This window comes from Mustelus asterias, chromosome 11 (genome assembly GCF_964213995.1).
Source record: "Mustelus asterias chromosome 11, sMusAst1.hap1.1, whole genome shotgun sequence".
Lineage (NCBI taxonomy): Eukaryota > Metazoa > Chordata > Chondrichthyes > Carcharhiniformes > Triakidae > Mustelus > Mustelus asterias.
In genome coordinates, this window is record NC_135811.1 from 69,015,065 (window position 1) to 69,303,422 (window position 288,358).

The 288,358-nt window shown below is 46.3% G+C and overlaps 1 protein-coding gene across 3 annotated transcripts; it reads right to left on the bottom strand.

Annotated features, from left to right (window-relative positions):
* Positions 1 to 105,035: 105,035 nt before the first annotated feature.
* Positions 105,036 to 241,442, bottom strand: cdc27 (cell division cycle 27). 3 transcript variants are annotated; one of them, XM_078223704.1, is made up of 20 exons: positions 241,279 to 241,429; positions 205,311 to 205,386; positions 194,107 to 194,254; positions 189,563 to 189,688; positions 181,530 to 181,637; positions 170,838 to 170,935; positions 170,592 to 170,746; positions 158,911 to 159,128; positions 153,805 to 153,919; positions 153,539 to 153,654; positions 151,538 to 151,646; positions 143,047 to 143,254; positions 125,175 to 125,347; positions 124,365 to 124,517; positions 120,550 to 120,758; positions 116,229 to 116,346; positions 111,430 to 111,558; positions 111,270 to 111,344; positions 108,531 to 108,711; positions 105,036 to 106,067 (listed from the first exon to the last, which is right to left on the bottom strand). In XM_078223704.1, exons 1-20 carry the CDS (start codon positions 241,303 to 241,305, stop codon positions 105,976 to 105,978), a joined length of 2,634 nt encoding a protein of 877 aa, XP_078079830.1. In that variant the 5' UTR covers positions 241,306 to 241,429; the 3' UTR covers positions 105,036 to 105,975. The 3 variants fall into 3 exon arrangements, with proteins under 3 accessions (XP_078079830.1, XP_078079831.1, XP_078079832.1); XM_078223705.1 differs by lacking the exon at positions 181,530 to 181,637 and having other exon boundaries at positions 241,279 to 241,442; XM_078223706.1 differs by lacking the exons at positions 181,530 to 181,637; positions 205,311 to 205,386 and having other exon boundaries at positions 241,279 to 241,439.
* Positions 241,443 to 288,358: the final 46,916 nt, after the last annotated feature.

A 288,358-nucleotide genomic window follows, 5' to 3' on the forward strand; every position in this document is an offset into this window, starting at 1 on the left:
TTCATTCGATCTGAGGTTCAGCGGCTCCTCAAGGAAGGGATCATACAACCTAGCGCTAGTCCTTGGAGAGCGCAGGTCGTGGTGGTCAAGAGTGGGAACAAACCCCGGATGGTCATAGACTATAGTCAGACCATTAACAGATACACGCAGCTGGATGCGTATCCCCCCCCGCGCATATCTGACATGGTCAATCAGATTGCGCAGTACCGGGTGTTCTCCACCATCGACCTAAAGTCTGCCTACCACCAGCTCCCCATTCGCCCAGAGGACCAACAATACACGGCTTTTGAGGCGGATGGGCGCTTGTACCATTTTCTAAGGGTTCCTTTTGGTGTCACGAATGGGGTCTCGGTCTTCCAGCGTGCTATGGACCGAATGGTGGACCAGAACGGACTGCGGGCTACTTTCCCGTACCTGGATAACGTCACCATCTGCGGCCATGACCAGCAGGACCACGATACCAACCTTCTTAGATTCCTATGCACTGCATCTTGCCTGAATCTGACCTACAACAGGGAGAAGTGTGTACTTCGCACGCGCCGCCTAGCTATCCTCGGATACGTGGTGGAAAACGGGGTCATTGGCCCTGATCCAGACCGCATGCGTCCCCTCCTCGAACATCCCCTGCCCACTAGCGTAAAAGCACTGAGAAGATGCTTAGGCTTCTTCTCTTACTATGCACAGTGGGTTCCCAATTACGCGGACAAAGCCCGTCCGCTCATCAAGTCTACCTCTTTTCCCCTAACACCAGAGGCTCGTTTGGCCTTTGAAAAACTAAAAGCCGACATCGCGAAAGCCACGATGCACGCTATCGATGAGTCCATCCCCTTCCAGGTGGAGAGCGATGCATCTGATTTCGCCCTGGCCGCCGCACTTAACCAGGCGGGCAGGCCCGTCGCCTTTTTCTCTCGCACCCTCCAAGGCCCCAAAATTCGACATTCGGCGGTGGAAAAGGAGGCCCAGGCCATTGTGGAGGCCGTCCGGCATTGGCGCCATTGGCGGGAAAACGGTTCTCCCTGCTCACGGACCAGCGGTCCGTGGCGTTCATGTTCAATAACACGTTACGGGGTAAGATCAAGAGCGATAAGATCTTGAGGTGGAGAATCAAACTCTCCACCTATAATTACGACATCATGTGTAGTCCAGGGAAACTCAACGAGCCCTCGGATGCCCTGTCACGTGGAACATGCGCCAGTATGCAGAAGAATCGATTGCAGGCTCTCCACAATGACCTCTGCCATCCAGGGGTCACTCGGCTCTACCACTTCATAAAAGCCCGGAATCTACCCTACTCGGTGGAGGATGTCAGGTCCATAGCCAGAAGCTGCCGGGTATGCGCGGAATGCAAACCGCACTTTTACCGACCTGACAGGGCACAACTCGTTAAGGCCACTCGTCCCTTCGAAAGACTGAGTGTGGATTTTAAGGGCCCCCTTCCCTCGACAGATCGGAATGTGTACTTCCTCAATGTGGTTGATGAGTACTCACGATTCCCTTTTGTTATTCCCTGTTCTGATATGACCGCTGCCACGGTTATCAAGGCATTTTGTGATCTTTTCACCCTGTTTGGTTACCCCTGTTACATTCACAGCGATAGGGGCTCGTCGTTGATGAGCGATGACTTGAGGCAATACCTGCTCTCATACGGGATTGCCTCTAGTAGAACCACGAGCTACAACCCTAGGGGTAACGGACAGGTTGAACGTGAGAATGCTACAGTCTGGAAGGCTGTCTTACTGGCGTTGAAGTCAAAAGGCCTTCCAGTCTCCCGTTGGCAAGAGGTGCTCCCTGATGCGCTCCACTCCATACGCTCACTCCTGTGTACGGCAACCAACGCTACTCCCCATGAGAGACTGTTTTCATTCCCTCGGAAGTCTTCCTCTGGGACCTCATTACCGTCTTGGTTGACGTACTCAGGATCTGTCCTCCTGCGGCGACATGTTAGGACCCGCAAGTCCGACCCTTTGGTTGAACAGGTCCATCTCCTCCACGCCAACCCTCAGTATGCCTATGTGGCATACCCTGACGGGCGAGAGGACACGGTCTCGATTCGGGACCTGGCGCCAGCAGGGGGCTTGGAAACCCCTGTCGCTCCCATACCTCCTGTTAGAGACCCCCCAACTATTGTTTCCCCTCCTGACACGGCGCGGGCAGCATCGGGACCATCACTTAACCCTTTTACTCCCGTGTACAGCTTGCCTGAGTCCAGGAGATGGTCGCCACTTCAAGGCGTGTCCGAGTTAAGCGGATTGTCACCACCTCGGGGTCTACCGGCCCGTGAGACATTGGAGGAGCCGTTGGACACCGCCTTGGGGAGAACGCCACCGCGAGTGCCTACTCCGGTGTCATCGCCGGTGTTGAGGAGGTCACAGCGATGGTGCGGTCCCCCTGACCGTCTGAACTTATAGACTGATGACCAATTGTTCTGTGTTTTTGTACCCCGCTGGCCTTTGTTTTCAAAGGAGGGGTGAATGTGGTGAACCATCGTTGGTTCCCACCAGGTAGTGCTGAGCCAGGGTCTGGCCAGTACTATGAGTCTGTATATATGTTACTGTTGGGGTTAGGGTTGGGCTGCTCTATATGTTACTGTTGGGGTTAGGGTTGGGCTGTTCTACCTGTAATATAGTTATTATGGTACATCCCAGTCGGGCTCCGCCTCTTGGGAGAGATATAAAGGTCACTGCTCTATCTGGGACCCTTTAGTCTGGGATCGTGTATTATATATGGTAGCTCTATTGTAGTAGTCAATAAAAGCCTTTATTTCCTCGAGCATCTCTAGCCTCGTAAGTTATATCACGCATCAGTCCCTGGTGCTGTGAGGCAGCAGTGCTAACCACTGTGCCACCGTGCTGCCCTACGGTAGAATCCCTACAGTGCAGAAGGAAGCCATTCGACCCATCAGGTCTGCACCGACCACAATCCCACACAGGCCCTATCTCCGTAACCCCACATATTTACTCTGCTAATCCCTCTGACACTAAGGGGCAATTTAGCATGGCCAATCCACCTAACCTACACATCTTTGGACATGTTCCTCATCAGAGGTAGGTGGAGCTTCCAGGGTGTGCATTCTCCTGTACCCCGGCCTACGTATCCTTTCTGAAATTTCAGTTTTGGAACTTAGTTTTTCTTCTTCGACTCTGGATACTGGTAACAGTTGCAATATCTTGCTGGTCGGGATTCTGCAGGGGCGGCTGTGTGTCTAGTCCTAATTCAGCCTTATTTAGAAGCAGCTCTGTGGGCAGACCTTGATTCCCTTGTATCTGAATCCTTCCTGAGGGCGACTGTATAGTGCCTGCACTGCAATGGTGGTCCCTTAGCTCAGTTGCACTGGTGTGGGTGTCTACCTCCATTGGAATACCCTGTAACTCATGTGCTCTGCTCACTGCTTTTCCCAAGGACAAAGCCAGCTGTAATGCTTGTTTGCAGTCCAGCTGGGCCTCTGCCAACAGACGTTTTTGTGTGGTCATATTATTGATTCCGCACACCAATCGGTCTCAGAGCGTCACATTTAACATTAATCCAAATTTGCCAGCCTCTGCTAATCGCCTTAGTCTCATCAGGAAACTAGTGACTGACTCCCCCTTCTCTCGGAATGCTGAGTAAAACCAGTACCGTTGCAGGATCAGAGGTGGCTTAGGGTCATAATACTTTTACTAAGTCCATCAATTCCTGGAAGGTTTTTGTGTCTGGTGCCTCTGGAAAGGTTATACTGCGCATAACAGCGGAAGTTGATGATCCACAAGCAGTCAGCAAAATAACCCGTTGCTTTTCATCTGAGACTATGTCATTAGCTCTGAAGAAATAACTCATCCGTTCTACATATTGGGCCCAGTCTTCCACAGCAGGGTCAAAAGAATTCAATTTCCCAAAGAGGCATGTTTGCCGGGCAATGGCTTACCCCTAACGTGGAGCGGCTGATAGCAAACAGATTCCTTCGGTCGTTCCTTTTTCCTCATCGCCACTGTAATAAGTCTGCGGAGGCAGAAGTCCCGTCACCAAAATCCCTTTATTTACAATTCTAATAGCAGTACACGGAGTGGTATCAGTCAACAGTCTATCTCCAGAGGTATCAGAGAAACTGACACTCCCGGTTAAGTACAAGGCAAAGACTCCCTGATTGGCCCATCAATTGGATCCTTAATCAGGGAGTTCATACTCCAATAGGCCAACCTCAATGGTCTGATTGGAGTTATTACAGTGGGGAAGAACTCCTGGCCAAAGAAGAATCCATTGAATAGAAGGCGAAAGAAGAGAAGCTCAACATTGTGACAAGTGTGAAATTCATTGAGGTGGGAGCATAAGGAGATGAAGCTAAGGTTTTTGCTGAAGACACATTGTCCAGAGTCAGTGATGGCAAAGTTAGAGGGTATCGAGAATATGTGAGAAGGGATGAGATTTGAAGAAGAGATGGGGTGAGAGGGAGACAAAGGGGAAGAAGGATCCAGGCAGAATGCCTGGTGGCAGGGTGGCACAGTGGTTAGCGCTGTTGCCTCACAGCGCCAGGGACCCGGGTTCAATTCCGGCCTCGGATCACTGTGGAGTTTGCATGTTCTCCCCGTGTCTGCATGGGTTTGCTCCGGGTGCTTTGGTTTCCTCACACACTCCAAAGATGCGGTTTGAGCAGTGTTGATTGTCTTGGAAATATCTTTAATCACAGATGAATCCAAAACAAAAGGTGTGGAATTTTAGTTGGGTTCCAAGGTGAGTGTTCCTGTAAGAGTGTTCCTGCAGTGAATTAGATCCAGCGATTGTGAAAGGAGGGAGTATAAATTGATAAAAGATCAGTAAATGTTGACAGTGGGAATTCAGTACAGAGTCATGTCTTTTTACCTCAGGTACTTGTAATTGTTCTTGCCAGGTTGAACATAAGAACATAAGAACATAAGAAATAGGAGCAGGAGTAGGCCATCTAGCCCCTCGAGCCTGCCCCGCCATTCAATAAGATCATGGCTGATCTGACGTGGATCAGTACCACTTACCCGCCTGATCCCCATAACCCTTAATTCTCTTACCGATCAGGAATCCATCCATCCGCGCTTTACACATATTCAGCGAGGTAGCCTCCACCACCTCAGTGGGCAGAGAATTCCAGAGATTCACCACCCTCTGGGAGAAGAAGTTCCTCCTCAACTCTGTCTTAAACCGACCCCCCTTTATTTTGAGGCTGTGTCCTCTAGTTTTAACTTCCTTACTAAGTGGAAAGAATCTCTCCGCCTCCACCCTATCCAGCCCCCGCATTATCTTATAAGTCTCCATAAGATCCCCCCTCATCCTTCTAAACTCCAACGAGTACAAACCCAATCTCCTCAGCCTCTCCTCATAATCCAAACCCCTCATCTCCGGTATCAACCTGGTGAACCTTCTCTGCACTCCCTCCAATGCCAATATATCCTTCCTCATATAAGGGGACCAATACTGCACACAGTATTTCAGCTGCGGCCTCACCAATGCCCTGTACAGGTGCATCAAGACATCCCTGCTTTTATATTCTATCCCCCTCGCAATATAGGCCAACATCCCATTTGCCTTCTTGATCACCTGTTGTACCTGCAGACTGGGCTTTTGCGTCTCATGCACAAGGACCCCCAGGTCCCTTTGCACGGTAGCATGTTTTAATTTGTTTCCATTGAGATAGTAATCCCATTTGTTATTATTTCCTCCAAAGTGTATAACCTCGCATTTCTCAACGTTATACTCCATTTGCCATATCCTCGCCCACTCATTCAGCCTGTCCAAATCTCTCTGCAGATCTTCTCCGTCCTCCACACGATTCACTTTTCCACTTATCTTTGTGTCGTCTGCAAACTTCGTTACCCTACACTCCGTCCCCTCCTCCAGATCATTAAGTGTTTAAAATTTTCCCAGTATTTTAGGACAATTAAAGAAAAACTTACAATAAATTAAAAAGCAGATGTGAATAGTCTGGAGTAGGATATGACAATGCAAATTATGTGCCTGAACTGCAAAATGTAGGAAGCTGTGGATAGTGAGACAATTTCAAGCAAATACAGTAAATATCTCCATCTTGCATCTCTCCAGCTCAGAGTCACTCATCAGACAATCCCACCACCCCAGTCTGCACCTCCACTGCACTCTCTCTATGGCAAGTATATCCTTCCTTAAGTAAGGAGAGTAAAGCTATGTACAATACTGGTGCAGTCTCACATTTGCTGCAAGACATCTTTATTCCTGTACTCAAATCCCCTTGTGCAGAAGGCCAACATACCATTTGACTTCCTAATGACTTGTACCTGCAAGCTAGCTTTCAGTGACTCATGACCAAGGACACCCAGGTCTCTCTGGACTCACACCAATCTCTCACCATTTAGCAAATACTCTGCCTTCCGGTTTTTCCTGCCAGAGTGAATAACTTCACACTTATTCACATTATATTCCATTTGCCATGTTCTAACTCACTGAGCCTACTCAGGTCCCCTTGAAGTCTCCTTGCAACTTCCACACAATTTATCTTCTCTTCCTATCTTTGCATCATCAGAAAATTTCAAAATATTACAATCAATCCCCAAATTCAAGTAATTTTTTTGACTGAACAGCTGGAACCCCAGTACCGATCCTCGCAGTAACCAGGGTAACAGCCTGTCATCCTGAGAACGATCCATTTATTCTCTGTTTTCTTTCTGTTAACCTATCCTCAGGCCATGCATATTGTAATAAATCGAGGGCGACTCGATGAGGCTTCAGAACACAAAGGCTTTATTGCTGAAGCAATGAATAAAGGTATATACAAATAGGGTCTGCCAGAATAAGCCTGTGACTGTACACCGTTCCTTCCTGCCTCCAACTGGCGATCCTTCCCCACCGGGATACGTACTCTCACACTCCTTTGGCTCGGCTTCCCACCACGATGCGCCATATTGTCCAGTCTGACCACATGGCTATCAGGGAACGCTCCCTTAAAGGGGCCATGCGACCACACATATATTACCCAAATTCTCATGTGCTCTAATTCTGTTTACTAACCTCCTGTATAGAGCCTTATCAAAAGCCTTTATCTATGTGACAAGCTCAAAAAGCACCAAAAGCTTTGTCAAACATGATTTTCCTTTCATAAATCCAGGGACCTAGGTTCGATTCCCGACTTGGGTCACTGTCTGTGCAAAATCTGCATGTTTCCCGTGTGTCTGTGTGGGTTTCCTCCGGCTTCCTCCCACAGTCTGAAAGATGTGCTGGTTAGATGCATTGGCCATGGTAAATTCTCCCTCAGTGTAACCGAACAGGTGCCTGAGTGTGGCGACCAGGGGATTTTCACAGTAACTTCATTGCAGTGTTAATGTAAGCCTACTTGTGACAATAATAAATAAATTGTAGTTCTCCATTTTCTTCCAGTTCACATTTTCCAACAGACCCATTTGACCAGAGCTTCCGTTCCACTTTCAGCAGTAAGCCCATGCCAGGATTTCAGATTAACCCTGTCAGGTTTTCACTGTTACACGAAATCTGATGTCCAGTCAATTTGTTATAATTTATTTACGTACAATAGTAAGGGATTTCAAACTTTGGGATTACGTTTAGAAACCCTTTCGCTAGTATTCTCTGCAATTGATTTCTTCTCAGCTTTGTCTGGCGGCCCAGAACAGAATCCTGTTCTAATTCCCAGTTGCTTATTTGTTCCTTTTGACTCCCGACCTTCTGTAAACTTTAATTAATTTCCATAACTTCTTCATGAGTTGCCCTTTAGATCTTTGGCACTGGTTGTCTGATCCATGTGGGGTTTTTCTTACAGCAAAGCGAAAATAGCTGGTTCATTGAAACATAGAACCATCGAAAATAGGAGCAGGAGTAGGCTATTCAGCCCTTTGAGCCAGCTCCGCTGTTCATTATGACCATGGCTGATAATCCAACTCAATAACCTGATCCTGCCTTCCCCCATATCCTTCAATCCCTCTTCAACCTGAGGGCTACACCTAACTCCTTCCTGAAAACATACAGAGCACGATCTTTCTGTCATGCTACGCTAGTTGATTAGTGCAGTGGGGCAGGAAATTTAAGCGGAAGGCTAAAAATGCACGGATGGCATTGGGTTGTTTGTGATCTTCCCCAGCCATTTTTGCTGACATATTCAGCCTTGCGCCCGGGAAAGGCATGAGGCTGATTTAAATATTTCTAACAGAATTTAAATGTAACGTATTTGTCCGGGCTTGCGTAGCTTTCCGACATCACTGGTCTAGATCCTCACCGGCAAGGATCACAGATGGTCCGCACCAACAGGGACTTGACGAGATCGCCTCGCCAGTGGAACCAGAGGCCATTGAGGCCCCCTGGGTGGTCAGGAACAGGGGTGATCAGTGCCCCTTGGCGTGGTAACCTGGCACTGCCAGCCTGGCATCCTGGCACGACCCAGCGGGCAGTACCACGTGGGTGGGTTTTGAATGGGCGGAGCAAGATGGGTCAGATCCAGGTGGGGGAGGAGTAGGTCAGTAGGAAGGGAGGGAAAGGGGCAACTCTGCATTGGGGATGGGGCATAGCTGTCAATCAGGGGTTGGGGCCGGTGATTGGGAGTCGGGGCCGGCAATCAGGAAGCTGGCGCTCGGGGGGCCAGCAATTGGGGGAGGCGGTAATCGGGGAGGGGGGGATGCGATCAGGAGGCCGGCGCTTGGAGGGGCCAGCAATCGGGGGAGGCTGTGATAATGGGGGCGGGGGGCGATCAGGAGGCTGCCGATCGAGGGAGGCGGTGATTATGGGGGGTCAATTAGGAGGCCGGCGATCGGGGTAGCATGGGGGGTGGTGATCGGGGGGTCTGTGGGTGGGGTGCATGGGGGATGATTTCCGTGGGGGAGGGTTGTCAGAACTCCCATGTACTGTGTATATGATGCGTGCCTAGCAGTCTGCAGCCAGCTTCCTCAGCGAATTTAACTCCCAACTGCGGAAAACATTGACAGAGTGCGGGAAAGCTGTGTGGGGTAGCTTGCTGACTCCAGTTTTCAGAATTTTATCACACTGGGAAAATTCCACCTGTAATGTTTTTGCCTCAACTACTTTCTGTGGTAGTGAATTCCACAGGCTGATCACTCTCTGGGTGAAGAAATTTCTCCTCATCTCTGTCCTAAACAGTCTACCTTGCATCCTCAGACTATGACCCCTGGTTCTGGACTCCCCCACCATCGGGAACATCCTTCCTGCATCCTTCCCTGTCCAGTCCTGTTAGAATTTTATAGCTTTCTATGGGATTCCCCCCTTCATTCTTCTGAACTCCAGCTAACTTAATCCTGACTGACTCAATCTCTCCTCATACGTCAGTCCTGCCATCCTAGGAATCAGTCTGGTAAAACTTCTCTGTACTCCCTCTAAAGCAAGAATATCCTTTCTCAGATAAGGAGGCCAAAACTGCACACAGCGCCTTGGTGTGGCCTCACCAAGGCTCTGTACAAATGCATCGAGACATCCCTGCTCCTGTACTTGAATCCTCTCACTCGGAAGGCCAATATACCATCTGCTTTCTTCACCACGTGCAAGCTTACCTTCAGTGATAGTGTCGAGGCCACCTAGATCTCATTGCACATTCCCCCTCTCTCAAGCTACAGCCATTCAGAAAATAATCTGCCTCCTATTTTTGCTAACAAAATGGATAACCTCCCGTTTATCCACGTTATACTGCATCTGCCATTCATTTACCCACTCACTCAATTGTCCAAATCACACTGAGCATCTCTGCATCCTCCTCACAGCTCACCCTCCCACCCAACTTTGTGTCATCTGCAAATTTGGAGATATTGACCAGGATTCTCCCCCAAAAAATCTAAGTCCCCAATTTGTGGGAAAATGAGAGTAAATCCCATTAGTTTTTTTAGCGTGACTTCCAGAGTGAATCTCAGACATTCTGTGCATCACAGAGTGCCCTAGTGGGATTCACTCTTGAAATCTGTGGGCAGGGCCTATACCGGCAGAATACTACTGAGCGGGCCACCACACTGCCCTACCAACCCACTCAGCCCCCGGTCGCTGGCCTCCTGGACCTCCCCAGGCCAGACCCGATGTCCGTCACCCCCCCCCCCCACTCCCCTCCACCACCCACTCCCCCCTCCCTCCCCATCTCCACCCCAGCCAGCACGGACCTGTCCGACCTCCGACCTGGCCAGCCCCGATATCCCCCAACCCGGCCAGCCCTGATCTCACAATCCCCCCTCCCCACCCCCTCCAGGCAGTTCCGAAGGATGGCGTAGAGCTGATTATGCTGGAAATCATAGTCTGGGAGACTAATGGAAGCCATGACATCCAGCGGGAAGCCCGCAAAACGGCCTCCACTGATGTCTCCCAGCCTGCTGTGCTGCTGGGAGAATTGCCCCATTACATTGAGTTCCCTCATCTAAATCATTGACATATAGAATGAATAGCTGGGGTCCCAGCACTGCTACTAGTTACTGCCTGCCAATTGGAAAAAAAACCCATTTATTCCTACTCTTTGTTTCTTGTCTGCCAACTAGTTTTCTATCCATCTCAATACACTCCCCCTAATCCCATGTGATTTAATTTTGTACATTAATCTCTTTCAGGTATGTTATTTGTGTCCTCCTTTGTGAAGACAGAACCAAAGTATGTCTTCAGTTGGTCATGATGTGGAGATGCCGGCGTTGGACTGGGGTAAGCACAGTAAGAAGTTCGATTTCATCTGGCTGAAGTGTGTAGTCCGATAAGTTGACAATGGACTTACAGCCATTCTTTGTCCCCCATTATAAATTCCCCTGTTTCTGACCAATCTTTTTCTCTTCACATACCTATTGAAGCTTTTACTATCAGTTTTTATGTTCCTCACAAGCTTACTCTCATACTCAATTTTCCCCTTCTTAATCAATCCCTTTGTCCTCATTTACCTGCTCACTCCATTTATTTGCTCACTCTGATAATCTGCCTATTTATTTTACCAGAGTCCTGCTACAATCTCTTTTATTATTCCACAGGGATTTCTCTCAATGGCTTTGCATCTGGGAATCTCAATAGCACTCATTTACTGCCAGTAAGTAGCAATTTCTACAAATAACAAGTGTCCAGAGTTGGCACTGTGGTTTCAGTCTGCATTTCCACCATTTAAACACCTGACCTGGTCACTTTTCTCTGTCCCTCATTGTCTCTGTCACTCTTTACCCTGAAATAGCCCAGTTACAATTCCACTAGACCTGACAGATCTCAAAAAAAAGTTTATTTATTAGTCACAAGTAATCTTATATTAACACTGCAATGAAGTTACTGTGAAAATCCCCGAGGCGCCACACTCCGGTGCCTGTTCGGGTACACTGAGGGAGAATTTAGCATGGCCAATGCACCTAACCAGCACATCTTTGGACTGCGGGAGGAAACCCACGCAGACACGGGGAGTTCGTGCAGACTCCACACAGACAGTGACCCAAGCCAGGAATCGAACCCGGGTCCCTGGCGCTGTGAGTCAGTAGTGCTAAGCACTGTACCACCCATGCCACCCTCCACCAGGCTCCTGCCAGCCGGGATCAGTTTTAACCTCAGTTTTACTGGAATGGGCGCAGATTTAGTCAGAATTCCTTCCCCCACTCTTTGGGGAATATCTGAATGGGGCCTCAGTGTTCTGATTCCTCTGCTGTTGGAGTTCTTTGCTCAGTTGGAGAAGCTGCTCTTTGGCGAGGTCTGAACCCCAGTTAGTGACAGGTGCTTCAATGAACTGTCCGGTGTCTGCAAGTCAGGCTGCTGAATGTGTTATCACAAATGTACAGAATAAAATCGAAAATCAATGAAATCAGTCTCAGAGCTGCAGATGGTTCAGAACAAACCTGTAGAACTGGGAGTCAGAAACTTGAAGTGGAAAAATACCAGAAAGTGCAGGAGTCCTTCAAACAGTGACCTCCGAGAGGTGGGTCTAACCAGGGCTGCCAGCTACAAGTACTGGAGCCAAATCTCTTTCTCCAAATCGCTGCTCAGACACGACTCAGAGATGAAACAGCTAAAAGAGGAAATTCTGAGCGAGTTATTCTGGAGGGCTCTGACTGCTGAATTCCTGGGGACTGCAGTCTTTGTGTTCTCCAGTTTGGCCTGTGCCTTGGGCTGGTCGGGAGGAGGCCCCAGCACCCTGCAGATAGCCCTGGGCTTTGGTCTGGGAGTAGCTGCGGTCTCTGTTTTCACACAGGGAGTGAGCGGGGCTCAGTTGAACCCCGCTGTCAGCCTCGCCCTGCTCCTTGGTCTGCGCATCAGTCCACTCCGAGCTCTGCTCTACATGATCATGCAAAGCCTGGGGGCCATCGCAGCTTGTGCCCTGCTCTCTGTACTCACACCTGAGGATATCCGCGGAGAACTGGGACTCAACCAGGTAAGCGAGCAGGAAAGGGACATGTGGGTTTCCTCACTCTGACAGCTCTCATCCCTGAGCCCTTCAAAAGATCCGGCTGATCCTGCCGCCATGGTGATGGCAACTTCATTCCAAACCTGGGAGACGATGTTCGAGCTGGACAAGGTGCCGGAAGAGAGAGGGAAGTGGGGGTGATGTTGTTGGGATGGTGGCGGGTACGAGGGTGATAGAGGAGACAGAGCCAGGAGGAGAATAGGATTGTGTGTGAAAAGAAGGGACCTATTTAATTAATAATGATCAGGTTTGGAATGCATAATGCCAAAGAAAAGCATTGTCAAAAAGTAGAGTATGAAATGAGGCCATTCGGCCCCGTGTGGTGGAGCTATCCAATTAATCCCACTGCTTAACTCTTTCTCCATATCCCCGGAATCCTTTTTGTGCCGAGTATTTATCCAATTGTCTTTGAAATGTTCTTTCTGAATCTACTTTCATCATCATTTGTTCTTCAAAACTCAGTGTGAAAAATAGATTCATAGAATCATAGAATCCGACAGTGCAGAAGGAGGCCATTCGGCCCATCGAGTCTGCACTGATCACAATCCCACCCAGATCCATCCCCATAACCCCATGCATTTACCCTAGCTAGTCCCCCTGACACTAAGGGGCAATTTAGCATGGTCAATCCACCTAACCCATACATCTTTGGACTGTGGGAGGAAACTGGAGCACACGGAGGAAACCCACGCAGACACGGGGAGAACGTGCAGACTCCAGACAGTGACCCAAGCCGAGAATCGAACCTGAGCCCCTGGGGCTGTGAGGAAACAACGCTAACCACAGTGCCACCCTGCCACCCCAAAGCTGTTGTTTCTGTTTCTTCTGCCAATCACTTTAAATCTGCTTCTTCTGGTGACGGATTCTGTCATCACGAGCAAATAATTCTGATTCGCGACTCTGTCAAAGCTCTCGATTACTTTTTTATGTCTATCAAATCTCGTCTTGACCTTCTCTAAGGTCAATGTCCCCAGTGAAATATCGGAGTCATGTGAACATGCAAAATTGAAACAGGAGTAGGCCATTCAGCCCCTCAAGCCTGCTCCACCATCCAACAAGATCATGGCAAATCTATGAATGTTTTAAATTCAACATTCCCATCTAACCCCGATAACCTTTGATTCCTTTGCCTAACAAGAATCTATCCACGTCTGCTTTCAAAATATTCAGTGACTCCGCCTCCACCGCCTCCTGAGGCAGAGAGTTCCAAAGTCACACAGCCCTCAGAGAAAAAAAAAATCTCCTTCCCCTTCCTATAAGACTGTTCTATAATTTTTAAACAGTGCCCCTTAGTTCTGGACTCACTTACAAGAATCATAGAGTCATACAGCACAGAAAAGGCCCTTCAGCCCATCGAGTTTACACCAACAATAACACCACCAAGGTTGCGCTAATTCCATTTTCCAGCACTTGTCCCAAATCCTTGAATGTTATGGGCCAGGAATCTCCCAAAACAAAACTAAGTGCCCAATGGGTGGGAAAACGGGAGAATTTCCCACCTGTTTTTTGGGTGTACTCTGAGCATTGCAGAGTGCCTCAGACTGATTCATGCGGAAAAGTGGTGGGTGAAGCCTCTTCCCATTGAAGAGGCCAGCAGCATTGCGCTGAGTGGGCCACTGTCCATGCACCGATCTGTCAACGCCGAGATCAGCGCATGCGCACTGGCCCCACCCCCATCGCCAGCCTCTTTAAATAAACTTTAAAACTCTGTCCATACCCATCATAACCTCATTCATGTCCCCTCAGCCTTCTCTGTCCTAGAAAAACAATCCAAGCTCATCTAGTCTCTCTCTATAACCCAAATGCTCCATCCCAGGCAACATCCTGGAGAACCTCCTTTGTACCCCCTCTCGTGCTATCACATCCTTCCTGCACACAGTACTCCAGTTGTGGCCTAACCAATGCTCTGTACAGCTCCAACATTGCTTCCTTGCTCTCATACGCCATGCCACAGCTGATAAAAGCAAGTTTCCCATTGGCCTTCTGAACTACATCTACGCTGCCACCTTCAAGGATCTGTGAATAAGTGCCCCAAGATCCATCTGTTCCTCTGTGCTTCCCAGTGTCCTGCCATTCATTAAATACTCCCTTGTCTTGTTACTTCTTCCAAAGTGCATCACCTCACACTTACCAAGGTTAAATCCCATCTGCCATTGCTCTGCCCATCTGACCAACCCATTGATATCTTCCTGTAACCTACAAACTTCTTCACTACTAACCACTCAACAATCTTGGTGTCATCTACAAACTTAAGTTTAAGTTTATATATTATTGTCACAAGTAAGGCTTACATTAAGACTGCAATGAAGTTACTGTGAAAATCCCCTAGTCGCCACACTCCAGCACCTGTTCAGGTACACTGAGGGAGAATTTAGCATGACCGATGCACCTAACTAGCAAATCATTTGGACTGTGGGAGGACATCAGAGCACCCAAAGGAAACCCACATAGACACGGGGAGAACGTGCGGACTCCGCATAGACAGTGACCCAAGCCAGGAATTGAACCCGGGTCTCTGGCGCTGTGAAGCAACAGTGCTCACCTCTGTGCCACCGTGCTACCCATGCTTATCATTCCCCCCACATTTTCATCTATATCATTTATGTATATAACAAACAATAAGGATCCCAGCACGGAACCACTATACACCGGCCTCCAGTCACTCAGTCTTCAACCATCACCCTTTGTGTTCTATTACTAAACTAGTTTCAGATCCATTTCACCAGGTTTCCCTGAGTTCCATGTGCTTTAACCTTCTCAATCAGTTTCCCAAGTGAGACCTTGTCATAGGCTTTGCTAAGATCCATATAAAGTGCATCAACTGCAGCTCTGATGAAGGATCATCCAGACTCGAAATGTTGGCTCTATTCTCTCTTCACAGATGCTGTCTGATCTGCTGAGATTTTGCAGCATTTTCCGTTTTTGTTTCAACTATACTTCCTGCATCCACACACTTGATCACATTTTTGAAAAATTCTAACAAATTTGTTAGGCATGACCTCTCTCTGACAAAGCCATGCTGACCATCCCTAATTAACCCTTGCCTTTCCAAGTGGAGATTAATTTTTTCCTTCAGAATTTTCTCCAATAGTTTCTCTGCCACTGATATGAGACACACCGATCTGTAATTCCCTGGTTCATCTCTACCACCCTTCTTGAAAAGTGGAACCATATTATCCATCCTCCAGTCCTCTGGCACTTACCCCGTGGCCAGAGAGAAATTAAAAATTTGTGTCAGAGCCGCTGCAATTTCCTGTATCGCCTCCCACAGCAGCCTAGAATGCAATTCATCCGGGCCTGGGGATTTGTCCATTTTTAAGCCCCTCAGAACCTCCTATGCCTCCCCATTTCCTTTGTCGAACTGTGCAACCTCCTCATGGACCCTTTTCCTGAATTCTGTACCTACGTTCTCTGTTTCCTGAGTGAAGATGAATGAGAAATATTCATTTAACACCCTTCCAATGTCCTGTGGCTTCACACACAGATTGTCCCCTTGGTCTCTAATGGGCCCTACTCTTTCCCTGGTTAACCTCTTCATCTTAATGTATTTCTAGAATATTTTAGGATTCTACCTAATCCTGTTCGCAACTCCTTTCCTATGCCCCCTTTTTGCTCTTCTCGGAGAAAAAATCCTTTCCATGTCCACTTTGTCAAGACCATTCATGATCTTATAGACTTCAATCTTCTTACAAATGTCTTACAAACTGAACTGGAAACAATCCCAGCCTGTCCACCCTTTCTTCATAACACAACCCATTTATTCCAGGTTTCAATCATGTAAACCTCCTCTTAACCAGATGTGGTGTCACCAATTCCCTGTACAACTGAAGCATAACATCATTACTTTTATGTTCAGTTCCTCTCGCAATAAAGGGTAGCATTCCAGTAGAGTTCTCAATCACTGTATGCTAATTTAAAGTGACTCATGCACGAGAACACTTAGATCCCTCATTTTCCATTGAGGGAATATTCAGCTTTTTTATTCTTCCTGCCAAAGTGAACGACTTCACATTTTCCCACTTTATCCTCTATCTGCCAGATATTTGTCCATTCACTTAACCTCTCTATATCTCTCTTCATGGTTTGCCAGTTGAGAAAATTTCCCCTGATTACCAGTCGAGTAAACCTCCCCTAGTTACCAGTCTAGTAAATCTCCCTGGTTACCAGTCTAGTAAATTTCCCCTGGTTACCATTCTAGTGAATCTCCCTGGTTACCGGTCTGGTAAGTTTCCCCTAGTTGCCAATCTAGTAAATTTCCCCTGGTTACTGGTCAAGTAAATTTCCCCTGGTTACTGGTCGAGTAAATCTCCCTGGTTACCGGTCGAGTTAATCTCCCTGGTTACCAGTCTAGTAAATTTCCCCTGGTTACCAGTTGAGTAAATCTCCCCTGGTTACCAGTCAGATGAATCTCCCTGCACCCTCTCCAAACTCAGAAGGCAAAAGCATTTTGGACCAATATTCGTATTTCCATGTCTTACTGTGGTTTTTCCTTCTGAGGAGCTTTGACACCGACCCTAAAATGTGGTGCTCAGAATTGAGCCCAATATACTGGTTGAGGTTTAACCAGTAACTTGTAAAGATTTAAGAAAGCATCCCTTTTTAAAGAGCCTCATCATGCCAGGGTCAGAGATATGTGTAAGTACAGCGATGTCTCCCCTTATAGAAAACAATATCCAGGAAAGGGGGAGATCTCCTCCAGCGACAGTCAGAGTCACTACAGCACCAAAGGCCATTCAGTCCATCTGGTCCAGCTAGTCTGAAACACAGAAGGCCAAATCATCCAGACAGAAAAACGCAGGTTCTGTCCCCTGATGCCTGTGAGGGCCCAGACCAGAACCCCAGGGTATATTGTGAAGCCAACTATTTTTCTATTTTGGCATAAATATAAGGAAAGAGGGGGCGGGCGAGAGAGGGGGCGGGCGAGAGAGGGGGCGGGCGAGAGAGGGGGCGGGCGAGAGACGGGGCGGGCGAGAGAGGGGGCGGGCGAGAGAGGGGGCGGTCGAGAGAGGGGGCGGAAGGCCAAATCATCCAGACTAAACCTCTCTAAATGCTCAAATGACAAAGATATGCGGGTTAGGTTGATTGGCTATGCTAAAAATTGCCCTTAGTGTCCTGAGATGTGTAGGTTAGAGGAATTAGTGGGAAATATGTAGGGATATGGGGGTAGGGCCTGGGTGGGATTGTGGTCGGTGCAGACTCGATGGGCCGAATGGCCTCTTTCTGTACTGTAGGGTTTCTATGATTTCTATGATTTCTATGAAAGGATGTTTCATTCCAGGAGTAATTCCACTGACAAATTAAGGATATTTAGAAACATAGAAACATAGAAAAACTACAGCACAATCAGGCCCTTCGGCCCACAAGTTGTGCCGAACGCATCCCTACCTTCTAGACCTCCTATAACCCTCCATCCTATTACGCTCCATGTACTCATCCAGGAGTCTCTTAAAAGACCCTATTGAGTTCGCCTCCACCACCACTGATGGCAGCCGATTCCACTTGCCCACCACCCTCTGTGTGAAAAACTTACCCCTAACATCTCCCCTGTACCTACCCCCCAGCACCTTAAACCTGTGTCCTCTCGTAGCAGACATTTCCACCCTGGGAAAAAGCCTCTGAGAGTCCACCCGATCTATGCCTCTCAACATCTTATACACCTCTATTAGGTCTCCTCTCATCCTACGTCTCTCCAAGGAGAAAAGACCGAGCTCCCTCAGCCTATCCTCATAAGGTATGCCACTCAATCCAGGCAACATCCTTGTAAATCCCCTCTGCACCCTTTCAATCTTTTCCACATCCTTCCTATAGTGAGGCGACCAGAACTGAGCACAGTACTCCAAGTGGGGTCTGACGAGGGTCTTATATAGCTGCATCATTATCCCCGGACTCCTAAACTCAATCCCTCGATTGATAATGGCCAGCACACCATACGCCTTCTTAACCACCTCCTCCACCTGCAGGGCCGATTTTAGAGTCCTATGGACCCAGACCCCAAGGTCCTTCTGATCCTCTATAGTACTAAGAGTCTTTCCCTTTACATTGTACTCCTTCATCCCATTTGACCTACCAAAATGGACCATGACGCGTTTATCTGGGTTGAAGTCCATCTGCCACTTCTCTGCCCAGTCTTGCATCCTATCTATGTCCCTCTGTAACTTCTGACATCCCTCCAGACTATCCACAACCCCACCAACCTTTGTGTCGTCAGCAAACTTACCAACCCATCCTTCCGCTTCCTCATCCAGGTCATTTATGAAAATGACAAACAGCAAGGGTCCCAGAACAGATCCCTGGGGCACACCACTGGTGACCGACCTCCATTTAGAAAAAGACCCATCTATACCCACTCTCTGCCTCCTTTGGGCAAGCCAGTTCTGGATCCACCGGGCAGCAGCCCCTTGGATCCCATGCCCTCTCACTTTTTCTAGAAGCCTTGCATGGGGGACCTTATCGAACGCCTTGCTAAAATCCATATAAACCACATCTACCGCCTTCCCTTCGTCAATGTGTTTAGTCACATTTTCGAAGAACTCCACCAGGCTCATAAGGCACGATCTGCCCTTGACAAAGCCATGCTGAGTATTCTTGAGCATACTAAACCTCTTTAAATGCTCATATATCCTGTCCCTCAGGATCTTCTCCATCAGTTTACCAACCACTGAGGTTAAACTCACCGGTCGGTAATTACCTGGGCTATCCCTATTCCCCTTCTTGAAAATAGGAACCACATCCGCAATCCTCCGGCACCTCTCCCGTCTCCATCGACAACGCAAAGATCATCACCAGAGGCTCTGCAATCTCTTCCCTCACCTCCCACAGTAACCTGGGGTTCATCCCATCCGGACCCGTCGACTTATCTATCTTGATGCCATTCAAAGATTCCAGCACAACCTCTTTCTTAAAGTCCACATGCTCAATCCTTTCAGTCCACCGCACGCCCACAGAACATCCACCCAGGTCCTTCTCCTCTGTGAAAACCAAGGCAAAATACTCATTGAGCACTTCTGCCATTTCTACTGGTTCCGTACAGACTTTCCCGCCTTCACCTTTTATAGGCCCTATTCCGTCACGTCTCATCCTTTTACTCTTCACATATTTATAGAACGCCTTAGGGTTCTCCTTAATCCTACCTGCCAGGGCCTTCTCATGACCCCTTCTGGCTCTCCTAATTTCCTTCTTTAGTCCCTTCCATATACTCTTCTAAATCCCTATCTTCGCCAAGCTCTCTGAGCCTGTTGTACGCTTTCCTTTTCTTCTCGACTAGGTCCCGCACAGCTTTCGTGCACCACAGCTCCTTTAACCGACCAACACCTCCCTGTCTGCTCGGAACGTTGTCCTGTAGAACTCTAGACAGACATTCCTTGAAAAACTGCCACTTCTCTTCAGTACATTTCATCAAAGATCTTCAGGACTTCAGCTTCAAACATGGCTTCCTTTGCCAATTTAACAAATCCTTATCCTGTTTTAACCTGTCTGTCTTCCCAGGGCTTTTCTTAAGCCACCAACACTGTGACTCTGTGGCCGGAATTCTCCCAAAGAAATTCTAAGGACATTATTTTACCATTTTGATTCTAAGTTCTGGGCGGACTTGAAACTGGGAGTGTTTCAGATCTGACTTTTAGACCCGTTCTCAGGTGCCCCCATACGCACTCTGTCTGAAAAATATCAGCGATTCTGAATCGTGCTGCACAAGCCTGTGGGTGAGGCTTAACGCGCCCAAAACCTGCAGCTCCGATTGGCGCCTCCAACTGCGCATGCGCAGAAAACAAATGATAGAATGAGGCTCCCCTGACACATCCCTCCCCGGGCCAGATAATGCCTCCCCCTGGCCCCACATACATTGCCCCACTACCACAACATTACTGACCCCCTTATCCCCTCACACCCCCGCCACCCAGACCGATTGCGGCTCCCTCCCCCCATACCCCCCACCAATCTCAGGCAGAGTGGCAGCGGACCCCCCCTTCCCCCTCACTGATCACAGGCAGAGTGGCAGCGGACCCCCTTGCCCTCCACTGATCACAGGCAGAGTGGCAGCGGACCCCCTTGCCCTCCACTGATCACAGGCAGAGTGGCAGCGGAACCCCTTCCCCTCCACTGATCACAGGCAAAGTCCCGATTGCAGCCATTTTCGTGCTTTGATAAAGGGGGAACCAACGCGGAGGTGGGCGCGGATCATGCTACTCGCCTCACACCCGACTTTACCAAGTTTTTGTGCCCAAAAATGGGCACAACGTGATGGTAAAGTCGGGCCCTAAGTGTCGAACTCACATGAAAACTGGAGTAATTCACGCTGGGTTTTTTCAGTGGGAGTTCACACTAGGACTTCCCACACTCTGTGCACTGCAGAAGCCACCGGCATGAATATCATTAAATATCAGGGGACAGGGCCTATTCCTGCTGGAGAGGCTGAAATCAGTGCGCTGAGCGGGCCATTGCGCATGTGCCAATCTGTCAGGGCTGTGATTGGGGCATGCACAGGTGCCCCACACTGCTGGCCTCACGACTGCTGGCCTGCTGGATCATTGGCCAGCCCTGCGACCCCGACAATGCCGGCTCCCCGCCCCCTACAGCCCAATCACAGGCCCCCCAACAATTCCTGGGCCCAGCCCTGAGCCGCCCTCCCGGCCCGCCGCAATCTTCAGCCCCCCGCCCAGCGATTTCCCCCTCACCCTGCAGTGCCAACCACCCGCCACAGTGCTGACAACTCAGCAGGCTGACCGCACCCACCCCTGGCTTATCCACCCCTCAGCACGCCCCAATTGCTGGCCTCTCTCCTTCCCCCACCGGTCCCTATGCAGAGTGGTGGTGGGCCCCGACCCCATCAGGTCCCGCCTCCCATAGGCCCCACCCTCTTGGCCCTGCCCCATGCCCGATGGGCAGTGTCAAGGTGCCCCCTGAGCATTGACACTTCTCTCCTTGGGCAGTGCCAGGGTTCCAATGCCCAGGGTGCACCCCCCTGCCATCCGAGCCTCTGGGGGGCCCCGATTGCCCCCCTTCACTCCAGAGGGGTCGGGTCACTAGTTCTCCATTAGTGGAGAGCTACTGTAAACCCTGCTGGACCAAGCCATTCCGGCTGGGAGTGAGATGTTAGCAGGCCCAGAGACTTCAGTCCCAGGCCCACTAATCACATTGAAATTATATTGAAATGACCATGTAAATGGTCTTTATGCCTCCAGTGCAGAGCAGACGCCGCTGGAAATCTGTGCTGGGAGACACTAGCAAACACACTCAGGAACCCCGCAAATCGGCCAATGCGACAATCCCCGGCCTGCTACGCTAATGGGAGAATCGCGGCCTGTGTGTCTAACTTTATTGCAATGGAAACATTTGAGGCGTCTTATCTCTTCCATCCTCACATTTTAAGCTGAGGCAATCTATCCTTATTATTTCCATTGAGATCTCCTTTGCCTTTACCACCTGAGGATTTCTCTTTTCCCCAGTTTCTATTCCTCACTGGCTGAAATCGATGTCGTAAACCAAACTTTGATTTATGAACTAACTCAAAATCATGGGGCATTTCTGATGCTAATCTCGCAGTTTTAACCTTTTGCTTTTCCATTTGAGCTCTCACAACTTTGGGAAGTGAATTTTTAAATTGTGCCAAAATAACCATTTCCCTAATAGAGTCATAGTTTTAGTCTATTTTTAAATGCACTTATCCACCTATCAAAGTTTCTTTGTTTAATTTTTTCAAAATCCTATACATGAATGATCTGGTTCCTTCCATATATTTCTAAACTTCTGTCTGTGGCTTCTGGCACAAATTCAAATGCACTTTTCTTACCTCATCATGCTCCCTGGATAACCTCTGATGCTGATGCTCTAACTACGAACTGCATTTGAATCAACAATTCCCACATGGTCTGTGGCCATTTTAATTGTTTAGCTACTTTTTCAAATGAAATGAAAAAGGCTTCTACATCTTTCTCATCAAACCTTGGCAGTGCTTGAATATATTTAAACATATCCTCAATAGGGCTTTGACTAAAAAGGCTTACGTCTTCCTCACCACTTTCCTCAATTTCTGCCTTTGTCTCCATCATTTTAAGTTGATGTTCCCTTTGCAGTTCCAATTTCCAAAATTCAAAGTCTCTCTCTCTTTTCTTTTCCTCTCTCATTGCCTCTCTCTCTCTCTCTCATTTCTTTACCCTGTTGCAATTGTTTCAGTTATTTTATTTGTTGTGACTATTTCATAAATTTTAGCCAATTCCAATGCTTCAAACTGTACCTCTGGCAAATTTAAATGCTGAGCTATCACTGAAATTATCTCTGCTTTCCTCACCCCATTAGCTACAATCAACTGCAGTTTGTTCTCCAGCTCCAAGAACTTTGTTTTAACCACCCTTTGTAAACCACTCCGAGTAACCTCTTCCACACCCAGGAATTCTTTAGCCACTAAAAGAATCATTTTCATAAGGCACTCCCTGTTTAAACTAACCAAATGCAACCCACGAAAGAAAGCACCAGTTCCTCAACACCCACTGTCTTTAAATTCAATAATCCCAAACCAAACAAGGAATTCTGCTGTTTAATCCTGGCACAAACCCCAGATTTTTGTTAGGGTCCCGGGCCAGAACCTCAAGGTAGATTATGGAGCCAAATTAGTCCCCAACAATCTTTCTACTTTGGCAGAGATGTGAAGATAGGATACCTCACTCCAGGAGTAATTTCACAGACAAATTAGGGATCTTTTAACAAAATAAACTTTATTCATAACACAGTTTAAGTATAATTCTAACAAAATGAGGCATCTTTACTCTTAACAGTTGAACAATATTTAAATATGAAAATAAACAACTCTAATTTCTAATTGATCACTACTTCATTTCCAAATAAGCAATATTCTTCTTGCAGACTTAAAACCCACTTTAATTATAGTTAACAATCAGAAATATACTTGCTATAAAGAGTGTAGACAGCTTTTGTGTTTTCAGAGAGATATAGAGCTTTCAGAAGCCTGCCGAACCATAGAACCATAGAAAATTACAGCTCAGAAACAGGCCTTTTGGCCCTTCTTGTCTGTGCCGAACCATTTTTTGCCTAGTCCCACTGACCTGCACTTGGACCATATCCCTCCACTCCCCTCTCATCCATGAACCCGTCCAAGTTTTTTTTAAATGTTAAAAGCATTTAGCACTTTATCCGGCAGCTCATTCCACACTCCCACCACTCTCTGCGTGAAGAAGCCCCCCCTAATATTCCCCCCCCTAATATTCCCCCCCCCTAATATTCCCTAATATTCGAACGCTCCTAACTTCAAACAGAACAGCTGGACACCAACTCCTTTCTACAAAAGCCTGTATCTTTCTGCAGATCCAGGACTGCTAATAAACCACAACATCACATGACCCTGGAGTCAATCACTCCAATCTGAAATCCCAGGCAAACTTAAGTAAGCAAAAATCCATTAACTCGACTTAATATAACCACTTGCAGGGTTGAAATGAATAATTATTCTGCTCTTCTAGCATCTGAGCTGTATTCCTCTCAGGAATACTAACTACCCGTAGCAAAAAGCTGGACCTTAGAAAATTCTCCTGAAACATAAAACACACACAATATATGTACATATCACTTGAACACTTTCATCGCATGCCCCACATTCCTAACCTCCCCCACCCCAGCTTTGTACACCCATGATGATTCTTCTCTTCGTCCCAGCCTTACACACCCCTCCCCGTGACTGTTTCCACGACAGGACTGTTTTACCCTCTGCAGAATTATCCATACTTCCTCCTAAGATGGTGCCGGAGAGAGCCGACTTCTTGCAAGCTGTGCCCAGCATCCCCTCTAATTCTATCCTTTACTCTCGTTCCATGCTACTAAAACTTTATTCTGACTCTTTTAAACTCTCTAACAATGCTTTAATTCTTTCTCTACACCCTAGCTATGACTGTGACTCTTCATTCTGCACTCTCTCCTTCCCTTCTCTATGAACAGTATGCTTAGTCTGTATAGCGTGCAAGAAACAATACTTTTCACTGTATGTTAAAACATGTGACAATAATAAATCAAGGAGAACCCTAAGGTGTTCTACAAATATGTGAAGAGTAAAAGGATGAGACGTGAAGGAATGGGGCCTATAAAAGGTGAAGGCGGGAAAGTCTGTACGGAACCAGTAGAAATGGCAGAGGTGCTTAATGAGTATTTTGCCTCGGTTTTCACAGAGGAGAAGGACATGGGTGGATGTACTGTGGGCTTGCGGTGGACTGAAAAGATTGAGTATGTGGACTTTAACAAAGGGGTTGTGCTGGAATCTTTGAATGGCATCAAGATAGATACGTCGCCAGGTCCGGATGGGATGTACCCCAGGTTACTGTGGGAGGCAAGGGAAGAGATTGCAGAGCCTCTGGTGATGATCTTTGCGTCATCGATGGAGACGGGAGAGGTGCCGGAGGATTGGAGGATTGCGGATGTGGTTCCTATTTACAAGAAGGGGAATAGGGATAGCCCAGGAAATTACGGACCGGTGAGTCTAACCTCAGTGGTTGGTAAGCTGATGGAGAAGATCCTGAGGGACAAGATTTATGAGCATTTAGAGAGGTTTAGTATGCTCAAGAATACTCAGCATGGCTTTGTCAAAGGCAGATCGTGCCTTACGAGCCTGGTGGAGTTCTTCGAAAATGTGACTAAACACATTGACGAAGGGAAAGCGGTAGATGTGGTTTATATGGATTTTAGCAAGGCGTTCGATAAGGTCCCCCATGCAAGGCTTCTAGAAAAAGTGAGAGGGCATGGGATCCAAGGTGCTGCTGCCCTGTGGATCCAGAACTGGCTTGCCCAAAGGAGGCAGAGAGTGTGTATAGATGGGTCTTTTTTTAAATGGAGGCCGGTCACCAGTGGTGTGTCCCAGGGATCTGTTCTGGGACCCTTGCTGTTTGTCATTTTCATAAATGACCTGGATGAGGAAGTGGAGGGATGAGTTGGTAAGTTTGCCGACGACACGAAGGTTGGTGGGGTTGTGGATAGTCTGGAGGGATGTCAGAAGTTACAGAGGGACATAGATAGGATGCAAGACTGGGCGGAGAAGTGGCAGATGGACTTCAACCCAGATAAATGCGTAGTGGTCCATTTTGGCAGGTCAAATGGGATGAAGGAGTACAATATAAAGGGAAAGACTCTTAGTACTGTAGAGGATCAGAAGGACCTTGGGGTCCGGGTCCATTGGACTCTAAAATCGGCCCCGCAGGTAGAGGAGGTGGTTAAGAAGGCGTATGGTGTGCTGGCCATTATCAATCGAGGGATTGAGTTTAGGAGTCCGGGGATAATGATGCAGCTATATAAGACCCTCATCAGACCCCACTTGGAGTACTGTGCTCAGTTCTGGTCACCTCATTACAGGAAGGATGTGGAAAAGATTGAAAGGGTGCAGAGGAGATTTACAAGGATGTTGCCTGGATTGCGTGGCATGCCTTATGAGGATAGGCTGAGGAAGCTCGGTCTTTTCTCCTTGGAGAGACGTAGGATGAGAGGAGACCTAATACAGGTATAAAAGATGTTGAGAGGCATAGATGTTGAGAGGCATAGACTCTCAGAGGCTTTTTCCCAGGGTGGAAATGGCTGCTACGAGAGGACAGAGGTTTAAGGTGCTGGGGGGGGGGTAGGTACAGGGGAAATGTTAGGGGTAAGTTTTTCACACAGAGGGTGGTGGGCGAGTGGAATCGGCTGCCGTCAGTGGTGGTGGAGGCAAACTCAATAGGGACTTTTAAGAGACTCCTGGATGAGTACATGGGACTTAATAGGATGGAGGGTTATAGGTAGGCCTAGAAGGTAGGGATATGTTCGGCACAACTTGTGAGGCCGAAGGGCCTGTTTGTGCTGTAGTTTTTCTATGTTTCTATGTTTCTAAATCAAATCAAATCCAGCTGGAATTCTCTATTTGAACACTGCCCACCAATCAAATGTTTTCAATCTAATGTTTCAATTTCTAACCTTATAAATGGCTGTTCTCAAGGCAGGAAACTAGGTAAACTGAGGACAGTCACACATTCCGTCTGAATATTTAACCTTCATTATCTTTAACTCGCTGGATTCTAAGAGGAAATTCAGTGAGAGGAAATGACAATGAAAATACTGGACATGGACTTTGTGAAAAGTTTAAATGTTGGGGTAAAGTTCACAATCAGGAAAATTGTGGAAGATGAAATAAGTATTTGCATTCAGAATAACAGATAATAACCCCGATAGCAAACTCGGTAGCCCCAGTCAGCATGGCCACTCCCTGCTCGGATGTTTTTGATGACAATTAAAAAAATATATTCCTGGGTTGTAAACATTACTCACAAGGTCATCATTTATTGTCCATCTCTACTTGCCATTGACATGAGCCACTTCTTGTAGGTACACCCACAGTGCTGTAAGGGAGGATGTTGACCCAGCGACAGTGAAGGAATGGCGATATATTTCCAAGTCAGGATGGTGAGTGGCTCGGAGGGGCACCTCCAGACGGTGGTGTTCCCATGCTGCCTGTAGTATAAGGGTCTGGCACATATAAGGTTAACATGGGACTGAGTACAGTACCACCCACACAGTGATAGAGGAGACAACACGACCCACACCCAGGGGTGAGTCTATTGTTGGACAGAGCCGTGTGTACAAGCAAGCACGGAGACCTAATTAAGTCTGCACAGGCTTCATTAAGAGCTCCAAATGGTATTGAACATCCAACCAGCCTACCCTTGTCTTTCTTGGTGGTAGAGGTCCCAGGTTAGGAAGGTGCTGTCGAAAGCGCCTTGGTGAGTTGCTGCTGTTTATTTTTGGAGATGGTAGACACTGCTGCCATGATGCCAGAGTTTCCAGATTGTTCACCTGGTAAATCATGCAGCATATTTCAATGTTTCTGAAGCCATGAGAACTGTTGTCTAATCTAGTCATTTACTCCACAGCCTTCTCCGGGAGTTACACAGAGCCAGGCCCTGGGAGTGGAGATCATTGTCACCTTCCAGCTTGTCATGTGTGTATTCACCATTTCCCACAAGGAGAGCAACTTCAAAGGCTGTGCACACATGGCTCTTGGAGCATCTGTGACCCTTGGACATCTAGTGGCAGTAAGATTGATGCACTTTTTTTCCTTTGGTTTTTTAAAATCAATTATTAACTGTCACAACTGATTGTTGTCAACTTTGTAGTTTTTCAATTCCACAATGCTGGTGCAGCAAACCCTGGGGGGAGGTGGGCCCTGGGTGGGGGAGGTCCCTGAGTGGAGGAGGTCCCTGGGTGGGGGAGGTCCCTGAGTGGAGGAGGTCCCTGGGTGGGGGAGGTCCCTGAGTGGAGGAGGTCCCTGGGTGGAGGAGGTCCCTGGGTGGAGGAGGCCCCTGGGTGGAGGAGGCCCCTCGGTGGAGGAGGCCCCTGGGTGGAGGAGGGCCCTGGGTGGAGGAGGGCCCTGGGTGGAGGAGGGCCCTGAGTGGAGTAGGACTCTGGGTGGAGTAGGGCCCTGTGTGAAAGAAGGCCCTGGGTGGAGCAGTGCTCTGGGTGGAGTAGGGTCTTGGGTAGAGTAGGGCCCTGGGTGGAGTAGGACTCTGGGTGGAGAAGGGCCCTGGGTGGAGCAGGGCTCTGGGTGGAGTAGGGTCCTGGGTCGAGTAGGGCCCTGGGTGGAGTAGGACTCTGGGTGGAGAAGGGCCCTGGGTGGAGCAGGGCTCTGGGTGGAGTAGGGCCCTGGGTGGAGTAGGACTCTGGGTGGAGAAGGGCCCTGGGTGGAGTAAGGCCCTGGATGGAGTTGGTCCCTGGGTGGAGTTGGTCCCTGGGTGGAGGATGTTGCTAACAGGGGATTCAGAGATAGTAATGTCATTGCTAGTCAAGGGGTGATAGTTAGATTGATGCCACACTCGATCGAATGTCGCCTTGATGTCAAGGGCAGTCACTCTCACCTCACCTCTGGAATTCAGCTCCTTTGTTCATGTTTGAACCAAATGGAGTTTGGAACCAAGTTGGGAAAAGGCAGGAGAATGAGGATGAGAAAAATATCAGCCATGATTGAATGACAGAGTGAATTCGATGGGCCGAGTGGCCTAATTCTGCTCCTATGTCTTATGGTCTAAGTCTGTAATGAAGTCAGGAGCTGAGTGACCTTGGCATAACCCAAACTGAACGTCATTGAGCAGGTTATGGCTGAGTAAGTGCCTCTTGATAGCACTGTCGATGACCCCTTCCATCACTTTACTGATGAATGAGAGTGACTGATTGTGGCAGTAATTAGCTGGGTTGGATTTGTCCTGCTTTTTGTTTACAGGACATATCTGGGCAATTTCCCACATTGCTGGATTGATGCCAGTGTTGCAGCTGTGCCTGTAACTCACCCATCTTATTTACCACACTCTGCACAATCACAGACTGGCTAGGGGCACAGCAAGTCCTGGAGCACAAGTCTTTAGTACTATTGCCAGAATATTGTCAGGGTTCATTGCCTTTGCAGTATCCAGCGCCAAGCAGCAATTTATTGATATGATGCGGAGTGAATCAAATTGGCCGAATCTGTGGGGCTGGGGATCGCCAGAGAAGGTCAAGATGGATCATCGACTCGGCACTTCTTGCTGAAGATTGCTGTGAATACTTCAGCCATTTCTTTTGCTCTGATGCGCTGGACTCCTCCATCATTGAGGATGGGGATATTTGTGGAGCCTCCTCCTCCAGTGAGTTATTTAATTGTCCACCACCATTCTCAACTGGATGTGGAAGAACTGCAGAGCTTAGATCTGCTCTGTTGGTTGCGGGAACGCTTAGCTCTGTCTCTCACTTGCTGTTTTTGCCATTTGGCATGCAAGTTCTCTTTGTTGTAGCTTCACCAGGTTGACACCTCATTTTTAGGTATGCCTGGTGCTGCTCCTGGCATGCCGTCCTGCACTCTCCATTGAATCAGGGTTGATCCCCTGGCTTGATGGTAATGGTAGAGTGGGGGATATAGATTGTTGTGGAGTATAATTCTTTGCTACTGATGGCCCACAGCGCCTCATGGATGCCCAGTCTTGGGTTGCGAGATCTGTGTGAAGTCTGTCCCATTTATCATGGTTATAGTGGCACACAATGTGATGGAGGCTATCCTCAGTGTGAAGACAGGACTTTGTCTCCATAAGGACTATGCAAAGATCACTCCTTTCAGTATTGCTAGGGACAGATACATATGCAGCAGGCAGATTGGCAAGGATGAGGTTAGGTATATTTTCCCTCATGTTGGTTCTTTTACCACCTGCCGCAGTCCCAGTTGAGCAGCTGTGTCCTTTAGGACCTGGCCAGCTCGGTCTTTAGTGGCTACTAAGCCACTTCTGGTGATGGGCATTGATTTTGATTTGATTTGATTTATTATTGTCACATGTATTAGCACACAGTGAAAAGTATTGTTTCTTGCGCGCTATACAGACAAAACATACAGTTCATAGAGAATGAAACAAGAGAGTGCAGAATGTAGTGTTACAGTTATAGCTAGGGTGTAGAGAAAGATCAACTTAATGCAAGGTAAGTCGATTCAAAAGTCTGACAGCAACAGGGAAGAAGCTGTTCTTGAGTCGGTTGGTACGTGACCTCAGACTTTTGCATCTTTTTCCCGACAGAAGAAGGTGGAAGAGAGAATGTCTGGGGTGCGTGGCTGCTTTGCTGAGGCAACGGGAAGTGTAGACAGAGTCAATGGATGGGAGGCTGGTTTGCGTGATGGATTGGGCTACATTCACGACCTTCCCCCACCCAGAGTACATTCTGCACTCTTACCATCCACAGTGCTTCCTGCAAATGTTGTTCAACATAGAGTTATAGAGTCATAGAATTATGGAGTGATCACATCTATAAACAGGCTACTGACAAAGTTCTCAGCCTCATGGGTGCACTGCAGTGATGCCATCTGCTGCCAGCTCATGTTCCGAAACCAGAAGCTTGAGTTACTGCAACTAATGAGACTTCCTGTGCCTCTCACCCTTTGAATTTCCATTGGAAACAAGCCCATCCTGTCTAATCTTTCCTCATAAGACAACCTACTCATTCAAGGTAGCAATCTAGTAAACCTCCTCTGAACTGCTTCCATCGCATTTACATCCTTCCTAAATAAGGAGATCAAAACTGCACACAGTATTTGAGGAGTTTCTCTCCAATGCCCTGTATGACTGAAGCATTACTTTTATATTCAATCTCTCTCATGATAAAGGATAACATTCAATTAGCCTCCTTAATTACTTGTTGTACCTGCATACTAACTTTTTATGACTCATGTACTAAACACCTAGATCCTTTCGCACCTCAGAATTCTCCAGTCATTCTCCTTTCGAGTAACACTCTGTTCTTTCATTCTTCCTGCCAAAGTGAACACCTTCACATTTTCCCACATTATACTTCATCTGCCAGATTTTGATCATTCACTCAACTTATCTATATCTGTCTGCAATCTCCATATGTCTGCTTCACAACATACTTTCCTACCTATCTTTGTGTCATTTGCAAATTTAGCTACCATACCTTTGCTCCCCTCATCTAAGTCATTGCTATAACTTCAGCAATGGCCCGGACTCCACCCATTACATCCTGCCAATCAGAAAATGGCCCATTTATGCTTACTCTCTGTTTTCTGCCAGTCAATCTTCAATCCAGGCTGATATATTACCTCTACACTATGAACTTTTATTTTCTGTAATAACCTTTAATGTGGCACCTTGTCAAATACCTTCTGGAAATCCAAGTACAGTATGTTCACAGACTCCCCTTTATTCACAGTGCAATATATTCCTTCAAAGAACTCTCAGAAATTGGTTAAACATCATTCCTTTCAGAAATGCTGACTCTTCCCAATTATCTTGAGTTTTTCTGGGTATCCAAAACCTTCTTAATGATCAATTTTAACATTTCCCCACAACAAACATCCGATTAATTGGCTTATAGTTTGCTGTTTTCTCCCTCCCTCCCTTCTTGAATAGAGGGGTTATATTTGAAACTTTCCAGCCTGATGGAGCCTTTCCAGATCTAGTGGATTTTGGAAAATTAACACCAAGGCATCTATTACCTCATTAGCTGCCTCTTTTAAGATCCTGGAATGAGGTCCATCTGGACTTGGAGACTTGCCAGCCCACAGCTCCATTAGTTTGCTCAGTGATTGTAATTCCACCAAGTCCCCCTCTCCCCTCCACCTCCTGATTTACAGCTATTGCTGCAATGTTTTTGTATCCTCTCTGTGAAAACAAGGGCAAAATATTTGATAATTTAATCCACCATTTCCTCATTACCTACCTTTCACTCCCCATTGTTATTTACAGAGGATCAACTCACTTTACTTACTCTTTTCCTTTTTAATACCTGTTGAAACTCTTGCTATCAATTTTACATTTCTAGCTAGTTTCCTTTCATACCTCTAATTTATTTCTCCTGATTAATCTTTTAACCATTCTCTGCTGTACCAATCATCTGTCCTGTCACTCACCTTTGCATGATTATATGGAAAAGTTTGATGTTTCTTTTAGGTTCTATCGTTAAGCACAGATAGTTACTCACTTGTTGCTTGTTACAAATATTTAATATTTAAATTTTTTTTAAACTCCCAGTTGTTTAGACTTAATCCCTTAGCAGCAATAGTCATCAGCCAATCACCTCCTGACTTTCCTGTAATGTCAGTGTTCATTTATTTTCCAACTCTGGGTTCTCCTGATTCTGTCTGCCTCTTTCCACAGAGAGACGTGGATTTTTATTCAAACTCGCTGTGCCAAATCATTCCTAATGGCTTGTCAGTTTCCACAATGAACCATTCAGCAAGTAGTTGTGTGTGCTTGTGATACTGAATACCAGAACAAGTGTCCCATGCTCTGTGTTTAAGTGATTGGGTTGTGCTTTTGATAGTCAAATGTGATTGGTTTTCTGTCCTGCATGATGCATGCTTCGAAGCCTTTCTGAGATGCGGAGAGCTCTAAGACCAGTTCCTTTCTTGGGTCATATTGTAGTGAAACACATTGCTCTACTGACAATGAATGTTTAAGTGACTGGAACTCATGTTGATGGTTCTCCTGCAAGATGATCTGGAACTTCCTCAGCAGCTCTGCAAATGGTGATGATCTAGTGGCCAAACTGGGCATGTATTGCGCTAAGAGGTTGAATAACACAAAGTTGTTAATTTGAGTTATTAGTTTATTTAATAGTCCTGTTTCTACTCCAATAGCTTCTTTAACCTGTTTAAAACATAGGCCGGAATTTTACCATCCCACCTGCCACAGGAATTGGAGCGGGTGAGGGACGGACAATGTGAAGGTCCGTTGACCTTGCTTGGGATTTTATGGTTTCAGGTCAAGTGAGGCCGTAAAACCTCACCCAAAGGAGGTGATTCTCTCATTCCAACCCGCTAATTTTTTGGCGCGTTGGGTTGGGAGACGCGCGTGTGCGTCGATTCACGGGATTCATGCATGCGTTCCAGACACATGCGCATCTCCCACCGCCGGAGAGCAGGTGTGGTCAGGACCACACTGGAAACCAGCGGGTAGACCAGCTAAATGGCTTTAATCTATTTGTAATGTAATTTAAATGTCATTATCAGGTCTGGGACTGAATTCTCCAGACCTGATAGCATCTCCCACCCCACCAGGAGTATTTCACTCCGGCAGGGTTTAGCGTAGATCCCCACTTTCGGGGAACTAGAGGGAAATCCTGCTGGAGTGAAGGGGGCAATCGGGGGCCCCCCAGGGAGTCGGGTGGCAAGGGATGGTGCCCCTGGGCATGGGCACCGTGGCAGTGCCAGCTTGTGCCCCCTGGCACTGCCCAGTGTGCAACACCGGCACTGTCCACCAGGCATCGGGCAGTGCCAAGGGGTGGAGCCTATTGTGGATGGGGCCTAGGGCCGATCTGTTTGGGTGGGGGGTCCCACTGCCACTCTGCATGGAGGCTAGAGGGAGGCCAGCGATTGGGGCAGGCTGGAGAGGGGTGGTCTGCCGGGGGAGGTCTGCCTCCCCATGGGGGGGGTCTGCCTCCCCTGGGGGAGCGTCTGCTGGGGTGGAAGGGTTGGGGGGATCATCACTTCTGGGGAGAGGCTGGAGATCGGGGTGCTCCAGGATGGGAGGGGTGTCGGGGCTGGCCCAGGGATGCTTGTGGGGGCCACGATCGAGCCATGGATGGGCTTGGGGGGGCATCACTGTGAGGGTCCTGGGCTGGCCAGCAGTCAAGCTGGCCAGCAAACTGCAGGGTAACAGATTGGAGCCACTGCGCATGCGCAGAGTTCCGGAACTGTCAGACTACGGCGTGAATAGGCCCCGCCCCCCGAGCTTTTAATGATATTCACGATAGTGACCTCTGCAGTGCACAGAGTGCAGAGATTCGAGTCTGAACGCCCACTGAAAAAACAATCGTGATTTACACCATTTTTCCCGTGAATTCAGCACTTAGAAATTTTTTGGAAAAATCGTCCTCATAATGTTTAAGTTCCTTCAGACAGTTATCCAAGTGTATCTGCATTGATATATCATAAGATCACTATGTTTCTGGGTTCATTCAAAGCAACCTCTCACTCTGCTATTGGAAACTATTTACAGATTGGATTTACTGGATGCAGTATGAACCCTGCTCGATCCTTGGGGCCAGCTGTCATTACAACAAATTTCAGCCATCTTTGGGTAAGTGAATTCTCCTCACACCAAAGCAAGGGCTCAATTTATCTCCTTTCTTCTTAAGCAGCTGACATTAACATTCTCACACATCAGCAGCTTAGCTGGTGAAAAAACACCCTGCCCATTACTGGAGTCTGTCAGAGACTCATCATTGCGGGTTTGGGATCTGATCACAGGGGATTCAGGATCTGATGTTTATTTTGTGTCACTAATAAAAGTTCAGAACATGTCCCTAGATAAAGACCAATTTAACTGGACAGAGTTAATTATTATGGAAAAGGAAACAAACATTGAGGAGAGATCTGAATCAAAAAGCAGTGACCAACAGAAAACATCACAGAACATTGGGAGAATCCCTCTCTCCGCAAACCGGATCTTCCAATATGGCTGCCCAGATGTTTGATTGTCAGTCTGGGGATTTGCCTCGAACAGGAGCTGGGGCTGGAGACCTGGAAAGAAGTGAGAAGGTTGCTGGGGGTGGAAGCGAGCTGAGCAGAAAGCCTGCCTTGAAGTTCTGGCACTATGTTCCCTTCCATTGGTAAAGGAGCCAGGCTTGTAGGCAACGGGAGATGCCTCGGTCCATCAGCATTGGCTATCTGGGTTCCAGGGTGGTGTTCCAGAAGATATTTGTAGGCCACCAATAACAAGGCCCAGCGCTGTATCTGAGCGGAGGCGATGGGGGGAATTGCCTTCTCTTTGAAAAAGCTCAATAAGGGTTTATGGTCAGTAACTGTAAAACATAGAACATAAAACATAGAACATAACAGCACAGTACAGGCCCTTCAGCCCTCAATGTTGCACCGACCTGTGAAAGCCCATCTAACCTACACTATTCCAATATCATCCATATGTTTATCCAATGACCCTTTAAATGCCCTTAATGTTGACCAGTCCACTACTGCTGCAGGCAGGGCATTCCACGCCCTTACTACTCTCTGAGTAAAGAACCTACCTCTGACATCTGTCCTATATCTCTCACCCCTCAATTTAAAGCTATGTCCCCTCATGTTAACCATCACCATCCGAGGAAAAAGGCTCTCACTGTCCACCCTATCTAATCCTCTGATCATCTTGTATGCCTCTATTAAGTCACCTCTTAACCTTCTCTCTAACGAAAACAGCCTCAAGTCACTCAACCTTTCCTCATAAGACCTTCCCACCATACCAGGCAACATCCTGATAATTCTCCTCTGCACCCTTTCCAATGCTTCCACATCCTTCCTATAATGCGGTGGCCAAAACTGTGCGCAATACTCCAAGTGCGGCCGCACCAGAGTTTTGTACAGTTGCAACATGACATCATGGCTCCGAAACTCAATCCCTCTACCAATAAAAGCTAACACACTGTATGCCTTCTTAACAACCCTATCAACCTGGGTGCCAACTTTCAGGGATCTGTGCACATGGACACCGAGATCTCTATGCTCATCCACACTACCAAGTATCTTACCATTAGCCCAGTACTCTGTATTCTTGTTACTCCTTCCAAAGTGAATCACCTCACACTTTTCCGCATTAAACTCCATTTGCCACCTCTCAGCCCAGCTCTGCAGCTTATCTATGTCCCTCTGTAACCTGCAACATCCTTCCACACTGTCCACAACTCCACCGACTTTAGTGTCATCTGCAAATTTACTAACCCAGCCTTCTACGCCCTCATCCAGGTCATTTATAAAAATGACAAACAGCAGTGGCCCCAAAACACATCCTTGCGGTACACCACTAGTAACTGAACTCCAGGATGAACATTTCCCATCAACCACCACCCTCTGTCTTCTTACAGCTAGCCAATTTCTGATCCAAACTGCAAAATCACCCTCAATCCCATGCCTCCGTATTTTCTGCAATAGCCTACCATGGGGAACCTTATCAAACGCTTTACTGAAATCCATATACACCACATCAACTGATTTACCCTCATCCACCTCTTTGGTCACCTTCTCAAAGAACACAATAAGGTTTGTGAGGCACGACCTACCCTTCACAAAACCATATTGACTATCCCTAATCAAATTATTCCTTTCTAGATGATTATAAATCTTATCTCTTATAATCCTTTCCAAAACTTTGCCCACAACAGAAGTAAAGCTCACTGGTCTATAATTACCAGGGTTGTCTCTACTCCCCTTCTTGAACAAGGGGACAACATTTGCCATCCTCCAGGGTTCTGGCACTATTCCTGTAGACAATGGCGACATAAAGATCAAAGCCAAACGCTCTGCAATCTCCTCCCTAGCTTCCCAGAGAATCCTAGGATAAATCCCATCCGGCCCAGGGGACTTATCTATTTTCACACTTTCCAGAATTGCTAACACCTCCTCCTTATGAACCTCAATCCCGTCTAGTCTAATAGCCTGTATCTCAGTATTCTCTTCGACAGCATTGTCTTTTTCCTGTGTGAATACTGACGAAAAATATTCATTTAGCGCCTCTCCTATCTCTTCGGACTCCACGCACAACCTCCCACTACTGTCCTTGACTGGTCCTAATCTTACCCTAGCCATTCTTTTATTCCTGACATACCTATAGAAAGCTTTAGGGTTTTCCTTGATCCTACCTACCAAAGACTTCTCATATCGCCTCCTGACTCTTCTTAGCTCTCTCTTCAGGTCCTTCCTGGCTAACTTGTAACTCTCAAGCGCCCTAACTGAGCCTTCATGTCTCATCTTTACATAAGTCTCCTTCTTCCACTTCACAAGACATTCAACTTCTTTAGTAAACCACAGTTCCCTCGCTCGACCACTTCCTCCCTACCTGACACGTACATACTTATCAAGGACACGCAGTAGCTGTTTCTTGAACAAGCTCCACATTTCAATTGTGCCCATCCCCTGCAGATTTCTTCCCCATCCTATGCATCCTAAATCTCGCCTAATCGCATCATAATTTCCTTTCCCCCAGCTATAACACTTGCCCTGCGGTATATACCTATCCCTTTCCATCACTAAAGTAAACATAACCGAATTGTGGTCACTATCACCTAACTGCTCACCTACCTCCAAATCTAACACCTGGCCTGGTTCATTACCCAGTACCAAATCCAATGTGGCCTCGCCTCTTGTTGGCCTATCTACATACTGTGTCAGGAAACCCCCCTGCACACATTGGACAAAAACTGACCCCTCTAAAGTACTCGAACTATAGCATTTCCAGTCAATATTTGTAAAGTTAAAGTCCCCCATAACAACTACCCTGTTACTTTCGCTCCTATCCAGAATCATCTTTGCAATCCTTTCCTCTACATCTCTGGAACTTTTCGGAGACCTATAGAAAACTCCCAACAGGGTGACCTCTCCTTCCCTGTTTCTAACCTCAGCCCATACTACCTCAGCAGACGAGTCCTCATCAAATGTCCTTTCTGCCACCGTAGTACTGTCCTTGACTAACAATGCCACACCTCCCCCTCTTTTACCACCTTCCCTGATTTTACTGAAACATCTAAACCAAATACATGTCTACCATAGGCATATTGATGGCACTTTTTACACCAAATACAACCACTAACCTTCCTTTCTCAATCTGAGAATATCTTTGCTCCGCATCAGAAAGGCTCCTGGAAGCATTCGCTTTTCTGTCCCATCTATCCAGCAATGTGACAGCACCACTCCAACCCCACATGGGGAAGCAGCAGAAGTCAATGTAAGTTCCTTCTTAGAGTCCAAATAGGCCAGGAGGTTAGTTAAGAGCAGCTGATGCTTAACTTTAGAAAAGGCCTCTGTGTGCGGAGTTTTCCAGGACCATCTCCGGTATTTTCGCAGGAGGGCATGCAAGGGGCCCAGCGAGCCAAGTTCGGGAAGAATTTTCCATAATAGTTCACAAGTGCCACGAACGATTGTAACTCTGTGGTGTTTCTCAGGGTTAGTGCTTCCTTGATGGCCTTTACCTAAATCCTCTACTGGATGTAACTCCTCGCCATCTGCTTTGTAGCTTAAATAGGTTACTTCAGCTGCTTGGTCTGCTCTTGCGGTGCCTCCAGGTGGCTTATCAACTGAGGGAGGAATCACCCTCACTTTTTCAGGGCGAATTTTGGAACTCTTTTTCTCCTTGGTCCTTTTTGCCTGAAAGTTGTCTGCAAAAACAATCACTGGCTGCCTGGTCAGGACCTTTGAGTTTGGAGAGAGTACACTACGAATATATTCCGGGTCCTCTGGAATATCACTGCTTTCAAATGGAGGTGCAGCCCTAGCTACGCCCTCTGGTGGCTTTTCAACTTGGGGAGACATTTTCGTCATCCACTCTGGGGCTATTTGGGAACCCTTTAGGTCTGCCTCCAACTACGGCCAAAAGCCTGTACTGCCAACAATCCCATCCAGGCCCTATCCCTGTAACCCCACATATTTACCCTGCTAATCTGCTGACACTAAGGGGCAATTTAGCATGGCCAATGCACCCAAGCTGCACATCTTTGGACTGTGGGAGGAAACCGGAGCATCCGGAGGAAACCCACGCAGACATGGGGAGAACGTGCAGACACCGCACAGACAGTGATTAACCTGAGGCTGGAATTGAACCCGGGTCCCTGATACTATGAGGCAGCAGTGCTAACCACTGTGCCACTGGGTCAGGTTGGTGACCACTTTAATGCCAGCCCAATCGTTCCCGAGGAGGAAATCGATTGCGGGCAGTGGCAGTTCAGGAATGGTCCTCACCGTCACCGGGACTGAGAGCAGGTCACAGTAGGTGTGTCTGATGGAGGGGGATGACAGATATCCCCCTCCCTCTGCACTGGTCAGTGCTTTGGCTGTCCCGGAGGATGTTGGGGGTAGATTTAGGCTTCCCTCTGACAGTAAGGGTTGAGTGGCCCCTGTGTCCTGGAGCAGCAAATGAATTTGCTCCTGCTCTGGGACAGGTACAGGGACGTGGTTCCGGGTAGGATGAAACTCTGAGAGCTGTGATAACTCCAGTTCACCAGTCTTCTGACTGCACTGACTGCTCCACACCCTCACCGGTAAATTCAGTCAGGTCCTAAGATATCAGCCCATCAATAATCTGCTCTGCATTAGAGTGTACAGCGGTTCTAGAAGGAATTGTGAGACTCTGATCTCCAGAGTCCCTCCCTCAAGGAACCGCCTTGAAGGTTCGACTGCTCGTTCAGCTAATCTGTTGCAATTGGCATTGTGCACTATGCTTGACTAGGCTCTCAGTGTTAGCATCATTGCCAAGACACCAGACATAACACCTGGCAAGCATCTTCACCTTAGATATACCTAGATGGGAAGTTGGCAGTAAAACTCGGGGGGTGGCTCTCAGTAGCAACTCCACCATTCCCTCCCAATATCAGGTCCCTCAATCAGAGACTGAGTGCATTTGAATAAAGAAACCTCACGGAGGCTCGAAGGTGAACGTGCCAGGGATACTTGTGCATGCCGCATGGAAAGCCCCTGCCCACATCTGGATTAATAGCAGAAGCATCAGGATGAGGCCTTTAAGTGGACATTAATCAATGGCAGGGCAGAAAGGACTTCCACCAGCCTTCTCAACTTAATTGGGGCGAAGGTGGGAAGTTGACAAGGTCTCCACCTACCCACCACCCTCCTGCCACTAAACTCATCAGAGAGGAGAGCACTTAATTCAGTCCTGTGTATGGTTTGAAAGTAGCATAAAAGAGTGGAAGATGGCCGCTTGCGGGCACAGTAGAGAACAAAGAACAAAGAACAAAGAACAGTACAGCACAGGAAACAGGCCCTTCGGCCCTCCAAGCCTGTGCCGCTCCTTGGTCCAACTAGACCAATCGTTTGTATCCCTCCATTCCCAGGCTGCTCATGTGACTATCCAGGTAAGACTTAAATGATGTCAGCGTGCCTGCCTCCACCACCCTACTTGGCAGCGCATTCCAGGCCCCCACCACCCTCTGTGTAAAAAACATCCCTCTAATATCTGAGTTATACTTCGCCCCTCTCAGCTTGAGCCCGTGATCCCTCGTGAACGTCACTTCTGATCTGGGAAAAAGCTTCCCACCGTTCACCCTATCTATCCCCTTCATAATCTTGTACACCTCTATTAGATCTCCCCTCATTTTCCGTCTTTCCAGGGAGAACAACCCCAGTTTACCCAATTTCTCCTCATAGCTAAGACCCTCCATACCAGGCAACATCCTGGTAAACCTTCTCTGCACTCTCTCTAATGCCTCCACGTCCTTCTGGTAGTGCGGCGACCAGAACTGGACGCAGTACTCCAAATGTGGCCTAACCAGCGTTCTATACAGCTGCATCATCAGACTCCAGCTTTTATACTCTATACCCCGTCCTATAAAGGAAAGCATACCATATGCCTTCTTCACCACCTTCTCCACCTGTGTTGCCACCTTCAAGGATTTGTGGACTTGCACACCTAGGTCCCTCTGTGTTTCTATACTCCTGATGACTCTGCCATTTATTGTATAACTCCTCCCTACATTATTTCTTCCAAAATGCATCACTTCGCATTTATCCGGATTAAACTCCATCTGCCACCTCTCCGCCCAATTTTCCAGCCTATCTATATCCTGCTGTATTGCCCGACAATGCTCTTCGCCATCCGCAAGTCCAGCCATCTTCGTGTCATCTGCAAACTTGCTGATTACACCAGTTACACCTTCTTCCAAATCATTTATATATATCACAAATAGCAGAGGTCACAGTACAGAGCCCTGCGGAACACCACTGGTCACAGACCTCCAGCTGGAAAAAGACCCTTCGACCACTACCCTCTGTCTCCTATGGCCAAGCCAGTTCTCCACCCATCTAGCCACTTCTCCTTGTATCCCATGAGCCTTAACCTTCTTAACCAACCTGCCATGTGGGACTTTGTCAAATGCCTTACTGAAATCCATATAGACGACATCCACGGCCCTTCCTTCATCAACCGTTTTTGTCACTTCCTCAAAAAACTCCACCAAATTTGTAAGGCACGACCTCCCTCTTACAAAACCATGCTGTCTGTCACTAATGAGATTGTTCCGTTCTTAATGCACATACATCCTGTCTCTAAGAATCCTCTCCAACAACTTCCCTACCACGGACGTCAAGCTCACCGACCTATAATTTCCTGGGTTATCCCTGCTACTCTTCTTAAACAACGGGACCACATTCGCTATCCTCCAATCCTCAGGGACCTCACCCGTGTCCAAAGAAGCGACAAAGATTTCCGTCAGAGGCCCAGCAATTTCATCTCTCGTCTCCCTGAGCAGTCGAGGATAGATGCCATCAGGCCCTGGGGCTTTGTCAGTTTTAATGTTCCCTAAAAAACCTAACACTTCCTCTCTTGTAATGGAGATTTTCTCTAACGGGTCAACACCTCCCTCCGAGACACTCCCGGTTAACACGCCCCTCTCCTTCGTGAATACCGATGCAAAGTATTCATTTAGGATCTCCCCTATTCCCTTGGGTTCTAAGCATAAATCCCCTCCTTTGTCCCTGAGAGGTCCGATTTTCTCCCTGACAACTCTTTTGTTCCTAACGTATGAATAGAATGCCTTAAGATTTTCCTTAATCCTGCCTGCCAAGAACATCTCGTGACATCTTTTTGCCCTTCTAACTCCCCGTTTGAGTTCTTTCCTACTCTCTCTGTATTCCTCCAGAGCTCCATCTGTTTTCTGTTGCCTGGACTTAACGTACGCCTCCCTTTTCATTTTAATCAGATCCTCAATTTCCCTGGTTATCCACGGCTCTCGAATCCTACCTTTCATATCTTTCCTTTTTACAGGCACATGCCTATCCTGCAGCCTTATCAATAGTTCCTTAAAAGACTCCCACATGCCAGACGCGGACTTACCCTCGAACATCCTCTCCCAATCAACATCCACCAATTCCTGCCTAATCCGGCTATAGTTAGCCTTCCCCCAATTTAGCACCTTGCCCGTAGGACAGCACTCATCCTTGTCCATTACTATCCTAAAAGAGCTGAACTGCAAAGGTGAGGTGAGTGTGACTGCCCGTAACATCAAGGCAGCATTTTAGAGAGTGGCATCAAGGAGCCCTAGCAAAACTGGAGTCAATGGGAATCAGGGGAAAACTCTTCACTGGTTGGAGTCATACCTGGCACAAAGGAAGGTGGTTGTAGTGGTTAGAGGTTAATCATCTCAGCCGCAGACATCACTGCAGGAGTTCCTCAGGGTTAGTGTCCTAGGCCCAACCATCAGTGGTGTTCCACAAGGCTCGGTGCTGAGGCCTTTGCTGTTTGTTGCATACATTAATGATTTAGATTTAAATGTGGGAGGCATGTTTGGGAAATTTGCAGATGACACAAAAATTGGCTGTGTAGTTGACAGTGAAGAGGATAGCTGTCGAACCCAGAATGAGATAATGGTTTGGTTGAGTGGACAGAGAAATGTCAAATGGAACTCAATCCAGAAAAGTGTGAGATCATGCATTTCGGGAGGGAAAACAAGGCAAGAGAATACTTAAAAAGCAGGAGGATATTGAGAGGGATAGAGGAAGTGAGAGACCTTGTATTGCATATCCACAGGTCTCCGAAGGTAGCAGGACAGGTAGCTAAGGTGGTCAAGAAAGCATATGGTAAGGGCTGTTTTATTGGGAGCACTATTGAATATAAAAGCAGGGATGTAATGATGGAACTATACCAACTGGAGTATTGTCTGCAGTTCTGGTCACCACCTTATAGGAAGGAAATAATTGTTCTGCAGAGAGTGCAGAGGAGATTTATAAGAATGTTGCCAGGGTTTGAAAATTGTAGCTATGAGGAGAGATTGGGTACGCTAGAACACAGAATGTGTAGATAAGGGCAGTGCAGTTGATGTAGTCCATATGGACTTCAGTAAGGCTTTTGCCAAGGTCCGACCTACATGAGAGTCATAGAGTCATACACACTCGTTCCAGACACCCACCACCCTCTGTGGGGAAGAAAATACCCCTTTGGACCCTTTTATATCACTCCCCTCTCACCTTAAACCTATGCCCTCTAGAACCATAGACTCTTACAGTGCAGAAGGAGGCTATTCGGCCCATTTGTGTTTGCACTGACCACAATGCTACCCGGGCCCTATTCCCATAACCCCATGCAATTACTCTAGCTAGTCCCCCTGACACTAAGGGGCAATTTAGCATGGCCAATCTATCTAAACCATGCATCTTTGGACTGTGGGAGGAAACCAGAGCACCCGAAGGAAACCCACGCAGACATGGGGAGAATGTACAAAGTCCGCACAGACAGTGACCCAAGCCGGGAATCAAACCCAGGTCCCTGACGCTGTGAGGCAGCAGTGCTAACCACTGTGCCACCGTGCCATGCGTTTTAGACTCCCCTACCTTTGGGAAAAGATATTGACTCTCTAGCTGATCTATGCCCTCATTTTTTCTAGACCTCTATAAGATCACCCCTAAGCCTCCTACGCTCCAGGGAAAAAAGTCCCAGTCTATCCAGCCTCTCCATCAAGTCCCAGTAGCATCCTAGTAAATCTTTTCTGCACTCTTTATAGTTTAATAATATCCTTTCTATAATAGTGTGACCAAAACAGTATTCCAGGTGTGGCTGTACCAATGTCTTGTACAACTTCAAGAAGAGGTCCCATGGGACCCAGGGCAATTTGGCAAATTGGATCTAAAATTGGCTTAGTGGCGGGAGACAGAGGGTGATGGTCAAATGTTGTTTTTGTGACTGGAAGTCTGTGTCCAGTGGTGTACCACAGGGATCGGCACTGTGTCCCTTGCTGCTTGTAGAGTACATTAATGATTTAGACGTGAATGTAGGGGTATGATCAGTAAGTCTGCAGATGACACAAATATTTGTGATGTGGTAAACAGTGAGGAGGAAAGCCTTAGTTTTACAGGATGATATAGACGGGCTGGTCAGATGGGCAGAACAGGCAAATGGAATTTAACCCTGAAAAGTGTGAGGTGATGCATTTTGAGAGGATTAACAGTGCAAGGAAATACACAATGAATGATAGGATACTAGGAAGTACAGAGAACCAGAGGGAGCTTGGGGTGCATGTCCAAAGATTGCTGAAGACAGCAAGAAAGGCAGATACGGTGGTTAAGGAGGCAAGTGGGATACTTGCCTTTATTAGCCGAGGCACTGAATATAAGAGCAAGGAGGTTATGGACCTGTATAAAACACTCATTAGGCCACAGCTGGAGTACTGTGTGCAGTTCTGGTCACCACACTATAGGAAGGATGTGATTGCACTGGAGAGGGTGCAGAGGAGATTCACCAGGCTGCTGCCTGGGATGGAGCGTTTCAGCTATGAAGAGAGACTGGATAGGCTGGGGTTGTTTTCCTTGGAGCAGAGAAGGCTGAGGGGGGACCTGACTGAGGAGTATAAAGTTATGAAGTACATAGATAGGGGAGATAGGAAGAAACTTTTCTCCTGAGTAAAGGAGGCAATAACCACGGGGCATAGATTTAAGGTCAGGAACAGGAGATTTAGAGAGAATTTGAGGAAAAGGTTTTTCACCAGAGGGTGGTGGAGATCTGGAACTCACTGCCCGAAAGGGTGGTAAGGACAGAGACCCTCATAACATTTAAGAAGCATTTCTTGAAACATGACAGTATACAAGGCTATGGGCCAAGTCCAGGAAAATGGGATTAGAATAGATAGATGTTTGATGTCCAGCACAGACATGATGGGCTGAAGGGCTATTTCTGTGCTGTAAAACTCAAAGATTATGGCTATGATTTTATGACTCTAAGTGGTGACTTAATTGATGTGTACAAAATTGAGGGGCCTAGACAAGGTCGACAGGAAAGACAGGGAAGGGTGGCACGGTGGCACAGTGGTTAGCATTGCTGCCTCACAGCGCCAGAGACCCGGGTTCAATTCCGGCCTCGGGTCACTGTCTGTGTGGAGTTTATATGTTACCCTGTGTCAGCGTGGGTGCTCTGGTTTCGCCCCACAGTCCAAAGATATGCGGGTTAGCTGGATTGGCCACGCTAAATGCCTGGGGTTACGGGGATAGAGTGGACTGGTGGACCTGGGTAAGATGCTCTTTTGGAGAGTCGGTGCAGATTCAATGGACCAAATGGCCTCTTTCTGTACTGTAGGGAATCTATGATTCTATGGACTTCCCCAGCTGAGGGGTCAATTGCCAGGGGCACAGATTTAAGGTGATTAGTAGAAGGATTAGAGGGGACATGAGGAAAGATTTTCTTTCACCCAGAGGGTGGCGCGTGTCTGGAATTAACTGCTTGAGTCCTGGTTGAGACTGAAACACTCAACTCATTTAATAGGTACCTGGATCAGCATCTGAAGTATGGAACCTGCAAGGCTACAGACCAGGTGCTAGAAAATGGAATGAAAAGGAGGGGCTAGTTTCCTTTTTCTCTTTGTTGACTGATGCAGACATGATGGGCTGAATGGCCTCTTTCTGCACCGTAACTTTTCTATTGTTCTATTTCCTGGGCGGCATGGTGGCACAGTGGTTAGCGCTGTTGCCTCACAGTGGTTAGCGCTGTTGCCTCACAGCACCAGTGACCCGGGTTCAATTCTGGCCTCGGGTCACTGTCTGTGTGGCATTTGCATGTTCTCCCTGTGTCTGCGTGGGTTTCCTCCGGGTGCTTCGATTTCCTCTCGCATTCCAAAAGATGTGCAGGTTCGGCTGATTGGCCGTGCTAAAAATGACCCTAATGTCAGGAGGATTAGCAGAGTAAATGAGGGTTGCAGAAGTAGGGCCTGGGTGGGATTGTGGTCGGTGCAGACTCGATTGGCCGAATGGCCTCCTACTGTACTGAAGGAATTCTATGATTCTATGAGAACATCTGGAACTCTTCAGTTTTGCAGGTCCCATCTCTAATTTGACTAAGTTTGAGTGGTGTTCCATTCACGAGGGGATGGATCTTTATACAGAAATCTTCTGTCTCATGTTTATCCTGTGGCAACAGATGCAATACGCTAGTTGCCAGCTTGATTTCTCTTCCTGGCTTGTATTTCAGAGTGAAATTGTTACTCTGAAATCTTGAGGGTAACCTTTATAGTTTTGCTGGTTCTTCAGGAAGATTTGCTCAAGTGGATGATGATTATTTTCCACAGAAATATGGATGGAATTTTTCACATCTATATATGACTGCCAAACCTCTCTTCCAATCTGGGATGGAATTTTCCCAAAAAATGACAATGGCTGAGATTTTCCCCTCCCACCCACCACAGGAATTGTAGCGGGCGAGACAGAAAATTTGGCAGACCAATCAAAAGTCCGTTGATCTCGGGCAGGGGCGCGAGTGGCTGGAGGATCCCGCCCAATGTGCCATTTTGGGTGAGATGCGAATCAGATCGCAATCTTCCCACACTTTGTCATATTTTGGGGGGGGGGGTGAGTTTTGTACCCATTCTGAGAGGGGGGGGGCCTAAACACATCAACAATCCTGGCTGCACAGCGATCAGGCGCCATTTTCAAAGGGCACCTCAATCTCAAACTGAAATGAAGATCTCCCTCCCTCCCCCAGGGACTCCCCCTTCATTGAAGGCATGTTTCCCCACCCCCCCATCCCAACATAAATCATCAGCATGGAGGCATTGGGACCCTTCCAATGGGTCCCCCCTTCATGCTCCACTACTTCCTACCCCCTCTTAGGCTCCACCTCCTTCCTGACCCCTTTCAGGCTCCACCTCCCTCATGACCCTCCTCAGGCTCCACCTCCCTCATGACCCTCCTCAGGCTCCACCTCCTTCATGACCCTCCTCAGGCTCCACCTCCTTCATGGCCCTCCTCAGGCTCCACCTCCTTCATGGCCCTCCTCAGGCTTCACTTCCTTCTTGGCCCTCCTCAGGCTCCACCTCCTTCATGGCCCTCCTCAGGCTCCACCTCCTTCTTGGCCCTCCTCAGGCTCCACCTCCTTCATGACCCTCCTCAGGCTCCACCTCCTTCATGACCCTCCTCAGGCTCCGCCTCCTTCATGACCCCCTCAGGATCCACCTCACCACCCTCACCGGGCAGGAAGCAGATTACATCTGGGCACGGTGGCTGGGAGAATCACAACAGGGTTTTATATCAGTGCTGAGCACGTTAGGCCCCTCGCCCTGACTCTCTGACCCTGTGCTGTCCCAACACAACCTATGCCAGGCACAATGTGGCGGGAAAATTGCAGCTGTGGTCTCAGCGGAGGTTAGAGCTATGAATGTGAATGTTATTGGCTTTCCCTCTTGTACCCAGGTCATCCCTGTCCTTTGTCGAAACATCTATTTGTAGAGTGACAGGTTTCTACATGTTGTAGTTAGACAGATGTGTCTCCTGACATCCTATTGAAGTTTGTTACAACACCTGTCACGTAGCTCTGAGACTGCTACATCTTTCTTTTACCCTTTTTTCTAACACGTGAAGCAGGAGAACCCTCATGCGCTGGCTCAAACCAAGGAAACTTTTCAGCTTTTTCTTGTCGCTTGGATCTTTCATACCAGCAAGGAATGTGGCTTTTTTCAGGAATTGACTTGACTGTGTCAGCTATGTACATGATGATGGTCAGTAATCTCTTTCATACAGTGCACCCTCTGTATATTTCACCCACTTGCTGCTCGAGCACTCCTTGGTTCACTTTAAGGTCAAAGGGTAAATGCAGGAACTTGTTCTGTCCAAAGGGAATGTTGAATGCTGTCAATAGTGAAGTTTCCACGTCTAGTTTCACATTCCAGTAACCATTTCTGGCACTGAGCTTGCTGAAAACCTTTGCTCTGTCAGTGTTGGGGGATCTATTCCAGCATTGGAATGGGTTTGTGATCTCTCTTTGTGGCTTCATTAAGATCTTTGGTATCCCGATAAAATCAAAGTCATCCATTTGGCTTCTCTCTCACGGTGGTGGGATTGGTCCAATCTGTAGGCTCTGTGACTGTGGCACTCTCTTTCAAACTTTCCTTTTTGTTCGATTGGCTCTTTATTTGGGGATGATTTACTGATTTTATCACTTGGTCAATAGTGATGTGATATTCAAAATCTTCAAAACTTCCACCTCTCTCAGCGAAACACTCAGGGTTCATTTGTACCGGATCTTTCTTGCTTCTGATTGGAGGGTGCTTGCCAATGTTTGATTTGCAGTTTGCTGTGAGCAGTAGTCGGTTTACCTTCAAACAGCTCATTAAGGTTGCACAAGATCTGTAGACTGAGCAGGCCTGTGGGTACATCATGATAGTTGACACTGTGTCCTGTCTGTGTAATCTCTCTTCAACCCTCACTCTTTCACTTTGAGGTTTACTGAGATCATCTACAGCTCTTCACAACTTGCTCAACCTCAGGAGAGCTGGACCATCTGTTTCAGTAATGTGGAACATACAATTAACAATTCTCCTTCGTGTCCCCTTGATTTCAGTTGTTCTTGGCTGTCAATATCAGATACCCCCTTTGCTGTTACCATGATGTGGTAAATAAAAATCAGGGGTGTGACCTTACCAAAGAAATTCTAAGTGCCGAACAAGCGTGAAAACAGGAGAGAATTGTGTTCATTTTCTCAGTGAAAGAAAAATTCAAATCTTATGCCACTTAGAGAATAAAATGAGGCAAAGTGTGATTTGCACCAGCAGGCGGAGTGGATGGAGTCTATTCATGCCAGGAAGCCAGCTGCTGGCTGCTAGAGGGCACATGTACATGATCTCCTCCTGCATTGTATAAAGTGTGCACAGTTAATGCACTGGGAATCTAACACTTTCTCCACCCCCCGGGTCGCACCTCAAGCTTCCCAATCATGCCTCCCCCCCCCCCCGGCTGATCACCACCGCCCCCGCCCCCCCCCACCCCCAGCCAATCGCAACCCCCATTCACCACCCCGGCCAATCAGCGCCTCAGTTCACCACCCCTGGTCAATTGCTGCCCCAGCGATCACCAATTGCAGAGTGCGCAGCTCCCCATGCACAGCCTCCCCTTCAGGCCCCGCCCTCTCCCCTTGGGCCTCAACCCTCCTCCCCTTTGACACCACCTCTTGGTACTGCCCAGTGCCTGGTGGGCAGTGCCAGGGTGTCTGGTGGGCACTACCTGAATGCCAGGCTGGCACTGCCAGATTGACAGTGCCCAAGGGGCATTCTCCCCCTCCCGCTTCCGACTGGTCCCAACCGTGAGGCCATCATGTAAGGCCCACGTTGCTGGGGACCATACATGATCCTCACTGGTGAAGACCCGCATCAGCGAGGGTGTAAAGGTAAGTGAGTCCGGACAATTCAGTCCCGGGCTCACTAATGATATTTAAATTAATATTTAAATTTTTTAATCAGCCACGCTCCCTTGCAAGACTGATCACACCAGCAATCCAGTTTCTCACCTCTTTTGCGAGCTTACCGCTTGCCACCAAACGACCGGCACGATGAGCCGGTAAGATTGTCCAGTCCGTCCCTGTGCCCCCCAGTGAAACACTTTATTGAAATTGTATTTGTGTAAAGGGGCCATACTGGACCTGGTATTGGGGAATGAGCCCGGCCAGGTGGTCGACGTTTCAGTCGGGGAGCAGTTCGGGAACAGTGACCACAATTCAGTAAGCTTTAAGGTACTGATGGATAAGGAAAAGCATAGTCCTCAAGTTAAGGTGCTAAACTAGGGGAAGGCTAATTACAACAATATTAGGCAGGAACTGAAGAATGTAGATTGGAGGCAGATGTTCGAGGGCAAATCAACATCTGGCATGTGGGAGACTTTCAATTGGAAGCTGATAGGGATTCAGGACCGGCACATTCCTGTCAGGATGAAGGATAAGTTTGGCAAGTTTTGGGAACCTTGGATAACGGGAGATATTGTGAGCCGAGTCAATGAGAAAAAGAAAGCATTTGTCAAGGCGAGGAGGCTGGGAACACACGAAGCAAGTATGGAATACAAGGAAAGTAGAAAGAAACTTAAGCAAGGAGTCAGGAGGGCTAAAAGGGGTCACGAAAAATCATTGGCCAGCAAGATTAAGGAAAATCCCAAGGCTTTTTATACAAAAATAAAGAGCAAGAGGGGAGCCAGGGAAAGGGTTGGCCCACTCAAGGACAGGGGAGGGAATCAATGCGTGGAGCCAGAAGAAATGGATGAGGTATTAAATGAGTACCTTGCTTCAGTATTCACCAAAGAGAAGGACTTGGTGGATGATGAGTCTGGGGAAGGGTGTGTAGATAGTTTGTGTCATGTTGAGATCAAAAAGGAGGGGATATTGGGGTTCTTGAGAAACATTAAGTTAGACAAATCCCCAGGGCCTGATGGGATATACCCCCAAATACTGACAGAGGCAAGGGAGGAAATTGCTGGGGCTTTGAGAGAAATCTTTGTATCCTCGCTGGCTACAGTGGAGGTCATGATGTGGAGATGCCGGCGTTGGACTGGGGTAAACACAGTAAGAAGTCTAACAACACCAGGTTAAAGTCCAACAGGTTTATTTGGTAGCAAAAGCTTTTGCTACCAAATAAACCTGTTGGACTTTAACCTGGTGTTGTTAGACTTCTTACAGTGGAGGTCCCAGAGGATTGGAGAATAGCCAACGTTGTTTCTTTGTTTAAGAAGGGCAGCAAGGATAATCCAGGAGACCAGTGAACCTTACGTCAGTGGTAAGGAAATTATTGGAGAGGATTCATCGAGACAGGATTTACTCCCACTTGGAAATAAGTGGACATATTAGTGAGAGGCAACATGGTTTTGTGAAGGGAAGGTGTGGTGAACCATCGTTGGTTCCCACTGGATAGTACTGAGCCAGGGCTGGCCAGTACTACAAGGATGTACATATGTTACTGTTGGGTTGTGCTACTTGTTGCTGTTGGGGTTAGGGTGGGGTTGTTACACCTTTGTACTGTAGTGTTGTGGTACATCCCAGTCGGGCTCCGCCTCCTGGGAGAGGTATAAAAGTCCCTGCTCTGGCTGGGACCCCTTCAGTCTGGGATAGTGTATATAATTATTGGCTGCTTCATTACAGTAAATAAAAGCCTTTTATTTCCTGAGCATCTGGCCTCGTGTTTGAGAAGCGCACCAATTTTATTGACTGTTGTTAAACTCTCGTCGAAGGAAAAAAAAGAGTATGGAGCAGATCCTGAAGCCGGAACGCCTTACACTAGATCCACGTGCGGTGGGCGCTTCTAACACCTTCGACCACTGGCTGAAGTGTTTCGAAGACTACCTGGCAGCCTCCGCAGCGGTCACTACAGATGATGACAGACTCCGGGTCCTCCATGCGAGGGTAAGCGACACTGTCTACCTCGCGATCCGTGCGGCCACCAATTATACTAAGGCCCTCGAGCTTCTGAAGAAGCGTTATATCAAACCACCCAATGAAATACACGCTCGTTACCTCCTAGCCACTCGACGACGGCAGTCTGGCGAAACGATGGAGGAATATGCGAATGAGCTCCTACAGCTAGCCAGGGGCTGTAACTGCAAAGCTGTGTCGGCTGAGCAGAGCATGAACGACCTCGCCCGAGATGCGTTTGTGGCGGGAGTCGGATCGTCGTACATTCGACTTAAACTATTGGAGAAGGGTAACCTTAACCTTACCCAGGCAATCGAGCAAGCGGAGATGCTCGAGACGGCCTCCAAAAGCTTAGTATTATATCCGGAGGACCATGTGGAGACAACGTGGCAGGAGCAGTCGCCAATCCCTCCTCGTCCTTCGGGTTCGAAATGCTGCGTAATGGCGTGCTCACACTCAGGCCAGACGACGGCAGCAGCTCCGGGCGGCCCGCGGTGCTACTTCTGTGGGGGAGCGAAGCATGCTCGGCAACGGTGTCCCGCTAAGGCTGTGTTGTGCACCGCATGCGGTAAGAAAGGGCACTATTCGAAAGTGTGCCGATCTAAACCTAGGAACGGCAGTGCGGCCTGCGATTCTTCAGATCTCGGGTCTTCGTCGTCGAAGTCATCGAGGGGTTCGTCCACGTGCGAGGCCAGGACGACGCCATTACGGTCGACGGAGTCAGAGGTGTGTGACCACCAGGGGTCGCTGAGTTTGGCACCATCACCAACGTGCGACTCATGGGAGCGGCCATGTTGGTTGGTACTGACCGCGAACGACCAGCAGGGGTCCTCCTCATCGATTTCAGCTGCCTGCAGTGGCGCTCATGAACCAACGGTGGCGTCGATCATCCTGGACCAGGCCAAGTCTCATACACTCGACAAATCTATGATGAATATCCAGGTAAATGACCACGTGATTTATTGTCTGTTTGACAGCGGGAGCACTGAGAGCTTTATCCACCCAGACACTGTGAAGCGGTGTGGACTCCAGATTCAACCTGCCAAACAGACAATCTCTATGGCATCGAGGTCCCGGTCTGTCACCGTGCTAGGGAGTTGCGTGGTAACTTTGAAGGTGCAAGGCACAGTTTACGAGCGTTTCAAGCTCCTAGTGTTGCCGTATCTTTGCGCGCCAATACTTCTCGGACTAAACTTCATGGTCCACTTGAGGAGTGTAACCCTACAGTACGGTGGGCCACTCCCTTCACTGGCAGTGGGAAAACAGCAGCAGCCTCCAAATTGCCCAACACGCCCCGCCTGTAGCCTCTCGACGCTGAAGATCACCACACCCTCCTTGTTCCAGAATCTTGTGCCAGGCTGCAAGCCCATCGCGACTAAAAGTAGGCGTTACAGCGGTGAGGATCGGATCTTCATTAGATCTGAGGTTCAGCGGCTCCTCAAAGAAAGGATCATACAACCCAGCGCTAGTCCGTGGAGAGTGCAGGTCGTGGTTGTCAAGAGCGGGAACAAACCCCGGATGGTCATTGACTACAGTCAGACCATTAATCGATATACGCAGCTGGATGCGTATCCTCTCCCGCGCATATCTGATATGGTCAATCAGATTGCGCAGTACCGGGTGTTCTCCACCATAGACCTCAAGTCTGCCTACCACCAACTCCCCATTCGCCCAGAGGACCGACAATACACGGCTTTTGAGGCGGATGGTCGCTTGTATCACTTTCTCAGGGTTCCCTTTGGTGTCACCAACGTGCTATGGACCGAATGGTGGACCAGAACGGGCTGCGGGCTACCTTCCCGTACCTGGATAATGTCACCATCTGCGGCCATGACCAGCAGGACCACAACACGAATCTCCTGAACTTCCTACGCACTGCATCTCGCCTGAACTTGACCTACAACAGGGAGAAGTGTGTGTTTCGTACGTGCCATTTAGCCATCCTAGGATACGTGGTGGAAAACGGGGTCATTGGCCCTGATCCCGACCGTATGCGCCCCCTTTCTGAACTTCCCTTGCCTGCTAGTGCAAAAGCACTGAGAAGATACTTAGGCTTCTTCTCTTATTATGCGCAGTGGGTTCCCAATTACGCGGACAAAGCCCGTCCGCTCATTAAGTCCACGACTTTTCCCCTAACGCCAGAGGCCCGATTGGCCTTCGATAAATTGAAAGCCGACATCGCGAAAGCTACGATGCACGCTGTTGACGAGTCCATCCCCTTTCAGGTGGAGAGCGATGCATCTGATTTCGCCCTGGCCGCCACGCTTAACCAGGCGGGCAGGCCCGTCGCATTTTTTTCCCGCACCCTCCAAGGCCCCGAAATTCGGCATTCAGCGGTGGAAAAGGAGGCCCAGGCCATTGTGGAGGCCGTCAGGCACTGGCGCCATTACTTGGCGGGAAAACGGTTCACCCTGATCACGGACCAGCGGTCCGTGGTGTTCATGTTTAACAACACGCAGAGGGGCAAGATCAAGAATGACAAGATCTTGTGGTGGAGAATTGAACTCTCCACCTATAACTACGATATCATGTACCGTCCAGGGAAACTCAATGAGCCCTCGGATGCCCTCTCGCGTGGAACATGCGCCAGTATACAGGAGGACCATTTGCAGGCTCTCCATAATGACCTATGCCATCCTGGGGTCACTCGGCTCTACCACTTTATAAAAGCCTGCAACCTGCCCTACTCGTGGAGGACGTCAGGTCAGTAACAAGAAGCTGTCGGGTTTGCGCGGAATGCAAACCGCACTTTTACCGACCTGACCGGGCACAACTAGTCAAGGCCACTCGTCCCTTCGAGAGACTGAGTGTCGATTTTAAGGGCCCCCTTCCCTCAACAGATCGGAATGTGTACTTCCTCAATATCATTGACGAGTATTCTCGGTTCCCTTTTGTTGTTCCCTGCTCTGATACATCCGCTGCCACGGTTATCAAGGCATTCCGTGATCTCTTTACCCTGTTCGGGTACCCCGGCTACATCCATAGCAAAAGGGGCTCGTCGTTCATGAGCGATGACTTGAGGCAATTCCTGCTCTCATACGGGATTGCCTCTAGTAGGACCACGAGCTACAACCCTAGGGGTAACGGACATGTGGAACGTGAGAATGCTACAGTCTGGAAGGCTGTCTTACTGGCGTTGAAGTCAAAACGTCTTCCAGTTTCCCGTTGGCAAGAGGTGCTCCCTGATGCGCTCCATTCTATTCGCTCACTCCTGTGTACGGCAACCAATACTACTCCCCACGAGAGGATGTTCTCATTCCCTCGGAAGTCTTCCTCGGGGACCTCATTACCGTCTTGGTTGACGTACTCAGGACCCGTCCTCCTGCGGCGACATGTAAGGGCCCGCAAGTCCGACCCGTTGGTCGAACAGGTCCATCTCCTCCACGCCAACCCTCAGTATGCCTATGTGGCATACCCTGACGGGCGAGAGGACACAGTCTCGATCTGAGACCTGGTGCCAGCAGGGACGTAGCAACCCCTGTCGCTCCCATACCCCCTGTTACAAACCCCTTAACTCTTGTTTCTCCCCCGGACACGGCGCGGGCAGCATCGGGACCATTCCTTAACCCTTTTACTCCCGTGTACAGCTTGCCTGAGCCCAGAAGATGGTCGCCACTGCAGGGCGTGTCAGGACCCCATGGACTACCGTCACCTCAGGGTCAACCGGCCTGTGAGTCCGTGGAAGAACAGCTGGACGCCGCCTTGGGGAGAACGCCACCGCAAGTGCCTACTCCGGTGTCACCGCCGGTATTGAGGAGGTCACAACGACGGTGCGGTCCCCCTGACCGTCTGAACTTATAGACTGATGACACTTTATTCTGTTTTGTACCCCTCCGGCCTTTGTTCTCAAAGGAGGGGTGAATGTGGTGAACCATCGTTGGTTCCCACTGGATAATACTGAGCCAGGGTCTGGCCAGTACTACAAGGATGTATATATGTTACTGTTGGGTTATGCTACTTGTTGCTGTTGGGGTTAGGGTGGGGTTGTTACACCTTTGTACTGTAGTGTTGTGGTACATCCCAGTCGGGCTCCGCCTCCTGGGAGAGGTATAAAAGTCCCTGCTCTGGCTGGGACCCCTTCAGTCTGGGATAGTGTATATAATTACTGGCTGCTTCATTACAGTAAATAAAAGCCTTTTATTTCCCGAGCATCTGGCCTCATGTTTGAGAAGCACATCAGAAGGTCATGTCTCACTGACTTGATCGAGTTTTTCGAGGAAGTGACGAAGAAGATTGATGAGGGTAGGGCAGTGGATGTTGTCTACATGGACTTCAGTAAGGCCTTTGACAAGGGTTCCTCATGGCAGACTGGTGCAGAAGGCGAAGTCGCATGGGACCAGAGGTGAGCTGGCAAGGTGGATACAAAACTGGCTCAGTCAAAGAAGACAGAGGGTAGCAGTGGAAGGGTGTGTTTCTGAATGGAGGGCTGTTACAAGTGGCGTTCCTCAGGGATCAGTGCTGGGACCTTTGCTGTTCGTAATGTATATAAATGATTTGGAGGAAAATGTAACTGGTTTGATTAGTAAGTTTGCGGATGACACAAAGGTTGGTGGATTTGCGGATAGCAATGAGGACCATCAGAGGATACAGCAGGCTATATAGGTTGGAGGCTTGGGTGGAGAGATGGCAGATGGAGTTTAATCTGGACAAATGTGAGGTAATGCATTTTGGAAGGTCTAATACAGATAGGAAATATACAGTAAATGACAGAACCCTTAAGAGTATTGATAGGCAAAGGGATCTTGATGTACAGGTACACAGGTCACTGAAAGTGGCAATGCAGGTGGAGAAGTTGGAAGAAGGCATACAGCATGCTTGCCTTCATCGGCCGGGGTATTGAGTTTAAAAATTGGCAAGTCATGTTGCAGCTTTGTAGAACCTTAGTTAGGCCGCACTTGGAATATAGTGTTCAATTCTGGTCGCCACACTACCAGAAGGATGTGGAGGCTTTGGAGAGGGTACAGAAAAAATTTACCAGGATGTTGCCTGGTATGTAGAGCATTAGCTATGAGGAGAGGTTGGAGAAACTTGGTTTGTTCTCACTGGAACGACGGAAGTTGAGGGACAACCTGATAAAAGTCTATAAGATTATGAGAGGCATGGACAGAGTGGATAGTCAGAAGCTTTTTCCCAGGGTGGAAGAGTCAATTACTAGGGGGCAGAGGTTTAAGGTGCAAGGGGCAAGGTTTAAAGGAGATGTACGAGACAAGTTTTTTACACAGAGGGTGGTGGGTGCCTGGAATTCGCTGCCAGGGGAGGTAGTGGAAGCAGATGCGATAGTGAGTTTTAAGGGGCATCTTGACAAATACATGAATAGGATGGGAATAGAGGGATGTGGTTCTCAGAAGGGTAGGGGGTTTTAGTTCAGTCGTGCAGCATTGTCGGTGCAGGCTTGGAGGGCTGAAGAGCCTGTTCCTGTGCTGTAATTTTCTTTGTTCTTTGTTAAATGAGATTTCTGCTGTTGTGTTTAGTAAATGCAGAAGGACAGGAACACACTGTGGTCACATTCTGATATTTCACTGTATCATGTAGCAAAATCAAATCTGAATCACTTCAGAACACCTTTCTTTGAGTAACCATTTTGACCCAAGTTTTCAGGAACGATCTTCTGCTATAGTCTGAGTGGATGATGAAACTCTGTACTCCAGTATCAATCTTCAGATTTATTGCCGTGGATTTTCTCTCCTCCTCTTCCTGGTTGGAATTGTTGTGAGAATTTCATTTCCCTGGGAACGGCCGCATCTGGACATTTCGTATTGGTGTTTGGTTCCTCAAACTCATCGGCATCTCACAGAGGAAACGAATGTCGTGTTTTCCTTTCCTTCTCTTTCACCTGTTGCTCTGATCTGCTAACTTGTTTACCATCAACTTTGTTCTGCAAGGTGGGCTGAAGATGAGGGTGTTGGTTGGGGGCGGGGAGGGAGGGGGTGTGGTTGTTGGTGGGTGGAGGGGGGGGGGGAGGGTAGAGGGGGTGCTTAAAGCCAGAAGGTCAACTGTATAGAGATAAGCCACTGGTTGCCTTGGAAGTGTTTGGGATTTTTCGGAATGGAGATGAGTATTTTAAGCTGTTTGATTTGAACCCAGCTCTGCTCCACTCTCCCCTCGAGCCTGCCACTGGAAAGTAACTCTGTCCCCAAACCACTTGGGGCCTGAACTCCAGGACATCCCACCCTCTCTAATGGAAAGTGAGATAGCAGCTTTGGGATAGTTCCATCTCTCAGTTCCTGTCTCCAACCCCTGGAAAATCTGGCCCAAAGTGTCAAACCTCCCTGCCTGGTCTCTTCCAGCCCAAGATCTAACTCCACATTTGGCTTCATAGAGAGCTGTCTCCAGCCCTGCTGGGGAGCTGGGAGTAATGGGATTAGTTGGAGTAATTGCCCCCACTCCGTTTCCATCAGGCTAAAAGCAAAACAACGTCGCCCTTGATTACTTCAGTTTCTCCTGGGTGGATTAGTTCAAAATGATCTCTTTGAGGCTTACTGGTGATGATAGACATCTACTGAACAATGAAATCGCCACAGCCCTACAGCCAGAGAAGTGTTCATCTCTAGATGTTTCATTTTAGCTTTGATCATCTGTTGTCTCAGGCTTTAGAATTTAAATTGCATCTCTTGTTGCAGATCTTTTGGGTGGGGCCCCTGCTCGGAGGAGTCTTGGCTGCAATTGTGTACAATTTATTATTGAGGACGAAGAGGATTGGATGCGGAGACTGCCTGAACTCACTGAAGACTGATCGAAAAGTGGAATTCAATCTGGAATCACAGCCATCGACTTAAATGTTGTTCCTGCAGCTGCTGGCCAGCAAATCAATCATGTGGCAGCAAATAAGGCAGTGGCAGTAAATAAGGCAGTGTCATATATCAGCCTTTTTATGTCATTATGTTTCTAAAATTGGTCAACTTTGTAAACAAAAATCAGGTCTTTGATTTTCTTTGTGAAACACTTTATTGGAATTGTATTCGAGTAAATGAGATTTCTGCTGTTGTGTTTAGTAAATGCAGAAGGACAGGGACACACTGTGGTCACATTCTGATATTTCACTGTATCTTGTAATAAAATAAAATCTGGATCACAGGACTCCAACTGTGTCAATAATTCAATCAAGATTTGATCAGAGCAGTTTTCTGGCCACTGAGTGATATAACCAACATAAGGAACAATGTCTCAATCAAATCTCACAGGTTAGCACCTTCACTTTGAGCTCACAATCCAACAATCACATTGAATATACAGCATAGGAACATGCCATTCAGCCCAATGAATCTATACTAACATTTCTGCTTCACTCATGTCTTTACCCAGCATTCCTTAATTCTCAGTTCAATATCGCATTATCCCCCTGATGCTGGTTTCCCCTTCAATGTGTCGACATTTTTCGTTTCAACCACTCTCTGTGGTAGTGAGTTCCACATTCACACCACTCTTTGGGTAAAGAAGTTTCTTCTGAATTCCCTATTGGATTTCTTGGTGACTCTCTTATATTGATGGCCTCTATTATTCATTCGTGAGACATGGGCGTCGCTGGCTGGCCTGCATTTATTGCCCAGTCCTAGTTGCCCGAGGGCAGTTGAGAGTCAACCACATTGCTGTGGCTCTGGAGTCACATGTAAGCCAGACCAAGTAAGGACGGCAGATTTCCTTTCCTAAAGGACATTAGTGAACCAGATGGGTTTTTCCTGACAATCGACAATGGTTTCATGGTCATCAGTAGATTCTTAATTCCAGACTTTTATTGAATTCCACCATCTGCCATGGGGGGATTCGAACCCGGGTCCCCAGAACATTAGCTGAGTTTTTCCTGGATTAATAGTCTAGCGATAATACCACCAGTCCATCGCCTCCCCACATTTAAGCTCTTCCCCACAAGAGGGAACATTACTTCTATATCCACTTTATCAAAACTTTGAATCATTTTCAATCACTCTTAGGTCACCTATCCACCTTCCCCTCTCAAGAATAAAGCGATCCACGTTGTTCATCCTTTCCTGGTCATTTTGACACCATCCTTGTAATCTTCCTCTTCTCCTGTTTATCAATGTCCTTTCTCTGATCCACTGTAACTTTACAGGGTCTTACAATCTAGGCAGGGATCATTAACATTGAAGAGAACTAATTTTTCTCTTTTTAACCAATAGAATTACACCACAAGATTTCACCTTTTTGAAACAAATCAAACTGTATTGTATTTAAAAGGATTAAATAAAACAAGCATGTCTAATTTAACAATATAGTTTATAGCTATGTATATGGACGGCAGAGTAGTTAACACTGCTGCCTCACAGCGCCAGGGACCCGGGTTCGATTCCTGGCTTGGGTCACTGTCTGTGTGGAGTTTGCACGTTCCCCCCATGCCTGCGTGGGTTTCCTCCGAGTGCTCCAGTTTCCTCCCACAGTCTGAAAGACGTGCTGGTTAGGTGCATTGGCCATGGTAAATTCTCCCTCAGTGTAACCCGAACAGGCGCCGGAGTGTGGCAACTAGGGGATTTTCACAGTAACTTCATTGCAGTGTTAATGTAAGCTGTACTTGTGACTAACAAATAAACTTTATGTTATGTACTCAGATTTACTTCCTACTTTCCCCAAGAATTCTCTTTTAAGATATCAGTCTTAAAATGATTTACTTTTATAGGAATCATATGTAAGAATGCCAAAGTCTCTGGAGAATTCTCCTTAGCTCCAGCTATTCTTAAAGGTGAAAAACTTTCATTTACTGTCTCTTGACTGTGGATGACTCAATCCCTTATTCCGGTTACTTTTCAATTCTATCATGCTAATCTGTTGTTGCTATTTTGGATAAAACTCTGTGAGGACCACTGTAGTTTCTCCCACTAATTTCAAACTAAACAATCTTCCAGTGTCTCACAACATTCAAGCTAGATTACGTCTCCCTGCATTTCACATGATGAATTATGAAGTCAGTTTTTATACTCTGCTTACAGTGCAGGTCTATCTAACTGTTATCTATTTTGCCTATGTTATATCCGAGAATATTCCAACCTGAAATTTTGGATCTGAGTGAGAAATGTTTGCAGAAACAGTGAGAACTCAGACTTCTTTTTCATTAAACAAACAAACGAGGATTTATTACTTTTATTTATTACTGCAGCACAGTGGCACAGTGGGTAACACTGCTGTCTCACAGCACCAGGGACCCAGGTTCCATTCCTGGCTTGGGTCACTGTCTGTGTGGAATTTACACATTCTCCCTGTGTCTGCGTGGGTTTCCTCCGGGTGCTCTGGTTTCCTCCCAGTCTCCAAAGATGTGCAGGTTGGGTAGATTGGCCATGCTAAATGTGTGGAGTTACGGGGAAAGGGTGAGCGAGAGGGCCTGGATAAGATGCTCTGTCAGAAAGTCAGTGCAGACTCGGTAGGCCAAAGAGCCTCTTCTGTACTGTAGGGAATTTATGATTCAATGATTAGAGTAGAAGAAACAATAAAACACTACATAGAACAATCTTATACCTCGGCAAGTTAACATAAAGCACTTAATTCCTCAAAGACTAAAAACCCTGTAATCATAAACTCTCTGCTGAGACCCCACATTTCCCAAGCAACAACCATAGACCTATTGGTCAAATCTAGTCAGCTCAAGTGACCAGGATTGGGAATAGTCTTTGGCTCAGCAAAAAAAACGATCTTCTGCACAAACGGATTTTTGCCTTCAGCACTTCATCTCTAGCTGAGCTGTTTCCTGGAGATGGCTGCCCCTCTCTCTCTTGCTGCTGCTTCTTCGACACCCCATCTGTGTCTAAGCTGCTTCCTGGCTCAAAGCAGCCTGACTACTAATTGTATCAATTGCAAAGAACACCCTGTTCCCTATTTGTTCCTTTCTCTTAGTTGCTGCCCAGACCTGGTTTACAAATACGTGACAGTTTGATTTTATTTGTGCAAGAAAGTTTACATTAATTTTGACAGCATCCTACTATTCTGTGACATCTGTAAACAACAAATGGTCAAAACCATAACTGAACGAAAACCACAGAACTTCCATGAGCTCCACCCATTTCCATAATAACATCATCTCCTCTGGGATGTCATCAGAACCAACTTTTAGATTAATTATCCTTTATTTACCACTTTCTCTTTGAACTGATGAAGTATCACATAATCGCAAAATTATTGTGACATAGGAAGCCATTTGGCCCATCATGTCTGCACCTGCTCTCTCAATGAGCATCGTGATTTATTGTCATTCTCCTGCCTTTTCCCCATCTCCCTGCACATTGTTTCTATTCAAATAAACATCTAATGCCCTCTTGAATGCCTCGATTGAACGTGCCTCCCCCACACTTTCAGGCAGCAAATTCCAGACCCCAATCACTAGCCATGTGAAAAGGTTTTCTCAAATCACATTTGCTTCCTTTGCAACTCATTGTTAATCTGTGCCCTCTCATTTTTCAACATTTTAGAAGTGGGAACAGTTTCTCCCTCTCTACTCTGTCCAGCCCCCTCATGATTTTGAACATCTCTATCAAATCTCCTCTTAACCTTCTTCTCTCCAAGGAGAACAGTCCCAACCTCTCCAATCTATCCTCATAACTGAAGTTTCTCATCTCTGGAACCATTCTTATGAACCTCTTTTGCACTCTCTCCAAAGTGTTCACATCCTACCTATAGTGTGGCACCCAGAACTGTACACAATATTCCAGCTGTAGTCTAAGTGGTATCATGTAAAAGTTCAGCATAACCTCCTTGCTCTTGTACTCCATGCCCCTATTAATAAAGACCAGAATATTATATACTTTATTAATTGCTGTCTCCACCTGTCCTGCCACCCTCTATTGATCCATGCAAATATACAATAGGTCCCTCTGCTCCTGCATCTCTTTAAGAATTTTACCCCTTGTTTTATATTGTCCCTTCATGTTCTTCCTACCAAAATGCATCACCTCACATTTCACCACATTGACCTTCATCTGCCACCTATCTGCCCACTCCACGAACTTGACTATGTCCTTTTGAACTTCAACACAGTTCTCTTCATAGTTTACTTCCAAGTTTTGTTTCATCTGCAAACTTTGAAGTTGTCCCCTGCACACCAAGATCTAAATCATTAATATATATCAGAAAAAGCAAGGGTCCCAATACCGACCTCCAGGGAACACCGGTATAAACCTTCCTCCAGCCCCAAAAACATCCATTGACCATTACTCAAGTGATTATTACTCAGCCAATTTTGAATCCACCTTGCTTCTTTCCCCTTTATCCCATGAGCTACAACTTTTCTCACAAGTCTGTTGTGTGGCACTGTATAGAATGCCTTCTGAAAGTCCAAGTACACAACATCAACAGCATTACCCTCATCGACCCTTTCTGTTACCTCCTCAAAGAACTCCAGCAAGTTAGTTGAAGATTATTTCCCCTTTAGAAATCCATCTGGCTCTTCCTAACCAACCCACATTTTTTTGTGTGACTACTAATTCTATCCTGAGTAATTATTTCCAGAAGCTTGCCGAATACTGATGTTAAACTAACTGCTCTGTAATTGCTGGGGTTATCCTTACAACTATTTTTGAACAAGGAATAACATTTGCAATTCTCCAGTCCTCTGGCACCTCCCTGAGTCTAGAGAAGGCAGGAAGGTTATGGCAGCGCCCCTGCAATTTCCATTTTCACTTCCTTCACTATCTTTGGATGAATCTCATCCAGTCCCAGTGCCTTGTCAACTTTCAGTACCAACAGTCCATTCAACACTTCCTCCTTTGCAATATGGGACTTCACTGGCGCATTTTGGGAGATGTCGGAGCAGCAACATCTATCAAGAAGTAGGAAGCAGAAGATCTGGTGTCAAGGAGTGGTAAGCCCAAAATACTACATTAGTGTTTCCCTCCCTCCCTCCTCCTCTAACCAAATAAAAGGCCACTGTGAGAAGGTAAAAGTGAAGGTAAGGGTCATAGAGGTTTACAGCATGGAAACAGGCCCTTCGGCCCAACTTGTCCATGCCGGCCTTTTTTTTTAAACCCCTAAGCTAATCCCAATTGCCCACATTTGGCCCATATCCTTCTACACTCATCGTACCCATGTAACTATCTAAATGTTTTTTAAAAGACAACATTGTACCCGCCTCTACTACTACCTCTGGCAGCTTGTTCCAGACACTCACCACCCTCTGTGTGAAAAAATTGCTCCTCTGGACACGTTTGTATCTCTCCCCTCTCACCTTAAACCTATGCCCTCCAGTTTTAGACTCCCCTACCTTTGGGAAAAGATATTGACTATCTAGCTGATCTGTGCCCCTCATTATTTTATAGACCTCTATAAGATCACCCCTCAGCCTCCTACGCTCCAGAGAAAAAAGTCCCAGTCTATCCAGCCTCTCCTTATAACTCAATCCATCAAGTCCTGGTAGCATCCTAATAAATCTTTTCTGCACTCTTTCTAGTTTAATAATATCCTTTCTATAATAGGGTGACCAGAATTGCACACAGTATTCCAAGTGTGGCCTTACCAATGTCTTGTACAACTTCAACAAGACGTCCCAACTCCTGTATTCAATGTTCTGACCGATGAAACCAAGCATACCGAATGCCTTCTTTACCACTCTGTACACTTGTGACTCCACTTTCAAGGGGCTATGAACATGTACCCCTAGATCTCTTTGTTCTGTAACTCTCCCCAACGCCCTACCATTAACTGAGTAAATCCTGCCCTGGTTCAATCTACCAAAATGCACCACCTCGCATTTTCTAAATTAAACTCCATCTGCCATTCGTCAGCACACTGGCCCAATTGATCAAGATTCCGTTGCAATTGGAGATAACTTTCTTCACTGTCCACTATGCCACCAATCTTAGTGTCATCATGGGTGGCCTACAGTAAACCTCCAACATTGTGACTACACCTTTCCTATTCCTGAGCTCTACCCATATTGCCTCGCTGTATAAGCCCTCCGAGGTGTCCTCCTGGAGTACAGCTGTGATATTCTCCTTAATCAGTAGTGCAACTCCCCCATCCCTTTTACATCCCCCTCTATCCCGCCTAAAACATCTTATCTTGGAATGTTAAGCTGCCAATCCTGTCCTTCCCTTCACCAAGTCTCTGTAATGGCAACAACATTGTAGTTCCTAATACTAATCCAAGCTCTAAGTTTTATAAATTTGCTTAGTGTTTTATAAATTTTCTCAAATAATTTAATTGGTGTTCAAAATGTCGGTCAGTGGGGTTAAGTGCTGCACGTGTGAGATGTGGGAGATCCGTAACGCTTCCAGCGTCTTGGACGACTATGTCTGCAGGACGTGCACCCAATTGCAGCTCCTTACAGACCGCATGGAATAGGTTGGAGCAGCAGTTGGATGCACTTAGGAGCATGAAGGAGGTGGAACGTGCCATAGATAGGAGCTTTAGATATGTGATCACACCGAAGGTGCAGGCAGATAGATGGGTGACCGCCAGAAGGGGCAGGCAGGCAGTGCAGGAGTCCCCTGTGGTCATCCCCCTCTCTAACAAGTATACCGTTTTGGATACTGTTGGGGGAGATGAGCTATCAGGGGATAACAGCAGCAGCAGCCAAAGCAGTGGCACCATGGCTGCCTCTGTTGTTAAGCAGGGAGGGACGAAGAGGACTAGAGTAATAGTTATAGGGGACTCTATAGTTAGGGGTGCCGATAGGCACTTCTGTGGACGTGAAAGAGACTCCAGGATGGTCTGTGGCCTCCCTGGTGCCAGGGTCCAGGATGTCTCTGAATGGACAGAAAGCATTCTGAAGGGAGAGGGTGAACAGCCAGAGGTCGTGGTACATATTGGTACTAACAACATAGGCAGGAAGAGTGATGAGGTCCTGCAGCAGCAGTTTAGTGAGTAAGGTAGAAAGTTAAAAAGCAGGACCTCTTGGGTTGTAATCTCAGGATTACTCCCTGTGCCACGTGCTAGTGAGGCTAGGAATAGGCAGACAGTGCAGCTCAACACGTGGCTAAACAGCTGGTGTAGGAGGGAGGGTTTCAGATATCTGGACCATTGGGGTCTCTTCCGGGGCAAATGGGACCTGTACAAGAAGGACGGGTTGCATCTAAACTGGAAGGGCATAAATATTCTGGCCGGGAGATTTGCTAGTGTCACATGGGAGGATTTAAACTAGTTTGGCAGGGGGGTGGGAACCAAAGCAAAGGTGAATTAGCTGAAAGGGAACCAGAGAGTAGGGCCAGTAAGACTCAGAGAAACAGCAGGCAGGGTGGGATTGCTAATCAAAGAGGGTCTGGTGGACTGAAGTGCATTTGTTTCAATGCGAGAAGTTTAACAGGGAAGGCAGATGAACTTAGAGCTCGGATTAGTACTTGGAACTATGATGTTGCCATTACAGAGACTTGGTTCAGGGAAGGACAGGATTGGCAGCTTAACATTCCAAGATAAGATGTTTTAGGCGGGACAGAGGGGGATGTAAAAGGGATGGGGGAGTTGCACTACTGGTTAAGGAGAATATCACCGCTGTACTCCAGGAGGACACCTCGGAGGGCTCATACAGCGAGGCAGTATGGGTAGAGCTCAGGAATAGGAACGACCTAGTCACAATGTTGGAGGTTTACTATAGGCCACCCAACTGCCAGTGGGAGATAGAGGAACAGATGTGTAGGCAGATTTTGGCAAGGTGTAAAAGTAACAAGGTTGTTGTGGTAGGAGATTTTAACTTATCCTATATTGACTGGAACTCACTTTGTGTTAGGGGCAGGATGGGGCAGGGTTTGTAAGGAGCATCCAGGAAGGCTTCTTGAAACAGTATGTCGATAGTCCAACTAGGGAAGGGGCCATACTGAACCTGGTATTGGGGAATGAGCCCGGCCAGTTGGTCGATGTTTCAGAAGGGGAGCAGTTCGGGAACAGTGACCACAATTCAGTAACTTTAAGATACTGATGGATAAAGATAAGTGTAGTCCTTAAGTTAAGGTGCTAAATTGGGGGAAGGCTAATTACAACATTAGGCCGGAACTGAAGAATGTAGATTGGGGGCAGATGTTTGAGGGCAAATCAACATCTGGCATGTGGGAGGCTTTCAAATGTAAGTTGATAGGGATTCAGGACCGGCACATTCCTGTAAGGATAAAGGATAAGTATGGCAAGTTTTGGGAACCTTGGATAACGGGAGATATTGTGAGCTAGTCAAAGAGAAAAAAGGAGCATTTATCAAAACGAGGAGGCTGGGAACACACGAAGCAAGTGTGGAATACGAGGAAAGTGGAAGGAAACTTAAGCAAGGACTAAGGAGGGTTAAAAGGGGTCACGAAAAAGCATTGGCCAGCAGGATGAAGGAAAATCCCAAGGCTTTTTACACATATGTAAAGAGCAAGAGGGGAGCCAGGGAGAGGTTTGGCCCACTCAAGGACAAGGGAGGGAATCTATGCGTAGAACCAGAGGAAATGGGCGAGGTATTAGGTTCAAGGAGTATTATATTAGGTATAAGGTTCAGGGAGCTAGGTAATGTTAGTAATCTAGAAGAGTATACGACTAGTAGGAAGGAACCTAAGAGGGAAATTAGAAGAGCAAGAAGGAGTCATGAGAAGGCCTTGGCAGACAGGATAAAGTAAAACCCCAAGGCATTCTACAAGTATGTTAAGAGCAAGAAGATAAGATGTGAAGGAGTAGGACCTATCAAATGTGACGGTGGGAAAGTCTGTATAGAACCGTAGAAATAGCAGAGGTACTCAATGAATACTTTGCTTCAGTATTCACAGTGGAAAAGGATCTTGGTAGTTGCAGTACAGACTTACAGTGGACTGAGAAGATTGAGCATGTGGACATTAGGGGAGAGGATGTGTTGGAGCTTTTGAAAAGCATCAAGTTAGATAAATCGTCGGGACCGGATGGGATGTACCCCAGGTTACTGTGGGAGGCGAGGGAAGAGATTGTTGAGCCTCTGGCGATGATCTTTGCGTCATCAATGGAGACGGGAGAGGTTCCGGAGGATTGGAGGATTGCGGATGTGGTTCCGTTATTCAAGAAAGGGAGAAGAGATAGCCCAGGAAATTATAGACCAGTGAGTCTAACCTCAGTGGTTGGTAAGTTGATGGAGAAGATCCTGAGAGGCAGGACTTATGAACATCTGGAGAGGAATAGTATGATCAGAAATAGCCAGCACAGCTTTGTCCAAGGCAGATCATGCCTTTCGAGCCTAATTGAATTTTTAAAAGATGTAACTAGACACATAGACGAGGGAAGAGCGGTAGATGTAGTTTATATGGATTTCAGCAAGGCGTTTGATAAGGTGCCCCATGCAAGGCTCATTGAGAAAGTGAAGGGGCATGGGATACAAGGGGACATTGCTTTGTGGATTCAGAACTGGCTTGCCCACAGAAGGCAAAGAGTGGTTGTAGATGGGTCTTTTTCAGAATGGAGGTCGGTCACCAGTGGAGTGCCCCAGGGATCTGTTCTGGGACCATTGCTCTTTGTGATTTTTATAACTGACCTGGATGAGGAAGTGGAAAGATGGGTTGGCAAGTTTGCTGATGACACAAAGGTTGGTGGTGATGTGGATAGTGTAGAGGGATGTCAGCAGTTGCAACGAGACATAGATAAGATGCAAGACTGGGCAGAGAAGTGGCAGATGGACTTCAACCCAGATAAGTGTGTGGTGGTTCATTTTGGCAGGTCGAATAGGATGAAAGAATATAATATTAAGGGTAAGACGCTTGGCAGTGCGGAAGATCAGAAGGATCTTGGGGTCCGGGTTCATAGGACGCTCAAAGCAGCGTCGCAGGTAGAGGCTGTGGTTAAGAAGGCGTATGGAATACTGGCCTTCATCAATAGAGGAATTGAGTTTAGAAATCGGGAGATAATGCTGCAGCTGTATAGGACCCTGGTCAGACCCCACCTGGAGTACTGTGCCCAGTTCTGGTCGCCTCATTACAGAAAGGATGTGGAAGCCATAGAAAGGGTGCAGAGGAGATTTTCAAGGATGTTGCCTGGATTAGATGGCATGCCTTATGAGGATAGGTTGAGAGAGCTAGGTCTTTTCTCCTTGGAGACGCGAAGGATGAGAGGTGACCTGATAGAGGTGTATCAGTGATGCGCGTTATCACACACGAGGCTTGAGATGCTCAAGGAAATAAAGGCTTTTATTTACTGTTACAACAAAGCTACCATGTATAGTACACGATCCCAGACTGAGGGGTCCCAGACAGAGCAGTGACCTTTATACCTCTCCCAGGAGGCGGAGCCCGACTGGGATGTACCATAATAACTATAATATAGGTGTAACAGCCCAACCCTAACCCCAACAGCAACAAGTAGAACAACCCATCCCTAACCCCAACAGCAACATATATACATACTCGTAGTACTGGCCAGACCCTGGCTCAGTACTATCTAGAGGGAAGCAACGATGGTTCACCACATTCACCCGTCCTTTGAAGACAAAGGCCGGCGGAGTACAAAAAAAACAGAATAATTTGTCATCAGTCTATAAGTTCAGACGGTCAGGGGGACCGCACCGTCGTTGTGACCTCCTCAACACCGGTGATGACACCGGAGTAGGCACTCGAGGTGGCATTCTCCCCAAGGCGATGTCCAACGGTTCCTCCACAGTCTCACGGGCCGGTTGACCCCGAGGTGATAATAATCCGTTGAGTTCCGACACGCCCTGAAGTGGTGACCATCTCCTGGACTCAGGCAAGCTGTACACGGGAGTAAAAGGGTTAAGTAATGGTCCCGATGCTGCCCGCGCCGTGTCAGGAGGGGAAACAATAGTTGGGGGGTTTCTAACAGGAGGTATGGGAGCGACAGGGGTTTCTACGTCCCCTGCTGGCGCCAGGTCTCGGATCGAGACCGTGTCCTCTCGCCCGTCAGGGTATGCCACATAGGCATACTGAGGGTTGGCGTGGAGGAGATGGATCTGTTCGACCAACGGGTCGGACTTGCGGGCCCTTACATGTCGCCGCAGGAGGACAGGTCCTGAGTACGTCAACCAAGACGGTAATGAGGTCCCCGAGGAAGACTTCTGAGGGAATGAAAACAGCCTCTCATGGGGAGTAGCGTTGGTTGCCGTACACAGGAGTGAGCATATAGAATGGAGCGCATCAGGGAGCACCTCTTGCCAACGGGAGACTGGAAGGCTTTTTGTCTTCAACGCCAGTAAGACAGCCTTCCAGACTGTAGCATTCTCACGTTCCACCTGTCCGTTACCCCTAGGGTTGTAGCTCGTGGTTCTACTAGAGGCAATCCCGTATGAGAGCAGGTATTGCCTCAAGTCATCGCTCATGAACGACGAGCCCCTATTGCTGTGAATGTAGCAGGGGTACCCGAACAGGGTGAAAAGATCACGGAATGCCTTGATAACCGTGGCAGCGGATGTATCAGAGCAGGGAATAACAAAAGGGAATCTCGAGTACTCATCAATGATGTTGAGGAAGTACACATTCCGATCTGTCGAGGGAAGGGGGCCCTTAAAGTCGACACTCAGTCTTTCGAAGGGACGAGTGGCCTTGACTAGTTGTGCCCGGTCAGGTCGGTAAAAGTGCGGTTTGCATTCCGCGCATACCCGACAGCTTCTCGTTATGGACCTGACATTCTCCACCAAGTAGGGCAGATTGCGGGCTTTTACAAAGTGGTAGAGCCGAGTGACCCCAGGATGGCAGAGGTCATTATGGAGAGCCTGCAAACGGTCCTCCTGTATACTGGCGCATGTTCCATGCGACAGGGCATCCGAGGGCTCGTTGAGTTTCCCTGGACGATACATGATGTCATAATTATAGGTGGAGAGTTCGATTCTCCACCTCAAGATCTTGTCGTTCTTGATCTTGCCCCGCAGTGTGTTATTGAACATGAACGCCACGGACTGCTGGTCTGTGATCAGGGTGAACCGTTTTCCCGCCAAGTAATGGCGCCAATGCCTGACGGCCTCCACAATGGCCTGGGCCTCCTTTTCCACTGCTGAATGTCGAGTTTCGGGGCCTTGGAGGGTGCGGGAAAAAAATGCGACGGGCCTGCCCGCCTGGTTAAGTGTGGCAGCCAGGGCGAAATCAGATGCATCGCTCTCCACCTGAAAGGGGATGGACTCATCAACAGCGTGCATCGTGGCTTTCGCGATGTCGGCTTTTAGTTTGTCAAAGGCCAATCGAGCCTCTGGTGTTAGGGGAAAAGAGGTGGACTTGATGAGCGGACGGGCTTTGTCCGCGTAATTGGGAACCCACTGTGCGTAGTAAGAGAAGAAGCCTAAGCATCTTCTCAGTGCTTTTGCGCTAGTGGGCAGGGGAAGTTCAAGGACGGGATGCATACGGTCTGGATCAGGGCCAATGACCCCGTTTTCCACCACGTATCTGAGGATGGCTAAACGGCGCGTACAAAATACACACTTCTCCCTGTTGTAGGTCAGATTCAGGCGAGATGCAGTGCGTAGGAACTTAAGGAGATTTGTGTCGTGGTCCTGCTGGTCATGGCCGCAGATGGTGACATTATCCAGGTACGGGAAGGTAGCCCGCAGCCCGTTCTGGTCCACCATTCGGTCCATAGCACGCTGGAAGACCGAGACCCCATTGGTGACACCAAAAGGAACCCTGAGAAAGTGATACAAGCGACCATCCGCCTCAAAAGCCGTGTATTGTCGGTCCTCTGGGCAAATGGGGAGTTGGTGGTAGGCAGACTTGAGGTCTATGGTGGAGAACACCCGGTACTGCGCAATCTGGTTGACCATGTCAGATATGCGCGGGAGGGGATATGCATCCAGCTGCGTGTATCGATTAATGGTCTGACTATAGTCAATGACCATCCGGGGTTTGTTCCCACTCTTGACCACCATGACCTGCGCTCTCCATGGACTAGCGCTAGATTGTATGATCCCTTCCTTGAGGAGCCGCTGAACTTCAGATCGAATGAAGATCCGCTGTAACGCCTACTCTTAGTCGCGATGGGCTTGCAGCCTGGCACAAGATTCTGGAACAGGGAGGGTGTGGTACGCTTCAGCGTCGAGAGGCTACAGGCGGGGCGCGTTGGGCAATTTGGAAGCTGCTGTTCTCCCACTGAAAGCGGAGGGAGTGGCCCACCGTACTGTAGGGTTACACTCTTCAAGTGGACCATGAAATTTAGTCCGAGGAGTATTGGCACGCAAAGGTGCGGCAACACCAGGAGCTTGAAGCGCTCGTAAACCGTGCCCTGCACCGTTAAATTTACCACACAACTCCCTAGCACGGTGACAGACCGGGACCTTGATGCCATCGAAATTGTCTGTTTGACAGGTTGGATCTGGAGGCCACACCACTTCACAGCGTCTGGGTGAATAAAACTCTCAGTGCTCCCGCTGTCAAACAGACAATAAATCAAGTGTTTGTTTACCTGAATGTCCATCATAGACTTGTCGAGTCTGTGAGGCTTGGCCTGGTCCAGGATGATCGACGCCACCGTTGGTTCGTGAGCGCCACTGCAGGCAGCTGAGATAGACGAAGATGACCCCTGCTGGTCGTTCACGATCGGTGCCGACCAACATGGCCGCTCCCATAGGTCACACGTGGGTGATGGCGTCAAAATCAGCGACCCCTGGTGGTCACACATCTCCGACTCCGTCGACTGTAATGGCGTCGTCCTGGCCTCGCACGTGGACGAAACCCTCGACAATGCCGACGACGAAGAACCGGGCTCCGGGGAGTCGCAGGCCGCACTGCTGTTCCTGGAAGTAAGTTTGGATCGGCATACCTTCGAATAGTGCCCCTTCTTACCGCAGGCGGAGCACAACACAGCTTTAGCGGGACACCGCTGCCGAGTATGCTTCGCTCCCCCACAGAAGTAACACCGCGGGCCGCCCGGAGCTGCTGCCGTCGTCAGGCCCGAGTGAGGGCACGCCATCACGCAGCTTTTCGAACCCGAGGGACGAGGAGGGATCAGCGACTGCTCCTGCCACGTTGTCTCCACGTGGTCTTCGGGATACAATACTAGGCTTTTGGAGGCTGTCTCCAACGTATCCGCTAGTTCTATCGACTTAGTGAGATCAAGATTACCTTGCTCCAACAGTCTGAGTCGGATATAAGATGATCCGATTCCCACCACAAACGCATCTCGAGCGAGGTCGTTCATGTTCTGCTCTGCCGACACTGCTTTGCAGTTACAGCCCCTGGCTAGCTGTAGGAGCTCGTTCGCGTATTCTTCCGTCGTTTCGCCGGGCTGCCGTTGTCGAGTGGCTAAGAGGTATCGAGCATGCATCTCGTTTGGCAGTTTAATGTAACGCTTCTTAAGAAGCTCGAGGGCCCTTGTGTAGTCGGTGGCCGCATGGATCGCGAGATATACGGTGTCGCTTACCCTCGCGTGGCGGACCCGGAGTCTGTCGTCGTCTGTGGTAACCACTGCGGAGGCTGCAAGGTAGTCCTCAAAACATTTCAACCAGCGCCCGCCGCACGTGGATCCAGTGTAAGACGTTCGGGTTTTAACATCTGCTCCATACTCTCTGTATCGTTTTCTTTTTTTTTAACGACGAGAGTTAATTAACAGTAAATAAAATTGATGCGTGTTATCACACACGAGGCTTGAGATGCTCAAGGAAATAAAGGCTTTTATTTACTGTTACAACGAAGCTACCATGTATAGTACACGATCCCAGACTGGGGGGTCCCAGACAGAGCAGTGACCTTTATACCTCTCCCAGGAGGCGGAGCCCGACTGGGATGTACCATAATAACTATAATACAGGTGTAACAGCCCAACCCTAACCCCAACAGCAACAAGTAGAACAACCCATCCCTAACCCCAACAACAACATATATACATACTTGTAGTACTGGCCAGACCCTGGCTCAGTACTATCTAGTGGGAACCAACGATGGTTCACTACAATAAGATGTTGAGAGGTATTGATAGAGTGGATTCTCAGAGGCTTTTACCCAGGGCTGGAATGGTTGCCACAAGAGGTCACAGATTTAGGGTGCTGGGGAGTAGGTACAGAGGAGATGCTAGGGGTAAGTTTTTCACTCAGAGGGTGGTGGGTGTGTGGAATCGGCCGTGGTGGAGGTGGATTTGATAGGTTCTTTCAAGAGACTTTTGGATAAGTTCATGGACGTTAGTAAGATAGAGGGTTATATGTAAGCCTAGTAGGTAGGGACATGTTCGGCACAACCTGTGGGCCGAAGGACCTGTTTGTGCTGTAGCTTTTCTATGTTCTATTAAATGTGTACTTTGAGTCAGTATTCACCAAAGAGAAGAACTTGGTGGATGATGAGTCTGGGAAAGGATATGTAGATAGTTTGAGTCATGTTGAGATCAAAAAGGAGGAGGTATTGGGGTTCTTGAGAAACATTAAGGTAGACAAGTCCCCTGGACCTGATGGGATATACCCCAGAAAACTGAGAGAGGCAAGGGAGGAAATTGCTGGGGCCTTGAGAGAAATCTTTGTATCCTCACTGGCTACATGGGAGGTCCCAGAGGATTGGAAATAGCCAATGTTGTTCCTTTATTTAAGAAGGGTAGCAAGAATAATCCAGGCAATTACAGGCCAGTCAGCCTTACATCAGTGGTAGGGAAATTATTGGAGAGGATTCATCGAAACAGGATTTATTCCCACTTGGAAATAAGTGGACGTGTTAGTGAGAGGCAACATGGTTTTGTGAAGGGGAGGTCATGTCTCACGAACTTGATCGAGTTTTTCGAGGAAGTGACGAAGATGATTGATGAGGAGAACGCTTCCAAGGCAGCCTTCACGACACACGACAGCGCAGAGTCGCTGAGCAGAGACTGATAGCCAGGTTCCGCACACATGAGGACGGCCTCAACTGGGATATTGGGTTCATGTCACACTATCTGTAACCCCCACAACCTGCCTGGATGTGCAAAATCTCACTAGCTGTCATGTCTGGAGACAATATACATCCCTTTAACCTGTGCTTAATGCTCCCTCCATTCATATTGTCTGTACCTTTAAAACTTGATTAGCTGTAAAGACTCGCATTCCAATCATTATTCATGTAAATTGAGTTTGTGTCTTTGTGCCCTGTTTGTAATCAGAACTCCCACCCACCTGACGAAGGGACAGCCTGTTCCGAAAGCTAGTGGCTTTTGCTACCAAATAAACATGTTGGACTTTAACCTGGTGTTGTTAGACTTCTTACTGTGTTTACCCCAGTCCAACGCCGGCATCTCCACATCATGTCGGTCAAAGAAGACAGAGGGTAGTAGTGAAAGGGTGCGTTTCTGAATGGAGGGCTTTAACAAGTGGCGTTCCTCAGGGATCAGTACTGGGATCTTTGCTGTTTGTAATATGTATAAATGATTTGGAGGAAAATGTAACTGGTTTGATTAGTAAGTTTGTGGACGACACAAAGATTGGTGGATTTGTGGATAGCGATGAGGACGATCAGAGGAAACAGCAGGATATACATCAGTTGGAGACTTGGGCGGAGAAATGGCAGATGGATTTTAATTCAGACAAATGTGAGGTAATGCATTTTGGAAGATCTAATACAGGTAGGAAATATACAATAAATGGCAGAACCCTTAAGAGTATTGATAGGCAAAGGGATCTGTGTGTACAGGTACACAGGCCACTGAAAGTGGCAATGCAGGTGGAGAAGGTAGTTGGCAAGTCATGTTGCAGCTTTGTAGAACCTTAGTTAGGTCGCATTTGGAATATAGTGTTCAATTCTGGTCACCACATTACCTGAAGGATGTGGAGGCTTTGGAGAGGGTACGGAAAAGATTTACCAGAATGTTGCCTGGTATGGAGGGCATTAGCTATGAGGAGAGGTTGGAGAAACTTGGTTTGTTCTCATTGGAACGACGGAGTTTGAGGGGCGATCCGATAGAAGTCTACAAGATTATGAGAGGCATGGACAGAGTGGATAGTCAGAAGCTTTTTCCCAGGGTGGAAGAGTCAATTACTCGGGGGGCACAAGTTTAAGGTGCAAGGGGCAAGGTTTAAAGGAGATGTACGAGACAAGTTTTTTACACAGAGGGTGGTGGGTGCCTGGAATTCGCTGCCAGGGGAGGTAGTGGAAGCGGATACGATAGTGAGTTTTAAGGGGCATCTTGACAAATACATGAATAGGATGGGAATGGAGGAATATGGTCCCCAGAAGGGTAGGGTGTTTTAGTGAAGTCGGGCAGCATGGTCGGTGCAGGCTTGGAGGGCCGAAGGGCCTGTTCCTGTGCTGTAATTTTCTTTGCTCTTTTGTTCTTTGTTCGAGGGACAGAGTTTCCTACTGTGTCACCATATCCCGGGTAGCATCTATATAATTGGTAAAGACAGATGCAAAGTATTCATTTACTACCTCAGCCATGCCCCCTCTCTCCATGTGTAAATCCCCTTTTAATACCCTCATCAGCCTTGCTCCTTTTACCACCCTTTTACTATTTATATGCCTTCAGAAGACTTTGAGATCCCTCTTTATGTTGGCTGCCAGTTTTTTCTCCCTGTTTCACCTCCCCTCAGAACCTTCTGTATTTCTCTTGGTTCTCAATTGTATTTTCTACCCGACACCTGTCATAAGCACACTTTTTCTTCCTTACCCTAATTTCGATCTCCTGTTTCATCCAAGGAGTTCTGTAATTGTTTGCCTGGCCTTTCCTTTTAAGGAAATATTGACTGTGTCTGGAACATTTCTGTTTAGAAGGCAGCCCATTGTTCAGCTAAAGATTCTCCCACCAACCTTTCATTCCAGTCTAACCCGCCCAGATCTGTTCTTGCCCCATTGAGATCTGCTCTCCCCCACTTCATTATTTTCACTCTGGATTGCCTATCCCCTTTTCTAATTTCATCGTAAACCTTACAATACAATGATCACTGTTTCCTAAATGTTCCCCCACTGACACTTTATCTATTTGGCGCACCTCCTCTCCAAGAACCAGGTCTAACAGTGCACTCCTTCTTGTTGGACTGGACACATACTGCTGTGGAACATTTCCCTGGACACAATCTAGGAACATTTGCCCCTCACCACCCTTTACACTATCACTGTCCCAGTCTACATCTGGTAATTAAAGTCCCCCATTAAAACTACTCAATAATGTTAGGACCAAGAAAAGGAGAACTTCTTCACTCAAAGGGTCATGAATTTTTGGAATTCTCTACTGCAGAGGGTTGTGGATACTCCATTGTTCAACATATTTAAGGTTGGGATAGTCAGATTTTTGATATCCCAAAGGAATCAATTGAGGGGTATGGACAGAGTGGATAGTCAGAAGCTTTTTCCCAGGGTGGAAGAGTCAATTACTAGGGGGCATAAGTTTAAGGTGTGAGGGACAAGGTTGAAAGGAGATGTATGAGGCAAGTTTTTTATACAGAGGGTGGTGGGTGCCTGGAACTCGCTGCAGGGGGAGGTAGTGGAAGCAGATACGATAGTGAGTTTTAAGGGGCGTCTTGACAAATATATGAATAGGATGGGAATGGAGGGATATGGTCCCCGGAAGGATAGGGGGTTTTTGTTCAGTCTGGCAGCATGGTCAGTGCAGGCTTGGAGTGCTGTAGGGCCTGTTCCTGTGGTGTAATTTTCTTTGTTCTTTGATACAGTCTTATAATCCAGGTTAGAAACTCTAAGGTGTTTTACAAAATCAGCTTAGACCATAAGTTTTGCACTTTGAATTTGGCATGGGTAAACATAAAATGTTTCACTCCAGATGCAATTCAAGTAACCCACTAGGAAGCTTTTATTAAACAAAGTTTATTTAAGAACATATTTAACCTATAATAAGAAAATTAGCATAATTCTTACTAATGATACAACCATGATATTGTATAAACTTTAACAGCCAAGTATGGGTGGCATTTCCACTCCATCTGACGAAGGAGCAGTGCTCCGAAAGCTTATGGTATTTGCTACCAAATAAACCTGTTGGACTTTAACCTGGTGTTGTGAGACTTCTTACTGTGTTCACCCCAGTCCAACGCCGGCATCTCCACATCATGGAATGGTGGCACAGTGGTTAGCACTGCTGCCTCGCAGCACCAGGGTCCCGGGTTCGATTCCCGGCTTGGGTCACTGCCTGTGCGGAGTCTGCATGTTCTCCCTGTCTCTGCATGGGTTTCCTCGGGTGCTCCGGTTTCCTCCCACAGTCTGAAAGACGTGCTGGTTAGGTGCATTGGCCATGCTAAATTCTCCCTCAGTGTACCCGAACAGGTGCCAGAGTGTGGCGACTAGGGGATTTTCACAGTAACTTCATTGCAGTGTTAATGTAAACCTACTTGTGATGCTAATAAATAAAGTATACTGTTCCAAGCTGAACAACCCCCACAAACAAACACTCCGTCCTAGGCTTAGCACAGAAAACAAGTATGCTGGATTTTGCAGCCTCATAACGCCTTCTGCAAATTACTCCTCTTGATGTGGAATTGAAATGCCTTGGAACCTTCAGCATCCTTCTCACCAGCTTCTAGCTAAGAACTCACTCTCAGCAGAATTTTCACTCCAGAGAGAGACAGAGAACACTGCTTTCAGTCTGCAGTCCCAACAGCTTCTTCCCAAACTGAAACTAAAACCTTGTATTTCCCCGTGGGGGGAGGGAAAAAAACTGTACAAAGGCAACTGACCTGTCAATCGTTCCTCACCCAACGATTCCAAAGGGTCAAAAAACCCCAGGACACTGCATTAGCCCAAATTAAAAATAAGTATTGTTATCCTGATTCAGCAATAATAAAAGATACCGGTACAGACAGCACAGCATCAAAACAAAAATGCCAGACCTGCTTGAAAAAACTGCAGAAAACATGATCAAACTACCTAACAGCATAAATATTCCGACTGGGAGGTTTGCTACTGTCACACGGGAGGATTTAAATTAGTTTGGCAGGGGGGGTGGGAACCAAAGCAAAGGTGAATTAACTGAAGGGGAACCAGAGAGTAGGGCCAGTAAGACTCAGAGAAACAGCAGGCAGGGTGTGGTTGCTAATCAAAGAGGGTCTGATGGACTGAGGTGCATTTGTTTCAATGCGAGAAGTGTAACAGGTAAGGCAGATGAACTTAGAGCTTGGATTAGTACTTGGAACTATGATGTTGTTGCCATTACAGAGACTTGGTTAAGGGAAGGAAAGAATTGGCAGCTTAACGTCCCAGGATACAGATGTTTCAGGTGGGATAGAGGGGGGTGTAAAAGGGGTGGGGGAGTTACACTACTGGCTAAGGAGAATATCACAGCTGCACTGGGGGAGGACACCTCAGCTCATACGGCAAGGCAATATTGGTAGAGCTCAGGAATAGGTGTGTAGTCACTGGTAGTCACAGTGTTGGGGGTTTACTGTAGGCCGCCCAACTGCCAGCGGGAGATAGAGGAACAGATATGCAGGCAGATTTTGGCAAGATGTAAAAGTAACAGGGCTCTTGTGGTGGGAGATTTTAACTTCCCCTATATTGACTGGGACTCACTTAGTGCTAGGGGAGTGGATGAGGCAGAGTTTGTAAGGAGCATCCAGGGGGGTTTCTTGAAACAGTATGTAGATAGTCCAACTAGGGAAGGGGCCATACTGGACCTGGTATTGGCGAATGGGCCCAGCCAGGTGGTCGATGTTTCAGTAGGAGAGCAGTTCGAGAACAGTGACTACAATTCAGTAAGCTTTAAGGTACTGATTGATGGATAAAGGTAAGTGTAGTCCACAAGTTAAGATGCTAAATTGGGGGAAGGCTAATTACAACAATATTAGGTAGGAACTGAAGAATGTAGATTGGGGGCAGATGTTTGAGGGCAAATTAACATCTGGCATGTGGGAGGCTTTCAAGTGTAAGTTGATAGGGATTCAGGACCGGCACAATCCTGTAAGGATGCAGGATAAGTATGGCAAGTTTTGGGAACCTTGGATAACGGGAGATATTCTGAGCCTAGTCAAAGAGAAAAAGGAAGCATTTGTGGGAACACACGAAGCAAGTGTGGAATACAAGGAAAGTAGAAAGAAACTTAAGCAAGGAGTCAGCAGGGCTAAAAGGGGTCATGAAAAATCATTGGCCAGCAGGATTAAGAAAAATCCCAAGGCTTTTTATACATACATAAAGAGCAAGAAAGGGTTGGTCCACTCAAGGACAAGGGAGGGAATCAATGCGTGGAGCCAAAGGAAATGGGCGAGGTATTAAATGAGTACTTTGTGTCAGTATTCACCAAAGAGAAGGACTTGGTGGATGATGAGTCTGGGAAAGGATGTGTAGATAGTTTGAGTCATGTTGAGATCAAAAGGGAGGAGGTCTTGGAGTTCTTGAGAAACATTAAGGTAGACAAGTCCCTGGGCCTGATGGGATATACCCCAGAATACTGAGAGAGGCAAGGGAGGAAATTGCTGGGGCCTTGAGAGAAATCTTTGTATCCTCGGAGGTCATGATGTGGAGATGCCAGCGTTGGACTGGGGTAAACACAGTAAGAGTTTTAACAACACCAGGTTAAAGTCCAACAGGTTTATTTGGTAGCAAATACCATTCGCTTTCGGAGCACTGCTCCTTCGTCAGATGGAGTGGAAATCTGCAGATTTCATGACATATGATGACATCAACAAGTTCCATCCCACCATCAGGCTCACCATAGACTACTCTCCGGAATCGGTTGCATTCTTGGACACACGCATCTCCATTAAGGACGGTCACCTCAGCACCTCACTGTACCGCAAGCCCACGGATAACCTCACGATGCTCCACTTCTCCAGCTTCCACCCTAAACACGTTAAAGAAGCCATCCCCTACGGACAAGCCCTCCGTATACACAGGATCTGCTCGGATGAGGAGGATCGCAACAGACACCTCCAGACGCTGAAAGATGCCCTCATAAGAACAGGATATGGCGCTAGACTCATTGATCAACAGTTCCAACGAGCCACAGCGAAAAACCGCACCGACCTCCTCAGAAGACAAACACAGGACACAGTAGACAGAGTACCCTTCGTTGTCCAGTACTTCCCCGGAGCGGAGAAGCTATGGCATCTCCTCCGGAGCCTTCAACATGTCATTGATGAAGACAAACATCTCGCCAAGGCCATCCCCACACCCCCACTTCTTGCCTTCAAACAACCGCACAACCTCAAACAGACCATTGTCCGCAGCAAACTACCCAGCCTTCAGGAGAACAGTGACCATGACACCACACAACCCTGCCACAGCAACCTCTGCAAGACGTGCCGGATCATCGACACAGATGCCATCATCTCACGTGAGAACACCATCCACCAGGTACACGGTACATACTCTTGCAATTCGGCCAACGTTGTCTCCCTGATACGCTGCAAGAAAGGATGTCCCGAGGCATGGTACATTGGGGAAACTATGCAGACGCTGCGACAACGGATGAATGAACACCGCTCGACAATCACCAGGCAAGACTGTTCTCTTCCTGTTGGGGAGCACTTCAGCGGTCACGGGCATTCGGCCTCTGATATTCGGGTAAGCGTTCTCCAAGGCGGCCTTCGCGACACACGACAGCGCAGAGTCGCTGAGCAGAAACTGATAGCCAAGTTCCGCACACACGAGGACGGCCTCAACCGGGATATTGGGTTCATGTCACACTATTTGTAACTCCCACAGTTGCGTGGACCTGCAGAGTTTCACTGGCTGTCTTGTCTGGAGACAATACACATCTTTTTAGCCTGTCTTGATGCTCTCTCCACTCACATTGTTTCGTTTCTTAAAGACTTGATTAGTTGTAAGTATTCGCATTCCAACCATTATTCATGTAAATTGAGTCTGTGTCTTTATAAGCTCTGTTTGTGAACAGAATTCCCACTCACCTGAAGAAGGGGCTAAGAGCTCCGAAAGCTTGTGTGGCTTTTGCTACCAAATAAACCTGTTGGACTTTAACCTGGTGTTGTTAAACTTCTTACTCAGTCATAGAAGACAGAGAGTAGCAGTGGAAGAGTGCGTTTCTGAATGGAGGGCTGTGACAAGTGGCGTTCCTCAATGATCAGTGCTGGGACCTTTGCTGTTTGTAATATATATAAATGATTTGGAGGAAAATGTAACTGGTTTGATCACTAAGTTTGCAGATGACACAAAGGTTGGTGGATTTGCGGATAGTGATGAGAACCGTCAGAGGATACAGCAGGATATAGATTGATTGGAGAGTTGGGCGGAGAGATGGCAGATGGAGCTTAATCCGGACAAATGTGAGGTAATGCATTTTGGAAGGCCTAATACAGATAGGAAATATATAGTAAATGGCAGAACTCTTAAGAGTACTGATAGGCAGAGGGATCTGGGTATTCAGGTATACAGGTCACTGAAAGTGGCAATGCAGGTAGAGAAGGTAGTCAAGAAGGCATACGGCATGCTTGCCTTCATCAGCCGGGGCATTGAGTTTAAAAATTGGCAAGTCATGTTGCAGCTCTATAGAACCTTAGTTAGGCTGCACTTGGAATATAGTGTTCAATTCTGGTCGCCGCACCACCAGAAAGATGTGGAGGCTTTGGACAGGGTACAGAAAAGATTTACCAGGATGTTGCCTGATATGGAAGGCATTAGCTATGAGGAGAGGTTGGAGAAACTTGATTTGTTCTCACTGGAACGACGGAGGTTGAGGGGCGACCTGATAGAAGTCTACAAGATTATGAGGAGCATGGACAGAGTGGATAGTCAGAAGGTTTTTCCCAGGGTGGAAGAGCCAATTACTAGGGGGCATAGGTCTAAGGTGCAAGGTGAAAGGGGCAAGGTTTAAAGGCGATGTACGAGGCAAGTTTTTTACACAGAGGGTGGTGGGTGCTGGAACTCGCTGCCGGGGGAGGTGGGATGCAGATAAGATAGTGACTTTTAAGGGGCATCTTGACAAATATATGAATAGGATGGGAAGAGGGATATGGTCCCCTGAAGGGTAGGGGGTTTTAGTTCAGTCAGGCAGCATGGTCGGTGCAGGCTTGGAGGGCCGAAGGGCCTGTTCCTGTGCTCTAATTTTCTTTGTTCTTTGGCACAGTATTGTCACAATAGGGATCGAGCAGTAAAGTGGCATTGTGGAATAAGATCACCATAATAATACTGAATGGTGGAACAAGCTTGATGTGCCAAGTGGGCTACTCCTTCTTTGAATTTGTGTTCTTGAAAGGCCATTTCCAGTGAAATTCCATAGGCTCATTGTGAGTGTCATGTGTCAGAGCGAGTGAGCCTGAGAGAAAACAGTGTGGAGATCCAGAACTGATAGTGGTGGTGTAGGGGAAGAGGGAAATTACTGGAGAGGGAGTGCACAAAGTGGGATATCACTGGAAAGCAGGTAAGAGATTGTTCATCATGGTTTCTCCCATTCTCTCTCTATCTCAGAAGCTGGGAACTTGAAAACTTCAATCGGAGTTCATATAGCAGGATGTCAATATTGACATAGAGCAGGTCTACAAGCATTAATTACAACTAATCATTTAAACAAAGCACTAAAAGAGGAAATAGAGATTTAATTTCAAGATCCTCGCTGGAGCTGAGAACTGTTGTTTCTGGTTCCTGTGGGAACTTCAGGCCACTTCCTGGGTCTTGGGGTTCAAGTATATCGTACATATCTCCAGATGCTCAAGTTTGTGTTGAGGATTTCTGAGCCTCAGATGGCGTTGGAGAGCATCAGGGAAGATGAGTTACCAGAATTGTATGGTCAAAGAGGTAGTAAAGAGTTCAGAATAGTAGATGGCTATCTAGGCATGGGGCAGAAAATGCAGTGATCTTTGTTCAGGGCATGCAGAACTCTCAAACTGATTTTGGAAACAAGTTGAAGTGATGCACCTTTTTGGACTGTAATTCAGACGATGGCACCAATGGGCAAGTGACAGCAAAGAATAGTCCTGCAGTCACTCTAGAGGATCTCATAGTCAGGGGGACAGACAGGCATTTCTCTAACTGTTGTTGTGAGTGCTCAATGATGGGCTACCTCACTGTTGCCAGGGGAATGGACATTGTGGAGATGGTGCAGAATATTCTGTAAGGGGAAGGGAGCAGGCTCGAAGGTATGGTACACATTGGTACCAATGGCATTGAAAGGATAACTATTGAGAATCTATCATCAGATTTTCCAGAGTTAGGGAGAAAAGTGGATGGTGGTACCTCAGTGGTAATAATCTCTAGATTACTCTCGAGAATATGGGAGCTTACACTGTTGCTGCTGCTTCAACATTCAATGGATTTCAAAGACCTCAGAACTTTTATGTTATATTAAGACCAGCCTGGCAATTAATGCAACAAATCAAGGAAGGTGGCTTTCCATCCCAAGTGGAGGATCATGCTGCTAATATGCTGCTGACATCAATTCCAGCCTCCCGGACTCCCTGGATCCACTACAGTTTGCCTACCGCCGCAACAGGTCCACAGCAGACGCCATTTCCCTGGCCCTGCACTCAACCCTGGAACGCCTCGATAACAAGGACACCTATGTCAGACTCCTATTTATTGACTACAGCTCAGCTTTCAACACCATTATTCCCACGAAACTCATCTCCAAACTCTGTGGCCCGGGCCTCGGCACCACCCTCTGCGACTGGATCCTGAACTTCCTAACTCACAGACCACAATCAGTAAGGATAGGCAACAACACGTCCTCCGCGATTATCCTCAACACCGATGCCCCACAAGGCTGTGTTCTCAGCCCCCTACTATACTCCTTATACACCTATGACTGTGTAACCAAATTCCCCTCCAACTCGATTTTCAAGTTTGCTGACGACACCACCGTAGTGGTGATGAAAAGTATTGTTTCTTGCACGCTACACAGACAAAACATATCATTCATAGAGAAGGAAACGAGAGAGTGCAGAATGTAGTCTTACAATCATAGCTAGGGCGTAGAGAAAGATCAGCTTGAGTTGTTCAAGATTATGGGGGCATGGACAGGGTGGATAGGGAGCAGTTGAAGGGTCAATTACGAGGGGACACAAGTTAAAAGTGAGGGGTGGGAGGTTTAGGGGGGATTTGAGGATAAACCTTTTTACTCAGAAGGCGGTGACGGTCTGGAATGCGCTGCCTGGGAGGATGGTGGAGGCGGGATGTCTCACATCCTTTAAAAAGTACCTGGATGAGTACTTGGCACGCCATAACATTCAAGGCTATGGGCCAAGTGCTGGCAAGTGGGATTAGGTGGGCAGGTCGGGGCCTTTCATGCGCTAGTGCAGACTCGATGGGCCGAAGGGCCTCTTCTGCACTGTAGTATTCTGTGATTCTGTGATACTCCCAGTGCCATGTGCTAGCCAGAGGAGAAATAGGAAATAGGAATGCATGCTTTGAGACATGGTGATGGAGGGGAAGCTTCAGATTCTTGCGGCATTTGGACTATTTCTGGGCAGGAGCCAACTGTTCAATAGGCCCAGGCTGCACCTCAACAAGACTGGGACCAATGTCCTCAATGTCAATTATCTAAAATGTTACTTCTTCCCTCTCTCCTTCCAGATCTGTTGAGTATTTCCAGCATTTTCTGTTTTGATGTCAGATTTCCAGCGCCTGGAGAATTTTGCTTTAGTTTCAGTATTGTGGATAGGGCGAGTTGAAGCTAAATTGGCAAGGGGGTGGACATTGGTATATCAAAGAAGAAAAGAGGAATGAAATGCTGCATAAGGAGTGAGAGTTTTGGATAATACGACAGTGGCCAACTCCTCTATGTTTCTATTCTTTGAGGGGTTAAAGGCAGAATCTATGTGGTTAAGGTTGAGAAGCAAATAAAGAATTATCACTCTATTAGGGATACTCAATAGGCCTCCAAATAATGAGAGAAACAAAGGAAGAAATCTGTACGGAAATCACCGAGAGCCACAAGATTTATGGTATGGTGACATTAGTGTTTTAATTACCCAAATGCCAATTGGGCTAATTTCAGAGTGAAAAGGAAGGAAGGAAGGGGAAGGAATTTCTGAAATGTATTCAGCAGAACGTCCTTGACTCATAGGTTCTTGGTTCAGACAGGAAAGAGGCATTGGTGGATGTGCTGCTGGAGAATAAGGTGGACCAATTGTCTCTGGAAGAACACTTGGATAGGGGTGACAATTGGGTCATAACCTAGTAATGGTGAAAAGCAAGAAACAATCTAAAATAGAACTTTCTAAACTGGCAGAGGCCTGGGCTTCCTGGGGGAAAACAAAACAGAGAATTCTTCCAGCCTGCTTCTCCATTCATTCTGATCATAGCTAATCATCCAACTCAATAACCTGATCCCATATTCCCCCCATAGCCTTTGATTCCCTTCATCCCAAGAGCTATATCTAACGGATTCTTGAAAACATACAATACATAAAAAAGGAGGGTCTGATGGATGTCAGCTGAAGTCTGCAACTGACCAGGTCAAATACAATGATTGAGTAGGCAATTAAAAAGGAAAGTAAGACTAGGGCAAGAAAACATGAGAATAGAATGGGCGTTAACATAAACAAAGTCCAAAATCTTCTACCAGCATGTAAATACTAACAGTAGCAAGAGCTGGAGTGGGTCAATTTTTCATTCTTTCAAGGGATGTGAACAGTGTGAGCAAGGCCAGCATTTATTGCCTAACCCTAATTGCCCCTTGAGAAGGTGGTGGTGAGCTGCCTTCTTGAAACGCTGCAGTCCATGTCATGTAGAGACACCCACAGTGGTGTTAGGGAGCGCATTCTAGGATTTTGACCCAGCGACAGTGAAGGAATGGTGATATATTTCCAAGTCAGGATGTTGTGTGGCTTGGCGAGGTGGTGTTCCCAGGTATCTGCTACCCTTGTCCTTCCAGATAGTATAGGTCACTGATTTGGAAGGTGTTGTCTAAGGAAACTTGGCTAGTTGCTGCAGTGCATCTTGCAAACGGTATACACGGCTGCCACTGCACATTGGTGATGGAGGGGATGAATATTTAAGTTAGTAGATGGATGCTGATCAATTCAACTGGATGGTGTCAAGTTTTGTGAGTGTTGTCGGAGCCAAAACCATCCAAGCAAACAGAGAATATCCCATCACACTCTGATTTGTGTCTTGTAGATGGTGGACAGAGAGAAATATGCAGGCTCTGTCTTGGTTGCATCTGCCATTTATTGTGTATTATGATGTGCTTAACCTGTTAATTCACATGTACCTCATATTAACTCTGAATATTAGAGTATAATAGATACTGGAAATTGTTTTATCTTTCTGGCCCTGGAAAGTGTATTTGTTTTCTCAAAACGTGTGGAATCCTGTAGTTTTATTCTCTGCATAAGTGTTTGGATCTCAAACTTTGTCAACTTTAAACAAAATGTTATTGGTCCCTAGCAAACCTAAACCTTGGGAGTCTAGTCAAGGATCATAACATAAACTAGGAGCTACTGAGAGATTCCAAATCCACTGATGAATACGAGTGCTGATACTTGCTCAGGTTAAGATTCATAACATTTCCATGGTGAAGATTGATTGAAAAGCAGGATGGCTTTCTCAATTGCTAAGACTTTTCTGTCAAGGGACGATTTATCTCAGTGATTTGCAACAATCGATCAGGCCTCAGTTAATTGCACTAGCAGCAGAGGTAGAGTTCAAAGCAGGGGGCGAAGAAAGCAGAAATCATTGAGATAATAGCACGGCATCTGGGACTGGGAGAAGGAAACGTTATTCCAGATTCCTGAGTTAGACAGAATTCAGTTGCAGATGAAGCAGCTTGAGGCAGAAAAAAATGAAGAAGCATGAACTTGAAATGAAAGGAAATAGAAAGAGAGACGTGAAAGTTTGAGTTTGAACTCTGGAGAGAGAAGTTAGCAAGGGAAGAAAGAGAAAGAGCAAAAGAAATGTAAATGCAAAAGCTTCCGCTGAGTTTCAAAGAGAGAAAGAAATCCAACAGCATGAAGTGGCTCAGTGTGAAAGGGACTCTCACAACAGCTTACAGTCTGATATATCACTTAGGCAGTACATCTCCATTTGCAAACCCATAGAGAAAGTTGAGGAAGAGTCTTGCTTTATCGAGAAAGCAGAAGCTGTTTCAGTCAATAAAGCTGATACAGGATAAGAGTGATGTAAAGAAATTATGTTTTTATTGCCATAAGAGAGTTTCCTCTAAGGAACATACAGGAAATCTCCCAGATGTGGAGATCCAAGGGACTCAGGAGAGTTGAAGGAAATTAGTATAAATAAAAAGGTTATTGGAGAAATTAATGGGACTGAAAGTTGTTAAGACCCCAAGACCGAAAGAGGTTGCTATAGAGATGATGGATGTATTGGTGATCATCTTCCAAAATTCAGTAGATTCTGGAATGGCTCCTGAAGATTGATGGGCAGCAAATGTCACCGCACTGTTTAAGAAGGGAGGGAAAGAGAAAATCGGGAACTATAGACCTATTAGCTTTACATCGGTGGTGGGAAAATTGCTAGGATCTATTATAAAGGATGCGATAAATAGACACATGCCCAATCAGCATGGAGTTACAAATGGGAAATCATGTTTGACAAACTTGTTGGAGTTTGCTGAGGATGTTGCAAACAAAATTGATAAAGAATCAATGGATATTGGGATTTTCAGAAGGCTTTTGCAAAGTCCCCCACAGGAGGTTAATTAGTAAAATAAAAGCACACAGGATAGGAGACAACATACTATTATGTATTGAAGATTGGCTAACAGACAGAAAACAGAGTAGGAATAAACGGGTCTTCTCATGTTGGCAGGCTGTGCCTAGTGGGGTACCGCAAGGATCAGTACTTAGGCCCCAACTGTTCACAACATATATCAATGATCTGGACGTGGGGACCGAATGTAATATTTCCAAATACACAGATGACACAAAGCTAGGCGGGAATGTGTGCTGTGAGGAAGATGTAAAGCGGCTACAAGAGGATTTGGAAAGACATAGTGAGTGTGCAAGAACATGGCAGATAGAATGTAATGTGGAAAAATGTAAGATAACCACTTTTTTGTAGAAGAAACAAATGTGCAGAGTATTTCCTAAACAATAAGAAATTAGAAAGTGGAGATGTACAAAGGGACCTGGGTGTCCTTGTCCATAAGTCACTGAAGGCTAACATGCAGGTTCAGCAAGCTATTAAGAAGACTAATGGAATGTTAGCCTTTATCACAAGAGGATTTGAGTACAGAAGTAGTGAATCTTGCTTCAATTGTATAGGAGCTTAGTTTGGCTGCACCTGGAGTAGTGTGCGCAGTTTCAGTCCCCTTACCTCAGAATGGATATTATTGCCATTAAGGGAGTGCAGCAAAGGTTCACCAGACTTGTTCCAGGGATGGCGGGACTGTCTTATGAAGAGAGATTAGGCAAACTGGGCCTATGTTCTCTAGAGTTTTGAAGAATGAGAGGTGATCTTATTGAAACCTACAATATATTTAAAGGAATAGGCGGGGTAGATGTAGGTAAGTTGTTTCCCTTGTTTGGGGAGTCTAAACCAAGGGCACAATTTCAAAATAAGGGATCAAAATGAGGAGGAATTGCAGAGGATTGTGAATTTTTGAAATTCTCTACCCGGGGGCTGTGGAAGCTCAGTCATTGAGTAGGTTTAAAGCATTGTTGATAGATTTCTGATTAACAATAACATAAAGATGGGGATAGTGTGGGTAAAAGACATTGAAGTATCTGATAATGTTAAATAACAGAGCAGGAACGACGGGCTGAGTAGCCTTCTCCTGTTCCTATGTTCTTATCTGAAAGCCCATTATTGGAAACTGAACAGTAAACTGGTGGCAGTGGCACAGTGGTATTGTCGCTGGACGACTGATCCAGAGACCCAGCATAATGCTCTGGGGACCCAGGTTCGAATCCCACCAGATGGTGGAATTTGAATTCAATAGAAATCTGGTTCTCCAATGCCCTTTTAGGGAAGGAAATCTACTGTCCTCACCCGGTCTAACCTTCAAGTGACTCCAGACCTTCAGCTATGCTAAATTGCCCTTCAGTGTCAAGGAGATGAACAGGGTGAATACGTGAGGTTACAGGGGTAGTGCCGAGGTGGGATTGTTGTCAGTGCAGGCTTGATAGGCCTAATGGCCTCCTTCTGTACCGTAGGGATTCTATCCTAGTCTATGAATGTGGTTGACTATAAAATGGCCTAACAAGCCATCAGTTGTATCAAATGAAGCATATAAGGAATGGAACTACATACACTCAGGCACCGGAAACAAGAATGGCAAACCCAGACCTGTTGACCCTGTAAAGTCCTCTTTCCTACTTACTTCAGTGGAGAGCAGAAGATGGGGAACTTCAAACCTTGACAGACTGGGAGTGGGCTGCACAATGCAGAACTGCACTTTCCTGGGCCCAGCGCATTTGTGCAGAATGGATTGAAAAGCCAGGAGCTGTGACTAGAAGTGGAGCACCTGAAGTGGAAATTGAAGACATGTATCCCAGGCAGGGAACAGGGAGAGAGGACTGGGAGCAGTTCCAAAAGAAGACTTCCAGACAGGGGACAGGGACAGGAAGGTGTCCCAGTTAAGTTAAAAAGAGAGTCGAACAAGTTAGAAAGGGCTGCAGTTAGCACACTTGAAGAGGGTTCAGGAGAAGTCTTTAAAATTGAAGAGGACAGCAGAAGATTGGTGACTCTATGCAGTGGGCCACTGGGGTAAAGGCACCCTTTTGGAACCATGGTGTTCTGCTCAGTATGGCCAAAGAATTGAAGTTGTGTTTGTGAGTTGGTGCTTGAGTCCAAACCCAGACTCTGGAGGAATCGAATCTCAGAAGATGAGATTGAAACCCTGTGATGTGGGCCATTGTTGAGACCATCCAAACTGGTTATGAATTGGGGGAAGGCTAACTATAGCCGGATTAGGCAGGATTTGGTGGCTGTTGATTGGGAGAGGCTGTTTGAGGGCGAGTCCACATCTGGCATGTGGGAGTCTTTTAAGGAGCAGTTGATAGGACTGCAGGACAGGTATGTGCCTGTAAAGAGAAGGATAGGAAAGGTAGGATTCGAGAGCCGTGGATAACCAGTGAAATTGTGGGTCTAATCAAAAAGAAAAAAGAGGCATACATGAGGTCCAGGCAGCTAAAAACAGATGGAGCACTGGAGGAATACAGAGAAAGTAGAAAAGAACTCAAACAGGGAGTTAGAAGGGCAAAAAGGGGTCACGAAATGTCCTTGGCAGACAGGATTAAGGAGAATCCTAAGGCATTTTATACATACGTTAGGAACAAGAGGGTTGTTAGGGAAAGAATCGGACCTCTCAGGGACAAAGGAGGGGAATTATGCTTAGAACCAAAGGAAGTAGGTGAGATCCTAAACGAATACTTTGCATCAGTATTCACAAAGGAGAGGGACATGTTGACTGGTATTGTCTCAGAGAGATGTGTTGACCCGTTAGAAAAAATCTCAATTACAAGGGAGGAAGTGTTAGGTTTTTTAGGAAACATTAAGACAGACAAATCCCCAGGGCCAGATGGCATCTATCCTAAACTCATCAGGGAGGCAAGAGATGAAATTGCTGAGCCTCTAACAGAAATCTTTGTCTCTTCGCTGGACACAGGTGAGGTCCCAGAGGATTGGAGGATAGCAAATGTGGTCCCGTTATTTAAGAAGGGTAGCAAGGATAACCCGGGTAATTATAGGCCGTTGAGCTTGACGTCCGTGGTAGGGAAATTGTTGGAGAAGATTCTTAGAGTTAGGATATATGCGCATTTAGAACTGAATAATCTCATTAGCAATAGACAGCATGGTTTTGTACGAGGGAGGTCATGCCTCACAAATTTGGTTGAGTTTTTTGAGGTGGTGACAAAAACGATTGATGAGGGAAGGGCCGTGGATGTCGTCTATATGGAATTTAGTAAAGCGTTTGACAAGGTCCTTCATGTCAGGCTGGTGCAAAAGGTTAAATCTCACGGGATAAAAGGTGAGCTAGATGGGTGGAGAACTGGCTTAGCCATAGAAGACAGAGGGTAACAGTGGAGGGGTCTTTTTCCGGTTGGAGGTCTGTGACTAGTGGTGTTCTGCAGGGCTCTGTACTGGGACCTCTGCTGTTTGTGATATCTGTAAATGATTTGGAGGAAGATGTAACTGGTGTGATCAGTAAGTTTGCGGACAACACAAAGATTGCTGGAGTTGCGGATAGTGATGAACATTGTCAGAGAATACAGCAGGATATAGATAGGCTGGAACATTGGGCGGAGAAATGGCAGATGGAATTTAATCCAGATAAATGCGAAGTGATGCATTTCGGTAGATCTAATGTAAGGGGGAGCTATATAATAAATGGCGGAACCATCAGGAGTATAGACACACAGAGGGACCTGGGTGTACAAGTCCACAGATCCTTAAAGGTGGCAGCACAGGTGGAGAGGTGGTCAAGAAGGCATATGGCATGCTTGCCTTTATTGGACGGGACATAGAATATAAAAGTTGGCATATGATGTTGCGGCTGTATAGAATGTTGGTTAGGCCACATTTGGAATACTGTGTCCAGTTCTGGTCGCCACACTACCAGGAGGACGTGGAGGCTTTGGAGAGAGTACAGAAAAGGTTTACCAGGATGTTGCCTGGTATGGAGGGTCTCAGCTATGAGGAGAGATTGGGTAAACTGGGGATGTTCTCCCTGGAAAGACGGAGGATGAGGGGCGACCTAATAGAGGTGTATAAAATTATGAAGGGCATAGATAGGGTGAACAGTGGGAAACTTTTTCCCAGGTTGGAGGTAACGAACACAAGGGGTCACAGGTTCAAGGTGAGGGGGCAAGGTTCAACACAGATGTCAGGGGGACGTATTTTACACAGAGGGTGGTGGGGGCCTGGAATGCACTCCCAAGCAAGGTGATTGAGGCGGACTCGCTGGGATCGTTTAAGACTTATCCAGATAGCCACATGAACAGACTGGGAATAGAGGGATACAAACGAATGGTCTAGTTGGACACATGAGCGGCGCAGGCTTGGAGGGCTGAAGGGCCTGTTCCTGTGATGTACTGTTCTTTGTTCTTTGGAACAACCTTTGGAGAGAACTCCAAGGTTAGATCTTTGATAATGAAGATGAGAGTCCCTCATAAGAGAGACAGAGTTTCAGGAAGATTGACTGACTCACGGTGTTATGGATGTGTGAATTAACGAGATATCCATGGACTCTGCTTTGACCACGTTTGCCATGTGTTGTGTAATATGGTGTGTTTGACAACAGTTTGCCTGTTAAATTACATGCATCTCATGTTAACCCTGAATGTTAGAACTTAAGGTCATTGTTGTAAGTTATTACAGAACCTCGTTCTTATATTAAAAGTTTTAAAGTTTATTTATTAGTGTCCATAAGTAGCCTTACATTAACACTGCAATTAACTTACTGTGAAAGTCCCCTAGTCGCCACACTTCCGCTTTTGTTCAGGTACACTGAGGGTGAATTTAACATGGCCTAACAGCACATCTTTCGGACTGTGGGGGAAGGAAACTGGAGCACCCAGAGGAAACTCACGCAAACACGGGGGGCATGTGCAGACTCCACACAGACAGTGAACCAAGCCGGAATCAAACCAAGGTCCCTGGTGCTCTGAGGCAGCAGTGCTAATCACTGTGCCACCATGCCATCCTTTACTAAATTGTAAAGTTTAGTATTATCTGTTTAAAATCCATGGTATCTTGTAGCTTTATTCCATCAGCATGTATCTTGAATCTCAAATGTTATTGGTCCTTCACTGAATCTTTACCAAAAATCTGGGTGTCTGGTCAACAATCCCCACTTATGACCTTGCAATAGAAGAAAGGTCATTGATGAAGTAATTGAAAATGATTGAGCTTAGGGGGCATTACCTTGATGTATCTTGCAGAAATGTTTTGGCTTCCAACAACCACAAGGGCTCTTTGATACCATAACTCAGTCAAATGCTGCCTTGATGTTCAGGGAAGTCATACTCCACCTCATCTTCAAAATTCTGCTCTTTTGTCCATGTTTGGACCAAGGCTGTAAGTGGCCGTGGAGGAACCCAAAATTAGCATTGGAGAGGAGGTGGTTGTTGAGTAAGTGCCACTTGATAGCACTCTTGGCGACACCTTCCATCACTTTGCTGATGATACAGAGAGCACTGATGAGGTGGTACCTGCCCGTTGGATTTTTTATGCTTTTTGTGGACATGGCAAACTTGGGCAATTTTCCACATCAGGTATATGCCAGTGTTGTAAATGTACTGAAACAACCAGGTTAGGAGCACTGCGAGTTCTGGAGCACAACGCGAAAGACATCTACGATGTTTTCAGGTCCAATAATCTTACCAGTGCTTTCAGCTATCCTTCATATCATGCGGAGTGAATTAAATTGGTTGGAAACTGGTAGCTGTGATGGTGGAAACTGAGCTGGATTACCATTGGCACTTCTGGCTGAAGATGGTTGCAACTAATTCAGCCTTATCTTTTGCATTGAAGTTGTGGGCACCTCTATCATTAAGGTTGGGGATATTTGTGGAGTTTCCTGCTCTACTTGTTTAATTGTCCACCATCATTCATGACTGGATCAGATCAAAGTACTGGATGGTTGCAGTACTTTGATCTGATTTGTTAGTTGTGGCTCTTTGAAGCCACGATTAAGTCAGACACTACTTTAATATCAAGGGCAGTGACTCTCACCATACCTCTGGAACCTCTTTTATCCCTGTTTGGACCAAGACTGTTAGTGGACCTGGCAGAAAACAAACTCAGTATTCTAGAGTAGATTATTGCTATCTCATGCGGTCTCTACTGTTTGGCCCACATGCAATCCTGTGTTGTAACTTCACCACATTAACAGCTCCATCATTAGATGTGCCTCATACTGCTCCTGCACTCACTTTTCAAAAGTTATTCTTCCATGGGATGTGGATGTTGTTCACTAGGCCAGCATTTTTATTGCTCATTCATAATTGCCCTTCAGAAGGTGATGGTGAGTCACTGAAATACATGTGTAGTGACACCCACAATGCTTTTTTTTCATTCATGGGACATGGCCATCACTGGCTGGCCAGAATTTATTGCCCATCCTAGTTGCCCAAGGGCATTTGAGAGTCAACTATATTTCTGTGGCTCTGGAGTCACATGAAGGCCAGAACAGGTAATGATGGCAGATTTCCTTCCCTAAAGGACATTATTGAACCAGATGCGTTTTTACGACAATCAACAATGGTTTCATGGACTTTTAAGGACTTACAGTATTTTGACCCAGAGACAGTTAAGAAACGATATTGTTCTCAGGATAGTGCATGGTCTGGAAGGAAATTTGCAGGTTGTAGTGATCCTATCCACCTGCTGCCCTTATCCTTCTAGGTGGCAGAGGTCACAGGTTTGGAAGGTGTTGACAAAGGGGCCTTGAGGAGTTGCTGCGCTACATCTTGTAGACGGCACACACTGCTGCCACTATGTTAGTGGTAGAAAAGCGCATGCTGAAGGTGGTGGATGTGGTGCCAATCAAGCAGGCTGAGCGTCTTAAGTGATATTGGAGCTGCTTCATTCAGGCAAGTATTCTACCACACTCCGTGTGCCTTGTAGCTGGTGGACAGGCATTGGGTAGTCAGGCGGTGAGTTACTCTCCACTGAATTTCCAATCTCTGACTTATTCTTGTAGCTACAGTAGTTATATGGCCCAGCTCAGTTTCTGATTAATGCTAGCCCCCAGCATGTTGGTGGGGGATTCTGCAATGGTATTGCCATTGAATGTCAAGGGAGATGGTTGGATTCTCCAGTTGGAGATGGTCATTCATGTCATACAATTGCGAGGCAATGTTATTGCCACTTATCAGTTAAAGACTGAATGCTGTCCATGTCACAAACTGCTTCAGTATCTGATTCGCGAATGCTACTGAACATTGTGCAATCATCAGCAAATATCTCCATTTCTGATCTATGATGGACAGGTCATTGGTGAAGAAGCTGATGAGGCTGGGCCGAGGATGTGTCTCTGAAGAACGCCTGAAATGATATCCCAGGACTGAGCTGGTTGGAAAAACCTCTGCCCTTTGTGCCAGGTACAAATCCAACCAGCAGAATGGCATTTTGCTCTGAGTGCTTGGGAGTTAAGGCAAGTGTGGGAGTTAAGGAAAGTATGGAAAGGGGTATTGCGGTGTCTTGTTTTTTTTTACGGTGGACACAGATCAGTGGGGACAATTTCAGGCCAAGACAGGAGGAGTGGACACACCTGTGTGTTATCACAGGTAAGTGGCTGGTTGGTGAGTCTTTCTCACTTCTACTTTTCAGACTTTGGAGGTGAAAGCTAGGTAGGGAAACAGAAATTGTGGAAAGTAGAGATTTATGGTAAAAGTAAAAACAAATTTAAATTCTAAATTAAATAATCCAATAAAACAAAATAGGGATGCAGGGCCAGATGATTTGTTGTAGCTGCAACATATGGGAGCTGGTGGATCCCATTGTGGTTCATAACAACCAGGTCTGTGACAAATATTGGTTGCTGAAGGAACTTTGGCTCAGAATTAGTGAGCTGGAGTCTGAACTTCAGATATTGTGACACATCAGGAAAGGCGAGACACACCCGGACACTGTTTCAGGAGGCAGTCACACCCCTTAGCTTAATTGCCTTAAATTCTGTTAGTGGTCAAGGACAGGAGGGCGTGTTGCGAAGGGGTAAATACATAGGGCTATGGGGATAGGGCCTCAGTGAAATGCTGTGCTGGAGAGTTGGTGCAGACTTGATGGGTCGAATGACTTCCTTCTGAACTGTAGGAATTCTATGATTCTATGGGTCATGCAGAGATCCAAGAGGTAGGACTGCAGGAGCCTCAGCCCTTGTCCCTGTCCAACGGTTCAAATTCTTGCTTCCTGTGTGGATGAAAGAGGGGACTGTATGGAGGATGAACTAATGGACCATGCCACCATGGTTCAGGAAGTCAGTTGGGGGGCAGGAAAGAGAAATGTAGTTGTAATTGGGGATAGTATAGTCACAGTTTTCATGGTGGAGGAAATGAATACTGTCCAAATAGTAACAGAAAATGCAGATGTTATAGAAAAGGAAGAACTTAGAACTGTTAGTGTCACTAGGGAAAAAGTACTGAGCAAACTATTGTGGTTGAAGGTGGGCAAGTCCCCAGGGCCTGATGGCCTACATCCTAGGGCCTTAAATGGAGTGTCATTGGAGATAGTGGATCTATTGATTACAATATTCCAAAATTCCCTGGATGGGGGAAAGGTTCCAGTGGATTGGAAAAATGCTAATATAACCCCCTTATTTAAAAAGGGAAGCAAAACGTAGGAAACTATCGGCCAATGGAATTCTCTGCCCACTGAGGTGGTGGAGGCTACCTCGCTGAATATGTTTAAAGCGTGGATGGATGGATTCCTGAGCGGTAAGGGAATTAAGGGTTATGGGGATCAGGCGGGTAAGTGGTACTGATCCACGTCAGATCAGCCATGATCTTATTGAATGGCGGGGCAGGCTCGAGGGGCTAGATGGCCTACTCCTGCTCCTATTTCTTATGTTCTAATTAGTTTAACATCTGTTGTTGGGAAGTTGTTAGAATCCATTATAAAGGACCTAGTACTGGGGAATGAGCCCAGTCAGGTCTTCAAAGTTTCGGTAGAGGAACATGTGGCAAATAGTGACCACAATTCTGTTAGCTTTAGGATAGTGATGGAAAAGGATGAGTGGTGTCCCAAGGGTAAGGTGTTGGATTGGGGAAGGCTAACTTTAGTGGGATTAGGCAGAAATTGGCAGCTCTTGATTGGGAGAGGCTGTTTGAGGGTAAATCCACATCTGACATGTGGGAGTCTTTTAAGGAACAGTTGTTAGGGCTGCAGGATAGGCATGTGCCTGTAAAAAAGACGAATAGGAAGGGTAGGATTCGAGAACCGTGGATAACCAGGGAAATTGAGGGATTGGTCAAAAAGAAAAGAGGCGTACGTTAGGTCCAGGCAGCTAAAAACGGAGGGAGCTCTGGAGGAATACAAAGAAAGTAGGAAAGAACTCAAACGAGGAATTAGAAGGGCAAAAAGGGGTCCCGAAATGTCCTTGGCAGACAGGATTAAGGAGAATCCCAAGGCATTTTATTAATACGTTAGGAACAAAAGCGTTGTCAGGGAAAAAATCGGACCTCTCAGGAACAAAAGTGGGGAATTATGCTTAGAGCCCAAAGAAGTAGGGGAGATCCTAAATGAATACTTTGCGTCGGTATTCACAAAGGAGGGGGATGTGTTGACTGGGAGTGTCTCGGAGGGGAGTGTTGACCCGTTAGAGAAAATCTCCATTACAAGGGAGGAAGTGTTAGGTTTTTTAAGGAATATAAAGACTGACAAATCCCCAGGGCCTGATGGAATCTATCCAAGGCTGCTCAGGGAGTCGGGAGGTGAAATCGCTGGGCCTCTGACGCAAATCTTTGTCTCGTCACTGGACGCAGGTGAGGTCCCAGAGAATTGGAGGATAGCTAATGTGGTCCCGTTATTTAAGAAGTGTAGGAAGGATAACCCGGGAAATTATAGGCTGGTGAGCTTGACGTCCGTGGTAGGGAAGTTGTTGGAGAGGATTCTTAGAGATAGGATGTATGCGCATTTAGAAAGGAATAAACTCATTAACGATAGTCAGCATGGTTGTGTGAGAGGGAGGTCATACCTCACTGACCTGGTGGAGTTTTTTGAAGAAGTGACTAGAATGGTTGATGAGGGAAGGGCCGTGGATGTCATGTATATGGACTTCAATAAAGCGTTTGACAAAGTCCCTCATGGTAGGTTGGTGCAAAAGGTTGGATCTCATGGGATAAAGGGGGAGGTGGCTAGATGGGTGGAGAACTGGCTTGGTCACAGAAGACAGACGGTGGTAGTGGAAGGGTCTTTTTCCGGCTGGAGGCCTGTGACTAGTGGTGTTCCGCAGGGCTCTGTATTGGGACCTCTGCTGTTTGTGATTTATATCAACGATCTGGAAGAAGGTGTAACTGGGGTGATCAGTAAGTGTGCGGACGACACAAAAATGGCTGGACTTGCAGATAGTGAGGAACATTGTCAGAGGCTACAGAAGGATAGATAGGCTGGAAATTCGGACAAAGAAATGGCAGATGGAGTTCAATCCAGATAAATGCGATGTGATGCATTTTGGTAGAACTAACGTAGGGGGGAGCTATATGATAAATGGCAGAACCATAAAGGGTGTAGATACGCAGAGGGACCTGGGTGTGCAAGTCCACAGATCCTTGAAGGTGACGTCACAGGTGGAGAAGGTAGTGAATAAGGCATATGGCATGCTTGCCTTTATAGGACGGGGCATAGAGTATAAAAGTTGGGGTCTGATGTTGCAGTTGTATAGAACGTTGGTTCGGCCACATTTGGAATACTGCGCCCAGTTCTGGTCGCCACACTACCAGAAGGACGTGGAGGCTTTAGAGAGAGTGCAGAGAAGGTTTACCAGGATGTTGCCTGGTATGGAAGGGCTTAGTTATAAGGAGAGATTGGGTAAACTGGAGTTGTTCTCACTGGAAAGACAGAGGATGAGGGGGTGACCTAATAGAGGTGTATAAAATTATGAAAGGCATAGATAGGGTGAACGGTGGGAAGCTTTTTCCCAGGTCGGTGGTGACGTTCACGAGGGGTCATAGGTTCAAGGTGAGGGGGGGGGGGGGGGGGGAGGTTTCACATGGATATCAGAAGGACGTATTTTACATAGAGGGTGGTGGGGGCCTGGAATGCGCTGCCGGGCAAGGTGGTGGAGGCGGACACACTGGGAACGTTTAAGACTTATCTAGATAGCCACATGAACGGAGTGGGAATGGAGGGATACAAAAGAATGGTCTAGTTTGGACCAGGGAGCGGCATGGGCTTGGAGGGCCGAAGGGCCTGTTCCTGTGCTGTATTGTTCTTTGAAGTATTAACAGGACATTTAGAAAATCAAAATGCAATCCATTAGTCAGCATGGTTTTATGAAGGGTAAATCATGTTTGACTAATTTGCTTGAGTTCTTCGAAGATGTAACAAGCAAGGTGGATAATGATGTTCCTGTAAATGTAGCTTACCTGGACTTCCAGATAAGGTGCAGCACAAAAGCTTAATACACAAGGTTAGTTCACATGGGATAAGGGGTAATTTATTTGCTTTCTGTTGGTTAGCCAATCTTCTATCAAAGCTGAGAGTCAGGATAAATGGGTCTTCCTCAGGCTGGCAAGATATAACTAGTTGGCTGCCATAGGGTCTAGTCCTCAGGTCCCAATTATTTACAATCTATATTAATGACTTGGATGCAGGAATAGTAAGTACCATAGCCAAATTTGCTGATGACACTAAAGTAGATGGGGTGGTAAGTTGCGATAATAAAATAAGAAATTTACAATCAGATAGAGATAGGTTAAGTAATAGATTTTAATGTGGACAAGTGTGAGGTAGGAAAAATGCAAAGGCAAATTATCTAAATGGAGAGAAACTCCAGATCTGAGTGTCTTTGTGCATGAATCACAGAAAACTAGTACGCAGGTAACAAAGAAAGCAAATGGAATCTTGGCATTTGTTGCTAAAGAGATAGAATATAAAAGTAGTGAAGTGTTGCTGCTACTGTACAAAGCATTAGTGAGACCGCACTTAGAATATTGTGCACAAGCTTTGGTCCCCTTACTTGGAGGGATTTAGTTGCGTTGGAGGCAGTTCAGAGAAGGTTCACTAGATTGATTCCAGAGATGAGGGGATTGACTTACGAAGAGAGGTTGGGCTTTTTAGGACGATACTCCCTGGAGTTAAGAATTAGAGGAGATCTAATTAAGGTACACAAAATGATAAGGGGGATTGACAAAGTAGACATGGAGAAGATGTTTCCTCTTGTGGGCAATCTAAAATGAGAGGTCATAGTTTCAGGATAAGGGGTAGCAGATTTAAAACAGAGATGAGGAGAATTACTTCTCAAAGAGTCGTGAATCTGTGGAAATCACTACCCCGGAGTGAGCCGGGTGCTGGGACTTTAAATAAATTTAAGAGGTGGACAGATTTTTAATTATTAAGGGTTTGAAGGGCTGTGGTGAACGGGGAGGAAAGTGGAGTTGAGGCCAAGATGAGGTCAGCCATGATTGTATTAAATAGTGGAGCAGGTTCAAGGGGCTAAATTGCCTACTCCTGCTCGTAGTTCTTATGATTATCACCTCCACTATCTGATTCCCATGAACTCCAGTTTTCCTTGGACTACTCATTACCACATGCATTCAAATGTTGCCTTGAGGTCAAGGGCAGTCACTCTCACCTCCCCTCGTCAGCTCTTTTGTCTATGTTTGGACTGAGACTATAATGAGGTCAGGTGCCGAGTGACCCTGGCAGAACCCAAACTGAGCATCTGAGCAGGTTATTGCTGAGTAAGGGTTGTTCCTTCACTTTGCTGATGACCAAGAGTAAACTCACGGTGTGCTAACTGGCTGGGTTGGATTTGTCCTGCATTTCGTGTACAGGATATAGGTGGACATTTTTCCACATTGCGCAGCTGTACTGCAACAGCTTGGCTAGGGGTGCAATTAGTTCAGGAGCAGAAGTCTCCAGTCCAATTGCCTGAATGTTAAAGGCCCAGACTTTGCAGTATCCAGTGCCTTCAACCGTTTCTTGATGTCATGTCGGTGAAACAAATGGGCTTAAGACTGGCACCTGTAATGCTTGGAACTTCCAGAATAGGCCGAAATGGATCATCAACTCAGCACTTTTGGCTGATGATTGTTGCAAATGCCTTATCATTTGCTCTGATGTGCTGGGCTCCCTATCCTCAAGGATATTTGTAGACTTCCTCCTCCAGTGAGCTGTTTAATTGTCCAACACCATTAACAGCTGGATGTGGCAGGACTGCAAAGCTTAGATCTGATCCATTGATTGTGGAATCACTTATCTATATCATATGCTATTCAGCATGCAGGTAGTCCTGTGCTGCTGTGTCACCAGGTTGACACCTCATTTTTAGATATACCTGCTGCTGCTCCTGACCTGCCTTCCTGCACTCTCCCGGTTTGATAAGGGATATGCCAAGTCGCAATGTTAGACTATGGCTGTGTATAATTCTGCTGATGGCTCACAGCACCTCATGGAGGTCCAGTTTTGAATTGCTGGATCTGTTGGAAATGTATTCCATTTAGCACGGTGGTAGTGCCACACAGCACTATGGAGTTTCCTCAGTGTGAAGACAGGACTTCCTGGTGATCATTCCCACCAATACTGCCATAGACAGATGCATTTGCAACATGGATTGGTGAGAACGTGGGCAACTAGATTTTTCCCTCCTTGGTTCCCTCAGCACTTGCCACAGACCCACTCTAACAGCTAAAAGGGCAGTTAAGATTTAATCACATTGCTGGAGTTGTATACAGACCAGACAAGGTTCTGGAGTTGTATGTAGACCAGACGAGGGAAGGCCAGATTTCCTTTCCTATAGGACAGTAATGAACCAGATAGATGTTTAGGACCCTATTAACAAGACAAGCATTTGAAGTTCAGATTTATTTACTAAATTTAAATTGTACCAGCTGCCAGGAAAGGATTTGGAACTGTGTCCCAGAGTATTAGCCTGGGCCACTGGATTACTCATCCTGTGACATTACCACTGCATCACCACCTCCCCAATTAGGAAGTCGGTTCCCTATTAGACCAGGGCTGATCTCCTGGCTTCATGGCAATGCTAAAGGTATCATGCCAAGCCCTGAGGCTGTAGACTATGGTGGAAGGCAATGTTGTTACTGGTGACACACATTGTCCTATAGCGACTGAGTTTTGAACTGTTTGATCTGAATCTACTCCATTTAGTAGGGTGGCAGCGCACCACATGGTAAAGCTGGCCACCGGGTACTTCCTCTCCAGAAGGACTGTGTGGTAATCACTCCTACCAATGCTGTTATGAACAAAAGTATCTGTGACAAGTAGGTAAGGACAAGTTCAAGGACTTATCTTCGGGCAGGGAGAGCACCAGGTTTTCAGGCTGGAAGTTAAAGGGAACTTGAGGCTTGGGGTCCTCACTTGCCCACACGCCCACACACATACATTGCATTTCCATTCGTCAACACTTTTGCTTGTTTCACAAAGAAAGAGTTTTAACAACACCAGGTTAAAGTCCAACAGGTTTATTCGGTAGCAAATGCCATTAGCTTTCGGAGCGCTGCTCCTTCGTCAGATGGAGTGGAAATCCAGATTTCCACTCCATCTGACAAAGGAGCAGCGCTCCAAAAGCTAATGGCATTTGCTACTAAATAAAGCTGTTGGACTTTAACCTGGTGTTGTTAAAACTCTTACTGTGTTTACCCCAGTCCAACGCCAGCATCTCCACATCATGTTTCACAAAGTGACAGCAGGCTCTTGTATCAGTGCGAACTTAAAGGATGCCATCAATGTAAGCAATCAGCATGTGCACTTTTCAGAGAGGGTGCTTTGGGTAAGCATTCTCCAAGACGGTCTTCAAGACAATGCAGAATCAGCGAGCAGAAACTGATAGCCAAGTTCTGCATGCATGAGGAGGGCCTCAACCGGGATCTTGGGTTCATGTCACACTACATGTAACCCCCACCATTTTGCCTGGGCTTGCAAAATCCTACTAACTGTCCTGGTTTGAGACAATTCACACCTCTTTAACCTCTCGCATTGTCTGTACCTGTAAAGACTTGCATTCCAACCATTATCTTGCAATTGCGTCTGTTTACATATGTCCTGTTTGTGAACCCAACTCTTCACTCACCTGATGAAGGAGCAGCACTCCGAAAGCTCACGATTCCAAATAAACCTGTTGGACTTCAATCTGGTGTTGAGAGATTTTTTACTGTGCCCACCCTAGTCCAACGCCAACATCGCCACACCATAATTTTGTAGATCTCTATCAGGTCTCCCCTCAACCTCCGTCTTTCCAGTGAAATCAATCCTAGTATATTCAGCCTTTCCTCATAGCCACCACCTGGCAACATCCTGGTGAACCTTCTTTGCACTCTCTCCAAAGCTTCCACATCCTTCTGGTAGTGTGGTGACCAGACTGCATACAACACTCCAAATGAGGCCTCACCAAAACATTAGCAAATAAAAGTAAAGAAAACACAAAGATGTTTTGCCAATATATTAATGGTAAAAGGTTAGTTAACAAAAAAGTGGGACCTATCAGAAATGAAGGAAGAAACTTGTGTGTAGATGCAGAGGCTGTGGGGTATTAAATGAATATCTTGTGTCTGCATTTTCAAAGGAAAGGGATGATATAGATTTACTTGTCCAGGAGGAACACATATTGGATGGAATAATCATAAAGGGTTGAAATTCTTGCAAGTTGGTAAGTTGCTAGGGCCAGATGGATTGTTTCTGAGGCTGCTGAAGGATGTCAGGGAGATAGCAGATGCTCCGAGGACGATTTTCCAATCCTCATTTGATACTGGGGAGGTACCAGAGGACTGGAGAAATGCAAACGTAGTTCCATTGTTTAAAAAAGGGCAACGAAGGAAATGCCAAAGAATTATAGGCCAGTTAGGCTTACATCAGTGGTGGACAAATCAATAGAATCAATCCTGAGAGATAGGATTAACTGTCACGTAGAAAGGCATGGGTTTGTCAGGGATGGTCAGCATGGATTTGTTAAAGGAAGGTCTTGCCTCACAAACATAACTGAATTATTTGAGAAAGTAACAAGAATGGTTGATGAAGGTAGTGCAATGGATGTTGTGTACATGGATTTTAGCAAGGCGTTTGACAAGGTCCAACATGGCAGATTGGTCAAAAAAGTAAAAGTCCATGGAATACAGGGTAAATGTGGCAAGCTAAATCAAAAGTTGGCTTAGTAACAGGAAACAAAGGGTAATGGTCGATGGATGCCCTTGTGAATGGAAAGTAAGTGGTGTTCCACAGGGCTCAGTATTGGGACCCTTGCTGTTTATTATATATTAAGGATTTGGACGTGAACATGGGGGGCACGATTGGGAAATTTTCAGATGACACAAAGATTGGCTGAGTAGAGGATAGCTATAATCTACAAAACGACATTGATGGTTGTGGAGTGGTCAGTAAAGTGGCAGGCGGATTTTAACTTATAGAAGTATGAGGTAATGCATTTAGGGAGGTCAAACAGTTAAAGAGAATACACAATAAATGGGAATATACTAAGAAGGGTAGATGAAATGAGAGATCTTGGTGTATAAGTACAGGTCCCTAAAGGCAGCATTCAAGTAGACAAGGCTGTAAAGAAGGCATATGGAATGTTCTTTCATTGGCAGGGGTATAGAATATAAAAGGAAGGAAATAATGTTGGAATTGCATAAAACACTGGTAAGGCCACAACTGTAGTAGTGTGCTATTCTGGTCACCACATTACAGGAAGGGCGTAATTGCTCTGGAAAGTGTGCAGAGGTTTACAAGAATGTTGCCGGGGCTAGAAAAGTTCAAAGTTTTAAAGTTTACTTATTAGTCACAAACAAGTAAGGCTTACATTAACACCACAATGAAGTTACTGTGAAATTCGCCTAGCCACCACACTCTGGCGCCTGTTCAGATCAATGCACCTAACCAGCACATCTTTCAGACTGTCGGAGGAAACCGGAGCACCCGGAGGAAACCCACGCAGACACGGGGAGAACGTGCAAACTCCACACAGACGGCGACCCAAGCCGGGAATTGAACCCAGGTCCCTGGTGCTATGAGGCAGCAGTGCAGGAAAGTGTAATTATGAGGAGATTGGATAGGTTGAGGTTATTTTCCTTGGAACAAAGGAGGCTGATGGGTGATTGATCGAGGTGTACAAAATTCTGAGGGGAAGAGATAGAGTGGACAGGATAAAATCATTTCCCTTGGCAGAGAATTCTACAACCAGGGAACATAAATTCAAGATAAGTGGCAGAAGAATTAGAGGGGACATAAGGAAAAATATTTTTGCGCAGAGGGTAGTAGGTGTCTGGAATTTGCTGCCTGAATTGGTGGTGGAGGCAGAGGCGCTAAACTCTTTTAAAAAGGTATTATTTCTGGTGCTGAAGTCTAGCCAGGTGGGTCTTCTGGTTTTATTCCTTTTTGACTTTTCTGGAGCGGTTTGGCAAATATAACTGAGTGACATGCTGAGCCATTTCAGTGGACAGGGTAATATGACAGATTTCCTTCAATAAAGGTTATTTGCAAACTAGCTGGAACTTGGAAAAAAGCTAGCTAACAATGAAACTAATTTTATACTTATTAATTGAGTTCAAATTTCATGAGAGATGACAGAGATGCAATGGTTATGAAAGCAAGGTAACTGTGAAGCGAGGTTGGGAGTTGAAGGCAGGCAAATGAAGGATTGAACTCACCCAACTGTAATGGATCTTCTATAACAAAACATCATTCTAATTTCAGCAGCTGATCAAGAGTAAATGTTACATTGAATCTGTAATAAACCTTCAAATGTCTGACTGTAGATTGAATTCATCCTTCAGACACAGACTTGTGTCGATACAACATTCTTAACTGTGGCATGTTGAAGATCACCAGCAGAATGATGGCAGTGATTATCCCAAGAGGGAGAGTCACCATTAACCATCAACATTCAGCTACTAAAAGGTTTTCAAAGTATTTTATTTTGGATTTTTTTTCACATCATTAAACTGAGGTGCAAATATATTAACAAAAAGACTTTTTCTAAGACTGTACAAATATCTGAAATTAAAAAGGGATAAGCAACGGAAAAAATCCACTTAAGACACCAAGTTACAGTTTTAAATGAAAAATGAAATTAAAAAAATAGACTACATTTCACACACCCACACGCATACATACCCACGCGCGCACACACATACATTGCATTTTCCATTCGTCAACACTTCTGCTGGTTTCACAAACTGACAGCAGGCTCTTGTATCAGTGCGAACTTAAAGGATGCCATCATTGTAAGCAATCAGCATGTGCACTTTTCAGAGAGGGTGCTCTGCACTCTATGATGTAGTAAAGACAGGAAGAGATGTAAAATACCTCCAATCACAGCGACTACTGGCCAAAGCAACATCGTGGCCAGTGTGACCCAAGTGCTGCTTGAAAATTGCTGCCATTTCAACTGCTTGCAACTTATTCTGGCCAATCATTGAGGTAATACTCACCGCTGGACTTGTACCCCCAATGATTTTAGCAGGAACTCCTTTCAGGATTAACAGGGGGTTAAAAACAGCAGCACAACATGAACTTGGTGACAGTGATGGTCAAGTCTTGCGTGAGCAGAAGTAGCAGAGGGAGGGGGAGTTGCGCAAGTTCATTTTCAAATCAGTCATAGCATTTACATTTAAAAACAAAGCCCCCTGTTTAACACGAATATTGCCGAGGCTGGAAATTAAAAGTTGACGCTGACAGGTTTCCTTGTGGCCCAGTAATGGGTGTCTCGAGTCTACGTTCTTAACATTGGCAAACTGCACCAGACAGACAATGCTCAAAGCAGAAATACAGGTTTAATAGGTCAGGGAGTAGCAGCTCTTGCTCTGAAACCATATTTTGGCTGAGATGGCTTTTACAAGTTGAAGCTCTCATCACTCTCTGCTGCATGAAGCTGGGTATCGTCAGCATCAGTCATGCTGCTTTCCTGGGATTCATCTGTTCCAGCTGAGAGAACAAATCAGAGTGAGTGTCTGGCCCCAGTCATCTGCATCAGGACTTCAGTTGTTTGGTCAATTCCACAAGCAAAGCAGCATCAGAACCGTTAAAGGAATTACGCAGACCCAGTGACCAACATTGCTGGTCTGTACTGACACGCTTAAACATATAATGAAGGCCAGTTACTGATTGATGCAGGCAATTTACAAGGGAGCAGATAACCATCCAGCCCCTTGAACCTGTTCTGTAATTCAATCAGATTATGCCTGATGTCTCAATACCATTTTCCTGTCTTTGACCCAGATTGCTTAATAATACCTTTTCTCCAAATCTGTGAATCAGAGTATTTAACATCTCAATTGAACTCACATAAAGTCTTTTTAGAGAAGGGAATTCCAGATTTCCAAAACCCTTTACATGAAAAAATATTTCCTACAGTGTAACCATTCTATGATTCAACACAAAGCTGCCATTCGGCCCAACTAAATTTGTACTGGCTCTCTGCCGGAGCAATTTAGCTTGCCCCACTCCCCACCCCCAAACTTTCACCATTCTTTATCCCAGTTTGTTCGGGGTCCATTCATTGAAATTTGCCTGACGTAAACTGTGACGATACCTCAAACTCAAATTCAATCATGTCACGGGCACAAATTGCAAGATGCTCCCTTAATGTCAGCTCGTTAACTAATTTTGGTTCATTACATTTTGTAAAATCCTTACATTGCTTTCTTTATCCATAATTATCCATCCATCCTCAATGACACCATTATGGTCAGAGGTTTCCTTACAACTCCCAGTTCTACTGTTTCTCAACTCTACTGCATGGTGTTTCCACTACTTCATCCCTTCCTTTCAATTTTGTCCTTTATCAATAATGTTGCTCCACTTCCCCTTTCCCAATTTTCCTGTCACGTTCAAAGATTCGCTGGCCTGGATTATTGAGTTCCCAGTCATGCCAGCTTGCAGAAGTCTCAGTAATGCTTACTGTATCATTTGCACTGTACAGAAACAGGCCATATGACCCCGTTTCTGTCAGCATTTACGCTCAACACAAGTTTCCTCCCAATCGCTTTCTCATCCTATCAGTATTGATGCACATATCTTGCAAGCTGAAAATGCACGTGACATTGTGCTTCCTACATTCCTGCAAAGAACTGCCCCCAACCTTTCTATATACCTGGCTGGTCTTTTTGGATGACTGTGTGCACTTTAGCCCTTTTGTTATAGACTGCCTAATATCGCCATCTAAGGGCAAAGTACAGCGATACACAGTTCTTGAATTTTGTTGGGTTTGAAAGCAATAGGAAACCAGGCAGTTGACTGGATGGGAATTAATGGGGAAAATATCCATGTAGCAATGAGGCCATAATAACACCAGTTGAAACAAGTGGGTACAATATTTGATGAATTTGACTTGGTGGCACTTGTATTCTAATGTTTCTAATGATATTGCAATAAATATTTCACACCAGGGGATCCACATCCAAATCAGTGATGGCCTGAAATAACTCCTTTTTGCACTGCCTCCTGAACCGATTGTTTCAAGTTATCTGGCACAGATATCCTGGGGCCATGCTCTGTCTGGAGCTGAAGGTCTATGTTAGACCAACAGGTTGGGGTGAACCAAAGCTATTTGGCAATACTTTAGACTGGCACGCTGTGCCCAGAGATTTGTAAGTGCAGGATGACCAATGTTAGTTAATAGTAAACCTTTAACCAGAAGGTTGGTGCTAGTTAGCTTCTATGGCAGTAGTGCAGCATACTAAAAGTGAACACCCGTTTCAAAGCATACAAAGTAGTACAGTATGAAGACTCTTTATTACGCTGATGCATCAAGGCCAGTAGAGATTTACTGCCAATTCGGATAGGTTAATGAACATTAGTGTTAAATAAATTAGCTGTTGGCTTATGCCATACACCTTGGTATGATTAGTGTGTACTATTTGTCCATCCAGCAACGTCGTGGAACATTGGTGGCACATGCTTCATTTCAGTAAGCTGATGTACAGCAGTACAGGCTCTCTGCTATGGCTCTTGGTCTTGTTATCATTCACCTAGATATTGGGCAGGTAAAGGCATACTTTGGCTCATAAGGGCAGCTTGTGGGAGCTATCAGTTACACTGGACTACAGCAGAATTGAGTGCAGTCAGGTCAGGCAATATTGAATCCAGAGGGGATGTTCATCCCACAATTCTCTTTAGCACATGGCTTAGGAAAATCTTAGATACATGCTGGCAGATGGGAATTTGCCATATACACTTAAAAATTTGCTTTTATTAGTGTTGTCTTTTCAGTTTGAGTGTTCGCAAGACGATGAGTATTTTCATAGTATTTCCGGTCTGCCTTGGAACCCAACATGAGGCCATTTCATTTCAACTTCAGGAAATTGATCAACATGTGATCAAATACTCCAAACTCACCAGCCCTACTGCACAATACCCATGCAGAATCCCAAATACACTAATACCAACCTGTATCATACTGGTACCCCTCACTAAGCTGTCCATCATTTGTCACAGGCTCCTCATCATCTGGTAAGTAGCGTTTGTCAATAGCCTCTTTGATCTGGTTGTTGGCTCCCTTTGGGTCAAGATCCATGGCCCAGGAGAAGTTCATTAAAGCCAGGTGCGTCTGCCCTAACTTCTTGTAAACCTGAGGGCAAGAACGTGAAAATGTTGGGAAGCTGCGATAGAAGATGTGTTTCTGAACCCACAAATTGCACAAGCGGAATTAAAACAGAAAAGAAAGTTGGTGTAGGACATTCACTCAAATACTCCTGTCGGGAGAAATACACTGGTGTTATTGCACGTTGGTCAGCTTCAATTAACGGTGTTATTCACAAAGTTTATAGAATCCCTACAGTGCAGGAGGAGACCACTTGGCCCATCGAGTCTACACTGACTCTCTGAAAGAGCATCCCACCCAGACCCTCCCCTCTGGTCTATTCTCGTAACCTTGTGTATTCACCATGGCTATTCCCCCTAACCTACACATCTCTGGACATTAAAAGGCAATTAGCATGACCAACCCATCTCACCTGCTCATCTTTGGGCTGAGAGGAAACCGGAGCACCCGGAGGAAACCCACACAGATATAGGGAGAACTGCACAGAGTTACCCAAGGCCGAAATTGAACCTGGATCCCTAGCGCTGTGATGCAGCATTGCGAACCACTAAGCCACCATGGCGCAGAAACAGTACAATAAAATGAAAACACAATGAAATGTTTTTCCCCTGCACAGGATGTTGATGTTACTAGCTCGGCCAGTATTTCTTGCCCATTCCAATGGAGCGTGAGGAATGGGGCTCGGCCATTTCAGAGGGCAGTTAGGCACAGTGGTTAGCACTGCTGCCTCATAGCGCCAGGGATCCAGGTTCAATTCCCAGCTTGGGTGACTATCTGTGAAGTCTGCACGTTCTCCGTGTCTGTGCGAGTTTCCTCCGGATGCTCCGGTTTCCTCCCACAGTCCAAAAGACGTGCTGGTTAAGTGCATCGGCCATGCTAAATTCTCCCTCAGTGTACCTGAAAAGACGCCAGAGTGTGGCGACTAGGGGATTTTCACAGTAACTTCATTGCAGTGTTAATGTAAGCCTACTGGTTAAAAATAAACTTTAAACTTTTTAACTAAACCATATTGCGGTGTCTGAAGTAGACCAGATCAGGTTCTGGACAACTTTCACAGAATGGTGACCAGCACACAATGAGGCCATTCAGCCTGTTGTGTCTGTGCTGGTTCTCTGAATGAGCAATTACCCACCTTCTCTCTGGAGCCATGCTTTCCAGATGGTACAATTACCTCAAACGCCTCAATTGAACCTGCTGCCACCACACTCTCAGGCAGTGTATTCCAATTGCTGCATAAAAATGTTTTTCCTTTGTTACCCTTGCAGTCCAAAGCTGAGCGGGTTAGGTGGCTTGGCCATGCTAAATTACCCCTTAGTATCAGAGATTAACAGGGTAGGGATACAGGTGCACTGCTGGGATTCTGTGATTCTCTTGCCGCTACCTTAAATTGGTTCCCTATTGTTTCAAACCTTCCATTAGTGTAACAGCTTTTCCCTGCATACTCTGTCCAGACCCCTCATGATTTTGAACACTACTAGCAAATCTCCTCTCAACTGATCCTGGAGCCATTCTCCTTTTTTCTGCACTTTCTTCATCGCCTTCACATCCTTCTTCAAGCGCGCGCGGTATCCTGAACTCTCCAGTTGAGGCCGAATCAGTGTTCTATAAAAGTTCAGAATAACCTTCTACTCTTTGCCCCGATTAATGAAGCCAGGGAACAGAACCTCAGCAGCAGTGTGTCATATCCACCACCAGAGCAGATATGTGACATGAACCCAAGATCATGTCACACTATCTGTAACCCCCACAGCTTGTCTGGCTTTGCAGAATCTCACTGCCTGTCCTGTCTGGAGACAATACACATCTCTTTAACCTGTGCTTAATGCTCCCTCCATTCACATTGTTTGTACCTTTAAGACTTGATTATCTGTAAAGACTGCATTCCAATCATTATTCTGTAAATTGAGTTTGTGTCTCTGTGCCCTGTTTGTGAGCATTTCTCCACTCCACCTGACGAAGGGACAGCCTGTTCCGAAAGCTAGTGGCATTTGCTACCAAATAAACCTGTTGGACTTTAACCTGGTGTTGTTAAACTTCTTACTGTGAAGAGTTGATAACCAGAGAGTAGCGTGTGCAGTTTTGGTCTCCTAAGAAAGAATATATTGTCGTGGAGGGAGTGCAGTGAAGGTTCACCAGACTGATTTCTGGGATGGCTGGAGAGATGCATGTGGAGAAATTGGATGGACTGGACTTGTATTCACTGGAATTTAGAAAAATGAGGGGGGATCTAATTGAAACATGTAAAACTTTTAATAGAGCTGGACAGACCAGATGCAGGAATGTTGTTTCCTCTGGCTGGGAGTTTGTCCAGAACAAGAAATCAGTCTCAGGATACAGGGGTAGGCTATTCAGGACTAAGATTAGAAGAAATTTCTTCATTCAGAGGGAGGTGAACTTAGGGAATTCTGTGGAGTCCACTTCAAATATTTAAGAAGAAAATAGATAGATTTCTAGAATCTAAAAAGGTTTTGAGGGCTATGGGGAGAGTGCAACTATGAATAACGATGAGGGGGGGGCAGAGGAGGAGGAAACAGAGAAAGAAAGCACACGAGATTCTGGAACATGACAAAAGTCAAATCTCTTACCTTTCCTATTAGGAAATAAACAAGTGACTCTTTGGGGACAATTTGTTTCAGCTCTTCAAGCTCCTGTAATGCTGCCTGATGAAGAGAAAAGTAGAGACGTCACGGGAAACTGAAGCCAGTTCTGAGCATCTTGTATAAAACCCCAACATAACATACTTACTTTATACTTTTCATTTGCAAACAAAATGGAGGCTCTGTGGAATTTGCATAGAGGGTTTTTTGGGTCGATACTAATGGCTTTATTTAGTGTTTCAAGTGCACTCTCTGACTTCTTTAGTGCATGCTGAACCTGTTAAAAAAAATCCCATGGGTAGTTAGTTATAATAACCAAATTAACAAGAACACAAGAGCACAATCATAGAATCTATACAGAGCAGAAGAGGCTCTTTGGCCCATCGTGTCTCTACTGCCTCCCGAAGATACACAAGGCAAACACACCCGACCGTCCCATCGCATCGGGCAATGGGACCCTGTGCGAGAACGTCTCTGGCTACGTCGAGGGTATCTTGAAACCCATTGTACAAAGAACCCCCAGCTTTTGTCGCGACACTACGGACTTCCTACAGAAACTCAGCACACATGGAGCAGTTGAACCAGGAGCAGTCCTCGTCACAATGGATGTCTCGGCACTCTACACCAGCATCCCCCACAACAATGGCATTGCTGCAACTGCCTCAATAATCAATGCCAACAACTGCCAGTTTCCAGATGCAATTTTACAACTCATCCGCTTCATCCTGGACCAGAATGTCTTCACCTTCAACAACCAGTTCTTCATCCAGACACACAGAATAGCCATGGGGACCAAATTCGCACCTCAATATGCCAACATCTTCATGCACAGGTTTGAACAAGATCTCTTCACCGCACAGGACCTTCAACCGATGCTATACACTAGACACATCAATGACATTTTCTTCCTTTGGACTCATGGTGAACAATCACTGAAACAACTATATGATGACATCAACAAGTTCCATCCCACCATCAAACTCACCATGGACTACTCTCCAGAATCGGTTGCATTCTTGGACACACGCATCTCCATCAAGGACGGTCACCTCAGCACTTCACTGTACCGCAAGTCCACGGATAACCTCAATGCTCCACTTCACCAGCTTCCACCTAAACACGTTAAAGAAGCCATCCCCTACGGACGAGCCCTCCATACACACAGGATCTGCTCAGAAGAGGAGGACCGCAACAGACGCTGAAAGATGCCCTCATAAGAACAGGATATGGCGCTCGACTCATCGATCAACAGTTCCGACGCGCCACAGCGAAAAACCGCACCGACCTCCTCAGAGGTCAAACACGGGACACAGCGGACAGAGTACCCTTCATCGTCCAGTACTTCCCTGGAGCGGAGAAGCTACGGCATCTTCTCCGGAGCTTTCAACATGTCATTGAAGACGAACATCTCGCCAAGGCCAACCCCACACCCCCATTTCTTGCCTTCAAACAACCGCACAACCTCAAACAGACCTTTTCCCGCAGCAAACTACCCAGCCTTCAGGAGAACAGTGACCACGACACCACACAACCCTGCCACAGCAACCTCTGCAAGACGTGCAGGATCGACCTGGATGCCATCATCTCACGTGAGAACACCATCCACCAGGTACACAGTACATGCACTTGCAACTCAGCCAACGTTGTCTACCTGATACGCTGCAGGAAAGGATGTCCCGAGGCATGGTACATTGGGGAGACCATGCAGACGCTACGACAACGGATGAATGAACACCGCTCAACAATCACCAGGCAAGAGCGTTCTCTTCCTGTTGGGGAACACTTCAGTGGTCATGGGCATTCGGCCTCTGATCTTCAGGTAAGCGTCTCCAAGGCGGCCTTCACGACAACGCAGAGTCGCTGAGCAGAGACTGATAGCCAAGTTCCGCACACGAGGACGGCCTCAAATGGGATCTTGGGTTCATGTCACACTATCTGTAACCCCCACGACTTGCCTGGGCTTGCAAAATCTCACTAACCTGTGCTTAATGCTCTCTCCACTCACATTGTCTGTACCTTTAAGACTTGATTACCTGTAAAGACTCACATTCCAACCATTAATTTGTAAATTGAGTTTGTGTCTTTATATGCCCTGTTTGTGAACAGAACTCCCACTTACCTGATGAAGGAGCAGCGCTTTGAAAGCTAGTGGACTTTAACCTGGTGTTGTGAGACTTCTTACTGTGTTTACCCCAGTCCAACGCCAGCATCTCACATCATGAACACCACTGATCACAGTTCTCCCGTCAGAAAAACACCCTTTTTGCTTTATGGCAACACATGGAAACTGGGTCCTTCAAGGCCCCAACTAATAGTTAAAGGAATTCAGAGCAGGTTTAGCCTGCAGGCATGCAGTATGCCAGCTCACTGCTCATGTTCGGCCAGTCATGACTCTAACTCCCAGCCATGGGCACATAACTCCACTGTCATGTGGATATCTCAGGAGAGTTCAATGCTCGGTGAGTAAACCCTGACAAAAAACACGGAGTGGACTCCAAAAGCAGACTGATACCCAAGATGACTGATGTCATCTTTCTGGCAACTCCTGCTACCAAGCTGGCACTAAAGATAATGCTTCGCATTTCTTCAGATCCAACTGAGTCGTCAAGAGAGGTGCCCTGATGTTTCAACAGCTCCATAAATTTTGCCCAGGCTTGCACACTCAAGTTTCACTGCAGACGCAACAAAGGAGGGAATGAGTGATGAGCCCAACTGGATTGGCATTGATAGCAAGTGCTACAGGCTGTCTCCAATGGTAGGAGGGATTATCCTGTCCCATTGGTCTGTCATCATCCACCTCAAGTCAGGCAACTCCTGACTATTAAGGTGCTGACCATCACAATCGATCTGCTTAAAGGTGGCTAGCACTGCTGCCTCACAGCGCCAGCGACCTGGGTTCAATTCCCGCCTCGGGTCACTGTCTGTGTGGGGTTTACACTTTCTCCCCATGTCTGCGTGGGTTTCCTCCGGGTGCTCCGGTTTCCTCCCACAATCCAAAGATGTGCAGTTTAGGTGAATTGGCCATGCTAAATTGCCCCTAGTGTCAGGGGGATTAGCAGGGTAAATATGTGGTGTTACAAGAATAGGGCTTGGGTGGGATTGTGATCGGTACAGACTCAATGGGCCAAATGGCCTTCTTCTGTACTGTAGGGATTCAATGCTTTATGGGTTCTTGGACCTTAAGGTCTCTGCTCAACAAGTGGACAGAATCTCTCACACAAAGCAAGCAAAGAGAAAGATGATGCAAACTGGAAGGTCAGGAAGATGGTGGTGTAGTGATGTCACTGGATAAGTAATCCTAACCATTTCCCCTTCACTAGCATGTCACTCACTTGAAGGGCAATTAGGGATGGACTAGAAATACTGGTCCAGCCATTGATGCCTACATCTACTGAAAGAATAAAAAATCACCATGGAGAAAGCAGCAGGCAATTGTAGGTTCTCCATGCTTCCAGGTAATTCAAAAAAAGCACAAGGCTAGAACATATTCCTTTGGTTTTCAGAGAATGGGTCTGTGTGTATGAATGTACGTCACTTCTACCAAGCTAATGAGCATGTTACAAGCATGACTAATTATCTTAATTAATTATTCATGTGGCTATTCGCACATGTTCAGCAAATCCTGACTAATCACAAAATCATGTCACTGAAGGTGTTTTGTTTTGAGGGCTGGTCGAGTACAGTCTGCACTCTGCCTATCACACACACAGGAACATGCTGTTTGCTTTGATCAGCCGATCACTGGGTAGTGCAGTGCCACTGAAATTCTTACACAAAGTTACTAAATTATATGGATGGCAGAGTGTCTTTTTGGACTGATAACAGCATCCTGTTAGTGTTCAAGTATTTTTTAAAGTTTTTTAAACTTTAAAAGTTAAAGTTTATTTATTAGTGTCACAAGTAGGTTTATGTTAACACTGCAATGAAGTTACTGTGGATAATTCCTTAGTCCCCACACTCCGGCGCCTATCGAGTACACCGAGGGAGGATTTAGCATGGCCAATGTATCTAACCAGCATGTCATTCGGACTATGGGAGGAAATCGGATCACCCAGAGGAAAACCACGCAGACACGGGGAGAACGTGCAGACTCTGCACAGTGTATTGGGAAATCTCTGCAGAGTAATTTAAGCCATTCAGCCTATTGAGTCCCTGCTGGTTCCCTGTGGAGAAGCCCAGTCAGTCCCATTCTTCCACTCGGTCCTTGTAGCCCTGCAAGCTTAATTCTTCCAATTTCCTTCTGAAATCATTGATTGTTGCCTCTTTTAAGAATCAGATATATCTCAAAATCAATCCCCAACTCTCAATACTAAAGCAAACAACAGGAATGCAGTTTGCTGTGAATTGAAATCAACCTCCTACAGTAACCTCAGCTGGGGACATATTACACTGCAGCTTCCTGTTGAATATTTGTCTCTATACAATAGGCTATTATTGTCTCTCATAATTCCATCTTCACCACCTCACCATCTTCAGCCAGAAGTGCTGAGTGGGTAATCCATTTCTGCCTCCTCTCAAGGTCCCCAGCATCACAGATGCCAATCTTCAGCCAACTCAATTCAATCCACATGATATCAAGAAAAGGCTAACGGCACTGGATATTCAAACAACATAGCCACAAAAATACTTGCTTAGTCTGTTGTTCGTTTTTTGAGATACTTATCCTTCAATTTGAAGTCGACTGGACACTGCTCATATCTAAAAGTGGCAGCCTTTAGCCCATTTATGAGTTTGCGTTATGCAGTGAACAGTGATCAGATTGGAATTAGCATTGTCCTGCAGGAGAGCTATGACACATTTGTAGCATAAATTATACTTGATATTTGGCATTTTTGTGTTTGTTCTGATGAGTGCAAGACATAAATCCTCACCAGAGTCTCTTTTCAGTAATAATCAGATTCTGTATAACCAAGCAACTGCTTTCAAGTTTATTTTCTGATTACTTACCACACCAATGTGACACAGCAATACAGAACTTTGGGGATTGATATTAAGAGCCTTTCGGAAATGAATTTCTGCCAGGTTGAACTTTTCTTGCTTATAGTAGATCATCCCCAGACCATACCTGCAGACAAAAGAAGATTACACACGCCTCATTCAGCTTCACAGAGTTGGACAATAACTTGAGTTTGCTTTTCCTGACAAATTTATGATAGTTCTTAGTGGTGGTAACAAGTAGGATAGATAAAGGGGAACCAGTTGATGTAATATACTTGGATTTCCTAAAAGCACTCAATAAGGTACAGCACAAAAGGTAAAGAATCATAGAATCCCTACAGTGCAGGAGGCCATTTGACTTATCGAGCCCACCGACTTTCCGACAGAGCATCCCAACCAGGCCCTATCCCCATAGCCCCACATTTTTTGTTCGTTAAATCCCCTAACCTACATTTCTTTGGACATGCAGGCGCAATATAGCATGGCCAATCCACCTAACCTGCACATCTTTGGACTGTGGGAGGAAACTGGAGCACCCAGGAGAAACCCACGCAGACACGGGGAGAATGTGCAAACTTAATACAGACAGTCACCAAAGGTGAGAACTGAACCCAGGTACTGGTGCTGTGAGGCAGCAGTACCAATCACTGTGCCACTCCATGGTGTTGAGGGTAGCATATTAGCATGGATAGAGGATTGGCTAACGATAGAAGATGGAGAGTTGGGATAAGAGGGGCATTTTGAGATTTGAAACCTGAGGAATGGAGTGCCACAGGGATCAGTGCTGAGGCCACAATTATTCACAATATATATTGATGACTTAGACAAGGGAAGTAAAATGTACTATTGCCAAGTTTGTGGATGACACAAAAATAGGTGGGCAGGCAAGTGGTGGCGATGTCACAAAGAGTCGACAGAAGGATAAAAACAGGTTAGGTCAGTGGGCTAAAACTTGGCAGATGGGAAAGAAATGGGGATTAGGCGAGAAAATGGAATTGAGGATCATATCAGATCAGTCATGATCTTATCGAATGGCAGAGCAGATTTGTTGAGCCAAATTACCTACTTCCGTGAATGCAGAGAAAAGTGAATGAGAACAGAATATCAAATCTACAATCAGTGCCTTTTACTGGAATGCAAGCGACACAGCATGTTGTACACAGGCAGAGATTAAATTACAGGGATTGCATAAATGTGGTTCAATGAAATTCAATGTCGAGCAGGAAAATATTCAGGATGATTTCGAACTTAAAGTTGATGAAATAATACCTCATGGAAAAGCACAAAATGAATTGTTGTCTTAGTTTAATTAGCAGACAGAAAAGGATTGAAGCAGGAGTCTGATCCATGTCATCCAGTCAAGATGATGGAACTGCACAATGAAATATGTAGCGTGTATTCTCTGACAGTTGAGTGAGATGCATTCACTGCACTGAATTACATCAGCTCCCTAATCACACTCCCCATCACCCTAAGAAGCCCAAGGCCTACTCCTTGTCCAGTGTGCAATTAAACATATCCTCCTTGTGTGGTCCTGACCTTGCACTGGGGCAGTCCAAGTGACCTCATGTCCCATGTGCCTCAGAATACTGATCTTTCTCTGGTACCGTGTCTCCTCCGCCAGAAGATGGTTTCTACATTGGGCCATTGACATAATGCTGAACTCACCAAGCAGTGCCTTGATGCAGAAAATATAGAATGGTGGTCAGTGTGTTAGGGACCGCACTACGGGAAAGTTGCTTTAGAGCTAGCTCAGAATACTGTGGTAAGACCTTCAGGGATTTTGGAGTACAATATGGTTCAAGTGACCTGCATTTAGCACCACAACATAATGGTAAATGATATTAAACATACATCAAAAAGAACAAACCAGTGGAAGAACAAAATGAAAAACCATAAACCCTGTATATGCAGGAGAAATATAAACATAGCCAAAATAAACCAGTTATCTGGCAGTCCCCAAAATCAACTGTGTAAGTAAAATTCTGCAAATGTTAGAATGCAGGGAGAAGACTAAAAGTGCAGGAATTTGTTGAAACAATATGAAAGATATCAAAGGTTCTAAACACGTATTCATCGTTGTCTCGGCTAAATACAAGGAAGCGTTTGTAAATAGTGAAGATCTGAAATAGGCTAGCAGGAAGCTTGGTTCTGAACTTTTTATTTATTTATTGGGCATCACTGGCCCATCCCTAGTTGCCCTTGAGAAGATGGTGGTGAGCTGTCTTTTGAATAGCTGCAGTCCCTGGGATGTAGGTACACCCACTGTGTTGTTAGGGAGGGTGGTATTGGTAAAGTGAGATATGTGCCGGGGCAGATTTTGGCCAAGTACAATTCAACTGCTGAGGGCTCACTGCTCATGGATGTCCAGTTGAGTTGCGAGGTCAGTTTGGTGTTTATCCCATTTAGCATGGTGATATTGCCACATAACATGATGTGGGGTATCCTCAATGTAAAGTTGGGATTTTGTCTCCACAAGGACTATGCAGTAGTCACCCTTACTGATACTCACATGGACAGATATATTTGCAGCAGGCAGATTGGTGAGGATGAGGTCAAGTATATTTTTCCCTCGGTGGTTCCCTCACCACCTGTCGCAGTCCCAGTCGAGCAGTTAAGTCCTTTGGGACTCAGCCAGCTCGGTCTGTGATGGCACTACAAGCCACTCTTGTTGATCGACATTGAAGTTCACCATCCAGAGTACATTCTGCACCCTCGTCACCTTCAGTGCTTTCTCCAGGTGGTGTTCAACATAGAGGAGGCATAGACTTTTACAGCACGGAAAGAAGCCCTTCTGCGCCGGCCATCAAGCACCAGTCTATTTAATCTCATCCCATTTTTCAGCACTTGGTCCATAGCCTTGTATTCTATGGTGTTTCAAGTGCTCATCTAAATGTTTATAAGATGTTGCAAGGTTTCCTGCCTCTACCAGCCTTTCCAACAGAGTTGTAGATACCCACCACCCTCTGGGTGAAGTAGTCTTTCCTCAAATCCCCTCTATCTTCTGCCCCTTACCTTAAATCTATGCCCTTGGTTATAGACCCTCTACTAAGAGGAAAAATGTCTTCCTATTTACTCTTATAATTTTGTACACCTCAATCAGGTGCCCCTGCGCCCACCCCCACCCCGCCCCCATCAGCCTTCTCTGCTCTAAAGCAAACAACCCTAACCTAACCAGCCTCTCTTCATAGCTGAAATGCTCCAGCCGAGGCAACATCCTGGTCAATCTCCTTTGTACTCACTCGAGTGCAATCATATCCTGGGGCGGTTCGGTGGCACAGTGGTTAGGACTGCTGCTTCACAGCACCAGGGACCCGGCTTGGTCACTGTCTGTGTGGAGTTTGCACGTTCTCCCCGTGTCTACGTGGGTTGCCTCCAGATGCTCCAGTTTCCTCCCACAGTCTGAAAGATGTGCTAGTTACGTGTGTTGGTCATGCTAAATTCTCCCTCAGTATACCCAAACAGGCGCCAGGATGTGGCATTTTCACAGTAACTTCATTGCAGCGTTAATGTAAGCCTACTTGTGACACTAATAAACAAACTTTGAAAATTATAATGTGGAGACCAGAACTGCACACGGTACTCCTGCTGTGGCCTGGTTCATTAACTGAGAGGGAATGGTACATGGTAATCAGCACGAGGTTTCCTTGCTCATGTTTAGCCTGGTGCCATGAGACTTCATGGGTCCAGAGTTGATATTGAGGACTCCCAAATAACTCTCTCCCAACTGCTGGGCCTGTCCTGCCAGTAGGACAGGACATATCCAGGAATGGTGATGTGATGTCTGGTGTGTTATCTGTAAGTTATGATTCCGTGAATGTGACTATGTCAGGCTGTTGTTTGACTAGTCCCCAGATGTTAGTTAGGACTTTGCAGGGTCGACAGGATGGGGTTTGACACTGGCATTTCCAGTGCCTGGGTTGAGGCGGGTGGTCCATCTGGTTTCATTAGCATTTGGCTACAACTAACTGGCTTCCGAGGCCATTTGAGAGAGTATTTAAGAGGGTCAACCACATTGCTGTGGGTCTGGAGTCACACGTAGGCCAGACCAGGTAAGGATGGCAGGTTTCCTTCCCTTAAGGGACATTAGTGAACCAGTTAGGTTTTTATGACAATCGAAAATAGTTTCGTAGTCATCATTAGAACTTAATTCCAGAATTAATTAAACCGAACTATACATTCAGCACAAGTTACCGGAGTTCATCCAGACTCAAAGGTCGTGCTTCTTCTAGTCGGCAGAGGTCAGCATTACCACACTCAGTGGAATCTCAGAGCTGCCAAAACTAGCACTTTACAAAGCCACTCCTGAACGTCAACAACCTCTGCTTACCAGGCATTATAGTGTTGAGAGTTTACGTGGATTGCATTTCTGAAACAGGCCAAAGCTTTGTCCAGCTCTTCCGTTAACACAAACTCGTGACCAAGGAGAGTGTATGCATAAGCAAAGTTTGGATCCACTTGAATGGCTCTCTGAAAGAACTTGATTGCTATATCATGCTCTCGCTGCAAGCTGAAGCAGTTCCCTGCTGCACACCAAGCCTGTGAGGGAAAAAAATAATTCAGTACAACTGCACAGGCAGCATCCATTCCACACAGTGTTGCCAACCACAAGTGCAGGGTACAAAACTTGCTCACAGCAGAAGCATGGTTTTAAGCATCAAACTAACTTGGCTTGTGTTTAATACTAGTCTACAATATTTAATATACGATGAAATCTTTCACACCTCGGACTGTTTGGCTTATCCTCATGGTAGGGCTATGTCTAAACATATGTTGGACAACCAAGCAGACTTGTTGAGCTCAAAGGATCATGTTATCATATATCAATTACAAAAGGAACAATCTAGATTTTGAGCATCTGACGGATTCACATACTGGTGTCAGAATTGGAGGTGATACTAAATATTGACCTGGACAACTGGTTTCACCTGAGCCGACCTCAAATGGGTACATTAGTCAGTGATGAATGGTGAATAGAGCGCACCAAGGATAAAAGGAACAATTGAGGCAGAGAAAGAAAGAGGGGTTTGGGCTATGAACACAGGAGAGACGGAAGGTAAAATTTGATTTGAAGTTACGTGTTCAAGAGAGCAAGTAGTTCAGATACTAGATGTGGACTTGAGTAAATTTACAAGATTGGAGAGAATAAATAAAGAAGAAATGGAAATAATAAAAGGTGTAGACTTGATTTATCAAAAAATGTAAACAGGTGAAGTTGGAATACTGTGGGCATGAGGGAAGAGATCAGGAACTCAAATAAGAAGTGTCTCAAAGACCAAATGTTTCATTATCTGATACACCAACTCATCTGGGATAAATTGACAGGTCTATAAATTGAAGTAAACGGCTTTATCTATGATAGTGCTTGATTGCTATAGACTAAATTTAGAGACTACCCTGGAAATTCAGTGGCAAAACTCTCTGTAAACCAGGTTTGCACCAAATGAATAGTGAAAGAAACTAGAACCACTCAACAATTGTTGCCCATCAGTAAATCAATGAGTAGATCAGAGATGGACAGAGGCTAAGGCTGAAGAACTGGACCAGAAACAAGGCCGGAGATGGTGGAAAATATAAACAGTGAAAAGCTTTCCAACATGTCAATCAGTGGTGTATTTGAAACAAGCAGGTAATTAAGGAAACAGTGGGACTCGGGTAACTTATCTCAATCGGTCAGGAACAGCAGGTGCACAAAGAATTTTACAATGCAGGAGAAGGCTACAAAGCCCACTTCACCTGCACAAGCTTCCTGTTACTCCATGTCTTTTATCTTTTTTCAAGATTGTTCCTTTAGAGGCAGTAATGGATTCTGCTTTCTTCAGTATTTAATGGGACGCCCCATTTTCAAACACCCATCTACACAGAAAACTAAATTCCTTCAGACTCTGAATTATTCCTCTCTAGTTGCTGCCTCACGTATCAATTAATGCCTCATGCTTCAATGTATGAGGTCTGCCAACTGAAGAACTTCTCAAATTAGAATATTTCTGGATCTTTTAGTTGTTTTTGTTCCAATGAGAAAAGCTCAGTTCCCCTGGTGGCTCTGCTCCTTTTCAAGCTTTGCAGGGCACAAGACCTGTTTCTATTCTTCATTTCAAAATGCATCACCTCCCATTCCTTCTATTCTGCCTTCAATTGTCAGATCCACTGATGTCCTCTTCAAGTCACAACAATCCTATTCACAGATTTCCACACGACCAAATTTCCTTCTTACATTATCGAATCATAGAATGCTTACGCCACAAAAGGTGCAACTAGGGCCATTGCGTCAGACGGTTTACTGCAAGAACTCAGCTAGTCCAACTCCCCTATCTTTTCCCATAGCCCTGCAAATGTTTCTCTTCACTGTCTCTCTTATTCCATGGGTTTGGTGTTGCTGACAGGTTTGTTGTGCGGCACTTTATCACAGCCCTTTGGAGACCATGTATAGATCAATCCCATTACTCACATATCAACATATACTTGTTACCTCATCAAACAATTCAACCAATAAACATTATTTGCCTTTAACAAATTGGTGTTGATTTTCTTGAATTAATCTACATTTGCCCAAGTGACTGTTAACTTTATCCCAGATTATAGTTTCTAAAAGCTTTCCCACCGCTGGTGTTAAACTGACTGGCCTGTAATGTAGGGCTTAACCTTGCACCCTTTCTTGAGCCGATCTGCATCAATGTTATGACATATTCCATCTGGGCCAACTGCACCTGCAGCTCACTGACCTGATTTACCATACGCTTCATGAACCAAATTTAGATCTTACTGCATTCACTTTTACTCTGGTCCCATCTAATAACTTATTTCTTATTCCAGTGCTAACTGTTTCTCCCAATTCTTTGTGTACCATATTTCTCCTCTGTTACACCTTGGTTCCCATCCCCTGTCAAGGTAGTTTAAATCCTCCACAATAGCAGCAGCAAACCACACTCCCAAGGACATTGATACCTGCTCTGTTCAGAAACTGCCAGGCCTGCATCGGTCTGACCTCACTAAAACTGGTCTCATTGTCCCTGGAATCTAAAGCCCTCCCTCTTGCACCATTTCTCCAGCCAAACATTTAACTGCTCCATCATCTATTTCCATATTCACTAGCAAGTGGGACTTGGAAATTGCTCCTTTTGAGGCCCTTCTGCTTGCTAGTTTCTTTCCTGCATGAGTCTTTTTCTGCATACATATTAATGCCTTCACATCCTTCTAAAAGTGGGACACCCAGTGCTGGAGATAATGCTCCAGCTGAAGCTGAACCAGTGCGTTTTACAGTTACACAGGTTTAACATAAAACTTGCTTGTGTTTGTACTCTATTAATAAAGCCGGGGCTACAGAGGAGTGTCACTAGAATGGTTCCAGTAATGAAGATTTTACCCACAAGGTTTGGTTGGAGAATTTTGCTGTTCTCCTAGAAGCAAAGGAGACTGAGGAGAGATTTGGTAAGAGGTGTACAATTTTATGACAGGGTAAGGTAGACAAAGAAAAGTTATCCCCATTAACTGATGACGCAAGGCAACACACAGATTGAAGGTTCTGGTGAAGAGCTGCAGGCCATCTGTGAGGAAGGACATACTTTCTCTATGCAACAAGTGGTAATCAATTGGACATTCTTGCTCATGAGGGTGGTGGAAAAAATGGAGATGATTACTCATTTCTAAAGGAAGCTGGATGGGCACTGAAATTGTGGGGCTACATGGATAGACCAGGAGGAATGTGACTATCTCGATTGCTATACAGAGAGCCAGCAGGCTTGAATGGCCAAATGGTCTCCTTCCGTGCTGTAGTGACTAATTGCTCTACCATTCCTATCATTTTTTTGAGTTTATAAAAATGTTTCACTCTGGCTGTTTTCTCCCAGGACAAAGTTTCTCTCATCAGAAGTTCAAGCGGTGTCATCTGCTTTCCTGAAATTCAGTTTCTAGCAATGACAGCATGAATATAGGTCTCACTATCCAGGAGGAAGCTGCCCACTAGCAAGAGTGGTGACCAAGGCTGCAAAGGGTAACAGGATCTGCAAATAACATTCTGACACTGAATTCCCCAATTTCAACCTTCCCTACTAATCCGCCTCCTCCCCTGAATCAACTGTTCCATCAAGTTCATCTGGAATACAACCTCAATGGAGTCCCCCACAAAGAAATCAAACGACAACTCACCTCTGGTGTATTTCTATCCATCTCAGTCAAATCCTTGGAGAGGAGAGAGAGAGTCACATCCTTCTGTAGGTGCCACAATGTGGTGGAGTAGATCTCCATACCCTCAACTCGGTAGCTCTCAATACGCCTCACCTCTGAAAATATCCTCTCTGCCTAGAATAAGAGAAAATGTTTCCAATGCAGAATGGAGTTGGAGTAGATTACTAGGCCGTCCATGAAACCTTACACTAGCAAAGGTTAGTGCCAAGTACCTTCAGGAGAGGAAGGCAGAAGATGCAGACCTGTGGGAGCAAAGGCGGGAAAGAGGACAACTGGATACACAGACCGCATCCCTCCTGACAACTATTTGAGCTAAATGTTTCCAACTGAATTGAAAGCAGAATGCCCATCTCCAGCATAGACCAGAAGACTGATCAGAGGTTGGGGACGGTGGGTGGGTGGGGGTGGGGGGGGAATGTGCAGTGTGTATGGGGAAAGGTCCTAATCCATCTCCTTGTTTCCTCGAAAAACAATTCAAATTAAATCCAATTCAAGGTTCCCACAAGTGAGAGAAACAAGATCCAAGCTGCCAAGATAAGACACTGCACCCTATCTTGGGTTTGATCTAACACTTGCTCTTAGCCAAAAGGCAGAGAAGTGATTTAAATCATTTTTACTTGAAAATTTCTGGTCTGGGAAGATGCAGACCGAGCAGCCTTCTGTGACTCAATCGGTTTTTCGGATCTATACCAGCTTCATGGAAGTAGTATTATTCAAACTTCACACGGACAACTTTCAAACATGCTTTTGTCAATTCAGCCATCCACTTACCTGCATATACTCAGCGAGCTCAAAATGTGCTCTTCCTATCTGACAGAGTACCCAGCCGGTATTGTAGTGATGTGAAGGAAGCTGGCTCAGGATACCAATTGCTTCTTTGCAGTTATAAGAGCAGAGTGCCAAATAACCTTTCCCCATTTCACGCAGCAGGTTCATCAGTCCATCTGGCAATCAAAAAAACAGCAACAATGGAAGATTCGTTGTTAGATGACATGGAACACCACCCAAGATAAACAGGACAGAAACTTGCACACCATCACTGCATTAAGCAGAGAAGGAAATGAGCCCTTCGGGATTACTTCAATGAGAACATTAGTAACATTTGTGATGCTAGACAGAACACTATGGCACAGTGGTTAGCATTTGCTGCCTTAGTGCTAGGGACCCGGGTTCAATTCCAGTCTTGGGTGACTGACTGTGTGGAGTTTGCACGTTCTCCCTGTGCCTGCATGGATTTTCTCCGGGTGCTCCGGTTTCCTCCAACACTCCAAAGAGTTAGGGTGATTGGTCATGCTAAATTGCCTCTTAGTGTCAGGGGAAATAGCAGGGCAAATACATGGAGTTACGGGTACAGCCTGGATGCTATTGTCGGTGCAGGCAATGGCCTCCTTCTGCACTGTAAGGATTCTAATTACAGAGCAAGCACTAGGTTTCTTTTACATAATGTGGAGATGCCGGCATTGGACTGGGGTAAACACAGTAAGAAGCCTCACAACACCAGGTTCAAGTCCAACAGGTTTATTTGGTAGCACAAGCCACTAACTTTCGGAGCGCTGCTCCTTCATCAGGTGAGTGGGATTTCAGACCTGGTTGGAGACAATACACATTTCTTTAACTTGTGCTTAACCCTCTCTCCACTCACATTGTCTGTACCTTTAAGACTTGATTACCTGTAAAGACTCGCATTCCAACCATTATTTTGTAAATTGAGTTTGTGTCTTTATATGCCCTGTTTGTGAACTGAAATCCCACTCACCTGATGAAGGAGCAGTGCTTTGAAAGCTAGTGGCTTTTGCTACCAAATAAACCTGTTGGACTTTAACCTGGTGTTGTGAGACTTCTTTCTTCTTTTACATAAACATTCTATGATTCACTTTTATTCCATTCAATCCCACGTTAACTCCCACCATTCGGCCAGCCACAAAGGCACGATTTCCCAATTTTACATTGGTCATACACTCTTGCGGGATTGGTATTTACACACTGCCAGACTTCTCATTTCAGAAGGTGCTTAGCTTTCAGAGTTCAGGTAACTCCTACATTTATTGAAACAGAACAAAACCTTTCACGTCATAAGCATTAATTGGCTTTAAAACAGTCTCATTAGATATACTTTTTACAAATTTGTAGTTGTCTTTGATGTCAGATCCTGAACAACGTACACATGTGACATCTCAGTGCAGCATTGCATGAAACCCACAAGGAGCTTGATCCGAGCCGGATGATTTAGCTGAGCCAAGGGTAAAGCAATACTTTATCTGCAGACTTTCACTCAGACAAAAGTCACCTGTGCAGCTCAGGTTGAGGCATTATATTCTCCATGAATTAAAGCTTGCGCAGTGCACTGTCGGCAGAAGTACATAGGTTGCATTACACAAAGCTGCAGGCACACGGTGAAATAGGGATGGAAGGGAACAGTATGCAGCAAGAAAATTAGAAAAAAAAAATCACAAATCAATTTAGGAAAGCATTAGCAAGCAACATGAAGAAATCAGCAACATAAATGAAGTTTGATACAGATTTACTAAGAATTGTTTGTGCTGAAGGACAACCAGATGAATACTTGGGAGTCACTGAACTCAAGACACATGTTAGAGCTAATTACTAAAAATCACAGAATAATGCAATCAAATCAGTGACAATTTTAAGAGGAATTGAGAGAGAAGTTAGTGGTTACGTTACTGGACTGGAGACTTGAATTCAAATCCCTCCACAGCAGCTACGGAATTAAAATTCAGTTAATTAAATAAATCTGGAACAAACAGAGAATATGAATAATAGTAGCCGTGAAGCTAGCAGAGGGAAGGAAATTGCTGGCCTTACTTCGTCTGGCCTACTATATGACCCCAGAGACACAGCAAGGTGGTTGACCCTGAACTACCCCCTGAAACAGTTAACCTAGCCACTCACACATTGGGTGGCACAGCGGTTAACATTGCTACCTCACAGTGTCAGGGACATGGGTTCGATTGCTAGCTTGGGTCACTGTCTGTGAAGAGTCCGCATGTTCTCCCAGTGCCTGTGTGGGTTTCCTTTGGGTGCTCCAGTTTCCTCCCAGTCTGAGAGATCTGCTGATTTGGTGCATTGGCCATGCTAAATTCTCCCTCAGTGTACCCGAACAGGCGCCGGAGTGTGGCGACTAGGAGATTTTCACAGTAACTTCGTCAGGATATGGGGGTAGGGCCTGGGTGGGATTGTGGTCGGTGTAGACTCGATGGGCCGAATGGCCTCTTTCTACACTGTAGGGTTTCTATGATTTCTATGATTTCATTGCAGTGTGAATGTAATCCCACTTGTGACACTAATAAATAAACTTAAACCTTCTAGGGGGCAATAATTGCATCATCAGTGAAATCCACATTAAGTGAATAAATAAAAAAATTAACTTCAGCTGTGTAACAGGATATAAAATAAATTGGCAGGGAGGGGGGACACCAAAACACAGCACAAGTACAAAAAAACAGGTACATAAAGGATTGGGAAACAAAAAGGATTCTAACAAGTCGTCCCGAAAGAGGAAAGATTCAAAGGGGGGGGGGGGGGAAACACAAGATAAACCATGGCAGGCTTGCAGTCCACATGTTAATATTCAGTGTGAGACAATCAAGGTCGGTAAGCTAAATGGACAGGTGATTTGAAAAGGCAGTGATTATGACTCAGACAAGGACAGAAGTGGAGATTTAACATGCTGGTAAGAACATATTCAAGAGGAATAGGAAGTAACACAGCAGAAACAGTGCAATTAACAGCGGCAGAGCAGACGCCAATCAACAATGGGAATGCACTAAAACCAGCAAGTCTAAAAAGGAGAAGGAATAGGGAACAGGCAACTGCCAGGCAGTCAAGGAGATCGAAGCAGATAATGCAGAATTCCCCAGCGTATCTCAGTCTCCAAGCAGAATTCTATTCTGAGTACCAAGAGTCATGGTTTCATCGGGAGTACAGCCAGGGTCTCATCCACAAAGCACAGTTGGCTCACTGTGCAGGGAAGCAGGAGCAAAACTGGCAAAGCAATAGATTTTTTCATGAATTTACAGGATGAGGGCATCGCTGGCTGGCCAGCATTTATTGCTCATATCCAATTGCCCTACAGAAGATGGTGGTGGGCTGCCTTCTTGAACCACTGCAAGTCCATGTGGTGTAGGCACACCCACAGTGATGTTAGGGTGGGGGGGGGTTCCAACATTTTAACCTCATGACAGTGAAGGAATGGTGATACGTTTCCAATGTATGGTGAGGTCAGGATGGTGAGTGACTTGCAGGGGCACTTCCAGATGGTGGTGTTCCCAGGTGTCTGCTGCCCTTGTCCTTCTAGTTGGTAGTGGTCATGGGTTTGGAAGGTGAAGGCCTAGAAACTTTGCTGAGGAACTGCTGTAGTGATGTCCTGAAACTGAGAAAATTGACCTCCATCTTATTAAATGGAGGAGCATGCTTGAGGGGCTGAGCGGCATACTCCTGCTTCTAATTCTATGTTTACATAACCACAAGCAACCTCTGTGCCAGGCATGACTTCAACCAGTTTTCCCTCGATTCCCATTGACTCCAGTTTTGCTTGGGTTCCTTGATGCCATACAGTGAAATGCTGCGTGGATGTCAAGAGCAGTCACGAGAAACATAGAAAATAGGAAGTAGGCCACTGGGCCCTTCGAGCCCCCTCCACCTTTCATTTATGATCATGGCTGATCATCCAACTCAATAGCCTGATCCCACCTTCTCTCCATATTATTTGATCCCATTTGCCCCAAGAGCTATGCCTAACTCCTTGAAAACATGCAATGTTTTCACCTCAATTGCTTTCTGTAATAGCAGGTTCCAGAGTCTTACCACTCTCTGGGTTAAGAAATCTCTCTTCATCTCAGTCCCAAATGGTTTACCCCATATCTTCAGACAATGACCCCTGATTCTGCACTCCCCCGCCATTGGGAACATCCTTCCTGCATCTACCCTGTCTAGTCCTTCTGAACCGCAGTGAATATAATCCTAACCAACTCAATCTCTCCTTATACATTAATCCTGCAGTTCAGGATTGTGAAACCTTCACTGCACTCCCTCCCTGGCAAGAACATCCTTCCTCCGAAAAGACGATAAAAACTGCACACAATATTCCAGTTGCAGCCTCACTAAGGCCCTGCATAATTGCTGCTCTTGTATTTGAATCCTCTCACATTTGAATCCACTCACTATGAAGGCCAACATACCATTTGCCTTTTTTACTGCTTGCTGCATCTGCATGCTTCAGTAACTGGTGTACAAGTACACCCGAGTCTCGTTGCACATTCCACTCTCAATTAGCCACAGATAATAATCTGCCTTTCTGCTTTTGCTACCTTACATTGATCTACATTATACTATATCTGCCCACTCACTCAGCTTGTTCAAATCACACTCGAGCATCTCTACATCCCTCTCACAGGTCACCCGCCCATCCAGCTTTGTCTCATCTGAAATCTGGAAATATTACATTTAGTTCCCTCATTAATATATATACTGAATAGCTGGGGTCCCAGCACTGATCCTTGTGGTACCCCACTATTCACTGCCTGCCAATCGGAAAAAAGACCTTTTATTCCTACTCTTTCTTTCCTGTCTGCCAACTAGTTTTCTATCCATCTCAAAACACTACCCCCAATCTCATGTGATTTAATTTTACACGGCAAATCTCTTATGTGGAACTTTATTAAAAGCCTTCTGAAAGTCCAAATAAACCTCATCCACTGGCTCCCTCTCAGGTCTACTAGTTACATCCTCAAAGAATTCCAGTAGATTTCTCAAGCATGATTTTTCTTTCGTAAATCCATGCTGACTCTGTCCAATCTTGTCACTGTTTTCCAAGTGTATAAAATCTTTGGAAATGGATTCGAGAATTTTCCCTACTAAAGACATCAGGCTGACTGGTCTATAATTGCTTGTTTTCGCTCTCCCTCCCTTTTTAAATAGTGGGGTTACATTAGCTACCCTCCTAGGAACCATTCCTGATTGCACAGAATGTTGGAAGATGCTCTATTTGTAGAGCCACTTCCTTAAAGAGTCTGGGATGTCGATTATTAGGCCCTGGGGATGTATCCGCCTTTAATCCCATCAATTTCCGCAATATTATTTCTCTACTAAATACTGATTTCCTTCAGTTCTTCCCTCTCACCCTGTGTTTCCCATCATTTCTGGTGTAATTTGTGCCCTCCTTTGTGAAAACAGAACAAATGTGGAAGCCATAGAAAGGGTGCAGAGGAAATTTACAAGGATGTTGCCTGGATTAGGTGGCATGCCTCATGAGGATAGGTTGAGAGAGCTAGCTCTTTTCTCCTTGGAGAGGCGAAGGATGAGAGGTGACCTGATAGAGGTGTATAAGATGTTGAGGGGTATTGATAGAATGGATTCTCAGAGGCTTTTACCCAAGGCTGAAATGGTTGCCGCAAGAGGTCACAGGTTTAGGGTGCTGGGGAGTAGGTACAGAGGAGATGTTTGGGGTAAGTTTTTCACTCAGAGGGTGGTGGGTGCATGGAATCGGTTGTCGGTAGTGGTGGTGGAGGCGGATTCGATAGGGTCTTTTAAGAGACTTTTGGATAAGTTCATGGAAGTTAGTAAGATAGAGGGTTATAGGTAAGCCTAGTAGGTAGGGACATGTTCAGCGCAACTTGTGGGCCGAAGGGCCTGTTTGTGCTGTAGCTTTTCTATGTTCTATGTTCTGAAAATATATATTTAGTTGGGCAGACATTTCTTTGTCCTCATTTTTAATTTCCTTGTTTCTGATTTTAAGGGACTACATTTGTCTTCAATCTTTTTCTCTTCACAAAACTAGAGAAAGTTTTACAGTCAGCTTTTATGTTCGTGGCAAGCTTACTCTCGTTCTCTAGTTTCCCTTTCTTAATTAATCCCTTTGACCTCCTTTGCTGAATTCTAAATTGCTCCCAATCCCCAGATGTTGTTTCTCCTGGCCAATTTGCATGCCTCTTTCCTTGGATCTAATATTATCTTTAATTTCCCTTGTAGGCCAAGGTTTGGCCACCTTTCCCATCTAACTTTTGTGCCAGACAAGAATAAACAATTGTTGCAGTTCACCCATGCACTCTTTCAATACTTGCTTTTATCTATCCACCATCATCCCTTGAAGTAGCGTTTCCTAATCTATCATTGTCAACCCGTGCCTCATTTAAGCAATATTCCCCAATCTATCATAGCTAACTTGCATCTCCTACCATCGTAGTCTCCTTTAAAATTCATGATACTAGCCTCAGAATCAACTATGCCAGGCTCCATCTTAGAAATCACAGATATCAAAGAAGCCCTCAGTCCATCGAGTCTGCGCCAACTCTCCAATGAAGCATCCCACCCAGGCCCTATCCCCATATACCCACACATCTTTGGACAAGGGCATGGTTAATCAACGTAACCTGCACATCTTTGCAGCGTGGGAGGAAACGGGAGCACACGGAGAAAACCAGGGAGAACATGCAAACTCCACACAGTCACCCAAGGCTGGAATCAAAGCCGGGTCCCTGGCGCTGTGAGGCAGCAGTGCTAACCACTTAACATGATAGAATTTATCAAGATTATGGTTGCTCATCCCCAAGGGGTCTCCACAACTAGATTGCCAATTATTCCTTTCTCATTACACAATACCCAGCCTCGCTGGCCTGTCCGCTTGGTTCAACATATTGGTCCGAAAACCATTCTGGAAACACTCCTGGATTTTTCCTCCATGGTATTGTGACTAATTTGATTTGCTCAGTCTATATGCAAATTAAAGTCACCCATAATTAAGGAGATTCATTCATTGCACGCATTTATTTCCTGTTTAACGTCATTACAAATATCAACACTACAGTTTGGGGGTTTATATATAAATCCCACTAACATTTGTCCCTTAGCGTCTCTTAGCTCTACCCATACAGATTCCACATTGTTGGAGCTAATAACTTTCCTCACTATTGCGTTAAATTCCTCTTAAACCATCAATGCAACTCCACCGCCCTTTCTTTTTTGTTTGTCTTCCTAAAAAACTGAATATCCCTGGATGTTCAGTTCCCATCTCTGGTCACCCTTTAGCTAGATCTTCATAATCTTGACTATATCATACCATTTAGATTTATTTGCGCAATTAATTCATCCACTTTCTTGTAAATGCTCTGCGCATTAAGACACAAAGCCTTAAGGCTCCTCTTTTTAACATTACTCGTCCTGTTCCCACTACTTTCAACATTTATTTCTGTGGTTCTTGTACTGTTATTCCCCATAGTTATAAAACTCTTTTCTATCCTCCCCCACCCCCTTACAGTACATGCATGTAGTCGAGTGCAAAGTTGTCAACACTCCTTTCACAGGTTTTGAATCGGAGATAAACTAACCTTCTGAGTATTGGCAATTCTACGGTAGGGAGATCAGACAGGCATTTGTGTAGTCACAGACATGACTCCAAGATGTTATGTTGTCTCCCTGGCGCCAAGGATATCACTGGACAACCACAAGGACTCTTGAGAGTGAAAGTGTGACCAGTATCCATGGTCCATACCAATATTAACACCAACAACCTAGTAGAAACAAGAATAAGGTCCTGCAGGTATTGTTTAGAGTGAGAATGAAGAGCTCAAACGTAGTCATCGCCAGATTTCTCTCAGGATTACAGACAAATTTGAAAATAGAAAGATAAAACAGATGAATGTGTGACTGGGACAATGGTGCAGGGAGGGTTTTCATTCCCTGGAACATTAGGACCTGTTTTGGGAGGGATGGGATCTATATAGGTCATACGTGCTGCATCCAAATAGAGTAGGGTCTTCTGTCCTTGTGGGCGATTTTAAACCAACGTGGTAGAGCTGTGAGAACAGGGAGATGATCCCAGCGAGGAAATCCAAGGGACTCAGTGAATTGGGAGAGACAACCAGTTCAAGAATTAACATTAGCAAATTATTAGGTGGGTTAGAGTAAGAGGGAATGTAATAAGATCTAAATTAGATTTTACAGTTGTTGGGTTCCAAGTGGTATAAAAGAAATCCAAAGCTTTATTATTTTGCCATATTTTTAAAAAATGGTCTTTCTGCTAAACCAAAAAAGTCACATGACCAGAGCATCACCCATTTGTTCTGGGAGCTCTCACCAGGAGTCACAAGAACAAAAGAATTTCTCACCCAACCAGTGGGATCTGGTCCTTGGACAGTGTGTGCCTCATTTTGTAGACTTCTTGTAATCAATGAAAGCAGAGGCAGTGCAGACAAACTGGCTGCACACCCTGAGCTATCACAAACGTGTTATATCGAAAGAGATGCTGATAACCACCTTGTCTCTGACCAAAAAACACAGGAATTCTGCCCAGAAGCACAGAAACAGATTGTTAAGCTGCAATTAACCATTAACAGGCAATGTGGCATAACACCAGAGTCTTGCTTTTTGGATAGTTTAAACATTATTTGTTTAACAACTAGTCAACCCCCACACCTCCTTCAAGAAGCAGAACTCCTGGCAGAATATCAGTCTGTTCGTCAAAGCACCTACAGTTGATGAACTGTAGATGCAGATATCATACAGAAATGTGTGTGGAAATAAGAGACTTGGTTCAAAAGGGCAAGATTTGGTACAAAATAATTTTGGATACTAGGTGTGCAGAAAATTTAGGGAAGAACAAAAAAGAAAATGGGGAAGTAATGATAAAGAGAGCATTTCAGTGCTGGAGAGAGCAGGTCCCAGAGGGGTCAAGGACAGAATCAATTTGGTTAGAGATAAGAAACAGAAACTGTACAATTAAATTGTTTGGCGTCATCTACAGGTCACTAACTAGTGGGAAAGATGTGGAGGAACAAATTTGCGAAGAAATGACATAGAGGTGCAAGAATTATAGAGTTGTTATAATGGGAGACTTGAATTATTTGAATATAAACTGGGATAGAAACACTGTAAAGGGCAGAGGGGACAAGAATTTCAAGGCAATGTTAGGAAACCTTTGACATCAGTATGCTTACAGTCCAATGACAAAGTGGACTACTGCAGAATGAGGGGAGTCAAGGAGATCACATGCCAGTAGGGGAACATTGAGGCAACTGTGATGATAGCTAACCTAAACTTTACGATGCTATGGAAAAGGATAAGAAACCATCCAGCGTAAAAACAGTTAGGGAGGGCTTACTTCAACAGGGCGAGAACAGATTTGGCCCAGCTAAATTGGAATCAAAGATTGGGTAAAGCAGCAACTGAAGAATGAGTTGCCTTCAAAGAGGAGATACAGATTCAGGTACAAAGTATATACCCAAGAGAGGGAAAGATGGAGCAACTCAAGCCAGAACTCCCTGGATAACAAAAGAGATAGAGTAAGATGGAGCACAAAAAGAGTACATGTCAGGTAGATAACAAGCAAGAACCTGGCTGACTCAGTAGGTTCAGAGGGGAAGTGAAGAAACACATTCGAGAAGCAAGAAGGATGTACGAGAAGGTACTGACGTCTAACATAAAAGGAACACAGCCATCCAAAGAATAAAAGAGTGGTAAAAGGATGAGTGGGACGAATCAGGGACTTTAAAGGGAATGTAATCTTGGAGGTAGGAGGCATAATTGAGGTACTAAACGAGTAGTTTACATCTGTCTCCAATGCGGAAGGTGCTGCCACTCAAGTCAGTGAGAGAGAAAGTCAAGACATTGAATGGGCTAAATATTGATAGGGGTGCTATTAGATAGGCTGGCTGCACCAAGTTGACAACTCACTGGATCAGATGAAATACACCGAAGGATACGGAGGAAAGGAAGATGGGAAAGTTGTGACACTGACCAAAACCATCCATTCCTTTGCAATACAGGGGTGGTGCCAGAGGACAGCATGAATTTCTGAAAGGCAAATTGTGTTTAATGAACTTGACTGAATTTTTCAATGAGATAACCACAGGTTCGAGAGAGATAATGGAGTTTGTGGGATATACATGAACTTCCAAAAGGCATTTTGATTAGATGCCACATGACAGGCATGTCAACAAAGTTTCAGCCCATGGCAAAAAAAAAGGCACAGGAGCAACATGAATAGAAGATTGGCTGTGTGACAGGAAGCAGTAATTGTGAACAGTTGTTTTTCAGGCCAGAGGAAGGTTTGTACTGGGGTTCCCCAAGGCCAGTGTTGTAGCCCCTGCTTTTCTCGATATACAGTGCACAGTTTCAAAGACTTTGCAAATGACACAAATCTTGGAAGTATTATGAAGATTGTGATAAACTTCATGAGGACATAAACAGGCTTGTGGAGCGGTTGGACAAGTGGCAGATGCAGAATAATTTGAAGTGATTCACTTTGGTAGGAAGAATGAGGAGAGACAATATGAATTAAAGGTTACAATTTTAAAGGCAACCCAGGATCAGTTGGGCCTGGAGGTATGTGGGCGCAAACCATGAAGACAACAGAGCTGACTGAAAAGCAGTTATAAAAGGGATATGGAGTAAAAGGCAAAGAGATTAGGTTAACCTCAAATGGACTAGTGTCCAGTTCTGGGCACCACACTTCAGAAAGGATGTGAAGTATTGGTATTGGAGGTGCTGGCAGGCTGAAAAGTGGACAAATCTCTAGGTCCAGATGAATTGTCCCCCAGGCTACTGTGGGAGGCAAGGGAGGAGATTACAGGACTCTGACCCAAATTTTCAATTCCTCTATGGCCACAGGAGAGGTAAACACAGTAAGAAGTTTAACAACACCAGGTTAAAGTCCAACAGGTTTATTTGGTAGCAAAGGCCACAAGCTTTCAGAGCCTTAAGCTCCTTCTTCAGGTGAGTGGGAATTCTGTTCACAAACAGGGCATATAAAGACACAAACTCAATTTACAGAATAATGGTTGGAATGCGAATACTTACAGCTAATCAAGTCTTAAAGGTGCAAACAATGTGAGTGGAGAGAGCATTAAGACAGGTTAAAGAAATGTGTATTGTCTCCAGACAGGACAGCCAGTGAGACTCTGCAAGTCTAGGCAAGGTGTGGGGATTACAGATAGTGTGACATGAACCCAATATCCCGGTTGAGGCCGTCCTCATGTGTGCGGAACTTGGCTATCAGTTTCTGCTCAGCAACTCTGCGCCGTCGTGTGTCGTGAAGGCCGCCTTGGAGAACGCTTACCCGAAGATCAGAGGCCGAATGCCCGTGACCGCTGAAGTGTTCCCCAACAGGAAGAGAACAGTCCTGCCTGGTGATTGTCAAGCGGTGTTCATTCATCCGTTGTCGCAGCGTCTGCATGGTTTCCCCAATGTACCATGCCTTGGGACATCCTTTCCTGCAGCGTATCAGGCAGACAAGTTGGCCGAGTTGCAAGTGTATGTACCATGTACCTGGTGGATGGTGTTCTCACGTGAGATGATCCGACACGTCTTGCAGAGGTTGCTGTGGCAGGGTTGTGTGGTGTCGTGGTCACTGTTCTCCTGGAGGCACCACACAATCCTGCCACAGCAACCTCTGCAAGACGCGCCGGATCATCGACACAGATGCCATCATCTCACATGAGAACACCATCCACCAGGTACACAGTACATACACTTGCAACTCGGCCAATGTTGTCGACCTGATACGCTGCAGGAAAGGATGTCCCGAGGCATGGTACATTGGGGAAACCATGCAGACGCTGCGACAACAGACGAATGAACACCGCTTGACAATCACCAGGCAAGACTGTTCTCTGCCTGTTGGGGTGCACTTCAGCGGTCACGGGCATTCGGCCTCTGATCTTCAGGTAAGCGTTCTCCAAGGCGGCCTTCGCGACACACGACGGCGCAGAGTCGCTGAGCAGAAACTGATAGCCAAGTTCCGCACACATGAGGACGGCCTCAACCGGGATATTGGGTTTATGTCACACTATCTGTAATCCCCACACCTTGCCTGGACTTGCAGAGTCTCACTGGCTGTCCTGTCTGGAGACAATACACATCTCTTCAACCTGTCTTAATGTTCTCTCCATTCACATTGTTTGCACCTTTAAGACTTGATTAGCTGTAAGTATTCGCATTCCAACCATTATTCTGTAAATTGAGTCTGTGTCTTTATATGCCCTGTTTGTGAACAGAATTCCCACTCACCTGAAGAAGGAGCTTAAGGCTCCAAAAGCTTATGGCTTTTGCTACCAAATAAACCTGTTGGACTTTAACCTAGTGTTGTTAAACTTCTTACTGTGTTTACCCCAGTCCAACGTCGGCATCGCCACATCACAGGAGAGGTGCCAGAGGGACTGGAGAACAGCTAATGTGGTCCCACTATTTAAGGAAGGTTGTAGAGATAAACCGGGGAACTACAAACCACTGAGTCTCACATCAGTGGTAGGGAAACTATTGGAGAAACATCTGAAGGAGAGCATCTACCTCCACTTGGAGAGGCAAAACCTGATCAGGGATAGTCAGCATGGCTTGGTTAGAGGGAGGTCCTGCCTAACAAATTTGATTGAAGTTTTTGAGGAGATGATCAGGTGTATAAATGAGGGTAGTGCAGTCAATGTAGCTTATATGGATTTCAGCAGGCTTTGTCAAGGTCCCACATGGGAGACTTATAAAAAAGGCAAAAGCACATGAGGTACAGGGTAATTCGATAAAGTGGATTCAAAATTGGCTCAGTTGTAGGAGACAGAGGGTGATGACAGAAGCTGCGTTAGTGACTGGAAGCCAGTGTCCAATGGCTTACCACAGGGATCTGTGTTGGACCCCCTATTATTCGTCATTTATATAAATGGCATTGAAGACTATGTGGGGTGTAGGATTAGCAAGTTTGCAGATGACACAAAGATTGGCCAGGTGGTTAACAGAGAGGCTGAGTGTCTTGGGCTATAGGAAGACATAGACGAATGGTCAAATGGGCAAATAAGTGGCAGATGGAATTTAACCTTGAAAAGTGAGAGATGAAACACTTTGAAAAGAATAATTTGACAAGAAAGTATTCAATGAATGGTAGGACAAAGGGAACCTGTGGAAAAAAGGACCTTAGCGTCTTTGTCCATAGATCTCTGAAAGCAAAAGGGCATATTAGTGAGGTGGCTATATGTTTCTGTGAGATCCCCTCTCATTCTTCTAAATTCCAGTGTACAAGCCCAGTCAATCAGTCTCTCTTCATATGTCAGTCCTGCTATTCCAGGAATCAGTCTGGTGAACCTTTGCTGGACTCTCTCAAGAGAAAGAATGTCCTTCCTCAGACGAGGAAACCAAAACTGCACACAATACTCAAGGTGTGGCTTCACCAAGAAGTCTCACAACACCAGGTTTATTTGGAATCATGAGCTTTCGGAACACTGCTCCTGCCTCAGGTTGACTCACTGTATAACTGCAGCAAGACATCTTTACTCCGATACTCAAATCTTCCTGCTATGAAGACCAGCATGGATTAGCTTTCCTCACCGCCTGCTGTACCTGCATGCCAACTTTCAGCGACTGTTCCACTATGACACCCAGGTCATGTTACACTTCCTCTTTTCCTAAACTACCACCATTCAGATAATACTCTTCCTTCCTGTTATTGTCAAAGTGGATAACCTCACATTTATCCACATTATATTGCTTTCGCCAAGTATTTGCCCACTTAGCCAGCCTTCCAAGTCACCCTGCAGCCTCTTGGCATCCTCCTCACAGCACACACTGCCACCCAGCTTAGTGCCACCTGCAAATTTGGGGATATTGCATTCAATTCTTCGTCCAAATCATTCATGGAAATTGTGAATAGCTGGGATCCCAGCACTGAACCCTGTGGTACCCCACTAGTCACTGCCTGCCACTCTGAAAAGGACCCGTTTATTCCCATTCTCTGCTTCCTGTCTGCCAACCAGTTCTCTATCCACGTTAATACATTACCTCCAATACCATGACCTTGGATTTTGCTCACTAATCTCTCGCGTGGGACCTTCTCAGAAGCCTTTTGGAAGTCCAGGTCCACAACATCCACTGGTTCCCCCTTGTCCACTCTACTGGTCACATCCTCAAAAAATTCAAGCATGATTTCCCTTTCGTCAATCCATACTGACTTGGACTGATCCTGTCACCGCTTTCCAAATGCTCATCTTTAATACTTGACTCCAGCATCTTCCCCACAACAGACATCAGGCTAACGGACAAAGGGGAACCAGTGGATGTTGTGGACCTGGACTTTCAAAAGGCTTCTGAGAAGGATGGAGCTATTACAAGGGGACATAACTATAGGGTTCATGGTGGGAGATATAGGAAGGATATCAGAGGTAGTTCTTTACGCAGAGAGTGGTTGGGGTGTGGAATGGACTGCCTGCAGTGATAGTGGAGTCAGACACTTTAGGAACATTTAAGCGGTTAATGGATAGGCACATGGAGCACACCAGGATGATAGGGAGTGGGATAGCTTGATCTTGGTTTCAGATAAAGCTCGGCACAACATCGTGGGCCGAAGGGCCTGTTCTGTGCTGTACTGTTCTATGTTCGATATGTTCTATCCTTTGCCATCTTATCCTAGTCAATGCACGTCTCATACCATCAAAGTTAACTTTCCTTGTGCTCAGGACCCAAGTCTCAGACTTACCTATGTCTCTCCATCTTAATGAAGAAGTCTACCATATTATGGTCACTCTTCCCCAAAGGATCTCGCACCACAAAGTTGCTAATTAATCTTCTCTCATTACACATTACCCAGTCTAGGATGGCCTGCTTTCCTGTTGGTTCCTCGACATATTAGTCGAGGAAACCATTCTTTATACATTTCAGGAAATTCTCTTCCATTGCATTGGGCTCACCAAACAGATAGCAATCAATATGAAAATTGAACTCACCCATAATAACTGTAAGCATCTCTAATTTCCTGTTTGATACCATTCCCAACCTTACTATTGCTGTTTGGTGGTCTGCACATAACTGCCACTAACATTTTTTTGTCCTTCGGTGTTCTATAGCTCCAACCATACAGATTTCACATTTAGGCGAATGTCCTTCCTTACCATTGTGTTAATCTCCTCCTTAACCAGCAATGCGATCCCACCCCCGTTTCCTTGCCATCTATTTTTCCTGAATATTGAACACCCCTGGAGGTTGAGTTCCCGTCCATGATCACTCTGGAGCCAGGTCTCTGTGATCCCAATTACATCATATCCATTAATGACTACTCAGTTAATTCATCCACCTTATTACAAATGCTCCTCACACTGAGACACAGAGCTTTCAGGCTTCTTGTTTTTTGGGATTTATTGCCCTCTTAGAATTATGATGTAATGTGGCCCTTTTTGATTTTGTCTTTGGTTTCTCTGCCTTCCACTTTTCCCCTTACTGCCTTTTGTTTCTGTCCCCACTTTACTTGTCTCTGACTTCCTGCATCGGTTCCCATGGTAACCATAAGCAACACAATGAAAAGGTTTTTCTATGATGACAGGCTTGGATCTGGAATGTACTGTCTGAAAATGTGATGGAGACAGATTCAATCGAGGCCTTCCAAGGAGAATTGGATAATTATTGAAATAGAAAAGATTTGAAAGGCTACAGGGGAAACATGGGGAATGGGACCGGCTGAATTGCTCTTGCAGAGAGCTGGCACAGACATGACAAGTCAAACAACGCCCTTCTGTGCTGTAACTATTCTATCAAAAGAAAGGATATGCAGCAGTATTGATTAAACAAACTGAAAACTGTTCAAAGAACTAAGCTAATTAGCTCAACAACATCTGTCTCAATTGCCTCACAACACAATCTTAAGAAAACCAGTGAAATCTACCCAGTCCTGGTCAACATTTACCTCTCAAGCAACATCAAAATATTACCTGGTACTGTTATTGTATGGTTCTTTGCTGCGCGCATATTGGCTGGCTTGTTTCCTTCCAGCTGAGAGTAGATTCCAGAATTCTTTTTAACTGACAAACACTCTATGATGTTCAAAGATGGTGAAATACACTACATTAATGGAAGCCCTTTTCTTCTTTCCCAAGGCTTACATAATTTTGCAAATCTCATTCCTCAGCCTCTGTTAAAACTATAGAAACCCTACAATACAGAAGGAGGCCATTCAGCCCATTGAGTCCCTTACCGACTCTCGGAAGAACATCTTACCCAGGCTTAATCCCTACCCTATCCCTGTAATTACACGCATTTACTGTGGCTACTCCACCTAACCTGCACATCTTTAGACTGTGGGACCAAACCAGAGCACCCGGAGGAAACATATGCAGACACAAGGAGAACATGCAAGCTCCACACAGACAGACACCCAAAGCCAGAATCGAACCGGGTCCCTGGCGCATGAGGCAGCAGTGCTAACTAGATGGTGGAATTTGAATTCAATTTTTAAAATCTGTAATTAAGAATCCACTGATGACCTGAAACCATTATCGGAAAAACCCATTTGATTCATTAATGTCCTTTAGGGGAGGAAATCTGCCAAACTTACTTGGTTTGGCCTACATGTGACTCCAGAGCCACAGCAATATGGTTGACCTTTAACTGCCAAGTGTCAACTGCCATCCAAGGCAACTAGGGATGCGCAATAAATGCTGGGCAGCCAGCGACGCCCATGTCCCATGAATGAATAAAAAAAACACTGCAGCAATCTGGAGGGCTTCAGCTTTCAAAAGGTGGGTGATTGAGGAGAGGCCTGACAGAGTTATATACACAAGGAAATAAATACCTAGATAGCATTTTATCAAGATTATTACTTCACAGTATAAAGGCACTAGAAAAAGGAGACAAGTAACAATCGGGAAAGTTCCCGTCCAACAGCAAGAACAATCTCATTGGAAGGAGTTTGCACATTCTCGTGTCTGCGTGGGTTTCCTCCGGGTGCTCCGGTTTCCTCCCACAGTCCAAAGATGTGCAGGTTAGGTTGATTGGCCAGGTTAAAAAATTGCCCCTTAGAGTCCTGGGATGCGTAGATTAGAGGGATTAGCGGGTAAATATGTGCGGGTCAGGCCTGGGTGGAATTGTGGTCGGTGCAGACTCGATGGGCCGAATGGCCTCCTTCTGCACTGTAGGGTTTCTATGATTTCATACAAAGCGATTAATAGGAGCAACTTTTGTCAGGAGGATAGTGGATCAAAAATATTGGAACTATTTAAAGTTCAGTCCGATAATGCTCAAATGCAGGGTTTTTCCCTCAATAGGCAAGGTATGATTGAGTTGGTATTTATTTTATGATTGAGTGTCAGCTAATAAAGGTACAGTTGCTCGCTGCTCCAGGTCTCTCAGGAAAGATGTTGGAGAAGATAACTAAACCAATCTGGATTCCTGCTCATCAATAAGCCTTGTTGCAAGGGGTGAGAATATTCGAGCAAAGCCAGGATTGAGCACAGCTGTGATAAAACATCGACACATTTCCTGCTATCTATACCCATAGATTTAGTGATCAATGTAAAGTCATCTCAGACAGTATCCAACCTTCATAGAACACTCCAAAACTAAGAAATCAGAAAATGTGAAAAAGGGCAGAAAGAAGGGTAAAAGGGTAAAAATCTTGACTCATTTTAAATTAAATGACATGCTGATTGAGGAAAGGGGAAAGAGCAAGGTCTTGTCCCGGATAAATCAAACCACCTCAGTCATCTGCATCCACCTTGTACAAGGTCACACAGATATGAACCCAAGTTAAATGATTAAAAATCTACCACAATATCCAAATAAGACACGGTCACAGATAATCACTGCATTCATTACATGTGCTTTGAAGTCTGTGAACAGACTGAGCCCACCCTTTCAAAGGTTATTCCCCAGGACAGGAACTCACCTGCAGCTGCTTTTTGTATATTAAAGGCCTGTACTTGAGGTGTTACTGAGGAGACTTTGCCTTCAGAGATGACTGAAGAATCCAGTTTGCTAATCTCTAAACTGTCATTGAGGTTTGGTTGTGTTATGCCTCCTTTACTAGTTTTGTTTTTTGGCTTCCTGTTTGGAATTTTAGGTGGAAACTTCATCTTCAGCTTTTTACTGTTCTCCTATTTGAAAACAAACACAAAGCTTAGCACACATAGGCAGCTGAAGAACATTACAAGATGAACGAGCACAAGCATTTCTACACCACCCAAGTGTAACTGCTCAACAACAGCTTAATAACATCCAGCAAAATTCAATCAAGCTGCACCCAAACAAGTACTAATACAAGGGATTAAACGGCTTTCACACAAGGTTTACTTGAAAAAATGATTCCCTTGAAAGAGCTTTAGAATTTTCAGGTATAATTATTGATTTCACTGGCTCACAGGTGATATTTCCGCCTCAGAGGCACAAAGGTTGTCATGCCAGTCCCGGCAAATGAGCACCAAAATCCTGGTTCTGAATATTGAGTTGACATCCAGTGGGGGTGTATGCGCCATTTCCTCCATGACGTCATCACAAAGGGATTGAAAGGCTCTGTAATTTTGGTTGTGTGACTGAATGGAGTTTGAACTTTTAATATGCTGAAAGATATTTTGAATGCGGATTACAGGGTCAACGGCAGGGTTCGGAGGAATGTGGAGGAACAGAGAGATCTTGGGGTTCATATCCACAGATCTCTGAAGGTTGCCACTCAAGTGGATAGAGCCGTGAAGAAGACCTATAGTGTGTTAGCGTTTATTAACAGGGGGTTGGAGTTTAAGGGCCGTGGAGTTATGCTGCAACTGTACAGGACCTTGGTGAGACCACATTTGGAATATTGTGTGCAGTTCTGGTCACCTCACTATAAGAAGGATGTGGAACCTTTGGAGAGAGTGCAGAGGAGATTTAGCAGGATGCTGCCTGGTTTGGTGGGTAGGTCTTATGAGGAAAGTTTGAGGGAGCTAGGGCTTTTCTCTTTAGAGCGCAGGAGGATGAGAGGCGACTTAATAGAGATTTATAAGATGATAAGGGGGATAGATAGAGTGGACGTTCAGAGACTATTTCCTCGGGTGAATGTAGCTGTTACGAGGGGGCATAACTGTAGGGTTCATGGTGGGAGATGTAGGAGGGATGTCCAAGGTAGGTCCTTTACGCAGAGAGTGGTTGGGGTGTGGAATGGACTGCCTGCTGTGATAGTGAAGTCGGACACTTTAGGAACTTTCAAGCTGTTATTGGATAGGCACATGGAGCACACCAGAATGATAGGGAGTGGGATAGTTTGATCGTGGTTTCGGACAAAGCTCGGCACAACCTCGAGGGCCGAAGGGCCTGTATTGTGTTGTACTGTTCTATGTTCTAAGATCTTCAATCAAACAATGACTTACTCAGTTAATGGTAGGACGTTGGGGAGAGTTACAGAACAAAGAGATCTAGGGGTACAAGTTCATAGCTCCTTGAAAGTGGAGTCACAGGTGGACAGAGTGGTGAAGACGACATTCGGTATGCTTGGTTTCATTGGTCAGAACATTGAATACAGGAGTTGGAACACCTTGTTGAAGTTGTACAAGACATTGCTAAGGCCACACTTGGAATACTGTGTACAATTCTGGTCACCCTGTTATAGAAAGGATATTATTAAACTAGAAAGAAGCAGAAAAGATTTACTAGGATGCTACTGGGACTTGATGGTTTGAATTATAAGGAGAGGCTGGATAGACTGGGACTTTTTTTTCTGGACGTAGGAGGCTGAGGGGTGATCTTATAGAGGTCTATAAAATAATGAGGGGCACAGATCAGCTAGATAGTCAATATCTTTTCCCAAAGGTAGAGGAGTCTAAAACTAGAGGGCATAGGTTTACGGTGAGAGGGGAGAGATACAAAAATGTCCAGAGGGGCAATTTTTTCACACAGAGGGTGGTGAATGTCTGGATCAAGCTGCCAGAGGTAATAGTAGAGGCGGGTACAATTTTGTCTTTTAAAAAGCATTTAGATAGTTACATGGGTACGATGGGTGTAGAAGGATATGGGCCAAATGCGGGCAATTGGGATTAGCTTAGGGGTTTAAAAAAAAAGGGCGGCATAGACAAGTTGGGCTGTAAACCTCTATGACTCTAAGCAAACCTGATTTTTGGGTTCAAATTGTTTTTTTTCACTATGCTGGATTTCCTTGTGGCCAGTGACCTGGAATTTGACAAAGGACAGAAGGTGCTGGATGCAACAGTTTGTCCTTGGCAGGGAAATGATATATACAGATTTTTGGGAACCAGTGTTCCTTAGCTGGGCATTGGAATGTAAACAATATGCACTTAGGAGGCCTGGAGAAATGAGGTCTGGAGTGACGAATGACCTATCGCCTAATCCAATGATGCAATTGCAGTTCTGATCAATTCATTGGCTGATTACCAAGGAACGTTTGGAGTTTTAACTCTGCGAACACAAAGAGCTTGTTCAGAAAGGCAGTGTGAAGAACCCAGGAACTAAGCTCAAAGAGAGACAACATCTGGAAAAAAAGAACAAAGGTCTGATTCCATGTTCAACAAACTCCTGGCCAGGTTTTAATCGCAAGTGGAAATCAACATTAAGTTAAGGAACAGATAGTGAGCATTTGGTTTAAGCATTGCAACTATTTACTGCTGTTTAAGTAGCTACAGAATAAAGGAAATTGAGTTTACATATCAAAGCCTTTGTGTCTTTATTTGTTACAGAGGTAGACAGAGTGAAGGAAAATCCAAAGAGCTTCTATAGGTATGTTAGGAGCAAAAGGATAGTGAGGGATAAAATTGGTCCTCTTGAAGACCAGAGTGGTACACTGTGTATGGAACCAAAAGAGGTGGGGGAGATACTAAATGGGTTTTTTGCATCCGTATTTACTGAGGAAACGGGCATGGAGTCTACGGAAATAGGGCAAACTGGTAGGGAGGCCATGGAACCGTTACAGATTAAAGGGGAGGAGGTGCTTGCTGTCTTGAGGCAAATCAGAGTGGATAAATCCCCAGGACCGGACAGGGTATTCCCACGGACCTTGAGGGAAGCTAGTGTTGAACTTGCAGGGGCCCTGGCAGACATATTTAAAATGTCAGTATTCACGGGGGAGGTGCCGGATGATTGGAGGGTGGCTCATGTTGTTCCGTTGTTTAAAAAAGGTTCCAAAAGAAATCCGGGAAATTATCGGCCAGTAAGTTTGACGTCGGTGGTGGGCAAGTTATTGGAAGGTGTGATAAGGGATAGGATCTACAAATATTTGGATAGACAGGGACTTATTAGGGAGAGTCAACATGGCTTTGTGCGTGGTAGGTCATGTTTGACCAATCTATTAGAGTTTTTCGAGGAGGTTACCAGGAAAGTGGATGAAGGGAAGGCAGTGGATGTTGTCTACCTGGATTTCAGCAAGGCCTTTGACAAGGTCCCTCATGGGAGGTTAGTTAGGAAGGTTCAGTCGCTGGGTATACATGGGGAGGTAGTAAATTGGATAAGACACTGGCTCAATGGAAGAAGCCAGAGAGTGGTTGTGGAGGATTGCTTCTCTGAGTGGAGGCCTGTGACTAGTGGTGTGCCACAGGGATCGGTGTTGGGTCCATTCTTGTTTGTCATCTATATCAATGATCTGGATGATAATGTGGTAAATTGGATCAGCAAGTTTGCTGATGATACAAAGATTGGAGGTGTAGTGGACAGTGAGGAAGGTTTTCAAAGCTTGCAGAGGGATTTGGACCAACTAGAAAAATGGGCTGAAAAATGGCAAATGGAATTTAACGCAGACAAGTGTGAGATATTGCACTTTGGAAGGACAAACCAAAGAAGAACGTACAGGGTAAATGGTAGGACTCTGAAGAGTGCAGTTGAACAGAGGGATCTGGGAATACAGGTTCAGAGTTCCCTAAAAGTGACATCACAGGTGGATAGGGTCGTAAAGAGTGCCTTTGGTACATTAGCCTTTATAAATCGGAGTATCGAGTATAAAAGTTGGAGTGTTATGGTAAGGTTATATAAGGCATTGGTGAGGCCGAATTTGGAGTATTGTGTACAGTTTTGGTCACCTAGTTACAGGAAGGATGTAAATAAGATTAAAAGAGTGCAGAGAAGGTTCACAAGGATGTTGCTGGGACTTGAGAAGCTGAGTTACAGAGAGAGATTGAATAGGTTGGGACTTTATTCCCTGGAGCGTAGAAGATTGAGGGGAGATTTGATAGAGGTGTATAAGATTTTGATGGGTATAGATAGAGTGAATGCAAGCAGGCTTTTTCCGCTGAGGCTAGGGGAGAAAAAAAACAGAGGGCATGGGTTAAGGGTGAAAGGAGAAAAGTTTAAAGGGAATATTAGGGGGGGCTTCTTCACGCAGAGAGTGGTGGGAGTGTGGAATGAGCTGCCGGATAAAGTGGTAAATGCTTTTAACATTTAAGAAAAACTTGGACGGGTTCATGGATGAGAGGGGTGTGGAGGGATATGGTCCAAGTGCAAGTCAGTGGGACTAGGCATAAAATGGTTCGGCAGACAAGAAGGGCCAAAAGGCCTGTTTCTGAGCTGTAATTTTCTATGGTTCTATGGTTCTAGGTTAAAACACAGGTTTGGACAACAGTTGCAATCCAACCAAGATTTTTCCAAGATAAATGCCTTCTCAAATCCAATGGGAAACTGCTACTCACCCTTCAAACATGGCTCATAAATCTCACCTGCATAACTCAAGTGTGACCTGCCCTAGGGCAGGTCCTAAAATGCAAAGATAAATGTTGAGCGTCTTTGTTATAAACCACAGATCAAGGTGCGAGTGGTTGACTTTATATGACAGGGGTACAATCACATGAGATACCGAAGGAAGAAAGTGAGTTCAGCCTTTACACAAGGTTGAATGGATCTACCTTATATTAACTTGATCTTTCTCTACACCCTATGTATGACTATAACACTACATTCCACACCCTCTCCTTCCCATCTCCCCTATGTACTCTATGAACTGCATGCTTTGTCTGTGCAAAAAACAATACTTTTCACTGTATCCCAATACATGTGACAATATTAAATTAAAAATATATTGTGAATCTAAATGTTAGAATAAGCATGCAAGTAACAATTATAGTATATACTTGAGTAAAAGTCAATCTCGTGCAAGTTGACCACATGAATTTCAGCCGAAAATATAATTTCTCATATATATCAGCTAAAAGTTGACCCCAACTTTTCATGGCCAACCCAAAAATTTCAGAATCAAAGTATAATGCTGGAGAGTTTATTGATTCAATTTCAATGCAAAAGTGAAATTCTGATTTTAATCATAGAAGTCATAGAAACCCTACAGTGCAGAAAGAGGCCATTTGGCCCATCGAATCTGCACTGACCACAATCCCACCCAGGCCCTACCCCCATATCCCTACATATTTACCCACTAACCCCTCGAACCTACGCATCTCAGGACACTAAGGGGCAATTTTAGCACGGCCAATCAACCTAACCCGCACATCTTTGGACTGTGGGAGGAAACCGGAGCACCCGGAGAAAACCCATACAGACACGAGGAGAATGTGCAAACTCCACACAGACAGTGACCCGAGCCGGGAATCGAACCCAGGTCCCTGGAGCTGTAAAGCAGCAGCGCTAACCACTGTGCTACCGTGCCGCCCCACGTTGTTCCAAAGAAACAATCAAGTGTTTGCTCTCACTTTATTCCATTGTGACTGCCTTTTCTGAATTTCATTTGGGCCCCAAGTCATACATGTCAATTCAAAAACATGGGGTGGCACAGTGGTTAGCAATGCTGCCTCACCATATTAGGGGCCTGGGTTTAATTCCAGCCTTGGGTGACTGTGTGGAGTTTGCATGTTCTCCCCATGTCTGCGCGAGTTTCCTCCAAGTGCTCTGGCTTCCTCCCACAGTCCTAAAATGTGCAGGTTATGTGGTTTGGCCATTAAAAATGATTTCAAAACCAGTTGGGGAGAGGTTTATGCAGAGAACATTTTGCCAAAGAACCAATATTAGTGCTTTCTACTTGATTATGACAAAAATTAAAATACACCATGAAAAAAAGTTTTATTTCCCTGTTATCGTGATACATACAGGCTGTTAAAACCAGGCCTGCATGCAGAATATCTGAGTTTTTCATACACAATGGCCGAGGAAAAGATGGGTGCGAGATGCAAAATGTACTTTTAAACCAAAGGTGTGCAGGTTAGGTTGATTGGCCATACTAAATTGCCCCATTGTGTCAGGGGGCCAGTGGGATAAATACGTGGGTTTACAGGGATAGGGCCTGGGTGGGGTTGTCGTCGGTCTTGGCTCGATGGGCCAAATAGACTCCTTCTGCACTGTAGTGATTCTATGATAAATTGCCCTCTACTGTCCAGGGGAATTAACGGAGTAAATACATGGGGTTACAGGGCTAGGGCGGGAAGTGGGCCTGGCTAAGATGCGCTGATGGAGAGTCGGTGCAGACACGAAGGGCCAAATGGCCTCTTTCTGCACTGTAGAACTTCTATGACCTGTATAAAAGTTAAGCCATGGCCTTTGACCTAAAAGGACAGGTCTCAAAAAGTCTCAATTTCTACACGAGTATACGTGGTACTAGTAGTTAAAGTGTCATTAGTATCAGAGTCAGTAATGGCTGGATCCAGAGTTAAGCATACATGCAGGAAGTAGCAGGGAATTGTACTCCATCAGGAGAGGAATACTGAGCTCCTTTACCAGCAGTAAATATGTGGGTGTTGGACGGAAAGGTCAATTGAGGACATTTCTAAAGGATGAATAGCTCGTCCCCCTGACACTAAGGGGCAATTTAACATGGCCAATCCACCTGCCCGCACATCTTTAGACTTGGGGTGGGGAGGGGAGGGGTTCATTTTCGGATGGTTTCCAGTTGAAGGCAATTACCCAGGAAAAGCTTACACTACAGGGCAAATCTTAACAGGGAACCTCCGACATAGATTCTCCAGCACATCTTGGGGCCTTACATGTTATGGACAGTCACAGTAAAAGATGTGAAGAACAGCTGCAAATACTAAACATTAAACAAATAAATTTCCCAGTATCTTCAAGAGTAAGGAAGTCAGATGAGTTGTTACCACTAAAGACTGATCTAAATGATTACTGCCAAGTATACAAGTTACCCTGGAGTTACAGAAAATACTATGAAGATGATTTGCGAGAGAGTAGAGGGGAAGATTCTGTGCACTTGAACTTCGTCTACTGATGGGTGAGCCTACTTTTGAAAATGGTCACAGACAACTGCAGATAGAGTTGTCTCACTTTCTGTGCAAAAGGACCACAACTGTTCAATAGCAATAAAGGTGGATTATCTGAACAGTAGTAACCATAACAGAGTTGAGAAAGAGAAAATCTAGGGGTGCAGTCAGATGCAGTTAGAAAAAGACCACAAAACAACAAATAAGATTCTGGGTTCTATGTAAAGATGCTCTAAACATTGACACTGAATTCCTGGGATGAAGGGATTTTATCAAGGAAAGTTTAACAGATTGGGCCTATACCCATTAGAGTTTAGAAGAAAGAGAGGTGACTTTACTGACACACGTCAGATCCTGAGGGAACTTCACAAGTGGGTAATGGGAAAATGTGGGAGACAAAAACGAGGGGACATATTGAAGAGATCTCCCTTTTAAGACAGAAATGAGGAAAATCTTTTTTCTCTCAAAGCATCATTGGTGTGGGGAATTATTTTCCACAAAAAGCAGTGCAGGCTAGGTCATTGCCTAATTCAGCCTCAAGTTCACACATTTGATAGACAAGGGAGTCAAGAGACTACCCATCAGAGCTGCAATGGAGTTATCGAATGCACTATCAGGTTCAAAGGACCAAATGGCCTACGACTGCTCTTAAGTCATATATTCCTATGTACAAAACAATGGATGGCTGGAGGACTCCATTCAGTTTTGGACACCTCATGAGAGAAAGAATATTAGAACCATGGTAAGAATACAGAAAAGGTCCACTGGAATGTTGGTAACGAAGGATTATATTTAGACATTACAGTTAATAAAGGCATTTTAAAAAGCTTTATCATTTAAAGTCTTAACAGGGTCATAGAGGTTTTAAGAAGGATTTTTTTTCAGATTGTTGCCACTGGTTGATGAGTTGGTAACAAATGGTAAGGATGCAGGATCAGAGAAAGCTGGCAGATAATGAGGATGTACTTAATTATACACAGAGAATGAGAACATAGAATGCATTGCCATAAGTGATGCCCAAAACACAGTTTAGTTAAAAAAGACATAAAAGATAGCCCAATCACTACCTATGTCCAGATGCTGCCTGATGAGCGAAGTATTTTATAGCAGTGTCTATTTCTATTTTAGATTTTTAGTATCTGCAGTACCTTGATTTTTACATTTAAATCATTAAACCAGAATACTGCCAACAAAAGGAACCTGTGCAATGGTTTGCACAATCTGAAGTAAACACCTGGTATTAGTGCTAATTACCTTGGTAGTCGAACTGGCGCTTGTAAATAGTCTGGAACTTCTCCGGGGTGGTGCATTGCCAGGTGCATTGGTGGGGACTGTACTGGTTGGAAATAGTACCTGTGCTGCACTGAACAAGATCAGGAAAGAGAAAGCACAGTTAAGTCTGGCAGTCTTCACAATTGCTCAGTGTTTCAGCCAAGGTCAAATCTCATGCGAAGGAGAACATCCTTGCAAATTCAGACCAGCCCCAGAGCCCGACATATGCTCCATCCTCGAAAGCAAATGGGCAACGGTTGGGTATCGTACAAATTCCTAATTACAAAGCAGGCTACAAACTCCTGAGCAGCACTTTCTCACCCACAAACAGTTACCTTTCCTATGTCATTAAACTGTAAATAGTGTGAGCAGCTTGTTTATTTGAACATGTGCTACATCCAGAATCCTCCGTACCCGAGAAAGAAAACATTGCTCTTCTCCCACTACATCTATTCACCACAGCCCATCCACACCCTCCTATTCTCCCCCCGACTCCCTCTCTTTATCACGTTCTGGTCAACATTCACTTACACATGTTCTATTCTAATTCTCCACATATAGGTTGTTTTCTCCCACGCCTCAAAAATCCCATTCTAACCTTCCCTGTTCGGCTCCATTCTTCTTCTCCTCCTCACACTTGGACATTTAGTCTCCTTTCCCAGACATAAACACAAACTTCCAGGAGGAGGTTACATACAGCTTGCTGAATGTCATAAACACAAGCAGCATCATTTAACCTGTGTGCCAGGCTGTTGGGTGTGACTCGGTCGATGTTAAAGTTGCATTGATCTGCCATGCTCAATCTATGTAATAAATGACCCAATCGGCATCATAAACCTGGCCTGGAGGTGAAATTCATTCATTCTTTTCACTCCAGGCCAGGAGCATGCATTTATCTGACCATTTTCATTGGCTTTCTTACAATCTGAACACGCAAGGAGAGAACGGGGCAGGGAGAGAGGATAAGGGCTGGGCGAGACCCACCAGAAGCCCAGGAGAGATTGAGCTTCAGGTGAGTGTGCTCTGGATTCACTTGACCCAGCATTGAAGCATTTGATTACCAGCCTTGAAATCTGGGAGTGCTTTTCATTCAGCAGCTCTGGTCCTGAAGTCATCCTGGAGCCAAATAGTCCAGAAAGGCAAACACCAACGAAAGGTCACAAACCTCATTGGCCTAACAAATTGGATAATTCATCACACAGGTGCAGCACAGTAAATCGACACTTAGTTTTAGCACTGAATGATCCACACGACAGCCTGGATACCACAGGTTTGGGGTTATGAAGCTTAGTCATTCAATTTGTATGCAACCTCCTGTGCAGCCCACACTTCAGGGAAACATTAATTGTAATACATACAAGAGAACTGTTAATAAAAAAAGATTGCAAGTGGTTAACCATGAAAATCCCTGTACAATAACGTCTTCCCATTCAAAGTGATGAAGGAAACGTCCAGGATTTTCTCACGTTCCTCAAGCCTTCTGTGCTGTCATTGTCTGTTTGCCCATGGCCTGGCTAAGATCTGAATGCAATGTGTCTGATTCCAATGATGGTGGCACTTGAATACCGTAAAAGTTAATTACAAATCTTTGTTCAAGTACTGGAATGGCTTAAAGTCAAAACATTAAGATTAGCATGGTCCAATTTTTCCACTTCTGTACGTGCTGCACTTTGTTTAATCTTACATCGAGGCAGTCAGAGGCTATTAGAAGCAAGAGTAGGCCATTGAGGCCTTCAAGCCTGCACCGCCGTTCACTCTGATTATGGATGATAAAATTCAGTACCCTGATCCCATCTTCTCCCCCATATCCCTTGATCAGTTTAGCCCCAAGAGCTATATCTAATTCCTTCTTGAAATCACGCATTTTGGCCTCAACTTCAGCCCGTTGAGCCTCTTCCACAATTCTATTAGATCATGGGTGACTTATACCTCAACTCCATCAATTTGCTATTGTCAAGACAGGAAATGGTGCTGGACTGCTACCTGGTCTGTGGACCTGAAGTCTGTGTCTGAGTCAGTGGAGTTGGAGTTACATCTCGGCTGTTTCCACTTTGCGTAAAGACTGCCTTGGTTCCACCTTGAGTTATTCGTGCTACAGACTTTAGGGTAGAAAAGGAGACAACAACAGAAAAGTGCTACTGTCAATGCAAGGCTCCCTTGTAACATAATCAACTTCAAATCTACAATCTTGTGAGCCCTTCAAACTTTCGCTCCATCACACCCAAACATGTTTTTTCATATAATCTTACCTTCTTTGTGGGGCCTCCTGTAGAGGATGAATCAATTACAGATGAAGAATTTGTATAGTTTGGCAAAAAGGAACCATCACCTGGGCTTGGAGTCTCCAGGGGCAAGACTCCAAAACTGAAAAGGAATTAAATGCAGTCATTTCATTTAATTGTACACAGGTTTAACATGTGCTAAATCCCTCCTACGCTGAACAGCCAATATACCACAATAAAAGTTAAACTTACTACTGTACCATACCCAGTGATTCTATTTACAGGCATGAAGGCTTTACACCTCGTGTCCATTTAGTTGAATATGTTGCACAAATGGCTGCATAAAAACTGCAGCAGTAACCTTTTTTGCTTCGGATGTACCGAGCATGTCAAACCGATCTGTCACAACATCAAAGGGCCAAAACCACTCAGGACATCGAGATGGAGAACAAGAACCAAAAAAATAGGAAGTAGCGCAGGTTTTCAAAATATCAATTAGAAATGTGTTTGTTGCTTGGACTGCAGAACTGGCAAATAAAAGGTTCACTGTTGCTGTCTCAGTCAGGGATCTGGTTCTAGCCATCTAATCAGTGAAATGATGTTACTGCTCAAAACATTGTACATCATAGAAGCTTAGAATCCCTACAGTACAAAAGGAGGCCATTTGGCCCATCAAATCTGCACCGACCACAATCCCACCCAGGCCCTATCCCCGTAACCCCACATATTTACCCTGCTAATCCCCCTAACACTAGGGTTAATTTAGCATGTGCAATCAACCTAACCCGCACATCTTTGGACTGTGGGAGGAAACCAGAGCATCTGGAGGAAACCCACGCAGACACGGGAGAATGTGCAAACTCCACACAGACAGTGACCCGAGGCTGAAATTGAAGCCGGGTGCCTGGGGCTGTGAGGCAGCAGTGTCGCCCTGGCGGCGGAGACGACTGCGCAAAGGAATTTAAATTGAGACAGGACTAATAAGCCTAATGATAACTCAGCTTGTTTCCTTTAGAATCAAAATTCAAGGTAACAGAAATATTCAAAATTATGATCAAAGCAAATCTTTGTTGGGAAAGCGTTGGACTTCAATAAATTGAATCAAGGCGTTAGACATAAAATCTTTGCAACACAAAGCTTTGATTTTATTACAACTGAGATATTTAACATAGTGATGGGCAGAGAGCTATTTGAGCTGGACAAGAGTGAAGAACTAGGTGGCAGCAGTGCAACAAACAAGATGCAAAGAACAAAAATTCACTCAACCTGCATAAAGGAGCTGTACAAGTTTCTGCCAGTCGAAAGCAGAGCTATAAAAAGGTAGCCAGTAACTGCAGCCACCGCAGTCTCCTGCTGTTCACTTGAGTGGGGTCAGAGGAGATTTTTCAAAAGGTAAATCGCACGTCTGGATGGGACAGGCTGGATAAGTCAGCTCATTTTTTAATTCCCATTTTACATGCAAGCAAGATTTAGAGGACAAGTTTCCAAGAAAGGTGACATGAGCAGAAAAAAATAAAAGAACTCAAGGGACAACAGATTATATGTTGAGAAAAGATAGAGGGATATGGGGATGAGAAAAGGTGGATAAGAAGAAAAAAGAGAATGGGCTCATGGGACATCAGAACTTGGAAGAGTCTTATGAATCCAGCACATTAAAAACTCCCAAAGATATACAGTTAATGTTGAGACATTTCTACATGTCTCGCTCACTATTTCATTAAAATTAAGCGCTTCATGCAATAAAATCCATCCATATTGCAGCAATGTCCTGCCTTGTTCTGGTTGCTGGTACAGAAGCCCCACTATTCAAACAAATGAGAAATTTGGAGATTCATCAGAGCATTATTACCAGAAGTTCTACAAAGAGAACAAGATGGCAGAGTTCCTCTAGTCAAAGAGGTACGTGGCTGTCACAATTCTTGTACATTATCCCCACAGCCAATAACTATTGAAAATCAATACATCTACATAAGAACATAAGAAATAGGAGCAGGAGTAGGCCATCTAGCCCCTCGAGCCTGCCCCGCCATTCAATAAGATCATGGCTGATCTGACGTGGATCAGTACCACTTACCCGCCTGATCCCCATAACCCTTAATTCCCTTACCGATCAGGAATCCATCCATCCGCGCTTTAAACATATTCAGCGAGGTAGCCTCCACCACCTCAGTGGGCAGAGAATTCCAGAGATTCACCACCCTCTGGGAGAAGAAGTTCCTCCTCAACTCTGTCCTAAACCGACCCCCCTTTATTTTGAGGCTGTGTCCTCTAGTTTTAACTTCCTTACTAAGTGGAAAGAATCTCTCCGCCTCCACCCTATCCAGCCCCCACATTATAAGACCATAAGACCATAAGACATAGGAGCGGAAGTAAGGCCATTCGGCCCATCGAGTCCACTCCACCATTCAATCATGGTTGATTTCAACTCCATTTACCCGCTCTCTCCCCATAGCCCTTAATTCCTCGAGAAATCAAGAATTTATCAATTTCTGTCTTGAAGACGCTCAACGTCTCGGCCTCCACAGCCCTCTGTGGCAATGAATTCCACAGACCCACCACTCTCTGGCTGAAGAAATTTCTCCTCATCTCTGTTCTAAAGTGACTCCCTTTTATTCTAAGGCTGTGCCCCCGCGTCCTAGTCTCCCCTGTTAATGGAAACAACTTCCCTACGTCCATCCTATCTAAGCCGTTCATTATCTTGTAAGTTTCTATCAGATCTCCCCTCAACCTCCTAAACTCCAATGAATATAATCCCACGATCTTCAGACGTTCATCGTATGTCAGGCCTACCATTCCTGGGATCATCCGTGTGAATCTCCGCTGGACCCGCTCCAGTGCCAGTATGTCCTTCCTGAGGTGTGGGGCCCAAAATTGCTCACAGTACTCCAAATGGGGCCTAACCAGTGCTTTATAAAGCCTCAGAAGTACATCCCTGCTTTTGTATTCCAAGCCTCTTGAGATAAATGACAACATTACATTTGCTTTCTTAATTACGGACTCAACCTGCAAGTTTACCTTTAGAGAATCCTGGACTAGGACTCCCAAGTCCCTTTGCACTTTAGCATTATGAATTTTGTCACCGTTTAGAAAATAGTCCATGCCTCTATTCTTTTTTCCAAAGTGTACGACCTCGCACTTGCCCACGTTGAATTTCATCAGCCACTTCTTGGACCACTCTCCTAAACTGTCTAAATCTTTCTGCAGCCTCCCCACCTCCTCAATACTACCTGCCCCTCCACCTATCTTTGTATCATCAGCAAACTTGGCCAGAATGCTCCCAGTCCCGTCATCTAGATCGTTAATATATAAAGAGAACAGCTGTGGCCCCAACACTGAACCCTGCGGGACACCACTTGTCACCGGTTGCCATTCTGAGAAAGAACCTTTTATCCCAACTCTCTGCCTTCTGTCTGACAGCCAATCGTCAATCCATGTTAGTACCTTGCCTCGAATACCATGGGCCCTTATTTTACTCAGCAGTCTCCCGTGAGGCACCTTGTCAAAGGCCTTTTGGAAGTCAAGATAGATAACATCCATTGGCTCTCCTTGGTCTAACCTATTTGTTATCTCTTCAAAGAACTCTAACAGGTTTGTCAGGCACGACCTCCCCTTACTAAATCCATGCTGACTTGTCTTAATCCGACCCTGCACTTCCAAGAATTTAGAAATCTCATCCTTAACGATGGATTCTAGAATTTTGCCAACAACTGAGGTTAGGCTAATTGGCCTATAATTTTCCATCTTTTTTCTTGTTCCCTTCTTGAACAGTGGGGTTACAACAGCGATTTTCCAATCCTCTGGGACTTTCCCTGACTCCAGTGACTTTTGAAAGATCATAACTAACGCCTCCACTATTTCTTCAGCTATCTCCTTTAGAACTCTAGGATGTAGCCCATCTGGGCCCGGAGATTTATCAATTTTCAGACCTTTTAGTTTCTCTAGCACTTTCTCCTTTGTGATGGCAACCATATTCAACTCTGCCCCCTGACTTTCCTGAATTGTTGGGATATTACTCATGTCTTCTACTGTGAAGACTGACGCAAAGTACTTATTAAGTTCCTCAGCTATTATCTTATAAGTCTCCATAAGATCCCCCCTCATCCTTCTAAACTCCAACGAGTACAAACCCAATCTCCTCAGCCTCTCCTCATAATCCAAACCCCTCATCTCCGGTATCAACCTGGTGAACCTTCTCTGCACTCCCTCCAATGCCAATATATCCTTCCTCATATAAGGGGACCAATACTGCACACAGTATTCCAGCTGCGGCCTCACCAATGCCCTGTACAGGTGCATCAAGACATCCCTGCTTTTATATTCTATCCCCCTCGCAATATAGGCCAACATCCCATTTGCCTTCTTGATCACCTGTTGTACCTGCAGACTGGGCTTTTGCGTCTCATGCACAAGGACCCCCAGGTCCCTTTGCACGGTGGCATGTTTTAATTTGTTTCCATTGAGATAGTAATCCCATTTGTTATTATTTCCTCCAAAGTGTATAACCTCGCATTTCTCAACGTTATACTCCATTTGCCATATCCTCGCCCACTCACTCAGCCTGTCCAAATCTCTCTGCAGATCTTCTCCGTCCTCCACACGATTCACTTTTCCACTTACCTTTGTGTCGTCTGCAAACTTCGTTACCCTACACTCCGTCCCCTCCTCCAGATCATAGAAATCATAGAAACCCTACAGTGCAGAAGGAGGCCATTCGGCCCATCGAGTCTGCACCGACCACAATCCCACCCAGGCCCTATCCCCACATATTTACCCGCTAATCCCTCTAACCTACACATCTCAGGACTCGAAGGGGCAATTTTTAACCTGGCCAATCAACCTAACCCGCACATCTTTGGACTGTGGGAGGAAACCGGAGCACCCGGAGGAAACCCACGCAGACACGAGGAGAATGTGCAAACTCCACACAGACAGTGACCCGAGCCGGGAATTGAACCCGGGACCCTGGAGCTGTGAAGCAGCAGTGCTAACCACTGTGCTATCATCTATATAAATGGTAAATAGTTGCGGCCCGAGTACCGATCCCTGCGGCACGGTACTCCAATCTAGACTAGGATAACAGGAATGAACAAATACATGAAAGTTTGGTTTGGAGATAAACAACAAGAATTTTACCTTGGTGTTAGGGGACTAAGAGCAGCAGGCCCACCAAGCAAACTCCTCCCAGACTTTGGTTTATTTACAAGTTGTTTGCACAATACTGAAGATCCAGAACCAAGAGGCACAGAATCAGGAGAAATCACAGATGGATCAATTAAAGATACTGATGAATCAGTCATCATTGAGGAATATTTGGAGTTGGCAGAGGATTCAAGGTTTAATCTGTTCAGTTCCTGCAAAAAAAAATCATGAACAACAGATTATAAGCTTTGAGGGTAATCTTCATTCTTTGACTCATGCATTCGCCACCCAGTGAACTAAAGTTACCTCAACTGGTTGTGGGGAAATTGCATATTTTAGGAGAGGAATTGAAGGCTCTCAGGGACATGAATAATGTGATGGGACCTCCAAACCATGTCATAAAGTCAATGCACCATCATTTTTCAACTTAAAACCAGAAACCAAACATCGAGAAGTAGCAGGAGACTGTTTAGTAAATGAGGGATTAAGAATAAGGGGCCAGATAAACAACATTAAATAGAAGAAATTTGGAATGGGGTGAAGAAATTTATTAGCACAATTCTATGACTGGTTCAGGCAGAAATGACAACAAAATTCAAGGTTACACTGAATGGATAAATAAAGGAAAAGATTAAAGGGATACAGGCACAGGTGGTAGTATCAACCTCGACTCAAGCAAATAGTCTGGAGACTTGTCAGCCCATATGGTTGCTTCCCATGCTATAACTTTGAGGTATTAGTTGATATTAAAGACATGATTGTAGAGCATTTAAAGAGACAGTAAGCTTTGTAAATATAACCATTATTTTGTACGGCAATGGTAATGATCAAAGTGGAACTTGTGCAGGAAACAGGTGTGCAGTGGGCAGAAAGAGCTCTGCTTGCCTCAACTCTCTTTCCCGCATAACAGGATGAATTAATTTATCAATTTCTTGCACCATCAAGACTTCTGAATTTGCTTTATGTTAGGCATATAACATTGTGAGCAGTTGCATTATGAAAAACAAGACTTTGTTTCATGTGACAACAGATAATTTAATTTCTGATACCAGTTAAATTGAAAGCTGTTTCTGGCAACTCCAGCTGAAGAACTACTCTGGACAGCGTGTGATATCAAGTGCAATTTATCAATGAGACCTTGCGATTCACAAACTTTGTACATTCAAACTAAAACTAACAGTGTCGTTTACTGATCAGAAAAACTCAAAAGATTTGAATGATTGACACACAATTTGAAACAAATTGAACTCCTCACGAGAAATGACCAGTGGACATAATATATATTGAAAATTATGACCCTCCTCATTCAATTGGGCACAAAAACAAAACAACCACCTGTCCTGGTGCCCCCATGCCGACACTATAGTTAAGACAGACCACCAACGCCTCTACTTTCTCAGAAGACTAAGGAAATTTGGCATGTCAGCTACAACTATCAACTTTTACAGATGCACCATAGAAAGCATTCTTTCTGGCTGTATCACAGCTTGGTATGGCTCCTGCTCTGACCAAGACTGCAAGAAATGCAAAAGATCATGAATGTAGCCCAATCCATCATGTAAACCAGCCTCCCATCCATTGACCCGGTCTACACTTCCCACTGCCTCGGAAAAGCAGCCAGCATAATTAAGGACCCCACGCACCCCGGACATTCTCTCTCCACCTTCTTCCATTGAGAAAAAGATACAAAAGTCTGAGATAACATACCAACCAACTCAAGAACAGTCTCATCCCTGCTGCCAGACTTTTGAATGGACCTACCTCGCACTAAGTTGATTTTTCTCTACGCCCTGGCTATGACTGTAACACTATTTTCTGCACTTTCGTTTCCTTCTCTATGAACGGCATGCTTTGTCTGTATAGCATGCAAGAAACAATACTTTTCATTTGTATACTAATACATGTGACAATAATAAATCAAATCAAAACAAGAATAAATTCATAGCTAATCTGACTGTCATCACAATTCCAATTTTTTGACTATCCCCATCGTAGATTCCCTTGTCAATCAAAAATCTGTTCCATGCAGCCTTGAATAAATTCAATGATACTGCTTCTGAGAAAATAAATTCTTATCTCTCGTCTTAATTGGGAGACGCAAATTTTTAAATTGTGTCTCCTAGTTCTACACAAAGAAACATCCTCGCAGGATTCACCCTGTGGGATTCCCTCAGGATCCGCTGTTTCAATAAGATCGCCTCTCATTCTTCTAAATTCCAACAGGTATAAGGTCAACGGGGCACGAAGCATCATCAAAGTCCAATGAGGCTGAATACAATCCGGCTTTAAATTGAGTGAATAAATGATAAAGGTGCTGCAGAACATGTGGAATCAGAATGGTGTAGCAGAATAGTGTAATCTCAGCAAGGATTAGCCAGCTTTATACAGCACAAGTGCAGAGACTTGGTCCACTTTGTGTTCTAAGAACCAATATTGGAAGCATCGGTTATTTATCAAGGTCATCAACCAAAGGAAGATCCGAATTTAACAATCATTGATGGTGTCTCAGCTCAGATGTAATATTTAGCCCCCTCTCCACGACAACAAACTGCAGCATTCTATGCTGTTCAGATTTTGAAACTGTCCTGGTTAATTGCTAAGACGCTTGTGATGCCAGTGATGGGTCAGCATATTTACTTGCTACTACCTTTCATTGATAGCGTTACATGGGACGATTTAAACTCGTTTGGCAGGGGGTGGGAACCAAAGCAAAGGTGAATTAACTGAAGGTGAATTAAAGATAGGGCCAGTAAGACTCAGAGGAAGAGCAGATAGGCTGAGGTTGCTGATCAAAGAGGGTCTGGTGCACTGAGGTGCATTTGTTTCAATGCAAGAAGTGCAACAGGTAAGGCAGATGAACTCAGTGCTTGGATTAGTACTTGGAACTATGATGTTGTTGCCATTACAGAGACTTGGTTAAGGGAAGAACAGGATTGGCAGCTTAACGTTCCAGGATACAGATGTTTCAGGCAGGATAGAGGGGAATGTATAAGGGGTGGCGGAGTTGTACTACTGGTTAAGGAGAATATCACAGCTGTACTGCGGGAGGACACCTCGGAGGGCTCATACAGCGAGGTAATATATGTAGACCTAAGGAATAGGAAGGGTGTAGACACAATGTTGGGAATTTCCGACAGACCTCCCAACAGCCAGCAACAGAGAAACAGATATGGAGGCAGATTTTGGCAAGGTGCAAAAGTAACAGGGTTGTTGTGGTGGGTGATTTTAACTTCCCCTATATTGACTGGGACTCACTTAGTGCTAGGAGCATGGATGGGACAGAGTTTGTAAGGAGCATCCAGGGGGGTTTCTTGAAACAGTATGTAGATAGCCCAACTAGGGAAGCGGCCGTACTGGACCTGTACTGGGGAATGAGGGCAGCCAGGTGGTCGACGTTTCAGAAGGGGAGCAATTCGGGAACAGTGACCACAATTCAGTAAGCTTTAAAGGTACTGATGGATAAGTGTAGTCCTCAGGTGAAGGTGCTAAATTGGGGGAAGGCTAATTACAACAATATTAGGCAGGAACTGAAGAATGTAGATTGGGGGCAGATGTTTGAGGGCAAATTGACATCTGGCATGTGGGAGGCTTTCAAGTGCAAGTTGATAGGAATTCAAGACAGGCAAGTTCCTGTAAGGTTGAAGGATAAGTATGGCAAGTTTCAGGAACCTTGGATAGTGAGAGATATTGAGCCTAGTCAAATAGAAAAAGGAAGCATTTGTCAAGGCCATGGGGCTGGGAACACAAAGCAAGTGTGGAATACAAGGAAAGTAGAAAGAAACTTAAGCAAGGAGTCAGGAGAGCTAAAAGGGGTCACAAAAGGCCATTGGCCAGCAGGCTTAAGGAAAATCCCACGGCTTCTTATACATATATAAAGAGCAAGAGGGTAGCCAGGGAGCGGGTTGGCCCACTCAAGGACAAGGGAGGGAATCTTTGCGTGGAGCCAGGGGAAATGGGTGAGGTATTAAATGAGTACTTTGTGTCAGTATTCACCAAAGAGAAGGACTTGGTGGATGAGGAGTCTGGGAAAGGGTGTGTAGATAGTCTGGGTCATGTTGAGATCAAAAAGGTGGTGGTATTGGGGGTCTTGAAAACCATTAAGGTAGACAAGTCCCCAGGGCCTGATGGGATATACTCCAGAATACTGAGAGAGGCAAGGGAAGCCTTGAGGGAAATTTTTGAATCCTCACTGGCTATAGGGGAGGTCATGATGTGGAGATGCCGGCGTTGGACTGGGGTAAACACAGTAAGAAGTTTAACAACACCAGGTTAAAGTCCAACAGGTTTATTTGGTAGCAAAAGCCACACAAGCTTTCGGAGCTGCAAGCCCCTTCTTCAGGTGAGTGGGAATTCTGTTCACAAACAGAGCTTATAAAGACACAGACTCAATTTACATGAATAATGGTTGGAATGCGAATACTTACAACTAATCAAGTCTTTAAGAAACAAAACTAAGACTTGATTAGTTGTAAGTATTCGCATTCCAACCATTATTCATGTAAATTGAGTTTGTGTCTTTATATGCTCTGTTTGTGAACAGAATTCCCACTCACCTGAAGAAGGGGCTTGCAGCTCCGAAAGCTTGTGTGGCTTTTGCTACCAAATAAACCTGTTGGACTTTAACCTGGTGTTGTTAAACTTCTTACTGTATTGGGGAGGTCCCAGAGGATGGAAGAATAGCCAATATTGTTCCTTTGTTTAAGAAGGGTAGCAAGGATAATCCAGGTAATTACAGGCCGGTGAGCCTTACGTCAGTGGTGGGGAAATTGTTGGAGAGGATTCTTCGAGACAGGATTTACTAGCACTTGGAAATAAGTGGATGTATTAGCGAGAGGCAACATGCTTTTGTGAAAAGGAGCTCGTGTCTCACTAACTTGATCGATTTTTTCGAGGAACTGACAAAGATGATTGATGAGGGTAGGGCAGTGGATGTTGCCAACATGGGCTTCAGTAAGGCCTTTGACAAGGTCCCTCATGGCATATTGGTACAGAAGGTGACATTGCATTGGATCAGAGGTGAGCTGGCAAGATGGATACAGAACTGGCTCATCATAGAAGGCAGAGGGTAACAGTGGAAGGGCACATTTCTGAATGGAGGGCTGTGACTAGCGGTGTTCCTCAGGGATCAGTGCTGGGACCCTTGCCATTTGTTTTTTATATATATATATATATATATATATATAATGATTTGGAGGAAAATGTAACTGGCTTGATTAGTAAGTTTGCGGATGACACAAAGGTTGGTAGAATTGCAGATAACAATGAGGACTGTCAGAGGATACAGCAGGATATAGGTCAATTGTAGGCTTTGGCAGAGGGCGGCACGGTAGCACAGTGGTTAGCACTGCTGCTTCATAGCTCCAGGGTCCCGGGTTCGATTCCCGGCTCGGGTCACTGTCTGTGTGGAGTTTGCACATTCTCCTCGTGTCTGCGTGGGTTTCCTCCGGGTGCTCCGGTTTCCTCCCACAGTCCAAAGATGTGCGGGTTAGGTTGATTGGCCAGGTTAAAAATTGCCCCTTAGAGTCCTGAGATGCGTAGGTTAGTGGGATTAGCGGGTGAATATGTGGGGGTAGGGCCTGGGTGGGATTGTGGTCGGTGCAGACTCGATGGGCGGAATGGCCTCCTTCTGCACTGTAGGGTTTCTATTTCTATTTCTAGATGGCAGATGGAGTTTAATCCAGACACGAGGTAATGCATTTTGGAAGGGCTAATAAAGATAAGAAATATACTGTAAATGGCAGAACCCTAAAGAGTATTGATAGGCAGAGGGATCTGGGTGTACAGGTACACAGGTCAAGAAAAGTGGCAACGCAGGTGAAGGTAGTCAAGAAGGCATACGTCATGCTTGCCTTCATCGGCCGGGGCATTGAGTTTGAAAATTGGCAAGTCGTGTTGCAGCTTTATAGAACCTTAGTTAGGCCGTACTTGGATTTACCAGGATGTTGCCTGGTATGGAGGGCATTAGCTGAGGAGAGGTTGGAGAAACTTGGTTTGTTCTCACTGGAACGACAGAGGTTGAGGGGCGACCTGATAGAAGGCTACAAGATTATGACGAACATGGACAGTGTGGATAGTCAGAAGCTTTTTCCCAGAATGGAAGAGCCAATTACTAGGGGGCATAGATTTAAGGTTTAAAGGAGATGTACGAGGCAGGTTTTTTTTTTACAGAGGGTGGTGAGTGCCTGGAATTCGCTGTCGGGGAGGTTGTGGAAGCAGATACGATAGTGACTTTTAAAGGGCGTCTGGACAAATACATGAATACGTTGAGAATGAGGAATATGGTCCCCGGAAGGGTAGAGAGTTTTAGTTCAGTCGGGCAGCATGGTTGGTGCAGGCTTGGAGGGCCGAAGGGTCTGTTCTTGTGCTGTAATTTTCTTTGTTCTTATCACCTGTGGAATATTTTGTACAATTTATCCTCTCAGAAACCATTCACCTCTGCCCATCAGGTCAAACCTCCTCTAAAGCTCCCCGAACCAGCGAATCTCTGAGCTCACATCCAAATTTCGCTGCTTTTGCCCCTCTTGCCCTTTCATGTAAAGTTACTTCCTCAACCTTGTTCCCACTAAAATGATGGCCACCCAACTTCCTAGCCTGGCCTCCATCTTAACTTATTTTTAAATTGTTCCTCTCCTTGGGTATTGTCCCTCACCTTTTCAAATTTACAATCATCATTTGCCTCAAAAACCTACCCTTGACCCCGGTGCCCTTGTAAATGACTACCTTACTGCTGTCAACCTTCTTTGTACTCCCAAAGTTCTTGAATATACTGCTACCTCATAAATCAGGACTCACCTTTCCTAAAAACCAATCTTTCTAACCAGCTTTCTACACTGACCACACCATTGCAACTGTTAGCAAAATTCACAAATGATTTCCTAGATGTCTGTGACCAAGGTGAACTATCCCTCCTCATCCTTCTTGATCTGTCCACAGCCTTTGACATAATTAGCCACATAAGAGTATAAGAAGCAGGAGCAGAAGTAGCCCATTCGGCCTATCAAGTCTGCTCCACCATTCAATGAAATCATGATTGATCTGATATGATAATCCTCAACTTCACTTTCCCACCTTATCGACACAACCCTCGATTCCCTACCTGATTAAAATCTGTCCATTTCAACCTTGAACACATTTAACGACCCAGCCTCCACAGTAAAAAATTCCAGATTCACTACTCTCAAAGAAATTGCTTCTCACCTCTGTCTTAAATGGGTGACTCTTTACTCTGAGATTATGCCCTCTGGTCCTACACTCTTCCACAAGGAGAAACAACCTCTCAACATCTACCCTGTCAAATCGCAAGAATCCTGTATGTCTCAATAAAATCATCTCTCATTCTTCTAAACTCCTATGAGTACAGTCCCAACCTACTCAAACTCTCCTGATAAGAAAATCCCTCCAAAACCAGCATCAACATAATGAACCTTCTCTGGACTGCCTCCAATGCCAGTATATCTTTCCTTAGATAAGGGGACCAAAAATCATCATTGAACAGAATCCCTACAGCCCATCGAGGCTGCACCGACTCTCCACTGCACTGAGTGCACCTGGAATACTGTTCACAGTATTCCATGTGCGGTCAAATTAGTGTCTTGTATAGTTTTAGCAAGACTTCCCAATGTTTATATGCCATTCCCTTTGAAATAAAGGCCAACATTCCATTTGCCTTCCCTATTACCTGCTGATCTTGCGTGCTATCTTTTTGTGATTTATGCACTAGGACCCCCAGATCCCTCTGTGCTGCAGCTTTCTGCAGTCTTCCTCCACGTAAATAATATTCAGCTCCTTTATTCCTCTCCCAACACCTCTCCTCTGTCATCCAGCTTGGTGCAGCTAGCCTCAGCTGGTACCATTATCTCATGGCAACTCGACAGTCACTTCTCTTCCCAGTGTTACCTCTGCAGTTTCCCAAGCATCTACCTTTGCTAACCTATTTCTGTGGCCCCCCCAGCTACATCAACCAAAAGGACATCAGGTGGTCTGTGTACACTGACAACAGCCAATGCTCACCAACATCCAGCAGTGGATAACAATTATTTTCTTTCAATTAAGATACATAGCAGTGCTCCATTGATATTATCCATATTAATGGCCTAGTGTATAGGCACAACAGCAACATTTGCAGATGACAAAACTTGGAACTGTTGGGAATCTGAGGATGATAGAGAAGACAGACTGGTGGAATGGGTAGACATGCGATAGGTGAAATTTAATGCAGCAGCACAAGGTGATTTATTTTGGTAGCAAGAAAAATCAGAAGCAATATAAATTAAAGGGTACCATTCAAAAGGAAGTGCAGGAGCAGAGCTGGGGTAATATGTGCAAAAATCATTGAAGGTGGCACAGGCCAGTTGAGAAAAAGGTGTCAGCTAGACTTTTAAAATATAGGCATGATGGACAAAATGAAGGAAGTTATGAATCCTTATCTAACACTGATTCAGCCTCAATTCAGCACAGCATCCACTTGAGGATGTGACAGCTTCAGACAGAGCACAAGGTTTTTGAGAATGATATCAGGGATTTTAGTTACGAGGGCAGATTGGAGAAATTGGAGTTGCTCTCATTAGAGAAGACAGAAAGATGATTCGAAAGGGGTATTCAAAATTATAATGGGTCTAAACAGAGAGAATTTGCTCCATTGGCAGAATGATCAAGAACCCGAGGAGACAGATTGCAAGTGACTGACAACAGAATCAAAGGTGACAGGAGGAAAATCTTTTCTAAAAATACAGAAAGTGGTTAGGATCTGAAATGCATTGCCTGAGAGGGGATGGAGGCAGATTGAATCATGGCTTGCAGAAAGGAAATTGAATAAGTGCCTGTCGACAAATAAAATTGTAGGGCTATGGTAAAAGGACAGAGTGAGACTAAAATATTCTTGCAAGGAGCTGAATGTACCCAAGCGGCCTTTTGTACTGCAATATTCTATAATTCCATCCCTCCCCATACATGCCTTTGTTATCCCTAGACCTGACTATTCAAACACTCTCCTACAGTCAGCCAGCTTCAACCCCTCAAACTGGAGGTTCATCTAAAATTCTGCTTGCAAACATGCACCAACTTCCAATTCACCCAATGTCCATGCTCACTGAGTTACAGTGGCTTGTGCAACCCTCAGCTCCAATTTTTAAAAATCGCATCCTCATTTTCCACCCACCCATTCCTGATCTCAAACTCCTCCAGCCCCACAACTGATAACTCTGCTCTTCAATTTTGGCCTCTTAAACATTCCTTTCTTTAAAATCACTCCATTGTCAGTTGTGCAAGGCTGAAGCTCTGAAATTCCCCATCTAAACCTTTCCATATGTCTCCTTTTTCAGACGCTTTAAGACCCAACTCAGACCGAACATTGTCATCTTCCCTCATGCCATTTGGCTGACTTTGAGGATGCTCCTATGAAGTGCCTTAGTATTTTTAGTACATCAAAAGTCAATACAAGCAGCAGCTGTTGCAGGTGACTTGTATTCCATCCTTCAAGAAAAACATAGAAGCTTCCAGCTGTCCTAAGCTAAGGAAATTCGTTTTCTCATTTCAACAAATGCCAAAATATTATCCAATCATCCTCCAGCAGATTTTCTGTTCAAGGGAAAACCAGATAAAGAGCTTTGTAATCCTTTAGTTTGGTTTTATACTGTCTCACTGTGTTACTCAATCAATGTCTTGTTCCCGTCAGTTCTAAATTTACTGTTTGAAAAAGCTGCCCTGAATATATTTAATACATTCATGACCCTTATCATTCAAGTTATTCTGTTTCTCCCAGTTTTAAGTGAAATCCTGAATTGTGACCACAATGCTTCTACTCCATGCTTTTCTCACCTCCATTTATTTACATCCCACCAACACCATTCTGTGCACTCCTCCCCCATCACCACTCTCAAGCCTGTAGATCACTCCCTGAGTCTTGAATCTTCATTTTTTCTGAACTCTATTCAATGTGTTCTCACATTCTCATCACCATTACGGAAATCTTTTATGCAGCAGTATTGGTGTCTGTTGTCAATGTTGCTTCTATGCCTACTTCCTGCAGCTTAAAAATATTCATATTCACACAAGTTGTGGTAGTCTTTCTAATGATTACTACATCATATGCCTCAAGTTGAACTTGTGCTTTTAACTCATTTAGTTCTTATACTGTACGCATTTTTGCACATGACTCAATTTGCGTAACTGTGCAAATGAACTCATATTTCCTATTGGTCTTCTCACACTTTTTGCCTTGCTGTGTGGATCTTACAATCCCTCAATTATGTTAATTATTCTCCACTGCCCTACTTGGTCATTCTTCAAGGACAGTTTAGCATTCTGCATAACTGTCCCTCTGAAGGTGGGCACCTTGCAGAACACAAATGTTGCCACTGTCAGACTGAAGCAAAGGTGCATAAACATGACTGGGGCAAATAGAAAAGGGACAGGGATTGGAGGGAGATCACTGACGGAAGAACTTCATTTCCGATAATTACAGCAAACAGACTAGTGTGAGAACTAAAAGGACAGGTACTTATAAGCTAAACTTGGGGTGATATTGACAGCACGCCTAGGCTCCAAATTCAAGGTTCCTTCCTGAAGCTTCTCCTTTCACTCCAATACCTTCTTTAAAATACAGACCTTTGATCATGTTTATTCACACCATCCTGGTAAGTTAGTTTCTGCATTGATTATATGGCTTTACTTCTGAAGCATTTTGGGACAATTCAACATTAATAGGGCTACTTAAATGCAACTTGCTGATGTTCAAGAGGAGTCTATGTTCCAGACAGCACGAGTGTCAGGAGTACACACACAAGACAACATTGCATTCACATGGTATTTTTCATGTTGTTCACAAAAGTAGCTTTGATGTGTAGTCACTGTTGTAAGGCAAGAAAACAGCTCATGATATTACTGACTGTGAAAACTTGCTTTCAGTGATGCTCGAGAGAGAGAAAAACATTGACCAGGACACTAGAGTAATTTCCTGTTTTTCAAATGGCATTACAGGATGTATCCGAGATAGCAGATGGGATCTCAGTTGAGCATCTCAGCTGAAGGATGGCAGCTCTTCACAAGTGCAGCACTCAACTGCCTGCCAATTACGTGCTTATGTCTCAGAAGCTGAACTTGAAACCACAATCTTATGATTCAGAACCAAGAGTGTAACCACTAAGGTACAGTTCACACAAAATGATACCTTTACTCTGGAATCTATGATCTCATAAATGGCTAAGAAATGGCTACTAAGTCCACCACTCGACGGTACTACATGACCTTGCCAATGGACTCCAAAGAAACTCACCTCAACTAACTGCTCAGCTTTGGATTTGGGATTAACCTTTTTCATCACCAGCTGAGATCAAGTCTGCAATCTTACGGTCACATCTGCATGCTTCTTTCACTAACAACCATTGGAGAGCTCATACGATACAATAAAATCATCAACAATTTTGCATAAACTCAGGATATTTCACCCACTTTACCCAGTGAGCCAATTCATAAAGAAGCTTCTGTCACGTTGCAATACATTTTAGGATCAAACATGAGAAGAGCAACAATTGAATATTGAACTGTGTCATTCCCTCCTTCATTAAAGCACATTCAGAGAAATATCAAGGCTTTGAAACAGCAAAACCTGGAATATAATGCTCAGTAAAGTACAAGATGCAGCAGCATGGAGGAAACTAGGATTAAACCAGACTCACTATTGTGTCCTGTGGTGTTTCCATTAATACAGTGTCCGGTTGTCTATGTTGCACGCTGTGATTCAAAACCAATGGCATACATAAACTTGGTTGATAGCTACTAAAATTCTGAAGAGATGTTAATTTAAATGTTTGATCGGGATCTGGTTTTTCACCTGAAAGGGAGAGACGGAGAAAGTATTCAGCTTCTACCTCAGAGTTTTTTGCAATTTTTTAAAAATGTTGTAAAACATTTCGACAGCATACCTATTTCACATAAGGATTCAAAAGGGGACCAAAGAAAGGGATTTAGACTAAGGCTCTTTTGGTAACACTCTGATCCTTTGGCCATTCGATCCGTTTTACTGTTAAAAAAAAGACAATTATTAGATCACAACATGGCAATTAAATCAGAGCACAAAACGCAACCCAAGAGATCCAAAGCAGAAATCTAATCTGAATGTTACTGTCGGGCGCCATCATGGAATGGTCACATCCCAAGAATTCAGCCTCATTTACAACTTTAAACATGAGGAGAAATGATAGCCAAAAACCACACTTTAAATCCAAATTTCTTGCCCAAATGAGCAGCAAGAGACAATAGGGAGTGTTCGAATGTGACTTGTCCGGCATAGCCAGAACAATCCAGAGAGGAAGCAAGGGAGGAGTCCGGGCAGATTTGTTACACCCACACCAACAGGTAATGAGACTAACTGTAACACTCCGGAGCAATAGAAGCAGAAGAATCAACTAGCTTACTGCAATCAAGGATTGAACATGACACCAGCTGGTTGACAATTGTTCGGATTTTCAATCAGTCAACATAAGCCCATAGAAAGAGCATTGAGGTCAAACCCATTTATTACCAATGTTTGGATGGTGCACTGGGCCTCTCCAGACTATTTACAGTTACCCATTTATTTCAATTCATATCAACGCTTCCTAACATGTGAAATTTCACTCCAGTGATGATCTGGCCTTCAGCATGTATGCAGTCCCTGGCTTACTTGATAAACATGATGTGGAGATGCCGGCGTTGGACTGGGGTAAACACAGTAACGAGTCTAACAACACCAGGTTAAAGTCCAACAGGTTTATTTGGTAGCAAACGCCATTAGCTTTCGGAGCACTGCTCCTTCATCAGGTGAGTGGGAGATCTGCTAACAAACAGCAAACAGGGCATATAAAGACACAAACTCAATTTACAGAATAATGAATAATGATTGGATTGCAAGTCTTGTCAGCTGATCAAGTTTTGAAGGTACAGACAATGTGAGTGGAGAGAGCATTAAGCACAGGTTAAAGAGATGTGTATTGTCTCCAGACAGGACAGCCAGTGAGACTCTGCAAGTCCAGGCAAGCTGTGGAGGTTACAGATAGTGTGACATGAACCCAAGATCCCGGTTGAGGCTGTCCTCATGTGCGCGGAACCTGGCTATCAGTCTCTGCTCAGCGACTCTGCGCTGTCGTGTGTCATGAAGGCCGCCTTGGAGAACGCTTACCCAAAGATCAGAGGCCGAATGCCCATTACCGCTGAAGTGTTCCCCAACAGGAAGAGAACAGTCTTGCCTGGTGATTGTCGAGCGGTGTTCATTCATCCGTTGTCGTAGCGTCTGCATGGTTTCCCCAATGTACTATGCCTCGGGACATCCTTTCCTGCAGCGTATCAGGTAGACAACGTTGGCCGAGTTGTAAGAGTATGTACCGGGTACCTGGTGGATGGTGTTCTCACGTGAGTTGATGGCATCCGTGTCGATGATCCGGCACGTCTTGCAGAGGTTGCTGTGGCAGAGTTGTGTGGTGTCGTGGTCACTGTTCTCCTGAAGGCTGGGTAGTTTGCTACGGACAATGGTCTGTTTGAGGTTGTGCGGTTGTTTGAAGGCAAGAAGTGGGGGTGTGGGGATGGCCTTGGCGAGATGTTCGTCTTCATCATGACATGTTGAAGGCTCCGGAGGAGATGCTGTAGCTTCTCCACTCCAGGGAAGTACTGGACGACGAAGGGTACTCTGCCCACTGCATCCCGTGTTTGTCTTCTGAGGAGGTCGGTGCGGTTTTTCGCTGTGGCACGTCGGAACTGTCGATCGATGAGTCGAGCGCCATATCCTGTTCTTATGAGGGCATCTTTCAGCGTCTGGAGATGTCTGTTGCGATCCTCCTCATCTGAGCAGATCCTGTGTATACGGAGGGCTTGTCCGTAGGGGATGGCTTCTTTAACATGTTTAGGGTGGAAGCTGGAGAAGCGGAGCATCGTGAGGTTATCCGTGGGCTTGCGGTACAGTGAGGTGCTGAGGTGACCGTCCTTAATGGAGATGCATCTGTCCAAGAATGCAAACGATTCCGGAGAGTAGTCCACGGTGAGTCTGATGGTGGGATGGAACTTGTTGATGTCACCATATAGTTGTTTCAGTGATTGCTCACCATGAGTCCAAAGGAAGAAAATGTCAGCGATGTATCTAGTGTATAGCATCGGTTGAAGGTCCTGTGCGGTGAAGAAGTCTTGTTCGAACCTGTGCATGAAGATGTTGGCATATTAAGGTGCGAAATTGGTCCCCATGGCTGTTCCGTGTGTCTGGATGAAGAACTGGTTGTTGAAGGTGAAGACATTGTGGTCCAGGATGAAGCGGATGAGTTGTAAAACTGCATCTGGAAACTGGCAGTTGTCGGCGTTGAATACTGAGGCAGTTGCAGCAATGCCATCATCGTGGAGGATGCTGGTGTAGAGTGCTAAGACATCCATTGTGACGAGGAGTGCTCCTGGTTCAATCACTGGTCCTCAACCGGGATCTTGGATTCATGTCACACTATCTGTAACCCCCACAACGTGCCTGGACTTGCAAAATCTCACTGGTTGTCCAGTCTGGAGACAATACACATCTCTTTAACCTGTGCTTAATGCTCCTCCACTCACATTGTCTGTACCTTTAAAACTTGATTAGCTGTAAAGACTCACATTCCAATCATTATTCATTATTCTGTAAATTGAGTTTGTGTCTTTATATGCCATTTGCTGTTTGTTAGCAGATCTCCCACTCACCTGACGAAGGAGCAGCGCTCCAAAAGCTAGTGGCGTTTGCTACCAAATAAACCTGTTGGACTTTAACCTGGTGTTGTCAGACTCCTTACTGTGTTTACTTGATAAAAGCAAATTACTACGAATGCTGGAATCTCAAACCAAAAGAGGAAATGCTGGAAAATCTCAGCAGGTCTGGCAGCATCTGTAAGGAGAAAAAAGAGCTGATGCTTCGAGTTCAGATGACCTTTTGTCAAAGCTGCCAAAGTGTTTTGACAAAGGGTCATCTGGACTCAAAACGTCAGCTCTTTTCTCTCCTTACAGATGCTGCCAGACCTGCTGAGATTTTCCAGCATTTTCTCTTTTAGTCCCTGGCTTACTTGGATTCCATTCATACCTCATGTGAACCAAGGAATTAACATTCCACAATAAAGATTTGCTCTGCTCTCTTGACAGTTTTGATCTTTACTGTTTTGTTGCAACACTTCAATTCTAATACCCACATTTGAACAAATTTACTTGCATCTCTAACCACATTTCTGTTAACTATAGATCACTAATTTAAAATGTGTAAAAGGCTATCCAACAGAAGAGACGACACAAAAACAGAACTATTGCGATTTAAGCTACATGTAAAAATGGCAGAAAATTTGTTAACAAGAACATAAATGATCCAATTCCTTCAAGTAGTATGGTTCAACTTCGGGGCATTTTGGAGCCTCAATAGACTCTTCTTTCAAAGAGTCACTTATCGCAGAATTAAACAGTGCAGAAGAAGCCCGGGTTCAATTCCCAGCTCAGGTCACTGGCTGAGTGGAGTTTGCATGTTCTCCGTGTCTGTGTAGGTTTCCTCCGGGTGCTCCGGTTTCCTCCCACAGTCCGAAAGACCAGCCGATTTGGTGCATTGGCCATGCTAAGTTGTCCCTCAGTGTACCCGAGTGACGAGTGCTGGAGTGTGGCAACTAAGGGATTGAACCACATCATTTCCACTCATCCAAATTTACAGAGGAATCTATCTGAAACCATCTGTCTACTATTTAATTCCTCTCTGGCCAGTGAGGAAGTGCCAGAGGACTTCACAGTAACTTCATTGCAGTGCTAACGTAGGCCAACTTGTGACTAAATAAACTTAAATGAACTTAAACTTAATTGAGGGTGAGGGGCAGGAGATTCAGAGGGGATTTGATTTAAAAAATCACTCAGAGGGTAGTGAGAATCTGGAAAGAATTGCCTGGCAAGGTAGTGGAGGCCGGAAACCTTACAAACTTTAGAGAGTATTTGGATAAGCATTTGAAATATCATAACATTCAAGGATATAGGAGCAGTGCTGGAAAATGGGATGAGCTTGCCTTTCATGGTAATTATTGCCGGTGAAGATGCAATGGGCCCTTTTCTGCGCTGTATAACTCTGACTTTGAGGCAAAAGCAGAGTGCAAGACAATAGGCTATTATTTTGTAAAATAAAATGTCTGTTTTATTCCATACTGGCTGATTTGTTGAGGAATGCCGTTAAACACCGATTTCCAGAGTCGAAACCATTATCTTCCTGAGCTAATACACATTGTCGTACATAAGAATATAACAAAAAGAAGTAGAAGTAGGTCATGCAGCTCCTGAGCCTGCTCCACAGATACCAACTGGGCTTTGAGGCCAATTCAAGTCGCTGGCCCGATCCACCATACCATTTAACCCCTCAGGCCCGTTCTACCTTTCAACAATTTGCAACCCAACTATGCCCCATATTATCTGATACCCATGACGGACAAAATTAACAAGCAGCAAGTAATAGAGTTAAATGGGATCAATTTCAAACTGATCCAGCAAATTGAGACTGGGCAACCATGAGCTGCTGTGGGCCATCAGCAGCAGCATAATTGTACTTTACCATAATCTGTAACCTCATGGGCCAGCATATCCTCCACCCTACCATTAGCACCAAGTCTGGGGATCAACCTTTGGTCAATGAGGAATGCAGGAGGACATGCCAGGAGCAGCACCATGTGGACCTAAAAATGTCAACCTAATGAAGCTACAACGCAGCATGCCAAACAACATGGGGAGCAAGTAATAGACATAGCGAAGCAATTCCATAGACCAGTCAGCTTGACCTCTGTGGTGGGAAAGTTGCTGGAGTTAATCATTAAGGAGGTGACTGAGCATCTGGAAAAGCAATTTTCAATTTCACCAGTGTCAGCAAGGTTTTGTGAAGGGCAAGTCTTGTTTGACAAACCTGCTAGAGTTCTTTGAGACTGTAACCAGCAAGATAGATAACGGGGATCCTGTGCATGTGATCCATCTGGACTTCAAGAAGACATAGGAGACTGATCCAGAAGGTTAGATTCCAAGCGGCATGGTAGCAGAGTGGTTAGGGCGGCATGGTAGCACAGTGGTTAGCACTGCTGCTTCACAGCACCAGGGTTCAGTTCTCAGACCACAACTATTTACAATCTATATCAATGATCTACAAGCAGGGACAGAGTATAACATAGCAAAATTTGCTGACAACACGAAAATAGGTGGGAAAACAGGCTGTGATGAATAGATAAAAAGTTTACAAATGGATATTGACAGGCTACGAGAATCTGGCAGATGAAGTTTAATGTGGATAAATGCAAGGCTATCCATTTTGGCCAGAAAAATAAAAGGACAAGTTATTTAAATTGCAAACAGATTCATAAGGCTTCTGTACAGAGGGATCTGGGTGTCCTTGTGCATGAGTCTCAGAAAGTGGGTATGCAGGTGGGGAATGTTATAAGGAAAGCAAATGGAATCTTGACATTTATTGCAAAGTGTCCAGAGTATAAAAGTAGAGAAGCGTTGTTACAATTGTGTAAGGTACTGGCGAGACCACACTTGGAGTATTGTGTTCAGTTTTGGTCACCTTCTTTGAGGAAGGATGTGATGGCAGTGAAGGCAGTTTAGAGGAGGTTCACCCATTTGAATCCAGGTTTGAAGGGGCTGTCGTATGAGGAGTGGTTGAGTAGCTTGGGCTTGTACTTGCTGGAGCACAGAAGAATGAGGGGGATTTGATTGAAGTACATAAAATACTCAATGAGATTGGTAAAGTAAATGTTAACCAACTTTTGAGGGGGGGGGGTCAAGACCTAGATAAGGAGAAGCCACTTCTCACAGAGGGTTGTGAATCTGTGGAACTCACTGCCCCAGAGTGCAGTGGATGCAGAATCAATGGATTCAAGAAAGAGATAGATAAATATTTGATCAAAAGCAGGATAAAGGGCTATGGGGAAAAGGCAGGGAAGTGGAGTTAAGAAGAGATGGAGACCAGGTATGATCATATGGAATGGCAGAGCGGGCTCGAAGGGCTGAATTGCCTACTCTCACTCCTAATTCCTATGTTGCTAATTTCACAACCAATGGATCAGATCTAAACGCTGCAATCCTGCCACAGCCAGGATTGTGAATGGTGGTGGATAATTAAACAACTCAGTGGAAGAGAAGGCTCCACAAATATCCCCATCCTCAATGAGGGGAAGCCCAGCACATCAGAGCAATAGAAAAAGCTGAAGCATTTGCAACAGTTTTAAGCCAAAAGCACCCACTGGATGATCCATCTCAGCTTCCTCCTCCAGAGGTCCCCGGCATTACAGATGCCACACATGAGCCAATCTGATTCACTCCATGTGTTATCAAGAAACGGCTGAAGGCATTGGATACTACAAAGGCTATAGACCCCGAGAATATTCTGGCAATAGTACAGAAGATTTGTGCTCCCAAATTTACTGCGCTCCTAGCCAAGCTGGTCCAGTACAGTTACAACACTGGCATCTACCTGGCAATGTGGAAAATTGCCTGGGTACGTCCTGTACACAAAAATCAAGACAGATCCAACAAGGTCAATTACCACTCCATCAGGCTAGTCTGGATTATCATGTAAAGTGATGGGAGGGATCATCAACAATGCCAACAAGTGGCACTTAGTCACCAATAATCTGCTCACTGCCACTCCGTTTGGGTTCCACCAGGGCTACTCAACTCCTGGTATCATTACAGCTTTGTTTCTGTAGTGTAGTGGTTACCATGTTGGCTTCAAATGCAGAAGGTTCCCTGCTCGAAACCAGACAGAAACATTAAAAAGTGCTTCGCATTTAACGGGTGGCACAGTGGTTAGCACTGCTGCCTCACAGTGCCAGGGACCCAGGTTCAATTCCAGTCTCGGGTCAGTGTGTGTGGAGTTTGCACGTTCTCCGTGTCTGCGTCGGTTTCCTCCAGGTGCTCCGGTTTCCTCCCCCAGCCCAAAGATTAGGTGAGGTGGATTGGCCATGCTAAATTGCCCCTTAGTGTCAGGGGGATTAGCAGAGTAAATATGTGGGATTATGGGGATAGGGCCTGGGTGGGATTGCTGTTGGTGTAGACTCAGTGGGTCGAATGGCTCTTCTGCAGTGCAGGGATTCTATGATTCTACGGATATGATCAGAACTCCAGAGGTGAAATGAGCGTGACTGCCCTTGATATCAAGGCGGCAATTGACCGAGTGTGGCATTAAAGAGCCTGAGCAAAACTGGAGCCAATTAGAACCCTCCACTGGTTGGAGTCATACCGTGACAACAAAGGCAGGTCAGAGGCTAGGAATCCTGTGGTAACTCATCTCCTGACTCGCCAATGTCTGTCCACCACATACAAGGCACAAGTCAGGAGTTTGATTGAATACTCTTCACTTGCTTGGAAAAGTGCAGCTCCAACAACACAAGAAGCTTGAGACCATCCAGAACCAAGCAGCCCACTTGATTGGCACCCCTTTCCACCATATTCAACATCCATTTTCTCCACAACTGGCGCACAGTGGCAGCAGTGTGCACCATCTACAAAATGCACTGCAGCAACTCACCAGTGTTCCTCGGACAGCATCTTCCAAATCCACGACTACTACCATCGAAAAGGAAAAGGGCAGCAGATACATGGGAACACCACCAGCTGCAAGTTCCCCTCCAGTCACTCACCATCCTGACTTGGAAATATATCAGTGTTTCTTCACCGTCACTGGGTCGAAATCCTGGAACTCCCACCCTTACAGCTGTGTGTGCCTACGCCACATGGACTGTTGCGATTCAAGAGCACAGCTCAGTAGCACTTCTCTAAGGCAATTAGGGATGGGCAATAAATGCTGGCCTGGCTATCAACACCCATTTCCCAAGAATGAATTTTTTTAAATGCCAACTTCAATAGAGTAATTGATCTGGAAAGATAACTGGAATCAAAGCTTGGCTGACAAAAGCTGTAACTGAACAATGGGCTGCCATCAGAGAAGAGATAGCTCAGACACAGTCAATGTTTCAGTAAAACGCAGGACAAACAAATCCAGAACTTGCTGGATGATAAAACAGGCAGGGATTAAGAGGAGAAAAGGTGTGCTTCTGACAAATGTCAGGTGGATAATACACCCAAGAACCAGGCTGAATATAGAAAGGCTGGAGGGGAACTGAGAAAATTCAAGAAAGAAAAGCAAAGAGTGAGTATGAATAGAGACTGGTACCAAACATAAAATGGAATCCAAAAGTCCAAGGGTGATAAAAGGAGGAGTGGGGCCAATTAGGGTCCAAAAACAGGATTTAGGCATGGAGGCAGGAAAAATAGCTGAAGTATTAACTGAAAATGTTGCATCCCTCTTTACCAAGTATCATGCTGCCCAGGTCCTGGTGAAACATGAGTAATTGGGGCATTGGATAGGCTGTTTGTATTTAAAAGCTAATAAGACACCAGGGCCAGATAAGATGCATTCAAGGATACAGAGGAAAACAGAGACTGGAAGAGCACAGTCCACAATTTTGCAGTCTTCCTTAAGATTCATCAGTGGAGCAAGAGGGCTGAGGAATTGCAAGTACTACATACACCCTTGTTCAAAAAAGGGTCTAAAGATAGGCAGAGCTAGTGAAACTTCTAGAATGGACATCAGGGACAAAATTAACAAGTCACTTGAGCAGTCTGGGTTAATTAAGGAAAGCGAGCATAGATTTATTAAGGACTAATCATGTTTAACAAACATGGTGTGTTTTGATGAGATAACAGATGGCTGAAGATGGTAATGCTGTTGATTTTCACCTGATAAGAGTGCCATATAACGAGTTGCGAACCAAGTTAGAGCTCCTGGAATAAAAGGGACAGCAGAAACATGGATAAGCAATTGGCAGAATGACAGAACACAAAGTAGCAGTTAATGGATGTTTTGTCAAACTGGAGGAAGGTTTGTACTGGAATTCTACAGGGTTCAGGGTTAGGACCCTTGCACTGCCTGATATATATCCATTATATAGAACATGGTGTACAGGGCATAATTTCACAATGTGCAGATGAAACGAACTGTGAAGTGGATAGTGCAGACCTGTAATGTTGGTGGAACATGTGGACAAGTGACAGATGAAACTTAAGGCAGAGAGCACGGCACCAGGTCACAGCGAGATATCAGGCAGGGCGTGCGGGACCAGCTTCTTGTAGCCTGTCTGTGCATTCAGAATCGAGATGTGATATCACAGGGAAGCAGGTGTTAGGCTGCTGAGTATTTTCTACTTAACCTAATTGAAATTCCTGAATTAAGATAAGTAGAACATTAATTGAAATAAGAATAGTCGTTTGGTAACATAGTACCTAGTGGTGCTGAAAGAAAACAGACACGTCAAAGTGTTTCTTCTTGCAATCGAATACTTTGCAAGGACACTGATAAGCGGAAAGCAACAACTTATACTGCATGAGAAGAAAGTGCTGACGAGTTGGCAAGTAGACTCTGGTCGAGTGATGTATATTTGCACTGCAGCACGATATCATAGTGATCGAGACCTGCCACCATTGCATGAATCAGTATTCACTGAACTTATGAACTCAGTAACACGCACAGTTGAGTTCAGTTTTAACAGTGTATGCCCAAATCAATTGTGTAGACATGGGATCCCCTCAACCCAGCTTCACAAATATCTTTGTTGGGTTCCATGAGAAATGTGTTTTTGATAGAATGACACCTAACCTCCTACCCCTTGCATATTTCCGATATTTGGATGGTCCTGTTACTATGTATTGAATTCCACCGGGAGACGGCGTATGCAAGCCTACCTTCACTGGTCAATGTTCATGTTGGGATTCTTACAGTTCCACATGCAGATCAGTTTTATTGGCACCCTTGCAAAAAGGGCTCTGAGCATTTGCTCGTTATGCAAGTTTGATGCTGAAATAGGGCGCATTAGAAGCACCCTGCGAGATGATGGCTACCCCGATCAGATCATTTTGCACTGTATATCATGAAAAATCATGGACAGACCAAAGGCCATCATTTTCAGCCCTGAAATGTGTCCAGCCCATCTCAGACTATCCTAGGAGGGCAAGATATCTCAAAAATTTAAGCAACAGGTGAGGCTAATGTTTCACACTGCTACTATGCAGTTGCAACATGAGTGGTATTCTCCACTAACAGGATGAAAAGATATTCAGCCTATCACACAAATGAGTAATGTGGTAAATGAATTTCAGTGCCAGTGTGATGCCAAGTATGTATGTCATACATCCCAATGAATGGCAGATTGCATAAAACAGCATGTCCCAACCATGGTTTGCAACAGACAAGGTGCAGACTGCACACACAGCCCAAAACACAAGCAGAGGGTCTGACGTTGGCTGTGATTTCACAATTGGACATTTTCCAAATAATGTTCAGTGTGCTAAGAATTGTGCTGACAGCCAATTTAAGATCGCCAGTCAAGCTCGCAGCGTGGAACATTTGCATGTACTAAAAGCTACATATGTTAATACACAGGGCCCTATTCTTTGCAGACAGAAAGAACATGTACACACATTTGCTAACTTATTCCTCAGAGTGATGCCTTGAATAACAAGGGTCAAGCTTCCGGGTTTAAATTTCAAACTGCTTAGTGGCTGTCAGTCACCTAGTGCATTCTACATGGCCACACCTCTACCAAAAGTCTACTTGCCAACCAATCTGCACTCACTTCTCATACAGTATAAACTGTTGTTTTCCCCTTATAACGGTATTCTTGCCAAGTGTCCTGATGAGTACAAGGTGAAAATCTTCAACATGTCTCTGTTTTTCAACAATACTGAAATAAGAATACAAGCATAGGCAGGACAAGAGACATCAATTAAAATGGAAGAAAATGATTATTTAATTCAAATATATATGTGGTTGGGCAGGTGATGTGTTGCAGCTGTAATATGTGGAAACTCTCAGACACCACTGTGATCCACAGGAAATATGTTTGCAGTTCGAGGAAATGAGTTGCAGTCTGAGTTTCAGACACAGTGATATATCAGGAAAGTTACCCAGATACTTTGTTCCAGAAGGCAGTCACACCCTTAAAGCTAGGGTCATCTGATTTAGTCAGGAGGGTGCGACTGAGTGAGGGATCAAAAAGATCTCAGCTTTTCTAGTTACTCAACATGTGAGACTCTTTCAGCTTGTATGGGTGAGAGCAAAGATTGTAAGGTAGATGAGCAAATTGACCATGACACGTGGTGCAGGAAGGCATTCCAGCAGGGAGTGAATAGGAATGTCGTAGTATTAGGGGACAAGCTCAACACAGTTCTCTGTAACTGAGAGTAAGAGTCCAGAAAACTCTTGCCTGCCTGGTGCCATTGTTCAGTACATCTGCTCAGGATTGTAGGAGGAACTCTCCATGGGAAGCTGCTGTGGTCCACCGAAGTTGGACAGAGGACTCGGAAATTGGTGCTATAGAGGGTGCAAGTAACTAGGGTCTAAATTAAAAAGTACAATCTAAAGGCTACAATCTCCAGATGGTTACCTGAGCCACGAGCAAATTGATGTAGAGTAAATATGATCAGAGTCGAATGCGTGGCTCAAAGACTAGTATGGGAGAAATGAGTTTCAATTCATTGGACACTGGCAACAGTAGTGGGCTAAGAGGGGAGCTGTACCATTGGGACATCTTCACCTGAACCATGCTGGATGAGTACTCGGGCAAGTCGTTATAAATAGGGCAATAAGATGATCTTTAAACTAGTTGGGGAAGGGATTGTGTGAGAGAAGATGTGGTAAAACAAAGAAAACCATCAAAGCAATAGAGCAGAGTAGCAATTTGAGCCACAATACCAGAATGTGGAAGGAATTGACAGAACATAGGAACTTACACAAGTTCAGCAGCAGATAAAGCCAGAGTTGGCAAAAAATGGTAAACAGCTAAAAGCCTTGAATCAGAATGCATGCAGCAATAGTAACAAAAATGGATGAGTTGTTTGCAGATAGAAATATGTATGACCTGATTGCCATTCCAGAAACATGGTTGCAAGGTGACCATGGCTTGAACCTGAATATTGAAGGGTATTTTGTAAAGACAGGAAACTAGGAAAAGCCGGTGCAATAACTACTAATTAGGGATGATCTTAGCTCAAATGGGCAAAATACAGAATCAGTTTGGGTAGAGATGAGATATAGGAGGGTTAAGAGGTCACTTGCAGGAGTAGCTTATAGGACCCCTAAAAGTAGCTACAGAGGACACAGCATACAGGAACAAACCAAAAGGATTTGTAAGGAAGGTACCACAATAATTCTGGGTGACTCTAATCTTGATGGACAAATCAGTTTAGCAAAGGTAGCCCAGAAAATGAGTTCAAAGATTGCATTCAAGACAATTGCTTACAGTTGTATATTTGGGCGCCAATCAGGGAGCAGGCTATTCTAGACCTAGCAATCGCCAATGAGGCAGGGTTGATCAATGACCTCAAAGTAAAGGGAAATCAAGGCAATTGCGATCATAACATGGCAGAATTTCATATTCAGATTGAAGGGAAGAAATGTGAGAGTTTTAAGGCGAGCGTTTTAAATTCAAATCAGGGTATGAAGACCAGAGTGACTGAACTGAACTGGGAAACTAAGTTAAAGGGATAATGGAGATGCAGTGGCAGACTTTGAAGAATTCTTGTTTGTTACCAAAGGGTTGGAAAATAGAGATGGTCCCTAAGTACGTGACAAGAGCTGTTTGAGACCTTAATAGCCCTGAGCAAAGATTTATCCCAGAGAAAAAAAGACAGAGAATGATATATGATCCACGGCGAAATAAGGTAAAGAAATGATAGTTTCAAATTTTAAAGAGTTGGGCCCAAAAACACCAAAAAGGTAATATGCATGGAGGCAGAGGATGTGGAAATCATTCTCGATGAGTACTTTGTGTATTTACAAAAGTGGCGGACAATGCAGATATTGTAGTCAAGGGGAAGTGTGAAGTATTGGATGTGTTCAACAGAGAGAGAGGAAGTATTAATGGTATTAGCATCCTTGAACATGGATGATGTGGTGAACTTGGATTTCAACAAGGTATTTGGTGAGGTGCCACAAAGGTTAAAGAAGAACATTTGGTTTGGGTTACCACAGAGAAGGACTGGTTAGCAAGCAGGGATAAATGGGTCTTTTTCATGTAACAAGTTTGAACTAGTTCAGTGCCACAGGGATCAGGACTAGGACCTCAAGTATTTATAATCTATATCAATGATTTCGATGAAGGATCAAACGCATGATAACCAAATTTGCTGATGACACCAAGAGAAGTAGGAAAACAAGTTGTCAAGAGGAGGTTGTGTCTGCAAAGGGTTGTAGACAGGTTAAATGACTGGGCAAAAATGTGACAGATGGAATATAAAATGGGAAAGTCTGAACTTGCCGAGTTTGGAAGAATAGAAAAACAGCACATTATTTAATTGGAGAGAGATTGCAGAAGTCGATGGCAGAGATCTGGGGATCCTGGTACATGAATCAGAAAGTTTGGATGCAAATACAGCAAGCAATTTGGAAGGCAAATGGAATGTTGGCATTTATTGCAAGAGGGGTGGAGTATAAAAATATGGAAGTACTGTATTGTACCAAGCTTTGGTGAGACTACATCTGGAGTACATCTGGTGTAGTTATGGTTATCTCATTCAAGAAAGAACATAATTGCATCAGTAGTTCAGAGAAGGTTCACTCAACTCATCCTGGGATGAAGGACTTATCTTGAAGGTTGAACCTGCATCCAGTGGAGTTTAGAAGAATGAGAGGTGATCCTATGGAAACATACAAAATCCTGAAGGGACTTAATAGGCTGGATACTGTGAGGATGTTTCCTCTTGTGGCATAGACTAAAGTTAAGCAACAAATTTTAAAAATAAGAGTTGTACCTAAGGTGGAGATGAGGAGGATTTATTTCTATCAGAGGATTATTATAATCTGTGGAACTTCCTCCCCTGAAATTAATGGAAGCAGAGTTATTGAATATTTTCAAGATGGAATTGGACAGATTTTTGATAGACAAGGAAGTCAAAGTTTATGGGAGCAGGTAGAAAAGTGAAGCGAGACCTCAGCCATGATTTTATCAAAATGGCAGAATGGCTTCTGCTCCTCAGCCCTCTGTCCCGATGTTCTTGGGCACTTGGGCTGGAGTGAATTGCCTCATGGTGATGTTGGCCAGCTGATTCCAGGATTCAATGACAGTGAAAGAACAGCAAGAACAGTTCAAATGTCACAGCAGGATAGTGGGAGACTTGGAGCAAAATTTGCAAGTGATGTTCCTATGCATCTGCTGCCCTTGTTCTGCGAGGTGGTACAGTTTGCAGGTGAAGGTGCTGCCAAAGGAAATTTGGTGAGTTTCTGCAGAGTATCTTACAGATAGAATACACTGCGGCCACTGTGACAGGGGAATGCTGATCTAGCGCGCTCCTTTGCCTTCGATGATGTCAAGCTGAGACTTGTTGGTGCAGCACTCGTCCAGGTAAGTGATGATTCGACTTCTTTTCCAAATTCTTCCATTGTGTGTGGATGTTGCTGGCAAGGTCACGATTTGTTCCTCATGCCTACTTGCCCTGGAGGTGGCGGTAGTGAGCAGGCCATCTGGTACAGCTGCACCATGAGTGCTGTGAGAATGACAATATAGCTCCAAGTCAGGGTTTGGGGGGGGGGGGGGGGGGGGGGTTACTCGCTGCAGAATTCTAAGCCTCCGGCATGCTCTCGTAGTCAAAGCATTTACATGGCTATTCCAGTTCGTAGTCAAAGCATTTACATGGCTATTCCAGTTCGTAGTCAAAGCATTTACATGGCTATTCCAGTTAAGTTTTTGGGCAACAGTAATTCAGACAACATTGATGGAGGGAAATTCATTAATGGTTATGCCTGTTAAGGAGATGGTCAGGTTCTTGGTTGAGAAGGTTACCACCTGGTACTTGGCAAAAAGATATTTGCCACTTAGCCCGAGCATGAATGTTGCCCAGGTCTTGCTGCAGATGGACATGGACTGCTTCATTCCGAGGAATCACAAATTGTCCCAAACATGCAAACGTCAAGAAACATCCCCACTTTTGAAGGAGAGGTGGACATTGATGAAGCAGCTGAAGATTGCTCGGCCTAGTGAAATGACACACTGAGTTTTCCAAAGGAATAGATTCCAAATCAAGAGAACTTGAGGATTATAGTTTGGGCATCTGCAATGTTCTTCTGTCCTGAGGCTGAGCTGATTGGCCTGCGACAACCACAACCAACTTCCTTTGTGCGAGGCATGACTCCAACCAGTGGAGAGCTTCCCCCCTGATTTCCAGTGAATTCAGTCTCACTAGGTTTCTTCGATGCCACACTCGGTCAAATGTTGCCTTGGTAGTCACTCTCACCTCATCTCTGGAAAACAACTCTTATCTCCATGTTTTGACTGAGACCTTTAATTCTGAGAAATAAGGGGGAGATCACTTTGATAGGGTTGCACTATAGGCCCCCCAAATAGTCAGCGGAAAATTGGGGAGCAAATATGTAAGGAGATTACAGATAGCTCCAAGAAAAATATGGTGGTAATAGTTGGGGATTTTAACTTTCCCAACATTGACTGAGACAACCATAGTATTAGAGGCTTGGATGGAGAGAAATTTGCGTGTATTCAGGAGGAATTTCTCATTCAGTATGTAGATGACCTGACTAGAGAGGGGGAAAACTTGACCTCTTGGGAAATAAGGAAGGGTAAGTGACAGACGTGTTAGTGAGGTATCATTTTGGGACCCCCAGTGACCATAATTCCATGAGTTTTAAGGGAGCTATGAAGAACGATAGGTCTGGCCCAAAAGTTTAAATTCTAAATTGGGCCAATTTTGAAGGTATAGACAGGAAATTTCAGAAGTTAATGGGGGTAGTCTGTTGGCAGGCAAAGGGACATTTGGTAAATGGAAGGTTTCAAAAGCATTTTAATCAGGATTCAGGATATGCACATTCCTCTTAGATGAAGGGCAAGGCTGGTAGAAGTAGGGAACCCTGGATGACTCGAGATATTGAGGCCCTGGTCAAGAAGAAGAAGGAGGCACATGACATGCAGAGGCAGCTGGGATCAAGTGGATCCCTTGAAGAGTATAGGGGATGTAGGAGTAGAGTTGAGAGTGAAATCAGGAGGGCAAAAAGGGGACACGAGATCGCTTTGGCAGATAAGGCTAAGGAAAATCCAAAGAGATTCTACAAATACATAAAGGGCAAAAGAGTAACTAGGGAGAGAGTAGGGCCTCTTAAGATCAACAAGATCATCTATGTGCGGATCCACAAGAGATTGGCGAGATCCTAAATGAATATTTCTCATTAGTATTTACTGCTGAGAAAGGCATGTTAGGGAACTCGGGGAAATAAATAGTCGTGTCTTGAGGAGTGTACATATAACGAAGGAGGTGGTGCTGGAAGTCGTAAAGCACATCAAGGTAGATAAATTCCCAGGACTTGAAGAAGTGTATCCCAGGACGTTGTGGGAGGCGAGGGAGGAAATTGCAGGTCCCCGAGCAGAGATATTTGAATCATCAACAGCCACAGGTGAGGTGCCTGAAGATTGGAGGGTGGCAAACGTTGTGCCTTTGTTTAAAAAGGGCTGCAGGGAAAAGCCTGGGAACTACAGGCCAATGAGCCTCACATCTGTAGTGGGTAAGTTGTTAGAAGGTATTCTGAGAAACAGGATCTACAGGCATTTAGAAGCAAGGACTGATTAGGGACAGTTAGCATGGCTTTGAGGGGAAAATCATGTCTCACAAATTTGATTGAGTTTTTTGAAGGAGTAACCGAGGTAGATGAGGGCAGTGCAGTTGATGTTGTCTACATGGACTTTAGCAAGGCCTTTGACAAGGTACCACATGGTAGGTTGTTACATAAGGTTAAATCTCTCAGGATCAAGGGTGAGGTAGCCAAATGGATACAAAATTGGCTTGCCGACAGAAAATACAGGGTGGTTGTAGAGGGTTGTTTTTCAAACTGGAGGCCTGTGACCAGTGGTGTGCCTCAGGGATTGGTGCGGGGTCCACTGTTATTTCTCATTTATATTAATGATTCGGATGAGAATTTAGTAATCATGGTTAGTAAGTTTGCAGATGACACCAAGATTGGTGGCACAGTGGACAGTGAAGGAGGTTATCTGGGATTGCAACGGGATCTTGATCAATTGGGCCAGTGGGCTGACGAATGGCAGATGGAGTTTAATTCAGATAAATACAAGGTGATGCATTTTGGTAGATCGAACCACGGCAGGATTTACTCAGTTAACGGGAGGGCGCTGGGGAGAGTTACAGAACAAAGATCTAGGGGTACAGGTTCATAGCTCATTGAAAGTGGAGTCACAGGTGGACAGAGTGGTGAAGAAGGCATTCGACATGCTTGGTTTCATTGGTCAAAACATTGAATGCAGGACTTGAAGTTGTACAAGACATTGGTAAGGCCACACTTGGAATACTGTGTACAGTTCTGGTCACCCTATTATAGAAAGGAATTATTAAACTAGAAAAAGTGCAGAAAATATTTACTAGGATGCTGCCGGGACTTGATGGTTTGAGTTATAAGGAGAGGCTGGATAGACTGGGATGTTTTTCTCTGGAGCGTAGGAAGCCTAGAGGTGATCTTATAGAGGTCTATAAAATAATGAGGTGCATAGATCAGTTAGATAGTCAATATCTTTTCCCAAAGATAGTGGAGTCGAAAACTGGAGGACATAGGTTTAAGGTGAGGGGGGAGAGATACAAATGGATTCAGAGGGACAATTTTTTCTCAGAGGATGGTGAGTGTCTGGAACAAGCTGCCAGAGGTAGTAGTAGAGGCAGGTACAATTTTGTCTTTTAAAAAGTGTTTAGACAGTTACATGAGTAAGATGGCTGTAGAGGAATATGGGCCAAATGCGGGCAATAGGGACTAGCTTAGTCATTAAAAAAAGGGCGGCATGGACAAGTTGGGCCTAAGGGCCTGTTTCTACACTAACTTCTATGACTCTACAATAGTTTCAATTTTCGCTAACAGTCTATCATGTGGGCCTTCTGGAAGTAGGTATGTAGACAAAATACATAGTCATTCCTCTGTCTATTAATTTAGTCACCTATTCAAAAAGATCAGATTTATCAGGCATGATCTAACCTACATAAATCAATGTTGCCCCTCTCTGACCAGCTGAAACTTTCAAGGTATTCAGTCATTCTAAACTTAATAATACTCTAAATTTCCTAATAACTTACATTCGGCTGACTGGTTTCCCTTTCACCGTTTTTAAACTGCGAAGTGAGACATGTAATTTCCCAGTCTAAATGAATGGTTTCTAAATTAAGGATTACATTTAGGGCATCTGCCATGTTCTCACTTCCTCCTTTTAAAACACTGGATGGAAACCATTTGGTCCTGGGATTTTCGTTTCACTAATTTCTCAATTGCAGTTATCTTGCTTGCATCGATTTTGCAGAGTTTGTGTCCCTGATAATTTCCTTCTTTCACTAGCATAAACACTGATGCAAAATCATTCTTCAGCATATCTATTTCCTTATTTTCATTGACATCATCCCAGTTTAAGGGGCCCACACTGGGGGAAAAGGATGGTCAAAGCAATGTATTTGTACACACTGTTTATGCTGATTTTGGTATCCCTTCTAAGTTTTATTTCATACTCCTTTTTGAGCTGTTACCAACTGCTTTAGCACCCTTTGCTACACTGTGTTATGCCCAATAATCAGGACCTGCACCCTATTTGCTTTTTCTTTCAGTTTGATGATGCCTTACCAGTATATATGACCTAATAAAGTCAAAGTAAAACAAGCCGAGTCTCCAAACTCTGTAACAATGTCGTCATGACTTCTTTGCTTGTTCAATATTCCACCAGCTAGAATCTGTTCTCCTTCGGCCAGCCTAGGGAAACAAGAAGTGGGTATTATTTTAGAACAATAGGAGAGAAGATATCTGGGGTCGGGTCAAACAAAGCTGTCTTTTTTAAAACACAACTCTTTCCTCCATACACTGGAGTTCTTTCCCCCCCATCTTTGCTTGACCAAGATCAATAAGTTACCTTCCTCTCAGACCACAGGCATTACAATTCAGAGATCATTTAATAGGTGACTAGTTAGAAGGTTAAACCCCTCTGGACAGTGAGAGCAACTCTTCTCCCACCATAACCTGGACAAATCAGCAAAAGAGCAGTCCAAATTTCCAACCTCTCTGGGCAATTTAGGTTCAAAAATAATCAAACAACACAGCACCCAAACATTTATTTGAAGCACATCATTTTAATTTCAGAGAATTTACTTTTTCAGTGTAGCTCCAAGCCTATTATATACTGAATCCCTGGTGGTTGGACACTCTTCATTGCCATCTACTCTCAGCATGCCGCTCCATATTTTTCACAGAATAAAAAACACAGCATTCTGCCTAGGGAGTTCAACCAGGGAATAGCACCTAAGGAAAACAGGAGGGAGATTGGGCAATGGCTCTCTTAAAAGAAGTCATCTAAACCAAAGTTCATTTAGACTTCCTTCACCAGGACAGTAAAGCATGGTTCATCATGAACAGTTAAAATATTGGCAGGGTCAGCTTGTCAAATGATCAACGAATTATGGTGGCTCAGCCATTTTGGCCAAGAGAATTCCAGGTTGGCTTCCTGCTTTATTTGAAGTTAGCGATCTCAATTATAATGCCCAAAGTCAAAGGACCAAAAAATCAAGACAATCAGAAAGGTGGGGAAGATGGAGATGAAAGATTAATGGATTTGGAAGGAGGGCAAGAAAGAAAAAGGAGAGTGCTGAAGCTTTGTTATGCAGTATCTGGTACAAAAACTGGTGGTCCATATTCTGCAAGCTTCGAATGTTTGAATAATCAACACCAAGTTTCAAACATCACCCCGGGACTTCAACATCATGATTGTTCATTCATCAGAGACAACGGATGTGCAATCTCTCTACACCTCCATCCCACACCAGGACGGCCTGAGAGCTCTTCGCTTCTTTCTTGAAACGAGGCCTGAACAATTCCCATCCACCACCACTCTCCTCTGCCTGGCTGAACTCGTTCTATCTCTCAACAACTTCTCCTTTAACTCATTCCACTTTCTCCAAATCAAAGGAGTAGCAATGGGTCCCCGCATGGGTTCTAGCTACGCTTGTCTTTTTATGGGGTATGTGGAACATTCCTTGTTCCAAGCCTACAAATGTCCCCTCCCACAACTTCTTTACCGGTACATCGATGACTATTTTGGTGCTGCTTCATGCTCTCATCCAGACCTCAAAAAATTCATCAACTTCGCTTTTAGTTTCCACCCTTCCATCGCCTTCACCTGGTCCATCTCAGACATTTCCCTTCCTTGACCTTTCTGTCTCCATTTCTGGCAATAGACTATCGACCAATATCCATTACAAGCCCACTGACTCCCATAGCTATCTGGTCTACAGCTCTTCACACCCCACATCCTGTAAGGACTCCATCCCTTTCTCTCAGCTCCTTCGCTTCCGTCGCACTTGTTCCGATGATACCACTTTCCAAAGTGGTACTTCTAATATGTATTCCTTTTTCCTCAACCGTGGATTCCCATCGACAGTTGAGGACAGGGCCCTCAACAGCGTGCAGTCCACCGCCCGCACCACGACCCTCACCCCCTCCCCTCCCTCCCAGAACAAGAATAGAATCCCCCTTGTTCTCACATTTCACCCCACCAGCCTCCGCATGCAAAGCATAATCCTCTATTTTCGCCAACTCCAGCGTGATGCCACCACCAAACACATCTTCCCTTCACTCCCTCTGTCAGCATTCTGCAGAGACCATCCCCTCCGGGATAACCTAGTCCACTCCTCCACTATACCCAACACCTCTCCCGTCACTCATGACACCTTCCCATGCAATTGCAGACGGTGTAACACCTGTCCCTTTACCTCTTCCATGCTCACCATCCAAGGTCCAAATCATTCCAGGTTAAGCAGCGTTTCACTTGCACCTCTTCCAATTTGGTCTATTACAATCGCTGCTCCCAATGTGGTCTCCTCTATAATCGGAGACACCAAGCGTGGACTGGGTGATCGCTTTGCTGAGCACCTTCGGTCTGTGCGCAATCAGGACCCTGACCTTCTGGTTGCTTGCCATTTTAACACAGAATCCTGCTCCCATGCCCACATGTCTGTCCTTGGCTTGCTGCAATGTTCCAGTGAAGCTCAACGCAAACTGGAAGAACAGCATCTCATCTTCCGGCTGGGCACTTTACAGCCTTCCAGTCTTAACATCGAATTCAACAACTTCAAATGATTTGCTCTACCCCACCTAGACCCCTGTTGTTTTCATTCTATTTTTTTTTACTGTTCTCTACCTTTTATTTATTGTCTTTCTTCATTTCTCTTCACCTCCACTCTTTATCCCCCTTCCCTTAATCTTACCTCTGTCCCATCCATTCCCCCCCCCCCCCCCCCCATTTATTCTCTCTGTGGACAGCCATCAGGAGTTTTTTCCCCTGGTTTCTATGGCTATGACTCATCTTTCATTCCCTCCCCCTGCAGTATAAATATCTCCCACTTTCTCTGCCTTTTAGCTTTGACAAAGGGTCATCTGGACTCGAAACGTCAGCTCTTTTCTCTCCTTACTGATGCTGCCAGACCTGCTGAGACTTTCCAGCATTTTCTCTTTTGGAAGTTAATGCTTGTGTCCTGCTTAAAGGAAGTGTCGTGCATGTGCTTCCAGTATCAAATTGAATAGTGTGAGCATAGATATTGGTAGATAGTCTATTGCCAGAAATGGAGACAGAAAGGTCAAGGAAGGGAAGGGAAATGTCTGAGATGGACCAGGTGAAGGCGATGGAAGGGTGGAAACTAAAAGCGAAGTTGATGAATTTTTTGAGGTCTGGACGAGAGCATGAAGCAGCACCAAAATAGTCATCGATGTACCGGTAAAGAAGTTGTGGGAGGGGACCTTTGTAGGCTTGGAACAAGGAATGTTCCACATATCCCATAAAAAGACAAGCGTAGCTAGAACCCATGCGGGGACCCATTGCTACTCCTTTGATTTGGAGAAAGTGGAATGAGTTAAAGGAGAAGCTGTTGAGAGATAGAACGAGTTCAGCCAGGCAGAGGTGAGTGGTGATGGATGGGAATTGTTCAGGCCTCGTTTCAAGAAAGAAGCGAAGAGCTCTCAGGCCGTCCTGGTGTGGGATGGAGGTGTAGAGAGATTGCACATCCATGGTGAATAGGAGGCAGTCAGGGCCTACGAACTGGAAACTGTCAATATGACGCAGGGCATCATAGGAATCTCGGATCTAAGTGGGGAGGGAATGGAACAGGGGAGTGAAGATGGAGTCAAGCTAAGAGGAAATAAGTTCAATGGGGCAGGAGCATGCTGACACAATGGGCCTACCAGGACAGTCCTTTTTGTGGATTTTGGGAAGTAGGTAGAAGCGGGCTGTCTGGGGTTGGGAGACGACGAGGTTGGAAGCTGTGGGGGGAAGGCATCCGAAGGAAATGAGGTCGGTGATGCTGTTGGAGATAATGGCTTGATGTTCAGTGGTGTGGTCATGGTCCAGGGCTAAGTAGAAGGAAGTATCTGAGAGTTGGCGCTCAACCTCTGCGGGGTAGAGGTCAGTCCAACAGACGACAACAGCACCCCTTTGTCGGCAGGTTTGATGACAATGTCAGGGTTGAACCTGAGGGAGCAAAGAGTGGAAAGTTCGAAAGGAGAGAGGTTGGAATGGGTGAGGGGGGCAGAAAAATTGAGGCAGCCAATGTCCCATCGACAGTTCCCAATGAAAAGATCGAGGGCAGATAATTGTCCCGGTAGGGGTGTCCAATTGGAGGCAGAATGTTGGAGGTACGTGAAAGGATCTGTGGAATGGGGGGAGGACTCTTGCCCAAAGAAGTGGGCACGGAGACGAAGGCGACGGAAGAGTTCAACATCATGTCGAGCCCCGCATCAACTTGCATCAACTTGCATCAACTTGCATCAACTTGCATCAACTTGCATCAACTTGCATCAACTTGCATCAACTTGCATCAACTTGCATCAACTTGCATCATTTCAGTGTTGGACACCAAGAAATTACTGTCCAATTCCAGATTAAGACAAACAGACCCAGGGTATCACGCCAGCCTGCAATGCATTACTAGATCTATTTAAACGAACCAAAGCCACCCAATGCCAATGGAGCATATGATCGTACATGGAGACGTGACCTTCTGCATTCAGAGAACAGCACCACATATCTGAGCTTTGTTACACAACACCTGATTGCAGCCTCTAGAACAATTTGTTTTAGAATTTTAAAAATTTATGATTACCTTAAAACTTTATTTCCATTTACTTACTTGCTAAGATCTGTGCAACATTTGGCAAGAAGATATTTGCACTGAGGGGTAGTACAGCTATGAGTTTTCAAAAGCCGGTAGGCTTTGTATGCTTTCCCTGAGCGATAGTAACAGGTTGCCAAGAGAAACAGAGCCTCTTCTGAACGCACTGCAAGATGAAAGAACGCAGCTCTTAAAGACTCATAATTCACAATTTCTCACTGAACACAAATCACTGACACCAAGGTGATAAGAAACTAAATGTTTAACCTGCTATGAATATTACTGAAATCTTTTGCTTTTCATATGCATCTTCACCATTGAGATAAGCTAAATTCTAACATGCCTTATCCACTGCAGGTTCCTGTAGATTAAAGCAATTTTCTCTTTAATTCTCAGAACATGGGAGATGCAGGTTATTCATTGCCCATTTTGTTCTAGTTTGGGACTAGAACTTGGGAGTTGTCTATGAGAGACTGGGTGTGGTTAAGTTCCATTCGCTGAGGACATTGGCAAACTATAGGGTGATTACCATAATTGGTCAGCTTCTTACATCCTTTGTTTGCTGATTTAATTAATTCATAAATCACACCTTGCCATGGTCAGATTTGAACTCATGATCTCTGGGGTGCCAGTCCAGTGGTAGAAGCTCTCAAAAACTCAATTTAAACAAAAATACTCCTCAACAAACAAATGTTTTCTTCAATGAGGCCAAGGACATCGGTAGTGAAGGGGTTGGGGGAGGGGGGTAATTCAAACACCAAATGTCACCAACAGCACTGAAGTTAAGTGTAGTGCAGTTCTTTTGCCTGTTCAGAAGTAGGTACCGAATTGGGGGAAGGCTAACTACAACAATATTAGACAGGAACTGGGGAATGTAGATTGGGGGCACCTGTTTGAGGGTAAAGCCACATCTGTCATGTGGGTATCTTTTAAAGGCCAGTTGACTAGAGTTCAGGACCAGTATGTCCCTGTGATAATAAAGGATACGGATGGCAAGATTCAGGAATCTTGGATGACAAGAGAAATTGAGAGTTCAGTCAAAAAGGAAAGGGAGGCACACACAAGGTTTAGGAAACCGAAGACAGGCAGAGCCCTTAAAGAATTAGGAGAGTTAAAAGGGGCCATGAACCATCCTTGGCAAACAGGATTAAGGAAAATCCCAAGGCATTTTATAACGTTCAGAAGGAGCAAGAGGGTAGCTAGGGAAAGGGTAAGTCCACTCAGGGACAAAGGAGGGAATGTATGTATGGAGCTAGTCTAAGTGGGTGAGGTTCTTAGCGGAAACTTTGCATCGGTATCCACAAAGGAGGAAGAGGACATGGTGGACAGTGAGTCTAGAGGGGGAATGTTCATATTCTAGGGCATGTCGATATATAAGGCGGCATGGTAGTTCGCACTGCTGCCTCTCAGCACCAGGGATCCAGGTTCAATTCCCGGCTTGGGTAACAGTCTGTGTGGAGTTTGCACATTCTCCCCATGTCTGCATGGATTTCCTCCGGTATCCTCCCACAGTCCAAAGATGTGTGGGTTAGGTGTATTGGCCATGCTAAATCACCCCTTAGTGTTAGGGGTACTAGCTAGGGGAAATGTATGGGGATAGGGCCTGGGTGTGATTGTGGTCAGTGCAGACTCGATGAGCCGAATGGCCTCCTTCTGTACTGTAGGATTCTATGATTCGAAAAAAGGTGGTGATGGGTGTTTTGAAAGGCATTACAGTAGACAAGTCCCCAGGATCTATCCCAGAATATTGAGGCGAGAAGGGAAATTACTGAGATCTTGTACAAAATCATTGTGTCCTCTTTGGTCACAGGCGTGGTCCCAGAGGACTGATGAATAGCCAACGTTGTTCCTTTGTTTAAGGGCAACAGGGATAAACCGGGAAATTACAGGTCAACGAGTCTTATGTCAGTGGTGGGGAAATTATTGGATATGATTACTAGAGACAGGATTTACTCTCATTTGGGAAAAAAGGAACTTATTAGCGATAGGCAGCATGGCTTTGTGCTGGGGAAGTTGTGTCTCACCAACTTAGAAACATAGAAAAGCTACAGCACAAAACAGGCCCTTCGGCCCCACAAGTTGTGCCAAACATATCTCTACCTTCTAGGCCTACCTGTAACCCTCCATCCTATTAAGTCCCATGTACTCATCCAGGAGTCTCTTAAAAGACCCTATTGAGTTCGCCTCCACCACCACTGACGGCAGCCGATTCCACTCGCCCACCACCCTGTGTGAAAAACTTTCCCCGAACATTTCCCCTGTACCTACCCCCCAGCACCTTAAACCTGTGTCCTCTCATAGCAGCCATTTCCACCCTGGGAAAAAGCCTCTGAGAGTCCACCCGATCTATGCCTCTCAACATCTTATAGACCTCTATTAGGTCTCCTCTCATCCTACGTCTCTCCAAGGAGAAAAGACCGAGCTCCCTCAGCCTATCCTCATAAGGCATGCCACTCAATTCAGGCAACATCCTTGTAAATCTCCTCTGCACCCTTTCAATCTTTTCCACATCCTTCCTGTAATGAGGCGACCAGAACTGAGCACAGTACTCCAAGTGGGGTCTGACGAGGGTCTTATATAGCTGCATCATTATCCCCGGACTCCTAAACTCAATCCCTTGATTGATAACGGCCAGCACACCATACACCTTCTTAACCACCTCCTCCACCTGCGGGGCCCATTTGAGAGTCCTATGGACCCAGACCCCAAGGTCCTTCTGATCCTCTACAGTACTAAGAGTCTTTCCCTTTATATTGTACTCCTTCATCCCATTTGACCTGCCAAAATGGACCACGACGCATTTATCTGGGTTGAAGTCCATCTGCCACTTCTCCGCCCAGTCTTGCATCCTATCTATGTCCCTCTGTAACTTCTGACATCCCTCCAGGCTATCTACCACCCCACCAACCTTCGTGTCGTCGGCAAACTTACCAACCCATACCTCCACTTCCTCATCCAGGTCATTTATGAAAATGACAAATAGCAAGGGTCCCAGAACAGATCCCTGGGGCACACCACTGGTGACCGACCTCCATTTAGAAAAAGACCCATCCATACCCACTCTCTGCCTCCTTTGGGCAATCATGATGTGGAGATGCCGGCGTTGGACTGGGGTAAACACAGTAAGAAGTTTAACAACATCAGGTTAAAGTCCAACAGGTTTATTTGGTAGCAAAAGCCACACTAGCTTTCGGAGCTGCAAGCCCCTTCTTCAGGTGAGTGGGAATTCTGTTCACAAACAGAGCATATAAAGACACAAACTCAATTTACATGAATAATGGTTGGAATGCGAATACTTACAACTAATCAAGTCTTTAAGAAACAAAACAATGTGAGTGGAGAGAGCATCAAGACAGGCTAAAAAGATGTGTATTGTCTCCAGACAAGACAGCCAGTGAAACTCTGTGGGGGTTACAAATAGTGGGACATGAACCCAATATCCCGGTTGAGGCCGTCCTCGTGTGTGCGGAACTTGGCTATCAGTTTCTGCTCAGCGACTCTGCGCCGTCGTGTGTCGCGAAGGCCGCCTTCGACGGCGCAGAGTCGCTGAGCAGAAACTGATAGCCAAGTTCCGCACACACGAGGACGGCCTCAACCGGGATATTGGGTTCATGGCACACTATTTGTAACCCCCACAGAGTTTCACTGGCTGTCTTGTCTGGAGACAATACACATCTTTTTAGCCTGTCTTGATGCTCTCTCCACTCACATTGTTTTGTTTCTTAAAGACTTGATTAGTTGTAAGTATTCGCATTCCAACCATTATTCATGTAAATTGAGTTTGTGTCTTTATATGCTCTGTTTGTGAACAGAATTCCCACTCACCTGAAGAAGGGGCTTGCAGCTCCGAAAGCAAATGTGGCTTTTGCTACCAAATAAACCTGTTGGACTTTAACCTGGTGTTGTTAAACTTCTTCCTTTGGGCAAGCCAGTTCTAGATCCACAGGGCAGCAGCCCCTTGGATCCCATGCCCTCTCACTTTTTCTAGAAGCCTTGCATGGGGGACCTTATTGAACACCTTGCTAAAATCCATATAAATCGCATCTACCGCTTTCCCTTCGTCAATGTGTTTAGTCACATTTTCGAAGAACTCCATCAGGCTCGTAAGGCACGATCTGCCCTCGACAAAGCCATGCTGAGTATCCTTGAGCATACTAAACCTCTCTAAATCCTCATAAATCTTGTCCCTCAGGATCTTCTCCATCAGCTTACCAACCACTGAGGTTAGGCTCACTGGTCGGTAATTTCCTGGGCTATCCCTATTCCCCTTCTTGAAAATAGGAACCACATCCACAATCCTCCAATACCTCCCCCGTCTCCATCGACGACGCAAAGATCATCGCCCTAGCCTCTCCTTAGCTTCCCACAGTAACTTGGGGTACATCCCATCCGGACCTGGCGACTTATCTATCTTGATGCCATTCAAAGATTCCAGCACAACCTCTTTCTTAAAGTCCATATACTCAATCCTTTCAGTCCACCGCAAGCCCACAGTACGTCCACCCAGGTCCTTCTCTGTGAAAACCGAGGCAAAATACTCATTAAGCACCTCTGCCATTTCTACTGGTTCCATAGAGATTTTCCCGCCTTCACCTTTTATAGACCCTATTCCTTCACGTCTCATCCTTTTACTCTTCACATATTTATAGAACGCCTTAAGGTTTTCCTTAATCCTACCTGCCAAGGCCTTCTCGTGACCCCTTCTGGCTCTCCTAATTTCCTTCTTTAGTCCCTTCCTACAAGCCATATGCTCATCTAGATCCCTATCTTCGCCAAGCTCTCTGAACCTTTTGTACGCTTTCCTTTTCTTCTCGACTAGGTCCCTCACAGCTTTCGAGCACCACGGTTCCTTTAACCTACCAACACCTCCCTGTCTGCTCGGAACGTTGTCCTGTAGAACTCTAGACAGACATTCCTTGAAAAACTGCCACCTCTCTTCAGTACATTTCCCCAAGAATACCTCCTTCCAATTTACTCCTCTAATTTGCTGCCTTATGTCTTCATATTTCCCCTTATTGCATATAAACGCTTTCCTAGCTAGCCTGATCCTCTCTTTTTCCAATGCAAGCATAAAGGAGATGGAGTTATGATCGCTATCCCCAAGATGTTCTCCCACTGAGAGATCTGACACCTGTCCAGGTTCATTGGTCAGTATCAGATCAAATACAGCCTCTCCTCTTGTAGGCTTGTCCACATGCTGTGTCAGGAAACCCTCCTGAACACACCTAATGAACTCCTCCCCATCCAATCCCCTTACCCTAGGGATATTCCAATCTATGTTTGGGAAATTAAAGTCTCCCATCACAACAACTCTGCTATTATTGCAACTCTCCAGGATCTGTTTCCCTATCTGCTCCTCCACCTCCCTGTTACTATTGGGCGGCCTATAGAAAGCTCCCAGCAAAGTCATCAACCCCTTCCCACTCCGAACTTCCACCCACAGAGACTCTGTCGACAATCCCTCCACAGCATACACCTTCTCTACAGCTGTGACACTATCCCTGATCAGCAGTGCCACTCCACCCCCTCTCTTGCCTCCCTCCCTGTCCTTCCTGAAACATCTGAATCCCGGCACCTGGAGTATCCAGTCCTGTCCCTGAGACATCCAAGTCTCTGTAATGGCCACCACATCACACTTCCAGGCATCGATCCATGCTCTGAGCTCATCCCCTTTATTCACTATACTCCTGGCATTAAAGTAAACACATATCAATCCTTTGGTCTGAGCTCTCCCCTTCTCTATCCCCCGTTCATCCTCCCTCTTGCACTGTCTATAACCCTTCTCTGGTTGCGAGCTATCTTCCTCGCTCCCAGTCACCTCGTCTCGATCCCCTCCCCCCAACCTATCTAGTTTAAACTCTCCCCAGTAGCCTTAGCCAACCTTCCCGCCAGGATATTGGTCCCCCTGGGATTCAAGTGCCACCCGTTTTTTGTGTACAGGTCACACCTGCCCCTAACTTGACTGAGTTTTTTTGAGGAAGGGATAAAGATGATTTATGAGGACAGGATGGTGGATGTTGTCTACATGGACTTCAGCAACGGCTTTGACAATGTCCCTGATGGCAGGCTGATACAGAAGGTGAAGAACATGGGACCGGTGGTGAGCTGGGAAGATGGATACAGAACTGGCTTGGTCATGGAAGATAGAGTAGCATTGGAAGGGTGCTTTGCTGACTGGAGATCTGTGACCAGTGGTGTTCCACAGGGATCAGTGCTGGGAACCCTATGTATATATAAATGACTTGGAGGAGAAAGTAGGTGTTCTAATTAGTAAGTTTGGAGATGACTCAACGATTGGGGAGCTGCAGATAATGAGGATATCCTCTGCCAGAGGATGCAGCAGGATATAGATAATCTGGAGACTTGGACAGAGAAACGGCAGATGGAATTTAATCCCAAATGTGAGGTGATGCAGTTTGAAAGGTCTAATGCAGGACAAAACTAAACATTAAATGGCAGAGCCCTTAGAAGTATTAACATACACAGAGTTCCAGGCTTACAGGTCCACAGTTCCTTGAAATTGGCAACACAAGTGGATAAGGTGGTCAAGAAAGCATATGGCATGATTGCCTTCATCAGATGGGGCATAGAGCATAAAAATTGGCAAGCCATGTTGCAGCTGTATAGAACTTTAGTTCGGCCATATTTGGAATAATGCATACAGTTCTAGTCATCACACAATCAGAAGGATATGGAGACTTGAGAGGGTACAGAAAAGGTTTACCAGGATGTTGGCTGTTGAGAGGTATTAGCTATGAGGAGAGATTGGACAAACTTCGCTTTGTTTTCACTTGAACGTCGGAGGCTGAGGGGCGACCTGATGGAAGTTTAAAAAATTATGAGAGGCATGGATAGAACGGATAGTCAGAATCTTTTTCCCAGGGTAGAAATGAGAATTGCTTGGGGATGTAGGTTTAAGGTAAAAGGGAGAAAGTTTAAATGAGATGCGAGAGGCAAGTTTTTGTTTTACACTGATGGTGGTAAGTGCCTGGAATGCACTGCCAGAGGAGGTGGTAGAAGCAGTTACAATAGCAATGTTTAAGAGGCATCTTGACAGATATATGAAAAGACAGGGAATAGAGGGACAAAAGATCTTTAGTTTAGAAAGGCGGTCAGCTATTGGCACAGGCTTGGTGGGTCGAAGGGCTTATCCCTGTGCTGTACTGTTCTTTATAACTAAATGAACAAGAAAACTGGTAACACGAACATAGATGAAGATTGTTCGAGACAAAATTAAGAACCTGAACCAGATGAAGCAGCTGGGCATTTGATCGACACGCGAAGATCCACAGGGAACACGCTTTCCGAGTCCCCCTTTCTTTTTTAAATAACTTGGTGCACTGTGTTTTGGTTCCTATCGGCTGGAATATGGATTTTAGAGAAGGAGACAAGACTGACGCAAATAATTGGAGGCTTTAGTTTGACATCAGTAATAGGAAAGATTCTTGAGGGAACAAAGAGGGATGCAATACATGATTGCATAAAAATAAAAGAAAATATGTAAGCCAAACATGGCTTGAAAAGTGAAGCCTCACAAATCGGATTAACTTTTTCAAATATTAGAGAAACGCAGTCAACAATGCCCACTTAAGGCATCAAGAAACAGGAGTTTTCTCTGAGAGACCCAGTTTTCTCTGAGAGGTCCAAAGATGTGTGGGTTAGGTTGATTGGCCATGCTAAAAGTTGCCCTTAGTGTCCTGGGATGTGTAGGTTAGAGGGATTAGTGGGTAAATATATAGGGATATGGGGGTAGGGCCTGGGTGGGATTGTGGTCGGTGCAGACTCGATGGGCCGAATGGCCTCTTTCTGTACTGTAGGGTTTCTATGATTTCTATGAGATCCAAGTTAATTCGATAATTAAGTCGATTGTCATCGATTTCAGGAAGCCTAGAGGAAAACATGCCTGTGCCTATATCAATGGGGATGAAGTAGAAAGGGTCGAGAGCTTCCAAGTTTTTAGGTGTCCAGATCACCAACAACCTGTCCTGGCTTCCCCCATGCCGACACTATAGTTAAGAAAGCCCACCAACACCTCTACTTGCTCAGAAGACGAAGGAAATTTGGCATGTCAGCTATGACTCTCACCAACTTTTGCAGATGCACTATAGAAAGCATTCTTTCTGGTTGTATCACAGCTTGGTATGGCTCCTGCTCTGCCCAAGACCGCAAGAAACTACAAAAGGTCGTGAATGCAGCCCAATGCATCACACAAACCAGCCTCCCATCCACATTTCCCGCTGCTCGGCAAAGCAGCCAGCATAATTAAGGACCCCACACACCCCGGACATTCTCTCTTCCACCTTCTTCCGTCAAGAAAAAGATACTAAAATCTGAGGTCAGGTACCAACCGACTCAAGAACAGCTTCTTCTTTGCTGCTGCCAGACTTTTGAATGGACCTACCTTGCATTAAGTTGATCTTTCTCTACACCCTAGCTATGACTGTAACATTACATTCTGCACTCTCTTGTTTCCTTTTCTATGAGTGGTATGCTTCATCTGTATAGCGCGCAAGAAACAATACTTTTCACTGTATGCTAATACATGTGACAATAATAAATCAAGTCAAATAATGGCAATAAATGGAGTTGACTGATGATTGGAAGGCCATACGCTCAAAGTCACAACTTACAGATTTGGATCGTTTTAAGAATTGTCCCACAGAAATTAGTGCTATGGGACCATTGGTTTGGGCCATTTTTATTATTCATCCAGATGCTGGTATTGGGAAGCATACAATTCAGTAATCATGCTACAGACAAGGTGAATGCTGAAAAACCCACATTCTTCAAGGAAAATCATTCAAGTATGTGTGTAAGAAAGATCTCAACGTTCTAGTGCACAAGTGTCTAAAATCACTTCATGCCATTGTTGAAAGGGTGCATTCAAAGATCAACTGATTACAAGACAAACTGTAATATTTTGTCCTTGTACAAGTCGGTTGTCAGGCCTTAGCTCAGATACAATGTCCAGTTTTGGCTTCATCACAGAATGAGGGATATTGCGATCCAGGCTAATTCTCAGCATGAAGCATCTTCATTAACCATCTATTCCAATTAAATATTTTGAGGACCAAGGAAGTTACTGAAAGCCAGATCTAGTTTACATGTCAGGTGGTGGTTCTTCCCCCAGAGAAAAGTGGTCCTTTGAACCGGCTTCCAGTTTGTGCCGAGGACACAATCTTTTTCCTGGGGTAGGGGAATTGAAAACTCGAGGGCATAGGTTTAAGGTGAGAGGGAAAAGAGTTAAAAGGGACCTGAGGGCAACTTCTTCACAGAGTGGTGCGTATATGGAATGAGCTGCCAGAGAAAGTGGTTGAGGCAGGTTCACTGGCAACATTTAAAAAGCATTTGGCTAAGCACATGAATGGGAAAGGATTAGAGGGATATGGGGCAAACATGGGCAATTAGGACTAGCTGGGAAGGCACCACGGTCGACATGGATCAGTTGGGCTGAAAGGCCTGTTTCCGTGCTGTATTGCTCTACGACTCTATGACACAGATTGATTGAATCCTTCAAGCAAATGCTGGACTCTAACTGGGAATGAATTTCACCACTGATAATAGATAGATCCGATACTGCAATGAATCATTAGTAGACACACTTATGGTAGGTACTCTGCCAAGTGCATCCTGTCAGGAAAAGGAGGAACTGTAATATATTTATCTTTTGGTAATATCACTGTCATAGTTCTTATATACTGGAAAACGAGCTGATGGGATGTGATTTCTGTAACTGGATAAAGAGACAGAAACGGCAAGGGTCTAAACATTACTAAGAAGTGGTTTTGATATGTGAATGAACCAAGAGGAACTTCAATAGTAATTTACATAAGGTAATACAAGTAGTTTTGAAGTTGGTTCTTTCAGTTTAAAGGGAAACATATACCAGTTGTAAAAACTGTCAGCAAGTGAGGCAGAGATAGAGTATGTTTACTTTATAAAATAAAAAAGTTTGATCAGTTCTGGGAAAAGGGATTTCTGACTGTGTCAAACAATAGACGAGAGAGAGATCGAGATCAAAGGGAAGGAATGCATTTAAGAAAACACTGAAGACTGTGAGGGGACAGCTGCTTAGATCTTCCAGAAGACAGTGTGGCAGCTGGTCAGATATCCCAGAAGACAGTGTGGACAAGGTCAGACCTGGAGAACCAGTTGCCGTCAGCCTCAGGGGACACCCAAGAGCAAAAAGGCACTTTTTGTGGTAAAAATTACTGGAATTCTATAGGTGTAAAAATCTACAAGGGCTGTTGCCAGTAGAAAAGGGAAGGTTAACTCTGAATGTATTTTAAGTTAAGATCTTTTGAATTGTTCTCAAGTACTATTAACTATCTAAAGTTATTCTTGTGATTTTAAGTGCAATTTTTTTCTTGATTTTTAATAAATGTTGACATTAGTGTAAAATCATCACAATTGGTCAGAGGTGTCATTTCCCGATTTCAAAATACCTCAGCTGCAATAATCGTTTTGGCAGCTGTTCCACATTTCCCTTTGGGATTTGGGCAACAGGTCATTTAGCATAAGCTGTGCTTTAAAAAAATCATCACTTACACTGTACAAATGAGGCAGCAAGTTTAAATGATGTACATTGCATCATACCACGGTCCACACAAGTTCTGTGCTGAACTGTAGGATTGTTTTTGGTTGAGGGGTGGGAATGGATGGAAAAAGTAAAGACTGATTACAAGTGGGGAATGTGCTATACATTTTCTGGGAAGAAGAATAAATAGTTGAAGCTGTCTTGCAATACACAGTGCCACACTGCCCTCTACCTGTGCATCCACTGCCCCAGCTGCAAGCTTAGCTTTCAGGGCTGTCTACAACCAGTAGGCAAAGACAAGGTTACTTTAATCTTGCACAGTGGTTAGCGCACAGCTGCCTCACAGTGCCAGGAACCCGGACTCAATTCCTGCCTCAGGTGACTGTGTGAAGTTTGCACATTCTCCCAGTGTCTATTTGAGTTTCCTCCGAGTGCTCCAGTTTCCACCCACAGTCCAAAGATGTGTGGGTTAGTTGATTGGTCATGCTAAATTGCCCATTAGTGTCAGGGGGATTAGCAGGGTGAAGAGAGGATGGGGCCTGGGTGAGACTGTTGTCAGTGCAGGCTCGACGGGCCGAATGGCCTCCTTCTGTACTGTAGGGATTCTATGATTGAATTGTTAATTTAACACTAATGGGTAGATAGTACTCATGCAGTCACATTCAATGCTCCAGTTCCTACATACCTTCAGCATAAAGCCTTTCTGCGAGGAAGACAGCATCCCGATAAGCATAGTGGTTAAGTGCATGCCAAATAGCAGCCTGTTGATAGAAGACAAATGGTTAGCAGTGGCAATCTGAACAAAACATATGTTAATTGTGCTGTTAGAAGCATACAGAGTTGCAACTTCAGATCACCCAGTCTTTTACAGAAACAAAATTACTAAGTGTCAAACTAAGAGTCTCAGTGGAGACAGACTAAAAATGGAGGCTGATGGAACAAGGCCCAAATACAGACGTGGAACCATTGGCAAAGCAGATTGTCGACTGAAAGTGATGATCTTTTGGGCAAATGGAGACAGGCAGATAGACAGGGAGAACGAGATTTATGGAACCAGAGTTAATGGAAGACCATAAAAATAAACCTGCAAGGGTTTCAGTTTAAAGGGAAACATATACCAGTTGTAAAAACTGTCAGCAAGTGAGGCAGAGATAGAGTATGTTTACTTTATAAAATAAAAAAGTTTGATCAGTTCTGGGAAAAGGGATTTCTGACTGTGTCAAACAATAGACGAGAGAGAGATCGAGATCAAAGGGAAGGAATGCATTTAAGAAAACACTGAAGACTGTGAAAACCTGCCAGGAACACAACTGGTGGCACAGCAAAGAAATTAACTCAGCGCAATGTTCCAGAATAAAAAGTGCAATAGTTGCGAAGAAACAAATTTGTGGGACAGTTGGCTGATCTAGAATCATAGAAATCATAGAAACCCTACAGTGCAGAAGGAGGCCATTCGGCCCATCGAGTCTGCACCGACCACAATCCCACCCAGGCCCTACCCCCACATATTTACCCGCTAATCCCTCTAACCTACGCATCCCAGGACTCTAAGGGGCAATTTTTAACCTGGCCAATCAACCTAACCCGCACATTTTTGGACTCAGCTACATTCTCAAGGGGAAGAGGCAATAAAGCAGATCTATCATTGTTCATGAGACGATTCAGCAAAGGGAAAGAGCAAAAACAAGGATACATAAATTAATTCAACACAACTGTTGAGTTTTCCTTTGAGAAAACTGAATAAACAATGGAAGGATGAACAACAAGAATTTGAACCCATGGCAGACCCACATTTCAGGCAGTCTGGTCAACATTAGCACTTCTGTACAAGATGGCATGACTCTGCTTGTCAGCACACCCTGCCTGAAAACACTGGCTTGACACATTCTGAAATTTGTGCACTTCTGACTATCTCAACCACTCCGAGCAAAGTGAACAGATTAAATTCTCCAATTTAATTTTGTGCTTAAAAAGGAAGATGCACTTTTGATTCTCCATCACCTCTTGGAAGTGAACATATCAATAGCAGCTTTACCATCTCCTACTTGGAAGATTTGCATCTCAACATCAGTTCAGCACACTTCCAATACATTTCAGTCACATAAAAGCAAGTCCAATCTGAGAGCAAACTCCTTCTGGCAGTGTTCACCCACAAATAATTTCCAATAGAAATGTACTGCTTTGGTTATTCAGAAGAAGTACTATAGTTTTAATATTGAAAAACAAGCTCAGATTGCATGCAGCATTAACACAAAGTGCCCCTCACGTGTCAAGTTGTTTTTGCTTCAATTCAACCAATTCAGTTTTGAACTGAGTTACAGACTTTATATTGTATTCAGGTTGATCTAAATTATCAACATGAAAAATATTTAATACATGTGCACAGGCTTCCAATTTGAAATCAGACTATTATCTGAAAGCTTGGGTTCCACTGTGCATCAGCTCACTCAATAATAACCTCTCACCTCAGATCTGGCCGCAAGTCCGCGCAGACTGATGAGACAAGTGGCAACTAATAAGTTGATAATCATTTTAGGTGGCAGAAAAGTGTAAAGTCCTGGGCTCAAAGCCCAGATCAGTCTGCTCCCCAAAGGTCCGTATTACATCAGAGTAATAGTGCTTTTCACATTTTCTATGTCGTACGAACACATGAGCAGGAATAGGCCATTCAGCCCATTAAGCCTGCTCTACCATTCAATATGATCATTGCTAATCACCCCCTGAAATACCCTTCATGTCATTTGTATTTAGAAAGCTATCAATCTCTGCTTTAAACACACACAATGACTGAGCTTCCACAGCCCTCTGGTGCACAGAATTCCAAAGATTCACAACCCTCTGAGTAAAAAAAACCTTCTCATCTCAGCCCTAAGAGGCTTCCTCCTTATTTTAAACCATGCCCACTGGTTCTCAACTCCCCAACCACCTACCCTTTCTATCCCTTTGAGCAGTTTGCAGGTTTCAATGTGATCACATTTCAGCCTTCAAAATTTTGGAGAATACAAGCCTAATTTCACCAATCTCTCTTCGTAAGACTGTTCCGCCATCCCAGGAACAAGTTTGGTGACCCTCCGTTGCACTCCTTCAATCGCAATAACATCCTCCCTAAGCGAACCAAAACTGAAGTCAAGTCTTAGGTGCAGTCTAACCATGTTTCGATACAATTGAAGCAAGGCTTTGCTCCTGTACTCAAATTGTCTTGCGATAAAGGCTAACATACTGTGAGCCTTCCTAATTGCTTGCTGCACCTGCATGTTAGTTTTGACAAAAACATCCATGTCCCTTTGTACATCCACACTTTCTATCTAAGCTTTGAATAATTGTGTTCAGCTCAAGAGGATGCCTATCAGCCCATTATGCCTCTTCCAGCTATTTCAAAGAACTTTGCAGGAAATTCCATTTTCCTTGCTCTTTCCCCACATGGAAACCATTCAGCCCCTCTGGCTCATTACAAAGGAACAGGAAGTCTTGGATCAAGAAGGAACTGCATATCCAAATTAACAGATAACAGAAACAAGCTCTGTTGATGTGAACAGAAAAATTAAAAATAAATCGAGGGAAATAACTTGATTGAACATATGCAAAAACAAAATAAAATGACAAATTTCTAGAATCTGATGTCTTTCCCCTCTAGGCTTCAAAACAAGTTGACTTCTAGAGTTCTCTGCCTTAAGGCAGATCTGATCCAGTGCCACAATTGCCATCACAGATTAGGCAGGTCTCAAATCTACCCCAGCTGGAAAGGAGACTGAACATCATGCTGTTGGCAGCAAACTGATCTGCAACAGCCGAGCAGCTAACTGAGCCAACCAGCCCACCAAAGGATCTAAGTTGCTGGGGCAACACACACTTTTACATGCATGTTGAAGTCTGAAGTTATGGACAGTGATGGTAGAGGCTCCAATTCTCTTTCCATCACATGGTTGACCAGGAATCTCTGCCACTCTTACTGCCTACCATTGCACTTAAAAATTCATACTTAACCTGTTTGGCTGTGTTATGGACACATCTTCCTTGGCCATCAAGCCCTGGAATGGGATTCGAACCCGATGCTTCAGACTCAAAGGCTGGAAGACTACCCAATGAGCCATAAAACCTCATGTTTAAATAAGTAGGTAGAGATACGGTTGATGTATTTCCCAAAATTTGGTTCCAAATTGCAGGATTAGAGAACTGCAAATATCAGATTAACAGCGTTTAGAAAATGAGTTGATGAAGTAGAGTCAGCATGAATTTGTGAACAGCAAGTCATGTCCATCAAAACCAGTTTAAGTTTTTGAGGTGGTAACTAACATAGCAGGTATGGGTCTATCCATAGATATTATTTATATGGACTTTCTGAAGGCATTCAACAAACATGAGCGTGTGTGGAATTGGAAGCACCCTTTTGGATAGGAAACTGATGTTTGGACCAAGATTTGAATTCGTTGAATACTAAAAAGTATACTGTCATCCACCTGGTTTTAAGATTAAACAAGTTCATAGGGTAGCCAACTTGCCTGGGAGTTGACAACGGAACTCGGGAACCTAAAAATCCCAACAGACCTCAAGCTTTCATCCATGCAGAGATCAGCAGCAGGTTTCACATTGCTGTGCTAAGTTCTTTGGGCCCTGCAGGACCATGCAAGAAAATAAAACGGTGTGAAAACCTGTGTCATGTGACTGGAGCACCATTGCAAACAAGTGTTCCTGGCAGGACATAGGTAGAGGTCACAAAGGAGAGGGAACAGAAAGAAGACCTAAAAGAAGTGTTCCAGAGAGAAGACGGAACAGGATTATGTCCCAGTTCAGTTAAAAAGACGGAAGCAGAGAAACAGGCTCCAAAGACAAAAAGGGCTGCAGGAAATAGACTTGCAAGTGAAGGCAGCCGAAGATTGGTGATTCTGTGGACCATTGGGGTAAATGTACCCATCTTTGGAGCAGTCGTTTCTGCTCTGCGCAGTCCAAGAGCTTGTGATTTGGTACTCGAAGTGCATATGCAGGAATCCAGGAAAACTGAAGGAGACCCTGCGAGGTGGGCTGTTATTAATGGCATCCTGAGTTGGGGCTACTTTTGGAAAGACTTCAGAAGAGATCTTTGAAGGTGAAGACTGGAGTCCTTCCTGAGCGAGGCAGGTTGACTCAGTGTTAATGACATCTGGGTGCGTTGTTGGCAAATCCATGAACTCTGTCTTGGTTACATTTGTCATTTCCTGTGCAATGTGGTGCGTTCAACCACAGTTTGCCCGTTACTTTACATGTACCTCGGATTAATCCTGAATGTTAGAATACAAGATAGATATTGCAAATTGTTTTAACTTGGACCTTGTAAAGTTTATTTTTGTTCGTTCAAAACCTGTCGAATCTTGTGGCTTTATTTACTGAGCAGGTGTCTTAAATCTGAAACTGTGTCTACTTTAAAAACGTTTTTGGTACCTAACTAGATCGTACCAAAACCTTGGGTCTGTTCTCGGACAACAGGAGGTAAACTACTGCCTCTGGTGGAAGGACACAAACAAGGAGACACAATCTTGAGCTAGGCAAATTATACCGATGTTATAAAGCTAAGGGGAAAAGGAAGGCAGTATTTGTTCCCAATGCAGTGTATGCACAGTTCAAGTGTTTAATCTGGTCTAACGATGACCACAAAACCAGTCAATTGTCGTAAAAACCCATCTGGTTCATGAATGTCCTTTAAGGAAGGAAATCTGCCATCCTTACTTGGTCTGGCCGACATGGTGACTCCACATCCACAGTAATAAGGTTGACTCTTAAATGCCTTCCGAAATGGCTCAGCAAGCCATTCAGTTCGATGGCAATTAGGGATGAGCAATAAATGCTAGACCAGCCAGCAACTCCCATATGCCATGAAAGAAAAAAAAATTGTGAGCAACAGAATAGACAGAGTATCTGTTTACTGCATACAAATCGAGAAATGATGTTCATGCACCACACCGCCCTGCATTGTCTTGTTTACTATAGCAATGCTCATTGTATTTCTAAAAGTCGCTGTCTGCTCAGCCCAAATTGACTGCCTGATGTCAAAGTCTGACTCAGGCCCTCCCTCCCTCGGAGAGGTGCATGCCATCCCATCTGCGACCCCATTCCCTGGAAATCCACTTCCTTCACACTGCATCTTAGCTTGAATTAAGTGACTGTTAAATGCCTTCTGCAAATCTAAGTGCATCAGATACACAGGTTCCCCTTTATCCATGCTCCACATTATAGAACTCTATATTGCAGTACTGCCTCAGTGTCATGGGCCCAGGTTCAATTCAGGCCTTGGGTATGTGGAGATTGCACCTTTTCCCCATGTCTGCATGGGTTTCCTCAGGGTGCTCCAGTTTCCTCCCACAGTGCAAAGATATACAGGTTAGGTGGATTGGCCATGTTAAATCGCCCCTCAGTGTCTAAAGAGGTGTAGGTTAAGGGGGATTGTGCAGTTAATGCACAGGGTTACGAGGATGGAGGTGAGGGCCAGGGTGGGATTCTCTTTCGGAGAGTCGGTGCAGACTTGATGAGTCGAATGGCCTCTTTTTGCACAACAGGGATTCGACGGTTCTAAATTAGTCAAACATCATTTGCTTTTCACAAAAAACTTTGTTGACTCTGTCAGATTGCATTGAAATTTTCTAAGTGCTCTGCTATAGATTCCAGCAATTTTCCTACGACAGATGTTAAGCTACCTGGTCTGCAGTTTCCTGCTTTCTATCTCTTTCCTTTCCCAAATAGAGTATTTTTCAATCTGATGGGACTTTTACAGAATCTAGGGAATTTTGGAAGAATATCTGCAGCCAGTTCTTTTAGTACCTTAGGACGAAGGCCATCAGCACCTGCAGACTTGGCAGCTTTTAGTTCGAACAATTTAAGTACCATTTCCCTGGTGATTGTACATGTTTTAATTCCTCCTTCCTTTCATCTCCTGATTTATAATTATTTCTGAGATGTTGTTTGTATCCACTGCAGGGAAGACAAACAAAATATCTGTTCAATTATTCTACCTTTTCCTTATTTTCAATTATTAATCCCAAGTTGACCAAAACTCATTTTACTTGCTCTTTTCTTTTTGAAACACTTGTAAAAAATTCTTACTGTTTCTACATTTTGATCAAATTACCCTTATACTTGAATTTCTCTCTCCTCAGTAATCTTTCAATCATTTTTTGCCTTTTTTAATATTGCATCCAACATTCTGACCTGCCACTAATCTTTGTGGAATGGTTTGCTTTTTCTTGGCATTCTGCTTCCTGAGTTAGACACAGCTGATGTATCCTTCCCAGAGTCTTACATTCCAGTGAGAATTAATCTTTGCTGAGAGTTATTTAACATCACTTTAAGAGGAGGCGTTGGCATAGTGGTATTGTCACTAAACTAGTAATCCAGAGACCCAGAGCAAGATCTGCGGACCCGATATGGCAGATGGTGGAATTTGAATTCAATAAAAAATATCTAGAATTAAGAATCTACTGATGACCATGAAATCATTGTCGATAGTCGCAAAACCTCAATTGGTTCACTAATGTCCTTTAGGGAAAGAAATCTGCCATTCTTACCTGGTCTGGTCTACGTGCGATTCCAGGCGCACAGCAACATGGGTGATTCTTAAATGCCTTCAGGGATGGGCAATAAATGCTGGCCCAGCCAGCGACACTCACATCCCATGAACAAATAAATAAAATAGTGTCAATCTGAAGTTTAAAAATTGGCTCGTGAACAGAAAACATCAAGTTTTTTTCTGATTGGAGGATGGTGTTTCAAGATTTGGTGCTAGGACTTGGTTACTTACAAACGACTTGGATCTTGCAATGCAGAAGAGTGGCAAACAATAAGGATGACAACAGAACTTAGATGAGCTAGCAGAATGGGAAACAAGTGACAGATGGAATTCAATAAAGAGATATATTTTGGCAGAACAAAGAACAAAGAAAGAACAAAGAACAGTACAGCACAGGAAACAGGCCCTTCGGCCCTCCAAGCCTGTGCCGCTCCTTGGTCCAACTAGACCAATCGAAGGGATAAGGAAAAGCAATATAGATTTAATAGCACAATTCAAAAGCATGTACAGGAACGTATGGACCTGTCCATGCAGGTGCATCGATCTTTAAAGGAAAATACAAGTCAAAACACAACGGCATGCCGCGCATCAACATTCCATGCACGAGGGATGACGACGAATGCCAGAAATTCCCAGAAGCTCTTGGCAGTCCCTACCACCCGATTGTACACGAGGTAACAAAGATGAAGCATGGAAGTCTCTTCAGTCAATCTATGAAGCTGTAGTAACTGCATTTGGCAAAGGAAGAAACAGGAACAAAGATTGGTTCAAGACCACCTGGCAGAAAGGACTCCTGTCACTGAAATAAAGAGCACAACTCACCTGCCTTACAGCTGGTCTCCAAACCCTGAAGCATTTGACAATCTCATGCTTGCCAAGGCAGTTGTGCAGAAGACAGAAAGATCCTGTGCCAACAGGTTTTTGATCAATCCATGCAAAGAAATAAAACTGCTGGTCACAATGGTAACTTTCACATGATGTCTGATGATATAAAAAGAGCACTTGGCCGCACCATTACCAAAGCTGTTCCTCTGAAATCTGCAGATGGGCAAGTACTCACTGATAAGATCAAGCAAATGGCCTGCTGGATAGAGCACTACTCAGAGCTATATTCATTCACACAAGAGGGAAATCTCTGTCTGTGCTTAACCTTCTGCAGCTTCCTATAAAGTTTTTTTTTTAAAGTTTATGTATTAGTGTAGGCTTACATTAACACAGCAATGAAGTTACTGTGAAAATTGCCTCGTCACCTCCGGCACCTGTTCGGGTACACTGAGGGAGAATTTAGCATGGCCAATGCACCTAACAACATGTTTTTCGGACTGTGGGAGGAAACGGAGCACCCAGACGAAACCTACACAGACACAGGGAGAACGTGCAAACTCCACACAGTGACCCAAGCTGGGAACCGAACTCGAACTTCTTTATTCTATCCCTTTGAGCAATAAATGCCAAAATGCTATTTACCTTCCTTATCACCTGCTGATTCACGCACAAGCAGAGACCCAGATCCCTCTGCAACATTGAGATAATAATTTGCCTTTGCATTTTTCCCAACAAAATGAATAACCTCACATTTATCCTCATTAAAAGCCATCTGCTAAATTTTGTCCCATTCATTTAACCTAGCCATGTCCATCTGTAAATTTCTTATTTCATTATCGCAACTTACAAAGATAGCAGGAAAGAGATTAAAGAGGCACTTAGGCGGGCTAAAAGAGGCCATGAAAAGTCCTTGGCAGGCAGGATTAAGGAGAATCCCAAGGCTTTTTATGTGTATATAAGGAGGAAGAGGATAGCTAAGGAAAGGGTGGGTCCACTTAAGGACAGTGGATGGAATGTGTGCGTGTGGAGCCAGATGAGGTGGGTGAGGTCCTTAATGAGTACTTTGCAACGGTATTCACAAAAGAGAAGGATGTCATGGATGGTGAGTGTAGAAAGGAAGATGTTCATTAACACGGTATGGTACGGTGGCACAGTGGTGGGCAGCACGGTAGCACAGTGGTTAACACTGTTGCTTCACAGCTCCAGGGACCTGGGTTCGATTCCCGGCTCGGGTCACTGTCTGTGTGGAGTTTGCACATTCTCCCTGTGTCTGTGTGGGTTTCCTCCGGGTGCTCCGGTTTCCTCCCACAGTCCAAAGGTGTGCGGGCTAGGTTGATTGGCCATTCTAAATTGCCCTTAGAGTCCCGGGATGCATAGGTTAGAGGGATTAGTGGGTAAATATGTGGGGATATGGGGATAGGGCCTGGGTAGGATTGTGGTTGGTGCAGACTCGATGGGCCGAATGGCCCCTTTCTGCACTGGAGGATTCATGATTTCTATGTTGACATTCTAGGCCATGTTGAGATAAAAAGGGAGGTGATAATGGAGGTTTTGAAAAACATTAAGGTGAACAGGTCCCCAGGGCCAGATAGGGTCTATCCCAGAATACTGAGGGAAGAAATTGCTGGGGCCTTTCCAAAATCTTTGTACCTTTAGCCACAGGCGAGGTACCAGAGAATTGGAGAGTAGCGCATTGGGGAGTGTTGCTCTGTTTAAGGAGGGCAGGAGAGACAATACAGGAAATTACAGGCCTGTGAGCATTATATTAGTGGGGAAATTATTGGAGAAGATTGTTTGGGACAGGGCGTACTCACATCTCGAAGAGGATAGACTTATGAGCAATAGGCAGCATGGTTTTGTGAAGGGGAGGTTGTGTATCACAAACTTGACTGAGTTCTTTGAGCAAGTGGCAAGAAAAATTGACCAGGGCAGGGCAGTGGATGTTGTAAACATGGACTTTAGTAAAGCCTTCAATAAGGTTCCTCATGGCAGGCTGATACAGAAGGTGGAGTCATATGGGATCCAAGGTGAGCTGGTAAGATGGATACAAAACTGGCTTGGGCTTAGAAAGCAGAGAGCAGCAGTAGAAAGGTACTTTTCTAACTGGAGGTCTGTGACAAGCGGCGTTGCTGGGGCCTGTTGTTTTATATGTAAAAAAAAGATTGAGCAAAATGTAGGTGGTCTGATTAGTAAATTTGCAGATGATACAAAAATTGGCGGGGGTAGCGGATAGTGAGAAGAATTGACAGAGGATACAGCAGGATATAAATCGGCTGGAGACCTAGGCCGAAAGATGGCAGATGGAATTTAACCTGGATAAATGTGAGGTGATGCGATTTGTAAAGTCTCTGCAGAAGGAAAGTATACAATAAATCGTAGAGCCCTTAGAAATATTAGCATACAGAGGGATCTAGGCATGCAGATCCACAGTTCTCTGAAGGTGGCAACTCAGGTGGACAAGGTGGTCAAGAATGCGTATGGCATGCTGGCCTTCATCGGTCAGGGCATTGAGTATAGGAATTGGAAAATCATGTTTCAGCTGAGAGACTTCGGTTAGACTGTTTTTGGAGTGTTGCATACAATTCTGGTCACGACACTACCAGAAGGATGTTGATGCATTGGGAAGGGTGCAGAAGCGATTTACTGGTTTATTGCCTGGTTTGAAGGATATGGACTGTGAAGAAAGGTTGAACAAACTTGGATTGTTTTCATTGGAGCGGCAGATGATGAGGGGGCACCTGACAGAGGTTTACAAGATTTATGACAGGCTTGGGTCGAATGGATAGTCAAGAGTCTTTTTCCCAGGGTCGAAGTGTCAATTACTCGGGGGAAATAGGTTGAGAGTGAGAGGGGGAAAGTTTAAAAGAGATGTATGGGGCAGGTTTTTCACAGTGATGAATGCCTGGAATGCGCTGCTGGAGGAGGTGGTGGTGGAAGGAGATTCTATAACAACGTTCAAGAGGCATCTGGATAGATACATGAGAAGGCAGGGAATAATGGGATATGGACCACGTACAGGCAAGAAAATATTAGATTAGCGAGGCATGTGTCAAAGGGCCTGTTGCTGTGCTGCACTGTTCTTTGTACTATCCCACCCTACTTTAGTGCCATCTGCAAGTTTGGCCATGATACTTACCATCCCTGCATTCAAGTCATGAACATAGATTGCAAATAGTTACAGCCCGAGGACTGAACCCTGTAGCACCTCACTACTTACATCTTGCCAACCAGAAAAAGATCCATTTATCCTGACACTGTTCTCTGTTGCTAAGCCAATCCTCTATCCAAGCTAATAAATTACCCCTAATCCCGTGTGAACTAACCTTGTGTATTAACCTTTTGTGCTGCACCTTATCTAGAAGTGCAGATATGCTACATCTACAGGAACACCATTATCCACCTTGCTTGTTACATCTTTGAATAAATCCAGCAAATTAGTCAAACATGATTTAGCCTTCATAAAACCATGTTAACTCTAATGTATTGCATTTTCATAGAATCACAACAACGCAGGAGGCAGCGATTCAGCCCATCGAGCCTGCACCAGCAACAATCCCACCCAAGCCCTATCCCAGTAGGCCCATGTATTTACTCTGCTAATCCCCTGGGCAATTAGCATGGCCAATCAACCTAACCCACACATCCTTTGGAGTGTCAGAGGAAATCCACGCAGACACAGGAAAAATGTGCAAACTCCACACAGACCATTACTCGAGGCCGGAAATGAATTCTGGTCCCTGGAGCTGTGAGGCCGTTTACCTCCATGCCATCCTTTGGCTTTCGAAATGTCATGTTATTACTTCTCTTATAATGAATTTTAACAATTTTCCCAACAACAGATGTGAAACTAATTGGCTGATCATTTCCTACATTTTGCCTCCTTCCCTTTTTGAATAAAGAGGTTATATTAGCATTTTTCCAATCCACTGGAATTATTCCCACATCCAGGGAATTTTGGAATATTGTAACCAATGGATCCACTATCTCCAATGCCACTACGCTTAAGGCCCAAGGATGTAGGCCAGCAGGCCCTGGGGACTTGCCCACCTTGAATCGCATTAGTTTCCTCAGTACTTTTTCCCTAGTTATGATGATAGTTGCAAGTTCTTTCTATAACATTTGCATTTTCTGTTGCTATTGGGATAATATTCGTGTCCTCTCTGTGAAAACTGCGGCAAAATATTGAATTAGTGTCTCAGCTATTTCAGTGTTCCCCACGATTAACTCCCCAACCTTATCTTCTAAGAGACCAACATTCGCTTTAGTTACCCCCCTTCCTCTTTAGATACTTATGCAAGCTTTTCTGTCCATGTTTATATTTTACCATTGCTCATCAATGCTTCCCAATCTTCCAGTGTGCCAAAGAGGGGATATGAGAAAGCTCTAGGTGGTAAAAGTAGAGAAAATCCCAAGATGTTCTATAAGTATATCAATGGATAACCAGGGAAAGATAGGGCCCATTAGGGACCAAGAGGGAAATCTGTGGATGGAGTCACAGGGCATAGTGTTGAACGAATACTTCATATTCGTCATCACCAAAGAGAACGAGAATCAAGGTATGGAACTCAGGGAGAGGTTCTTGAGCAAATTGACAGAGGGAAAGTATTAGAGGCGCTGGCAAGCTGAATAGTGGACAAATCTCCAGTCTGGATAAATTGTGTCCCAGGCTGCTGTGGGAGGCAGGCAAGGAGATTGCAGGGGCTCTAACCCAAATTTTTAATTCTTCTTTGGTCACAGGGGAGGTGTCAGAGGACTGGAGAACAGTTAATGTGGTTCCGCTATTTGAGGACTGTAGAGATAAGCCCGGGAACTACAGACCAGTGGGTAGGGAAACTATTCAAAAAAATTCTGAAGGAGAGAATCTATCGCCACTTGGAGAGGCAGAGTTTGATCAGAAATAGTCAGCATGGCTTCGTCAGAGGGAGGTCATATCTAAAAACTTTGATTGAATGTTTTGAGGAGGTGACCAGATGTGTAGACGAGGGTAGTGCAGTCGATGTAGTTTATATGGACTTCAGCAAAGCCTTTGACAAGGTCCCACACTTGTAAAGGTAAAAGCACTTGGGATCTGGGTAATTTGATAAGGTGGATTCAAAATTAGCTTTGTTGTAGGAGACAGCTGCTTTAGGACTGGAACACAGTAAGAAGTCTCACAACACCAGGCTAAAGTCCAACAGGTTTATTTGGTAGCAAAAGCCACTAGCTTTTGGAGCGCTGCTCCTTCATCAGGTGAGTGGGAGTTCTGTTCACAAACAGGGCATATAAAGACACAAACTCAATTTACAAAATAATGGTTGGAATGAGAGTCTTTACAGGTAATCAAGTCTTAAAGGTACAGACAATGTGAGTGGAGAGAGGGTTAAGCACAAGTTAAAGAGATGTGTATTGTCTCCAGCCAGGACAGTTAGTGAGATTTTGCAAGCCCAGGCAAGTCGTGGGGGTTACAGATATTGTGAAATGAACCCAAGATCCCGGTTGAGGCCGTCCTCATGTGTGCGGAACTTGGCTATCAGTCTCTGCTCAGCGACTCTGCGTTGTCGTGTGTCGTGAAGGCCGCCTTGGAGAACGCTTACCCGAAGATCACAGGCCGAATGCCCGTGACCGCTTGGAGTAGCAGTAGCGATTGGAAGCCAGTGTCCAGTGGCATACCACAAGGATCTGTGCTGGGTTACCTATTATTCTTCATTTGTATAAATGACATAGATGACTATGTGGGGGGGTAGAATTACTAAGTTTGCGGGTGACACAAAGATTGGACGGATGGTTAACAGTGAGGTGGAGTTTCTTGGGCTGCAAGTAGATATGGACAGAATGGTCAAATGGACAGATGGAACTTAACCCTGAAAAGTGAGAGTTGATACACTTTGGAAGTAGTAATTTGACAAGGAAGTATCCAATGAACGATATGACACTAGGAAGTTCTGTGGAACAAAGGGCCTTTGGCTTGTTTGCCCATAGATCTCTGAAAGCGGAAGAGCATGTTAGTGGGGTGGTGAGAAAAGCATATGGGACACTTACCTTTATCAATCGAGGCATAGATTACAGAAGCAGGGAGGTGATTTTGAAGTTGTATAGAACTTTGAGGTCACAGCTGTGTGCAGTTCGGGGCACCATATTATGTGGTATCACTGGAGTGGGGTGCAGAGCAGATTCATGAGGACACTGCCTGGGGTGAATCAATGAACAAAGAAACTTGCAGCACAGGAACAGGCCTTTCGGCCCTCTCAGCCTGCACCGACCATGCTGTCCGACTGAACTAAAACCCCCCAACCCTTCTATCACTCTATTCCCATCCTATTCATATATTTGTCCCCACACCCCTTAGAAGTCACTATCATATCTGGTTCCACTACCTCCCCTGGCAGTGAGTTCCAGGCACCCACTACTCTGTGTAAAAAACTTGCCTCTTACATCTCCTTTAAATCTTGCCCCTCGCACCTTAAACCTGTGCCCCCTTGTAAATGACTCTTCCACCCTCGGAAAAAGCTTCCAACTATCCACTCTGTCCATGCCCCTCAATCTCCTAGACATCGATCATGTTGCCCCTCAACCTCCGTCGTTCCAGTGAGAACAAACCAAGTTTCTCCAACCTCTCCTCATAGCTAATGCCCTCCATACCAGGCAACATCCTGCTAAATCTTTTTTGTACCCTCTCCAAATCCTCCACATCCTTCTGCTAGTGTGGCGACCAGAATTGAACACTATATTTCAAGTGCAGCCTAACTAAGGTTCTATAAAGCGGCAACATGATTTGCCAATTTTTAAATTCAATGCCCCGGCCGATGAAGGCAAGCATGCCCTATGCCTTCTTGACTATCTTCTCCACCTGCGTTGCCACTTTCAGTGACCTGCGTATCTGTACATCCAGAACCCTCTGCCTATCAGTACTCTGAAGGGTTCTGCCATTTACTGTATATTTCCCATCTGTATTAGACCTTCCAAAATGCATTACCTCACATTTGTCCAAATTAAACTCCATCTGCCATGTCTACACCCAAGTCTCCAACCGATCTATATCCTACTGTATCCTCTGATGGTCCTCTTCGCTATCCACAATTCCACCAACCTTTGTGTTACACTGCTCCAAATTACCAAGTTTCAATCCCGCTCTGGTTGCCTCACTCAGACTCACTCCCAAACAGGTGCGCAAAGCTTAGTGCGCTCTTGTCTCTCTCTTGTATCGAGCTCAGCTGGACTGAGATGACTCGCACACCAGTTAGGCTTCAAACAAAAGAATGCAATTTACACCTTTTGTTTCTAATCAGGCTATTTAAATTAAGACTCATTTAAGTTATGAAGGGAGGTTGGATAGGCTTGGGTTGGATAGGCTTGGGTTGTTTTCATTGTCCAACGCCGGCATCTCCACATCTTGTTTTCATTGGAGCAGAGAAGAATGAGGGGCGTCCTGTTCAAGATGCACAAAATTATGAGGGGCATGAACAGGATGGATAGAAAGTAGCTGTTCTCTTAGTTGAAGGGTCAGTCATGAAGGGAAAAAAGTTCAATGCGAGGGGCAGGAGGGTTAGGGAGGATGTGAGGAAGAACCTTTTTTATCCAGGTGTTGACGGTCTGGAATGCACTGCCTGGGAAGGTGGTAGAGATGAGTTGCCTCATCCTTTAAAAAATACCTGGATGAGCACTTGGCATGTCACAACATTTAAGGCTATGGGCCAAGTGCTGGTAAATGTAATTAGGTACGTAGTTCAGGTTTCACATGTCGGTGCAGACTCAATGGGCCAAAGGGCCTCTTCTGGACTGTGTGATTCTGTTATTCAGTAAATTGAGATCCCAAGGTTCTGCAGAAGCATGGAAGCAGGAGTCGTCATTCAGCCCAGAGAGCCCTTCAACGTGATTCGATCGTGCTGACCTGTACGTTAATTCCATTTACCCACCTTGGATCTGCAACCCTTAATATACCTGCTTTACTCAGGTCCTTAGCCCCTCTCACCCATCGCCCCGTGCTCACTGATTTATTTTGACTCCCAGTCAAGCATCATCTGGATTTTAAAATTCTCATCCCTGTTTTCAAATCCCTCCAAGGCTTTGCCCCTCTGTCTACAATCTCCTCCAACCCCACAATCCACTGGGATATTTATACTGCTCTCATTCTGGCTTCTTGACCATCCTCAATTGTAATCACTCCCTCACTGGTGGCCGAGCTTTTAACAGTTTGGGTTCAAAGCTCTGCAAGGGGGCGATGGTGGCACAGTGATATTGTCACGAAACTGATAATCTAGAGACCCAGTGCAATACTCTGGGGACCCATGTTCAAATGTCACAGCAGATGGTGGATCTTAAACTCAATAAAAACTACCTGGAATTAAAAGTCTACTGATGACCATGTAACCATTGCCCTTTGTTATAAAAACCCAACTAGTTCACTAATGTCCTTTCGGGAAAGAAATCTGCCTTCCTACCTGGTCTTTCCTACATGTGACTCCAGACCCACAGTAATGTGGTTGACAATTACATGCCTTCAGAAATGGCCTAGCAAGTCATTCAATTGTTACAAAAAGAAACAAAAGAAATGAAACAACCCAGATGGACCACCCAGCATCGACAACAGCAAACTCAGTCCGGTCAACATTGCAAAACCCTCTTTATTAACATGTGGAGGTTTGCGCCAAAATTGGGAGATCTGTCTCTCAGCCTGACGAGTGATACTCACGGAATCATACATTATAATGTCCCTGATGCCACCACTGTTCCTGGGTATGTCCTGTCGCACTGACAGGGCAGTCCCCGCAGAGGTTGCAGTGGCACAATAGTATAGTCAGGAGGGAGTTGCCCTGGAAGTCTTCAACGTCGAATCTGGACTCCATGAAGTCTCATTCCACCAGGTCAAATATGGGAAAAGAAACCTCCTGCTCATTACCACGTACTGTCCCCCCTCAGCTGATGAACTCTTCCATGTTGAACATCACTGCATCTGCCTGCATTTGTCACTCACTCAACTTGTCCAAACAACACTGAAGCATCTCTGCATCCTCCTCACAGCTCACCCTCCCACCAGCTTTGTGTCATCTGCAAAATTTGGAACATCGCATTTAGTTCCCTTATCTAAATCATTAATTTACACAGTGAAAGCTAGGGTCCTAGCACTGATCCCTGCGGTACCCCACTAATCACTGCCTGCCATGTGGAACAAGACCCATTTATTTCTACTTTGTTTCCTGTCGACCAACTAGTTTTCTATCCATCTCAATACACTACCCCCAATCCCATGCACTTCAATTTTTCATATTAATCTTTTATGTGGGACATTGTCATTGCCTTCTGAAAGTCCAAATAAACCACAACCACTGGCTCCCTCTCATCAACTCTACTGGTTACATCCTCAAAGAATTCCAGTGGATTTGTCAAGCATCATTTCCTTTTCATAAATCCACATTGACTCCGTCCAATTCTGCCACAGTTTTTCAAGTGCTCGGCTTTGAAATCTTTGATAGTGGATGTCAGGCTGACTGGTCTATAATTCCGTTTTCTCTCTATCTCCCTTTTTAAATAGGGTGGTTACATTAGCCAACTTTCAATCCATAGGAACTGTTCCAGAGTCTAAAGAATCTTGGATGACCATCAATGCATCCACCACGGCCATTAACCCAAGTACTATGGAATGCAGATTATCAGGCACTAGGAACTTATCGGCCTTCAATCCCATCAATTTCACCAACACCATTACTAATACCAATTTCCTCCCTCTCACTAAACCTGGTGTTCCCCAACATTTCTGGTACATTATTTGTATCCTCCTTTGTGAAGATAGAACCAAAGTATGCATTTAGTTGGTCAGCCTTTTCCCATGATAATTCCCCTGTTTCTGACTGTAAGGCACCTACATTTGTCCTCACTAATCTTCTCTTCACATACCCACAGAAGATTTTACACTCAGGTTTATGTTCCCCACAAGCTTACTCTCAGACTCTACTGTCCCCTTCTTAATCAGCCCCACTGTCCTTCTTTTTGAATTCTAAACTGCTCCCAATCCTCGGATTTGGCCAATTTGTATACCTCTTCCATGGATCTGATACTACCTTGAATTTACTTTGTAAGCCATGGTTTGGCCACCTTTCCCGCTTTGTTTTTGTGCCAGACAGGAATGAACAATTGTTGCAGTTAAAGGCACGAGATTTCCACAGCACTCTGTTTCACAAGTGCCTCCTGACATCAGCCCAGAACATGGACACTTTAATTTCAAGATTGATCTGGACTCTGCCACTGGTGATATATTGCTAAATGTCTCAATTAAGCACCACTTAATCTTTGACATTTACGCGAATAGAAGCTGCAGGGCGAGTCAATGGTCAGGCAGGGGAAGAGGCTAGCCCATCGCATTGAGCGTGTGCTGATGCCTGCGATTGTGTTTTACCCAGGCTAGGGTAAAGGATAGCTCATGAGGTTAAACCAAGGTTTTACCTGATGCAATTTTTCAAAACCACCTCAGCCTTTTGGCTAAGATGAAGTGTTAGATCAAGTCCAGGAGGGGGTGAAATGCCTCATCCTGTCAGCTTGGATCTTGTTTGATCGAGCCCAAGATGGGCTCATGTGGGGACCATGATCAAACTTAATTTCTAATCAAAAAAGCTAATTCAAATAAAGTGCCAAAAGGTACCAAAAAAATAGAAGGCAAATCTATGCGACCCATTGTCACAATGCAACTATTTTAGCCTGTGTCATTCTGGTGAACATGCACCCTTCAGTATAAAACCTTTAAAGTAGCAAACACCACAAGCTGTTTCACAGGAGCATTGTAAAGGAAGCGCTCACTGTATCATCCTACATAATTTTGCTTCACATTAATGTTGTTCTTCAATTAGAACCCTTCAGTTGCATTGTTACTGCTGCTTCGCATTAACATTGCCAAAGGCCTGGATGCTCCAACGTTGAGCCTGTGAGAGCTGGATCGCAATTCGGCTCAGGCAGGGAACAGACCATCTTGGTTGGGAGTTACGAGCCGAAGACAGACACTCCAATTTCCAGGAACCAATTAATGAGGTGAAGTACGGACTTCTGATAAAACGTATGACATGGAACACCAATGGATTTAGAGCCAGGTGATCAAAAGATTAACCAAAGAGGTAGATTTTAAATATTGTCTTGAAGGAGGAAAGCAAGGTGAAGATGGTGTTTCCAGGACATTCCAGAGACTGGGACCTGAGCAACAGAAGACTAAGCTACTGATGATGGAGCATTTGAAATTGGGATGCACAAGAGGCCAAAATTAGAGGAGCACAGATACTGCAGAGGGTTGTGAGGCTGGAGGAGTTTGCAGAAACAGGGAAAGGTGAGGCCATGGTGGGATTTGAAAACAAGGATGAGAATTGTAAGATAAAGATGTGAAAGGCCAGTCAGGCATGTGCTGGAATAGTCAAGTCGAGAGATAACGAAAAGGTTTTCAGCAGCAGATGAGGGAGACAGGAGTGATGTTGGGCAACATTCTGAAGGTGGAAATAAGCAGTTAGAATGATGGCATTAGAGGTTGGAATGCCATCTCAGGCTCAAATGTGACACCATGGGTCACAAACAGACAGACATAATCGCAGACAATTGCCAGAGAGAGGGATGGAGTAGAGAGCTAAGAAATTGAGTTTTAAGCCAGCATTGAAAACCAAGGCTTCAATATTCCAAATATCGTAATAAATTGGAATAGATTTCTCTTCATCCAGTACTGGCTGTCACATAAGCAGCCTGATAATTTAGCTATGGTGGGGGATTTGATTTGATTTGAGAGCTCAAGGTTGTCAGTGCACGTGAAAATAAAGCTGTGCCTTGGATGGTGTCGCTGGAATCCCCAGAACAGTCCCACGTGGTCGAACAAGATCAATCCCGAGGGACTCTGTTCAGAATAGAATGCAGTGCTCAAGGTATGGTCTAACAAGAGCTTGTAGCATAATTCCATTCTTTTGTATTTCAGTCCTTGTGACAAACCAGCAAGCCATTCATCTGTTCCGTTGTCCTTTGTACCTGCCCACCCAGTTTAGAGCTTTCTCTATTTGCAGCCAATGATCTCAGTTCCTGGCGTTTTACCTTTTGGATAAAGCTCTCATCAATCTTAGCTCAAAAGTAGATCTTATACCAATCACCATATTGCTCTTATTGGAGAGGATGGTCAAAGCTGCTCAATATTCCTTAGCTAGACTTAGCAACACTCAGTAACAAAACAACACTTCCCAAAACAGCCACGGTTACTGACAGTCAGTGACAAAGGTGGTAAAGAACAAAGCAGCATTTATATAGCATCTTTCACAACCTCCAGATATCCCACAACACTGATCACTTGTAATTTTTGAACCTAGTAAAAAGCTGTGGTCAATTTTCACACAGCAAGCTCCCACAAACAGCAATGAGATGAATGACCAGATAAATTACTTGCAGTGATGTCAGTTGAGGAATGAAATATCTGGATTAGATTTACTGTATTCATTACAAGAGAAGCTCAGGAATAGGGACCTCCACCTCCATCCTGTCATACAGCTTTTTCATTTAGTTCTCATCCCTTTGGCCTGATGTCAATTTTCTTCTACTGAATGTAATTAAATAAAACTGAATCTAAGCAAAATTCACATCAGCTGGCACCAACACTTTACACTAGATCGACCAATCTCTGCAATTTGTGAGGTGCACTTAAAATGATTATCACAAATTGTCCCCATTTCCTGTAAAGCCTGTAATCAGCAATGCTTCATTCTGAACAGCTAGAAATGCTCTCTGAAATACAAAGCATGTTTCAAGCCTTTTTTGACCAAACTTATCTCATGGTGCTTTCACTGTTCAAAGCTGACAAACAGACAACCACCATTCTACTTTTAAAGACCATCATCAAAGTTGTTGAACTTTCAAAGAACCGTCCCAACAGGCAACATTATCCCCCCACGAGCCTGCAGGAGATACACCTGAAGGTAACAAAGTGATGATGAAAAAAGTGAAGAGCAGTGTTAAGCAGTGAATATCATGTTCACAGAGAGTGGTCAAACTGTTTTCGTCACCTGAAGTATCACAATGAAGAGTAAAACCAGGCTGAGAAGAATGTTAAATGAACTTTCATCTAGAAGTGCAGGGCATAAAACCTTGCCCAGTACCTGCAAGACACCACCAATAAACTGTACACCCAGTTCTGCTTCAACTCAGCAAGAATACTCAGTCACAACCTTTTGGACACTTCTCTCCCCAAATCAAAACACATGGCCATTCCCCAGCAACACCCTTCCCTGTACGCATGCCCTCCTTGCCCACCCTCTCCCTCCACCCCACACAGGCAGCCTCCCCTCCTCACACACCCCCACACACGCCCCATCACCACGTCCCCACCCCCCGCCGCACACACACGCCATCAACCCCCACACACACACGCCATCTCCCCCCTACACACATGCCCCTTCCCCCCCCCACGCGCCACACACACACGTCCCCTCACCCCATGGCTGCCCCACACACACATGCCCCCTCCCCCCACCCCTCAGACACGCTCTCTACCCCCAGCCCCAGACACACACACCCCTCCCGCCCGCCCCACGCACACACATGCGCGCCCGCCCCACGCACACACACGCGCGCCCGCCCCACGCACACACACGCGCGCCCGCCCCACGCACACACACGCGCGCCCGCCCCACACACACACTCGCCCCACACACACACTCGCCCCACACACACTCGCCCCACACACACTCGCCCCACACACACTCGCCCCACACACACTCGCCCCACACACACTCGCCCCACACACACTCGCCCCACACACACTCGCCCCACACACACTCGCCCCACACACACTCGCCCCACACACACTCGCCCCACACACACTCGCCCCACACACACTCGCCCCACACACACTCGCCCCACACACACTCGCCCCACACACACTCGCCCCACACACACTCGCCCCACACACACTCGCCCCACACACACTCGCCCCACACACACTCGCCCCACACACACTCGCCCCACACACACTCGCCCCACACACACTCGCCCCACACACACTCGCCCCACACACACTCGCCCCACACACACTCGCCCCACACACACTCGCCCCACACACACTCGCCCCACACACACTCGCCCCACACACACTCGCCCCACACACACTCGCCCCACACACACTCGCCCCACACACACTCGCCCCACACACACTCGCCCCACACACACTCGCCCCACACACACTCGCCCCACACACACTCGCCCCACACACACTCGCCCCACACACACTCGCCCCACACACACTCGCCCCACACACACTCGCCCCACACACACTCGCCCCACACACACTCGCCCCACACACACTCGCCCCACACACACTCGCCCCACACACACTCGCCCCACACACACTCGCCCCACACACACTCGCCCCACACACACTCGCCCCACACACACTCGCCCCACACACACTCGCCCCACACACACTCGCCCCACACACACTCGCCCCACACACACTCGCCCCACACACACTCGCCCCACACACACTCGCCCCACACACACTCGCCCCACACACACTCGCCCCACACACACTCGCCCCACACACACTCGCCCCACACACACTCGCCCCACACACACTCGCCCCACACACACTCGCCCCACACACACTCGCCCCACACACACTCGCCCCACACACACTCGCCCCACACACACTCGCCCCACACACACTCGCCCCACACACACTCGCCCCACACACACTCGCCCCACACACACTCGCCCCACACACACTCGCCCCACACACACTCGCCCCACACACACTCGCCCCACACACACTCGCCCCACACACACTCGCCCCACACACACTCGCCCCACACACACTCGCCCCACACACACTCGCCCCACACACACTCGCCCCACACACACTCGCCCCACACACACTCGCCCCACACACACTCGCCCCACACACACTCGCCCCACACACACTCGCCCCACACACACTCGCCCCACACACACTCGCCCCACACACACTCGCCCCACACACACTCGCCCCACACACACTCGCCCCACACACACACGCCCCACACACACTCGCCCCACACACACTCGCCCCACACACACTCGCCCCACACACACTCGCCCCACACACACTCGCCCCCACACACACTCGCCCCACACACACTCGCCCCACACACACTCGCCCCACACACACTCGCCCCACCACACACTCGCCCCACACACACACACACTCGCCCCACACACACACACACTCGCCCCACACACACACACACTCGCCCACACACACACACACTCGCCCCACACACACACACACTCGCCCCACACACACACACACTCGCCCCACACACACACACACTCGCCCCACACACACACACACTCGCCCCACACACACACACACTCGCCCCACACACACACACACTCGCCCCACACACACACACACTCGCCCCACACACACACACACTCGCCCCACACACACACACACTCGCCCCACACACACACACACTCGCCCCACACACACACACACTCGCCCCACACACACACACACTCGCCCCACACACACACACACTCGCCCCACACACACACACACTCGCCCCACACACACACACACTCGCCCCACACACACACACACACTCGCCCCACACACACACACACACTCGCCACACACACACACACACACTCGCCACACACACACACACACTCGCCCCACACACACACACACACTCGCCCCACACACACACACACACTCGCCCCACACACACACACACACTCGCCCCACACACACACACACACACTCGCCCCACACACACACACACTCGCCCCACACACACACACACTCGCCCCACACACACACTCGCCCCACACACACACACTCGCCCCACACACACACACACACACTCGCCCCACACACACACACACACTCGCCCCACACACACACACACTCGCCCCACACACACACACACACACTCGCCCCACACACACACTCGCCCCACACACACACCTCGCCCCACACACACACTCGCCCCACACACACACTCGCCCCACACACACACTCGCCCCACACACACACTCGCCCCACACACACACACACACTCGCCCCACACACACACACACACTCGCCCCACACACACACACACTCGCCCCACACACACACACACTCGCCCCACACACACACACACACACACTCGCCCCACACCCACACACACACACTCGCCCCACACACACACACTCGCCCCACACACACACACTCGCCCCACACACACACACTCGCCCCACACACACACACTCGCCCCACACACACACACTCGCCCCACACACACACACTCGCCCCACACACACACACTCGCCCCACACACACACACTCGCCCCACACACACACACTCGCCCCACACACACACACTCGCCCCACACACACACACTCGCCCCACACACACACACTCGCCCCACACACACACACTCGCCCCACACACACACACTCGCCCCACACACACACACTCGCCCCACACACACACACTCGCCCCACACACACACACTCGCCCCACACACACACACTCGCCCCACACACACACACACACTCGCCCCACACACACACACACACTCGCCCCACACACACACACACACTCGCCCCACACACACACACACACTCGCCCCACACACACACACACACTCGCCCCACACACACACACACACTCGCCCCACACACACACACACACACTCGCCCCACACACACACACACACACTCGCCCCACACACACACACTCGCCCCACACACACACACACTCGCCCCACACACACACACACACTCGCCCCACACACACACACTCGCCCCACACACACACACACACTCGCCCCACACACACACACACACTCGCCCCACACACACACACACTCGCCCCACACACACACACACACTCGCCCCACACACACACACACACTCGCCCCACACACACACACACACTCGCCCCACACACACACACACACTCGCCCCACACACACACACACACTCGCCCCACACACACACACACACTCGCCCCACACACACACTCGCCCCACACACACACTCGCCCCACACACACACTCGCCCCACACCACACACACACTCGCCCCACACACACACACTCGCCCCACACACACACACACACTCGCCACACACACACACTCGCCCCACACACACACACACACTCGCCCCACACACACACACACACTCGCCCCACACACACACACTCGCCCCACACACACACACTCGCCCCACACACACACACTCGCCCCACACACACACACTCGCCCCACACACACACACTCGCCCACACACACACACTCGCCCCACACACACACACTCGCCCCACACACACACACTCGCCCCACACACACACTCGCCCCACACACACACTCGCCCCACACACACACTCGCCCCACACACACACTCGCCCCACACACACACTCGCCCCACACACACACTCGCCCCACACACACACTCGCCCCACACACACACTCGCCCCACACACACACTCGCCCCACACACACACTCGCCCCACACACACACTCGCCCCACACCACACACTCGCCCCACACACACACTCGCCCCACACACACACTCGCCCCACACACACACTCGCCCCACACACACACTCGCCCCACACACACACACACACACACACTCGCCCCACACACACACACACACACTCGCCCCACACACACACACACACACACTCGCCCCACACACACACACACACTCGCCCCACACACACACACACACTCGCCCCACACACACACACACACTCGCCCCACACACACACACACACTCGCCCCACACACACACACACACTCGCCCCACACAAACACACACACACGCCCCACACACACACACACACTCGCCCCACACACACACACACACTCGCCCCACACACACACACACACTCGCCCCACACAAACACACACACTCGCCCCACACACACACACTCGCCCCACACACACACACTCGCCCCACACACACACTCGCCCCACACACACACTCGCCCCACACACACACTCGCCCCACACACACACACACACACACACACTCGCCCCACACACACACACACACTCGCCCCACACACACACACACACTCGCCCCACACACACACACACACTCGCCCCACACACACACACACACTCGCCCCACACACACAAACACACACACACTCGCCCCACACACACAAACACACACACACTCGCCCCACACACACACACTCGCCCCACACACACACACTCGCCCCACACACACACACTCGCCCCACACACACACACTCGCCCCACACACACACACTCGCCCCACACACACACACTCGCCCCACACACACACACTCGCCCCACACACACACACTCGCCCCACACACACACACTCGCCCCACACACACACACTCGCCACACACACACACACTCGCCCCACACACACACACTCGCCCCACACACACACACTCGCCCCACACACACACACTCGCCCCACACACACACACTCGCCCCACACACACACACTCGCCCCACACACACACACTCGCCCCACACACACACACTCGCCCCACACACACACACTCGCCCCACACACACACACTCGCCCCACACACACACACTCGCCCCACACACACACACTCGCCCCACACACACACACTCGCCCCACCACACACACACTCGCCCCACACACACACACTCGCCCCCACACACACACACTCGCCCCACACACACACACTCGCCCCACACACACACACTCGCCCCACACACACACACTCGCCCCACACACACACACTCGCCCCCACACACACACACTCGCCCCACACACACACACTCGCCCCACACACACACACTCGCCCCACACACACACACTCGCCCCACACACACACACTCGCCCCACACACACACACTCGCCCCACACACACACACTCGCACACACACACACACTCGCCACACACACACACACTCGCCACACACACACACACTCGCCACACACACACACACTCGCCACACACACACACACTCGCCACACACACACACACACACACACTTGCCCCACACACACACACACACACTCGCCCCAACACACACACACACACACACACTCGCCCCACACACACACACACACACACTCGCCCCACACACACACACTCGCCCCACACACACACACACACACTCGCCCCACACACACACACACACACACACTCGCCCCACACACACACACTCGCCCCACACACACACACTCGCCCCACCCACACACACACTCGCCCCACCCACACACACACACTCGCCCCACACACACACACACTCGCCCCACCCACACACACACACTCGCCCCACCCACACACACACACTCGCCCCACACACACACACTCGCCCCACACACACACACTCGCCCCACACACACACACTCGCCCACACACACACACTCGCCCCACACACACACACTCGCCCCACACACACACACTCGCCCCACACACACACACTCGCCCCACACACACACACTCGCCCCACACACACACACTCGCCCCACACACACACACTCGCCCCACACACACACACTCGCCCCACACACACACACTCGCCCCACACACACACACCCGCCCCACACACACACACCCGGCCCACACACACACACTCGGCCCACACACACACACTCGCCCCACACACACACACTCGCCCCACACACACACACTCGCCCCACACACACACACTCGCCCCACACACACACACTCGCCCCACACACACACACTCGCCCCACACACACACACTCGCCCCACACACACACACTCGCCCCACACACACACACACACTCGCCCCACACACACACACACACTCGCCCCACACACACACACACACTCGCCCCACACACACACACACACTCGCCCCACACACACACACACACACACTCGCCCCACACACACACACACACACACTCGCCCCACACACACACACACACACTCGCCACACACACTCGCCACACACACACACACACACACACTCGCCACACACACACACACTCGCCCCACACACACACACACACACTCGCCCCACCCACACACACACACTCGCCCCACCCACACACACACACTCGCCCCACCCACACACACACACTCGCCCCACCCACACACACACACTCGCCCCACCCACACACACACACTCGCCCCACACACACACACACTCGCCCCACACACACACACACACTCGCCCCACACACACACACACACTCGCCCCACACACACACACACACTCGCCCCACACACACACACACACTCGCCCCACACACACACACTCGCCCCACACACACACACTCGCCCCACACACACACACTCGCCCCACACACACACACACTCGCCCCACACACACACACCTCGCCCCACACACACACACTCGCCCCACACACACACACTCGCCCCACACACACACACTCGCCCCACACACACACTCGCCCCACACACACACACTCGCCCCACACACACACACTCGCCCCACACACACACACTCGCCCCACACACACACACTCGCCCCAACACACACACACTCGCCCCACACACACACACTCGCCCCACACACACACACTCGCCCCACACACACACACTCGCCCCACACACACACACTCGCCCCCACACACACACACTCGCCCCCACACACACACACACACTCGCCCCACACACACACACACACTCGCCCCACACACACACACACACACTCGCCCCACACACACACACACACTCGCTCCACACACACACACACACTCGCCCCACACACACACACACACTCGCCCCACACACACACACACACACACACTCGCCCCACACACACACACGCCACACACACACACACACACACACCTCGCCCCACACACACACACTCGCCACCCACACACACACACACACACTCGCCACACACACACACACTCGCCCCCCACACACACACACACACTCGCCCCACACACACACACACACACTCGCCCCACACACACACACACACACTCGCCCCACACACACACACACTCGCCCCACACACACACACACTCGCCCCACACACACACACACTCGCCACACACACACACACACACTCGCCCACACACACACTCGCCCCACACACACACTCGCCCCACACACACACTCGCCCCCACACACACCCACACACACTCGCCCCACACACACACACTCGCCACACACACACACACACTCGCCCCACACACACACACTCGCCCCACACCACACACACACTCGCCCCACACACACACACACACACTCGCCCCACACACACACACACACTCGCCCCACACACACACACACACTCGCCCCACACACACACACACTCGCCCCACACACACACACACTCGCCCCACACACACACACTCGCCCCACACACACACACACTCGCCCCACACACACACACACCCGCCCACACACACACACCCGCCCCACACACACACACCCGCCCCACACACACACACCCGCCCCACACACACACACCCGCCCCACACACACACACCCTCGCCCACACACACACACACCCGCCCCACACACACACACCCTCGCCCCACACACACACACACCCGCCCCACACACACACACCCGCCCCACACACACACACCCCGCCCCACACACACACACCCGCCCCACACACACACACCCGCCCCACACACACACACCCGCCCCACACACACACACCCGCCCCACACACACACACCCGCCCCACACACACACACCCGCCCCACACACACACACCCGCCCCACACACACACACCCGCCCCACACACACACACCCGCCCCACACACACACACCCGCCCCACACACACACACCCGCCCCACACACACACACACCCGCCCCACACACACACACTCGCCCCACACACACACACTCGCCCCACACACACACACACTCGCCCACACACACACACACACTCGCCCACACACACACACACACTCGCCCCACACACACACACACTCGCCACACACACACACACACTCGCCCCACACACACACCCGCCCCACACACACACACACACACTCGCCCCCCGCACACACACTCGCCCCGCACACACACACACCCCCGCACACACACACACCTCCCACCCCTCCAAACACACACCCAGAGCCCCCCGCCCCTCCACACACACACCCCTTCTGCCCCTCCCCACACACACACACCCCTTCGCTCCCGCCACAAACACATAGAACCCACCGCTCCCCCCCCCCCACATGCACCACCGACACACACACACCCCCGACACGTGCACGCCTGCCCCTTCCCATCCCCCCCCCTCCACATGCCACTGCCCCTCCCCCTCCTCCACACACACACTGCTGTCTCAGAGCACCAGGGACTGAGTTCAATTCAGGCCTTCATAGAAATCATAGAAACCCTACAGTACAGAAAGAGGCCATTCGGCCCATCGTGTCTGCACCGACCACAATCCCACCCAGGCCCTACCCCCATATCTACCCACTAATCCCTCCAACCTACGCATCTCAGGACACTAAGGGCAATTTGTAGCATGGCCAATCAACCTAACCCGCACATCTTTGGAGTGTGGGAGGAAACCGGAGCACCCGGAGGAAACCCACGCCTTGGGTTTGTGGAGTTGGCAAGTTCTCCTCGCATCTGCGTTCATTTCCTCGGGTGCTCCAGTTTCCTCCCACTGTTCAAAATGGAGGTGGAAATATGGCTGCCAGTGGGGCTTTGCATACTTCAGCCGCTCAGCTGGTATTCCATCTTTTCCATGTGTTTTCCTTGCTGCTGCCGCCTAAGATTAAGTAATGAGGGTTCTGCATCAAGCTTGTACCTAACTTGGGGCGACAGGTTGGCACAGTGGTTAGCACGGCTGCCTCACAGCGCCAGGGACCCGGGATCGATTCCTGGCTTGGGTCACCGTGTGGAGTCTGCACGTTCTCCTCGTGTCTGCGAGGGATTCCTCTGGGTGCTCCAGTTTCCTCCCACAGTCCAAAAGACATGCTGGTTAGATGCATTGGCCATACTAAACTCTCCGAGCGTACCCAAACAGGTGCCGGAATGTGGCGACTCGGGGATTTTCACAGCAACTTCATTGCAGTGTTAATGTAAGCCTACTTGTGACACTAATAAATAAACTTTGAATACATAGCCATTCCTCCCCACCCCCGTAAAAACACACCCACCCATTCCCCCATCCTGCCCCCAAACATTTATTTGTAACTATTTACCACATATATTACCATCTATATTAATGGCTCGGATACAAAAATAGGTGGTACGATTGCCAAATTTGCAGATGTCACTAAATAGGTGGGATGGTAACTTGCAATAAGGAACTAAGAAATTTACAAATGGTTATGGATAGGTTAATATGGCAGATTGACTTTAACAGAGATAAGCCTGAGGTTATCCATTTGGGTAGGAAAAATACAAAGGCAAATTATCTAAATGGAGAAGAACTTCAGAGTACTTCGGTGCAGAGGGATCTGGTTGTCCTCATGCATTAACCAACAGGTAATAAAAATGGCAAACAGAATCTTGGCATTTATTGCTAAAGAAATAGAATATAAAAGTAGTGAAATATTGCTGCTACTGTACAAAGCATTAGCGAGACCACACTTAAAATATTGCGCCCAGTTTCGGTCCCCTTGATTGAAGAGGGATAAGACCATAAGACATAGGAACAGAATTAGGCCACTCGGCCCATCGAGTCTGCTCCGCCATTTAATCATGGCTGATAGTTTTCTCATCATGTGGAGATGCCGGCATTGGACTGGGGTAAACACAGTAAGAAGTCTCACAACACCAGGTAAAAGTCCAAAAAGGTTTGTTTGGTCGCAAAAGCCACGCGCTTTCGGAGTGCTCGCTGCTCCTTCATCAGGTGACATACTCACCTGACGAAGGGGCAGCGCTCCGAAAGCGCTGCCCTTTCCAAGGCCAGCACATCCTTCCTTAGATATGGGGCCCAAAACTGCTCACAATACTCCAAATGGGGTCTGACCAGAGCCTTATGCATCCCTGCTCTTGTATTCTAGCCCTCTCGACACGCATGCTAACATTGCATTTGCCTTCCTAACTGCCGACTGAACCTGCATGTTAACCTTAAGAGAATCTTGAACAAGGACTCCCAAGTTTCTGATTTCCTAAGCATTTTCCCATTTAGAAAATAGTCTACGCCTCCATTCCTCCCTCCAAAGTGCATAACCTCACACTTTTCCACACTGTATTCCATCTACCACTTCTTTGCCCACTCACCTAACCTGTCCAAGCCCTTCTGCAGCCCCCCTGCTTCCTCAATACCACCTGTCATAGAACATAGAACATAGAACATTACAGCACAGAACAGGCCCTTCGGCCCACGATGTTGTGCCGACCTTCATCTGAAACCAAGATCAAGCTATCCCACTCCCTACCATCCTGGTGTGCTCCATGTGCCTATCCAATAACCGCTTAAATGTTCCTAAAGTGTCTGACTCCACTATCACTGCAGGCAGTCCATTCCACACCCCAACCACTCTCTGCGTGAAGAACCTACCTCTGATATCCTTCCTATATCTCCCACCATGAACCCTATAGTTATGCCCCCTTGTAATAGCTCCATCCACCCGAGGAAATAGTCTTTGAACGTTCACTCGATCTATCCCCTTCATCATTTTATAAACCTCTATTAAGTCTCCCCTCAATCTCCTCCGCTCCAGAGAGAACAGCCCCAGCTCCCTCAACCTTTCCTCATAAGACCGACACTCCAAACCAGGCAGCATCCTGGTAAATCTCCTCTGCACTCTTTCCAGCGCTTCCACATCCTTCTTATAGTGAGGTGACCAGAACTGCACGCAATGTTCCAAATGCGGTCTCACCAAGGTCCTGTACAGTTGCAGCATAACCCCACGGCTCTTAAACTCCAACCCCCTGTTAATAAAAGCTAACACACTATATGCCTTCTTCACAGCTCTATCCACTTGAGTGGCAACCTTTAGAGATCTGTGGATATGGACCCCAAGATCTCTCTGTTCCTCCACAGTCTTCAGAACCCTGCCTTTGACCCTGTAATCCACATTTAAATTAGTCCTACCAAAATGAATCACCTCACATTTATCAGGGTTAAACTCCATTTGCCATTTTTCAGCCCAGCTTTGCATCCTATCTATGTCTCTTTGCAGCCTACAACAGCCCTCCACCTCATCCACTACTCCACCAATCTTGGTGTCATCAGCAAATTTACTGATCCACCCTTCAGCCCCCTCCTCTAAGTCATTAATAAAAATCACAAAGAGCAGAGGACCAAGCACCGATCCCTGCGGCACTCCGCTAGCAACCTGCCTCCAGTCCGAAAATTTTCCATCCACCACCACCCTCTGTCTTCGATCAGACAGCCAGTTACCTATCCAATCGGCCAACTTTCCCTCTATCCCACACCTCCTTACTTTCATCATAAGCCGACCATGGGGGACCTTATCAAACGCCTTACTAAAATCCATGTATATGACATCAACCGCCCTACCTTCATCAACACACCTAGTTACCTCCTCAAAAAATTCTATCAAATTTGTGAGGCACGATTTGCCCTTCACAAATCCGTGCTGACTATCCCGGATTAATCCGCATCTTTCTAAATGGTCGTAAATCCCATCCCTAAGGACCTTTTCCATCAATTTACCAACCACCGAAGTCAGACTAACCGGTCTATAATTACATATCTTTGTATCATCTGCAAACTTAGCAACAATGCCTTCAGTCCTTCTTCCAAATCGTTAATATATCGTGCGAAAAGTTGTGGTCCCAGCACTGATCCCTGAGGCACACCACCAGGATGTAGTTGTATTGGAGGCAGTTCAGAGGAGATTCACTAGATTGACTCCAGTAATGAGGGGTTTGTCTTATGAAAAGAGGTTGGACAGTTTACTGCCTGGAATTCAGAAAAATGAGCAGAGATCTAACTGAGGTGTACAAGATGATAAGGGGGATTGACAAAGTAGACATAGAGAGGATGTTTCCTCTTGTGGGCAATCCAGAATGAGAGGTCATCATTTCAGGGTGAGAGGGAGCAGATTTAAGAGAGAAATGATGAGAAACTACTTCTCTTAAAGGGTCGTGACTCTCTGGAATTCATACCCCAGAGTGGGAGGATGCTGGGACTTTGAATATATTTAAGAAAAAGGGGGACAGATCTTTCATCTGGAAGAGTTCGAAGGGCAATGGTGAAAGGGCAATAAAGTGGAGTTAAGGCCGAGATGAGATCAGCCATAATCGTGTTAAATGGAGGTGCAGGCTCGAGGGGCTGAAGTGCCTCCTCCTGCTCCTCGTTCTTATGAAAAACACACACACCCATTCCCCCAACAACCCAAACACACACCCCAACCCCCACCACATACCCCCATTCCCCCCAACCCCCTCCCAAAAACACACCCCCAATTCCGCCCACCCCCAAACACACACCCCCATTCCCCTGACCACCGCCAAACACACACCCCCATTCCCCCGACCCCCGCCAAACACACACCCCCATTCCCCCGACCCCCCCCGGCAGACACACACCGCCATTCTCCCGAACCCCGCCAGACACACACTCCCATTCCCCCGACCCCCCGCCAGACACACACCCCCATTCCCCCGACCACCGCCAAACACACACCCCCATTCCCCCAACCCCCCGCCAGAGACACACCCCCATTCCCCCAACCCCCCGCCAGAGACACACCCCCATTCCCCCACCAAACACACCCTCCTCATTCCCCCAACCACATCCACACATTCCCCCCTAACCCTCTCCCCAAACACCCCCCACCCCCTTCGCAACCCCCCGACTCCCCCCGCCCCAAACACACTCACCCACCCCCCCCCCAAACACACCCAGCCACCCCCCCCACCCCAAACACACTCACCCACCCCCCCGCCCCAAACACACCCACCCACCTCCCCCGCCCCAAACACACTCACCCACCTCCCCCGCCCCAAACACACTCACCCACCCCCCCGGCCCCAAACACACATCCCCCCGCCCAAACACTCACCCAACCCCCCCGCCCCAAACACACACCCCCCCGCCCCAAACACACTCACCCCCCCGCCCCAAACACACTCACCCCCCCCGCCCCAAACACACACACCCCCCCGCCCCAAACACACTCACCCCCCCGCCCCAAACACACACACCCACCCCCGCCCCAAACACACTCACCCACCCCCCCGCCCCAAACACACTCACCCACCCCCCCCAAACACACTCACCCACCCCCCCCAAACACACTCACCCAGCCCCCCCAAACACACTCACCCAGCCCCCCCAAACACACTCACCCATCCCCCAAACACACTCACCCACCCCCCCAAACACACTCACCCACCCCCCCCAAACACACTCACCCACCCCCCCGCCCCAAACACACACACCCCCCCGCCCCAAACACACTCAACCCCCCCGCCCCAAACACACTCAACCCCCCCGCCCCAAACACACTCAACCCCCCCCGCCCCAAACACACTCAACCCCCCCCGCCCCAAACACACTCAACCCCCCCCCCCAAACACACTCACTCACCCACCCCCGCCCCAAACACACTCAACCCCCCCCCCCAAACACACTCACTCACCCACCCCCGCCCCAAACACACTCACCCACCCCCTCCCCAAACACACTCACCCACCCCCTCCCCAAACACACTCACCCACCCCCTCCCCAAACACACTCACCCACCCCCCCCGCCCCAAACACACTCACCCACCCCCCCCGCCCCAAACACACTCACCCACCCCCCCCGCCCCAAACACACTCACCCACCCCCCCCGCCCCAAACACACTCACCCACCCCCCCCCGCCCCAAACACACTCACCCACCCCCCCCCGCCCCAAACACACTCACCCACCCCCCCCGCCCCAAACACACTCACCCACCCCCCCCGCCCCAAACACACTCACCCACCCCCCCCAAACACACTCACCCACCCCCCCCGCCCCAAACACACTCACCCACCCCCGCCCCAAACACACTCACCCACCCCCGCCCCAAACACACTCACCCACCCCCGCCCCAAACACACTCACCCACCCCCGCCCCAAACACACTCACCCACCCCCTCCCCAAACACACTCACCCACCCCCGCCCCAAACACACTCACCCACCCCCGCCCCAAACACACTCACCCACCCCCCGCCCCAAACACACTCACCCACCCCCCGCCCCAAACACACTCACCCACCCCCCGCCCCAAACACACTCACCCACTCCCCCCCATTCCCCCTCTCCCCCCGCCCAGTATCCGGGGCTGGCTTGCCGGCCGGGCGGGGGAGATATGCTGCCGCAGCCTCCTCTCTCAGGCAGGCCGCTGTGGAGCCGGGTGCGGGGCCCCGGCCACGGAGTGGGCGCCGGGCCGAGGCCCGGGCCGAGGGAGAGTAACGACCGCGCCGAGTTTACCTGCACGGGTTCCTGAAGCACTGTCATGATGCGGGAATAAGAGTGTGCCGAACGGCGCGGATTCTCATCACCCAGCCCGAGGCCCCAGATTCAAATCTCAACAGTCACCCGACCCGAGCGGCCGACAACACGGCAGCGTCCTCGTCGGAAACACCCGAGTCACTGCCGGAAGTATCCGAGTCTACGCCGGAAAAACCCGAGCCTCGCCGAGTCCTTACCGGAAATACCCTTGTCCCAGCCGGAAATGCCCGAGTCCACGCCGGAAATGCCCGACGTTCCGCCGGAAACCGCCGAGCGTAACCGGAAATACCCGAGTTCTTGGAAATGATGGCGGCGTGTTGACTTTTAACGAGGTCCATGAGTTGGAGCTGGTGGAATATGAGCTCCCTGATTGAGGCCTGTTGGTGCAGCCCATTCCGGGAGTCTACAGAGGAATATAATGTGGAGTGTACAGGTCAACACGACTGTTTTTTAATCTATGGGACGTGGGTGTCGCTGGCTGGCCAGCATTTGCCTTCATGTGGAGATGCCGGCGTTGGACTGGGGTAAACACAGTAAGAAGTTTAACAACACCAGGTTAAAGTCCAACAGGTTTATTTGGTAGCAAAAGCCACTAGCTTTCGGAACAGGCTGTCCTGAAAGCTAATGGCATTTGCTACCAAATAAACCTGTTGGACTTTAACCTGGTGTTGTTAAAACTCTTACAGCATTTGCCTCCCATTCCTAGTTGCCCTTCGAGGGCAGTTGAGAGTCAACCACATTGCCGTGGCTCTGGAGTAATGTGTAGGCCAGACCAGGTAAGGGCAGCAGATTTCCTTCCCTAAAGGACATTAGTGAACCAGAAGGGTTTTTCCAAACAGTTGACAATGGTTTCATGGTCATCAGTAGATTCTTAATTCCAGATATTTTTTATTGAATTCAAATTCCACCACCTGCCATGGCTGGATTTCAACCCAGGTCTCTAGAACATTAGCTGAGTTTCTGGAGTAGTCGTCTAGTAATAATACTGTAATAAGTTTGCGGAGGCAGAAGTCCCTTCACCAAAATCCCATTATTTACAACTAGCAGTACACGGAGTGCTGTCAGTTAGCAGTCTATCTCCGGGGTATCAGAGGAACTGACACACTCCTGGTTAAGTACAAGGCAAAGACTCCTTGATTGGCCCACCAATTGGATCCTTAATCAAGGAGTTCATACAACAGTCGGCCAACCTCAATGGCCTGATTGAAGTCATTACAAATACCACGTGGCCATCGCCTCCCCATCAAGGAGTGAAAACCCTGTACCGGGAAGTACCTGTCTGATTATTGCAAACCATTGTAAACAAATATGTTTTGGTGAAGGGACACCAGCCTCTCAGAAGTTATTTCAGGAGCAACACCTGAAATCGCCAAGACTCTGCAGGAAAGTGTTGCAGGATCCAGAATGTCACTGTAAGTCATTCAGTTCCCACCGGAAATCACAACAGGTTTGAAGTAGAATTGGTCGAGAGCCTTTTCTCGGTGTCCAGATCACCTGTCCTTGTCCCTCCATGCCGGGTGGCACAGTAGTTAATACTGCTGCCTCACAGCACCAGGGAACCAGGTTCGATCCTGGCTTGGGTCACTGTTTGTGCGGAGTCTGCACGTTCTCCCTGTGTCTGCGTGGGTTTCCTCCGGGTGCTCAGGTTTCCTCCCACAGTCCGAAAGACATGCTGGTTAGGTGCATTGGCCATGCTAAATTCTCCCTCCGTGTACCCAAACAGGCACCGCAGTGTGGCGACTTGGGGATTTTCACAGTAACTTCATTGCAGTGTTAATGTAAGCCTACTTGTGACTAATAAATAAACTTTAACTTTAAGAAAGTCCACCAATGCCTCTACTTTCTCAGGAGGCTAAATAAATTCAGCAAGTCCACTACGACTCTCACCAATTTTTACAGATGCACTATAGAAAGCATTCTTTTCGGATATATCACAGCTTGGTATGGCTCCTGCTCTGACCAAGACCGCGAGAAACTACGAAGGGTCGTGAATGAAGCCCAGTCATGCTGCCTCGGAAAAGCAGCCACCATAATCAAGGATCCTACGTGCCCCAGACATACAGTCTTCCACCACTTTCCGTTGGAAAAACGATACAAAAGTCTGAGGGTCACATACCAACCAACTCAAGAACTGCTTCTCCCCTGCTGCCATCAGACTTTTGAATGGACCTACCTCGTACAAAGTTGATCTTTCTCTCGCTATGACTAACACTACATTCTGCACCCTCACGTTTCCTTCTCTATGCGCAAGAAACCATACTTTTCACTGTTTACTAATACACGTGACAATAAATCAAATCAAGAAATCAGAGTGTCATGGGAAATTACTGAATGTCACGGAAAACATCGAGTTCCCACCGGAATTCATCAAAACCCCCGGCAGAAATCATTTCACTAAGTCGCCAAAATCACTGAGTTGGATTAGCCATGTGGAATGTGTGTGGTTAAGAGGATAGGGCGAGAGAGATGGCCTGGGTAAGACACTCTGTCAGAGAGTTGATGCAGTCTCGATGGGCTGAATGGCCTCCTTCCGCATTGTAGGGATCCTATCATTCTGTGATTCTCTGACTGTCGCAATAAATCACCGAGTGTCACTGGAAACGATCCAATATCGCGAGAAATCACCAAGTGTCACCAGAAATAACTGGGTCCCCGCTGGAAATCAGAGTGTTGGTGGAAATCACTGAGTATCTTGGGAAGCCACCAGTTCCCCATCAGAAATCAACGAGTGCCCACCAGGCATCACCAGGTGTTGTGGGAAATTACTGAGTAACCGAGTCATCAAAGAATCCCAACAGCGCAGAAGAAGGTCATTCGGCTCATAGAGTCTGCATCGACTCTCCAACAGAGCATCCAAACCCCCTGCCCTATCCCAGTAACCCGACATATTTACCCTGCTAATCCACCTAAACCACATACTTTGGGGGTCTAAGGGGCAATTTAGCATAGACAATTCACCTACCTTGCACATCATTTAGAAAGATGCAGCTCAATCAGGGAGAGTCAGCACGGATTCATGAAGGGCAAGTCTTGCCTCACAAATTTGATAGAATTCTTTGAGGAGGTAACTAAGTGTGTTGATGAAGGTAGTGCAGTTGATGTCATATACGTGGATTTTAGTTTGATAAAGTCCCCCATGGTCGGCTTATGAAGAAAGTAAGGATGTGTGGGATAGAGGGAAGTTTGGCCGATTGGATAGGTAACTGGCTATCTAACAGAAGACTGAGGTGGTGGTGGATGGAAAATTTTCAGACTGGAAACCAGTTACCAGCAGAGTGCCACAGGGATCAGTGCTTGGTCCTCTGCTATTTGTAATTTTTATAAATGACTTGGAGGAGGGGGCTGAAGGGTGGGTTAGTAAATTTGCTGATGACACCAAAATTGGAGGAGTAGTGTATGAGGAGGAGGGCTGTTGTAGGCTGCAAAGAGAAATAGATAGGATGCAGAGCTGGGCTGAAAAATGGCAAATGGAGTTTAACCCTGATAAATGCGAGGTGATTCATTTTGGTAGGACAAATTTGAATGTGGATTACAGGGTCAAAGGTAGGGTTCTGAAGAATGTGGAGGAACAGAAAGATCTTGGGGTCCATATCCACAGATCTCTGAAGGTTGCCACTCAAGTGGATAGAGCAGTGAAGAAGGCCTATAGTGTGTTAGCGTTCATTAACAGGGGGTTTGAGTTTAAGAGCCGTGGGGTTATGCTGCAACTGTACAGGACCTTGGTGAGACCACATTTGGAAAATTGCGTGCAGTTCTGGTCACCTCACTATAAGAAGGATGTGGAGACACTGGAAAGAGTGCAAAGGAGATTTACCAGGATGCTGCCTGGTTTGGAGGGTAGGTCTTATGAGGAAAGGTTGAGGGAACTTGGGCTTTTCTCTTTGGAGCGGAGGAGGTTGAGAGGAGACTTGATAGAGGTTTATAAGATGATGAGGGGGATAGATAGAGTGAACGTTCAAAAACTATTTCCTCGGTGAATGGAGCGGTAACTAGGGGGCATAACTATAGGGTTCATGGTGGGAGATATAGGAAGGATGTCCGAGGTAGGTTTTTTAGTCAGAGAGTGGTTGGGGTGTGGAATGGACTGCCTGCAGTGATAGTGGAGTCAGAAACTTTAGGAACATTTAAGAAGCTATTGGATGGGCACATGGAGCACTTCGGGATGATAGGGAGGAAATAGCTTGATCTGGGTTTCAGACAAAGCTCGGTACAACATCGTGGGCCGAAGGGCCTGTTCTGTGCTGTACTGTTCTATGTTCTATCTTTGGACTGAGGGAGGAAACAGGAGCACCCGGAGGAAACCCATGCAGGCATGGGAAGAACGTGCAAACACCACACAGTCACCCAAGGCCGGAATCGTACCTGGGCCCCTGATGCTATGAGGCAGCAGTGCACTGTGCTAACCCCCACCATGCTCCCACTGGATACCAACAGAAATTACTGAAGCACTTCTGTAAATCACCAGAAATCACCGCACCCCCACCATAAATCTCCAAACCCCACAATAAATAATGAAGTCCCACCAAAGATCACTATAAATCACCAATTCCCAACTAGAAATCATTGAAACCTGCAGGAAATCACCTAGCCCCACTGAATCCAACCGGCGGTCACTGAGTCCCCGGGGAAATCATTAAGCCCCTGCCATAAACCACCAGAAATAGAGTAGAAAGAAAATAGATGTTTACATGGACTTTAACAAGGCCTTTGGCAAGGTACTACATGGTAGACTGGTCAGTAAAGTTAGATCACATTGGATCCAGAGAGAACTCGCCAATTGGATACAGAGGGTGGTAGTAATGCGGTGTTTTTCAGACTGGAGGCCTGTGATCAGCATATGCCGCAGGGATCAGTGCTGGGTCCACTGTTGTTTGTCACTTATATTCATGATTTGAATGAGAATATAGGTGGCGTGGTTAATAAGTTTGTGAAGAACGCCAAAATTGGTGGTGTAGTGGACAGTGAAGAAGGTTATCAAAAACTACAATGGGATCTTGATCAACTGGGCCAGTGGGCCGAGGAATGGCAGATGGAGTTTAATTCAGATAAATCCGAGGTGTTGCATTTTGGTAAGACAAACCAAGACAGGGCTACATTTAATGGTAGGGACCGGGGGAGTGCTGTCGAACAGAGAGACCGAGGGGCGCAAGTGTGTAATACCTTGAAAGTGGCGTCACAGGTAGACAGGATGGTGAAGAAAGCGTTTGACACATTTGCCTTCATCAGTCAGAGCATTGAGCACAACAGTTGCGATGTTACGTTACAACTGTATAAGACATTGGTACGGCCACATTTTGGAGTAATGCATGCAATTCTGGTCACCCGCTATAGAACACAGAACAGTACAGCACAGTACAGGCCCTTCGGCCCTCGATGTTGTGCCGAGCTTTGTCCGAAACCAAGATCAAGCTATCCCACTCCCTATCATTCTGGTGTGCTCCATGTGCCTATCTAATAACCGCTTGAAAGTTCCTGAAGTGTCCGACTCCACTATCACAGCAGGCAGTCCATTCCACACCCCAACCACTCTCTGAGTAAAGAACCTACCTCGGACATCCCTCTTATATCTCCCACCTTATAGTTATGCCCCCTAGTAACAGCTGCATCCACCCGAGGAAATAGTCTCTGAACGTCCACTCTTATCTATCCCCCTCATCATCTTATAAACCTCTATTAAGTCGCCTCTCATCCTCCTCCGCTCTAAAGAGAAAAGCCCAAGTTCCCTCAACCTTTCCTCATAAGACCTACCCTCCAAACCAGGCAGCATCCTGGTAAATCTCCTTTGCACTCTCTCCAATGCTTCCACATCCTTCTTATAGTGAGGTGACCAGAACTGCACACAATATTCCAAATGTGGTCTCACCAAGGTCCTGTACAGTTGCAGCATAACCCCACAGCTCTTAAACTCAAACCCCCTGTTAATAAACGTTAACACACTATAGGCCTTCTCCACAGCTCTATCCACTTGAGTGGCAACCATCAGAGATCTGTGGATATGAACCCCAAGATATCTCTGTTCCTCCACATTCCTCAGTATCCTGCCGTTGACCCTATAATCCGCATTCAAATTTGTCCTACCAAAATGAATCACCTCGCACTTATCAGGGGTTAAACTCCATCTGCCATTTTTCGGCCCAGCTCTGCATCCTATCAATGTCTCTTTGCAGCCTACAACAGCCCTCCACCTCATCCACTACTCCACCTATCTTGGTGTCATCAGCAAAATTACTGACCCACCCTTCAGCCCCCTCCTCCAAGTCATTGATAAAAATCACAAATAGCAGAGGACCCAGCACTGATCCCTGTGGTACACCGCTGGTAACTGGTCTCCAGTCTGAAAATTTTCCATCCACCACCACCCTCTGTCTTCTATGAGATAGCCAGTTACCTATCCAATCGACCAAACTTCCCTCTATCCCACACCTCCTTACTTTCTTCATGAGCCGATCATGGGGGACCTTATCAAACGCCTTACTAAAATCCATGTATATGACATCAACTGCTCTACCTTCATCTACACACTTAGTTACCTCCTCAAAGAATTCAATCAAATTTGTGAGGCAAGACTTACCCTTCACGAATCCGTGTTGACTATCCCGGATTAAGCTGCATTTTAGGTATAAATGTATAGGTATTGAGGTATAGATTTTAAACACTACGGCTAATTTAGGTTAGCTGGTTTCTTGGATGCGGTCAGATATAAAAGATGTTGCAATCATTCGGAGATCTCAGTTCGTTGATAGATCTCTGATAGAGTTGGCTTCTCGAATCAGGAAAGATGTTCTTAAACTGGAATGGGTGCAAAAAAGATTTACAAGGATATTTCCGGACCAAACAGTTTGAACTATAAGGAGAAGCTGGATAGGCTGGGACTTTTTTCCTCTGAGCGTAGGAGGATGAGGGGTTATCTTTTCGAGGTTTATAAAATCATGAGGAGCATAAGGTGAATAGCCAAGGCCTTTTCCCCAGGGTAGGGGAATCCAAAACTAGAGGGCATAGGTTTAAAGTGAGAAGGGAAAGATTTAAAAGGGACCTGAGGGCAACATTTTCGCACAGAGGGTGGTGCATGTATGGAATGAGCTGCCAGAGGAGGTGGTAGAGGTGGCTACAATTACAACATTGAAAAGACATTTGGACAGATACATGGATGGGAAAGGATTAGAGGGATATGGGCCAAATGTGGGCAATTGGGATGAACTGGAAGGACACCATGGTTGGCAACCAAACTCCTCTGGATTTTACTGAGCTGGGCCAGAAATCACTGCCTTCACCTGAAATCATGATGTGGAGATGTCGGCGTTGGACCGGGGCAAACACAGTAAGAGATTTAACAACACCAGGTTAAAGTCCAACAGATATCCACTCCATCTAATGAAGGAGCAGCGCTCCAAAAGCTAATGGCATTTGCTGCCAGGTAGACCTGTTGGACTTTAACCTGGTGTTGTTAAAACTCTTACTGTCTTAACCTGAAATCACCAAAGCCCCATTGGAATTCACCAGAAATCACCACGCACTGCCTGAAATCACTGGAAATCATCAAGCCAGGCCAGAAATTGCTGGATGTCACCAATCCCCCAATGGAAATCACCAGAAATCACCGAACCCAGCTGGACATAATCAGACATTACCGAGTCCCCACAAGATATCACCTGAAATCATTCAGTCCCATTAGAAATTAGCAAATCCCCACCATAAATCACTGAGTGTCGCCGGAAATCACTATGTCCTGCCATAAATCACCAAATTCTACCCTAAATTCTTTTTTGAGCAGCTCCCATTGATCTTGTCATTTTACCCATTAATAAATTGGCCCAATTTATTGTAATAAAAGCAAAATACTGCGGATGCTAGAATCTGAAACAAAAACAGAAAATGCTGGAAAATCTCAGCAGGTCTGACAGCATCTGTGGGGAGAGAATATAGCCAACGTTTCAACAGAGCTCTGACAAAGGGTCATCTAGATTTACAATTTACTGTTGTATTGAAGTCAGCCTTACCGGAATCTAGAATCTTAGTCGCTCTTTCAGACACTACATTAGACTCAATCACATCATAATCGCCATTAGATAAATGTTCACTATTGGTAACTAACAAAATCTGGTTCCTTGCTTATGATAGCCTACTCCCTGTTGGTTCTAGGACATCTAGTGGGGAAAGAGGCAATGGGCCCTGATAACATTCCGGCAACAGTACTGAAGACTTGTGCTCCAGAACTTACCGCTCCCCTAGCCAAGCTCTTCCAGTACAGTTACAACATTGGCATCTACCCAACAATGTGGAAAATTGCCCAGGTATGTCCTGTACACAGAAAGGACAAATCCAACCCAGCCAATTACCACCGAATCAGTCTACTCTCGATCATCAGTAAAGTGATGGAAGGGGGTCGGAGAGGAATTTCCCAGATTTTTTTTCCCCATATTGGCCCTGGGGTTTTCACTCTGGGTTTTCGCCTCTCCCTGGAGATCACATGGTCTGGAATGGGGGGGTGGGGGTGAGTTAATAGGTTGTGATGAACAAAGCATCGTAGCTGTGAGGGACAGCTCGGTGGATAGGATATTAGTATGTAGATAGGCTGGAAAATTGGGCGGGGATCCTGGATTCAGGATTCAATCCTGGACCGGGGAGCGGCGCGGGCTTGGAGGGCCGAAGGGCCTGTTCCTGTGCTGTACTGTTCTTTGTTTGTTTGTTCTTTGGGTCATCAACAGTGCTATCAAGCAGCACCTGCTCAGCGATAACCTGCTCAGTGACGCCCAGTTTGTGTTTCGCCAGGGTCACTCAGCTCCTGACCTCATTACAGCCTTGGTTCAAACATGGATGAAAGAGCTGAATTCCAGAGTTGAGGTGAGAATGAGAGCCCTTGACATCAAGGCCGCATTAGACTGAGTGTGGCATCAAGGAGCCCTAATGAAACTGGAATCAATGGGTATCGGGGGCAAACTCTCTGCTGGTTGGAGTCATACCTGGTACATAGGAAGATGGTTGTGGTTGTGGAGGGTCAGTCATCTCAGCTCCAGGACATCTCTGCAGGAATCCCTCAGGGGAGTGTCCTAGGCCCAACAATCTTCAACTGTTTCATCAATGACCTTCCGTCCGTCATAAGGTCAGAAGTGGGGATGTTCGTGATGATTGCACAATGTTCAGCACCATTCGCGACTCCTCAGATACTGAAGCAGTCCATGTTCAAATGCAACAAGATCTGGAAAATAACCAGGCTTGGGCTGACAAGTGGCAAGTAACATTCGCGCCACACAAATGGCAAGTAACATTCGCGCCACACAAATGCCAGGCAGTGACCATCACCAATGAGAGACACTCTAACCACCGCCCCTTGACATTCAATGGTGTAACCACCACTGAGTCCCCCACTGTCAACATCCTTTGGGGTTACCATTGACCAGAAACTCAACTGGACTCATCACATAAACACAGTGGCTACAAGAGCAGGTCAGAGGCTGGGAATACTGTGGCAAGTAACCCACCTCCTGACTCCCCAAAGCCTATCCACCATCTACAAGGCACAAGTCAGGAGTGTGATGGAATATTCCTCACTTGCCTGGATGGGTGCAGCTCCAACAACACTCAAGAAGCTCAACACCATCCAGGACAAAGCAGCCCGCTTGATTGGCACCACATCCACGAACATTCAATCCCTCCACTACCGATGCTAAGTAGTAGCGGTGTGTACTATCTACAAAACACACTGCAGCAATTCACCAAAGATCCTTAGACAGCACCTTCCAAACTCACAACCACTTCCATCTAGGACAAGGGCAGCAGATAAATGGAAACACCACCACCTGCAAGTTCCCCTCCAAGCCACTCACCATCCTGAGTTGGAAATATATCGCCGTTCCTTCGTAGTCACTGGGTCAAAATCCTGGAATTCCCTCCCGAATGGCATTGTGGGGAAACCCACAGCACGTGGACTGCAGTGATTCAAGAAGGCAGCTCATCACCACCTTCTCAAGGGCAACTCGGGATGGGCAATAAATGCTCATGATGTGGATGCTGGCCAGCCAACAACGCCCATGTCCCACGAATGAATTTTTAAAAATCCTCAGCCCAGACTCTCCGTGCGTGGGAATGGCGGCACACGCTCAAAATGCATGAATTTTGAAAAATGTGATTCTCGCCAGCAAGACGACATTTTGCAGCAGGCCCACAGGGGTTAAAGAGTGTACTGCTAAAGCTGCTAAAACATTGAGGAAATTCACCCCCCTGCCCCGTTTATGTACATGCGACATATTGTCAGGTTCTCTCCTTTCTCATTCCAAAGGCTGAGGATAGCTGTGAATGCGGAAAGTCACAACGGTACAGAGATTGCCGGCGGGGGGGGGGGGGTTTGCAGGTGGAGGGGGGTGCGGGGGGGGGCCTTTGAGCATCTTTTCCATCTTTTTGCCCACTCAGCTGTTTCAAGAGATCAACATCATTTGCAGCCGGTTCCCATGGTCACCATTACTGGTGGGACAGGATAGGCGCCAAGTACCTCTGAAAGTTTTGAAAGATATTTTGGAAAGCCTTACCTGACACAGGGCAGGACGAACACACAATCCATTCTCTGGCACTTCATGAATGGTTGGAGAATCCCTTCTAATGGTACCAATGCTGTCCTTGGTTCCTAGTGCTCCCATCAGCAGCAGTACATCACTTCACCTTCTTCTGGATCAAGAGATAAGGTTGTCATTTCTTTAATTCTTTTTGTCCATATCTTAGCTTCCTTCCACTTTCTTGTGCCCTGTTTATTTTAAATTCTGACCCGAGGTAGCAGACCCAGAGCCAGCCACAGTAGAGTGTGACTCAGGATGAAAACACTTGGTTTGGACAGCACCCTGGAGGTGGAATGTAGCTGGTACATCTGTCATCAGCCGTTAGTTATAATACTCAATGTTAATGGATGCCAACTTGGGGCACTCTCAGCCAGGGCCACAATGGGAGCTTATGCACTGAGCCTGTGTTCCTCTGCTCCACCCTCATGGCTTGTTTAGCTGATGTGGGGGAGCTGGTCTTGTGCTGTCTCCAGGAGCAGCTCCGGTGAGTAGGAGCACCAGACACTCCAGTTAATTTGCCCACCTTTTGGATTATTTTCTGTTGTGTGCAGGGATCACTACTCTTGGCTACGTGGTGCACAGTACAAATTCAGACAATAGTCAAGAGATATCTGTCGAGATTGTGAGGTCAGTCAGTGTCACTTGGTGTTCTAGAATGTTCTGCAGATCAGTTAAATGCAGGGGCAGAATCAGAACATGTTCAGTAAAGAGTCATTGTGGCTGTACTCCAACCAGCATCTGTGAGAGAGGCGTGAAATGTGATTTTATATTGTGTTTGGCACATGATACAAACTTATTCTCACTTCCACACCACATCAAGGTTATCAATACCACTCTTTTCTATTTGCCTTGTGTAATAATCTCACCGAGGCCAGTCTTCCGTCACCATCACCCTTTATTTACAATGTGCATAAAGTACTGCTTGGCAGATAAAGTGTACAGGTCAGCCCTGGAGTCTTTCGGCCTTAGTGGACTCAGCTGGTTTTAAACCCACTACTGCTCCTTCTCTATTGGGCAAGCCTCCGCTCAACTAATGGGGGAGCTCATATTCTACAAGGTCCATGGGGAGATCTGATCAGCATTCAAAAGATGTGATTTTTCCAGTCGGTAGATTAGCAGGCATCTGGACAGAACCAGGTGTAAATCAACCAATTCGTAGGAAACAGCTTACCTAGACAACTGAGAGATCAGTGGAGGTATACACATGCTAATTTCTAGAGTTAAGGAATTTGAGAGATGCAGACAGCCAATTATATAGAAGGAAGAATCAAAGAGGGAAAAATGTATAATTGCCAGCACCCTCAGAAGCAGACAGGCCAGTTTACATCTAACAACCGAGAGGCCAGTCCACAACTCACAAGTATATGAATCATTAAACAGGCACACAGCTTATGTAGAAATTACCCCAGGAAGCTAGGCCCACATCTAAGTCTTAGAGCCAAGGCAGTGCAGAAACCTTCGTAAAGGCAGTTTAAATATCTTTGCTGGACCAGGAAAAGATGGTTCCCAGACTTGATCCTCAGCCTTGTATTGTGTGGTAACTATAGGCTGGATTTGACTTATAGATTTAGAACATAGAACATAGAAAACATACAGCACAAACAGGCCCTTCGGCACACAAGTTGCGCCAGTCATGTCCCTACCTACCGAGGCTTATATACAGGCTTACCTATAACCCTCAATCCTATTAAGTCCCATGTACTCATCCAGAAGTCTCTTAAAAGACCCTATCGAGTTTGCCTCCACCACCACTGACGGCAGCCGATTCCACTCACCCACCACCCTCTGAGTGAAAAACTTACCCCTGACATCTCCTCTGTACCTACTCCCCAGCACCTTAAACCTGTGTCCTCTCGTAGCAGCCATTTCAGCCCTGGGAAAAAGCCTCCGAGAATCCACCCGATCTAAACCTCTCAACATCTTGTACACCTCTATTAGGTCACCTCTCATCTTTCGTCTCTCCAAGGAGAAAAGACCGAGCTCCCTCAGCCTATCCTCATAAGGCATGCCAACCAATCCAGGCAACATCCTTGTAAATCTCCTCTGCACCCTTTCAATCATTTCCACATCCTTCCTGTAATGAGGCGACCAGAACTGAGCACAGTACTCCAAATGGGGTCTGACGAGGGTCTTATAAAGCTGCATCATTATCTCATTTTTAAAATTTAGATGGTGTTTGGGAATTCTTAAGGAGTTCAGGAATTGTAGATATATTTTGGAACAAGGGGTAATTTCCACAAAAGCTGTGTGTCTGTTTAATGATTCATATACTTAACTGACTTAGAGGATTGTAGTCCTGTTCACGTGTATTTGTCGTCTTTAATTTAATAAATCGTCCTTGTAATTGTTACATGATGACTGTGCTGCTTATTTTCACTGGGGTTTCATGTGACTCCTCACATCATTCCAAAATCAAAACGACCAAGGTAAATCTTGTAAATCTTTCCCATCTCACCTTAAACCTCTGTCCTCTGGTAAAACCACATTGAGTCTGTATCATCATATTGTGATTTTTTCAAGTGTCCTCTTAACATATTTTTTTACCTGGGGTATGCCCGTCAATGCAAGGCTAGCATTTATTCCCAATGGACAGAAAACAAAACCTTGCCAATCCCATGAGTCATAATTCTGTGTATTAACTTCTTTTGTGACACTTTATTGAATGTCTTCTGAAGATTCAATTATACAACATTCACTGGCTCCCGCTTATATACCTTGTCAATTACAACCCCCCAGAAAACTGTCACAAATTTGCCAAATACTTTGTCATAGAGTTATACAGCTTGGAAACAGGCCCTTCGGCCCAACTGGTCCATGCCGACCATGGCGCCCTTCCAGCTAGTCCCAATTGCTCGCTTCGGCCCATGTCCCTCGAAACCTTTCCCATCCATGTACCTGTCCAAATGTCTTTTAAATGTTGTTATTGTACCTGCCTCTGCCACCTCCTCTGGCAGCTCAGTCAATATACGCACCACCCTCTGTGTGAAGAAGTTGCCCCTCAGGTCCCTTGTAAATCTTTCCCTTCTCACCTTAATCCTCTGCCCTCTGGTAAAACCACATTGACTCTCTATCATCATATTGTGATTTTCCAAATGTCCTCTTAACACATTTTCTTTCCCGGGGTATGCCTGTCGCTGCGAGGCTAGCATTTATTCCCAATCCCGACCGTACTGATGTCAGGCTAAGTGGCCTGTCGTTCCCTGTTTTCTGTCTCCCTCCTTTGTTGAAGAGTGAGGTCACACTTGCTTCTTTCCAATCCATGAGCATTGATCCAGAATCTAGGGAACCCTGGAAGATTAAAACCAGAGTAACCACTACCTCTGTAGCCATAGAAACAGGCAATAGGAGCAGGAAGAGGCCATTCAGCCCTTTGAGCCAACTCTACCATTCAGTATGATCATGGCTGATCATCCAGCTCAATAACCTGATTCCACCACCCCCCCATATCCTTTGATCCTTTTTGCCCCAAGAGCTATGTCTAACTCCTCCTTGAATCCAAACAACATTTTGGCCTCAACTACCTTCTGTGGTAGCGAATTCCACAGGTTCATCACTCTCTGGGTGAACAAATTTCTCCTCATCTCAGTCCTATAAAGTTTACCCCATATCCTTAGACTATGACCCCTGGTTCTGGACACCCCCACCATCAAGAACATCCTTCCTGCATCTACCCTGCCTAGTCCTGTTAGAATTTTATAGGTTTCTATGAGATTTCCCCTCATTCTTCTGAACTCCAGTGAATATAATCCGAACCAACTCAATCTCTCCTCATATATCAGTCCCTCCATCTGAGGAATCAGCCTGGAAAACCTCTGCACTCCCTGTATAGCAAGGACATCCTTCCTCAGAAAAGGGAATCAAAATTGCACACAATATTCTTGGTGTGGCCTCACCCAGGCCCTGTATGATTGCAGCAAGATATCCCTGTTCCTGTACTCGCGCCCTCTCGCTATGAAGACCAACATACCATTTGCCTTCTTTACCGCCTGCTGCACCTGCATGCTTACCTTCAGTGACTGGTGCATGAGGACACCCAGGTCTTATTGCACGTTCTCTTCTCAATTTCAAATAATAATTTGCCTTCCTGTTTTTGCTACCCAAGTGGATAACTTCACATTTATCCAAATTGTACTGCATCTGCCATTCATTTACCCACTCACTCAACCTGTCCAAATCACACTGAAGCATCTCTGCATCTTTCTCACAGCTCACCCTCCCACCCAGCTTTGTGTCATCTGCAAATTTGGAGATATTCATTTAGTTCCCTCATCTAAATCATTAATATACATTGTGAATAGCTGGGGTCCCAGTACTGATTCCTGCAGCGTCCAACTAGTCACTGCATGCCATTCAGAAAATGACCTGTTTATTCCTATTCTTTGTTTCCTGTCTGCCAACTAGTTTTCTATCCATCGCAATACATTACCCCCAATCCCAATCGCTTTAATTTTACACGCTAATCTCTTATGTGGCAATTTGTCGAAAGCCTTCTGAAAGTTCAAATGAACCACATCCACTGGCTCCCCCTCATCAACTCTACTAGTCACATTCTCAAAGAATTCCAGTAGATTTGTCAAGCATCATTTCCCTTTCATAAGTCCATGCTGACTCTGTCTGATCCTGCCACTGTTTTTCAAGTGTTTTGCTATAAAATCTTTGATAATGGATTCTATAATTTTCCCCAAATTTTCCCCATGACCGACGTCAGGCTGACTGGCCTATAATTCCCTGTTTTCCCTCTACCTCCCTATTTAAATAGTGGGGTTACATTAGCTACCCTCCATTCTGTAGGAACTGTTCCAGAGTTTATAGAATCTTGGAAGATGACCACCAATGCATCCACTATTTCTTGGGCCACTTCCTTAAGTACTCTGGGATGTAGATTATCAGGCTCTGGAGATTTATTGGTCTTCCACCCCATCAATTTCACCAACACCATTTCCTTACTAATACTGATTTCCTTTAGTTCCTCCCTGTCATTGTGTTTCCCAACATTTCTGGTATGTTATTTCTGTCCTCCTTTGTGAAGACAGAGCCAATGTGTGTATTTAATTTGTCAGCCGTTCGTTTGTTGCCCTTTATAAATTCCCCTGCTTCTGGCTTTAAGAGACCTACTTTTGTCTTTACCAATATTTTTCTCTTCACATACCTATGGAAGATTTTACAGTCAGTTTTTATGTTCCTCGCAAGCTTACTCTTGCATCCTATTTTCCCCTTCTTAATCAGTCCCTTGTCCCCTTTTGTTAAATTCTAAACTGCTCCCAATCCTCAAAGCTGTTGTTTTTCTGGCCAATTTGTATGCCTCTCCCTTGGGTCTAATACTATCTCTAATTTCCCTTGTAAGCCATGTTTTGACCACCTTTCCCCCATTTTACTTTTGCACCAGACAGTTCACCCATACACACCTTGAATATTTGCCATTGCCTATCCACCGTCATCCCTTTAAGTAACATTCCCCAATCCATCAGAGCCAACTCGTGCCTCATATCATTGTAGTTTCCTTTATTAAGATTCAGGACCCTCGTCTCAGAACCAACCACATCACTCGCCATCTTGATGGTGAATTCTATCATGTTATGGTCACTCATCCCCAAGGGGTCTCGTACAACTAGACTGCCGGTTATTCCTTTCTCATTGCACAATATCCAGTCTAGGATGGCCTGCTCTCTGGTTGGTTCCTTAACGTGTTGGTCCAGAAAACCATCCCATATACATTCCGGGAATTCATCCTCTATGGTATTGTGTCTAATTTGATTTGTCCAATCAATATGCAGATTAAAGTTACCCATAATTACAGATGTTCCGTTATCACATGTATCTCTAATTTCCTGTTTAATGCCATCTCTGACATCACCACTGCAGTTTGGGTCTGTAACCTTACCAATGATTTTTGCCTCTTAATGTTTCTCAGCTCTACCCATACAGATCGCACAATGTTGGAGCTAATATCCTTCCTCATTGTTGCATTAAATTCCTCTTTAACCAGAAATGCAACTCCATCACCTTTCCTTGTTTTCTGTTCTTCCTAATACTGAATACCCCTGGATGTTCAATTCCCATCCCTTGTCACCCCGCAGCCATGTCTCCATAATCCCAACCAGATCATACTCATTTACATCTATATGTGATTAATTCATCCACCTTATTGTGAATGCTCTGCGCATTAAGGAACAAAGTCTTTAGGCTTGCCTTTTTAACATTACTGGTCCCATTCTCACTGTTTTTCACTGTGGCCCTGTTTGATTCTGGCCTTTGCTTTCTCTGCCTATCACATTTTTTATTCCCCCATCTGTATTTTGTTCTTGTCCTTGATACCCCCTGCTCTGACTCCTTGCAGAGATTCTACCCCCTGCCATTTTAATTTAAACCCTCCCCAACCACCTGAGCAAATACTCCCCCAAGGACCTCAGTCCTGGTCCTGCCCAGGTGTAATCCGTCCAGTTTGTACTCACCTCGTGGCCACAGAAACGTCGATCTATTCCCCTTACAATCAAATCTCCTGCAACTATTGCATTCTCACACTTTTTACTCTTCCCCTGTGCAACAGAGCCAACTGTGGTGCAATGAATTTGCCTGTTGTTGCTTTCCCTGAGAGGCCATTCCCCTCAACAGTATCCAAAGCAGCAGATCTGTTTTGCAGTGGAATAGCTGCAGGAGATTCCTGCACTCCCTGCCTAGCCCTCTTGCTCTGTCTGGTGGTCACCTATTCCCTTTCTACCTGTGGAGTCTGAGCCTGTGGTGTGACCACCTCTCTATATATGCTATCCAAAATACCCTCCACCTTGTGGATGCTCCATAGTGTCGCCAGCCGTACTCCAGCTCTGAAGTACGGGCTTCCAGGAGTTGCAGCTGGAGACGCTTCCTGCGCGCATGCTGGCCCCATGCATTCAAAATGTCCCAGGCTTCCCACATAGAGCAGGAGGAGCGCACCACGGTTTTGAGCTCTCTTGCCATTACTTACCCTTTAAAATTAAATCTTTTGGAAGAGTCTTAATATCAATTACTCTGGGGCTCTTCTTCCCTTGATACTATAGAATATAGCCCTTACAAACTACGAAAGTAGTAAATACCCAACCTTACCCATTATCAATCAGCTATCTCCCTTGTTGCCTGTACTCCTGCAGCAGGGCAAGACCACTCTCTGAAGATTAAAAAGTTAGAAAGCCAAAAAAGCAAAAACCATCTCTTCCCCTCTGTAAGGAATCCCACTGTGCTCCAATTGCCAGATAACCGCACTCACTGTGGCTGTGTCTTACTCAGGATGTGCTCTCTCCCATTGCTCATGATCTTACTGATCATCCCTGATAAAACGCCAGATGTCGGCTGTCAGACTCTGGGATCTGTCATTGTTACTCCCATTAATTTTTCAGTACCTTTTCTTTACTAATACTAATTGTATTAAGTTCCTCACTCATTGGACCCTTGGGGTCCCCACTCTTTCTGCTCTGTTCTTTGTGCCTACCTTTACAGTGGATGACACACAATATTTATTTAAAGCCTCTGCCATTTCCATTCCCAGTGATAATTTCTTCTGCCTTATTCTCTAAGGACTAACGTTTTCCTTTGTTTATCTCCTCCTACATATTTGTGAAACCTCTCCTATCTGTTTTTCTGTGTCCTGCTCGTTTACTCTGAGATTCCAGTTTCTCTCTCTTTATCAATGCCTTTGTCATCCTTTGTTTTTATTTTAACAACTCTCCCAATCTTTGTGCTTACTACTCTTTCCAGCAACATTGCAAGTCTCACCATTTAATATCATCTATTCTGTCTCCAGTTAGCCATGGTTGGCTATATTTGTTGAGAGTTGTGAATGTTTGACTGCTTATCCACCATCAAATGTATTTAAATTGATCTCCCAATCGACCTCGGCCAACTCTCCCTAATTAGTTTAATTTACATTTGAGACCATCATATTGGACTTCACCATTGTGTGTGATGTTTATGGGTGCAGGTCTGGTTCTTACCACCTGATGTCAGTGTTAACTAACATGATGGAGACACCATCATTCTGTACATTGTGCCGTGTCAGCGTTGTAAACTGTTCCCTTTCTCACCAAGCAGCCAGTGAGAGTGGAATCCACCCAGAAACTGCCAATCACTGCTGGAGCCGGGAATTCCAGCACAGACCCTCGGCCTCACGGTCCCTCAGCCTCACGGTCCCTCAGCCTCACGGTCCCTCAGCCTCACGGTCCCTCAGCCTCACAGTCCCTCAGCCTCACAGCCCCTCAGCCACACAGCCCCTCAGCCTCACTGTCCCTCAGCTTCCCTGCCCCTCAGCCCCTTAGTCTCACAGTCCCGCAGCCCCTCGGGTTACTTCAGACTGGATGTTGTTTGGGAAAAAAGTGTCTCAAAGTTCAAGAGAATGTAAGTAGTTTTGGGGACCAAGGGATAGGATCATGTGTCTATAGTCATCAGTCTACTTAAGTGTTGTACTGTATTATAATCCTTCTTGTCATGTCTTGTCATTTTTCTTTTAGGTTAATAAATATTCTGTATTAATTGTTTACACATTGACTGGAATGTTCCTCACTGGGTTGTACATAATTCTTCACATTATACAAAAAGAAACATACACCACGATGAACCAGTGTTCCAAGTTACCCTTCTGGGGGCTTTGGGACACCCTTGCATTTAACATCAGCAGGGTTCTTAATAATCCTCACTTGGAAATATATCACCTTTCGTTCACTGTCGCTGGGTCAAAATCCTGGAATGCCCTCCCCAATAGCACCATGGGTACCTACACCACATGGACTGCAGCTGTTCAAGGCAAGTCATCACCATCTTCTCAAGGGCAATTAAGGGTGGGCAACAAATGCTGGTCGAGCCAATGATGTCCACATCCCATAAATGAACAAAAAATAGATTCACAAGAATGATCCCGATGAAGATAGATTGGAGAAGTTCGTACAGTTTTCCTGGAAGGAAAGGAGATGAAGAGTAGATTTGACAGAGGTGTTCAAGAGCCACCATTCATTGGATCATGGCTGATCCGATATTCCTCACCTCCACTTTCCTTCATTCCCTTACTGATCAAAACTCTATCTCAGCCTTAAACATACACAAGAGGCCGGATTCTCCACCCCCAGCAGACGGCCCGCGGGAATCCCCATGCCCCACTGAATGTCAGACAAAAATCAAGATACCCAACGGCCATTAGGACAATTGGGATTCACACGACCATCATGTTGGCCCCGATCAGGTCCCTGCCCAGAGTCAGCGGCAAACCAATAATTATTCCAAACAGCTGATTAGAATGTCATGGGCCAGTTGGTCCATGCAGCGACCTCCCGTCATGCACCCACCCTCTCTGCCACAAGTCACGCAGGTGTCATTTGATGCTGCTTTTCAAAAGCGGGGACCTGACAGCAAGGCATCCGAGGGGGAGGAGGGAGGTGAGTGAATATTTTTAAAACTGCTTTGCTCATCTCGGGGGTTTGTGTGTCTCAACTGGGTTCAGGAGGGTTCGAGCTGATGGGAAGGGGGTGACCTCGAGGGGTCCCCATGGATGGAGGAGCCTTGGCAGTGGACAGGCAATGGCAGGCATTTAAAGAATAAATAGGTGAACTCCAGAAGTTGTTTATTCCTGTTTGGCGCAAGAACGGGGCGGCACGGTAGCACAGTGGTTAGCACTGCTGCTTCACAGCGTCAGGGACTCCGGTTCAATTCCCAGCTTGGGTCACTGTCTGTGTGGAGTTTGCATGTTCTCCCTGTGTCTGCGTGGGTTTCCTCCTGGTGCTCTGGTTTCCTCCCACATTCTGAAAGACGTGCTGGTTCGGTGCATTGACCCAGACTGTGGCGACTAGGGGAATTTCACAGTAACTTCATTGCAGTATTAATGTAAGCCTTACTTGTGACTAATAAATAAACTTTTTTTTAAATGGTCAGGGAATTGTGGCCAACATAGCTCACAAGGGAAATTAGAGATAGTATCAGATTCAAGGAAGAAGCAAACAAATTGGCAAGAATAAGCAATAGGCCTGAGGATTGGGAGCAGTTTAAAACTCAGCAAAGAAGGACCAAGGGATTGATTAAGAAGGGAAAAATAGAGTATGAAAGTAAACGAACGGGGAACATAAAAACTGACTAAAAGTTTCTATAGGAATGTAAAAAGAAAAGATTGACAACAACAAATGTAGGCCCCTCACAGTCAGAAACAGGAGAATTCATAATGGGGAATAAAATAAATTTGTACTTTGCTTCAGTCTTCCCAAAGGAAGACATGAATAATGTACCAGAAGTGCTGAGAGAAACATGTTTTAGTAAGGAGCTGAAGGAAATCAGCATTAGTAGAAAAATGGTTTTGGGGAAATTGATGGGATTGAAGGTGAATAAATCTCCAGGTCCTGATGATCTTTAACCCAGAGTACTTAAGAAAGTGGCCCTGGAAATAGTTGACCCATTGGTGGTTATTTTCCAAAATTCTTTGGACTCTGGAATAGTTCCTACAGACTGGAGGGTAGCTAATGTAAGTCCGCTATTCAGAAAGGGAGGTAGAGAGAAAACAGGGAACTATAGACCAGTGAGTCTAACTGGAAAGTTGCGAGAGTCTATTATCAAGGATTTCATAACTCGGCATTTGGTATAATCAGACAAAGTCAGCATGGATTTACAAATTGGAAATCATGCTTGATGAATCTATTGGAATTTTTTGAGGATGTAACTAGTTGAGTTGACCGAGGAGAACCAGTGGATGTGGTTTATTTAGACTTTCAGAAGGCTTTCATTAAGGTTTCACACTACTATGTAAAGTTCAAGCATATGGGAATGCAGGTAATGTCTTGAGATGGATAGAAAGCTGGTTAGCAGATAGGAAGCAAAGAGTTGGCATAAATAGGTCTTTTTCTGATTGGCAGTCAGTGACTTGTGGGGTTCCACAGGGATCTGTGCTAGGACCCCAACTGTTCACATTATATATTCATGATTTGGAAGAGGGAATTGAATGTATTATCTCCAAATTTACAGATGATACAAAGTTGGGTGGGAGGGTGAGCTGTGAGGAGGATACAGAAATGCTTCAATATAATTTGGACAGGCTGATTGTGTGGGCATCTGCATGGCAGATGCAGTATAATGTGGATAAATGTGAGGTTATCTACTTTGGTAGCAGAAATAGGAAGACAGATTATTACTTGAATGGGTGTAAATTGAGAGAGGTGGATACTCAACGAGACCTTGGAGTTCTTGTGCATCAGTCGCTGAAAGTAAGTGTGCAGATACAGCAGGTAGTAAAGAAGGCAAATGGTATGTTGGCCTTCATAGCGAGAGGATTTGAGTATAGGGATAGGGATGTTTTGCTGCAATTGTATAGGGCGTTGGTGAGACCACACCTGGAGTATTGTGTGCAGTTCTGGTGTCCTTATCTGAGGAAGGATGTCCTTGTTATAAAGGGAGTGCAGCGAAGGTTGACCAGGCTGATTCCTGGGATGGCAGGTCTGTCATATCAGGAGAGACTTAAATCAGTTAGGATTATATTCACTGGAGTTTAGAAGAGTGCGAGGGGATCTCATAGAAACTTATAAAATTCACACAGGGTGAGACAGGGTAGATTCAGAAAGAATGTTCCCAATGGTGGGGGAGTCCAGGACTAGCGTTAATAGTTTGTGGATAAGGGTAAACCTTTTAGAACTGAGGTGAGGAGAAATTTCTTCACTCAGAGGGTGGTGAATGTGTGGCATTCACTACCACAAATGTAGTTGAGGCCAAAATGTCTGATTTGAAGAAGAGATTAGATATAGCTGTTGGGGCTAAAGGGATCAAGGGATATGAGGGGGAAGGGGAATCAGGATATTGAATTCGATGATCAGCCATGTTCAAAATTAATGGCAGAACAGGCTTGAAGGGCCGAATGGCCTACTCTTTCTAATTTCAATGTCTCTATGCGTTCATACCGTTTCCAAGTTGTGGTAGGTACCCCTATCCGTTAGTGTCAGGCACCTGTGTTAAACTATACACTTCTCTGTGTGTCTCTCTCAGCTTGGAGCTGTAAGCTCGATATAAACCACTTCACCAAGGCCATCGGCACCCCGGCATACTTGTACCAGCTATCCACTCACACGATGGCCTAGTCTTAGCCTCATGGAGACACCTCGAACCCAGCCCTCCCTGAACTCGCTCTACACAGCAAGTGTCAGTAATCCAGGGCCTCTCTCCTTCGAAAGCTTACATTAGTGCAGACAGTTGGAGCAACTCATGGAACTCCCCTCACTGGTAATCCCACCGCAGATAAGGGAGGGGATTTGGAAAGGTTACTGCACAGAGGATCAGGTGACCCAATAGCGGCCAAACAATGTGCTGTCAGGTAGCCCAGCGGCACGGTGGCACAGTGCTTAGCTGCGCTGCCTCACAGCGCCAGGGACCTGGGTTCGTTTCTGGCCTTAGTTGACTGTGTTGAGTTTGCACGTTTTCCCCGTGTCTGCGTGGGTTTTCTCCTGGCTCTCCGGTTTCCTCCCACACTCCAAAGGTGTGCAGGTTAGGTGCATCGGCCATGCTCGATTGTCCCTTAGTGTTCCAAGATGTGTAGGTTGGGATTAGAGGGATAAATACATGAGGTTATAAGAATAGGGTCTAGGTAGGATGGTCTATTGGAAAGTCAGTGCGGACTCGGTGAGCCAAATGGCCTCTTTCCACAATGTCGGGATTCTATGATATCAGATAAAAAGCTACATTGCTGACACTGTCAGGAATGCTCCATGAAGGGTGATGCTCTCTGCCCCAGCCGAGCAGCTGCTCCCTCTCATCTCACCCGTACGCCACTGGCTAACATTAACCCTTTCAGAACCTTGCTGGATCTCAGGCAAGCTTTCTAACGGAACTCACATTGAAGTCAGTGACTGTATCACAGCCCAGCCTCCAGCATAGATTCACATCTCTAACGGGATCCTTTAGTCTGTAGCATCATTGCGGCCTCATAATGAGACCATTGGCTGCACAGAATAAACACTCGCCCCATCCATACATTCAGCTGCCAGAGCCATACAACAATACACAAGGGCACCACATCAAGAACCTCCACCCCATCACCCTCCCCTCAACCCTGGACCCCTTAGGAAATGCTGGGGAAGGGACACAGTGATGCTCGCTAATGCCTCAGATTGAGCCCCCATGCCTGTTATGTGAGAGAGTGGGATTATCAGAACTGAGGTGTCTCCACCCAAAGTGCATCCAGCAACTCCCTGAAGAGTGCAGGACGGCAGTGTCATAGTGTCTTCTGTAACTCCCGGAACGGGCTGAGATACTGGAACCGGGAGATGCGGTGAGGAATGGGGGAAGCAGGGGTGTTGGAGGAACAGAGTACAGCCAATGGACTGTGAATTTCCAGGTTATGCAGCAGATTGCCACTTCCAGCACTTACCGAGACTGCCTCAGAGAAGGTCCAGTGATGCAGGTAAAGGTCCAGTGATGCAGGTAAAGGTCCAGTGATGCAGGTAAAGGGAACCAGCAGTCAGGAACTCAGGAGCCTCAGCCCTTGACCCTGTCCAACAGGTACGAGGCACTTGCTCCCTGTGTGGATGGCAAACAGGGCTGCAGGAAGGATGAGTCAGCTGACCAAGGCACCATGGTTCAGCAGGCCATTCAAGGGGAGGAAGTAAATAGGCAAGTTGTAGTTGTAGGGGATTCTATTATCAGGGGGATAGATAGGATCCTTTGTGAGCAGGATAGAGTGTCCCGCATGGTATGTTGCCTGCCCGGTGCTAGGGTGCGGGACATCTCTGACCGGCTTGAAAGGATACTGGAGAGGGAGGGGGAGGATCCAGTTGTTGTGGTCCATGTTGGTACCAACAACATAGGCAAGTCTAGGAAAGAGGACCTGTTTAGAGATTATAAAGAGCTAGGATTCAAATTAAAAAACAGGTCCTCAAGGGTCATAATCTCCGGATTACTGCCCGAGCCACGTGCAAATTGGCATAGGGAGGCAAGAATAAGGGAAGTTAACACGTGGCTGAAAGAGTGGTGTGGGAAAGAAGGGTTCTTTTTCATGGGACACTGGCATCAGTTTTGGGGCAGGGGGGACCTATACCGTTGGGATGGTCTCCACCTGGACCGAGCTGGGATCAGTGTTCTGGCGAAGAGAGTAAATGGGGTGGTCAATAGGACTTTAAACTAGAGATTGGGGGGGAAGGGAAAGTCAGGGAACCAAGAGGTGAAGGAATCAGTGGGAAGCGTAGCTGCTTAGGATTACAAAAAATCACGAAAAGACAGCACTCAGGAGAGGTTACGATAGTCCCCATCTCACAAAATATGACACAGTGTCTGGAAAGGCTCAGTAGACCAAGGTCCACCACACTACGAAAACAAAAAGGGACGGTCAATAGGGAATTAAAGGTGCTATATTTAAATGCCCGCAGTGTCCGGAACAAGATAGATGAGCTTGTGGCCCAGATTGTGACTGGCAGGTATGATGTGGTAGGCATCACAGAGACGTGGTTGCAGGGGGTTCAGGACTGGCAGTTAAACATCCAGGGATTCACAACCTATCGAAAAGACAGAGGGGTGGGTAGAGGGGGCGGGGTTGCCTTGTTAATTAGAAATGAAATTAAATCAATAGCACTAAACGACATAGGGTCAGACGATGTGGAGTCTGTGTGGGTAGAGTTGAGGAACCACAAAGGCAAAAAAACCATAATGGGAGTTATGTACAGGCCTCCTGACAGTGGTCAGGACCAGGGGCACAAAATGCACCACGAAATAGAAAGGGCATGTCAGAAAGGCAAGGTCACAGTGATCATGGGGGATTTCAATATGCAGGTGGACTGGGTAAATAATGTTGCCAGTGGACCCAAAGAAAGGGAATTCATTGAATGTTTACAGGATGGCTTTTTGGAACAGCTTGTGATGGAGCCCACAAGGGAACAGGCTATTCTGGACTTAGTGTTATGTAATGAGCCAGACGTGATAAAAGATCTTAAAGTAAGGGAACACTTAGGAAGCAGTGATCATAATATGGTAGAATTCAGTCTGCAATTTGAAAGAAGGAAGGCAGAATCAGATGTGAAGGTTCTACAGTTAAATAAAGGTAATTACAGGCACATGAGGGAGGAACTGACAAAAATCGACTGGAAGCAGAGCCTAATGGGAAAGACAGTAGAACAGCAATGGCAGGAGTTTCTGGGAGTAATTGAGGACACAGTGCAGAGGTTCATCCCAAACAAAAGAAAGGTTATCAGAGGGGGGATTAGGCAGCCATGGCTGACAAAGGAAGTCAGGGAATGCATCAAGGCAAAAGAGAGAGCCTATAATGTGGCAAAGAGTAGTGGGAAGTCAGAAGATTGGGAAGGCTATAAAAACAAACAGAGGATAACAAAGAGAGAAATAAGGAAGGAGAGGATCAAATATGAAGGTAGGCTAGCCAGTAACATTAGGAATGATAGTAAAAGTTTCTTTAAATACATTAAAAACAAACGGGAGGCAAAAGTAGACATTGGGCCGCTCCAAAATGACGCTGGTAATCTAGTGATGGGAGACAAGGAAATAGCTGAGGAACTTAATAAGTACTTTGCGTCAGTCTTCACAGTAGAAGACATGAGTAATATCCCAACAATTCAGGAAAGTCAGGGGGCAGAGTTGAATATGGTTGCCATCACAAAGGAGAAAGTGCTAGAGAAACTAAAAGGTCTGAAAATTGATAAATCTCCGGGCCCAGATGGGCTACATCCTAGAGTTCTAAAGGAGATAGCTGAAGAAATAGTGGAGACGTTAGTTATGATCTTTCAAAAGTCACTGGAGTCAGGGAAAGTCCCAGAGGATTGGAAAATCGCTGTTGTAACCCCACTGTTCAAGAAGGGAACAAGAAAAAAGATGGAAAATTATAGGCCAATTAGCCTAACCTCAGTTGTTGGCAAAATTCTAGAATCCATCGTTAAGGATGAGATTTCTAAATTCTTGGAAGTGCAGGGTCGGATTAAGACAAGTCAGCATGGATTTAGTAAGGGGAGGTCGTGCCTGACAAACCTGTTAGAGTTCTTTGAAGAGATAACAAATAGGTTAGACCAAGGAGAGCCAATGGATGTTATCTATCTTGACTTCCAAAAGGCCTTTGACAAGGTGCCTCACGGGAGACTGCTGAGTAAAATAAGGGCCCATGGTATTCGAGGCAAGGTACTAACATGGATTGACGATTGGCTGTCAGACAGAAGGCAGAGAGTTGGGATAAAAGGTTCTTTCTCAGAATGGCAACCGGTGACAAGTGGTGTCCCGCAGGGTTCAGTGTTGGGGCCACAGCTGTTCTCTTTATATATTAACGATCTAGATGACGGGACTGGGAGCATTCTGGCCAAGTTTGCCGATGATACAAAGATAGGTGGAGGGGCAGGTAGTATTGAGGAGGTGGGGAGGCTGCAGAAAGATTTAGACAGTTTAGGAGAGTGGTCCAAGAAGTGGCTGATGAAATTCAACGTGGGCAAGTGCGAGGTCGTACACTTTGGAAAAAAGAATAGAGGCATGGACTATTTTCTAAACGGTGACAAAATTCATAATGCTAAAGTGCAAAGGGACTTGGGAGTCCTAGTCCAGGATTCTCTAAAGGTAAACTTGCAGGTTGAGTCCGTAATTAAGAAAGCAAATGTAATGTTGTCATTTATCTCAAGAGGCTTGGAATACAAAAGCAGGGATGTACTTCTGAGGCTTTATAAAGCACTGGTTAGGCCCCATTTGGAGTACTGTGAGCAATTTTGGGCCCCACACCTCAGGAAGGACATACTGGCACTGGAGCGGGTCCAGCGGAGATTCACACGGATGATCCCAGGAATGGTAGGCCTGACATACGATGAACGTCTGAGGATCGTGGGATTATATTCATTGGAGTTTAGGAGGTTGAGGGGAGATCTGATAGAAACTTACAAGATAATGAACGGCTTAGATAGGATGGACGTAGGGAAGTTGTTTCCATTAACAGGGGAGACTAGGACGCGGGGGCACAGCCTTAGAATAAAAGGGAGTCACTTTAGAACAGAGATGAGGAGAAATTTCTTCAGCCAGAGAGTGGTGGGTCTGTGGAATTCATTGCCACAGAGGGCTGTGGAGGCCGAGACGTTGAGCGTCTTCAAGACAGAAATTGATAAATTCTTGATTTCTCGAGGAATTAAGGGCTATGGGGAGAGAGCGGGTAAATGGAGTTGAAATCAACCATGATTGAATGGTGGAGTGGACTCGATGGGCCGAATGGCCTTACTTCCGCTCCTATGTCTTATGTCTTATGGTCTTATGCTCACCCAGGAGGTTCCACCAGGCATCCTTCCTCGCCTGTGAGACCAAGAGCCAATCAAGTCTCCACCAACTCTTACCCTGGCTTACCCCATAACTCCACCTATTTACCCCATTAACCTATATAATGGCCAATCCACCTAACCTACACATCTTCGGACTGTGGGTGGAAACTGGAGCCCCCAGAGAAAACCCATGCATACACAGGGAGAACGTGCAATCTCCACACACCTGTTTAACCTTTCCTTATAAGACAATCCCTCCATACCGAGGATCATCCTAATGAACCTTCTCTGATCTGTCTCCAATTAGATAATATCTTTCCACAAATAAGGAGACCAAAACTGCACCCAGTACTCCCGCACCTTGTACAGTTGCAACAAGACTTCCCTACTCGCATACTTCAACACCTTTGAAATAAACACCAGCATGGTGGCACAGTGGTTAGCACTGTTGCCTCACAGCGCCAGGGACCTGGGTTCGACTCCCAGCTTGGGTCACTGTCTGTGTGGAGTTTGCACTTTCTCCCTATGTCTGCATGGGTTTCCTCCGGGTGCTCCAGTTTCCTCCCACAGTCCAAAGATGTGCAGGTTAGGTGCATTGGCCATGCTAAATTGCTCCTTAGTGTCCCGGGTTGTGTAGTTTAGAGGGATGAACAGGGTAAATATGTGGGGTTATGGGGATTGGACCTGGGTAGGATTGTTATTGGCGCAGACTCGATGGGCGGAATGGCCTCTTCCTGCACTGGAGGGATTCAATTATTCTATGAACATTCCATTAGCCTTCCTGATTATCTGCTGCACCTGAGTGCTAGTTTTCTGTGTTTTGTGCACAAGTACCCCCAAGTCCCTTTGTGTCAGAACATAAGAACATAAAAATTAGGAGCAGGAGTAGGCCATCTGGCCCCTCGAGCCTGCTCCGCCATTCAATAAGATCATGGCTGATCTTTTTGTGGACTCAGCTCCACTTACCAACCCGCTCACCATAACCCTTAATTCCTTTACAGTTCAAAAATGTATCTATCCTTGCTTTAAAAAACATTCAATGAGGTAGCCTCAACTGCTTCACTTGGCAGAGAATTCCACAGATTCACAAAGCTTTGAGTGAAGAAGTTCCTCCTCAACTCAGTCCTAAATCTGCTCTCCCTTATTTTGAGGCCATGCCCCCTAGTTCTAGTTTCACCTGCCAGTGGAAATAACCTTCCTGCTTCTATTTTATCTATTCCCATCATAATCTTATATGTTTCTGTAAAATCTCCCCTCATTCTTCTGAATTCCAATGAGTATAGTCCCACTCTACTCAGTCTCTCCTCATGAACCAACCTTCTCAACTCTGGAATCAACCTAGTGAATTTCTTCTGCACCCCCTCCAGTGCCAGTACATCCTTTCTCAAGTAAGGAGACCAAAACTGTACACAGTACTCCAGGTGTGGCCTCACCAGCACCTTATACAACTGCAATGTAACCTCCCTGTTTTTAAACTCTAGCAAAATTCCATTTGTCTTCTTAATGACCTGCTGCACCTGCAAACCAACTTTTTGTGATTCATGCACAAAGACACCCAGGTCCCTCTGCACAGCAGCATGCTGCAATTTTTTACCATTTAAATAATTGTTCATTTTGCTGTTATTCCTACCAAAATGAATGATCTCACATTTACCAACACTGTACTCCATCTGCCAGCCCCTTGCCCACTCACTTAGACTATCCCTTTGCAGACTTTCAGTGTCTTCTGCACTCTTTGCTCTGCCACCCATCTTTGTGTCATCTGTGAATTTTGGCATTTTTTGTTGCAGCTTTCTGCAGTTTTTTCCATTTAAAAATTGCTCTGTTCTTTTGTTCTCCCTTCCAAAATGACCAACTTCACATTTTCCCACATTATATTCCATATTCGCCAACTTTTTGTCCACTTACATACCTTATCAATATCTCTTTGCAAACTGTAACACTCTTGCAACTTGCCTTTCCCACCTATTTTTGTGTTGTCTACAAATTTGGCTACAGTATATTTGCTTCCTTCCTCCAAGTCATTGATATATATTGTAAACAGTTGCAGTCCCAGCACTGATCCCTATGGAACCCCACTGGTTACACGTCACCAACCTGAAAAAGAACCCCTTATCCCCTCTCGCTGTTTCCTGCCAATTAGCCAATTCTCTATCCAGACCAATATACAATCTCCAACTCCATGGGCTCTTTTCTTATGACAATGTTTTGTAAGGTGCCTTATCGAATACCTCCTGGATGTTCAAATACAATACATCTATCTACTGGTTCCCCTTTATCCACTCTGGTTGAGACCTTATAGAAAAACTTGAATAAATTAATCAAACAAGATTTCCCTTTCATGAAGCCATGCTGACTCTGCTTGATTAGATTATGGTTTTTTCAAATGTGCTGCAATTACTTCCTTAATAACTGATTTCAATATTTTTCCAACAATTGATGTTAGGCCAATTGAGCTATAGTTTATCTGCTTTTTGCCTCCCTCCCTTTTTGAATAGGGGTGTCACATTGGCAGTTTTCCAATCCTCCGGTACTTCACCACAATCCAAGGATTTTTGGAAAATTACAACCAATGCAGCCACTACCTACTTATTTTAGGATCCTAGGATGCAAGCCATCAAGGCCTTACCTACCTTTAGTCCCATTAGTTTGTCTAATACTACTTCTCCAGTGATGGTGTTGGAACTTAATTCCTCCCTCCCCTGTATTCTTTAGTATTAATGGGATGTTCAAGTATCTTCCACCATAACAGCTGATGCAAAATATCTGTTTAACTCCACTGCCATTTCCTTGTTCCTCATCTCCCTAAATTCATTTACTAAGAGGTCTATGTTCACTTTGGCCTCTCACATCCTTTTGATATATTTAAAGAAGCTCTCATTGTCATTTTTTATGGCCCTTGTAGTTTATTTTCTCTATTTTTATTATTTTTTAAGTCCTCCTGGGAACTTAATATCCGTGGCGGCACGGTGGCACAGTGGTTAGCACTGCTGCTTCACAGCTCCAGGGTCCCGGGTTCGATTCCCGGCTTGTGTCACTGTCTGTGTGGAGTTTGCACATTCTCCTCATGTCTGCGTGGGTTTCCTCCGGGTGCTCCGGTTTCCTCCCACAGTCCAAAGATGTGCGGGTTAGGTTGATTGGCCATGCTAAAAATTGCCCCTTAGAGTCCTGAGATGTGTAGGTTAGAGGGATTAGCAGGTAAATATGTGGGGGTAGGGCCTGGGTGGGATTGTGGTCGGTGCAGACTTGATGGGCCGAATGGCCTCCTTCTGCACTGTAGGGTTTCTATGATTTCTATGATTCCTTTGCTGGATTCTGAATTTATTCCAGTCTTCGGGGTTATCATTAACTTTTGCCTCCTTGTACGCTTTTTCTTTCAACTTAATACTCTCCTTATCTTTCTTGGTTAGCCATGGTTGGTTCATCCCTCGCTTAGAATCTTTCCTCCTTACTGGGATATATTTTTGCTGAGAGCCATGAATTATCTCCTTCAAAAGCTGCCGCTGCTTCCTTACTGTCTTTGCTGCTAATCTATCCTCCCAGTCCACTTTCGCTAACTCCATCCACATTTCATTGTGATTCCCTTTAATTAAGTTAAACCCAGTTGTTTTCAACCCAAGTTTCTCACTTTCAAACTGAATATAAATTCCATCATGTTATGATCACTATCTCCTAAGGGATCTTTTACTCTGAGGTCATTCATTAAACCTGCCTCATTACCCATTACCAGATCCAAGATAGTGGATGCATTGGTTGGCTCCATGACATATTGCTCCAGGAAACTATCCCTAAGCACTCTGTGAATTTGTTGTCGTATCTACCTTTTCCAATTTGATTAACCCAATCAACATGAAGATTAAAGTCACCCATAATTATTACTTTGTTCTTTTTACATGCTTCTATTATTTGCTGATTTATATCTTTTCCTCCGGGTGGCTACGGTTAGGGGGTCTAGACATTATGCGCACCGATGTCTTCTTTCCCTTGCTGTTTTTCACCTCCACCCAAATGAAATCTACATCACCTGAGCCTCGATCGTCTCTCACAAATGACCTCATTTAATCTCTTATTAACAGTGCTGCCCCACCACCTTTTCCTTCCCTCCCGTCTTTCCGAAAGGTCAAATATCCCTGGATATTAAGTTCCCAGTTTTAATCTCCTTTTAACCATGATCCCATAATGGCGATGAGATCATAACCATTTTCCTTGATTTGCGCCATCAGTTCATCTGCCTTATTCTGAATGCTGCATGCATTAAGATACAAACCCTTTTCTCCATTTTTAATCATCCAAACTTCTCTTTGTACTTTGGCCTATTTGTCTCTTGCCCTTGATTACCTTATCTACTGTTTTTGCTTCTCACTTCTATTACTGTCTTTGTTTCTCTTTCCCTTGTCTCCCTGCTTCCCCTCCCATCCCCCTACCATTCTTGTTTAAACCCTCCCCAACCGCACTAGCAAATACTCCCCCTAGGACATCACTCCCACTCCTGCCCAGGTGTAACCCGTCCAGTTTGTACAGGTCCCACCTCTCCAGAACTGGTCCTAATGTACCAGGAAGCTGAAACTCTCCCTTGCATTGTCTTTCCAGCCATATATTCATCCTATATATCCTGCTATTTCTACTCTGACTAGCACGTGGCACACGTGAGCCGCCTCACGGAAATGCCCTCCATGCCTTTTTCCACCGCACGGAGGCGTTTCCTGTACGGGCTGCTGCTGCACACCTTCCACTACCGCGTCCTCGCCTGTTGCCCGGACACACCTTGGTGGGCCTTGTTGCTGTCGGGCGGCGGAGGTCCCGAGTGAAGGTCCCTCTACGGAGGGATCTTGGGGACCTGGGGTGGAGGGTGGTGCACGCAGCAGTACCGTACAACCGTAGGTTCTTTCAGTTCACGGGCTCCCAAGAGTGTCCTTTTTGCAATCTTGTGGAGTCCGTGGACCATGTCTATGTCTTGTGTTATAGGTTGCACACCCTTTTCAGTTTCCTGAAAATTCTTTTACTGATGTTTTGTTTGCACTTCAGTCCCACGCTCCTGATCTACGGGCACCTGGTGCGGAGGGGGGCAGGTCGGGAGGACGACCTCCTCGTGAACCTGGGCCTGGCGAGGCGAGCTATCAGTATGTCCAGGCAGCGGGCGATCGACGGAGTCGTCCACTCTGACTGTCTGCCCCTCTACTGCAGCTATATTCGTGGCCAGGTGTCCCTGGAGAGGGAGCATGCAGTGTCCAGGGGCACAGTTGATGCCTTCTGTGCCCGCTGGGCACCGCAGGGGCTGGGGTGTATTATCGGCCCTGATAACCACATTTTAATTTGATGGTTTAAGTTTTCTTTCTGCTTTGCTTTTTGGTTCGAGCGGGTCCCCTCCATTTGGGGAGCCACCCCTTTTAAGTTGTCCCTCAGTTAATTTGATTTAGTTTGTTTGGTTGGTACACAAAAAGTTGGTACACCTCATGCTCCCTGTTTAAAGCAGGTGTGTCAGACTCCCAGCAGGGAGCAACTGGAGAACTGGCTGTGTACAGATGTATGGTATAAATAAAGTAACTTGGTGATGGGACTTTCCCTCCATGGAAGGATTCAACCCAACCCAACCAGCCCCCCCCCCCCCCCCACAACCCACCCCGAACATCCAACCACTGGCAGGTGCTCTCTCCTTGGGAGAGGGGAGGGAGGGAGGGTGAGAGGCCCAAAAAGACCAGAGGCCTTGGGCCTGGAGGTTCAAGGCCCAGCTTTCAGCTGCAGGAAGGAGGACATCACCCAACAAGAGGGAGAAAATAACTTCAAAGGACTGAGTTGTTGGGCTGATGCCCCATTCATCACAGGTCTTTTCCTGAAAGGGAAGGGGGAGGGGAAGAATACAGAAAGTCTTTCCCGTCTACAGGGGTGGGGGGGTGAAGACACCCTGGACTTTTTGTTAGGCCCAAAGGGCTGAAGACTAAAAGTCCCCCCACCCACTGCTGTTGCCCTCAAGACCGGCACCCGCCCCCCCCCCCTCCTCTCCTGACCTGGGGCACTAGCCCACCGCAGTGCCCCGTCCTTCACCCTCCTTCCTGCTCCTCTGTCCCCCTCTCCTTCGCTGAAACCAGGGAGAGAGCACCCACCCCATCCACCCTCCCTCATTCTCTCTCTGACCCCCCAACACCTGGGCAGAGAACCCCCCCCCCCAACATACCCACCCTCCCTTCCCTCTCCACCCCCTCTCTGTGCCTGTCGTAAGGCCGTCAGATGGAGTGGAAGTGACGAAGGAGCAACGCTCTGAAAGCTAATGGTATTTGCTACCAAATAGACCTGTTGGACTTTAACCTGGTGTTGTTAAAACTCTTACTGTGTTCATCCCAGTCCAACGCCGGCATCTCCACATCCTGTTGTAAGGGCCAGAGAGGCTCCCACCCAATCCTCCCTGCACCCCCACAAGGAAAAAAAAAGAAATAATACACCAAACTGTAACATCTGGGCAGTCTCAGGGTGGGCATAGCACTCTTTAAAAACATGGTGACCACATCATCATCGCCGGTGGCAGGGCCTTCCAGGCCCACCCAAGCAGGTGTGGCGGCGGCCAAAGTCTCCGCCACTCCCAAAACCCTGCCACCTTTCCGCCTCCTGACCAAACGGCTCGGGGTCAAGTGTTACGCCCACCCCAACATGAACATTGAGGCCTGCGTCAGGGCAATAGCTTGGGTTGTCAGCCCCTCAGCCATTGTAGCAGCCTTTAAGATGGACGGCAAGGCCATTTTCTTCCTGAATGCTGAACAGGTGGTCGACCTCGCCTTGGGAAAGGGGCTCACGTTGGGCCGGACATTCCTGGCAGTGACCCTTTGGAGGCCACTGCACACAGAGTCACACTATCGAACGTCCCGCCTTTATCCCCGTGGAGCTCCTCCTCATCCACCTCCATCTACTCGGGGAGGTCAGGTTCGGGGTGGCGCCAATCCCGCTTGGCCTTCGACCTGCCCTCCGGCACGTCTACTCTTTCCAGCGCCAGATATTTGTCCACCTGGCCCAGGAGGAGTGCCTCGAGAGGGGCCTCAACAACATACCAGGTCTTCTGGCCTGTGGATGGCGCGCGGTGCCATGCCAGGCATGGGGCACATTAAGAAAAACTGCTTTGTCTCCAAGGCCGCCAATCCCCACCCCAAGGCGGCCGCAGCTGGCACTGCAGCCTCCTCTCCCCCCAACCAAGTACCATTTGCCCCCCCACCCCCCGCAAGGGGAAGCCACACCAGCAGCTGCTGCCACCTTGGCTGCTGGCAGGGTGGCAGGGGAGGGGGGGTTGGGGGGGGGGGGGAGCGGAGCCTCCGCAAGGCCAGAAGACCCAAGAAAAAAAGGGCAAAAAGAAGAAGGGGAACGGAACCCCGACCCCCACTACTCCAGTCACCCCGGCAGCCGGCTCGGGGAAAAAACCCACCTCCGGCCCCGCTCCCAAACCATCAACCAGGCCCATACACGCCTCAGTGTCCTGTGCTGGGCCCAGCGTCGCAGCTGCACGGGTTCCCAGATCTGGGCGTGGGGGGGCACGCAACCCCGAGCTGGCAGACATCACACCTCCCGGGGAGGGGAAGGGAAAGCCTAAGGGGCGGGGCGAGAAGGAGAGGGGCAGAGTGCAAGGGGCATCCCCTGCCAGAGGGCTGCCCCTCGAGAAGAGGCGCTACACCTCAGGGGAGGGGGAACCCAACACCAGTGGGACTCCGCACACCCCCTCCCCTAGCATAGAGGTGGTGGCGCCCACGCCCCTCTCCCTGTTTAAACTATCCCCTGCCCCGCCCACACCCGTTTTTGTGCTTTGACCCCAGAGTGGGAGCAAGAAGACAAAAAACACCCGCAGCCGCAGTCCCCCAAGCGGGACCCCCCGGGGTCGGGTGCGAGCGGGTCCCCCCCGGGTCGGGTGCGAGCGGGACCCCCCGGGGCCGGGTGCGAGCGGGAACCCCCGGGGTCGGGTGCGAGCGGGACCCCCCAGGGTCGGGTGCGAGCGGGACACCCCGGGGCCGGGTGCGAGGGGACTCCCCAGGGCCGGGTGCAAGCGGGACCCCCCGGGGTCGGGTGCGAGCGGGACACCCCGGGGCTGGGTGCGAGCGGGAACCCCCGGGGTCGGGTGCGAGCGGGACCCCCCAGGGTCGGGTGCGAGCGGGACACCCCGGGGTCGGGTGCGAGGGGACTCCCCAGGGCCGGGTGCAAGCGGGACCCCTGTGGTTCCGTTCCACCCGGTGCAATTTAGCATCCCGGAGGTGATCATTTTCCGGACGCTGGAGGACTGCGGCAGCACACCGCTGTTTGGTGGTGGTGGCGAGGAAGGCCCTCGCTGTCCTGAGCTCTGATGCTGGGCACCCCCGACCTCGGACCGGACGGTCCTCTGGACCTGTGGGGTGCCCAGGCGTTTGGGGCAGAGCGGGGGACTGAGCCGCTGCCACCCTTGGGGCCAGAAGCAAGCGAGGAGCCCAGGGGGATCCCCCCCTCCGCCGATCCCGGGGATAGGATTGGGTGGGGGGAGCGAGGACTGGTTGGTGGCTCCGTACCGCCCGCCGTACGCACTACAGCGGGAGACTCGGAATCGAAGGGCGACTGCCCTGAGGAGGTAAGCTGCTCGCGAGTGGGCACGGGGATGGTTTTTCAGTCTGCCTGGAGCGAGGCGGGGGACTCCCTCGTGCCCCCCACCGAGTCGCCCCTCATTCCCCCAGGGGAACTCAGGGAATTATAAGAACACGTTCTGGTCGCCCTGACAGCATCCAACTGGCCCTCAACCGTTGGTCGAACCTAGCGCTGCTCATCCAGTCCGCACAAGCCTGCTCGCAGGCGGCACTGGACTCGGACGAAACAGAGCAGCGCCAGTTGCAAGGGTTCCTCACCAGGTTCATGAGGGAGTGGACCGGCGCGTCTTGCACCACCGCTCCCCCACACAATTAGATAAGTGGATGGTGACAGGAACACTAAGCTACTGACATAAAGGTGACCATAGCCAGCCTCAACATCAACGGCAGCAGTGAGCCACTCCGCAGGTTCCAGAACTTCTCAGTCCCCCAAGTCAGGAAGTATGCGGTGTGTTTCCTGCAAGAAACCTGTACCACCCCGGGAGATGAAGTCCAATGGCTCCTGGAGTGGCGAGGCGGGGGGTCTACATGAGCCGCCTCACGCTCGCTTCTAGTGGGGTGGCTATCTTGTTGGCCCCGCATTTTCAGCTTGGGGGTCCAGGAGCCTGTGCCAGGCCGATTGCTGAATTTGATGGCCCGTGAGGGGGGCGTGGTCATTCACTTGCTGAAAGTCTACGCCCCGACCGCTGGGCCGCAGCAAACAACTTTCTACGAGAAAGTGTCCAGTCATCTTGGCACCATCAAAGGGGGCAAATGCATTGTCCTCAGGGGGGATTTCAACTGTACCCTCGAGGCATGGGACCGCACCAGCCCCTGGCTGCGCACCCTCGTGTGGTGAAGTTGCGGGACCTGCTCGGGATCCATGACTTGGTGGATGTCTGGAGACATCTCCATCCTGGCTCCAGAACTTTCACTTACGTGAGGCCTGGAGCCGGAGCGTCCAGACTCGACCGTCTTTACATTTCGAGGACGTACGTGTCAGGCGTTCTGTCGGCTTCCGGAAATCCCGCAGGTGCCGTGCACGGACCACCACCTGGTGTGGGGTGGGTGGGGGGGGGTTCACGTACTGGCACTTTAACAACCTGTTGCTGGAGGACGGGCAGTTTCTGGACTCGTTTCATCGTTTCTGGGCCGGCTGGAGAAGGAAGTGGGGAGGCTTCCCCTCCTTGAGGCTATGGTGAGATGTGGGCAAGACCTTCTGTCAGGAGTACGCGAGGGGGTCGACAAAGAGGCGGAAATCCCTCGAGGAGTTGGAGCAGGAGGTTTTCGACCTGGAGGCACGTCTCAGCCAGCCCGACGTGGACCCGGCCCTGCGGCTGGAGTACAGGGAGAAGAAGGGCGCGCTGTGGGACCTGCAACTGGTCGGGTCCCGCAGCACGTACGTGAGGTCACAGCTCCAGTTCCAAGTGGACCTGGACCGCGGCTCCCCCTTCTTCTACTCGCTGGAAAAAGGGCGGGCGATCCGTCAGCAGCTCCTTACGCTGCTGGCTGACGACGGTTCCCCGTCTCGGATCCGGAGGGCATCAGGGCCATTGCTTGAAATAACTACACTGCCCTTTTCTCTCCGGATCCGTCCAGCGAGGATATCCGCAGAGTTTTGTGGGAGGACCTGCCGCAGGTCAGCCTGGAGGGCGCTGACACGCTTGAGACCCCGGTAAGCCTGGGGGAGCTGACCGGCGCCCTCGACAGCCTCCAACGGTGCAAAGCCCCGGGGCTGGACAGGCTGACCGTGGAGTTCTTCAGGGCGTTCTGGGACGTCCTGGGGAATGACTACATGGGAGTCCTGGGGAGAGCATTGCAACTGGGGAGATGCCCCTTTTGTGGCACAGGGCGATCATTGCCCTGCTGCTGAAGAAGGGGGATCTCCGCCACCTTAACAACTGGCGCCCGGTCTCCCTCCTCAGCACAGACTACAAAATCTTTGCCAGGGCCATGTCATCACGCCTTGGCTCCGTGTTGGACCATATGATCCACCCTGACCAGTCCTACACGGTCCCGGGCCATTCAATACATGATAATCTCCACCTCGTCTGGGATCTGATCCATCATTCCCACGGGGCTTGTCGAGCGCCTTCTTGTCATTAGGTCAGGAGAAGGCGTTCAACAGGGTGGAGCATGAGTATCTGCTCAGAATTCTGCGGGCATTCGGGTTCGGGACGCATTTTGTCGCCCGGATCCGATTACTGTACTCTGCCACAGAGTGTCTCATTAAAGTAAACGGGTCCCTGACGGCGCCCCTTCGCTTTAGGAGAGGAGTACGGCAGGGCTGCCCCTTGTCCGGCCAACTGTATTCTATATGCGTGGAGCCATTCCTGGACCTCTTGCAGAGGAGGTTGTCGGGTTTGACTCTGCACGGCCCGGACGTAGGGATGGCCCTGTCGGCTTATGGTGAAAACATGCTCCTCATGTTCACGGACCCGACTGACCTGCAGAGGATGCGAGAATGCCAGGCGGTGTACTCCGCCGCGTCCTCCGCCAGGATCAACTGGGCCAAGTGCTCCAGGCTCCTGGTCGTCCCATGGGAGACGGACCCCCTTCCGGAGGAGCTCAGGCCTTTCACCGGGAGCAGGACCAACCTCCTCTACTTGGGAGTCCATCTCTTCCAGCCGAGGAATCCTGGCCGGCGAACTGGCAGGAGCTGGAGGCCAAAGTCTCTGCTCGCCTGAGTCGCTGGACAGGACTGCTCCGAGTGTTGTACTACAGTGTGCGAGTTCTCGTCATAAACCAGCTGCTCGCCTCCACGTTGTGGTACCGGCTGGTCACTTTGACCCCTCCCCCTGACTTTGTCACAAACACCCAGAGAACCCTCGTCCGGTTCTTCTGGGACAACCGACTGCACTGGGTCTCTGCTGAGGTTCTGCATCTCCCGCTTGGTGAGGGCAGTCAGGAGCTGGTGTGCCTTCGCACACAGGTGGTGACCTTCCGCCTCCAGAGCCTGCAGAGATACCTTTACATCAAGCCTCTTCCACGATGGTGTGCCTTGGCAAAGTATTTCTTCCACCAGTTGCACGGACTGAATTATGACGTGCAGCTCCTGCATATCCATCTGGCGCATTCCGACCTCCTTATAGGCGTTGCCCGTCTTTTACCAGGACCTTCTGATGGTCTGGAACACGGTCGCCTCGCGACGCAGCTCTCCCCCGTCAGGAGGAGCAGCTCTCATGCGAGAGCCGCTGCTCAGGAATCCGCTCCTCCAGCCGTATAATTTCAGGTGGTTGGTGGAGAGGAGGGCCATGGACGCCGGGGTGACCAGGATTGGGGACGTGCTGGATAGCAGAGGAGCGGGCTGGATGAGCCCCCACGTGCTGGCTGAGCACGCTGCTAAAGCCATCCAAGACCTTAGGACGGTTGTGCTCGGACCTGAGGGCACACGTGGTCTTGAGGAGACGCAGGCGTGCGGTGGGATCCCGCCCGAGGTTACCCCTGCTCGGATGGAATTTCACTTTGGCCCAAAATCTACACCCCCCACCCCCCGCCCCCCCCGGGGTCATGTGCCTCACAGCATGTACCGCCTCATGGAAATGCCTTCCATGCCCTTTGCCACCGCACGGAGGCGTTTCCTGTGCGGGCTGCTGCTGCACACCTTCCACTACCGCGTTCTTGCCTGTCGCCCGATACACCTTGGTGGGCTTTGTTGCCGTCGGGCGGCGGAGGTCCCTAGTGGAGGTTCCTCTACGGAGGGATCTCCCCCCACTGTCTTGGGGACCTGGGGTGGAGGGTACTGCACACAGCAGTACCGTAGAATCATAGGTTCTTTTGGTTCACGGGCTCCCAAGCGTGCCCTTTTTGCACTCTTGTGGAGTCCATGGACCATGTCTACATTATGTGTTATAGGCTGCACACCCTTTTCAGTTTCCTGAAAAATCTCTTATTGATGTTTTGTTTGCACTTCAGTCCCACGCTCCTGATCTACGGGCACCTGGTGCGGAGGGGGGCGGGGAAGAAGGAGGACCTCCTCGTAAGCCTGCTCCTGGGCCTGGCGAGGTGCACCATCAACAGGTCCAGGCAACGGGCGACCGAAGGGGTCGTCCACCCTGACTGTCTGCCCCTTTACGCGGCTATATTCACTGCCAGGTGCCCCTGGAGAGGGAGCATGCAGTGTCTGGGGGCACAGTTGACACCTTTCGTGCCCACTGGGCACCGCAGGGGCTGGGATGTATTACCAACTCCTCTAATCACATTTTAATTTGATGTTTTAAGTTTCCTTTCCACTTCGTTTTTTGTTTCGGGCGGTTCCCCTCCTTTTAGGGAGCTGTCCTTTTTGAGTTGTCCCTGAGTTAATTTGATTTTGTTTATTTGGTTGGTACACAAAAAGAGTTTCCTGATGAGTCCTAATTAATGGTTAAATCAGGGAGCCTCATGCTCCCTATTTAAAGCAGGTGTGTCAGACCCCCAATCTGCATTCAGCCGGGAGCAACTGGAGAGCTGGCTGTGTACAGGTATGTGGTGTAAATAAAGTAACTTGGTGATGGGACTTTCACCTCCGTGGAGTTATTACAGTGGAGTGATACAAGGATCAATTCTGGGACATCAACTATTTAAAAACTACATCAGTGAATGGACCAAATGTATGGTAGCTAAATTTGTCAATGTCGCTAAGGTAGGTAATGAGGTATGTTGTCAGGAGAGGTGAGAGAGTCTGCAAAGGGATGTGGGCAAGTTGGGTGTATAATGAATCATGTCGGAAAATGTGAACGTGTCCACCTTGATAGGAAGAATAGAAAAGCAATGGATAATTTAATTGGAGAGAGATTGTAGAACTCTGTAGTACAGAGGGATCTGGGCATCCTGGGGCATGAATCATGGAAGGTTAGTATGCAAGTGCAGCAGGTGATTAGGAAGGCAAATGGAATGTTGGTGTTTATTGCAGGGAGCACAAAAGCCATGGTGTTTGCTGCGGTTGGATGGGGCATTGATGAGGCTGTGTTTGGCGTGCTGTGTACTTAAGTCTCCTTATTTGAAAAAATATACAATGGTGTTAGAAACAGTTCAGAGAAGGTTCACTCACCTCATTCCTGGGATGAAGGGTTTATCTAATGAAGAAAGGTGAAACAGATTGGGCCTTTGCCCATTGAAGTTTAGCAGAATGAGTATGAAATTCTCTTCCCAAGGAAGCAGTGGGGGATGGGTCATTTAATTTATTCAAGGCAGATTTTTGACAAACAAGGGGGTCATGGGTTATGGGGAACAGACGGCAAAGTAGCGTTGAGTCCACAGCAGATCAGCCATGATCCTGTTGAATGGTGGAGTGGGCTGAATGGCCTTATCCTGCTCCTATGTTCTGCGAGTTCCTGCTCAAAATCATGAGGGGTCTGGACAGAGTAGACAAGGAGAGGCTGCTCCTGCTTATGAAAGGAGCAAAAATGAGGGGGCACAGATTTAAATTAACTTGCAAAAGTGACATTAGAAAAGTGTTTTTACATAGTGAGTGGTTAAGGTCCAGAATGCACTGCCTGAGAGTGTGGCAGGTTCAATTGAGGCCTTCAACAGGGCATTAGATAGATCTGCAAAGGGAGAATGTGCAGGGTTACAAGGAGCGGCAGGGGAATCGCACTAAGTGAATTGCTCTTCTGGAGAGCAGTGCAGACACAATGGGCTGAATGGCCTCCTTCTGGGTTGTAATAGTTTTGGGATGATGTGATTCTGTGAAATTCAGTGTTGTCGGTACAGCAAATTTCTGTTGAATTTGAGTGCAATCTGCCATGCAGTAGCTCTCTCTGAATATCAGACAATTTGGTCTTGTCATGTGGGTTATTTATGGTGATTGAATCCGAGTGTCAGTTTGCTTGCCTTAGTTGAAAGGAAATGACTCACAGACTCTGCTCTTTATCAGTGCTTCCAGAAGCAGAGTCAGACACATGATTTGTAAATTGCCTTTGACTCAAAGCTGTTATCTTTTGCTGTAAAGCGACCTCTGCTTTGTTTTATGAGCCTGACTTCCATGTTGCTTTGTGTTGACAATAAACAGAAGCTGCAGATCCCTTGTTATTGGACAATCAGTGCAAAGCCAGTCAGAACCTGCATCTTTCAGCTTTCCCGATCGAACATGACGGTTACAAGATTCATTTCCTTCTTTATTATTCAAGCAGTTTTAAGCTGTTGGCCTGAGAAAATGTGGAAAGTTTATCAAGATGTTCCTCCACTCTGGCCTCGTGTGTATTCTCCATTTTTATCATGACTGTTGACCTTGTCTTCAGCCGCCTCACCCCTAAAACTCTGAAATAACTTCCTTCAAACCTCCCTCTGCATTTTGATTTCTCTTTCCTCCCTTGGGGCAGTCCTCATACCAACATACATATCAACATATGAACTAGGAGCAGAAGCAGGCAGTTTGGCCCTTTGAACTTACTCCACCATTCAGTAAGATCATGGTTGATCTGAATGGAGCCTCAATGCCACCATCTTGCCTACCCCAATAACCTTTGACTCCCTTGTTAGTCAAGAATCTACTTCTGCCTTCAAAATATTCAATGGCCCTGCCCCAACTGCTCTTTGGGGAAGAGAGTTCCATAGACTCACAACCCCTCGTCTCTGTCTTAAGTGGGAGATCCTTTGTTTTGAAACTGTGTCCCCTAGTTCTGGGGTGCAATTTCGCGGGTCCATTAGCCATGGGCACAAATCCCGTAATGGCCACAAAATGTCACGAGTGGCCAAAACTGGGCATTTGCACCAGCAAGATTTCAGATTGCGATTTGCCCGGACCCTCCCAATGACAGATGAGGTTCACACCCAAGAAGGACAAGAACCTGGACCTCCTCAGGAAAGGAGGGGGGTGGGGGGGTTGTGGTCACTGCTGATGTGTGTTGTCCTGAAACCTTCAGCCTGTCTGTCTTAAAAATCCTTCAGGTTTATTTGGTAGCAAAAGGTTTTTGCTACCAAATAAACCTGTTGGACTTTAACCTGGTGTTGTTAAAGTTCTTACTGTGTTTACCTCGGTCCAACACCGGCATCTCCACATCATTAAAAATCCTTCAAAGCCCTAGATGAATGTGGAGGATTTCTGCAATCAGCTGCCCGAAATGATTCCTCTGCCTGTGTGGCAAAAAAAGTGAGAATGAGTGCAGTTTACAGCTGCCAGTGCCCTGGAGGTATAGGCCATCTGAAGGAGCAGGGCTAATGCGGTGGGAGAAAGGAGTGGTATGACTGAAGAAGGTTAGACTAAGGGCTGGCAGGATGAGACTGTGAAAAATAAGGCAGAATGATAGATAGTAATGGGCAGTTGGTGTTTTGACGGCTGGTGGGCAGGCATTTAGAGATTATTCAGTGGCTGCCCAGGAATCTTAAGTGTAAAGGCCTAACAGAAATGAGATCTCGGACTGACAAAGCCTGAGTATGAATAGTGCCCATTAGTGCTGCCTATCTCTGCCTCAGGGAGGAATTGTGCCCTGTAACATTCCTGAGAGTTATTTTCATCAAACTAATTGGCCATTATGAGTTAAACCTTAACAATGTCAGCTCCCAAAAGTCAAGGAAAGGGTGAAAACTCATGTTTCAAGGATTAAAGGTTTGGTGCAGGAGATTGGGATGGAATATGTGAGCATCGCAGCCACAACGCAGCATCTGCCATACCCAGATCCCTCTATACCTCAGTTTTGTAATCGCTCCCTATTTAGATAATATACTGTTTTTCTTTTCTTTCTATGAAATTGGACAAGTTCACATTTCCCTACAGTATACTCTATTTGCCAAAATTTACTCACACATGTCCTCTTGCTAACTCCTTCTGTTCTCTTCACAATTTACTTTCCTTCTGTAATAAGTCCTCGGAGGCGGAAGTCTCTTCACCAAAATTCCTTTATTACAAGATCCAACAACACTATACAGAGTGCTCAGAGTATGCAGTCTACATCCAGAGTGCCAGAGGAACTGACAGTCCTGTTTAAGTACAGAGCATGGGTTTGATTTGACCATCAATTTGGCCCTTAATCAGGGAGTTCATATTCAAGCAGGCCAACCTCAATTGCTTGATTAAAACGTTTCACCTACCCAGCTTTGTTTTATCAGCAAATTTGGTCACTTCATCAAAGTCATTGATATGGATTGTAAATAGTTGAGGCTCCAGTGTTGATCCTCTGGCAATCCGCTATTTACATCTGACTAACCTGAAAATGACCCATTTATGCCTATACTCTGTATCCCGTTCACTAACCAATCCTCTATTCCTGCAAATATTTTATCCCCTGCACCATGAGCTCTTAGTTTGTGTATTAAACTTTGCTGTGGCATCTTGTCAAATGCCTTCTGGAAATCTAAGTACAGCACATTACAGCTTCCCCTTCATTTACATTGTCATAACTTTCTCAAAGTGCTCTAATAAATGAGTCAAACAAGATATCTCTTTCACAAAACCATGTTGATTCTGCCTGTTTTGAGATCTTTCAGATATTTTCCAATCTGATGGGACCTTTCCAGAATCTGGGGAATTTTGGAAAATTAAAGCTAATGCATCTAGTATCTCAGCAGCCACTTCATTTCAGAGCCTAGGATGAAGTCCATCCAGACCTTTCAGCTTTTAGTTCTGGTCATTTTCTCAATACCTTTTCCCTGGTGATTGTAATTGTTTTAAATTCCTCCCTCTCTTTCAATTCTTGATTCACAATCATTTCTGGAATGTCAATGGTATCCTCTGTAGAAGTCATGATGTGGAGATGCCGGCGTTGGACTGGGGTAAACACAGTAAGAGACAATACACATCTTTTTAGCCTGTCTTGATGCTCTCTCCACTCCCATTGTTTTGTTTCTTAAAGACTGGATTAGTTGTAAGTATTCGCATTCCAACCATTATTCATGTAAATTGAGTCTGTGTCTTATAAGTTCTGTTTGTGAACAGAATTCCCACTCACCTGAAGAAGGGGCTCAGAGCCTCGAAAGCTTGTGTGGCTTTTGCTACCAAATAAACCTGTTGGACTTTAACCTGGTGTTGTTAAACTTCTTACTATCCTCTGTAGATGCAAATACCTGTTCAATTTGCTTATCTTCCATTATTAATTAGAGGACCAATGCTCATTTTACTTCCTCTTTTGCTGTTTAAATAGCTGGAGAAACCCTCGGTATCTGTTTTTGTATTTCCCCCCCCTTCTTTCCCTCATACTCCAATTTCTCTCTCTTCTCATCCTTTTAATCATTCTCTTTTTTTTGCTGTCAAATTTTCTGATTTGAAACAAATCTTCATGGAGTTGTATGCTGTTTCTTTCAATTTGATACTATTTTAAATTTCCTTAGATAAGCACAGCTGGTGCATCCTCCCCTTGAGTCTGTCTTTCTCACTGGAATGTATCTTTGCTGAGTGTTATGAAATATCTCCTCAAATATCTGCCACTGCATCTTCCTGACTTCCCCCGTAACCTAATTTTCCACTTCACTTTAGCCAACTCTGTCTTGATACCCTCATAATTGCTCTTATTGTTTAAAACCGTAGTCTTTGACCCACTCTTCTCTCCTTCAAAATTAGTACAAAATTCAATCATGTTATGATCACTACTATCAGTAATTAATCCTGTCTTACATTAGCAAATCTAGAATAACCTGCTCTCTGGTTCACTGTAGAATGAGCCACCCAAAGAAACCATCCCAAAAATACTCTATGAACTCATCTTCCAGGCTACCCTTGGCAATTGATTCGTTGATCTATGAGATCAAAATCAGCCTTGATTATTGCCATACCTTTGTCACAAGCCCCCATTATTTCTTCTAGTAGGTATCATTCGACAGTGCTGGTTATTGTTGGGGGGGCGACAACCACTCCCACAAATGACTTCCTCCTTTCTTATCTCCACCTAAACTGATTGCACATCTTGATGTTTGGCAGTAAGGCCATCTCTTTTCCTACCTTCCTGTCATTCCAAAATATTCAGGCACCCTTGAATATGCAGGCATCACCCCTTGTCGTCTTGTAGCCATGTCCCTGTAATGGCTGTCAAATTAAATAGATTTATTTTTAATTGAAGCCTCAATTCATCTCATAACCTTTCTGTTAAAGTCAGTCTCCTCCCTCGATAAAGCCTGGGAAACATTAAAGAAACAATTCAAAAAGTCCAACAAAAATACATTCCATTGAAGAACAAAACCTCAGCAAGGTGGACCCGTCCAAGATTCATTCAGGATGTTCAGGATAGCATTATTAGATTTAAAGAAGAGGTTTACAATGTTGCAACAAACAGTAGCAAATCTGAGGATTAGGAGTGTTTTAGATACCGGCAAAGGACATGAGGAATGAGGAAATGGCAGATATAATAAACAAAGATTTTGGCCAGAATTCTACCGCACCCACCCGCCACGGGAATCGGAGCGGTCGAGGGGCGGGCAAGGGAAGATCCGTTGACCTCGGGTGAGATTTTATGGTCTCGGGTTGAGCAAGGCCATAAACTTTCACCTTTTGTGTCGGGCTTCACAGTAAAAGACACAATTTCCACAGCAGAAATAGTATTCTAGGAGCTGAAAAGAATGAGGGAATTAAGAAAATTAATATCAGCAGATATCAAATGTTGGAGCAACTGAAGGGCTTAAATCTGATAATTCAAGAATTTACCCCCTCAATCAATACAGCACTGACCTTCACACCACCTGTGCTCAGACCCTCCCCACAATGCAACTTGTCACTGTCACCTGCAGCTGGGAGGTGGGGGCAGCAAGTGGGTAGAGCTTGGGTCAGGCAACAGCAAAGGTTGGGGAACTGGAATCCATTAACCCAGGGCTGTGGGCAAGGTGAGGGGTACGTGCACAG

What these genes read in the sequence shown, in the direction of transcription:
- cdc27 (XM_078223704.1), bottom strand. Translation starts at nt 241,305, where the DNA reads ATGACAGTGCTTCAGGAACCCGTGCAG. An exon ending in TGAATCCTTATGTGAAATAG is followed by an intron (nt 170,747 to 170,837) that starts GTATGCTGTCGA and finishes TCTCCCTTTCAG; the next exon opens with GTGAAAAACCAGATCCCGAT. An exon ending in AAACACCACAGGACACAATA is followed by an intron (nt 159,129 to 170,591) that starts GTGAGTCTGGTT and finishes TTTTTTTTGCAG; the next exon opens with GAACTGAACAGATTAAACCT.